This window comes from Copadichromis virginalis, linkage group LG1 (genome assembly GCF_057382275.1).
Source record: "Copadichromis virginalis isolate Kocher_CV1m ecotype Utaka linkage group LG1, C_Virginalis_male_GT1.1, whole genome shotgun sequence".
In the NCBI taxonomy this organism is placed as follows: Eukaryota; Metazoa; Chordata; class Actinopteri; order Cichliformes; family Cichlidae; genus Copadichromis; species Copadichromis virginalis.
The window spans coordinates 8162918-8451275 of NC_140618.1; the positions used below are offsets into that span (position 1 = coordinate 8162918).

The 288358-nt window shown below is 39.5% G+C and overlaps 10 protein-coding genes, 1 long non-coding RNA gene and 1 pseudogene across 13 annotated transcripts; 9 read left to right on the forward strand and 3 right to left on the reverse strand.

Annotated features, from left to right (window-relative positions):
- Positions 1-1781: 1781 nt before the first annotated feature.
- lrrc28 (leucine rich repeat containing 28) lies at positions 1782-7354 on the forward strand. Of its 2 annotated transcripts, none has more exons than XM_085442719.1 (10): positions 1782-1996; positions 2287-2527; positions 2624-2664; positions 2893-2930; positions 3013-3150; positions 4728-4934; positions 5027-5129; positions 5525-5709; positions 5812-5971; positions 6057-7354. In XM_085442719.1, exons 2-10 carry the CDS (start codon positions 2360-2362, stop codon positions 6124-6126), a joined length of 1110 nt encoding a protein of 369 aa, XP_085298845.1. In that variant the 5' UTR covers positions 1782-1996; positions 2287-2359; the 3' UTR covers positions 6127-7354. The 2 variants fall into 2 exon arrangements, with proteins under 2 accessions (XP_085298845.1, XP_085298923.1); XM_085442797.1 differs by having other exon boundaries at positions 1787-1863.
- A 6184-nt stretch (positions 7355-13538) lies between these two features.
- LOC146718271 (synaptosomal-associated protein 25-A-like) lies at positions 13539-53783 on the forward strand. Its single transcript, XM_085442922.1, has 8 exons — positions 13539-13652; positions 31028-31134; positions 33180-33221; positions 41263-41311; positions 47340-47457; positions 50390-50509; positions 51656-51800; positions 52381-53783. The coding sequence occupies exons 2-8, from the start codon at positions 31063-31065 to the stop codon at positions 52447-52449; spliced, it is 615 nt and encodes a 204-aa protein (XP_085299048.1). The 5' UTR covers positions 13539-13652; positions 31028-31062; the 3' UTR covers positions 52450-53783.
- Positions 53784-55632: 1849 nt separating this feature from the next.
- cox5ab (cytochrome c oxidase subunit 5Ab) lies at positions 55633-58283 on the forward strand. Its single transcript, XM_085443032.1, has 5 exons — positions 55633-55784; positions 57328-57444; positions 57555-57676; positions 57821-57943; positions 58154-58283. The coding sequence occupies exons 1-4, from the start codon at positions 55712-55714 to the stop codon at positions 57932-57934; spliced, it is 426 nt and encodes a 141-aa protein (XP_085299158.1). The 5' UTR covers positions 55633-55711; the 3' UTR covers positions 57935-57943; positions 58154-58283.
- A 1456-nt stretch (positions 58284-59739) lies between these two features.
- fam219b (family with sequence similarity 219 member B) lies at positions 59740-67825 on the forward strand. Its single transcript, XM_085443155.1, has 7 exons — positions 59740-59974; positions 61854-61962; positions 62691-62784; positions 62913-62990; positions 63971-64022; positions 65352-65502; positions 65593-67825. Exons 1-6 carry the CDS (start codon positions 59900-59902, stop codon positions 65499-65501), a joined length of 558 nt encoding a protein of 185 aa, XP_085299281.1. The 5' UTR covers positions 59740-59899; the 3' UTR covers position 65502; positions 65593-67825.
- Positions 67826-70768: 2943 nt separating this feature from the next.
- LOC146718274 (AT-rich interactive domain-containing protein 3B) lies at positions 70769-128280 on the forward strand. The gene is made up of 9 exons (XM_085443280.1): positions 70769-71374; positions 72355-72987; positions 100159-100233; positions 100901-100973; positions 118390-118573; positions 120565-120824; positions 123163-123435; positions 124201-124293; positions 125479-128280. The coding sequence occupies exons 1-9, from the start codon at positions 71339-71341 to the stop codon at positions 125679-125681; spliced, it is 1830 nt and encodes a 609-aa protein (XP_085299406.1). The 5' UTR covers positions 70769-71338; the 3' UTR covers positions 125682-128280.
- A 4005-nt stretch (positions 128281-132285) lies between these two features.
- LOC146718275 (semaphorin-7A-like) lies at positions 132286-148123 on the reverse strand. Its single transcript, XM_085443467.1, has 14 exons — positions 147745-148123; positions 145453-145580; positions 145300-145338; positions 145101-145199; positions 144724-144811; positions 144352-144459; positions 144111-144253; positions 143830-144008; positions 143201-143306; positions 142575-142770; positions 141275-141390; positions 140903-141048; positions 137359-137414; positions 132286-135129 (listed from the first exon to the last, which is right to left on the reverse strand). The coding sequence occupies exons 1-14, from the start codon at positions 147839-147841 to the stop codon at positions 134759-134761; spliced, it is 1872 nt and encodes a 623-aa protein (XP_085299593.1). The 5' UTR covers positions 147842-148123; the 3' UTR covers positions 132286-134758.
- A 3167-nt stretch (positions 148124-151290) lies between these two features.
- On the reverse strand, positions 151291-164276 carry LOC146718276 (semaphorin-7A-like). Of its 2 annotated transcripts, XM_085443589.1 has the most exons (14): positions 164028-164276; positions 162017-162147; positions 161857-161907; positions 161670-161768; positions 159984-160092; positions 159653-159760; positions 159411-159553; positions 159130-159308; positions 158719-158824; positions 158179-158374; positions 156355-156467; positions 156019-156164; positions 155225-155286; positions 151291-152263 (listed from the first exon to the last, which is right to left on the reverse strand). In XM_085443589.1, exons 1-14 carry the CDS (start codon positions 164125-164127, stop codon positions 151941-151943), a joined length of 1866 nt encoding a protein of 621 aa, XP_085299715.1. In that variant the 5' UTR covers positions 164128-164276; the 3' UTR covers positions 151291-151940. The 2 variants fall into 2 exon arrangements, with proteins under 2 accessions (XP_085299715.1, XP_085299799.1); XM_085443673.1 differs by lacking the exon at positions 162017-162147 and having other exon boundaries at positions 164028-164059.
- A 3284-nt stretch (positions 164277-167560) lies between these two features.
- On the forward strand, positions 167561-169113 carry LOC146718277 (uncharacterized). Its single transcript, XR_014917107.1, has 3 exons — positions 167561-168400; positions 168486-168597; positions 168678-169113. It is a non-coding gene; the product is annotated as an uncharacterized LOC146718277 (long non-coding RNA).
- A 3559-nt stretch (positions 169114-172672) lies between these two features.
- On the reverse strand, positions 172673-180246 carry LOC146718278 (semaphorin-7A-like). Its single transcript, XM_085443789.1, has 14 exons — positions 179853-180246; positions 178332-178462; positions 178179-178217; positions 177974-178072; positions 177649-177742; positions 177277-177384; positions 177036-177178; positions 176691-176869; positions 176387-176492; positions 175827-176022; positions 175514-175626; positions 175115-175260; positions 174052-174113; positions 172673-173560 (listed from the first exon to the last, which is right to left on the reverse strand). Exons 1-14 carry the CDS (start codon positions 179944-179946, stop codon positions 173208-173210), a joined length of 1863 nt encoding a protein of 620 aa, XP_085299915.1. The 5' UTR covers positions 179947-180246; the 3' UTR covers positions 172673-173207.
- Positions 180247-181442: 1196 nt separating this feature from the next.
- On the forward strand, positions 181443-182995 carry LOC146718279 (uncharacterized; annotated as a pseudogene).
- Positions 182996-190555: 7560 nt separating this feature from the next.
- On the forward strand, positions 190556-202329 carry LOC146718280 (synaptotagmin-5). Its single transcript, XM_085467678.1, has 5 exons — positions 190556-190657; positions 192223-193223; positions 198559-198730; positions 201211-201377; positions 201463-202329. The coding sequence occupies exons 1-5, from the start codon at positions 190636-190638 to the stop codon at positions 201610-201612; spliced, it is 1512 nt and encodes a 503-aa protein (XP_085323804.1). The 5' UTR covers positions 190556-190635; the 3' UTR covers positions 201613-202329.
- Positions 202330-240394: 38065 nt separating this feature from the next.
- Positions 240395-278060, forward strand: LOC146718281 (collagen and calcium-binding EGF domain-containing protein 1-like). The gene is made up of 11 exons (XM_085443895.1): positions 240395-240759; positions 242528-242608; positions 270910-270962; positions 272546-272680; positions 273122-273259; positions 274109-274242; positions 274493-274607; positions 274843-274982; positions 275486-275521; positions 275871-275906; positions 276570-278060. Exons 1-11 carry the CDS (start codon positions 240647-240649, stop codon positions 276756-276758), a joined length of 1170 nt encoding a protein of 389 aa, XP_085300021.1. The 5' UTR covers positions 240395-240646; the 3' UTR covers positions 276759-278060.
- Positions 278061-288358: the final 10298 nt, after the last annotated feature.

Consider the following 288358-nt stretch of genomic DNA (forward strand, 5'->3'; position numbering starts at 1 on the left):
ATTTATCAGTCCCATTTATTAGTATTAATTCAGATATGTCCCTCTGAGGAACAGCTGGACTGGATGGTGAATTTTTGTTTTTATGGGCCAATGTTTGTTTGTTTGTTTGTTTTTGTAACGGTATAAACAATGAAAGGTGGGGGATTGGCCAATTGGTAACAGTTGACTCTGGGCTGGACCAATTACAGCCAAGGAGGTTGGATGCATCCTCCTCCTTGCTTGAGTAACGGCTCTCAAAGCAGTCTTATCAAAGGCAAACAGAAGAAAATGGTATTGAGGTATCCGTATTGAGGTTAAAAGGGACGCGATTTGATCTGTACTTCAGCTAGAATGAAAAAAAGACACAAAGCTGGAGTTATTCTGTGTCTTTGCTGCACAACTGCCTCTTCTTCTCTCATTCTCCCCCCCTCCCTCTCCTGTTGCTACTTCAATCATGGAACTGATCAATGATCAGCTGATTGGCTTTTCTGAAGCAAGTCTCATCTCTCTTGTTTGTTTATCACCCACTTTGCGCCAGAAAGAGGAAACCAGCAGATGTCGCGCTAAACAACAGCAGCACGTTTAAGCTTGATCAGCTGATGTTAGAATTTATTTAATATTACTTTCTAGTTTCAGCGGATGTTTGCTGGAGCCACAGCTGTAAAAGCTGCTGGTCATGATATCTGTTTGGATATGTGGTGAGAGGGAAACATGAAGATGAAACCAGGAGATGTCCTTAGTGAATCATCAGAGCTGAACAGGTGATGGAGAAACAGGTTTACCTTTTAGGTGACATGAAGGAGTTGAAGGAAAGTTATGAACTGTTTCTGAGAGACAAATAACAAAATAAATCATTTTCTATGTAGCTGACAGCTGGTAACTGTGCAGGGGCGGGTCTAGCAAGGTTTTGCCAGGGTACCCGGTAGGGGACAAGGAAAGGGGGGCACAAAGAAATACTTTTCTTTCTTATTCTCATTTAAAATGTCTAGCTTTTGATAAATAATTATCTGAATCTTACAACCAAAGTTTTTATCTGGTGTAAAATGTATAGAATTCATACATACATACCAACAAGACAGTGTACATTACTGTCACAACAGCGTTTCTTTTCATTCAAAGGCTTTATGGCTTTTCCTATAATACCTCGTGGGGCGGTCTCTAGTCAAAATGCCTCTGCCGATTTTTTGTCCCAGTCCAGCCCTGATAAAAAATCACCCCTGATATTCCTCTCCATCCACTCTGCCCTACCTGCACTCTCCTTTACCTTTCTTGTGCACAGACCATTGCTTTGGACGGTTTACCCCAAGTATTTAAAGTCATCAGCTTTCACTTTCTCTGCTCCTTGCAGTTTCACCATTACGGCTGTGTCCCTCTCATTCACACCTATACCTCATAGCTGTCTTCCTGTCCTCATTTATGTACTGCAACCCTCTCACATACTTCTCTGCCACTCCTGATAACCTCGTGTAGTACCACTGTTTCTGTCTTAGCACCCTATCATATGCTTTCTCTCGATCCACAAAGACGCAGTGCAACCTTCTCTATACTTTTCCACCAACAGTCTCAAAAGTCTTTTTCTCCTTCTTTAGTGTTCAGCCTCATATACAAGTCGGTATAAGCTACAATTCATATATATTATATCTATTATATCTTCAATGTACTAATAACTTGAGAACAAAAATGTTTATCCTGAAATATTTACATGTTTGGACTACAGTTCCATAGAGCCCATTCTTTTTGTGTCATCTCGCGAGAAAACGGAAATAGAAATACACGAATGACCTGAAGAGGGCAGTAACGCCCCTTCGCTCCGTCTAGTCCGCCGAAAACTTCCCCACAGGAAGAAGACGACGAAGAAGGCGTTAGCCTTGACGTCTGGCCGTGGTTGGTTGTTGTTGTTTAGCAACCATTTGCTAGTTAACGGGTAGTTTACCTTTGACATCGTATATGGCGCATTAAGCTGGTTATGAGTATATGTGAGGTTTAAAGGGGATTAAAATGGCCCTGCAAAGCTGAGGTAAACTACAGTTTTCATGTTATTGGACAGTAGCAGCCTGTTAGCTGTCATGCTAATAGTTTAAAACAACAGATATTACTACTTATTATGTTTTCTTGTGTGTCATTTGGCGTCTAATTTTGTCTAATATTAAATGAACTAACAGGTTCCTACTTTATGCAACCGTGAGCCATTAACTGTAGTTGCACATCACACGAAAACCCCCTGTTAATGTGGTCTGGGTCCACCTCATGTCGCCATTGCAGCTTGGAATATCTGTCAGGACGTCTGCTCATGTGTTTGTCTGTCAGGATCCAGTGATGCCATAGAGGTAGGAGGCACTGCCAGGGCTCCTCCACCGGAGGACGAGAGGTCTCCTTAGCAATGGCAACCGAACTTCATGAGACCATATTCATGGCCAAGCAGGAGCGCCACAAAAACCTGTTTCTTAACTACAAAAACCTGAACATTTTCCCCGTGGAGCTGCTGAAAGATGAAGGCCTGCAGTTTCTGGAGAGACTTTACATGAAGAGAAACTCACTCACTACACTGGTATCCACACAGTGCATTTTCATTTTACCATATGAGACACTTATGAAACCCAAAGAAAATTTCTAACTACTTCTGCTTTTGCTCTGTCTTTATCAGCCTGACAATCTTGCTCAAAAGCTCCCAAATCTCATTGAACTGTAAGTATTTTGCTAAACTAAGTTTTGTTTTATAAATGATGACAACAGAGAGTTGACACATGCTGTCGGAGATTGATGGTGTGTTTTGTGTTTATCAAGAGGTTTCTAGTGAAGTTAACCACCAGATGTTGCATCACTAAATGAGATTAACTGTCTCTCACATTTAGGTGTTTTCAGCAGCAAACACCAGAGCTGTAATTGTCTTACTTGTCTGCTTGTACATTTCAGGTATTTGCACTCAAACAATTTGGTCATTATTCCCGAGGGTAAGCACATTGTCCAGTACAATAATATTAATAACAGTGTTTAATTCACTTGTTTGAATATTAAGATTGGTTTCATTCCCAGCTATTGGAAACTTGGCCAGACTGCAGTCGTTAGACCTGAGCAATAATGCCCTGCAGGTTCTCTGTCCAGAGATCGGCAGATTGAGGTCTTTGCGGCACCTGAGACTGTCCAATAACCAGCTCAAATGCCTTCCTCCAGGTAAGACACAACAGTTGTCTGTCTTGTTTTTAGATTTCCTTTTAGAGGCTTAAATTATTTTACATTATCTTATATTAGCCTGAGTCCTTTATTCAGGGGCATCGGTTTAAGTACAGCTACCTAGACCAGTGGTTTGTCTTGGAGCAAGTCCAGATGTTCCTTCTGATTTTGTGCCAACCATACACTGCAGCAGCACAAACTGAATGCTTAATGTTTGCGAAATCTGATACAAACCAGAATTTAACCCCTGCCCCTCCCCCACAACAAACGTTATACTTACACTATGCATTGGCAACATTTTTATATCATTAGGACCTAATTAAATGAGATCATTGAACAAAATGTGCTTATTCACATTATAGAAAAACAAAGAAAAGCTTAAAAAAAACTGTGCTTAGCTGTGTCTTTATGAGCACAGAGAAGGAGGATGTCCGCTGGAAACTGTCATAAAATTCTACTCTGTACTCGTGTCAGTGCAACAACACGATTGGCTAATGTATTCATGTTTGAACTCTTGATTGTCACTTGTCTTACATAAAAGCTTCAAAACAAAACACTAGTGGAATAAAATCGTTTACTTTGAAATATTACAAAAAAAGAGCAAAACATGTACAACATACGTGTATTGGTAATGCTTTTACCTGCTTCAGCAATTTCTCTGTAAGAGTAAGACTTATATTTCATGTTTGGCATAAAATCACTTTGAACTGTTGCTTTTTTTCCCAGCGTGTTTGGTTTTCCCGACTTGTAAATATTTTAATTGCCAGCAGAGAGCAGCAGAGCTCTACCTGAGAGAAAAGTTGTTTTAATTTTTTTTTAAACACAGATTATCGAGGCGCATGTAAGTAGTGTAGCTGAAGCTGAAGGGAGGTTGTGCAATTTCATATACTTTAAAATAAATAAAAATAGTTACCTTCCGTGGATTTTGTCAATAACTTGAAACCATTAGATTATTATTTGTTGTGCCCATAGTCAAATTCTCAGTAACGCCTGTTTTCTTTTTGCCATGGTTCTTGATTTACCAGGAATGTTTCCTGAACTTAGTGACAACACCAACAATTTCTTTTTCGAGTCTCACAATTTCTGTTGACTGAATTTCATCCTAACTATGAGACAGTGTGTGCAAAATAAAAATAGTAGTGATGAGAAACAGTGCTTCCAGCCCTATATCAAAGTATACTTAACCAAAACCAGAGAGTATATTCAGTTACAGCTGTGGTTCGAAAATAATATAATCATTTGACTGTGCTGCTGTTCTTTTTGCAGCGATGCTCTCGTTTTGCTTTAGAAATTCCACAGGCTCCTGCCTCCTTCTAAGAGGAGGGTATAATGGGCTTACATCAGCTTTAGCCAAGATGATGAAAAAAAGACCTGTCAACAAAGATGTTATGTCTAGTTGAGATGTTTGGAAACCCTTTGGTTTTAAGGCATCCAGCGAGGAACAACAAATACAAATCAAATTTCTGATAAAAGTTTGACAAAACTGGGATTTTCTTTTTTCTTTTTTTCATTCAAATAATAAAGTTTTGCAGCTTTATCTGAGATTTACGTCTCTCACATATTTGTGACACCTGCAGAGATTGGTGATCTGCAGGACTTGGAGACGCTTGACGTGTCGATGAATCAGCTGATGTCTCTACCGGACCGACTGCATCGCTGTCTCTCACTACAGAATCTGACAGCGGACCACAACCTGCTGAGCCACGTTCCCCGGCAGCTCTGCTGGCTCCACCGCCTTAACCAGCTCTCTATGGCAGCTAACCGGCTGACTTTCCTACCACTGGGTCGGTGAATCCTCTTCTCTGTCCCTCCGTTATTTGCTCTAGTGGTGACAATAAAATGAGCGAGGTGGTGTTGAAATCTTTGTGTGTTTCAGATCTGGGCAGATCACGGGAGATGCAGTTTGTGTTTGTTGACAACAACGTGGACCTGAAAGGACTCCCGTCCTACTTGTACAACAAAGTTATCGGCTGCAGCGGGTAATACACCATCCCAACAGCTCAACAGATACAGTTTAAGACAACTGATAAAGGTCATTGCTGATAAGCAGAGTGAAAAAGAAATGCAATTCCATGATGTTGGATATAAGTTAGCCAGAAAATTAACTGGTATTTAGCCCACAGACTGTTGGAAAAGTGTAAATACTAAATGTATATAGAATGTGGCTGGTTGGGACAAGAGCGAGGTGGTAAGTATTATCCTCTGCATAGTGGTGAAACTGTCTTAACATATCATCTTAAGATCTGCACATGTGAGGGGAGGATACTGATATACGTCTTGTATAAAATAAAGGTGGTTTGTAGCATCTTTACTAAATACAACTGCAGACTTAATGGGCTGCATACTTGTGTTTGTGTGTGTTGTTGTCCTGCAGATGTGGCTTATCTGCTCAAGCGCTGGAGGGTGGACTTGGTGAAATGCTGGGTGAGGAATTAAGTGAAGCCTTGGTTGGCCTGCCAGCTGAAGTGAAGGTGGTGGGCTCAGAGACAGAACATGTTGTTCCCCTGGAGGAGCTGGCTATGAGGACGCTGCACCGCATCTACCACCGCCGCCCAACAGGTGAGCAGACACTGTTCACTCTTAAGTTAGAAAACACCTGCTGGTTATAATTTAATAACTTCAAACTTTAACGGCACCTTTTTTGTTTACTGCTGTTTTTAGAGCTCAGCTTGCTGCCTCCCATCACCCTCCCAAAGAGCCTGCGGGATCTGTTGCAGTTCCCCCTCGGTCACTGTCACCGATGCAGCCAAGCCATGTTCACGATCATCTACCCCAAACTCTTCCCCCTCCGTGACACCGCCCTGGCAGGAGTGCACCGCAGGTCAGGCAAACACACCGTCTTTTTTAGTTTCCCCCTGAAGAAGGATTTAACATGCATACTTACGTCCTTCTCCTCTCCTGTTCAGGACCACTGTGAGTTTTGTAGCCTACTGCTGCTCCAGTCACTGCCTCCGAACCTTTGACCTCCAGGGGTGATCTCATTTCCTTCTCTCTCCCCTCCCCCACTCACACACTGACATATAACATCAGCTGTGGATCTTGAATGTCTGTGGCTCGCTACTTGATAAAGAACCTGACAGAAGCAGCGTATGCAGATGTTTGGTAGGTCAGATGATGAACACAAAGCTCAACATTTCAGAGCTTTGCATTCCTGTTTGTGTGGGGGGGAGGTCAGCAGCAGTGCACAGTAGTGCTCATTAAATGGTAACTACCCACTCATAACTGGGCACTTTTAAGAACAAACACTTTCATCTTTGTGGAATAAGATGTTTTTTTCCACTGAAGCTTTTTGCAGCAGACTCATTGATTGCAGAGTGATCTTTGAGGTGTTAACATTTGTAGCATGCTTTTGTTTTTATGATAACCGAAGAATATTTGAAGGTTTGTGAGTTCAAAGAATGTTTATCAGTTTGATGTGTGTTAATTTCAGAAGAAATTAAAGTGAATGTATAAAATAGAAAATCTACATTTGAGACAACATACTGCATGAAGTCATGTTCTTAGTCACAGTTTTTGTGAACTCTAAGACCTACTAAAGACAATGAGCCAAGGATTCATGTTAGGGCTGTCACGATATCAGACTTAAACTTCATCATTATAATATTGTAATATGAGTGGTTGAAAAAGAAACTTCTGTACTTATGCTTTCAGTCAGATTCATTAACTTTGTTTATTGGCCAGTTAATTAAACTCAAAATTCGTAGACATGGCGAGAGATGCTATGATGCTTAACCCTACAAAAGCATACAAAACAAAGTTTTTTCATATTGTGCATTGACACAATATTTACATTTCATTTTTAAATATCAGGATTTTCAATACATGTAATCGTGACACCTCTAACTCGCATTTATTTGACAGGTTATGAGAAAGTTTGTTATATTCTATATCAGCTTTTAAGATTGACCGTTTTATATGTTAACAGCAATGTCTTTTTGTCATAACAAGAATTATAATAACACACTCTGTGTTTAAAAAAAAAAATACACAAACCAAAAAGTCAGATTTTCACACTTTTTAGGGTTTAAAGGACACAGACTGTCTGCCTGAAGAAAAAGAGAGATTTAAACACAAGCAGCGCTGTGTGTTTCTCTTGTTGAACTGATATGTGTGTGTGTGTGTAATGTTTATTACCATATTGTACAGTTCTAATTTATCATTTGTTTTGTTTGGCAGTAAATATTGACTGATGTTTGACTTTGAATTTGTGTTTTTCTTACAAAAAAGAGTTCATCATAACAGTTGTCCATAAAGAAAACTGCAGAGAGGACAGAAGCATCTATTATCAGATCCATTACATAAAGTTCTGAAATGTCTGAGAAAACACAGCTTTTAATGTGACTCAGGTCTGAAGCTTGTGAGAATCATGTCAGTCTTACAATATGTTGTTAAAGCCACAACAGAAAACATGCCGTAGTCGCCTTTTGACTGTACCCATGTAAGCACCAACCTCTGCACCACCATGCCGTTCTCCTTTACAACAATAACTCAAAGGTCTGGAGATCTGGGAAAAAGAAATAGAAAGAAGTAGCCTTGGGTCAGCCACACAATCGCCAGAACCCAGAACCTCCCTCCCTAAACTAATTACGTAATTTGAACTAAGCTAACAAGTAAAAGTGAAAAACAGACACTAGGAGAAGATACGAGAATGAGAATTGTTATTTGTAATAAAGCACTTCACTTAGTTTGTTTCTTAGTTTCGTTTGTAGTGGAAGACTTCAGTCTATAAAACGACACAGGTTTCGATTTTATTTATTTTTTGTTCTCTTTCATGTGACTGATGCCTTACAGATGATTGAAATTGCTGCCCAGATCACCCAAAACACTTTCCACTTGAAAGTTTTCAAACATGAACACGTTCAAATCTTCTGTTTTCCTTCTCTTTGCATTTCACAACTAAGAGTGCATGTTTTTTTCTTTTTTTGTTAGAGTTAAAGTTCAGCTGCTTGGCTATAACAGTTGTTTGTGTCAGTAGGTCAGGAGAGTCGAGCTCTTTGGCTCCCCATTATGTGGGATATAAAAAACATCCGGCCAACAGGAAGGTCTTGTGCCAGTTAGCCTCGAGCCAAGCATGCCAGGGGAGCTTTGCTTAACTCCTGAGTCAGACTTTTATTTTCCTTATTTATTCCTCTGATATACCAGCTATCCCCCGCTGAACATGCTAGCAGCATACCCCGCCTTTCATTTCTTATTTTCTTTATCGTTTGCATTTTTTGCAATGAGTCCATCTGTAGCTGCTGCATAATAACAGAGGGTTGTTGAGAGGAAAGCGGAGCAGCTCCATTACCTGGATCGATGACATGTTCAGACAGATGTGATACCATGATCCTCTCTGACTGGTGCTTCAGCTTTCTGCCCTCCCTCTGGGACTATTCCATCTCAGCTGCCTGCACATAGGAAATATCACTCGTCCATACTTTATGCTCACATAAAGACACAGGCAAAGCAAAGCCTCATGAATTTGTACATAAACACAGCACTGCAGGAACACATGACGAGAAAGTCATCAGTGCAAATTGAACATGTGAGCTCAGATGAATCTGAAGGAAACCTACATTTAAAAGGAGGATTAACCCCCCCAAAAAAGATTGCGAATCCTTGTGCAGATGGACTGGTGTTGTGAGAAGTCAAGATTTCTCAGATGGTGTTTTCAGAGCCTGATGTGGTATGTTCACATGAAGTAAGAAAAAACCTACTATCTACTTTCTTAACCCACATTACAGTGGGGCAAAAAAGTATTTAGTCAGCCACCGATTGTGCAAGTTCCCCCACCTAAAATGATGACAGAGGTCAGTAATTTGCACCAGAGGTACACTTCAACTGTGAGAGACAGAATGTGAAAGAAAAATCCATGAATCCACATGGTAGGATTTGTAAAGAATTTATTCGTAAATCAGGGTGGAAAATAAGTATTTGGTCAATAACAAAAATACAACTCAATACTTTGTAACATAACCTTTGTTGGCAATAACAGAGGTCAAACGTTTACTATAGGTCTTTACCAGGTTTGCACACACAGTAGCTGGTATTTTGGCCCATTCCTCCATGCAGATCTTCTCGAGAGCAGTGATGTTTTGGGGCTGTCGCCGAGCAACACGGACTTTCAACTCCCGCCACAGATTTTCTATGGGGTTGAGGTCTGGAGACTGGCTAGGCCACTCCAGGACTTTCAAATGCTTCTTACGGAGCCACTCCTTTGTTGCCCGGGCGGTGTGTTTTGGATCATTGTCATGTTGGAAGACCCGGCCTCGTTTCATCTTCAAAGTTCTCACTGATGGAAGGAGGTTTTGGCTCAAAATCTCACGATACATGGCCCCATTCATTCTGTCCTTAACACGGATCAGTCGTCCTGTCCCCTTGGCAGAAAAACAGCCCCATAGCATGATGTTTCCACCCCCATGCTTCACAGTAGGTATGGTGTTCTTGGGATGCAACTCAGTATTCTTCTTCCTCCAAACACGACGAGTTGAGTTTATACCAAAAAGTTCTACTTTGGTTTCATCTGACCACATGACATTCTCCCAATCCTCTGCTGTATCATCCATGTGCTCTCTGGCAAACTTCAGACGGGCCTGGACATGCACTGGCTTCAGCAGCGGAACACGTCTGGCACTGCGGGATTTGATTCCCTGCCGTTGTAGTGTGTTACTGATGGTGACCTTTGTTACTTTGGTCCCAGCTCTCTGCAGGTCTTTCACCAGGTCCCCCCGTGTGGTTCTGGGATCTTTGCTCACCGTTCTCATGATCATTTTGACCCCACGGGATGAGATCTTGCGTGGAGCCCCAGATCGAGGGAGATTATCAGTGGTCTTGTATGTCTTCCATTTTCTGATGATTGCTCCCACAGTTGATTTTTTCACACCAAGCTGCTTGCCTATTGTAGATTCACTCTTCCCAGTCTGGTGCAGGTCTACAATACTTTTCCTGGTGTCCTTCGAAAGCTCTTTGGTCTTGGCCATGGCGGAGTTTGGAGTCTGACTGTTTGAGGCTGTGGACAGGTGTCTTTCATACAGATGATGAGTTCAAACAGGTGCCATTCATACAGGTAACGAGTGGGGGACAGAAAAGCTTCTTACAGAAGACGTTACAGGTCTGTGAGAGCCAGAGATTTTCCTTGTTTGAGGTGACCAAATACTTATTTTCCACCCTAATTTATGAATAAATTCTTTACAAATCCTACCATGTGAATTCATGGATTTTTTTTCCACATTCTGTCTCTCACAGTTGAAGTGTACCTCTGGTGCAAATTACTGACCTCTGTCATCATTTTAAGTGGGGGAACTTGTACAATCGGTGGCTGACTAAATACTTTTTTGCCCCACTGTATATTATATACTGGCATTTTTAATGTATCTGGTTGTCATACTTGTACAATTTCCTTCATCAATGACAGATACTGAGGATTTCAATCATTTATGTCCAAGGTGGTGGTTGGTGGGGTGTTAGGGTTAGCCTCAGTAGACTACCTGCTCTACCTCCTGAACTACAGTTGTTCCCAACTTCCATTTGAAGCTGATTTAGGTGAAATAAAAACTGCTCTTTCCTCCCAAAGATAACATCTGTTCTTCTGCACAGAGATCAGTACCAGGACTGTAGTATTTGATAAGCCAGCGACAAACATTGTCCAAATATCACTGATAGCAGAATGTTTGTCCACAGCCGGCTTGTTTGCTGTGGTTGCTCAGCTGTCAAACAGCATGTGCCTGAGGATAACTTGGAATCTTGTTCTAGGTCTATTAGGCATAATTCATGGTTCACTGTTGCAACACAGTATAGTATGTTTGTAATTCAAAGCGAAAAGGTAGAAAAGACAACAAAAAACCCCCATAACAATAGCACATAAACAAAGGGATTCAGACCTGATCCAAAAGTTAATGACCTGTCCCTTTGCCTCTCCTCCACCTCTGAGTTTCATTAAATTCAGCCGGTCAGTTTCAGGTACACGTGTAGATTACTATACACCCTGAAAATGAGTTGATATCTTTGTAGCTGCATGGGTTTTATGATTAACAATAGTGCAGTGCAGTATTCAAATGTCCCAATACCACACGTGTAGTACTTAACACATTATGCAGCAGGAATCCTGTCACTGTTTTGTAAATGATAGCTAAATACTTATCAGATTATATGCATTCAATTGACACAGCCAGTTGCCAGTTCCCAACTGTCACACATCAGAGTAATCACTTGGAAATGTCTCTTTGCTGGATGTTCTGTGCTATGCATAAATTTGCACTCTGAGCCATTTTCAAACACTCGAGGAGGACTGCTTCAATCAGTGGCAACACGGTGTCACAGTGTTATTGGGTTCTTGACTTTATTGCTATTGGATCATCAACTGGGAGGGAGGAAAGCCAATCCATCACCTGCATAGATCCATTCTGCTGCTAATCAGCTGCTTTCAGGCCTCGAGGGTCAACTGGATTTCTGGAGAATGTTTTAGTGTTTTAATAGTAAATAATGAGGAAGAAGACAGTAGAGCGATAAGGACATTAATCCATTAAACTAGGAGAGAAGACAAGGACTAGTGTAGGATCACCACATGCTGCTGATGGAGCACAGTAAGGACTTACTTGACAAAACAACAAATTTAAAGAAAAAGAACCTAAGGGCTGATTGGCTCAAAGGACACTTGGAAAAGCGTAGTGACATAATTTTTTTTAATGCGTTTTTTTTTGACAGTGTGGGAATTGACAAGGAGAAAGATGATATGATCTGATCACTGCTAAGCCTTTACCTTACACTCCTTTCCCCAGCTCATTAGGACCTCTCCTGTGTTATCTCTCCACAGTCACAGAAATAATCAAGGCACCATGGCTCTCATCTTTTACCTGCTTAATGTTTGTCTTGCATGTATGCTGTTTGCGTCTGCAGATGTGAGTCATCTAAGGCCACGTATCCGTTAAAGTACAATAAATAAAAGCTGTCAAAAAGAGAGTGCACACAAGCAAATTTTCATCTTAAAAAAGGAACAACAAGCTTCTAATTTCTGCAATTTCTCCAGCTAAAAAGACCTTTTTAGTAAAGAAGACGTGTTGCCCCTGCACCATGTCTTTTCAAGCATTTTAGCATTTTGTGTGATTATGTAAAGTCAAGGACTCCAGGGGCAAACAGCTGAGCACACAGAGGACAATCTCAAGAGGCTTTTTGGGCTCTGTGTGCATATAAACACACATGGATAGATATGCTTGTGACAGGAAGTATGGTCAGTGGAGATGGGAAATGTATTGGATGTAAGGGGATGTAAGGTTATTAAAAAAATATTTAGGGAAGGAAAGAAAATCATCATACTTGTAACTATGAAAATCTTTCTGTATACCAATTAAAAAAAAGAATAGAAAAAAACTTGAACTACACGCTTTTGGATTTATGTCAGAAATATTCTATAAATAAATAACATTTTCTTTGAATGCTCTCTTTTCTATCCCTCAAATCGCATTAATCACCTGCACTGAAAAAAGTCAGATTTGTCAGATTTTTCTTTCTCACATTTATTATTGTTTTCATTTGAGTTCCTTCAGTAAAAAGTTTTCTTTGTCAGTTACTCTGCTTTCTAAGTAGTAAACAGTCGGACTAAAGCACCGTGAATTTAGATCACAGACAATAATCTGCAGTTTGCGCAGATCAGCCTGCAGCTCTGCCTGATATCAATGCAGGAAGACAGCAGCTTGCAGCCAACATGGCTTTGGGCAGCGCGCAGCTGACCTACCTTTTTATCCGTTACCGCTGACGTCAGAGGGCGCGGCCATTTTGTGAGAGGCGTCAATGAGACAGGAAATCAGGTGGCATGACTGTCAAATTAAAACCAAACCTAGTATTATTATTATTGTTGTCAGAAGTAGCTGTGTTGCTATATATCTTATATTTTATCTAATAGGAGAGCAGGTAGCACTGCCTGGTTGGCCTGTGCCTAATGCCTTACGTCCTTCTTAATGCAACTCTCAAGGAATTTGTGTCTTCCCATGTAATCAAACCGGGGATCTTTCACAAATGTTAGGGAAATGTGTATTATTCACTTATATTTCCTTCCAATAACAGGAGTAAAGCATTTCGTGGATTTACCCTGTGCTATAATCTATGTATGACATGTATATTTCAACATTTCCGACTTGTAGTGTTGTTGCTTTGCCACCTTTAAAAATAGTCCTGGATTTCTTGGGATGTCGGAAGTTTTTTTCAGCACCACTTCCTGTGTATGCACCTCCTAATGACCAAACACCAGTCACGTTATACACAGTTTTCACTTAAAGTAACTACACAGTTCCTTCACAGGTTTTATTTTGTGAGTCATTAACAGGAAGTGTTTGATGAGTAGACCTGCGGAGATTAACGCTTGCTGTGGCAGTTAAGGGGGAGGGCGGTGCTGATCCAGCGGAGGGCGTGGGGGTTGGGGGGCGGGGACAGTCCCGTTGAACGGAGCGGCTGGACGGACAGACATCTTCACCCTGTACAAACATACAGCAAAAGAAAAAGAAGAGAAAGAGCCGAAGAAACTTAACCAGGTCGGTTTAATTCGATTTTTTAATCCTCTCATTTTGACCCACAGAATAATCAAAAGAAGAGCGATAATTAAAGTTTGAATGATTCTCCAGATTTCAGGTTTTAGCAGTTTATACGTCCCAGGACGTGACAGAGTTCTCAGCTGTAAGAACGCGTCATATTTGCTAGGTTATTTTTTGTTTGTGAGGTGATGATATCAGAGGGGAAACGAGGACCATGTTGCTGAGGTGTTTCTGTTGTGTTTGTAGCGACTCTGTGCTGAATTGTTTGAACTTTTGGCTGTTTCCTGTTTTCTGTCACAGGGGAAGAGTGGTTGTTTTATGTAAGGATTAAACAACAGGATAACACAGACTGTGTAATCTTGTTTTTCATGTTTCTGAAAGCTTGTAGGTGTAGCTGGCCATTGAACAGAAAAGCCGTGTGCAGGTTCAGGACCTTGGACAGCTCCCGAGTCTGAAACACGCTGAAAAACACTTTACGCACAAAGCGAAACGTTTGTTCTCAAAGTGCCCCCCCAAAAATGAAAATCTGAAGTTAATCTATTCGTGAAACGAGGCAAACTGAAGCAGTAAGTCGTGAAAAATACCTGAATCTAGTTTCTGCGCTCTGGAAACAAGTGAGACAGCATTCGTTACCACACTTATTGTTTTTATAAAATGGCCAGGCTGTTTGTGGTTCAGATCTGTTTTAATCCAGAGGTCTGACTTTTCACCTTTCCTTCACTTCCTTTTTCCAGAGGACCGTACAGACACAGTGAACAGGGAGCCGTTAATGGTAACAGATCATTTTCATGAGGGAAAGATGGATGTTCGGTTAGGAGCGTCAGGTGCAAGAAAAACAGAAGCAGAAAAAAAAGATCAGAGGTCAGCATATAAGCATTTGAAATAATTATTTTAAGATGCTAGTTTTTAAGGCCCTGTCTGAGAAAACGTGTACAATAGTCACTCCTATGACTGAAGCTGCGCAGTTGCGACATTAAGGTTGAATTTTGTTATGAATTTAACTCAAGTTAAAGTAGAAACTGCTCCAGTCTTTCTCCCCTTCCTGCATGTGCACCTGTGTTAATGTCAGAGAGGACAAAGAGCTCAGGCCGACTCTTAAGCAGATCAACACGTGTGTGTGTGTGTGTGTGTGTGTGTGTGTGTGTGTGTGTGTGTGTGTGTGTGTGTGTTGTCTTTTTTTGGCAGCCTGGTGTTGTTTGTAACTCGATGTAAACAGGTGGATATTTCAATTAGGGCAGGAAATGACTGCAGCACACCCAACATGGACTAATTGAAACATATCCAACTTCCAGTCAATTCTATGTCCTATGTTGTATTTTGGTTTTGCTGCTGCTTTAAATTATGGAGTGCAAATGCATCCAGCATGTAAAAAAAATATCAATCTCAGCTGCAACAGGTGAACTTTACTTCTAACAATTTGTTAAATTTAATTAATAATGTTTTCCTAGGACTTCCTGTGTTTTCTTGTCTATTTTTTCCTCCCTTACTTCCTGTTTTACTTTGATAATATGTTTTCTTGTGTCTCTGGTTGCTTTGCTTCACTTGCTTCACTTTCTCTCTTTATGGTCTGCTCCTGTAGGATTCCTGGTTTATTTTCTGGAGTTATTCCACTGAGTTTTGGTTTTTCCATGTACTGGATTATTGTTGGACATATTCTGCTCTTCTTCAGTTTATTAAACTTACTTTTGTTTTGTTTTTTTCACCTTAAGAAATCTTAAATGTGTCCTACAGTTGTGTCCTGATTTTGCTGAAAGCTGGTGTACAGTGAACCAAGTGTAACTGGTTTGGTTGATGAAATGTTAATTGCAGCTGTTTGCTTTTCCTGGAGCCGAAATGTTATGATTAACATGAACCCAGGGTGCTCAAATAATTAGCTTCCTGGTGAGAAAGTGCTTCCTGCTTTCATTAGCACATACCTGCCCCCCACCATGATCAATCCCCCATCCTCCCCCACAGCACCTATCACTCACCACTCTGTCACCCTGCCCACAAAGAGGTGAGAAATTACCACCAGTCTCCCGCTACATCTGTCAAACACGCACACATGCCACAAACAGCGTAGCAAACTTTTCCTCTCCTTCCTCTTCATTCGATACTTAAATGTACTCCCCTTGCTATTTATTCATTTTGCTCTTTACGCCTTCCTGTTAAATTTCAGTGCAATCGTCTGTGAAATTGCCACATGATAGACAAACCCGAGTGATTATGCGCCCAGATCACAATCTCACTTATTAACTTTGAGCAATAAAATGAGTGCGGGGATCTTCTTCTGGCAATGACTTCCCTTTTTTATTTTACCCTGTGAGGTTTTTATAAACACATGCACTCTTTAAACTAGTTTGGGCAGCACATCATTTATCAATCTAGGGCTGAGAGGGGCAGATGTTTTAAGAAGCCCTCCAGTATATTTTGATTGCACCCGCAGGGTTAATTTTTAAAGCTGAGTCAGTCAGAATGAGTGCTGCTTACAGAGTTTAGCTTTAACAGGGTGAGTTTTTATCAGTTTAAGTTCTTTTCACCATACAAAACAATTTACAGATGAAATAGACTGATATACACTCACCAGTTTGTTGGGGACACCTGTTCAACTGCCCTCATCAAATCAGATAATCACACTTTACTGGGTGAAAATCCCAGTGCTCAAAGGAGAATAGGAAGATGATTTTGAGATGACAGGAAGACAACCGTAACTCAAATATCCACTCATTATAACTAAGGTAGGCGCATCTACGGACACAAAATAACAACAAACACAAAGCAAACAAGCAAAAAATTGGTCTTGGCAAATGTAAATGCAGAATTTCAAAATCTGTGCACTTCTAATTTTAAAGAATCCAGCAGCAGTAGCACCAACAAAGAGCAATTACTGGTTTAGAACTTGAAATGCTAAATGCGGAACACGAGATTTCATATCTAAAGATTATTGCACATTTCTTTAACACTTTGTTTCATGTCTGGCCAACTTAATGTAACTTAAAGGCACCTTTGTCTTTTACCTCCAATCACAGTATGTTCGATGAAATGGGTGGATCTGTTTCAGTAAAAAAACACGTCTTTTCACAAGTAAATATGGATGTAAAAATGTTAAAATACATATTAAAACTCTTACATTTTTGCAAATATCTAAATAAGAGATGCAGTTTATGCATGTGTTAGACATCAAGGATAGACAAAGAAATACTTAATGTTGTTTGTTCTGTATTTTGATCCTGGTGCTTCATCAAATTATCATTTATAAAACATTCAAAATGGTGATATGATCCTTCTTATTGATCACAATGGCGTTATCGACTTGCAGTAACTCGATTCCTTTGATGGCTTCAGTTTTACCCTTACAGCAAGGTTAAAGTCGGTGCAACACCAAAAGTACAAATCCTTTTGCAAAGAAGCCGCGATTATCTTTTAAGGACGTTTATGTTTTTGTTGTTAGCACAAGCATGTGATAACTCTAATCCTGTTGTCCACGCAGGAGGAGAACCATGCTGTTTTTACATCCTTTTCCCCCATTTGTCACACGTACAAACAGAAGAGTGTGTTTTTACCTAATATATACAGCTCTATATGTGCCTGTCAACAATCTGCATGTCTAAATGAGTGCGCACAGAGACGTATACTGACAGGTGTCCATTTGAATGTATACATGTAGAGAAGAAATGGAGGAGAGGAGATTGTGTGCGCATGTGTGTGTGTGTGTGCTCTAGGTTTTGTGTGTGTTTGTGAGAGCAGAAGTGAGAGAGAGGCTGTGAATGTCAAAGTGAAAGAAAAGCATGCAAAAGAGAGGAAGAGTGGTCTGTGTGTTATGTAAGTGTGTGTGTGTGTTCTGTAGGCCTGCAGATTAATCCAGTGGGTTTTATCCTCAGTGAATGGGACAGTGGGGCTTTGCAGTGATTATCCCTGGAGGCCACAGATGATTGCTTTGAATTTCTTGCATGTCCGACACTGCCACGTTTGCCTGCCTGCGCATTGTTCTGTCTGCCGACTTTATTGGCAATACTGTGACGCTCCGTAAAAGTTAAAAGGCCATAAAATTGGAGAGCGTGGTAGATGCTTTATATATTATTCTTAATATGTGGAAGGTTTTACTGGAATAATGTGTCTTTAATTGTGCAAAGTAGTTTAACCGGCTGTGTTAATGTAAAGTTTAATGTGTACTTTCTTTCTGACCAGCTACTCCGCCTCCTCATGTCTGTCTTTCCATAAGTCTGCTTCTCTGTTAATCTGAACCGCAGCTTTCTGCCTGTCTGTCTCTACTTTGGATTATATAACGAGGAAATATCAGAATTGCAATCTGCTCCATCATCCCTGCTCAGCTGAGACAAAAATGGCTGAATGCTGGGAACCTGCCCCCTCCATATGTTTTGGCTTTCCTAAAGGTGTCAAAATCAGAGCCTGGCATCTTAAAAGGTGCATTTTTGTATGCTTGTTGCCAGGTGGTCGACCATTTGCCTCTTATGTCATTGATGTTTGGCTGGGAAGTCATCACGTTACAGTACAGTTTATCTAGAAATATATAAATCCCTTTGATTTTGAAGCATAAATGGAAAATATAAGAAATGAAGCCATTTTGGTGGCTTTTTAAAAAAATAACAAGTCTTAATATTTTCCTATGCTTTTCCTCAATGATTTTCCACGGCAGATTTCTCTCTGTGTGTCTATCCTGCCTCTCCACAGGGAATGTGTTAATTCTTTATAGCCATATTGTCACTGCGGGCGTTGCTTTGGGCAGGACACCAGCTTGTTCCATTCACACTCCACCACTATGGTCAACCTGGATGGTTGTCAGGAGGCTTGATTATAAAGCTGTTCTCTCAGTAACTGACATTCATCCTGCTTTTTTGAGTCCTTTTAATTTAAAAGTCATAATTTCTTTAATTTTTAGAAGCCTTGCTTTGGGCCACCTTGACATTACATCTACAGGAGCTTTTGTAAGCCCCGATCTTAAATTCACATTTCTTGGAGGACTTTCCAGTGAATTTTCCAGTGTCTCCTAACTTTTCCCACAAAGTTAGAAGCACAGAACTGTTCAAAATATCTTGTTAAGCTGAAACATTAAGATTTCTATTCACTGGAACTAAGGAGCCAAGGCGAGCCCCCCAAATGCAACCCCAAACCATTATCCCTCCTCCACCAAACGTCACAGCTGGGACAGTGAAGTCATGAAGGTAATGTTTCTAGCTTTTGTCAAACCCAGACTCATCCATCAAACTGCCACGTAGAGGGGTGTTATTTATCAGTATGCAGAATGTGTTTCCACTACTCCAGAGTGGGTGTGCTTTACACCACTATGAATTCAATAATTCTGCAGATATCTGGCCAGCAGACCATTGGACTGGTGCTTATAAGTAAGTAAGTAAGTAAGTAAAGTTTATTTATTAAGCGCTTTTCATAGACAGGTAGTCACAAAGCGCTGTGTCTTTCTACTCAATTTGAGCACTAAAGCGCTTTCTACTATAAGTAGTACTACAGCGCTTTTGTTTATGCCTAAGGACTTTGACTAATATCTACATCTACACTCACACTCGAATAGTCAAGGCACTTGTATAAAAATTCACCCCTGTGCAGAAATTAGCTATAGAGACCCAAACTCTTTTTGTAGCAGGTTGTAAACATGCTTATTTCTGCAGTAAGGTTGCATATTTTACCAAAGGAGTCTATGGTTTTACTCACATTTGGAGACAGCCTCGAGCAACCAGCAGAGGAACTCTTTTGGCTTTGTTTTTCAGCCCCAGAGGTTGCTGCTGCCGCTGCTGCTCGGTCTGTGCATTTGTGCATGTTTTGATGTTGGCCCATGTATGCAGCAGCAGCAGTCAGGCGTAAACGGGTGGGTGAACTGTCTGAATGGTTTAGCCCTCAGGCTCTCATCATGCTCTCTGTCCAGGTCACATCTTGGCACGTGTATTTATTGTTTATAGGTCAACATGGTGGTACAGTGTTTATGCAGGAGTGGTTTTTATGACTGGAATTCTGCAATTTTTTTTGTTGTTGTCTGTACCGATATAACAGACACATTGTTTCTGCATAAGCTTCAAATTATCCAACAGATCAGTTTGGGTCAGGTGATACTGTAAAAATCCTGATCCTTCACTATCGTGTGGATTTATCTGATGTAATACAAAGGTTGTCTGAGAATGGATAATGTAATAAATCAAGTGTCAGTGGTCACTTTAGCTCCTGAGTCACTACAGTTACTTTTAGCTTTGCCCAGCCAAGAGAAAATCAACTTGAAAAGCCATTAGTACATACGGGGGATGGATGCAAGTGTATCTGAGCATGAGTGTGTTTGTGAGTGTGTGTGTGTGAAATGGAAAGGTATCAGCCTTTTCATCTTAACAGCAGTCTGTCTGACGCAAGATGGAAAAGTATCCTTGCAGGGTTACGCAGCTTTCCGTGCGTAGGATGGATGTTGATCTTGATAGACATTGAGATTTTATATTTAGTGATTAATTTATTGATTTCTCTTTCCAATTTCCTAAATTTTTTTTAAAAACAAATAGGCCTGCACAGGATTTAGAACCCCTACAGTTTTATTATTCTTGAGTCCGAACACTGAAACCCACAAAACAGGAAACATGCCGTGTTTCTCAAACTGTGAACCCCACTAGTACTGCGCTGAGCAACAGCAGACGAGATGTAAAACTAGATCTTTGTTAAAAATGTATTTTTTTTTTAAATGAGACAAGCTTTTTGGGATTCTTATATTGGGCATGTGAGAAAAAAACCTTTAAAAACCACTGATTTATTGAACTACAGAGGAAGCGGAGCAAGTAGTTTGCCTCTGGGATCTATAACAGACACGGAAGGTGCAGGTGGAAAATCTGGAGAAGAGAGTTGAGGGCATCAGAGGTCACAACAAGAACTGCAAGCCTAGAGAGGAACTTATTCCCTAAACACTGTCCAGGGTTGAAGAGCTGGGGTTCATATACTGCCCGTTGGTGATCAGTTGATGCATGTCAGGTATGTGAACAAAGGAACTGGCAGGAACTGGAGAGAAGTCACATCTCAGGAATTCACACAAAATAAGTCAGCTATATGAAGAGGGAGAGAAACCTCCACTGCATGGATTCTGATGTCACGGCTTTGCAATGCACAACAATAAAAACGTTATTAACTAATATTTTATTGACTAAAAAATAGCTCACCTGCATATGTAAACAGTATTTATTTACTTTACCTCCAGGATCTTTCAGGTCAAGGATGACTTGGCATAATGTAGTCAAAGAATTTCACACATTATAAAAACTAAATGATATAACACATTAACTGCCAATGCCTATCATTAAAGCATATACATTATAATGTTGTTTGCTGCAAAGACATACCTGCATTTGAGTTTCAGCAGGTAAGAGGTGTAAACCTGCAAAGTGGCAATCAGGAGATGAACTTTTCAGTCCCTCCTTCGTTAGGTTTGTTTGGCTTAAAATCAAAAGTAGTATTTACATGAGTGTTTCTGCATCTTATCTTTCTTATCCAGATGTTCACATGTTGCACATATGATGTGTCAGCAGGTTAGGATTGGAAAAGAGTGCAAAAGCACCTGTAAACACACAGTATATGTGTGTAGCACACTGCTGTTGCATTATTGACCTGGCTCCATCCAATAAATAATGAAACATAGTTATGCTTTGAAGTGGTGGATGTTGCTTCGTCCCACCCTTAACACACAAACGCAGCAGTATCTGCTCCACTGCTGCTCGCCTTCTTGTCCTTGGTCCTGTTCATCACATGTGGGGTTTTTTTTTTCAGTTTCTTGGGTTCTCGGTCTAGAGAAGTGTTAACCTTCTCCCACACATTTTCTTTTGTGTGATGTGTTTCTGCAAATTATTATTAGGACAGAAAATGACAAGGAAAAACTGGTCGCATGCCTGTTTTATAAAAACTGACTTTTGTCAGTGTTATGAAGCTTTTTGTTGCAGTCTCATTTATCTACTGCTGTGCAGAAGCTCCAGAGGCACTGAAGTGAAACAATACAAAAAGTCAGGTTTGGTTCAAATAGAGGAGGGAGTGAGTGAACAGGAGGGTGTTAAATGTCATCCCAATAGAGATTTGTTTTCTGCCTTTATTCATAATTACTAATGTCACCTCTGGTACCCTCAGCGCTTCTGGTGCACTACCAGAGATTTCTGCAGTAATGAGAACAAAAGGTGTGAGAAATCTTTTCTTGCTGGGCGGAACTGCAACCTTTCCACAAACCCAGTGACTCCACAGTCTTCATTTCAGTGCCATTAAGTACTGCACATCCAGATTTCATTGCAATTATGCAAAGAAAGGAAGATTATAGGAACAGAAGTGCTCATTTTCACTAGCAACCCAAGTAACCTGAAAAATCCCCCATATGAAAGAGAAGGAAAAGTGCAGCAGCTATCCTAAAAATACAATAAATAAACATATAAATCTCAGGTTTAGGTTAGTGCTTCTATAAGCCTGTGAGAAACATACAGCCAACAAACTGATGGACTGACCTCGTTTCTCTTGACTCTCAGATTCAGTGCTGCCACGGTGTCCTGATGTCCTATTTTCTTCACAAACATTGTTTATCTCCAATGAACACGGCACTTGATTGATGGCGGTGTACTCGGTCTAACGGAGGCCGTTTGTCACAACAGACTGACAGTCTGCTGGATGCTAAACATGAGCCTCTTCACTTTTTAAATCCTGATTCTGTCCTGTGTTAATGTTGCAATGTGCACTTATGGTTGTATCTAAATTTATTTTGTTCCTTTACTGCAGACTAGTGCTAACATCTTCTAAAAAAATTTCTTTGCGGTTATATGTTGGTGTTTGTTAGATGTGACTCAGTTATTGTTTGTTTGGAAGCCTTTGATGTGAAGCTACGATATGATATGAAACAAGCCAGCACATGATGATTTTTGTTGCTGTGTGATGAGCATGGTGAGTGACGAATCAGTGTTAAGCTGACCTCAGCATTTTTCATTTCCTCCAGTGACATGTTGACATGATCCCCCGACTCACATGCCAGTGGATCATGTCAGCAAACTTGGGTGCAACTAGGGGGATGCTAACCGTGCTTGATCACTGTGTGAGGTTTTTTTTTTTGTAGCAACAATTTTAGTTCAGCTTTGGTAATATATATTAAATCTGACCATTTAGATACGTTAGCTATCAGGGTTGGTTGAGTTCATTATTTTTATTTTATTTATGTTACTCATGTGTGATTGGGGAACTGCTGTCGCCCATATATCATCCCCAGAGAGTATAAAACATGGACGTAGCTTCTGAGTCTGAAAAATGAAGCCAAATGAGAACTTTCCTTCTCTCTGATGTTCAAAAAGACTTCTCGTTCTATAGAAGTTTAGGTGGAATGGGCCTCAGCTTTAACCTCTGAAAACATTTTCTCATGAGTTTCTGGACTCAGTTGCTTATTTCAAATGATACAAAGAAGTATAAAGTCAATTTTGTCAATTTTGGTCATTCTAAGAGTCAGAAAGGAGGATTATCCTCCTTTAAGCCTGTGGCTTTAAAGTTAGACCACACCTCATTTGTCACAAAGAAGGAATTTCAAAACACAACATTGGTGAAAATGAAAATACTAATTTAGGCTTTATAACGGTGTCAAAGCAACGGTTGATGTGACGCTGCCTACATCCTACATTTATACTGTCTATAGTTTGAAGACAACAAATGCTCAAGCACACTAGCATCAGTGAAAGGAAACACAAAACTTTCCTGCACCTCTGTGCACGCCAGTGTGTTCTGTATATCAGGCATATTGTACAGCAACTGAGAGAACAGCCTTAAATCTGAGTGTTACAGCTCATGAACGAAGGCTTATTTGCTTTGCCTCACCTGCGCACACCTCAGCAAATATATAAATAATCACTGGTGTGTGTCTTAAGTGCCTGTTGTAATTTGCTCCAGCAACATTTTGTGTTTTAATATCAGCAAGATATGAAAATGTGCTCCACTTTACTCCAGAGGAGATGATTTGAAGATGATTCACGCACACCGTGTGAGAAACACATTATATTAAAACAATAACTCACTGAAAACATATGATTCATCATGTGAATGGACTTCAGTTTGCTAGTCATATCTCTCTGAGTTTTTATTAGATGAAAATGTTTATTTTTCCAAAGTAAATACATTTTATTTTTCATAGAGGTAGATGCTTTTAAAGCGGGGTTTTCAAAGTGGGATTTGTGTTTGTGTCCTTTAACTGTTTTTCTTTGTTTTTGACTAAAATAATTTGTCGCTAGATTCTTCCACGACTGGAGCTCCACAGTGGCGTGTTAATCGTGACAGTCCTAATCCATTCTCCTTCTGGAGCTTCGTTGCTGCTCTTTTCTTTGGACCATCTGCATATTTATAATGAAAAATGTGAAATGTCTGATTCTGAAACACAACATCAACACTCTCTCTCATCGAGGTCATGTCCTTGTTATTTTCAAACCTTCTCTCATCCTGTTTCCACATCTACCTTCAACAGCTTTCAGGATTAATGCTATTAATATTATCAATCAATTATTCATCAGTGACCTTTCAGTGTCTTCAGTGAACTTTATGTTCACCCATTACATTTAGTTTTGATGCTCATTCTGCTAAAGATCCCGTCCATTTTCCTGTGTAGTAAATTATACCAAATGTTCAGGTATTACATCATTCAGCTACAGATAAGACGGTAAATACTATAAAGTTTTTATAAAATATGCTTCCTCTTTCCTGGACAAACACTGTAAACATCCAGAGGGCGTTGAAAGAAGAGGAAGCAAAACAAAGAAAGCTACCGGCAAACTGAGAGGCGAGTGTGTGTGTGTATGAGAGAGAGAGAGCAGAGAAAACAGTGGAGACTAAATCCTCTTTTCCCCCTGACTGTAATCTCTCCATGGGCTGAGCCTGGCAGTTCAGGCCTTACAGCAGCTGTCAGTCAAGACGAGTGACAGGCAGCAAGGCCGTAGGTTGGGAGGGGGGATGGGAATGACCGGAACGTGTGTTATGACAACTGTAGGTGTGTGTGTGTGTCTTTGAAATACAGTAGGCGTGTTAAAGAGCAAGCGACTGTCATAGAGGGAGGGTCATTTTTCATGCTACAATTAAAAAATTCTTTCTAAATGTGGGTTACTGTCAAATAAACAAAACATTTAGCTGAGTTTGCCAAGCTAGCACTGCTTACTGTATATGTCCGATTAGTTTTTGCTCCTTGACACTGGATTTCGTTTCTGGTTGAAGAATCATGCCTACTCCGTGAAGGCTGGTTTATTCTCCTATCCATGCTATGTACTTGCATTAGTCCTGTTCAAAATAAAAACCACCTGGCTAATTCTGGTCCCCCTTGTCCCAGTAAAACTGGTCAGAAATACTGGACCTTTGTCTCAATGTATCTGCCACCACAGGCTTATATACTTTAAGTCATACTTGTTATGGAATTGGGCGTTTATCCTGTCATCTGGCATGGTAATAGACGCTTAAAAAGTTTTAATGCAAATTCTTTTAGTGTTCTGGCAAAAAAAAGAAGAGAAATAAAGCTGCTATCGTTTAATCTTAGCATATTCCCAAGCACATAATTACTATTTCATGCTTTCCAAACATGTTCTTGAAGCTGTTTCACCAACATCCATTATTGATTTTTCTTTTTTTTTTTTACAGTTGAGTGCTGCTCCTTACTTTCTTGTAATGATTATGAAACCGTATTTATCAACAGCACGAACAGCTCAAGCAGTGAATTCAAAACAATCTCAGTTCCACATTTTTAAAAATTCCAAAATGAAAACAAAAGGACCTAAAGAATTTTGCATAATTTTTGCACGCTGCCGATGATCTCTGACTTGTCGCAGCAGATGGCTGGATGCTTGCTCGTGGTTGGTCGTTTGATTGTTGATCTGGTTTTACCACATATTGTTGACACGGCCCCATCTGACAACAGAGGCTCTCTGCAGGTTTATGGGTAGCCCGTTGCTGCCCACGAATGTCAATGTTCTGCCACCGCTAAACAACAATTTCCCCTTTTAGTCTAAACACTGACTGTGTCCCTATTCTGTAGCCACAGCACTGTGCAATGTACACATAAGTGCTGAGCGTCTGTTACTCTTTGGAGTCGGTGTGTACATCTCTGTTGACTGGGTGAATGTTTTCACACTATTGATGCTGAAGTGACTGGCTGCAAGTCTCAATAGATGCTGGTGATGTGATTCTACAAATTCATATCTCACGCTAGTCTGTGAATGGCGACTTGTTTTTGTATTGAGCACATACACAGGGGTGATAATGATGATGTTTAAGAAACTTCAAAAGTAGCTGGCTAGGTTTGCCATTTTTAAAAACGTCGCTATTGTGTGAACTAGAATGAACTAAACAATTGAGTGTTGCTGTCCTTTTGAGTCAGCAGCAAAAATACAAGTTGGTTTATTATTTTTATAAAATGAGTAATAACTCACAATAAGATTTTATGGGAGCAGGTCATCTTCACCCATCGTGGGAAGTAGAAAAAAGCAAGGTTGAAAAAAAAGGAAAAAAAAAGTCCAGCTCACCAGCGGCCTTTTGATTTAGAAAATGAATGGTTGTATGCTGGACATGCAATACACTGTTTATACTGTTTATTCACTTCAGTATCAAAAATACGATATGATTGAACTGTATTTAAATGAAAATGTACTTTAACATTAAAAATTAATGAACAAGATGTTTTTAAATTTATAAAGTTTCGATGGCTTGAGAAGGAGGGTGAGAAAGGCCTCAGTCAGTATAGGAAAGAAGTAGAAGAGGCTGTGCAATGTGTGAGTAAACAGGAAGCTCTGCCACTGCAAAGAGATAAGCAATCAACGGCTGATCAATAACACAGTGGACATTACACTGGGGTAGATGTGTTGAAGTGTAGTAGGAACAGAAAACATAGAGCATGTTTGAGAGTACATGTGAGAGTACAGGCCTGACACGACTTATAATACTGTTTAATTCAGGTACTGCTGCTGGTCAAAGGGTTTGTAAACACACTCAGACATGTTTCACTTCAGAGTATGACGATTAATGGTGTTGTATTTGATAATGGGAAGGGCCAAAACAACAGTTTTCTACAGTCATTGGTAGTGACAGTGGCAGCCAGGAATATAACGTTTTGAAAGAAGTGGCAGCCCCTGTATTTTAACTAATATCATTGTATTTGGCATGAATGTCAAGAGAACTTATTCCCCCACCACTCCAAATCCAAATCAGTAGGCTACATGTGAGCACAGAGTGATGAAAAATGTCTTGTGGGATATGAAATAAAACTGGGAAATTTGTGTCGAGGAACATTAAAAAAACAAACACACACATTGGGATGCACAGCAAGACCTAATTTTAGTCAGATAATCAATTAAAAAAGACACCGATAGTACACAAACAGCAAAGAAGCCCAGTTTATTGGCTCAGTGTAATGGTTGACACCCAGCAGATACTGACTGGGACAGCTGCCACCCCACTCACAGCTGTTATGAAGGGGAAATTAACAATACGGGGTAAACTATTTGTTTGTCACCAGCCTGTTAATATGATTTTTAATGCAATAAAGTTTGTCTCAGACTTGGCCTCAAATGACACCTAGAAGAACTGCAGGCTTTCTCATTTCTGTTAGAAAAGTTTGAAAAAATACACATAAAAGGTGACTTCAACAAGGTTTTTTCATAATCTGAAAGATAACCCGTAATGCTGTTGATCTGTAAACTAACTCATTCTGCTGTTGCACTCAGTGTAAGCAGCTCTCCATTATAGCATTAGTCACATGGCTAAAATGTAAAATGTCAACATAAATATTTTAAAGCAAAATTACATACAAGGCTGAGCAGACACAACACACACATGTGCGCGCGCACAGAGCACGAACGAGGAAAAGGACTGATTTTTCTCTTTCCGTTCCATCTTTTTTTCCCGGCACATGTTCAATTATTAACGGCTGTGACGACTCCATTGGGATCGAGGCAGAGGCGGACAGACAGAAGGAGGGGCAAAAATAGGCAATATTTTATCAAACATCCAGCTGTGGCACTAACTGACCATGCTTGATTGATGGCAGAAAACCTCATTTGAATGTCTCAAAAACTGGTCGTTTGTGTAATTTATGAGAAATTCAGAGTTTTACATTGTCATAAAACATGAAAATGATGGTGACTTACAATCAATGTAGAAAAATAACTTCCACTTTTAATCATGAGCATACATGCTATTTTGCAGTGGTAATCTAATAAAAATCCTCCACCACAAAGCTTTATAGAGTGCAGAAACCAACGGTCTGTTGGTCCCTTTGCTATACTTTACGCTGCAGTAGATTAGCTTACATAAAGCTTTAATGATCCTGAATTGAAAGCTGCTGGGTGGTTAAATATATATCAGCAACAAGCCTCATCACAGCAAAATCTCTTCAATGTGATTTGTGCAGTAGAAACAAAAATTCATTACACTTATAAATGAGATCTGCTCAGACCTGATTCTTTGCCTCATTGCAGGCATAATTGAGTGAAGGAAACAAAAGCATCTGAGCTGGTTTCTTTTGTCTCCTCAGCCTCTCATCAGTGCCGTCCCAACCAGCAGCAGACTTACTCTGTCAGACTGCGGAGTAACAGCCACATATATTTTTCATGAACCATACCTCCGGCTCTACTGTGTGTGGCTGTATGAAAAACTGCCTGGCAGTGCATCAGAGCAAAAAAAATAGACCCCTGTCTCCTGTCCTGACTCTTTCTTCTAACTAGAATCATCATGGCACTCCTCCCTCGTTCATCTTAAATGATCACTGGTTCCAGAGGAAGAAGATCAGGGTTAGCAGGGTAGTGGCTTGAACTCACGGCATCCGTCACAGCAGTGTTTCCATGATACTTTTCTGGTTATAGCAGTTCACATATGTTGTTTTCTGCCCCTAAAATTGGATTATAGTGCAGGTGGTAAATGTTAATTTTGCCAAGCTTTAACTTCAGAATTCTGAAAGTCAGTAAAAAGCACCTGTATCAGAGAGAGACCGAGGTTCCGTTCTCTCATGATTCCTATGTGGACACTGAAATATAATCCTTGGACCTCTGGAATTAAAAAGTTTCCACTCATCTTGATTGTGCACATAGTTTGATCGGATCTAGGTACATCCGAGGACAAGGGAAGCAGTGCTGCTGGCTGTATTCTTTTTTTCAATGCAGAGATTAAAGATTACTGCTAACACCTGTGCCTTTGTCTGGCTTACTTTAGTTTGGAGACAGTAGCAGAATTAGGTGACCTTTCAGCTTGTGAGACACTTTTTTTTTTTTACAAAGCGTGGTCAGTCTGTGTGTGTGTGACTGAGATTCACACTCAGTTCTAACATGTACACCTCCACGTGCGTCATCTCGGTATATTTAAATCGTGAATTCAGCTGTTTTCTCAGTGCAGATGGGTTGTGTGTTTATAGGTTGCATGGTAACACTAAATGTAAATGGGATATCTTGCTTTAATTTGAATTGGATCAAATGAATTTAAGTCTGTGCTTCCCTGCCTTTGCACTGCCAGGATGGTTCTCCAGAACTGCTTTTTGGATAGAGAGCTAAGTGCTAAGTAATTTTTATTGTGTTTGATTGGCAGTAAGAATTGTATTCAGCAGGTTGAAGGTAGTTGTGGTAAATGTCTTGTAACATGTTGCTGGATTTTAGTTTGCAGTCATACTTTTACTCAAACGTTAAATCCTATGTTACAGTGGGGAAAAAAAGTATTTAGTCAGCCACCGATTGTGCAAGTTCCCCCACTTAAAATGATGACAGAGGTCAGTAATTTGCACCAGAGGTACACTTCAACTGTGAGAGACAGAATGTGAAAAAAAAATCCATGAATTCACATGGTAGGATTTGTAAAGAATTTATTCGTAAATTAGGGTGGAAAATAAGTATTCGGTCACCTCAAACAAGGAAAATCTCTGGCTCTCACAGACCTGTAACGTCTTCTGTAAGAAGCTTTTCTGTCCCCCACTCGTTACCTGTATGAATGGCACCTGTTTGAACTCATCATCTGTATAAAAGACACCTGTCCACAGCCTCAAACAGTCAGACTCCAAACTCCGCCATGGCCAAGACCAAAGAGCTTTCGAAGGACACCAGGAAAAGTATTGTAGACCTGCACCAGACTGGGAAGAGTGAATCTACAATAGGCAAGCAGCTTGGTGTGAAAAAATCAACTGTGGGAGCAATCATCAGAAAATGGAAGACATACAAGACCACTGATAATCTCCCTCGATCTGGGGCTCCACGCAAGATCTCATCCCGTGGGGTCAAAATGATCATGAGAACGGTGAGCAAAGATCCCAGAACCACACGGGGGGACCTGGTGAATGACCTGCAGAGAGCTGGGACCAAAGTAACAAAGGTCACCATCAGTAACACACTGTCATGTGGTCAGATGAAACCAAAGTAGAACTTTTTGGTATGAACTCAACTCGTCGTGTTTGGAGGAAGAAGAATACTGAGTTGCATCCCAAGAACACCATACCTACTGTGAAGCATGGGGGTGGAAACATCATGCTATGGGGCTGTTTTTCTGCCAAGGGGACAGGACGACTGATCCGTGTTAAGGACAGAATGAATGGGGCCATGTATCGTGAGATTTTGAGCCAAAACCTCCTTCCATCAGTGAGAACTTTGAAGATGAAACGAGGCTGGGTCTTCCAACATGACAATGATCCAAAACACACCAAAACACGCAACAAAGGAGTGGCTCCGTAAGAAGCATTTGAAAGTCCTGGAGTGGCCTAGCCAGTCTCCAGACCTCAACCCCATAGAAAATCTGTGGCGGGAGTTGAAAGTCCGTGTTGCTCGGCGACAGCCCCAAAACATCACTGCTCTCGAGAAGATCTGCATGGAGGAATGGGCCAAAATACCAGCTACTGTGTGTGCAAACCTGGTAAAGACCTATAGTAAACGTTTGACCTCTGTTATTGCCAACAAAGGTTATGTTACAAAGTACTGAGTTGTATTTTTGTTATTGACCAAATACTTATTTTCCACCCTGATTTACGAATAAATTCTTTACAAATCCTACCATGTGGATTCATGGATTTTTTTTCCACATTCTGTCTCTCACAGTTGAAGTGTACCTCTGGTGCAAATTACTGACCTCTGTCATCATTTTAGGTGGGGGAACTTGCACAATCGGTGGCTGACTAAATACTTTTTTGCCCCACTGTAGATAATCCTTCCAACTCAGAGGTCACTCAAACTTGGGCTGAGTCCTGAAGCAAAAACACTCCCACTAATGACAGCATCATGTGTCTCTTTGTTTTGTTTTGCTTTTTAATTTGAACAACAACTTACTTTCAGAAATCAGATTCTTCCCTGTGATTTGTCTGCTGTTCAAAGCATCTTTTGTGCAATAGATTTTGTTGTGTTGTTGGTGCACTAACCCTGCTTCTCCCCTTCTTCTTCTCTCTATTTTTCTAGTTTTTCTTCTTTGACGTCAAAGTACAACAGTCGTCATGGCAGACGAATCGGACATGCGCAATGAGCTGGCCGATCTGCAGACACGTGCAGACCAGATAGCTGATGAGGTACAGTAAGAGAAACATGTTTTTTAGAGGTTTTTGTTGTTGTTGTTAAAGTGTTTTTCATTTCTGTTCTACACATTGTTGTTTCTTAAGACTCCTCTAAAAGCTCATGATCAGACAGTTTTTTTCATATTTGTGGCTCTGTATCATGCCAGTGAAAAATGATATCCTAAATATGTATATACTAGGTGTTCTCCTCTCCTCTGGATGCATAAGCCCCACCCACCTGCTGTTTAAACCATTTATAAACACAGGATAGCCAATCAGAAGAAAGCTGGAGCCTGGCTTTGAAGAGACTGGAGCTAAAACTGAGGATTAGATGCAACTGAGAATCAAATCCAAAGCTACTCTAAAAGAATAAAACTATATAAGTGAAAATGAGCAGAATAAATCCACTTTAAAGAGATGGGATTTACAGAAAAAATATTTCCTATAAGGCTGAAAATATATAGTAGTAGTATAATAGAGTATATTTTTTATCTTTAATTTACAATATGTGACAGTTACACTGTAATATTTCTCATAGATATAAATTGCTGCTTTCCTGCAATATTGACAGCTGCCTGAATATTTATTACAATCTATTCTCTATTTTTCTGTCAGTGTGAAATGAAGATCCATTCAATTTAGCCCATTATTGGCTGACGCTGTTCCTTTCTATCTATTGTTTCTCTGTGGTCCAGATAGATTGAACTGTTAGCTGTCAGACTCCAACTCCACCATCCAGACAACAACTGGCAACAGTAGCACTGCCTCTTTTATGCAGTTAGGTCCATAATTTGTAGAACAAAGACACAGTTGGATTTTAAATCAAACAGTGCAGACTGAAAGACGTCGTTCTTTTTCTTTTTGTTGTGCAGACTCAAAGACTGCACTTAAATCACACCATGGTTATTTGATTTAAACTCACCTGTGGTGGTTTTCAGGAAAAACCATAAAACCTGCGTCTTTGTCCGATAAATTATGAACCTAATGTATTTCATGTGCTGCTACGTTGAAGCTAATCGAGGCTGCAGAGCAGAATAAGGACTACTGTTGCCAACTGTATCTAAGATGGTGGATCTGTAGTCCATTCACAGGATGATGAATATTATTTACAATAACTGTAAATTTTATCGTGAATAATTTATTTACGAGAACAAGCCTGTGCCCTCTGCATCTTTAAATACAAAGTAAAAACAATCCAGCTCTGTGTGAAACACTGCGATTCCAAATCATTCTGCTATTTATGAGCTATTGTTTAAAAATTTACTTTGTAATTAATCACTTACATCAGCTACAAACATGCAGAGAACTCCTTCAGGCAACAGCGCCAAGTTTTAACTAATGATAATGTAGCTCACTGGCAAAGTTACCACATAAACAGGGAACAAGCATAAAAACTGAAATCTCCAGTAAAAACTGATTTTTCTGTGACATTCCAATTATAATTTGACATTTGAAAATGGACCGTTCTCATAAGGACACAAATGTATCTCCAAAGCCTGCAAGCTGACAGATACAGCTGCTAAAGTGACCTCAGCTTGTTTCAGCATTTGGAGCTCTAAGAATCTTTCATCAAGAAAGTGCTTTTTTTGGATAAGGAAGAACTCTGCCCTTTTTTAATGAGATGAGAGGAGCTCAGGAAGAGCAGATAATTCCATGCTGCAGAATAATGGATCAGCTCAAATGGCATTATTAAACATTCATGAGGAGATAATGTAGGGCCAGTGATGGGAATAGAGGAAAGGAAAAGAGGAGAAATGGGTGGAACGTTAGATTGATAGAGCAACAGGAGGCAAAGCAAATAACAGTAGGAATCATGGAATCAGACAAGAGGAGAGGAACATCTAGGTGTAACTATATTACTGAGTGACACTCATTCGTCTTACCATATTAGTGGTCCTCCGTTCTCCCTTTCCACCTTATGTTTTTAATACATTTTCTACGTTAACACACTGAGATGTTGTTGAGAAATTTGTTACAGGTGCCACACCGTGTGTCTGTGTTTGCTCTCCTTTGGACTCTAAGTTAATCCTTTGCTAATCTTTCTCTTACTCTCCCTGCAGTCTCTGGAGAGTACTCGGCGCATGCTGGCTCTTGTGGAGGAGGTGAGTCCAGTGATTCAATGACACACATCACATTAACAGATACAAAAGACATGAGAGAGAGAGAGAGAAGCTGATTTACCAGAACTGTGAGATCTTCTTGTTCTTGTACATGCCCCTCGCCTGTGCTTCTGCTTAATGTCTAAGGTTGAGTTTTCACATGGATTTACTTGGTTAGTCAGTCCCAAAAGATCTACACTTGGCCTACTAAACTTTCTATAACTTCCACAAAGTAGTATTCTTTGACCCTGTACTTAAATACCTGATGGACCTCCTCTTCTTCTTTTGAGGACTTGCACTTGTGCATGTCCAGTGCATGGTAGAGCTCCTCCACTGTGTCACAATAGCAATCCTTAAACAATTCTGAGCAAAGGACAAAAGATTTGCTTGAGTAGGACAGTGATGAACACTAGGTGTGCTAGTGTGGCCAGAAAATGTTGTCAACATGCTGTGTGATAGCTATGGCACACCTCACAGTTAAAATGGCTTGCAATAAATGTCGTCCATCAGGCTTGTAAGCCTGGAAGAACGATAACTGTGCTCCTGTTTGCACTACTGACCTGATTCTGAGGCTTTGAACCCATTGATTGTTTCAATGACGACTGCTGTTTAGCCTGTGGATCAACATTTATCATAACAGATGATCCTCAACAAACAAGTTAGATGAGTTTGATGGATTAAGTTTCACAAATGCACAAGTGGTCAGAACAAGACTCTCAACAGAGGGATCTAAAAATAGCAGGATGCCAAGCGCTGAACACTTGCTGAAGTACACTAACTTAATCAGGAGGTCAATATTTGGAGAACTCTGCAGTATATATATATATATATATATATATATATATATATATATATATATATATATATATATATATATATATATATATATATATATATATATATATATATATATATATATATATATATATATAGTTCCAAATCTATACTTATTTAGATTTCTCTCTTATGGTACAGTATCATTTGAATTACCTACGATGCCTAAATTACTTGTCATTCCATTGAGCCAGGAAAAAAAACAAGATATTGTTGTTTTTACTTTTAGCTTACATGTCAGCAGGATATTCTAGCTTTAAGTGCTACCAAGATGAAAGCAATAAACAGCTGTTCATATGTCCTTTAGTTATCGGTGTATTCACACTGGCTGCAGAAATGGAGACATGGCTTCACACTAACCCCTGGACAAATGACCATGTCTAATGAGAGAAAGCCATGAGTGACAAATGGAAGTCCTTTGGGAGACCTACTCTACATACCAAGCTTTTCATTCACATCGAAAGAAATTAAATATGTGTCCCTGAAGGGTTAGCATGCTGATACTGTATTAATTTGGTTCTACAGTGTGTGCTTCTTCTGTAAAGATTAAGTGTTATTTGTAGGGTAGCTATGATTTGAAAAATGATGCGTTTTGAAGGATAATCCCACTTATTGAAGTAATCCTACTTATTAAAATAATTATTTTCTTTATTATTAAAACAATAGAAACTGACAGATTAAAAAACAACCTTGTATAATAAGTCTGAACATTCACTTTTTTCTGGCACCATCCTACAGATTAGTCACAGTCACTGACGTATGTGTAGTTTTAGCTCAGATAATTTATTTCTATCTTCAGTATGAGCCACATGTGTATTGAAAGTCATGACATATTCAAACCAAAGACCAAAAACAGGATAGATGAGTAAATCAGGCGAGTGTCTGTTGAGGGAGCGGAGAAGATATAAAATGACAGAAGCTAATAGTCAGGAAAGTATATAATTAAAATAAACTTGCATCCATCTTCAAGATCCCAGAATAAAATCTTAGGCTGCTTTTCTGACTAAGTTCCCCTTTTATGCTCAGATGTTTAATTTCCAGTTGTAAAAATTTCCAGTCAATTCATCATTATTATTCCTGAGCCATTAATTTTCTGCCACTTACAGTCGGTGATGTAATATGTCGTTGTCTCGTGCAAATTGGACAGGAGCAATGAGCGACATGAGCGCTGTTTTGTTTTAATGACTGATAAATGAGCGAGACAGACACAATAAAATGACTGTTTGTACAAAGAGAGTCAGCCAGTAGATCAGGTGAAGAAGACATAGACAGGGTGAAAACAGACGAGCAAAGGTATAAAAGCAGAAGACAAACCTCTGCACAGCTGTTATATAATTATGTGGCTTTTCAGCATCTACTCTGAATTCAGGTGTTAACATGATTTTCAAAATGATCCTGCGTCATTATTTTTCGTCTTCCTTTTTCTTTAATATTGGCATTTAGAAACACAAAAACAAAACTCCACTTTTAGATGAAGGCTATTTTTTATCGCTGAGACAGTAAATAACCAAACTGAATTAATACTTGTAAGTGCACAGTTTCCTCCATATCAGATGTAAAAGTGTGGTTAGTAAACCTGCATTAGTGCAGACTTGGAGGGTTTTTAAGGCACTTCAATTAAGTCTAGTTGGTTGGAAAGAGCTCTTAATGTGGCTGGCCCTCCATGCGAACCCACAAACTGAGTGAAAGTGTGTAAGGAGAGCTTGGCTCAGAAGGGCCAGCCAGGCAGACTGAAGTGCGGTTTGTAGCTTAAATAGGCCACTGCTAATGTGAAGGACAGAAATAAACCCAGACCTGTACCATTATCTTGGTGCAAACACATCACATTACACAATGTCATAGCAGAGTGTAGTAAGAAACCTCTAATGTGTATTGAACAACTCATGTCGGACATTGTAGAAGATTTCACTGTGCCTGGTAGTCACTGGCAGGAAAACATTACGTCATGTAGTGTGATATAACATGACGCTGGTAGGTGATGTGGAAATCATCTGCAAATGCTCTTTAAATAACTGAAAACTATTAGACTTTGTGGTTTAAAAAAAGCTGAACAGGCTGTTTGTTTTCTGCAAAACTCTTAAGGTTTTACTTTTCTTTGATTTTGAAATTCACTGATTAACAGCGAAGTGGTAAATGTATCATCTAAATAACAATAATAACAATCCTGTAGCAGCAGCGGAGCGATGTAGAGAGAAGAATAAACTCATGCAGCAACTTGAAAAGGTTTCATAAACGAGGACCCGCAGATTATTAAAGTCTTTATGAAAGATGTTATCGTCATGTCAGGCCTGTAGGAAGAGAAATGAAAAACTGCTCCTTGGTTTGTGATACGTGAACAAAGCAGATGAGAGCGGTGGAAATGAAGTAAAAGAATGAAAGACGGAGATGAACACGAGTAGATCAGACGAGGGGAAATGTGAACGATAAACAGATGGATATAAAGAAATCTGTGAAGGACATAAAATTGGATTTCAGTGTCTCTGTGAAGCAGATAATAACACAAGAGATCCGCTGGACAGACCTGGTGCACCTAAACGCGTAGTGAGGGTGTGCTGGGAACGTCTAGCAGAGGCCCCAGTCTGCGAGATCTTCAACGCACACCTCCGGCAGAGCTTCAACAGCATTCCGAGGGAGACTGGGGACATTGAGTCCGAATGGACCATGTTCAGCGTCTCCATTGCCGAAGCTGCTGCATTGAGCTGCGGCCGCAAGGTGGTTGGTGCCTGCCGTGGTGGTAATCCCCGAACCAAATGGTGGACACCAGAGGTGAAGGGAGCCACCAGGCTGAAGAAGGAGAACTATCGGGCTTGGTTAGCCTGTGGGACTCCGGAGGCAGCCGACAGGTATCGACAGGCCAAGCGGAATGCGGCTCGGGCAGTGGCTGAAGCAAAAACTCGGGTGTGGGAGGAGTTCGGAGAGGCCATGGAAAAAGACTTTCAGACTGCCTCGAAGAGATTCTGGCAAACCGTCAGACGTCTCAGGAGGGGAAAGCGGTGCTCTACCTGCACTGTGAATAGTGCTGGCGGAGCGCTGCTGACGTCGACTGAGAAAATTGTCAGGCGGTGGAAGGAATACTTCGAGGACCTCCTTAATCCCACTGACACGTCTTCCGAGGAGGAAGCAGAGTCTGGGGATGAGGGGAATGACCCGCCAATTTCCGGGGGCGAGGTCACTGAGCCAGTTAAACAACTCCTTTGGTGGCAGAGCCCCTGGTGTTGATGAGGTCCGCCCCGAGTTCCTGAAGGCTCTGGACGTTGTAGGGCTGTCCTGGTTGACACGCCTCTGCAATGTTGCGTGGAGATCAGGGGCAGTACCTGTGGACTGGCAGACCGGGGTGGTGGTCCCCATCTTTAAGAAAGGGGACCGGAGGGTGTGTTCCAACTACAGGGGGATCACACTCCTCAGCCTCCCTGGGAAAGTCTATGCCAGGGTGCTGGAAAGGAGAGTTCGTCCGTTAGTCGAACCTCGGATACAGGAGGAACAATGCGGTTTTCGTCCTGGTCGCGGAACACTGGACCAGCTCTTTATCCTCTCCAGGATACTTGAGGGTGCATGGGAGTTTGCCCAACCAGTCTACATGTGTTTTGTGGACTTGGAGAAGGCATTCGACCGTGTCCCTCGGGGTGTCCTGTGGGAGGTGTTGCGGGAATATGGGGTGTCTGGCCCATTGCTACGGGCTATTCGATCCCTATACAACCGTTGCAAGAGCTTGGTTCGCATTGCCGGCAATAAGTCGGACTCATTCCTGGTGGGTGATGGGCTTCGCCAGGGCTGCCCTTTGTCTCCGGTTCTGTTCATAATTTTTATGGACAGGATTTCTAGGCGCAGCCAAGTGGCGGAGGGCTTTCGCTTTGGTGGCCTCAGAATCTCATCTCTGATTTTTGCAGATGATGTGGTTCTGTTGGCTTCATCGGGTGAAGGCCTCCAGCTCGCACTGGAACGGTTCGCAGCCGAGTGTGAAGCAGCGGGAATGAGGATCAGCACCTCCAAATCTGAGGCCATGGTTCTCAGCCGGAAAAGGGTGGAGTGCCCACTCTGGGTCGGGGATGAGTTCCTGCCCCAAGTGGAGGAGTTCAAGTATATCGGGGTCTTGTTCGCGAGTGATGGGAGAAGGGAGCCGGAGATCGACAGACGGATTGGGGCTGCAGCTGCAGTAATGCGGACGCTGCACCGGTCCGTCGTGGTGAAGAGGGAGCTGAGTGTAAAAGCGAAGCTCTCAATTTACCGGTCGATCTACGTCCCTACCCTCACCTATAGCCACGAGCTGTGGGTAGTGACCGAAAGAACGAGATCGCGGATACAAGCGGCAGAAATGAGCTTCCTCCGAAGGGTGGCTGGCCTCTCCCTTAGAGATAGGGTGAGAAGTTCGGCCATCCGGGAGGGGCTCAGAGTAGAGCCGCTGCTGCTCCACATCGAAAGGAGCCAGCTGAGGTGGTTCGGGCATCTGACAAGGATGCCCCCTGGGCGCCTCCTGGGTGAGGTGTTCCAGGCATGTCCCACCGGGAGGAGGCCCCGGGGCAGACCCAGGACACGCTGGAGATATTATATCTCTCGGCTGGCCTGGGAACGCCTTGGTATTCCCCCGGATAAGCTGGAGGAGGTGGCTGGGGAGAGGGAGGTCTGGGCCTCTTTGCTTAGGCTGCTGCCCCCGCGACCCGGCCCCGGACAAAGCGGATGAAGATGGATGGATGGATGGATGGATGGATGGATGGAGATCCGATTTGATGAGCGGTGTCAGGCCTTAAGTCGGAGAGTAAACTACACAAGATGAACATGCTATTTTGTATTCATACAAGCTGTTTTTATTAGTGAAGTGATATGAATTGTAAATTATAATCTAAGCCTAAATAGACGTATAACTAATAGTTTTACCAATGAGGTACACTCACTTCAACCCACAAACTAACAACCCATGTTTTCAGCCGTTATTGTGGTATCGTTATTGAATCACAAGGTAAATACGTGAAATGCATCAGCGGTATTGTGAGGGGCAGAAAGCAATCCCATAGCTAGTTTGATGAAGCTTTTTAATTATGACCTTTATTATTTAGGCTAGATTAGACCAGACTAGTATCGAGGTACCTTTATGTGCCATGTGAGCTGGAAGTAAAGTGTGGTTATGCAAATCATGTTTTTTTCTCAACTCTAGCCAAGTAGTTTTAGCGCCTAATGTAACCAAATTAATTTAGAAAAAAATGCCATGCAGGTTGCTGTGTGTTTCCCGTGTGTTTGTACCCCAGCCCATCTCTGAACATGGCCTTTTAAATAGTTTCAAAATATGCATATTTTTTATTATTTCAAAGTACTGTTACAGATTAAACTAATGAGAGGGTGTTAAATACAGTTGTGCAACAAGTACGCACAAAGTGTCCTTTGGCACCTGTAGCAATAGTATGCTGGATCTGTCCTTACAATTAATCTTGTGTGGATTCCAACATAAGGACCCTTTAGCATCACATTTAAACACACCGGTAAGCCAGACAGCAAAGTGCAAATGTGAATGAAAGATCAATACCAGCTGTGTTTATCTGAAGGACTGTAACTGATACAAATGCAGCACTGAGCCTCTAAGAAGCTTAAAATAAGTTCACCTTTAAGATATCACATTATTTTTATTCTTCCTACTTCACGAGTTGACTTTATATGCTTAGAAATATATCAAAAGAGGTCTGCTTCACATATTTACAAATGGTTAACATCAAAACAAAGTGCAAAGAAAGAAAGCGCCTTATCTGTTCATTGGGTAGAAATTTTTTGGGTGGGTGGGGGGACAGTATCCTGTGACTTTATGACTCACAGTGAAGTGTGAAAAAGTCCTGATACTCTGTGAGCATGTGTCCTTAACTAGCCATGCAGAAAGAAGTGATGTCACCGCGTGAGACTCTGCCAATTGGCGAGGTCAGATATCCTGTCCTGTAGTTCTGAGGCCATGGCTGCCCTCGCATGATTTCCCATGAGCCCTCTTGGGGAAACAAGCCGCCCTCCCATAGGGTTTATGCAAGTGTATCTGCAAACTTTGGCACAGCTGAATGCGATGCTAAGAATTATCAATTTCTTTCATCAAAACTCATGTTTTTTGTCTTTTAATGTTATTTATACTGAGAAAAATTTCCTCATCCAGTTTAACTTTACTCATACAGACCCATGCAGACCCAGTCTTTTTCAGCATTGATATAGATGTGGATCAATTTCAGTGATACGACTGATTTGTGACTGATTTATTCTAAATGTGTAAACTTTTTAACATATGTAACTAAATACACAAAAGATGGATACTTTGTACAGACATATCAGCACAGCAAACAGCCAAAAAATTGTAATGGGTTTTGTTTTGCTTCCTGGCCTGTTCACACATTGTTGTGGGACCTCTGGGGGCGTCCTGTGGTGCCTGACAGTAGGATGTTTGTAGCAGTCTTTGGTTCCTTCATGATTCCTGCTTTTTACACAACGTTAGACACAATTAGTTTTGTATTTTGGACATTTGGAAGTCCGATCAGTTCCTTTACCATATTTCTCGAGCTACAACTAAAAAAAAGCACAAAACATTTTAATGTATACTTTATTAATCCCCTGTAGGGAAATTACTCTCTGCATTTAACCCATTCACTCATTGAAGCAGTGTACAGCCACCAATCCAGCGCCTGGGGAGCAGTGTGTAGGGACCTGCTCAGGGGTACCTCAGGGTAGCCGTTCAGTGGATTCAAACCCTTGACCTTCCAATCACGGGGCGACCACTTTACCTACTGAGCTATCCCTGCCCTATTTTGTGCAGTTCAGTGGGGTGCACTACTCCTTTGGGGGAGACAGCTGTACCCCGAACCCATCTGAAAGTTGCTTAAATATCTTTTATCCCATTTTAAAAGATAAAAATATCAGGTTTTCTTTCAGAGGTGCGTTTTTGTCACCTTTGGACGGAGCAGACTAGCCGATCATCTGCTTTAATCTTTATATTTAGCACACAGACATAGGAGCAGTTTTGTAAAGCAAGAAGCTGTCAAAATGTCCCTGCTGTTTTCTGCTGTGCCTCTCAGGATCAGTTTCAAAAATGTGATTTCAGATTGCAATTTGACCCACTTTTGCTGCTGCTTTGATAGCTTTGCTCTGTTCTGCTCTGCTGACCTTCACTCATCTGTCAACTTTATTTCTCTTCTTCCTTTCACTTCTCTTCTCTGCTGTCGTCTTCTTACCTCTCCTTCTGTCTGTCTGTTAGAGTAAAGATGCTGGCATCAGGACTCTCGTCATGTTGGATGAGCAGGGAGGTAAGTTGACAGGGAGAGATCACTTTTATCTGCTCTGCTCCTGATTCTCTCTTGCTGCAGTTTCACGGTGTACAATCGGAGAGTCGTCATCAGTACATCCAGTATAACACTCTAGATTCTCAGACCAAGTTTAAGGAAAAATAATGACATTTATGGTCTTACAGCAGACCTGCACAGGGAAAAGTGAAATGAAGGGGTTCCCACAGGTTCGGAGACCCTTTGCAACTTTTACTTCTTCTAGATCAACCTTGGCTTCTTCTTCTTGGCTTTCTCTTTCCATAATTTCAGGCTGAACTAAACATTGATTAAGTTTGGCTTTTAGGGATGCGACTTTTTAAAAATACAAACCAAAACAACAGAATCACTGTAAAACTGACTGCAGCACAACACTTTTTTTTATCAGTGGCGGAAGCCACAATTGTAAGAAAAAGTTACATTTGATTAACGGAGTATACTGGAATGTGCTGCTGAGCTTGCCTTCTGCTTTGCCTCCCTGTATTACACTTTCATGCCCTTTTCTCAGTCACATGTTTATGTTTATGCACCAATTCATCAGCTGAGCTTTGATGCAGGCTGATATTCCCCTCGTTGTTCACCATCCACTTCAGATATCATGAGATTTGTCAAAGGCAGTGGTTGATAACAACATAAACAGGCATCAGCTGTTAGTCAGTTTAACACTACACATTGATGTTAGCCCACATTTCACAATCATTGCAGCCCTACACCTTATGAATTAAAACTTGGATTCTTTCTTAGCTGTATGTTAAGTACATGTTTTACTTTGCTCTGTTAAACCAAGCTAACATGTTTGCGGTTCACCTGATTGTCAGGTCTAAATGTTCAGAGGTCAGTCAGTGACAGATAATGTGTCTTACCAAAGTCATTTTTGGGAGATTTACTCTATGACTCAAGAAGAGCCTTTTCCGGCCTGTTTTTGTCTACGTAACTTGGGAGCAAGTCAAACAAATAATGATTTTCTGTGGAGATTCTTCATTTTAAGATTTTCAGTGAGCAAAACAGCTGAACGCACTTCACAACAAAGTCAAATTTAGAGGGAAAAAAGTAGTATAGTATAGTATTTTTATTTCTTAATACTTGGTACATAACTCTGGGTGGATTACCATTACTTTTGAAAGCCACTTAGATTAATGGAAATCATGGATGTTTACCCTCAAAGTAGGGATTATAAATCCCTTCACTGTTTGTCCGCAAACTACACACATGTACATCACTCTGAAGTATTAATTAACACATGCGGACTGTCAGAGCGTAGTAACTCCAGCTGTTTTCAAACTCAAACATAACCTAGTTATAAGTGTAACTGGAGATTTTATGCATGATGTAATACATGTTGTTGTGCCAGTTGTGCAGACACCCAGTAACCATCATGTGTGGCTCAACTAGCTAGCTTAACTGGAAGCTCTAAGCACTAGCTTTGCAAAACCTGTTTAGAATGAAGAATACAGTGAATGAAACAGTCCATGTGACAATTTATTAAGATTCACTTAAAAAAAAGTGTAAACTGAGTAGAGCTGAAATTAAAGAGCTAAACATTACAACAGCAAAACATTGTGTGTGTGGCTTTAGTTTTAAATGGACACAGTTAGCATGTTAGCTTGACTGCATGAATGAAACACTTTGCTTATAGATAGAAATAAGACCTCTTACTGTTTAACACCAATGATTATGTTAGTTCTGAGTTTTTTCCACAATTTTTTAAAGTGTATGAACACTATCGTCTCTGAAAAAGTCTCCATGTTTGCAGCGAGTCCTCACTATTTTTAAAAAGTGTGCTAGAACTATGGAAAGGTTTTTTGCACAAACTCTGTGAAACATGCATTAGAGTGTGTGAAGAAAATGAAGTTCAGTGAAGGCTACTACCAGTCAGAGGTCAGTGGTTTGAGTCCCACAGAAGTTAAAATTAATAACATACTGAAACTGACTGAATTTGTATGTTTTTCCAACCTTCATAATAATATTTGAAGACTACTTTTCTGCCTTTAATAACCACAAAATCTGCTGGTTCGTGGATGCATGTAGAGACACAAGGCTCATGGATTATGCGTAAAAGAGTTTTAAGTAAAAATACAGGCAGCCAGAAATGCTATAATAACAAACAAAGGAGGAAGAAAGAAATTCTCAGTAAATATGTACAGTTAATATCCAGTAAATATATCTAAACATTTAGTCATTTGCTGAAAAAGTGTGAAAAAGTGCTTGCCCCTGTCCTGATTTCGTATTTTTTGTATGTGTCACACTTAAATGTTTCAGGTCAAATATTATAAATAAATATTACTTTTATTTTTGCTAATGTATTTATTTAGCTTTATATTAATCCTTCTGTGCTTTAATTTCGCTCCCATTTTAATTTATCTCCCTTTATATTTATGAATTATGAATTTATTTGTGAATATTATTTTTTAATGGTTTTACATTTACCATATTTATCTCATTAAAGACAAACATCAGATAAACATTTACAAAGCAAACTATAAAATACCATGTTCTGTCACATCTTACTATGTTATTCGTGGCACATTCAATTTTATTTATAGTGAAATCACATTTTGTTATTTAATTCTGGTCCTCCATATAGGAAATATGTCTGTATCTTAAGCAGGCAGTTCTATGCATGAGAGAGCAGCCTACAGTAATGGGCCTGTCAAAAGAACAGATAGCCTATTTTCCTCTTCTCTCTTTCCTCACATCTACTTTCCCCCTGAGTAACTCTTGCCACAGCACACAGCTCACTGCTGTAATAACAGGACAACAATCAATGCAGAGATTTAAATTACCTCTGCCTCTAAACGAATGTCCTCTGTACCTGACCCTACATCTCTCTTGCTTGCACTGCCTTTCTCTTCTCTCTTTTCTCTCTTTTTTTCCATCTATCCTTCTCTCTTGGTTACTGATGGTAATTTATTTGTGTCTCCTTCACATATAGATATAAGAATTACCTCCTATATTTCTGTTAAAGAAAATCACTGGGCTGGTCATGCCTGTAGTAATTAGTACACTCTTGTTGAGGTGTAAACTGGGCTGTGACTAATCCCTCTTTGCACTTTACACTAAACGACATGCACGCACACTCATGCACAGGTCACACCGGAGGAGATTTGTCATTTCTTGCAGAGATGTCTCACCTGTGATGGAGGTCTTACTGCAGCTAATGAGCCCCTCCCTACTTGGCTGTTACATGCTGTGTGACCTAAATTCAACCAGACTCAAGGCTGATGGATTATACACAACTGTGCTTGGATGAGTTTTTAACAATTGTGACATTTTTGCAAACAGCACTAAACTTTGTCGATCACGTTTTCCATCTGGGGTTGCCATTTAAAACAAAATGCATTTGTGTTTATCCATGAACTTAATTTTAAGATCACAAAAATAATTTAGTTATTTTTAATTCATTAAAGAAGCTAAGTGTTCAAAAAATCAAGACTAAACCTTTTGTGAAGACAGACGATGGCCACTAATAGAGAAGATAAAGTCTACTAAACATTGAGTTAACAAACAAAGCTAAACATGTAACTTGGGAGTGTGTCACTGCTGCGTTCAGCAAGCAGCCTTTTCACAGGCTTGGATATGTGTCGGAAATTGCAATACATAAGCAAGAAAATCACTTACATAAGTCTAGACTTTGCAAAAGGTTTTATATATAAATAATGAAGGATTTTTCTATTTAAATCAAGGTCAGTCCGTTTTATAAATGCGGCCCCTGCAGGCTGAACATGCATAACGATTTTGTCATGATTTATGTTGTTACGTCCCCCCCGAAGGAGTCTAGGCATACGAGTAAGGGGACCAGTAACAAATGAGTCCAGAACAGAATGAAAGGAGAACAGACAGGTGTTCTTAGTAAATAAAAGTCTTTATTATAGATAATCTTAACATAAAGAGCCGGCAACGCCGTTTTACCGATAACACTTGGAAAAAGGAAAAAGGTTGCAACAACACAGGACACAACAACCAAACAAAAACTCCACACCACGAGGAGGCACTTCCAGGGGCCCACAAGCTCACCCTGTCACTAGCAGCAGCTAGCTTTACTGCTGCCGAGGCCCACAAGCCCACACTACTCACGTGAAGCAGTTACACTGCACACTGCTTCCACACTATAGGATCTCTCCCGACAACTGCGACACCCAATGTGGGAACACCAGAGAAAAACCCCCTGCTCACAGCTCATCCCCAGCTTAGATAGCTTCAGAGGTGATTGCTGACTGGATTCAGGTGGCAAACCAGGCTAACCAAGAGCAGCTGTCTCCTGGGGAGAGAGGAGAGTGAGAGAAACAGAGGGGGTAGGAGTGGCAAGAGAGGAGGAGGCGGAGAAAAACACCACGCCCACACAAGGGCAGTTTCAGGAGGCACAGCTAGGGCCGTAACATATGTTCATAATAACTAGTTTATTAATAAAGAGTTGAAGTTTATCCTTTCCATTTTCTTAACTAATATTGGTTTCTGCTTAGCGATATGTCTGAGCCTCTCTGTCTGTCATTTTATTAGCAGGATTATTTAAAAGGTTATGAATTCATTTGCAAGGAAATTTTTATAGAGGTGGAACTTGGGCTAACTTTGACGTGATTAACTCTTGAAATTGATCTGGATCTGAGGATACTTTGAAGAATTCTTTTTAAGTAGACATTTTGCAGTTTTACAAAAATAGTATCACACTGACGTAAGAAAACTCGGGAGAGATTTTCTTGGTGTTCTCAATTAAATATCATAAGACTAATCTGGAACCAGATATTCCTCCTTATCCAGGGATTCAGTTTATAAATGGGGTAGGGTGAATTCAGTGTCAGACAGCTTTCATTTCTATCTACATCACGCAGTTACAGCCAGGCTTGAGACTGAAAAATCGATACATTGTTTCCTTTTGTCTTAATAATACACTGGTGGATTTTATTAAAATGTGCAGGCGCCATGACTGGATTATTCAATCAGTTTGAATGACCAGAGTAACTACTATGGTGGCACCTATAGATGGCATTACCTTCTTTTTCTGTGGCATTAATACTGAAGCCTGTTTAATGCTTTGCATGCGGCATTGTGTTGTTAAACCCTCCGATATGCCTTTACACAGGCACAGTAATAGTTTTTTTCAACAATAGTCCGTCCAAATTTGTACTTAACCTATCATATTTTGAGACCTTTTAAATAATCTTTGGCCCTTTCTGCCTCTTCTGATCCTTTTTTCTTCTTTTCGTTCCTTTTGGATCTCAGGCTTCTCAGCCACCTAAGCCATGAATTTCTGTCTTTCACTCTCTTTGTCATCTATTTCTATTCTCACTGACATGCAGTAATATTTAAGCAGTTAAGGTGGCAGAATAAATGTCCTTGTGTACACTTGCAGAATTGGATGAAGCATACTGCTACTGATTCTCAGCACCACTCACATCAAATACTTACTGAGAAAAGATGATCCCATGGAGGTAGGGAAAAAAAGGCTATCACGAGAAATGCATGCAATTAAAAGTCACATGGAAAGCTCCAGATGAAGAAAAATTAAAGTTCATTTGATACTTTTAATGCTTTTTGCCCGCTTTGCCTTCTGCATCTAGCAAAACACAGTCTGCCTCTTGCAATCTAGCGTAGAGCGCCAGCCCTCGATACAAACCAGTCAACTTTATTTCAACACTCTCATGCCTTTGTCCTCACCAGAACAACTTGATCGTGTGGAAGAGGGCATGAACAAGGTGAACGCAGACCTGAAGGAGGCCGAGAAAGATTTAAAAGATATAGGACAATGCTGTGGTCTGATATGCCCATGTATTAAAAAGTAGGTACCGGCCAGGAGTCGTGCGCTCTTGCCTGTCCAGTGCTGGTGATGGTGGTGGTGGTGGTGATGGTGATGTCTGATGTCTCTCTTGTCACAGTCAATGTCTTTTTTTGTCTTCTCTCCTTTGTCCCCCTTCTCTACTCCCATCCCCTTCCTTCCACCCTGCAATTTCTTCCTCTCTTCTCTTCTCATGTGCTTACGTTCTTTTGCTGGGATAAATGACAATGTGTTGGTAATCAGAACAACTGGAACGCATCGAGGAGGGGATGGACCAAATCAATAAGGACATGAAGGATGCAGAAAAGAATTTGAACAATCTAGGACAGTTCTGTGGTCTATGTTCATGTCCCTGTAACAAGTAGGTGTTGCCTATGTCGCCTGACTGCATGTGTTTCAGTGCCTGCCTACCTGCCTCTTTATCTATCTGCCTGCTTCTGGTGTGTAGAGCATGGTGAACTGTGGTGTGAGCAGTCAGGCCTACAGCCACAACAGCACGCTCTCTGAACAGGCACCAGCATTGCATGCACGAGTGTGAGACAGATTATTTAAATTAAGACTCTGCAGGGAGAGAATGTGAGCATGCATGAACAACATACGGATGCCACTGTATTTTCTGTCCAGCCTCAGCAGCTGTCAAAAGCCCTTCATTCCACATTGGATGAGAGATTCTCTTCCAGCAGGGAGCAGCATCTGCAAGGATCTCGGCCACAGAAACACTCCAAACCCTACCCAAACTCCCACCCTAACGTCCTGCAGCATGATGCATCACGTTGTGTAAAAGTCCAACCAAGAAACAAATCAGTTAGTCGCCTCCTTACATAAAGATATATAATTGGTTATGCCTCAGTGCATTCAAATGAATCCAAGCTTTTTTCTATTTTTTCTTTTTTATAACAATAGGACTCTTTGAAGAAAAAGGGTAACTTTGTTTTACTGGCTGTTATTGTTATCAAGTAAAAAAAAGCTTATCCTGGGTTACACAGTTACTTGATAGTCACAGCCAGTCAGTCTGACGGGTCCTCCAGTTCAGAGACATACGTTAAAGTTTTATATTTCACATTTAGCCTTTTGGAAATGTGTTTATTTGCCTTTTTGCAGACATTGTGGTGAAAATCTGCATTTTTAAATACTCTATCCATGTCAGTTCAAGACCCTACAATATTAGAGAGCAACCCCCAGTGATCCAGGAATTTGTTTGGAGGAAATTATGAATTTGGTGACAGTAGGAAGGACTCTATGCTTCTGTAGAGTGTAACTAAAGGTGTTATTGTATCACTTATAAACACATATATATATTTAAGGAAGTGAAAGCTGGGAAAATTTACAACCTTACCTCTGATTATAGATTGAATCCTACCTCTCTTCCCTCAACATTGCCCTGCACATTACAGTCTCATGCATGAGTTAGGCAAACTTGTTCTCTTTTTTCTGACCACTGTTTCAGTATTAAAGTTCTTAAATCTGTATATTTACTTTTTAAAGTTAAGTTGGATTGCTAATGTCAGTTTTGCCAAACTCCTGTGTGATCTGTTCTCTACCCTTTTAGCAGCCAAACTATGGCTGCTGAGTCATGTCTGAGCATACTACACGCTGGAACAAATACATTTGCTGGATATGGTTATACTATTTTAGAGCTATAGAAAATACAAGTGGCTTACAAACCAAAAGTATATATAAGAAAATTATATTTTTTATTTTCATTTGGTTTACACCCAAAGTGTTTCTCAGATATTTGCCTGGGAGTGAATAAAGTGAAGTCTTAATGATTAACAATATGCACATTGTATGTACAAAGGTACAAGCCATGAATATGGGGAGTTGGGTAAAACTTGCTCTTTTGTTTTTGAGGAAAGGATTACACAGAACCAAACAAATGATTTTTGTGTTATATCTGATTTTATTCCTGTATTACTTAACTGGTATTTTTTTTAGTATTTTTGTTTGCCTTTAGTGTGTAAAGCAACAATTTTTAGATCTAATCTGGAAATGACATTACATTTGAACAACAGATAATTATTGTCCAACACAGTGACATTGACATTAGCACTATCCTTTTCGCTTTACTTCAACACATCAGTCATTATGTATGAGTAAAGTCTCTTTTTCCCATTTGGAGAATATTTAATATTTGGGTGTATTTAAAATCCGTCTTTATTCTGCTTCCAGAAGATTTGGTTTTTGGGTTCAGAGCTTGTCTATTCTATGGCTCTTTGGTCCTCCCTTTTGTAAACCAGTAGTTATGTAATCCTGTGGTTACGTCATATGTTTCATTTGATTGAGACTGTTTGTATGGCAACCCTGGGTCAAATAGCATGAGAAAAAGAATTCTAGCATGTCTAGAATACCTGGTGGGTGAATTTGTGTTGCCTCAAATGGGCTGTAATTGGCTGAAAACCAAACTAAATTTACCTAAGTGGAAATCTTCACCTACCAGATATTCCAAGCATTGTAAAACAAATGTTAAGAATTACATTTGCTTATTTGACTGTATGCAGTGAATCCTCCTACTGATCTATCCATCCAGATGAAATGAAGGGCTGGTTTTAGCAAGTCTTCCATGCAAAATGATCACATTGTATGTTTAGGGATTTTTTTTTTTTTTAATTAATATGCTTTTTTTTTTTTTTTTAAATCACATTGGATCTAACGGCTTTCTTTTAATAGATAGAGCATGTATCGGAACCTTTGCCTTTTTTACATTTTTCCTTTTTCATATCAAATATCATGTTTCTGCCTTGCATGTCTCCTCACTGCATGTTTACATCTCTGTGTTTGTGTGTCTTCTGTCTGGAGACTGCTTGTTGTGTTCAGTGTTTGTGCTTTTCTGTATGTGCTTGTGGGAGAAGTTTTGTTTTTAAACTTTTAATTCCTTTCTTGCATAAGCCACATTGAAGCTTACTGTGTTGGATTCAATTGATCTGCATGTTAGATCAATTATTTGCTAACAGACTGCAAATGCATGTATGTAACCTTATCATACGTGGCTGGCATGTTGCTTTTAGGTGGCTAATTGGCTTAAAACCATCTGCAGTGTCTTCTAAACATATATTCATATATATATGTTTTGATTGTAAATAGCAAGAAATAAATCCACATGGATAAAGCTGCTTACTCACATTCACACTCACTGGCTGCCTTACATGTTTACTCAGATACACAAACCAGCCCACAAATACACACATACACAACCATTCAGTCATTAACAAACATGCATATACATGCACACACATAAACATACACACACAGAATAAAAAGCTACACTGACTCTGACTGAACTGTATGTGTGGTAGGATTAAGGGCGGGGGCCAGGCCTGGGGAGGGAACCAGGATGGAGTGGTGAACAGCCAGCCGGGGGCACGAGTGGTGGACGAACGCGAACAGATGGCCATCAGTGGGGGCTTCATCCGCAGGTAACCATTCATGTGTGTAGGTGTTGGTTTGTGTACGCCCCAAGCTTGCTTGTTTGTGTCTGACTCTGTGCATAAATGCTCAGGTTTGGTTGTTGTGCAAAATGAGATATGTGGTAGTGTTTATGTATGTAATTATGTAATGACTGGAGGCATATCCTGGAGCCGACTGTTCATGTGACTCTTTAAGTAACTGTTTTCCTTCCTTATGCACAATGTGACTGTAATCTCTCAACTGAGTTTCGCCTCAGGAACAGATCAAATTGTATATCAGTTTAATGTTTAAAGATGTAAATACTGACGAACTGTGGAGACATTTCAGTCTGCAGCAATATCTCTTTAATTATGCATTAATTCGATATTTATATCAACACAATAATAGTTCCCACGACAACATTTTGAACCTATATCAGCGTTTAACCATTTAAAGCAAAAACTTATTTTTATTTAGGTTTCAGGTAATTAAGCTGCGATACATATCTTTGGCTTACCAGAGGGATCTCAGCCCTCATGTTGAAAGTCATTCAGTAATACCTAGTTATGTAATTTGCTGTCTGAAAGGTGAACATTTGTACTTTTAAACGTGATGTTTCTAACCCTTCGTTCTCACTAGAGACAAAAACACTGTAGTAGTTAGTGTTTCCTTCTTAAAGCAGATGTGTTATGTGTTAACCTATTTTCTGTTGTGCACGTACTTCACAGTAGAAAATGGTCACCAATAATGCTAATATTTTAAGTTAGAGCATGTACAGGTATTTCCTTTGTGCCAGTAGGGCAGGCTTTTCTACTTTTCTGTCTATATGATTTCAGTGAGAGCAGAAATTCCTCACAGGTAGAAACCCGACCGCCTTCTATTTAAACCTTTGGTTTGCAAGAGGCAGTCAAACAGAACACACCAGACTTAAAGAAACCCTCCTGTAGAGGCAAATGAGTTACAATGACTCACAGACAATGGATAAACTGAGGGGCTGCATGAATAAGACCTTTTAGTAAGGAATAAGGATTGGATAAGGGCTTTTTAAAATTAATATTACATGTTTTTAGGAAGCAATTTAACTCCATTAAAATGCTCTCCAGCACAATCCAACAACAGCTCCCATTGACCTTAAGCCAATAAGCAGTCTCACTTCAACCTTGTGAATTTTTCAGGGTAACAGATGATGCTCGGGAGAATGAGATGGATGAGAACCTGGAGCAGGTGGGCGGCATCATTGGCAACCTGCGTCACATGGCCCTGGACATGGGTCAGGAGATTGACACGCAGAACCGCCAGATTGACAGGATCATGGACAAGGTAGTGTACAGTCAGAGCTTTTTATGCCACTACCATGAACAGTATTCAGTTTATTTGATATGGGATGGTGTTTTATATCTGTATAATAAATATATATGATGTTTGATGGAAACAAGTCAGCTTCAAAAATGACGCTTTGAAATATATCTAGACTGACTCATTAGGTTATAATTTCTCAAAACATTAAAAAAAAAAGAAGAAGAAAAAGACAGAAATCGAAAAAAGGAATTAAAATCAGAACGTGTAGTTGGACCGTTCCATTGCTGGAATTTTATGTAATGCAAATAAAACACAAAAATACGTGCAAAATATAACTGTATAGAAAAAACAGAAGTTGGCTAATGGATTACAGGCTTGGCATCAGGGTATATAACAGCAGATATAAACCAGTTGTGCTGACTTTGATCAGATTTAGCCCCGATTTCACACACTAATGGGGAATTCCTGATTCACGTGCCATTGCATACTTTATCCATCCATTCAGTATCTTCATTTAATTTGCCCCTCTCCAATCTTTAGCACTGGTTTGACCACATTTTCCTACCTGAGCTCTATAACAGTTGGTGCTTCTTTCTTTCAGGCTGATTCCAACAAGACCAGGATTGATGAGGCCAACCAGCGTGCCACAAAGATGTTGGGCAGTGGCTAAACTACAGCGAAAAGTGCTTTCACCCTATTTAATCCATGTCACCCTAACCCCCACCCCCCCCCAAAAAAACAAACAAAAACAAACAAAAAAAGAAACCCTCAACCAAACCTATCCCTGCCCTTAACATCGACACCTGGCGCCCTCTTCCTTTGCTTAGTAGCAGGCACTGCAAAATTATGCTTTTATTGTGATACTGATAGAGTTTTGCACACATGCACATATCACACGTTGCTCTGCTCGCCCATCCAACTCCTGCATCACTTCCAGTCCTTGTTGTCAGTGTTGTTCTGTGATGTTGCTCATCTAATTTTGTTTTAAAAAAAATAGTTACACAACCACCAGTCAAACTCTTTCCATGCTGTACATAGTGTTTCTTTAATGGTTTCAGTGATTTAGATCACGTGTCCTGTTTTCTTCATCATTCTTTCTTTTTTTTAAAAAAAAAGTATATGTGTAAGATAAGTTGTATGTACCCCCCGTTTCAAAATGTCCTTCACTCATATCAGTATTCTGGTGTTGTCACACAGTGTATTCAACAGTTAAGATGTTGTGATGCTACAGTACCAATAAGGCCACACTGATTTGAAGTTACCAAATGAACATGCAGCCTTTACTGTTTATTACCAAGGCTACTGTTTAAATACATTTAATGGCCATAGTTGACCAAGTGTCTGGGCCATTTGGATGAAGATGTGGCTTTCTGGTCAAGACTATACACTGGTATTTTATCAACTCAATTAACAGAGCAGTCTTAAAAGAATATAATGCCATTTAAACTGTATAGAACAAGTATTTTTCCTCAGGGAGCGAAATCTGACCATTTAAAAACAAAAGCAAAATGTTTGTTTAATACATTGAAATCTATAAAAGCCACCGCTTATAAGGCTTGGTGTGTAGGTGAACAACTGCAGTTTCTTATGGTCTGAATAGCATCATTGATAATCAGACAAATATTAGCATTAATCACAGTGAATGTACAAGGATGTGAGGCTTTGATGGAGGTCAGAGGTCAAGCAATCAATCCAACAACTTATTCACGTACCATGCTACAATTTATTCATGATCCAACCCTAGCAATATAAAGTAGTGCATTAAACGTATTATGCATGTCCATCTGCTGCTAGAAAACACAAATTAATTCAGTTAAACAAGCAAATATACCCCAACATGGAAACCGCATGCTACTATGTAGGCCACACAGAGGAGGGACCCGTATTTATCTGCAATGGTGCCACTCTTTGTTTCATGTCTCTTTACCTTTCCAAACTGTGACCATCACTGTAAAATAAAACCTTGGAAAATGCCAATAAAACTATCATAACTGTAGAATCATACTGAGTTTTCTTCCTTTTTTTGGAACAGAGTGGAGGTGGTGAGAAAACAGTTTGAGTAATGGCGTTAAATGTCTGCAGTGTTACACTACACACAAGTTAACACCTAATCTGAGTGTGTGAGTTGGTTAACAATTGTAGTAGCATTTTCAGATTCTGTATTTTTTATCTTTCTTCAGAATAAAGTACAATAATTGTTATGCAAGGAATCAGAGCCACAGTGTAATTGACATGTATGGATTTTATCTGGAATAGTTGAACAGTGTACTCCACCCCTTGCCCTATGAGCTGGGGTAGGCTCAAGAGATAGGCTTAAGAGAATAAATGAACTCAGAAGTTTTGGCTTCTTGGAAACATTTTGAGGTTTCATGATATCTGTATCATCTCATTTTTCACTTTATGGTGAATTTTTGAATTTCTATTCTTATTCCAGATGACTTTACATAAGATCATTTCAAACTCATATGGGAACATGAATGTTCTGTGTAAATCCAATTTAAGAAAATGTTTTTTTTTCTGCTGCTGTTCCATGGTGAGGTCAGAGGTCAGGGAGCTTATAATTACATGTTTAAAGGAATTCTGAAATTGAGGCTAAATGCCTAAACATACAACGTCAACATGGATATTTACAGAGAAAAGAAGAAAATAAAAGCCTGACTCGGATAGAGAAAGATAGAAAGAGACAGGCAGAGACAGAGAAGGAAAGATGTGCAGCAACACATTACACTAATGGACATCTACTGTGGTGCTCTGGGCTTAGGGGGGATTACAGTTCACCGCGTCACTAAGAACACACACACACACACACACACACACACACACACACACACACACACACACACACACACACACACACACACACACACTTGAATCAACACATGACAGAGTGATCCACTGTACCTTAGTTACATCCACAGCAAAGGCCTGTCATGTGACTACAGACAACCCCCACATAAATCAGTATTTGAAAACTCTAAAGTATTTGATCATTTGTGTTTTGCATTGACATCTTCCACTTCTTTGACTTGGGCTGCACCTGCAGCCATACTAGAAAATTACTCGTGCTGTTACAACCAGAGGGCTAAAGACTATATTTTAAAACCAACAGCTCCCTCTGCTGGTGTTATAGGCCATTACCAGTGGTGTTACACTGTACCAACTTGAAATATGAATTTTAGTTTAGTAATTTACTAGTCTACTCCACTATTAAATTAGTTTACTAGTCTAATATATAAAACTATTAAACTAGTTTAGCTTATGAAGCCAAACTAGTTTGCTAGCCAAACCTCTGCTTAACTGATGTAATTATGGGACGGACAAATGATTTCGAAGATGGAACTGCCATACAGGTGGAAAGGAGGATGACCACGGAGAAGATTCGTGTATTTAGTGAAGGAGTACATGCAGAGGATTGGGCTGACAGAGGATGATCGGGATATTGTGAGCATCGATACTCAGCTATGGCGACCCCTAAAGGAAGCAGCCAAAAGAAGATAAGTGAAAGCAAAAATTCAACGCAAAATTCGAAAATATAAAACTGTAATAACTTTTATTTCTGCATATATGACTATATTGGGCATAATACTAATTTTCCATAATTGGAAAACGAAACTAAAAATAAAATGGAAACTAAAATGAAAAAAATATAAATGAGCAAGAAGAAAAAAATTCTTTTTAGAAATTTTATTGTTAAATCAATATATTTATATATTACTTTATAGTAGCAAAAAAACCCAAACAAAAAAACAACAACAACAACAACAAAAACCAAAAAAACAACAAAAAACAAATCGCTCACGTCAACGGCCTGGAGGAGGCATTCGGCTGGCTTCGTTCAGTCACGTGACCATGGCGCCCTCGTCGTGTCCTTCCGTAGGTCCAGAGTACCCCTTTCTAGCACGTACAGGACGGTTAGTATCCAGTGCGGTAACATGTTCCGTGCCGTTTTCCGACTGTCAGCTTCAGGAGCGCGGAGTCTGACTCGGTCACGACCCTGCTACTCAGGTAGGACCGTCTGCTTTGCACCTTACTTGAAATTAAACAAACTGTGTGATAAATTAAGTAAAATGGGCTCGTATAGCTACCCAGCTAGCTTAGCTAACCCTGTGTGCTTGTATGTAGCTAGAAGCTAACATGGGGTGACATTGAATTAAAGTTGTGACCTGCTGTGTTTAAGGGTCTGAAATTAAAATAGTCTGGTGTTTTCACCTTTCGTTGTGTGATTTAAATATTGAGGCGCGAAGTGAATTAAAGCGTAAAAGTCACGACCTTGCGATGACCCTCCTCGGTTTGTTTGAGAGAGTCAGCGACCGCAGTTTGCACGCAGCTCATATCAACACGTTGAACTATGGTCAAAATTGAATGCAAATCACAATGCTACAGAGTTTGATCTAAGATTTACACCATGAGTATGTATTTTTGGCCTTTTTAATGCTGCTGTTCTCCTGAAATAACCGACCCGAGCTCACCTGTGCAGGTCATCTAATGTTAGTTGACGGTATATGGCAGACGGGTTTAGAACATTAATGAGTGCTATGTAAAAAGTTAATCATTATTCAGGATTGTTGGACTAAATAAATGGAGGCATTACAGTATTTGGTAGAAGTGGTTTTCACTATCTGTCCTTCAGTTAGTTTAAGAAGGTGCTCTGCTGCCTGTCCAGTAAGCGGTGCAGAGGGTCATCTGGATTATCCATAATGCATAACAGTTTGTTCAGTGACCTCCTCTCTACGACAAATTCTTAGTTTGCTGGCTTCCTACACTGGAAATAAAGAAACTGAAACCAAACTCGTTTACGTCTTCAAATGTACACGCAAACACCAGCTACTGTGATCAAGGCGATGTAGCAATAAATTGCATGACCCTATTTCACTTTACTCCCTCAAAATGTGTAACGACTACTGTTGTGCGTGTTTTCACTCTTTCTGTAATGCCGCTGGAATTTATAACTTTGGTACAGTACTTTGAGTTCTGTTTCTGTGTATAAAATGCAATTTCATACCAGAGTAGAAATGAAAAGGAATTAGAAGGTTTTTGACAATGTACCCTTGTTCAAAAGCCTCTGAGGTTGCATTCAGCCAGAGTGAAAAGTGATAAGAAGCAGCACTGTTAATGATAAGGCCATGCGAAGAGCAGTGGGGCTTTGAGTACTGTGGAAAAAAAATCAGTTTAACAGCAAAATGAACATATTGTTTTAAAATATATTGTTTGTTAAAAATGCTTTTGATATCTATTTAAAAAGGTAAATGTTTATTACTATGGTTCAGCACCAAGATGCACTTCCTGTTCATTTGTAGATGCAGGTAATTTTACAGTGTGTTCCAAAAGTTTAAAATGTCACTGTGTGTATGTTTGATTAAGGACCTGGAATGTTTTATTTACTTTAAGTACAATACAGTGTTTTAGAACTTTCTTTGTCTCGGGTAACAAAAAAAATAAATGTATGTTTTTTTAAGTCCAAATTAGTTCAGTTTTAAACTGTATTATTTATGTATGTATGTAATACAAGTATGTCCTTGAAACTTATTTATTGAATCCTTTTTTCAAGCTCCCTTGGCCTCCAGGTGCTACTCCCATGGAAAGGTGGAGACAGATGAGGAGTTTGATTCCCGTTGGGTCACTTACTTCAGCAAGCCTGACTTAGATGCTTGGGAACTCAGGAAAGGTGACTTTGAGTGGATTATTTTTGTATTGTTATAGTTCAAATGAGGGTTACTCTAAAAATCATAACTTTAAAATGACGTTGCTACTTCTGTAAACTAAACACACACACAGGAATGAACACCCTAATTGGATATGATTTGGTACCTGAACCCAAGATCTTGGATTCGGCATTAAGAGCTTGTCGGAGGCTGAACGACCTGGCCAGTGCCATCCGCATCCTTGAAGCTGTCAAGGTGTGTAAGACTCATTTCAATAAAATATGCCATTAGAGGAAATGAAGTCACATAAATCGTAGTCTTTGAGATTACAATTGGATGTACACCTTGTTAGGATTTTTTTGTGCCTTACAGCTGATCACATTTTTATCTTTATCTTAGGACAAAGCAGGCCCCCATAAAGACATCTATCCCTACCTGATCCAAGAGCTAAAGCCCACCCTCACAGAACTCGGCATTTCAACACCAGAAGAGCTGGGAATTGACAAGTTGTAGATTATCAAGGTGAGACTGCACCATACTGCAGCATGCTACCTGGATGGGCAGTGTGGATTTTAAAAAGAATTGCTTCAGGCATTAGTAACTGATGCTGCCCAGTGCTACCTCGAACTGTGCATTTGCATGCTGTTCTACTTTATTGCACAATATTATTGCAGATTATGTGGCCCGTTACGTACTTTCAATTGCAAACTTGTTTTGTTTCTCTTTCCTCAGGTTATTAGATGTATAAAGAGATGAGCTTTCCCGATTCTCTCCATGCTGAATTGTCAATATTGTTTAAATCCTAGCTGTCCTGTGGTGTACAAAATAATGGACCTTATAAATAAACCAGAAATTGATGATGTGTGCTTGTTCTTTGTCTATGACTAATACATCCTTTGATGTACTTAATTACACCTTCATAAATATCTGATGTGAAGAATAGATAATAACCAGCTGAACTCTATTTAAAAGGATAGGAACTGTAGCATTTTTTTTTTTTAAACGGATGGTCATGATGAATTCGATGAACCAGTGTTTTAGATTTTAGTCAGTCCTTACAGTACCCATGTTTATTGCCTATAAATTAAAAAAAACAAACAACAAAAAAAAAACCCCACTCCAAAACCTCCAGGGTCGCAAGCAAACAGGAGGCTGAAGACGATCAAAGGAGCAAAAGAAGTGTGTGAGCAAAATCCATTTTAGTGAATCAGAAGACTCCCTGATGGCTGCAGATCCTGACTGTAGACTATGCAGAGCTGGGCTAGTAATTACATATCAAAGAGAGCAATTAATTTGTATTTTGAACTGTTTCTCATTCTCATATTTTTATATATTATATACACAGATGAAACCCTAATGAAAATGTAATTTTTAAAGTAATTCCCAAGTTAAAGAATTTTAAGTGTTTCCTTTTGCTCCTCTTGCTTTCTAAAGAAACCTAGTTTAGATATGCTATGTTAAAACTCGCAGCACGGTGGCACGGTGGTTAGCACTGTTGCCGCACAGCAAGAAGGTCCTGAGTTCAATTCCACCATCAGGCCGGGGTCTTTCTGTGTGGAGTTTGCATGTTCTCCCCGTGTTTGCGTGGGTTCCCTCCGGGTACTCCGGCTTCCTCCCACCGTCCAAAGACATGCAGCTTGTGGGGATAGGTTAATCGGATAATCCAAATTGCCACTAGGTGTGAATGTGCGAGTGCGAATGGTTGTCTGTCCCTGCGACAGACTGGCGACCTGTCCAGGGTGTACCCTGCCTCTCGCCCTATGACAGCTGGGATAGGCTCCAGCGCCCCCCGCGACCCTGAAAAGGGGAAGCGGATGGATGGATGGATGTTAAAACTCCAAAGTTATTTTTAATAATAAAATATTTATATGTATATGTAATACAAATGTAGACTTTTTATTTTTCACTTGGTCACAACCGTTTTAGACCTCTCTCTGGGCTCTTATTTTTGCCCATCAGGTGGCGATGAGAGGCTAGAAATCATCCTGGTTGTAACTATATATTTGCGTAAATAATATATTTAAATTGATACGTGTATCTTATTCATTTTTGCTTAATGTATTTATTGTATTACTGTAACTTGAAACCAAGTCATTGCTTGAAACTGCTTGAAAAAACTTTCGTTTAGTTTCACGTGAACCGTGAACATTAATTGGCAAATATGACAGTCTAGTATTATGACAGTTTAGTGACACATTTAAGGCCCCTTTAATATTTATCCGCAATTTTCTTAATAAGCTGGGCCGGGCTGCTTTGTCGTACTTCATGATTTTATAAACCATTTAAGGAAACATTCTCGAGTCGAGCAGGGTTTTATTTTGAAGTTTCTGATTCCCGGAAGTAGTATGAAACCTGTCCCGCGAGAGCACAGCTAGCTAACAGAAGTTCCTGTTTGCTTATGGACTAAAAGTCCCTTCCCAATGGGGCAGCTGTCAACATGGGTGTGTTGCGGCGTAAACTGTGACAACTAAAGCCAAGATGATGAACGACATTTTGGAGGAGCCGGAGAAGGACTCCCTGCTGGAGGCACAGCAGGATTCGCAGGGTTTGTCGGTAATGTCAGCTAAACCTAGCTAACGGGGGAGGATAGCTAACTAGCTTAGCTTTTGATTTTTGACATTTCGCTAATTGGGAAATCATTTCAAAATCATTATAAGGATGAACAAGACTTCGTTGATAGACCTTAATAAGTGTGGGAGAAATTAATGGAGAGTGAGTGAAATGAAAAATTATCAGAAGTATAGCTGTTTTTGCAAATCGAAAGGACTAAAACTATAGTTTTTAATTTCTCTTATATTCTTTGGCTGCTGCAATGTAATAGACAGCCCTGGGGAGGAGCTGGAGCTAAATCAAAAATTAATCCAAACGAGATTCGTTGCAATATTAAACATATTAACTAATTAATTCAGTTTCTATTTCTGTTTTGTAAATAATAGCACTAGGATATTTTTCTAAAAAGATGATTAATTACAATAATATTTGACTGATGTACAGTACTGTGCAATTGTCTTGGGTAGCTTCTCATTTCTGTATATTGTTCTGCAAAAATGGGAAATAGTTGCAGTGATTTTTTTTTTAAACTTGTGCAAGTGTGCATGAAAATAAGGCTGTTTCTTGGTCTGAAATACACTGGGAAGCCATGTTGGGAGAAAATCCTCCTGAGTTTCTGTGACAAACCTGCTACATAAAATACAGCAGTGCTGTTACAGTTTTGATTCTTTCTTCCTGGTTGGTGACTGGCATTCATTCATATGCATCTTTGCTGATTTGACAAAAGTCCAACTGGGATAACCGCATGTTTTAAGAGCTTTCTTTACACACCTATATTACTTTTCTTTCTGTCGGTGCTATAGAGTGTTGGCTATCCCAAGTTTGTGTTCCAGTGGCTGGTGGAAAGTGTGTGTTTCCAGTAAACTTAAAGGTTTAGGCTTCTATCCTCCTCAATGATCACAGCACAGACCAGGGACAATAACCTATTATGCTTCGTATCCTCCCTGGTGAACCTTGTTTTTATCCACTGTTGATTTGTTTGGTATAGGCTTCTACTTGTTTTTTGACCCAGTTGTCATCCATGTATCAGTACCAGTGGCTAGGTGTTATCCCTTTGAAGGAGCCCAAAGCTTTAATTTCCACTTCCTCTGTGTAAAGGTTATGTACAATGGGTTATAGGGGGAGCCCATGGTACATCCGTGCTTATGTCTGTAGCAATTCTAATTGTTTTTGATACATGTGGTGGTAAGGCAAAAGTGTACTGCAGTGCAAATCTGATTGTAAAGCCTGTTCTGTTGTGTAAGGAACTTTCTTTACTCTTACTATACTCATTTAATGACTGTCTCCAATGCCTCGGTTGTAGGTAGGTATACAAACGAAAAGGTAGACAACATCAAAGGACCCTATGGTTTAATCTGGAATGAGTGCAAGTTTGCGGACCTTGTTGGTGAAGTCAGTGGAGTTTTTGAACAAATGTGTTTTTTGTAACAGGCTACTGATAAGAAATTGGTTTTTCTTATGGTTTCTCTTATGTGTAGATGCAACACTATTTTATACCTTAAGTTAAGTGTTTTTCATGGTTGAATGTTTCATAAGTCTGTGTGAAGTGGTTTTGAAAAACTTTGAAAGACCTTCAAAAGCTGAGAGAACTGTTGCTCAAGACATGTGAAAAGATTGGAAGACAGCTTCTTGGAATCAAAATACTTTAAAAAAATGAGTGGTGTTTCAAGACTTTACACGGTGCTGTATATCTTGTTCTGTCCTTTTGTTCCACCCTGTTATTGTAACATGTAAACCATTTTATCTTTTCAGTGATTTTCACCATATAAAGGACAGTCACTTCATTTCATTGTACAGTACATTGTATTTTGACAGTGAAGCTGATGATTGAGTAATTTATTAAGTAAGATACTGATTGTGCTTTCAATTTTTGAAACTTGAGGGGCCAAGTAGTGGCACAAGACCTAAGAGCATAGATGGCGGCATCAGGCCTGTGGAAAAAAGAGGACCTTACATCATGTCCAGAGCGCCAGCCATCCATCTCAAACTACGTAAGTATTTCCTCACCTCAAACAGTTGGTGGCATAAACACGTCAATTTTATCTCTGTCTGTAGGTCACCAGTCCTGTGATTGTTGTTTTTATGAGGTGATTTATGCTGATGTGCATGAATTGTGTTGAATGTGCACCTAGCAGGAAAACAAATCCTGAGTCATATGACACTGTTGGGCACTCTCAGCTTAACTTAGCCACAAAATATCTTCCTCTTCTTTTTTTTTTTTTTGTTGTTGTTGTTTGTTTGTTTTAATGCAGTCCTGCCTAGGGGCCTGAAGATCTTAGCCTAGTCTTTTTTTGGGGCCCTGTCCCTTGCACAGAGTTTCTTTTGGATTTTCTAAATCTTGTAATGATACCCCGTACAATGTACAATAAGACTCTCATCTTATGTTTTTCGCAGAGTGGTAAACCACTGCCAGTCTGCCTCTCCCTGGGATGTTCTTTATATCCAAAGTCATGTTACTTATTAACTAAATAGATGTTAGACATTTCATTGGATACAAAACTTTTCTAGTCAATGGTTCATACATCTCAATTTATTTTTAAAAGTGCATAGGAGTGTTTTTAGTCTGACTCACTATGAAATTCGTAGGTGTTATGAAAATGGGTTATAGGTTATATAGGTTAAATTTTTCTGCCTGTGTAAACTGTCAGTGTTTACTTTCATTCTCCACTCCCTCTATGGTCAGTTCTGCCCTAACAAAAATGTCTTTTGTTATCTCAAGAGAAACACAGGGAGATGGCGAGGAAAGCGCTGAAGAAGAAAGCTCTCTCACCGGGGCCTCCAGTGACGCACCAGCCCAGACAGGGAGCCAAGAGGTCAGAAGAAAAGAATATCAGAGGAAGCAGCTTTTTGTGATGTCAGCATAATGAAGATGAACTGTGATTTATTATTCTAATTTTGTTTCTGGTTGTCTTTTGGGTTTGTTTGTTTGTTTGTTTTTTAGGATGGTGAAATATAACAAGGGCTATGCTGCTTTGAGTCAGCACGCTGAGGATACTTTGGTTGCAATTGACTCAGACAGGTATGGTCAAACCTGGTATTCATGTTATTAGGTTAAAACAGTAGTACACTAAGGACTAACGGTCTGGTGTTATCATTCAAATCCTTACCTACTTAACTCTGTCCAAAGAATGTAAGATGAATCAAGATGTTAAACTCATTTAGACGTTAAATAACCACATGATGTCTAACCCACCATATGTCATATCTTACCAATTCAGGTTAGTGTCTGTAAACCTATACTCTACAATCTACAATCTAAAATGTAAACCTGTTAAAAAAAGTCAAAAGGCTTTTAGTAGACAGTTGAATTTTACACATCAAAATGACTGAATTTATTTATGTATGTGTAAATTTACGTTTATATGAAATCATAAGGCAATGTCTTTTTCAAATCGTCAAAGAGAAAGCACACCATTTCAAATATTAAACAAACCAGAACACTTCATAAATTACAGTTGCACTGTTAGGTTTGATATTTATTTATAGGAGTTTTGAACTCTTCCAGCAAGCTCAAAACATTAACATATAGTGCATTATGATTGGTGTTTGGGTCCTTAAAAGTGGAGGAATCTAGAAGAGGTAAAATCACAGCAGCTGTTTGTAAAAGACAAGCGATTACATAGAATAAGATGTGGGTATTTGTCCAGTATAGTTTTGTAAATAGAAAGTATACCAGTGCTTCTGGGCTAATGAAGGCCAAGAAGCCAGATTATAAAGTACACTCATGATGTGCGATCGATAATGAATTTGATATAAACTGTAACACAGAATATACGAATGTAGTCCAAAGGCAACAGCATGTATGCATATAAGTAAAGTTACTATAATGAATAGCGTTTAATAACTTGGTCTGTACAAGTATTTTCCTAACTGTTAAATTAAAACAGGCCCATTTTCTGTAATTCAGTCTAACCTTAATTTTCTTCACTGGGTTCTCAATTTGCTTTCTAAAATTGTGCCTCCTAAGTTATGAAGAATCTGTCCTTCATGTCTTAACAGTGATGAGGAGATTGATTTTGAGCAGTATTCCTCTGGATACTCTTCAGCTGAGGTGAGTTATTTCCACAGGACATTTTTTAGATTCTCTTCGAATCTGTTAGCATTGTGTCAAACTGGTTGGGTGACTTTTAGCCACAGCATGCTGAACTATAGTTTATGTTCTTATCAAATCTGGCTTTTTGATTTTTGTTTTAATTTTAGCTCCCTGCCTTGGTGCTTTGGTGCTTTTTTCACAAACACATTGGATTGACTTGTCAGCACACACCACTGAAACGAGACCACTGAACACACTACCCTTTGCACCACCAAATTACATGCAACCTTGGGATTTTTTTTTCTTCATTAGCATTCAAATCTCTCAATGAATACAGAAGAGAGACTTACCACAAAGCAAGAAAGCACGAGATAAGGCTAATCAAAAAGGTATTGGCTGAAGCACATGATTATTATGCCAACAAAGGTCATTCAGCAAGCAGCTCATTTACAGCTGCACCAGAAATGCATCAGACATTCACAACTGGTAGCAAATTGTTTTTTGTTTGAATTTGTACGCATGCTAGAAACGACATGTACTGAGTACATTTGTGAATAAATGTGAGAATAAAGGATAAGTTTTACTTCTGTTATTTGTCTTTCCCAGGCACTGAGTCTCGTGATTTAAGATTATTATCTTGGTTTGTACCTTGTGGCAAACTGTCTTGTTCTATTCTAACAAGACATACAGAGACTGAGTCATAAAATCTGGAAATAACTTGGCATGTTTCACTTCCAGTTCCTTCCTCTTGAGGTTGGTGGGTTTTTTGAAGGTTTTCTGGTGACAAAAGCTTTAGACACTTTCAAGTTTACTGTCCAGCATGCAGGATGCAAGTAGATACCCCCATCATGAATTTGGACCCTTTTACATGTCCCAGAAGTGTTTGCTAAAGAAGACTTCAGAGGTTGTCAGCTATAATGGATACATTACAGCTGAATGACTTCCACATTGTCACCACAATGTTTCTGACATTAGTGTTTTAAGTTTGATCAAGGCTGCATTGATTTTTAAAGATTTACATTCCAAAACGAATATAATAAAGTAACATAACAAAATAACATAACAACACTTCCAAGCTGGCTTACAAAACTATGTGCTAAATGGACTGGTACTCATCAAGAGCCAGGGAATCAAATCATATGCCTTCTGTTTAATAAATGAACTGTTCTACTTCATGAGCACAGCCTCTCACAGAGTGCAGCAGCCCTTGATAGACTTGCCTTTAAATATGTAATTTTGAGGGGGGCAGACTTTCCATGTAAAAATTCATTAAGTAACATTATTTTTAAGTGGTTACACTATTCTGGTTGCATCACATCTCACTTATATTCTGTCTTTGCTCTCCAGATCCATCCTGATTTGAGCAAGCAGCTGCTTCAGGATGGCTATCGCCTGGATGAGATCCCTGACGATGAGGACCTGGACCTGATTCCACCCAAAGCCATGGGCTCCTCTGTGTGCTGCTGCTCTGAGGGCCCGTCCTGCCCCATACAGTGATGTCAGTGCAGTGACTCAAATCTAACAAAGTCTTGGCTCCTGCTTCAGCTTACTTTAATGACTGGTGCCTGACGCCTTCTTTGTCACGCAGCTCCACTGCTGCACTGCTAGAGGACTTCCAGCTCTAAAGCCAAACACCTCTTCATGCAGGACTGCGTGCACTGAGATTGCTCAACCCCCTTTGAAAATGCAGGTGGACGTGAGAACAAGCCTTATCCACTGTGACCCCAAAGCTTGACCTATTTTTTTTTATTTATTCTTTTTTTCTTTTGTTTCTTAAAAAAAATAGGACTGTGTGAAATGCTAACTACACTACTGCTCCTAACAGATTAATTCAACATTTAGGATGATGCCCTTGTTAACCCAAGGGTGAACTGGTTACTGTCTTTTGTAATCAGGCAGTTACTTGTGCAACCCTCTAAGCATGACATGCATACAGATATGCTATACAGTCTTACTGTTTCAGCTCTTTGGTGAATCTGCATTACCCAGTTATCAACCAACAGCTACATGAAGTAATTGTACCTTGTTTTATCAATGACATTCCCAGATCACTGAAGTATTAACTATTTTTTTTTCTTTAAAATTACATTTGAGTTTTATTCCTAAATGAAATGGCCACCACATAAATAGTCATGTCTCAACAAAAATAACTACTTACAATCTGAAAGATATAGTTTTTGAGTGGACTCATTAATAACACAAATAATCACTATAAAAGGTCACTACGTTTTACAAGTTGTAATTGAGAAAACTGCGACAAACCGAGGAGGACTAAGCCATCATCTCCTTAAAAAAAACAAAACAAAAAAAAGGTCATTGGACAGGACTGGATAAGGAGAAAGTGAAGCATACTAGTATTCTAGTTGGCAAATGCCACACTGCTGTTTAAGGCACAGCTGTGAGCAGATGGAATAAAGTGCTTTGATACATTTAACTACATTTGGACTTCATAGAAGTCATTATGTGACATTTGCATTTCAGTTTTTTTTTATTCGATATGCATTAAGTAACATGGTGTGGTTGAGAAAAATTCAAATATGGATTTATGTTAAAAACTTTTGTGTTCAAAGATGGATATGTAGCATTTTGATTTAGAGCCTCATTCAGGGTATGATTCAACTAAGAGTTACTTTATTTTATTTATATATATATATATATTTGTCATTATTTGTTGAAGACACTAACTATTGTGACACGATAACATGACAGCAGATCACCATTAGAATCAAACTTTTAGTCCAGCCTTATGTTATTTTATTAAGCTTATACTATATGTTGGCCTCATTTTCTGTGTTATGTGTTGCTGATGCCTACATAATGGACGCACTTATGTACTGAAAAAAATTAAACTGGAAGACAATTTTTCTTTTTCCACTTTTAAAAATGTATGTGTTCACTGACATGCTACAGCCTGGGTGATATTTTACTGTTAACTGTTTGAAACCGTAGTAAAAGGAAAAGATGTTAAATGTCAGAGTAAGTGGTAGTGATCACTTCTCAGGAGATTTATTTGTGTGTATGTGTGTGCATGCGTGAGTGATGGATGGATGGGTGGGTGTATGATCATAAATAGAAATGATTTGGTTTTCCACTTACATTTACGAAATAGAAATTAGGAAACTGCACAACGAGTCAAGTGCAGGGAGGACATGTGGCTGCTATTTTTACTGAGATACTGGCCACTCTGTTACTTCCTTTGCTGTGATGTTAACTCTCAGTGGTGTGAATAAATGATATAGCATACCACTTGATCAACATAACAAATTGAGGACTGGAAAAGTGACATTTTGTGCAATGACAAAGTAGGAACCTTGGTTTGTACTTTACAAAGTTGGAATCAGTTCCTTTTTTCCCCTTACACCTTTGCACTGTAAGGTGTTAGAAAATCTTACCTTACTAGTATTTGTCACGCACACCATCTCCTCCCAGCACTACTTGGTTGTAATGTGGTTGTTTAAGGAATAAAAGCTGATTCTACTATAACACTTAAGTGTGAGTTACTCGATACAGGTGTGAACTAAATGCTTTATAATGGACCAGCTGAATTTATAGTGTATTGACGCCGGCCCTGGCTCTGCACGTTCTTATGTACATACAATTTTGCACTTAACACCAGTGGTCAGTAGCAAGTACACTTGACTCACCTGTACTATGCAACTATTGGGACAATCTGTATGGTGTACATCCCTGTGATGAGATAGTGTTGTTGCGTGCAAAATGCAATAACAGGTTGTTTTTTTTATGATGGTAAATGCTAATCTTTTTATTTGAATTGTATTGTTATTTGGTTTACATTAAAAAATAAAAATCAGTTGATTATGCTTATGTGTCTTATTTTTGATTAGCTATTATTAGTTGTTCTTTGGTAAATGGGTAGTAACCACTTGCCTGCTACTATGTGGATTTTCAAGATATTAAAACTCATGAACTCTTTAAAACTTCTCAAGGTTTCCTGTAATATCAGGCACGTAGACATTTGCAGCTTTAAATCCTGGATTTTTTTGAGTCCTGGACCTTTATGGATTGGACATCCCACAGACTCTCAGTCAAAATAAGATTTGGGGAATTTGTAGAACAACCTTTTGTCATGTCCCTCAAAGATTTTATGCTACTGAACCATTGTTGCTCTATCAGAATACATTTTGCTCTTTCTTTTAGTGTTTAGTTACATTTACATTTACATGAATGTTACGTTTCATAGCAGAACATTCACCAGAATAGCACATAGTTCTTCTGTGTTTTGCTGCCATTTCTTTTAGGTAAAAAAACTGCAAACACACCTGAAACTGTCAGTGACACCTGGAACATCTCAGAGGACGCGCACATTTTGATCACATTTTTCATCAATCAGTAATAAAAAAAAAAATAAAAAAAAAATCCACCTTAGATGTTACTTTAATAATAATCAGCACAACAGCATCAATAGCCTAATTTGTTTTTTCCCCCCCTAACAGCCCTCCCCATCCTTATTTATATTAGTTTCACTTCATATTTTTCTCCAACTTGTCTGTGCCCCACCAGTGGGGACCCACCCAACCCCTCACAGTTTCAGAACCACTGCTGTCAGGAGATATTCAGTATTACAGACTGCACCTATCTGTGTCTTCACTGACACGGCTGACTACTGCAGTTGTTGTAGTTTTCACTCGTTTTTACTTTCATTCAGCACTTTTGTTTTCATTACTTTCCAGGCTGCATTTTCTCACTTCAATTTGATTTTTGTTGGCAAGTTTTATGGAAACACATTATAATAATCACACACTATTAAGCCTTTGCAAGATGTTAGTTAATATGTATTTCATCATCAAAGTATTACTTCTTCTTAGTATGTCGTTTATAAACACTGATATAAATGCTTTACTGTTCCTTAACAAGCTCACCTATAACGTGTTCAACGACAGCATTTTTATATTTTATAAATGACGGATTAACAATTTCTAAATACAGTTACATCAATTACATCAAGCACAAACAAATGTTTTATAAATACTTGTACTACATTGTAATTCATGAATAATTAAAACAGCTACTAGTCGTTAGTAAAGCATTTTGTGTGAATCTAAAGTGAAGACAATCTATGTCTGACAAAGCTTTACAAATGAAACTGAACGGTCAGCAGGACCTCAAGACTCAAACAGGCCTCAGCTATCTTCACAAGAGACAAAGGAAAGACACAAAGCACAAGGGGATCCAGCACATACAAATTTCTACTGCATGATGCAAACATAATTCACTGTTTTCAGAATAATGAAATGTATGTTGGGCCAGAGACACAGCGTTTAGCACTCTTTAATATGGTTATCAGCCCACCCTGTGCAGCTATAACAGCTTCAACTCTTCTAGAAAGCTTTCCACAAGTTTTAGGAGAGTGTTTATGGGAATTTTTGTCCATTCTTCCAGAACCGCATTTGTAAGATCAGACACTGATGTTGGGCAAGAACGCCCGGCTCGTAGTCTTCAATCCGATTCATCCCAGAGGTGTTCTATCGGCACTTCTATCAGCACTCTGTGTCGGCCAGTTAAGTTCTTCCACACCAAACTCGCTCATCCATGTCTTTATGGACCTTGCTTTGTGCACTGGTGTGTAGTCATGTTGGAACAGGAAGGAAATTGTCCAAAATGCCTTGGAATGCTATAGTATCAACAGTTCATTTCACTGGAACTAAGGGGGTGAGCCAAACTCTTTCAAATCAACACCATACAATAATCCCCACTCCACCAAACTTTACATTTTGCACAGTGAAGTCACACAAGTACCGTTCTCCTGCCAACCACCAAACCCAGAGTCATTCTTTGGATTTCCAGATGATTTTCTGTCTAGAGAACAGGTTTCGACTGCTCTAGAGTCCGGTGGTGGCGTGCTTTACATAACTGCACCTGATTTTTTGGTGGTGTGAGGTTTAAACGCAGTTGTTCAGCTACAAAAACCTATTTCATTAAGCTCTCTACACACTGTTCTTGAGCTAATCTGAAGGGCACATGAAGTTTAGAGGTCTGTAGCAAAAGTCCGCTGACCCTGCTACTGTAGTAGTATGGTAAATATTTAGTAGTGAGAAAATTTCACAACTGGACTTGCTGCACAAGTGGCATCCTGTCACAGTACCACACTGAAATTCACTGAACTTCTGTGTGGGTTCTCAATCACCTAGGTCATTTTCGTCTAAGGGACTACCATGGAAAGAAAGTTTTTTGAAAGTTAAAGAAGTGGGTATTCGTCAGGGTTCAGAGGAATTAATGTACAACACAAACACCGAACCAACAGCCATCTACATATCTCAGTTTCAAAACACATAAGCACCAAAGCCTTGTGACCAAAATGATAAAGAATAAAAGTAATATTGTTTATATATAGTTTTTGGTTACTTTATATAAAGTCTATTTTTTTTAAATTTCAGTTTACTATAAAATTTTCCCCAACACGTTTTAGTTCTTAGTTTAGTTTTAGTTAACTGTAATGGCCTCGGATCAGTTTACGAGCTAAGCAGCATGAACCATACACTGTCTGTGGTTTCCTCAAGGGGGTAGCAGGGAGCCACACTGCAATTTAATGATTATGCTGCGCTTCAACCTCAGCACAGCCCTGTCCCATTAACTTTTTGTAGAATTATTTTAAACCTTGCTTAATAATGGTTCATGTTTCATTTTAAAAATTAATAGAACAGGTTGTTTTCTTTAAACTTACTAACCGTCTACCTATTGAGAGACCAATATCCATGTGCAGAAAGATCAATTTCAAGCTTTAAAACTATCCATTTGTAACTTGTGCTTACATTTTCATATATTGTGCCTGCATTTGGCACTTTAAAATCAGTTCAATACCTTCTGAAAATATACCAATTTGGTTCGAGTTTTTAGTTGATCTTATGCGAAGAATCGGAATTAACACATTACAGGTAAAAGAGCTTAATAAAAGTGGTGAACTGAAAAGGGCTGATACTTGTTGCTGTCGCTGGGCGGGCCTAACGCTGTAGTGCGCCATGCTGGGGGTGTCAATTGAAGGCGAGGAAAAAAACCGACTGGGAGTTACCTCAGCGCTTTCCGAGATATGAGATCTGGCCGTTTTCCAGTCGGTGCACTTTTTTATTAAAGAAGAAAACCCCGAAAATCACGGGGCAAAAAAAAAGAAAGAAAGAGACGCACACGCATTTGAAGAGGTCACCCAGAAAAACAGCGTTCAGCGGCTTTCTGCCGGCGGATCAGTCGGAATCTGCGGTGTACGCTCGGAGTCTCTCTCCCCCAACCCCCCCGTGCGCGCGCGCGCGTGTGTGCGTGTGTTTACAAGTGTTTGAACGACTGCCAAAAGAAGAAGGGAGGAAAACGCCAAGGAAGGAGGGATGGTGGACAATTCAAGCAGTAGTAAGGCACAAATGGTGAGTCGGGGTTCTGCTTCTCGCCCTTTTGCACTTTCCTAAACGGCAGCGAGCTGAAAACGCTCCGATTGTTTTTTTAATTTTACGCCATTGGCTCGTTCAACGTTGTAAAATTCAAAGAAAAAAACTTTTTAGGGGTAATCTGACTTTTGGTAGGTTACTTTTATTTATTCATTTGATAGTTTTTCGACAACACTGTAATGACTTTATTCATTTTTCCCTAAAGCGTTGTTGCATATTTTGCATTTGTTGGGAGTATCCTGAAATCGTATCCAGGTTTGAGGTTGTGGCACCTCACTATATAAACGCGGAAAATGTGTTTTGCCAGTTTTTTTTCTTCTCTTTTTTTCACTTTGATGGTTGTTTATCTAGTTTAGTTAAACTAGTAGTTAATCTAGTTTATCGGGATAACTACTTTTATGATTGTAGATACATGAATATCCGTTTAACTTTCTTACTAATACACACCTCTTACTGCGTTGTCGTTTTGACAAATTATTGCAATACTTCCTTAAGAGCTTAGCAAAACTCAGGGTGGGTTACTGCATTTGAATTATTTCCTCTAATCTTAACAGAGATTTTTCTGTGGCTGGTTACTGTAATGTTAACTTTCCAAACTCTTTATGTAGATTAGTCCTTTGTGTAAAAGTTTGATTTGGCTACTTTCTAGTCTAGTATTTTTTTCTGCTTTTATTCATGCTCAGGTTTTAAGAGCTCCAGTTACCAGCGAGATTTTTGTAATTTTTTTTCAATTTCTTTATTTAGCTTAAAATAATTTAAATTTGTTGTTGGGATATTGTAGGTTTAAAAGTACACAAGCGTTTTACTTCTTTAATCTGAGGAAAATCATGTGGGTGAATTATCCAAATTTGTTTGAGTTAATGTTTAAATCGGGCTTCGTTGGCTCCACTGTAGCTTTCAGGAGTAATTAGGTTTCAGTATACAGTAAGTCATCCATGACTCCTCTCTTCCTCTCACAGCCCGGAATGTCTCAGGAGCCTGGTGTGGCCTTTCCTCCAAGCACCTCCGCAGGAGGAATGAAACTCGAAGCAGTGATGGAGCAGCTCCAGCGCCAGCAGCAGGCACGATTAGAAATGGAGCGCAAGGAGAGAAAGATACGAGAAGCCCACATCATGTACGCTCAGCAGGTTGCTGCCCAACAGGCCATCTTAGCAGCTGCCCGGGCTTCTGGAGCCAGCTTCATGGGGAAAGGCCTGCCTGGAGGCATCGCTGGTGGTGGATTGCCTCCCCGGGTGTCCAATCAGAGCAGTGTAGACTCAGACAGAGAGGACGACGAGGACAGAGGTCGGGATTCTGGAGATGAGGACGATGACAATGAGATGATGGAAGGGGATGAGGGCAGCGATGATGATGAGGGAAGCGCCAGTGGTCTGGAGTTCCTCCGCAAGCAAACCCTTGCTTTACAGCAGAATGCCTCGCGAATCCCAGCCCGTCCATTTGGCAGTTACTCTGCATCGGCTCCCCAGAGGGCTGCTTCCCCACCTGTTAGAGTGAAGCAGGAACCTGACGAGGGCCTGTCTCCTGCAGGGGCACACTCTGCTACTTCTCCTAATGGACAAGCTGACTGGGGCTTTGATGACCACTTTAGACAGGTTAGTATCTTGCCAGTTGTTGCCCTTCTTTCCACAGGATTTCCTTTGTAATCCATCTGATCCTATTATGTCCTTTCACAGTTATCTCATTCAAATATGAGTATAAAACTTCAGAATTTAAAATTGTCCATCTTTCCTTAAATATTGCAAATCAAGGCAGAATTTTTTTTTGTTTTGTTTTTTTTATAATTTAAATTGTCACTATAGTTTACTGAGATCCCAATGAGTATGTCCCTATACTGCTTGTCAGTTTTCCATTTAGGGTCTTGTTTGTATTCTAAGTCCAGCCCCCTGCCGTGAGAGACAACTTAATCTTAACTGTGGCTTGAACCGCTCCAGGAGTATCTTTGTGAGTCCCTTCAAATCTCTGCGGAGGTTTGACCGCCGATTGGCTTTTGTGGCAAAAAAAAAAAAAAAACTACTAAGTGACTGCTGGCAGAGGGCCAGGCCAAGGCGCAATGTTTTCACGCTCACTAGTTCTCTCCCCACGCGCTCTCATTTTGTATGCCTCTCTCACTCTGTGTCCCTCTTGGCGCTTTGCTTGGGCTCTGGTTTGGCTCTGATCCAGGTAGTGGAGTCAGGCGAGACATAGCTGCTGTAAGGCTGTGGGTGGTTTGCTGGGTCAGTTGGAGGATTTCGGGTGGGTGGAAAGGTTGGATGTAGTACACAGCAGAAGCAGTCTGTCACACCCCACTCTCGCCTCCCCAAGAGTCAGGGCTCTGTGCCAAGTGTAGGCTACTTTCACTTGAAAGTAAATATTGCCTCAGCACAGTCTTACTGAACTCTGGAATGCCAACTGGGAACCAAGCCGAGCTGCATGTTTTAGCATCATGGCAGGTTAAAGAGAGCGCAGCAGGCTGCGGGTGATATAAAAAGCCTTAGCTGTGCAGTAGTTGGCAGTGTCGCAAATATATATGTGCTCTATCAGTGGGCTGAGGGTGCTGGACTATCATGTGTCGGGATTTTATTACTGTCTATTTAAAGGTAAATGTCTTTGCATGGTGCTTCTCTAGTTCACATTTCCAAATTTAGCTTTAGAGCGTGTACATTTGGTAGTGACACGTAGAAGTGCCACAGCGTGAGATGGTGAGAGAAGCCAGTATATACATGTTGTGGAAGGAGGCACAACGTTCTTTATATTGTTCATTTGCTAAAGTCACCGGCTTCACATGAATCTTCACACTTTATCAAAGGGATGCTGCTGGGACTGTTTAAATGGAGAATAAATGAAACTGTCTTTCTTATGTTCTTCAATATTTATTATTTTAAGTGCTGCTGAAATGTGCAAAACTTGGCAGTAGATGTCATTGGCAGTGTCAACACCAGCAGCCTTATTTTCTTTCGGGTTAATTTCCATGTCATGCCAGCATGAGACACCATTGACTGTCATCAGATGAAGGTAGCCTGTGGGTTTAATGGCCATTGTTCTGGTATCTGGGCTAAGGGGTACATTTCCAAGAAGCTAATAGCTGATTGTTTTCAGATTGGACAATGTCTTCCTCTCTTGCTCTTCCCATGGACCGCTTGTGTGCATCGAGCCATATGCTCGCTCAAATGTGATTGGTCAGTGATACTTTCATTATGAAAGAAAACCAGAAAGCCTGTTTTTTTTCTTATGCCCATTGCCTATAGATTCTGCATAGTCATATACAGAATCTGTACATAGAAACACACTCCTGTTCCTGTTCTTATCAGGATAATTTTACCCTTACAGACACTCTCATTGATTCTACTCTGAATGAAACCAGGTATGTGTGCAATTAGTCAACTAGATCAATTTTTTAAAAAGTTGGTAAAAACTGTTTTTACTTCATTAATATACAAAGGCAGTTAACTGTTGGGTCTGAGATTTCATCCCCTGGAGGTGACAATGGAAATTTGTAAGCAAGCAAAGTTAAAATAACACAGTTGAACGGCCCCGCAAACAGTTGCACTTCTCGTGCAGTTATTTTAGAAAACTAATCGTTATATGTAGACTTTGTCAACATCAACTCTGGACAAGCATGTGAAGTTTTTTTATTTTTATTTTTATTTTTTTTAAAAGCTACTGGTATAGCAAAACTAGCATTAGCCACTCTCGGCAAACTACGCTGTTACACATGGGGCTAAGTCAGCAGCATTTAAAATGTTTTAGCAGCTTCAAAAGTCTTTTAAATACTAGAGTATTTCTACGAAAGACCTTTAACGTCTATTCTTAAAAATTGTGTTTTTTCCAATTTTCAAAGGTTTTCTTAGTGTTTTTGATTTTAGACTTGCCAATTTGTAAAACTTTCTACTCGCATTTCATTAACAAATTAGTCACTAGGAGAATCTTTGCTTAATTTGCAAGCTAATCTGCTAAGATAAGCAGGTATGAGCTTGTTTCAGAATATGCCTCTGGCATCAAGTGCTGCATTAATCTGAACAGTTAGAAGTGTTCATTAGATTCTATATTTTATTAAATTAAATTAAACGACTATTTCTGGACGTGACTAACAGGCATATCAAAGTTTGATTGTCATGTGACAAATCAAACATGTGACAAATGATGACTATATAGTTTCTGTTTCTGAATATATGTATAAAATTGGGCTTTCCTGCATTGTGTGGGATGTGTTTTAGTTCCAGATGTCAAGGTGTCAGAATGAGTGGATGAGTATTATTTGCAGGGATGAGCAGGCTTTGTCTCGGCGTTGTTAGAGCTGAAGATCATAGCAGCAAAGTTGTTGCTGACCAGTGTCCTATCTGTGGCCTGGTGTCTTTTATTATAGAGTGAAGGCTGAGCCAGGGGGTTGGGGGAGGCATTATGGGACGAGAATTGGTCTGGCCTTTTTTTTTTTTTTTTTTTTTTGTTTCCTCCCTTTTATCTTTCCTGTCATTATGTCAGCTCTGCAGTATTTAATGACGGCTCATCTCTTCAGGCAGTTTCAGGTTGCACCGCTGTAGGGGGAGGGGGGGCAGTAGAGGCAGAACAGTTTTTTTTCTTTCCTTTTTCTTTCTTTCTTTTTTTTTTTTTTGATGTCATTGTCTTCTAGAGGCCAGAGACAAGCCTGGCGGATGCCGCAAATACCAACCCGCTATAATAATGGGGGGAGCACATTTATTATGTTCTAAAAGCAGTGACAGAGGAAAGATGAGACGACAGCTAAAGAGCCAGTTGGATGGAAGACCATTTACATTAACATTTAAATTTCATGTAAACGGTCAGATTGGACCAAGGCTTTTATCCAAAGAACTCTTTGTATGATATCTGCCATGCTTCTTGAATCATAGCAAACCACATTCAGAGAGAGACTCTGGATTTCATTCAGCACATGACATATTAATGACATATGAATAAAATAATAATACTCATGTGCTAGTTCACCAACAGTTTACTGAAATAAAAGTGTTGATTGTAATGATCTCTAAACAATAGGTAGAGTGTGTCAGATATGATGATGAACAATCAGTGTATATATGTAACATATAGATATGAAGGGTTATTTGTTTTAGTTTTTTTTGACCGCACACAAATGTTGATGGACTATACAGGTCAGACTGAGTGGACAGACATGGTAGCCAGTGTTTTCTTGTCAGTGATGTATGTATGGTGACCTCAGCCCCATCCTAAACAGCAGAGTAAATAATTGTCAAACAAGGAGATGGACAAAGGCGTCGCGTGGTGAGAGAGCTGGACCGGATAACCGACCGGCCCCAGCGCTCTGGCCTTTGGACAGAGGCTACATGACCTCTGTAATCCAGCCCCCACCCGCCCCACCTCTCCTGTCACAAACACACACATATCCAATGTCCTCCTCTTCTTGCCATAATCAGTCTGTGACTAATTGTTTTAATTGTGCCTGCAGATTGTGTACTATGTCCAACTCTATTGGCAGCGATATTGCTTTGGTTGGATTAGCTGGATGTTTAACATGTTGGGTGTTGTGTCTGTAGAAGCAGTAGCCTTGTTTTAGGTTTAAGAGTTTACCAGTTTACGTCCAGATTTTATTTGAGGTTTTGAGTTTTATGTATGTGACCTATGTCGTTGTAGACTATTGAGAGCAAAACGGTTTGGTTCAATCTTCCTTGTGTCACATAAACTAATGGCGATGAATATTAGCACAGGACATTTAGATTATAGTTTTGCATGGTAATACATTTGCATGCAGTTGATTTACATGGTACCTGAGTAATTACCCTTTGCAGCCTGATTAGATTTGTAATTTTATTTGCTTAGACTGGATGACCTTTTGTTATGGAGATGCTGAAAACCTACTTGCCTTAGCATTTCAGGCTTAAGTAAGTCAGTGCAACAAATGAGGCCCAGTCAGAACAGAAAAAAGGCAGAATAGGTGTTCGAGTTGGATGAAGGATGCGTAACACAGGGAAGTGGTAGAGATGCACTGATTGATTACCTGATGACTGGAGTTGGGTGTTTTATTTAAGTTGATCTGCCATGGCTGGCTTGTCAGCCATAATTGAACAATCATTTTATCTGACGTTCTCATAATGATAACAGTGTAGCCAGTAATGTCACTGCTGCCTTTATGGACGTCTATTCAGAAGATCACTGGTTCAGTTCTAGTCGGAGACAAAAATCCTATTTGGGTTTGTGTCAGAAAGGGAATCTGGCATGAAGGTAGAGGTAGAGCAGATTATCAACCAATTACAAGGTTGGTGGTTTAATCCTTGGCTGCTTCAGTCTGCATGCCAAAGTATCCCTGGGGAAGATACTGAACCCCACGTTGCTCTCCCATGCATTCATTGGCGTGTGGCATAGAAAAATGTGTATGAATGGGTGAATTAAGCATTTGCGATAGAGCACTACACCACAGAGTGCTACAGTAGAGTAGAAACACACTATATAAGAACAAGTCCACTTACCAAATCTTCTGTCCTTTATATATTGCAGCAATTTCAGTAAAAGTGATGATCATGCCACAGATGGATTTAATGACCAACTCAGTTATGCCAAGATTGTTTACATAAGGTATGCAGTTGTGGAGAAGACGTAAAACTACACCTAGAAGGGATTAAAGAAAATATGCAGCCAACCGGACCAACTTGAATCTGATGTCTGGCCAATGGTTATGAATAAGCCCTGGCATCGCTATCACTCTTAAGCCCTCTTTTTGCTATTTACTACTTCTGTTGAGGCAGCGCTGTTGCATAATTTAGCTGTCGCCCCAGCAACATCAGCCAGGAAGTGGGGAGCTACACAGCTGCAGCAAGGAGATCAATAAGGATTGTGAATGAGCTTTAAGAGGTTTGAGTGTTTGCCTGAATTTTCCCCTCATTTATGATAGATGAGCAGGACATTGTATTTAGCAAACTGACTTTTAGTTAGAATTTTGACAGGTTTGCGGAGACTTTACCAGCAGGTTGCTGTTTTTGTTGGGCGCATACAGCTGTTTCTCCGTGTCTTATGTTGAAGTGGGAGAAAGGAGGCCTCACTGCCATATATGCCAGTCTGACCTTGTTTGTGCTTTCTCAGTGTTATGTTGTTTTCCCATATGCCATAACTGTCAGTGGGTTTTAAAAGTACTGTGTATTATTTTGTTTACTGGAATTCCTGTTATGTTGATTTTATGAGGCTGGAATTGCTGTCTGACCTCTGCTTCCACAAACTGCCTGCAAATGGAGGTCATTCAGATGAGACATAATGAGGAAGGCTGAGTTCCTTTAAAACATGCTGCAGTGCTTGTTCAGAAGAAGAAGCTGCACGGTAATGCGTGAGAACTGCATCATTTCTGCCATGCTGTTGAGCCACACAAGGAATTGAAAGCCTCAACCCTGACCGTTCACTTATTGGTGTAAGTCCTAACAACTGCTTGCATTTTCAATTAATTAATAATTGAAAAACGCTGAAAAAATCCTCTTTGACAGCCCAATAGGCATTTCTAAATTTCGTACTTGTCATTTAGCACAGTGTAGGTGGGATATGTTCGTTTGGTTCTTTTTTTAATCTTGCATATGTGTAGCACTTTTGCAAGTAAAAATTCTATCTACTTCTTTTTGTTTGTGGCAAAGTAAATTCCACAGTTTCTTTGTTACACGCTTTACTGATTTGCACTCGAATCAAAGTCCTTCTAGATGCCACTCAGCATCTTTAGTTCCTTTTGGGCAGTCATTTTGGGATTACAGTCAGTTGCGGATTATCTCAACTGGCTGTAATTTCAGTTTCACACTGACAACCAAACTGCATGTATATGCAGTTTATCTGCCAGATTTGATAACATGCTTAAAAGGTTTGGTGCCTAAAACCTAAAATAAGGTTTGAAAAGCATTTCTTTTTCCCCACTGGAGCTTATGCTTTTATTATGATCTATACTTCTGTGGAGTCCTACAGATTTCAGTTTAGATTTTGTGTGTCTGTGTGTTTCTCTAATATCGATGGTCAAGTATATTTCTTGTTCAGTCTTTCTTCTGAGCACAATTCTTTTTAAAAACCTTTTCAGCTTTTTTGTCATGTAGATAATGACTGCTTTGGACATTAAAACGATTTTACCTAATTTCTAAATCTGCCACATTGATTTCAGATTAGACTGGCTAAAAAGGTCATATTTCAGCTGTGTTTTTAGCGCATTAGTGTGAGTCCCTTTCTTTCTATATGTCTTCATGTCATACATAAAATCAGCCACAGCAGCATAATAATGAATGTGAATCTTAAACTGTTTACTGTTTAAGTTCCCATAAACATGTTCGGGTTTGTTCCTCAAGCACTTAACTCTTAAAACTCATTTCCCACACTTTGTTTGGGGATCTTTAAACAGATCTTTTATAACACAGTGAGGTTGTCTTATATCCGTGGTTCAGTGCTGAGTGAACTTTGGTTTACCTCATTAAGGCCAGATGTAAGCTGGCTGGATTGGATGGAGATGTCTGGGCTTTTAGCCTTGTGTTTCCATCTTTAATGTCTGATTGATGCTGCTCTTAATGTAGCTTAATGTTGGTCACTGGCTATGGCTCCACTCGAATTTGTGTCAGGATGGAAACAAATAAAGGTGACGCATAATTGTGTTTTGCACCCCCATTTGCTAGTCGAAATATTGTAGAAGTAACATCAGAACATCTAACTTCATTTCATCTGCCCGTTGTCTTAAATTGATACATGAGGAAATCAAAAGAATAAAAAGCACATTATCTAAAAATTATTAGAATTAATTCACTTAATAATCTCAGTGCTGTAGTGCAACTGTTTGCTCAAACTTTAAGCAATAAAATACATTATTCTCTTTTTTTCTGATAAAAGCAGCCAGCTTATCAAACATCTAGTTGAGAATGTTTTCTCATTCGAATCTCTGAATCAGTGTGTAAAGTGTAATTGCCCTGGTTATAAAACAAGCCTCATTTTGTGCAGAGCTCCTCTTAACAGTTAAGTGCAAAAGACCCCCCCCCCCATCTGAAATAGAGGTATTGAATTTAGTAGGGAGATGAAGGGGGAGGGAAAGGGGGAGGAGATGCTATGGAACTAGAAGAGGGTTTAGTGGTCTGGCTCAGCACACTAAACTGCCCCACCCAGAGGAAACATTCCAGACAGAATTAAAGAGTTAACTCTTCAAACAGTGAACATTCCCACTGGGGGCTCCCATTGAGGGGGTTTGATGGGGGTGGGTGCATGCCCATGTTGTAATCGTGCCTCTGATTGGTGATCTTTCTATTCATTTTGCTCAGTGTCACAGGGGCTGTAAAAGAAAGAAAGCCAAAGGCCCTGAATGGGAGGAGCTGGATGGGAGGACACAGTAGTCCAGGCAGAGACAGTTTTTTATTTGTCTGAGTCCCAAAGGGCACATCTGCTGCTGACAGGCAGGAGGAAGCTTCTCATAGTGAAACCAGTCACCTCTGTCACAGTGTGGCTTGGTTAAACGCAGCACTAACTACCAGTCTTGAGTCTGCCATCCACGCTCAAAACTATAACACTTATAGTTAATCTTATAGTAGTGTTTCACATGCTGGGCACAGCAGGCATTTGCCTGTAAAAAGTTACATTTTAAAAAATGTCTTTGCACATTCAGAAGATAAAAATGTTATCATTTATCTTTTGAGGGGATACTCCCACTGGGTTTAAATCTGGGACTCTCCACCATTTGACCCTTAGAACTGAAGAAGCTTCTCGGATGAGAGGTGAAACATCTTCAAGCAACTTAAAGAAGTCCAGACGCTTTTCTTTCCAAGCTCCTTAGACTACGGTGACCTGGATGACTGAGAACCTTCACAGACATGTTGTCATTTATTATCATTTTTGAAGTTTAAATAATAGTTTGAGTTATTACAGATACGAGCCATGGTATCAGTGGCAACAGCTGTAATAGGTGGTTGTGTGTAAGAGTGCTTTACATCCATTTATGGACTATTGAAGCTTGTATATGTTTTCCTGTTTTCACTGTGATTTAGATCAAACTACACCGGCTTACACATAAGTCAGATATTAATCTAATACTTTATTTGAGCCTAGCAGATAAGAAGGGATGGAAAAAAAGATTATTGTATAGTAATGGTCGTGTATACAGTATACCTGTTTACCGGACATGATGTCTTGTTACATCAATTTCAAACAGGGAGACATCTGTAGTGATGTGCAGCACATAAATACATTCAGATAGAGGAGACAATACTGCCATTCTTAGACTGTAAAGTGCCATAAATAGTGTCTAATGAAGAAAAAAAACAAAGCTTGAAAGAGAGCTACAATGTCTGCCTTCTTTCTCACCTCTAATCAGCTGGCCCCTCGTGGCCTGAATGTCAGTTTGTCAGGGTTGGAAAGTTACAGATAATAGGCGACACAGTCAGTGAAGTTGACTTTGGAAAAGTGTGGGCGTGAAGAGATTTCCAGTGCCACCTGACAGGCACTCAGACAGTTTGATGGATTGCTTCTGCAACATCATGCAAATGACATTTAAAAAGACCCATCTTGTCTGGCAGTGATGGCCACAGTTTTCCTTTCTGTTTAATTGAATTGAATAACAAAAATTGTCTCATTTAAATGCAGATTGCGCATATCCGTTGGGGTTATTACACTCTTAAATTGACCCTGGAGGATTGACTTTCTTGCTTCTAATGGAACTGGAGTTACTGATGTATGCTGTAATTTGATCGGTTTGTAGTAAAACCACAAGCCCCCACCCTTCGCACACCATCTCTGGTTCTTTTTGTTTTTTACAAGCACTTCTACTGAACATATCTCAACACCTGCTCTTTAATGACGGCAAACATAGAAAGAGGAATAGCCAATAGAGCAGGGCGATATGGCCAAAAATATTTATCACGATATATATTTGAAAATTTGCGATAACGATATAACCGACGATATAATTGATGCGAGACAAAATACAACTCCACAACATTACTAGCGCAAAAAGACAACCTTCCATTTATTTTCACTTAAACAAGAAGCTGGTTTTTATGTACATTAAAGCTTTATAAAAATATAACAGTGCAAATGCAAATTCCTTGCTGAAAGTTTAACCAAAAGGCATTTCCAGTAGAAATGGGCTGACATATCCTGAGCATAACCATGTATAATATCCACTGAAGTTAAAAAGAGGTGCTTTGCAACATTAAACTGCAGTGTGCAGTATGCATTTTTCGGACCATAAGGTGCACGGGATTATAAGGCACATTAAGCGAAACAAAGCAGTCAGATAAATCAAACTTTATTAAACTCATTCTTCTTGCTTCCTCCACTTCTGTACCATTGATTCATTAATGTTGAATTCTCTGGCAGCTGCTCTATTCCCATGTTGCTGCAGTATATTAATGACTAACCTCGTATTGTGGATGGATTATCTCAGTTGTTCTCCTGACTGAAGTTTGGTCCGTTTACAGCATCCTGCCATGCGATTGCATTTGTCTCTAACCATGAAGAACCTTCACGTTAACTTTTATAAGTGGAAAAGTGTTAGTGTTCGTCCTCCAGCTTCACTGTTTATGTTATGCTAACATAGCTGTGTCGCTAGCGATCACGTAGCACATCATTATATACCAGCTAGCCCAACTTCAGTAACCCTACAAACGTCACTGCTGTTTAGTTTCCCGTCTTCATTTATGTTGGAAGTGATAGCAGAGCTGTACGTTTGATTTTTTTCAGAAATCTCTCAGTCAGAACATGCAATATCATGCTTAGGTAACTAGCGAAACTAGCGAGCTAACTTCCGCTAGCTTCCTGCTAACTTCTAACTCCGTTAAATGTAATAACTTTTGTTTTCATGGATGCCTGGAAGTTAAACTTCATAGTTACACCTGGTAAAGCAGCAATGCTGATCGTTTTATTAAAGATGAAAGAATTTAGACAGTTCTTAACTCTAAGTGATGCTGCAGTGTTGTTTGACCTGAAGCATACGGAGTTTAGGACCCAGATTACTCCCAGATTTAAGAGCATCTTAGTCCGACAAATATGACAATAACAACGGCCGCTTGCATGTTCTGCAAAAAAATGTGCTTTGTTGTCTATCTGATGGACAAACACCAAACCAGTTCCACATCACGGAAGTTGCACCATTTTTACAAACCAATTCTGGTTCATCTGTTTCACTCAACAATCGGCCATGTGCGTATGAAAACAAAGGCACTGCGCACGCGCGTTTTACTCCCATTCTATCGCGATATTTCATTTTCCTATCGTTGCCTAACATTATACCGGTATTACCGTGAACGGTATAATATGGCCCAGCCCTAATAGCCAAATTAAAACGGAGAGACACCCGGCCTCAACTTTGGCAGCTGGGGGGAAACAGAGGCAAGGTCATATGACACCTTGGAGAGAAGTCTCCTTAAGTTTTATATAGGTTGGCACCATATAACAGTATGTACAGTGCACGTGTGAATCTGTTACTGTTAACACTCGTGCAGTGACTCTTGGCACACTATGTGAGGTCATGTTGTCCCCGTGATGTGTATGCTCTTATTTGTCTATCTTGATTTCATAAAATTAATTACATTTTAATGAATGATGTGCTTTATGTGACATGTAAAAACAAAACAATGTTATAGCTGCTTTTTTGCTAGCACAAAGTCTGTAAAGCAACTCACATCTAACCAGTGTTAGTTTAGTAGCTCTCACATTAGCTTTCCCCCACTGTCCGCCATTTTCCTAAGGTGGTTTCTCCGTCACTGGCAGCTAATTACCATTGGTTCTTAATAATTAAGGGAGCTATACCACAAGGAGTCATTAAGCAGTGACTCTGGTAAGTCAAACTGGTGGGTGGAATTTGTTGGAGCACCAGCATGTTCGAATAAAAGAGAACGTGAAGTGATATTTTTGTCGTATAGATATTTTGTCCCATCCTTTTTACATATCTTTGAATCTTGATGTGAATACTTTGCATTGAGACGTATAAACAAATGTTAGTCTTTTTGCAAGAGATGCAAAAAGAATAAAATAAGCATGTAATGAAAACATTGTCTGCCTCGATTGTGTCCTCGCTCAGGGTGAACCTTTTTCAAGGGTGCTGTCAGGGAGTTCTATGAGGAGCTCTATTCTCAAATGAGCTCAGTCAGACAAATTGAAATAGTGTTTGTGAGAAAATTACTTGGAATTATTTGAATTGGAAATTGGCTTTAGTCGTTTTTCATTGTCTAGTGGCTCTTTTTTTTTTACATCATTCTTTGAATAAGGAAGCTAAATGGCAGATTTTTTTTTTCTTCTGTGTGTTCGCAATAGCGGATGGAAATGCACAGAAATGCTTAAATGATTTTCACATCCATACACTTTCTTAACTAACTTCGTTGAAGGTTTTAGTGTTGTAGTCCAGATTGGATTATGGGATTATTATCTTGATACTGATAACCTAAAAATATCCCAGCCCTGCCAAAATCACCAACAGCAGGTGTTTCAGAAACATAATGCAATTAAGGTATAGACCTTGTCATGGGAGGAACATAAAGCAGCGTGACATTTATGAGGCTGTCTGTGTTGTAGCCACAACATCCTCCAAATGGTAAATTGCAGATGGAGTCAAAAGATATGGTCTCTTTTTTGCACCTTGTAGAAAGGCAGAGGCTGTGATGAGGTGAAGGGTGAGAGTTGTCTATTGTTTTTGGCTTTCTTGGCTGTCTCGTGCTACTGGTTTGGCTCAGCTCCAGGCTAGAGTCAGGGGGCTAAAAGTGCTAACTGGACCACTGTGTCAAGGCACTTGGGTAAACATTGCAGCTGACTGGGACCTGGCACAAAGCCACGCAGAGTAGAACAAGTTGAAAGAGGTGCAAAAGGGTTTCCTTTCACTGTTGCCTCTCTGCTTTTCAGTCTCCATTCCACTGGCTGCCAAAATCCCATGTAGTTTATAATAGCTTGTGGCCAGATTGTTTTTCAGCCAAGTCTTCAAACACAAGCTTAGTATAATCATGTACTTGTGAGAGGGAGAAAGGAGCAAAAAAAAAAAAAAAAAACCAGACTCCCATACGCTCAGAAAATGCAATGTGTTCAGACTCCGCCATCCAACATTTACATTCTATGTTCAGGGATTTACATGCCCCAAGTTTCACAGTTCCTGAATCACAATCACCACAAGAAGTGAGCTTTAAGTGGAGTGTCTGTAAAAAAGCCACAGGCTAACCACTGGGTAAATCCTAAATGTTGTAAAGGTTTATGGAAAGTTTCATATTAAAGAAAAAAGAAGCTTGTTTTTTATTATTTACATGAGTTTTGGATATATTATTTGATAGTATCTTGTAGGGCTGTGCGATAGGACCAAAATCTCATATCCCGATATAAGAATTCTATCGTCCCGATAACGATATAAATCACAAAAATGTGACATTTTCTGTAAATTCTGTGAATCTCGGGCAGCTCGTCTTGCGGGAAGTGTTTCCAGCTGCGCGTCATGTACCCTGAGTCGAGTGTTTTAACCGATGCATGAAACGATACATTTTTAGACATAAGTTGTAACGGCCGCCGTTTTCTTTGTGAGTATTTATTACACGGCGTGCTGCGGGGAAAAGCCTGTTCTAACGTTTGAGTCTAAGGTTTATTTTTTAGCACCTGGCGGCTCTTTTTAAATTCTCATCCGTAAATAATCTGCTCTTTCACGTGATTCAGTTTATTTTGAAAAGTCTCAACAGGATCTTGAGCTTTATTGTGAAAGGTTAATGTGGAACATAAGCAAGCGGACACGCGATGCTGTTACCGTCGTTGTTGCTAACGACAACGCATAAAAACATGCGCTTGTCCATCTGTAGTGTGGTTATATTAAATATAAGAGAAAGAGAGAACTTTAAGAAATGAATATAGCCACTACAGTGACCATCAAAACGATGAAAAAATATTGCCGTAAAGAGTTTATTTTGTAAACATGTAACAAACGATAGTGGAAAATGAAACGATAGACGTTTTTATATCGTCATCCGATATATATCGTTATATCGAACAGCCCTAGTATCTTGTACAAAACTAAATAATCAAAAAAGAAACTGATAGTATATTTTAAGAAGCGTAATGAAACTTCAAGCTTTCATTATTGTAGAGATTGTAGATTAATGTCAGCAGCATATATATTGTTAGATTCACCAATGAATTGCTTATACTGAATTATATCAGTTGCCAAAAAACCCACCAGGCTCTGACCTGCAGTCGATCTGGTTAATAGACAATCGCTCTGTGAATGGAACTATGGACCACATCAACTTAAGTCGATAATTTCAAAAGCCACGGTAGTAAATGATTAAAGAGTAGCACAGAAAATTAGAATTAGTAACAGCAGGGGCTTCACTGCACCCACATTATTATAAGAAATACGTGTAGTGGCTTTAAGAAACACAAGAAAACTACACCTCCATTGTTCAGTTTCTTCTCAGCCTGTAATGTATGGAGATTTTCTGTTGAGTTCAATTATTAGTCAAAATATAATGTATACTGCTGTCAGTGCCCAGGCATTGATCTTTTCCGAAGAAGCTCTTTTTCTAAAAAAGACAAGCATAAACATGGGACTTTTTTCAATAATGTTTGTCACAGATTTGGGAGTCCCCCCCCAACCCCCAGTGGAGCCAGCCTAATTAGCCAGCCATCTGGTCAAACAAAGACAACTCAGTTTTTTCCTGCCCTAAATAAATGTGATTAGAAAACCTAAAGAGGCCCTGTGCTTTCAGTAAAATAAGGATGTGTGGAGGCAGACGTTCATAAATTCCAAAAGGATTAAAATATGAAGTGAAATGTAATATTTGCAGACAGTAATTTAAGTTTCTCATTTAGAATTTGGAAATAAGCTGTTGTGAATGCATACTTTAAGTGGGTGCGCATAGATAGAAAATGAAAGTGCAACAATGATGTTTGTGAAAGTTTAGCATGCTTTTCTTTTTCATATATTTGAGGCACTGGCAAAATGTTAATTGATTTCAATATAAAAACTGCACTGTTTTTTTTTTTTTTGGTTTTTTTTAAATTTATGTATTTATTTATCATGTCTTTCAAGCTGTATTTAATCTGCAGTTATGTATACTTTAAGCTGAACACCACTGTAGTAAGTGACCAAATATTTTCCAAAGTGTCTCGAGCTTTTGGTGTTGAGGTTGAAGCTGCGAGGAGGTGGGGGTTTTCTGTTTTTAAATCGGTCAATATTAGTCATCTTTAGGTATAAATATAAATATAATAATTAATATTTAAATACTTATATATTATTTAAGTTCAATTCAGTTTTGTTTGTATCATGCCAGATCACAAGAACAGTTGCCTCAAGGCGATTATCATTACTCCCCATCCATTTGAGAGATGAAGCTACTGCTGTCTAAATGTAGAGCAAGGTTTCAGTTCTTCATCTATAGATTGCCTACCTTGGTGTGGGCAGGTGGTCCTGCAGAAGGCAGTGGGAGGGGAAACGCATAGTTTACAAAACACACAGTTTTTAAGCCGTGTAAACTCTCTATTTGCACATGTTTGCCTAAATACATTTACATCTATTTTTAGTATAAAAAGCAAATAAAAAATTTGGCTCAGATTTAAATATTTAGATAGACTAAGCACAATACTTGCATGCCAAATTTCCCTTTATACCAGCCTGTGCAGAAAAAAAAATGAACTTGCACAGGACCTTTTATAAACTCAGTTTTGTAAGATATGTACAGTGCTGTGAAAAAGTATTTGCCCCTTTCCTTATTTCTTAGTCTTTAGCATATTTGTCGAATTGAAATTTTCAGATCATAAAAAAATTGTAATATTAGACAGAGATGATACACATTATGTAGTAGGACAGCGATCTGAAACACACTAGCAAGCGCACCCCTGAATGGCTAAAATTAAGCTTTTCGAGTGACCTATGTCCAGGCTCACATCAGATTAAGATGCTTTGTCCCGATCTCAAATAGGTTGTTCATGCTCGAAAATCTTCTAATATGGATTAATTAAAACAATTCTGCAAACAAGAATTGGCTAAAACTCCTCCACAGTGATGTGAAAAACACACTGCAAATTATTGCAGTTGCTTGATTGCGATGTTGGCTGTCATGGACGGCACAACCAATTACTGTGTTAGGGAAGTTTAGTTCTAGGTGTATTTTTTCACACATGGCCTTAATAAATGAAATTCTCAAATAAAACAGCTTTTTTCAGGTTATCTGTATCTAGTATTAAAAATGTGTTTAATGATTAGAAACATGCAAGTGTAACAAATGTGCAAAAAACTAAAAGAAAATAAATCAGGAAGGTAGCAAATACTTTTTCATTGCTCTATATATTCTGGTACAACTAAAAACAAACCAACAACAACAACAACAAAATTATGTAGGTCCCCTGATGCTGCCCAAACTGCTCTGACCTGTGAAGGTACAGACTCTGTCTAGAGGTGTCCTTTGGTATCAGACATGATGACAGTCAGAGATCCTTTTAGCCCTAAATTGGGAATTGGAGCCTCCATGGATTGAACTTGTTTTTTCAAGAGATCAAGACACCAAGTCAACACCTCTTTGTGATATTCCTTAGTCCATTCCTGAACACAAATGTGAATGGGTGCATTATCCTGCTCAAAGTAGCCAGTGCGGTTAGAGAATAACATGTTCATGTTCAAGCGGTGTATGTCTACCATTACTCCATTATCCTGTTCTAATGCCAACATGTCTATTGCGGGTACTTTTAAGTGGTGGACAGGAGATTGCGATGCAAGCTTTTTTACAGTGTTTTGAAGCTCTTCGCTAGTATTAAGGTTTTCATCCATGTGATCTTCTGTGGGAGTGGGCCACAAAGACCACCCATTTCACTCCATGTTTTAAGAGGCCTAGTGTGCTGATGATGGAATCAGTTGTTGTCATTCATTTACTTGCCACTTTTGGTAGCTGCTAATTATTGCAGACAGGTAACAACATCTGTCTTTTTGGAGATGCTCTAACTGGTTGTCAGTCCATTGCCACCCTGAGATCCATGCACTTATTCATTTCCCTGCTGCCAAACCATCAACTTCAAGAACTGATTATTAACTTGACATTGACAGTTGTCTTAATGTTATGGCTCATCAATGCATATGCTAAATGTATGTGGAAGCAGGTGTGGCTAAATGCAAGTTAAGCTGTTTGATCCCGATGGCCTGCCAATGACTTACATAGATGCTCGTCTGCTTTGGGTGTGTCTTCGTGTGATTTGTTGAATAAGAAATAGTTTCAAGTGCTTTGTAGAACCATTATGGTTATAAGTTCAAGCCATTTCCACTATATCTTAATGTATAAATGGTGACTGAGTAATGACAAGTAAGAATCTGGTTGATCAAGAAGTGTGAACAACATTATTCTATAGGTATTTGCAGTATTCTGCAAAGCACAATTGATCCCAATGAACAACCACGATATGGCATTTCTGGAAGAGTATGTTTTGTTACAAAGATAGCTTTCTCATTATTAAACTGTCAACAGACACTTTGATTTTTTTTTAGTTTTGATTTGGTAGTTTCCACAGTTACTGTGAGTTTTAGTGTTTGTTCGTTTCAAGGTTTTGGTCGTTTCAGCTATTCTCTGCACCCAGTAAAGATGTAGCATATTGACGGGCTGTGGAGATGAGCTCCAGATGCGTGACGATTGCAACATCTCGGCCCCGATCCCCAGGGGGTGCTGGCCTGTCAGCGGTGGAATGCCCCTGCACACTTAACGCTAGCTGAGAGGAAACAGATCCCTTTGGTTCGGAAGAGAGCGATCACATCCTATCGATTAGACTCTACATAAAGCTGTGAATTGGGCTTATGGTTTTAACATTTGATAGTGCAAATTCAGAGAGGCAGTCATAACATTAGCGTCTCAGATAGCGCGCCTACCCCCAGCCCGTATCTGCCCCACTGTTATAAGCCTGACAAAGAAGTAATTTACCCATCTGACTGCAGGCATTGCGACCTTTGTCATTTCACATGTAATTAAATGTGACGTGAAGGTTTTTTACTTGATTGTGAATATATCAAGTTCCTGCCACTGTCAGTATAATGAAAATGTCTATAAAGGCCTATCAGGTGTGTGTGATGTCTCCAGCTGCCATTAACGTGGGGGTGAAGTGGATGCTTGCTCTTTGAAAGATGTGAGATATGCAAGGTATTTTTAACCAAAGCTTTTAACCTAGAAGTAGTAGCTAATAGCTCCTTTAGCCTCAATGCAGTGCTATGGCTTCTCGCTTAAAGAGTCGCCAGTGACACGTGGAGTCAAAATATACATTTATTATCCAGCCATTAGCTTTCAAGCTCTTCGAGAATCTTCATACTCTTGTGTCATTGTCATATAATCTAATATCTATCAAGTATGATAGAGGAAGCAAAGGGGATAGGCACCAAGGGGCCAATGTTTTACCTTAAAGTTAAGTTTTAATTATAAACACTATGGTAAGGAGTTAAAGTATGAAGTACTGTATGTGATTGACTAAAATGTTTGCCTGTGAAAGGGTCTTTGAACCAATGAGTGTGAACTTCTGGCCACACCACCCTACAAACGTTGCATTTGTGTGAGGCAGCGAGAGGGGCCAGCTATGTGATGGGGGATGGGGCCTCTGCCTGTGGAATGTGGTGTCTTGGTGAAAGGGCTGGAGCTGAACAAATGCAGTTTATTTGGCAAACCAGACCTGCTGGTCACCAACAGACATGTTTACCCAAGGACTAAATAGGGAGATTCACCTCTCTCCTCATGTCTATCTTTTTTGGTTCGAGTGCAGCCACTTTCTCACACTCTCTGGCTTTAAAATTGTACAAATGCATCGATCCATCTGGACGTTTGTTTTTCCCATCTGTGTGCCTGACTACCTGTCTATCTTTGTCTTTCTATCCATTACCTTTCACCCCCCACACCTTTCTTTTTCTCTGTTTCTCTTTTTCAGCTTTGTAATTGGAGTGATTAATGGAGGGAGGGGTGGTCTTGCCTGAAGGCCTGTTTTTCAGTGGCTTATTCAAAGGTGCAGCACCGCTGAGGCCAGGGCAGGTAGCAACACGTTCTGCCCCTGGACGTTTAGCCCCTTGTCCCCGCCACTTTGTCTGTTCCCTTAAAAGCCAGAAATCTCTCAAACATGACTGGACACTCAGAGGCAGGCACGCCCCTGGGTCCTGTTCTCTGCTGCCGGTCTGCTCTCATGTGATTTGTGACCTTTTTTATGCTCCATAATAATTCTTAATGAGAGCACAGAGTAAGGAGTGGATCTGGCCGTAAGCAAGAATTTTACCATATGTTCCCGAGTGGCAGTGAGATTTACTTACATCTTGTCGCACATGGGATCACGATTAGCCCTTTGTTGGCGGTGGTGTATGACCAGCTCACCATGAGATTATTTTCAGTAATTAGGAGATAAAGGACGCCATCCACTCAGCTCAACTTCCCATGCACCCACCACTCGCCCTCCACCCCCTCCTGATAGACAGTGCCCCAATAAATGATTCCTGGAGTCCTACAGAGGGATCAAGACCCCAATTATTTGATTAGGATTAGAGATGTCTGCCCCCGACATTGTTCGTTATTACTGCCATGCTGAGAGGAAGCACATTCACTTTCTTTGAGATCGTGAAGGCAAATTGGCAGATGGGCTAATTGATGGCTAGGCTTTTATTCTCTAGTAAATGTAGAAAACTAGGGATGCACCAGTTATCAACATACTTTTTTTTTTTTAGTTTGTTTGCCTTTTTGACACCGATAGAATAAATAAATAAATCTTTCAAAAATAAATTTAAAGCTCTTTGTGACTATTTTTGTTTTGGGACACTGTGCAAAACAAAACTGTTGTGATACTACAAATAGACATCAGCAATTGTCATCTTATTTGGGAGAAAATAAACAACTGTAAATGTAATCTTCTTTAATCTCATGTCCAGTTTATTACAGAAATATAAACACGTGCTTGTATTTACTTATTTCAGATCTGCACGTTGCATTGTTACCAGCTTTTTAATAGCAGACAATGAATAATATTACTGGCCATTTCAGTCAACTATCCAAAAAATCAGGTTTAACAACAAAGCAGGCCTGTAGCCTCTTTCGTGGGTACTTCCCATTTATCACTATTGTTGGCTGCAATCCAGATATGTGCTGGAGGCCTTGATTGTGATTAAATTACTGCTGCCGTGTCTGTTTAAAAGATTTTCTTTGCTGAACTGTTTTGACAGGCAGCAATTTGGCTAAAAAAGATTAGTCCGGGAATGAGATGTTAAGAGTACCTGTGGGATGAGAGGGGCTCTCCTGTTATTGTGAGATCCTGTTTCTGGTGTACAGGAATGTTGGTGAATTTAAAGCCAACCTCCCTCCTATCTGTTCTGGCAGAGCTCGCACTGAACTTTCTGTTGCCCTTCATTTAGTGCCTGCGGTTGCTATAGGGATTTTGCTTGTATGAGCATGTATTTTGTTTTCATTGAGGTTAGGTGTGGCTGCCTTACATTGTTTATTTTAGTAAAACAGCAATTTGATGAGGGTCCTCTTTGAAAACCTGTGCCGTGTTACTTAAAGTAAGGTTGTGTTGATGAAGGTGCAGAGGAAGGTTAACTCTGGGAGCAGTGATCTTGCCCTCGTCTCAGTCTCTCTGGCTTGGCGGTAGATGACTGAGGATGATGAGTATTGACTTATGCTGTGAGATTGCGTCCGGAGGGGGCTGGGGACTTCCCTGTGTTTGCACATCCAGGGCTATTGATTTGGACTGCCTGTTCAATGGCTGCGGCCCAGGGGACTTGGTTTGCAATGTTCAGCTGTGTAGGGTGCGACACAGGGCTGTAACGGTGCGTGAATAAGGAAGACGGGGGTTATGGGTATGTCTCAGGGCTAACAGGGTTCTAATATGGCACAGACATGCGCCTCTTGTCATTAGCCTTTGTTTAGTCTACAGGGTCACTCTTGCAGTCTGCAGAACAACAACTATTTTGTACTCCATGCTTTAGATGAGCTTGCTTTTACTCCCATCCCAACAGTCATCAACCTGTTATCTATAGTATGAAAACGACCTACTTCCCTCAGGTGCAGTACTGCTTACAGGCTATTCAAATGGATGCTAATCTGTTTTAAAAAAACAAATGTGGAAGTTTTCTTAGTCTATTTTTCCTCCCAGCTGCTTTTAATATCTTAAAACAATTCCCAACTAGTTGAAAAGTGATTATTTTCTAAGCTGAGTGGTTGGTATTTGAGTCTCCTCCATCTGCCTTCATCAGGAGTGAAGGCAAATCACATGATGCTTTTATTAAGAGCAAGCCTCTTCATCTAATAACAGCACCGCTATCAAATTGGAGAAGTGCTGTCAACATCCTGAGCAATCAATGCCATCCATCCCCCTCTCCCCAAGCAGCAGCCATTAACCCTTCTTGTTCCGGCATGCCTGGCCTCACTAAAATGGTGGCTCTTCCTCAGACATCTTTCTATAATGGCTGAGTAGAATTACCTCCAAGCTATTCACCAACATTCAAGTATGAGTGCGTGCTGTGTTGTTTGTCCAGTGCAGGGTGATTCAAAGAATGTCGGCTTGTTAAAGGTTGTGCACTGAAATGTGTGGCAGTAATGTTGCACAAATGCACACTGCATTTGTCTGCATTTTTATTTTATTTTTTGCCAAAATTGCATGTTTTAATCAAGGACCAGCAGATTAACGCTATCTCTGTCAGTGCCTACCTTTTTCTTTCTTTCTTTTTACTGAGATGATTTAACAAAAACTGCATAATTAAATATTAGCTTTAGCTTTATAGTGGAGCCTGGTTTTTATTCACCTGTGTGCTACAAAGTCTTTAAAGTCAATCTATGAAAATGTTCATCATCTCTGGGAAGCTTTGGCCCCCATTTAGAAACGATTTCTATGGGGAGAACTTATCCAGGCACAGAGGTGTGATCTGTATGTCAACGTGTGCACAGATTTTCCTTCATCCCCCTGTGGGATGACAAACTCCTGCACACTAATGGTCATCTACCTTATTCTTATCCCTGATTTGGCGCTGTGCCAGTCAGTCACGTATGGCCGTAATGTGATTAGGCCACCCACAGCCTGTCCAGTAAACCTGCTAAGAGCATGTGAGAAACGGCGAGAGAACACAGGCTGTTTAAACATATGAAGGCTTCTGTTTATCTTCCACCCAACACACACACACACACACACGTATAGACATCCGCATGTGTAACTAGTACAAATGCATAGACACACACACATACACGTGCCATACCTGGAAAAGATATATAATATCATTTGACCCTAATTGAAATATTAGCTCACATAAATATACTCTGGCCATAAGTTCAAAATGTAAAAACTGTCTAGAATCTATACTGCACTAAAAAAGTTACTTGAAGTATAGGTGCTAATGTAAAGACACATGTTTCCAGCAGTTCATTGAAGCAATTACAAATTATATCAGACAAGCCAGGCCTTGTATATGACTGCCATAAATATAAGCAGGGTGTGGGAATCGCTTTCTTCAAGAACTGCTTTCTGGGTTGAGCACTGAAAGTGATGTAGGGTATGAATCGACTTATCGTAAGGAGTGTTTCCAACATTTCACTATCCACTCTAGCATTTAAAACAACAACAACATAGTGTTAACATTCCTCAGCTGACCAAGGTCTCAATTCAAGAGCCAACATGTCTATTCAGGGTTAATCGCTTCCATCTTACTGTGCTTTTTTTGACCCAACTGAAGAAGCAGAGGGTCTTCTATAGAGCCATCTGAACGTATTCACATTCTTACAAGTGGCAGCTGAATTTACACTCTAAGACTTAATTATAGGGAATCTGTCATAGTAGAGCCTGAGCTCGGCACTCATTTTTAGGGAGTAAAATATCCAGCTATTGATTTTTTTTTTTTTTACCATATACAAAAAGATAGTGTGACACTATTTTCCATTTTTTGTTATGTCACATTTTAATACATTTTCCAATAGTGTTTAAATAATTAGGAACCTAACATGAAAACAGGGGAGTGTCACTATGTACGTTTGTGTGCTGCAGGCATCACTGAGGGTTAGAATATTTCCAATGACTAATTTAATAGTGTTAATCATTTCAATCATTTCAAACCATTAATCACATTCTTCAAGAAGTAGCTTTCTTTTCCTTACTATTTTCTTTTTCTTTTTCTTGCTTGTATGCTTGCTGATTCTGACGCTGGGTACAACTGTTCATTTTCAAAGTGCTGATGAGCTATGCTGTTTCTATGGCTGTGAACTGTCTTACTTTCCGCCTTGCTTGTTTACAGCTTCCTGGCTCAGATAGAAAGAAGAAATTTTCTGTTGAAAACTAGTGAGGGAAGCAACATTTAGGCTTCTGTTCAGCATGCCACATTCATCCCTAGTTAAGAGTAGTTTCCTTCATTCAGTTTTCACTTCATTCATCACTGTAGATTAGAGTCAAAGCTACTCTGATGGATACATTATGTGAGAAGACAGTTTATAATATCATCAGTGCATATCTTCTGTAATATAATCTGGTGACAAAATGGAAAAAATATTAATATGCAGACATATTGGACAATATATGTGGAAATGGTTATCCGTCAGCCAAAAACTGATATCTTATTTCGCCTCTACTTTGAAGTTGTTGGTTTAAAGACCAAAAAAGTATTGTAAAAACATCAACATTGATCCAGCAAAGTGGTGCAGACATTTCATTTTAGCAGGAAGGCAGTTAGTTGTTGTGGCTTTGGTTAAGATGTCTAGTTGAAGTAACTGATAATACCTTTTAAAGTCGTTGTCTGTTTCATCACATGTTAGTTTGCAGTTAACTGTTTTTATCTTGGCCACCATCTGCTCTTTATCACATCAGCCACTCTACTTTTCCTTTATTGCAGCTGAAGAGGAAAAACTGAAGGTCGTGGTTTAGAGCAGGAAAGCACTCCACAGTTGCAGTAGTCTAATGTGTGTGTTTGTGTCGGTTTTAAATGTGTGCTTGTATTGTGTGTTTTTAAATTAAAAACAAAAAACAACAACATATAAACTTTAAAGTAGTCACATTATTACATTTCTCCTCATCTTTCACCTTTGTTTACAACAGTGAAACTGTAATTACCCTTTATGCTCGTTGTTCTCAGCCTCATAAACAACACCACAAAAAGTTAAATTTACATCAACTGGCATAAGCTGCACTTTGGTGTGTTTTTGGCCGCTCGTACGCATCTCAGTTTTTGAAACCTTGCTTAAACAGTGACTAGTTTTGCTGCCATTTTAAGGATATTTCAGTACAGAAGCTCAGAGATTCAGATGTACAGCGGTTTTCATTTTGACAGCAAATTTTGTTTTAGTTTCAGTCATAGTCTTTTGACTAAAATGCCATTTAGTTTTAGTCATAATTTAGACATTTATTCTGATATTTAGTCAGAAATAAGCCTAATTATCATAAGATTATCACAGACTAAATCCAAAGTTGATTCAGCTCACTAAAGTCTCAAGTGTAAAAGTTTGCCATGTTTTTTCCAGGGAGAGTTGTTCCACGCGTTTTACAAAGCGTCTTATTTTCCTTGACATCAAATGTTGAACGTGTCCATGTGTCTACTCTTCTCTTCCTCCCAAATCTTGACATTCTTGAAATTTTGTCACGTTTTCATGAGAAACTGAGAGCATGCGAGCTCCCCCCTCACTACCTGTCTTTGCGGCAGCAGCTCAAATGTGCGCATCTAACCTTACTGCACAAGGAGATTACTTCTGATTGGATCACCTCAAAACTCCTCCTGCCTTTTTACACAACTTAATTAGTTCTGATTTGATCATTGAATCGCATTTTCATCTTGTTTTTATTTGCTGATGAAAATGCCAGTACATTTCATCGTATTTATCATCCTCTTGCATTAGTTTTTATTTAGTTATTTTCTCGCTTTCGTCAGGAAAAAAGGTATTAGATGAAAATATGCAGAAAATTATTGATCCATGAAATTAATACTGTTGTACAGAGAGATGAGACTTTCTGGAAATAATTTCTGTTTCGTTGTTTCTGGTTTTGACGTCTTCTCTTCCTGTACCTCTTGTTGTGGAGGTTTTGATGTGGAGTTTTTGTTTTTGCTGACAATGGTTATTCAGGAGAACACTGCAGAGAGTACTGACACCCTCAGCGCTGGTATAAATGGTACAAAGCGACACTGTTGTCGCTGTTTGCACGCAACATGAACAATGCGGTGAGAATAATAGGCCTAAGGCATAGAGAAGGTATATGTGTGGGCAACTAGGTGGGAATGAAATGTTAATAACCACTGGTCTGCAAATACATCTTTAGTAAATTCTTAGATATTAGATGTTACTCCTTTCACTGAACGAGGAATAGATAATTAGACAAAGTAATAGAAGATCTGGTGCCTCTTGTTGTATTGTCTGAAAGATTAGAAAAAGTATGTCAACTGTGGAAAGCATTTTCTTTAATATTATTATATTCGTCTTTTAGATATGGGACTAGATGTACTCACAAGTGAGGATATAGCAGTAAGCCTTTCATTGACTGGACACTGGTGTTCTGTCACTTTAGACCTTTGTTCCAGGCTAACATCAGGAACACCTTGACCCCTGCACTCCCATGACACAAGTGTCACTCAGGGAAGTGTGATGTTTGTATGCGTGCCTGCAACCCATACGCTACAGTCTGCTTCTTTTGTTTTAACATCTAACACTGATGAACTGGGAGCTAATTGTAATGTTGCAAGTCCCAAAATAATTTACTTTGAATAAGAGCACCTGTTAAATAGTAAGAATTTTTGGACTATGAATCAATAAACAAACACTTTGTGTCCTCTCAGTGCAGAAACGTAACCATCTTGATCTTGAAATATTGAACTCGGGGGAATGGGGAACATCCTGTTTGTATAAAAGGTGCTGCCAGCAGTTTTTTCCTAACCATGTAGAACTACATATGGCTGCAATGTGAATTATCTTCCCTTATAATCATTTATAATGGTTAAAGTTTAACAGACGTGGTCAATTGTGAGCAAAGGTCTATAGGCCCTTCAGATGTACCATAACTTATGTTTACTTTTACATGATATGTTAATCTGGATCACATATAAGAGATTGTATAATATAGGAAGCTGTTTTTGATGATGAAAAAGGTTTTGTTGTGCACACATTTTCAATACAACACTTCACAGTCTGTGAAGTCCAGTAGGATAACGTAGTGTTGATTTTTTTTTTTTTTTTTTTTTTTTAAGTTTTGAACATTGAACTTTAGAACTATACGTTTTTTACACAGGGGAAGCATTTTCGAACAAACCCTTTTATGGTTGCTCAAGGAAAAGAAAACATTTTATCACATGTCGTCATTGCCCCTGTTAACAGCATTGCAGCATTGGATAGTTTGTGCTTGTGGTGTGGTGCAGACCATGTTTGCCCTTCTAAATAGCAGATGTCTCATTTTGTCTTCATGCTTTTGCCTTGAAACCCACCATTTGCAGTAGGTTTTCAACTTGATGGCTGATGGTATTTGTATAGGGAGCAATTGTTGACAACCGTTACACATACTGAGAGTGAGAGGGTGAAAATGACTTGCTCTCAGGGGCCTTGACAACCTTTGCCCCCCTGGCTCTTGTTTCAGGCCCTGTAATTGCCACTGACCAATGGGCTCCTGGTTGAAACTAGACTCCAGGCTGCAGCTATTAACGTCCCCCTCCAAACGGATCTTGTTTTGATTCCTGATGCTTTTATAGGTTTTGTCTTTAGGAGACATTCCTGGTCGGCACATACCGTGCACCCCTTTCTGCCCTTATTTTCCTTCCTTCCCGTCTTGTGGGGCCATTGGCCCCCCCTTCCTGCACTCACAAACATACACATAGCCTTGATCAGCTTTTGCGTTTGTGTGTATGTGTGTGTGAGTGTACGTGTGTGTGTGTGTGTGTGTGTGTATGTGTGGGCGCCAAGGCTGCTGACCAGCCCACCCTTCTCTGGCCCCTCCTGACTGCCATCTACACTCCATGAACTTGGCCACCCGTCACAGCTGCGTTAAGATTGAAGGATGGGGGGCCCTTGTATCCAGCTGGGTCGGAAGACATTGTTGGGGGCAGGGCAGGCCCAGATGCAGATGGTTTAGGTCAAATGGAGATGTTTGAGGATGAAGGGGGAGGGGGGATTTAGGAGCTCAGAGGTACCATAACTCCAGAGGTTACTACTTCAACCCCTGGACTATGCACCCTTAGTCTTTGAGTATATATTTGTTTTGATAAGTGTGTATTGCAGATTGTACTTTGTCCTATCTAGCTTAGCGAATGCGCCACTTTTAAAGCTTGTTGCAAACTATTTGAAGGGAATTCAGGCTTAACTTAATAAATGTTTGGTGTAACAACAGATCAGTTTTCTAAAAATAATAAATTTGTATATACATTAGTGTTGCAGTATATGTTTTTGCTTGATTAAACAAATGTTAAACTGGAAGAATGTGGGTTCAATGGGAAGCATTCACTTTTACGGCAAAGTTCTTTATGTTATGGACTCCTTGGCAAGGGTTTGAGTCCAACACAGAGAGGGTCGTCTCCTCAGCCAATTCAGCACCCACAGACTGGAGCCTTAACATTTTGTCGAAATTTCCCAGTGGAGATGCAGTTAACAATGTGCCTATTTGGGATTGTCAAATCACACATTACCTACTTCTGCCCACCTGAAATTAGTGCAGCTAATTTCTAAGTTTGCTCTACGCAGCCAACTTCCCAACTCACCCAAATGGAGCATTTTCAGTAGTATTTTCAGTAATTTGTATATTTCAGTAGTTAGAATGCATCTGAAGCAGACTGTCTCCTGTTTTGTGTCAAAACTTGAATTACCTAAAGTTATCCAGAGCTGATGTGTGAAAACCTGCTTATTTGTTTGTTTCGTTTTTTTACTGACCTCATCTGTATTTACTCTCATTTGTTGCAGAATGGCAGTGCAGGATGGGCAGATGAGGCTGACAGCAGCAGAGGAAGAGGAGAGGCCTCCAGAGACTTTGCTAAGGTGAAAAACAAAATCAAGGAAAAAAACAAATAAAATCCCAAAAGTTTTGTTACAAAAGTAGCAAAAGGAGCCCTTTATGACAGTTATGTGATAACATACATTCTCATTTCAGTAGCACATGTGGGACATGTATATAGGTCAACCTTTTGAAGTATTATACAATTGCAGAACTATAAAAATGCAGGATCTATGTGTTCCTGAAACTCTAAGCCAGCTTCAAAGAACTAAAAGTGTCGAAGCGTGAAAGATTCATCTGTGCACACCTCAAAGATAACAGTTAGCTGCTGACATGTATGTTTTGTGGTTAAGTGAGATGAAAGCATGTGTTCTAAAAAGAACATTTCAGGGAGAAAAAAGAACAAATGTCTTCCAGACAAACATTATGTATAGAGTATATGAGTCATAACAATGGTGCAATTACAACGTTTTGCAATGCTATTATGAACTATCATCATACAGTCTAACATTAAAAAGAGCAGTAGAGAAAATACAGACATTCAGGATTAAGCACTGGACAATAAACTGTATACTTAAGCACTTTGAGGCGACTGTTGTTGTGATTTGGTGCTATATATAAAATTGAATTGAGTAGACACTGTGGCTGAGCAGCCACACAGCTCTACTTTTAGCAAACAGTACCCTAATAACGTTCTATTTTTCTTTACAGCTGTATGAGCTTGATAATGACCCAAAAAGAAAAGAGTTTTTGGATGATCTCTTTGCCTTCATGCAAAAAAGAGGTAAGCATACAAAAATATTATTTTACTAATATCAGATCCTGTGGCTTGGCATGTACTGGATGGAGCATTGAATTGGAGGTTTATTCGGGACCTAGATAACTTTTAGACTTTAAGGAAGACTACAAGTTATCATCATTATACTTCAAAGTTATAATATTTTCTGAGATGGAAATTATTATATTGTTGCATTCCTACTCTCAAAACATGTAGGGTGCTTTAAACTTTAACTTTCAGTGTGACTCTATGGGAATTGCCACAGATGTGTTACTAAAGTTAATTTCTTTTTTTAGAGAGCACCAGGAATTTCAGTGTTGATTGAGCAATGTCACACCTGCAGCACAAATAGATTACTTCTTCATACAATTGCTAGAAGCCATACAAAATCAACGAGGATGAAAGTACATACAGAATGTAACTCCTTGTCTGATGCCAGTGAAACATGTTTTGCCACTAAACAACTCACACACTGGCTGAGAAATACTTCATTAATTCCCCTCTCAAGCATAAAGGCCATAAGGTATCAGCAGGTAAGATCTGCCTCAGCTGATCCTGTGTTTCTGTAGCATCAGAGTCAAGTGGATCTGGCAGTGGCCTAGCTTAGTTGGCCAGCAGGCTTCATGGATCAGCTGACTTTGTGCTGCTTTGACACTGCTTACGAGACCTGTCTGACCAGGGCTGCTAATGCACTTAGGCTTTTATCAGACAAACCCATTGCAAAGCAAATTACACTGCTTGAGCAATACCTCCCAAGGTGAATCACAATGTTATTACAGTGGTGCATACTTCACATTATGTTTTGGCAGGCTGTGATAGGTGATGATAATCTGTGAGTGTGTGTGTGTGTGTGTGTGTTTGTGTGTGTGTGTGTGTGTGTGTGTGTGTGTGGTTCACTTCAATATGTTTTGCTACAGGCTTCAGTGGTCGGTACCGTACATGAGTGAAACTTTATTTGATGCATAGTTTGTTTTGTCGGACTGACAGATGATCACTTTGTGCAATTATTATTTTTTTGGGTAAATGGGCCCGTGTGCATCGACACCTATGTGTATGTACTTGCATATGTGTGTTTACCCACTAAGGTGCACGAGAGCAGCAGCTTCTGAGAGACTGGTTAGGTCTTACCACCCAGAGGTCTTGTTTGGTGGGTGATGAATTAAGCCGAGTAGGAGAGGGAGGGACGGGATCTGTCAAGGCCCTGTTAGCATCTCTGTCCAGTGGCAGACGCTGGGAGTGGCTGCCTGACCCTTTACTCACGCTGGTCAGATGGAGAAATCCATCAAGCTGACTAAATCGCCACCTGACAGCAGATAACTAGCTGATTACAGTGTCACATTATTTTTCATGCAGTTTGAAACGAGTCAGCACAAACATTGAGTGAATAATAACACTGATTTAAAACAAACAAATTAACATGTAACTTGTAAATTATATTGCCATAAAGTAAATTAGGACAAAGCACAGTCCTGGTAACTCTTTGGTGTTTAACTTGTTTAACTGAATTACATTTCCAAAGAGAATTATCGTGAGTGTAACTGGAATCGGCTTACGCGTTTCAGGTTCCCATGTCAACATTAATACAGGTGATCAATATTGAGTCCAAGAGTCAGTGCTAGTTGTTGCAGTTATCACTAAATTTCCAGAGTGCTCATCTACAAGAGAAAGATACTGAAAAGACAAAGGAAAGATATTGTGAGATTAAAAAGTATTATTTATTTGAATAGTTTTATTTTACAGTTACAAGTGCAAAGTTGAAATCTAAATATCCATGGCTGCACAGTGCTTTAAATATAGATGCAGGATATGACATTAGAGACTTGATGAAACCATTGTACAAGAGAGGGTATAATTTCAGCTAGACTAGAGTGCCGTCTTCACCCCTCCCTTAAGTCAGGAGCCACTTGGCTGACCTATGCTGTCCCTCAAGCCGGAGTCTTAATCATAGGGCATTGCTTGGCTGGATTTCTTTTACACTCAGTGCCAAGAGTAAATGAGATGAAGAGCAAGCCTCTCTAAGCTCACGCTACCCTCTAATTTCTGTGCATTGGCTCCTCCCTCCATTTCATTTCATAGATATGTTGTCAAGATTATTGCAGTCCATTTTTTGTAATTAAAGAGCACTTAGGAAGCCTGTTTTGTTTTTTTTCTTTAAATGCAATGTCATTATTTGAGACTTTCTAAGAAGGGCGTAGCAAAGGGAAAATACCTCTTAAATTGAATGAGATTACAAGTGGACTCTGAAAAATGAGGCAGAGTGTGAGGTTAAGTTAAATCCAGTGGAAACTCTGGCGAGAGTGAGACAAATGGTGAAGTGCTTTTCCCACCTTGGCGTGGGGCCTCTGAGCCCTGAGAGGGAAGCAAACGGCGGAAGGAAAACTTACGAGGGATTCGCATTTCCTGCCTCTGCTGCTTAAAAACAGGCACATGTGTTTGTGTGTGTGCGTGTCTGTGCGTTAATGCTTGAGGAATTTTACCAGCTGTCCTAAATAGAGTCTGAGTGTAAAGGGAACCCATTGATGGGCTTTGAATCACAGACATGACAGAAGACACACATACAACCCCCCGCCTCTTTTTGTCACAGATGACCACTGTAGGGTCAGAGGAATATTTGTTACATCCATTACTGAACCCAGCCAGCTTTCACCACTGACCTCTGTGCTATTTGTTGCTTGTAAGGAGCTCAGCCTCATTCAGCTGGAGACCCTCATGTATATATTAGTCATTTGCTCCAGGTAGAAACATTAGCTAATGGCCTGACATGTACATGTAAATGCACTAGGGCTGCTCACATAGAAAGAGCGCGGGTGGAGGATATTAGCCAAGATGAGTTACGGTGACATCACTGTTCATTACATCCATTACAGGTTTTCCTGTCTCACCCCCAATTGCTGCAAAGAAAGCTTGGCGGTGGCTTGATGCTTTTAACCACCTCAAAGGTTTCGATTAAGCATATGGGTGATTGTTTGTTTTGGTTTGACACTCGACCGCTTTGTCATTGGGGATGGGGGTTTGGACCAGGAGGTGGGCTTTTGAGAAGGTGGGGGAGCAGGCAGTAAATGAGGCAACAGTTGCTCGATGAAGAAAAAAAAAAAAGGGAAGAAACTCAGAGAGTGATGCAGCCAACTGCCTGTCAGTGCTGTCCACTTGAGATGATTAATGGCCACGAGCTGTGATGGACAGAGCCAGAGAGGGAGAGAGAGAGAGGCTCCTGTTCAGTGAAGTCACCAGTCGAGAACCCCTGCCCCGCCCCACGAAGTGTTTTACTCGTTCTCCTCTCACCAGAAAACCACACACATCGTGGTCAGAGATCAAGATCCATCTCAGTGTGACACTCTTAATTGGAAGTGTAGCTTCAGCTTAAGAGGGACCACATGCTGTGCTATCACAGCTTTAGAGTTATTTTAGAGGAAAATCCCAGATTTAGCTCTGTTAATAGTAATAAAGTGGTAAGCAGGACTTGTCTGTGTGATTAAATTATAGTCCTGATGTTGTGGCTAGGGGAAGATTTATAGAATGAAATGAAGGGTTCTTATTTAGCTGTAGCTCCACAGTGAATTGCACGAGGAGAGCAGTGTTTGTTCCTTTGAAGCTCCCAGAATTTGCTGCAGGAGACAGAAAAATGGCACTAAAGGGATTTTGATCAAAACAGAGCAAGTCAGCAATTTAGTGACGTAGCATTATTTGCATATTCCTTTACACTCAATTTCTTTTTGACTAAAAAACAAATGTTAAACATGCCTTTGTATTACCTTTTACAAAGCACAGCATTTTTCGCTCCAAGGTTTAGATGGATTTTATTTGAAGTATTTGTGGTGTGGGAACAGTGGCCTCCCAGCAGGACATTAGAGGAAGTTCCCCAACTGTAACCCAGAGACCGAGTGCTCTGTCCGCACCAATTACAGCATGAATGGGCTCTGGGGGATCCACGTATGCATTATATTACTCCCCTGGTCAGCCTCACACTGGCCCTCGTAACAGGCAGCCCCTCTGTACAAACACCACACCACAATAGGAACATTCTCTGGCTCTGTGATATGGACTCGTTTTCCTTTAGTTAACACCCCACAACTTCTGGAAAGTGGCAGCACCTGGTTGGTTTAACAACAAAGTCCAAGGTTTTGTGAGCATATTTGTCCATTTCCGATGAAGTGTTGGGTTATAGTTAAAAGGATTTTTTTTTTTCAGGTGGTGGTGGCGGTGGTGAGGTGTAGGGGCAGAACTAGAATCCTGCTAATTGATTTGGCAGGTAAAAGGCTGTAGATGTAAAAGTTTTCATTCATAATTTTGTGATAACCTTGTTTTCCTATTACAGTTATAATCTGAATCATGACAGATCTTCTCCTTAAAGCCTGTGAAGCATGTTTTACACAGAATCCACCAATAAAATAGAAAGAAGAAATGACATTATGTCCTCTCTTTTCATTCCCGTCCTCTTCCTTTGCACCCACTGAATTCTCCTCCCCTCTCTGTTTATTGTGCTACAGTTACAACCGCTGAAACTTGATAACACCATGGGGGATAGGGTTGGAGGGCCGCACTGTGGCCTGCTTGCTTGGTGAGACCGAGGGAAGGAAGGACTGGCTGGATTAAGGGGCCTCCTGTCCTACGCACAATGATTAATGATCTCTAAATAAGTGGAGGCAAGTCTTTTAGATATGGTAACCCTGATAGACATCAGACATGTGACTGTCACATGTCTGATGTCTGTGAAAAAGACAAAAGAAAGGATGAGGGATGAATGTGGCCAACATGGAAGTAAGAGCCGAGTGCAGACGGGGTGCCAGGGTTACTGAGGAGAGGTTAAAGGAGACATCAGGCAGCTTGTATGGGAGAACGCAGTGTTCTTTGATTTCCCTTTCAAAGCACTTTGCCAGTGGTCTGAAACTGACTGAGGTTACCAATCAGACTGAAAGATAATGAGGGAACTGTACAAGAAGATTAGAACTGGTAGTAAAGGGGCCCTTCTCTCAGCATAGGGTGGAAACCCAAATGATACATAGATTCCAACCACCGCTTTCTAATCATTTTCCAAAAGAAGAGATGAAACTCTGCCTTTTGGACACATCCTCCCATGCATTTTTCATCAAAGATTTGGTGGTAACTGCCCTGATACATTTGAGGGTTGAGATTGTCTTTGGTTTGGGCAAACCCCACCCATCCCCTGCCAAATTACAGCCCAGCCTTAAGGGCACAAGCATCTAGAGTGGTTATCCATTTCCTTCAAAACAACAAGGAAATAGTAGTTTTCCTGATGTTTTGCGTGTGGGATGGTTTATTGTGGGAAGCTTAGATTAAAATCTTGTGACTTTTTAATTTTTTTTGTTTTTGCTTCTTTCTTTCCAACTAAGGCTACTCTTTGTGTCCTTTCCTCTCTGTGTTTCTTCATCCCAGCCCCCAATTACTTCCACCCCCTGTTATTTCCTCTGTTCTGTGGCCAGACTATTCCACAGCCCTAGATTGCCACTGTGCTGTCCATCTTTAATTACAACCGTACTGTACTGGGATTTGAGACCCTAAATCGCCATGGTCATATGACCAGGCAAGAGGACAAGTGCAGGCCCTCAAACAGATTCATGCTTCCCAGTGAGGTCATCGGTCAGGGTAAAAATAATACTGGCTGGCTGCTCTGTCCATTCACCCATCTTGTTTTGCACTCACTGAAAAATACTTACAAGTGAATGCTCTTATGGGAAATGGGAAAGTAATAGGGTAGAGGATGTTATTGAATGGAAAAAATAACACGACTTGTGATACAAGTTGAATAAAATAGTAACGGTTTGAAGAAAGAAATTCAGAAAACTGTGGCTGAAAGTGAAACAGCAAGAAATCTGTTCCTCAAACAATGTATGCAATACAGGAACTTAAAATGTAGTATGTATATTCCTGCTTAAAGGAAGTAGGCCGCAGTGTATATTGTAAATTAAGTTAAAGAAACGCAAAGTTAAAAGTAAGAGATTTCAATAATTACAAATGATTTGTGTAAGTTGATTCATAAGCACATTAATAATATTGTGCCAAATCAAGCTTTTCTGTAAATATATGTATGCTTTTAATTTTGTATTTGTGTTCATTGGAAACTTGTTTACTTCATTGTGCTGTTTCATATAAAATATATTTAATCTTTAGGCAATCAAAATGGGGTTTGTGGTTCCATCGTAAAGCTTTCTGCGCACAGAATTCTCCTGTGATCGGCAAATTCCCTAAGCCTCTGCTATCTGTATATCTGCATGTCTTGCTTCTCCATCTGTGTCCTGTGTGTGCTCTTAAAGCAATGTTTCCTGGCCTCCACACCCTTGTGATGGATGGTATGAAATGCATTACAGCCCCCAGAGGAGCCCTACACCCGTACAATAGCCCTGAGCTCACTTCCACTGCAGCTTTGCAGCCTTGCTCCATAAGCCACACAGCAGCAGAGGTCTGAGTGCCTAATGGAAAACAAGACGTTTGATTTGAGGGAAGAAATGGACATGAAACACACAAGTGCTGTTGTCTCTTTGCCAGTGGCGCTTTAGTTGATGTGGTTTATTGTTTGGGGTACATGATTACATAAAGCCAGTGGTTACTTAACAAGTGGTGATATATGAGTGTGAGATGAGTTATCATCATTTGCAGTTAGGCTTAAAATAAAATTTTCAGTGTTGCAGTATACAGTGTGTCATCATCAGTTTTCTAGTGGTTTACTTTCTTTTGTATCGTTGACTCCAAAAGAAAAAATAAATTGTAGAGTTTTAAGCCCTAAATTAACAAATAACCTTTATCGAGAATTCACTAAAAGGGTTTTATTGCACTTGTATGTTACTTACAAATGAAAGCTTTTTTCTGATGTTGATTTCATTTTCAGTCACTCTGCATTAGCATCAGCTAAGACCCTGAAAGGTAAACATATGACCCACTCTCATGGATCTTAGAAGTCAAAAGTAATTAGCATTGACAAGAGGTAAAATTTGCAAGATGAGTGCACAACCCCCAACAACCCCCTTATGTGCGTGAACAGATTCCCCTTTCTCCCAGGCTTATAGCATTTGATGTCTCCGGTATTGATCAGCGGTGCTCGGCCTCAAATGGTGCTCATCAGCTGATGGCTTTATCCGTCAATCCGGGTGGTCATTGATTGAAGCAGTTAGCTGTGTTATAAAGCTTGCTTTATGGGACAGAGGGCCCCCTCAGTGCATCAGTAAAGTCATCACTGCCTCATGTGTACTCCTTAATCCAGCAAAAACTAGTTTGACTAGTGACTTGTCACCAGTGTTGGCCAGGCGTATTTTGGTCTCAGGATATCCTGCAGAACCCAGGTGTCCATAGCCAAAAGTTTTATTTATGTCCACTGTGGAATAGTCAGACCCAGGCATCTGTAGCCAACAGAGTTACAACATGTGAAATGCTGTTTTAATTCAAAAGATGGCCTTTCTTAAACCTGAAGTACTTTTGTTACTACAACTAAAGATAACTAAAGGAGGAAAAAATGTTTTGTGTGTAGTCCTGTCCTGTTTGTCCTGTTTGTCTACCTCACCACTTCTTTTCTCCCCTTGTGTATTTTTTAACCTCCTAGGACCTGGCGTCCACATATGTGAACATCACATTTTGGATTATTTAGACCAAAATATTCCATTTTGCGCTACAAGGGCCTGATATCCACTTACGAGGACATTATACTGACACTGTTCTGTCGAAATTTTATACGAATATCCTTATATGTGGCTCTCATTTTTCTTAGAAGCACAAATCAGGTTAAAAAAAATCTGGTAATTCTTTGTTTTTACATTCATCGGGTCCCAATATTCCCAAATATCAAAGAGAAATTAAAAATGTATGCCGTGGAAGAGTTCGAGTATTAGGAGGTTAAAGCAGAAAGACCCGAAACCCAAGTTTTCTCTATCACACTGCCTTCAGTTCTTAGAACTTATAGCCCTCAACTGAAGCCATAAAGTAACGTGCAAAAATGCATGTAAAACAGTCCTTTTATGAAGCCTGGGGGGGCTATTGTACTTACTAAATAGCTGTTGTGTGTCTGTTTGCACCATGGCATTTTCCCCTCTTTCTATTTGTCTCCAGGCCTCCTTCCTCTAGTTGTTGTTTTTAAGCTTTATCTGTGTTCTTTTTATTTGGTCTAAATAGTACTCCTTCCCCTCACTGTCGTACTCTTCCTGGCTTCAGTTGAATTTGAAGGGTGGAAAATTTTAAGCCTCACCTCAGCAGCTTAATCAGTGAAACACCTCCACCCCCTTCTCCCCCCTTTCATGCGTAGAACAAGCTGTATTCTCGTAGCTGTCACATATACATTCTTTACACTTTTTACTGGACGATCAGAGATGTTTGTTTTCAGCCAGTCTGCTCGGTTACTGTAGTCTCACTTGATTTTCAAGTTAGGCAGAGATTTAGAGCAGAAGTTATCCTTGATATATGGCCTAGTTTTAAAGTTTGACATTAGGATATAAAAAGGCAACATGGCATTTTATATTCTCTTGTTGAATACGAGTTCCAGCAGTTTTGGCAAACATGTAAATAGCAATCATGCATACTAATTTTTAACCTATAATAAATTGCTTTTGAGGACTAAAAATATGTGTACAAAACAGCTTTCACTGATCTTTTTTCCAAGTGAGAGTAACTCATAGGACAGGCCTGTATCATTAGTTTTACTACATGTGTTAACAAACATTTTCCCTCCCAACACTCACACACTGCAACACTCTTGCTGTTTTCTGCTGTTAGCCCCTGTATCTGTACCATGCTCATAGATTTTTTTCTAATCCAGTCATAGCTATAAGTCACAGAAAAGGAAACACCATCACACAATTTTAATAACGTCAAGCTTTAACAGAACAAATTGTAAATACATTTCATGCACGAGTTGCACAACAGGTTTCAGTAGTTCCTGCAGCTTGGCTGGAAATATACAGCCTGTAATGATAAATGTTGTTAGAGAACATTCAAGCACTTCAACAAGGTAAAGAATTGTTAAAAGAACTTCCTGACAATCTCTCTGACCACAGATGTTTTCAAACGCATTCCTGTGACAATGTTTGCTTAGTTTCAATTAAAAGCTGTTGGGTGGAGTAACTTAACCAGATCTGTGATAAGTAAAAACACCCTGAAGGACTTGTAGGTGGATCCATAAACATCTGTTGACCATTGGTCAGTCAATAATCTTACTTTTTGTCAAACACTAAGCAGAGCAGAATTTAATGCATTTAATACAATTTATAGGAGACGGACAGAAAGCATCTGTCAGGATGTCCCGATCAATCAGTGACTTTAAATATATACCTAACCTTTGTCTAAATTTAATATAGCCTAATCTTATTATTTTAAACCTTGAAGGAGTTTTTCCTTTACTGCTTTGGGCTTACTTTGAAGGAAGCAGAAATACTACACATGGTCCTACAACGTTTCCCATTTTATATAAATAGGTTTTCCCTTGATATACTTATCAACAAGCAAAATATTCTCTCTCTGGACTGGGATAAATGTGCTGAATGTATGTTTCCCTTCTCTCTTTCTGATGTACAAGACATTTTAAAAATACCAGTGACTTTGAATAACCCTGCAGCATAAGACACCCCAACCACCACTTTTATCCATCCATCCACCCGTCCACTCATCCATCTCTCTGATGGCTCCGGTGTTGATTGGGGTCTGGTCAGTTGATCTGCCTGGTCTCTGGGAATCGAGGGGACTTGAGTTACAAATGGAGAGGCCGTCTCACTTTTCGCGCCATCCAACCTTTTCAATCCCCTTCCCCCTCTATTTCAACAGGTGACCCATCTTCATGACCCACAGAGAAGGAGTCATGTTTCTTTTCTTTTTGTCTTTCTTTATGTACATCTATCCATCTCACCTCTGAGATACTTTACTGACAGAGCTGTCATAAGATTAAGGAGGTCAATCCACCAATACTTAAAACACCATATAAAATCTTGTCCACTTTATCGTTGCAGAGATTTCTTGACAAATTGCACTTGAAAAATTGTCAAATTCAGTTTCTAATAGTGTCATTGTGTGTATTCTTGACAGACTTCCCAGTGTGTGAACAGCAGCCTTTGAGATTTACAGCTTCAGACTTTTGTCTGGAGACTTGCCAGCTTTGCGATGTTCTACACGATCCCAGAGCAGTTGACAGTGCACAGAAGACAGCTCCTTTAATATACTGGCTGCCTGCTCACTGTAATAATTCTTACTAAGAAGCTCCTCTCCCTGTTTTCTAAGCAAATATAGCTTCAAGTGAATTATCCATCACTGAGTGTTTGCCTTTTTCCCCTTAAGTATTGTTCTTTTTATTGAGGTAAAAGGAAAACCTGGATGAAGGAAGAGAGAGGATCTGCTGGCTTTTGAATAAAAAAAAAAAGGAATTTATTAACCTTTTATTTAATTTTTCATCAACAAAGGGACATGTTAAATTCATCATATGAGAAAATGTTATTATTTGTGTAAGTCTGTAAGCTGATAATGGTGCCTTATGTAGTCCTTACATTGGTTAATCTCTTTACTGTGCTGTTGTTGGTATAGTGACATCATGCAGTGGCCGGGCTTGATAATGTTGTCACACATTATCTCTGTAGATGGATGAATGTGGCTTAACTTGTTCCAGTGTAATTCATTCTACGTGGCGTCCTTTATTTTGACTTCAACCTCACAGAGCAATAGAAAGTCTTTGTTTTTCTTGGTTTTTGTGTTCCTTATCACAGCAGCGGTCAAATACAGTTGACAGAAGATAAGTCATTTCTTGGCTTTTCCTGTCTTTTCTTTTTTTCCTTTGTCTGCCTGTCACCTCACATTAATTGCATTTTATTGACATGAAAGTAATGAAACCTCTGCAGCCAGAGATACAGGAGTATATTGACTGACTTATATTATATAGACTTTATTAGATGACTCTCTCTCTCTTTATGTGACTCTGCCAGCTGCAGCTTTAGCTTCATGCTTAGAATAGCAATGCATCTATAGTGTAATGTTACATTTAACTTCCCTTAGGTGGAGGGCACTACATATCTTAACACTTGATATGAATTGGTCCGTCGTGTGAGGCTTGGCTCTGTCTGGACTAAAGATAGCAAATTCCATGCACTCAAGGCTTTTTTACCTTTTATGTCCCTGGCCGTGCATTAAAAATAAAACAAACATGCCCCAGTGAACACCAGGGTCCTGACAATATTCTAGCCTGAAGTATGAACATAAACTAAACAGCCAGGGGCTGCCTACATAAAGTAAACTCCCAGCATGTGGAGCCCAGACACTTATCTCCCTTGTCAGTGTCTCCCTGCCCCAGGTTAATGAAGGGTTTGGGCTGGTCTGTGTTGGTATTCTCTAAAAATGAAAACATATTTTTCTGTATTTAGATGCAATGTCATCAGACAAAATTCCTTCAAGATGGATGGGAACAAGGATTTCTTTCTATTGAGAGTAGTATCTAATATACATGCACAGAAAACATCAGAAGCAGCATATTAGGGATTCATAAAAACTTCATCTCAGCACTTCAGAGTATAAAATATCATCAGTAAGATCGGAGCAGTCTCAAGGAAGTAAATATTCTGGTATTATTGTTTAACTAACAGTGAATGTACTTAAATTGAGATGAGGAAACATAAGTTAAAAGAAACAAGAGATAACTTTGGTTTAGTCTGATCTGCTGTGTAGACGTGGTGTTTGAGGTAGCGAGGAGGAAGAGGAGAAAGGTCTCGGTCAGCGGCACTCTAAAAGGGTTCAGACACTGCTACAAGGCCAGGGGCTGTTTGTGCTGGCTGACACCTTTCTTACTGCAGTAAGAATCCAGTAATCCAGTCTTTCTCCAGCTGGCTAGCTACCACACCTCCCCCTTCCTTTTCTCCTTCCTTACACCCTTCCTTTCTTCCCTCCAAAGGGGAATTTCAAGATATTAAAGTCATATTAAAAATAAAAAAATCTAATCATCCCTGCGAGGAATTTCTAAATTGATCGGAAGAGGTAAAGAAACCAAAAACGATGAGGTGATGTGGTGTTTAATCCTCTCCCTCCTCTTTTCCCTGTCTTTCTTCACTGTAGATGACAGTGAAACCTCACACCAGTCAATGTTCATTTAGTAAAAAATTCATTTCCTGTGTGTTGTCCGCTGTAAGGCTGTCAGGCTGTCACTTAATTATTTAAAGAAATGCCCATCAAGTGAAGTCAGCAATATTTAATTTACCACTACTGGCGTCAGGGGCACACAACTGATTTATTATACAGACCCTGTAATGTGAACAGCTGTTTCCTGCTAAAAATAGGTCAGAGGTCAGATAAAATGAACTTGTTCCTTTTTTTTGGTCATTTAGATACAAAGTCATGCATTTTATTCTCTCTCTAAGCAATAATTATAATACATCAAAAGGGCAAAATGGGTTCTTTTTTCTTTATCTGGTTTATTTCTGCCATATTTCCTTATGAAGTGATCACAAGCCTCTGAAATGATTTTTAGATACTGTTTTATTTATTTCATATGATACTGTGTTATTGTGAGTTTTTTAGATGAGGAGTTTATATTTCATAGTTGAACGCACTTGAATCATTACGGGAAAGCATCTTAATTATAAAATATAAGAATAATGATTTGTTTTTACTCCTCAAAATATTGTTCCACGAATACATTCCTCTTGCATTTTTGTCCTTATAATCTGCATCCGTTATCGTCTGAAGTAGAGTTGTTTGAAGGCTAGCCCTGTGGCTCTTGTGTTCTTGGTGGAAGTTGGAGGAAAGAGTTGGGTAGTGGTTCGGGGGCCCTCAGCCACGGCACTTCCCACCAGAGCGACCTCTGACCTCTGGTGCCATTAATCACTAGGCTTCTGATGGCCGTGTCCCTGGGGAAAAATCAGTCCGGGGCAAAGGATGATGGGAGGTGAGGCCTGCAGCCAATTACAGATAGACTCAGAGCAGACCAATGGACAAATCAGGTCTTTACAGAGAGATGAAACGCCCAATAGCTGTCTGCTTGAGGAAGAGATGGTCTTGTGTTGGTTGTGTTGGTAATCATAAAGTCTCTAGTCTTCTCTAGTGGAAATTAAGCATTGAGGTTGAAGTGGGAACAGGTATTCCACCAGAGCAGAGTGCATGCGAGGCAGAGTGCCACTGTGATCAAAAGAGATGTTTGGGCCTGGTCTAATTAAGCCTGTTAGAGCTAAATGTCTCCAGGGTTGGAAAGGGAGCAGATGTTGAACACCAAAGGCTGGTGACATGCTGGTTTTCGCAAATGAGGGACCTGTCTCTGGCTAACTGCCCAAGCCTTGCTAATGTGATTTTTGCTCAATTACAGTATTATTAAAGGTGTTTTCCCACTGCTTTCACACGTGGCTGAGCAATGTTGAAATGTGAAACGTGACTGATGTCACACATGGAATAATTAATCCTTTTTTTTTTGTTTTTTAAAACCACATCTGGTCCACTGAAGATGTATAAATGGATATTTGTGTTTGTTTTCTTCTGTCTGAAATTGTTAACTTTTTGGCTTTATGGGTTATGTTCTAAAATTGTATGTAATTAATAAAGTCTTGTTTTGACTTTATTGTACAGCAAATGATGACAGAGGTGTTGGCGTGAATAAAAATCCTAACCAGCTGCTGGCCTGTCACTATGGGGCCAGCGTTGTTGTCTCATTTGTTGTGCTGTCATTGTTCACAGCCTGGCCTGTATGAAAACATGGCTTCCTGCTGACCTGCAGTTTAATTCACACATCAATAACCCCTGGCTGATCTCTGACCCCCTTAGTTGTATTAATTGTTTAATGTAGGATTGATGTCCAGCACTGCACCAAAGAATGATGGTCGCAGCGTAGCGCTGCTGGTCCTTTTGATGCATTGCTTGTTAGTAGAAAATTTAGTAGAAGCTCTCCATTCTTCACCTGCTACATTTGAACATGTCAATTGGCCAATGGCAGCTGTTTTGCTGGTTTTTGCTTTGTGTTGATGTTGTGTTTTTTAATATATATATATATATATATATACAATTTCACTATCAGTCAAGCTTTGAAGTCAAACTTTGATGGAAGCTGGCACCTTCACCCAGATATTAGCGCCAAAGAAAAAGCTGCATGCCAAAATGAAAACAAAACTGAGCGGTTTAAATCATTCTAGAAAATTTTATTCATTCATTTATTGGGGTGAATGAGCAATTTATCCAAATCTGTTTAAAAAAACAACATTGCAACAATATAAATTTAAATTTGGTGTTGCTCTTTCCACCTTACTCCCTCTAATACACAGCAACTAATCCACACTATTATTACTCCAATTCTTTCCTTCCTTATTGCACATATTTCATCATTTTAGCAGGTTTTATTTACTTATTTTGATAATCAAATGATCAGAGATAGTGGCGCAACAACTGTGTAACCAAAATAAAAATGTCCCAATTCTAATTCACTAATTCGTCCTTCGATACTCTGGTAAAACTTTTAGTGCCCAGCTAGTCTGGTGCAAACAAATGGGCTGTAAATATGACACATTAATAGTTTAAGTTTTGTTATTCATGATCTTATAATGATTAAGTGGTTAAAAGTACTTCCCTCTAAATATATCCCTCAAAAGAAAAAGTGAGGTAGGACTTTTGTTCATTAGGATTATGGTTAATTTAATGTTTTGCTAAATCCAGTGGAAATGCACACCTAGTCTTAAACAGAAACCTTAAACAAATTCTTGTTCCTTTCTACGACTCATCTTCTCTCTCTTACCACAGGACTCAAACTCAAATAATCTATAAAAGAAACTAGCATCTTGACAAGCTCACTCTTGATTTTCCATTAATTGGCTGTGAAGATAGGATCCCCTTTTCCCACAACAATTTTGTGCAGCTTTAACAAACTAAAAAAAAATCCATCAGCTATAAATACTACATTAGATGTCACCATCGACTGTGTTATTTATTTATATGAATAAAGGTGAACTTTTTTAATTTACTTCATTTTACAGATACGGTGGTCTGTTGTGTGTGTGTGTGTGTGTGTGTGTGTGTGTGTGTGTGTGTGTGTGTGTGTGTGTGTGTGTGTGTGTGTGTGTGTGTGTGTGTGTGTGTGTGTGTGTGTGTGTGTGTGTGTGTGTGTGTGTGTGTGTGTGTGTGTGGTATTCTTTTAGGTGTTTTCTGCTTTTTATGTGTTATCGTACCTACCAGCTTTCTGGACTGTCCTTAAATGCTTAACCCTTAGCAGCAGGATCCAAAAGCCTTCAGGCTTGATTAGTGCACAGAATAATGAAAAAGTAGCACCAAAGTTAGCCTGTACTTCCAAAGCCCGTTTAGAGAAAGACTTGTTAATAGTGACTTTTGTGTAACAGGTTAGAGACGATTGATTTTCAGTGGATACAGTAGTAGTAAAAGATTTCCTTGACCACTAACATTAAGACACCTAAAAGGTCATAGTGCTTTGCTAGTGCCATCATGGTGTCTTGATCTCCCCACTCCAAAGGTCCATGTGTTCACCTAGGACCTTTGCACATGGCTTAAAGACATGTTGCTAACTTAGGAAAATGAATCGGGGCTAATCTTCATGGCCTGATCACACTGCTATTTCACAGAGTCATTAATGAGTCCAATTCCAGGTTAAGAGCAGCCTGTGGAGGGGCTGGCGGATTGACTGGCATTAACTGTGAAGACAAATCTGTACGATTCCCCTGTGCTGGGCCTGGCAGCAGTAACGCAGAGGGGTGTGGATTTACTCCGTGCAATCCTCTAAATAAGCTTCATTATACCAGCCTATCCATGAGCCCCCCACACACCCTACCCACCGCTGCCTGTGGATTAGCAGGTTGTCACGATCCTTCAGTCCCCTCCTCCTGCCTCATGCTTACACGGTTGCACATTGCACTTTTTGATTCTGTTTCGTACAAGAACCGCCCACTACCCCTCCCTCTTCATCCACCCACCGTATCCTCCCCTCAAGCTCCCAGCAAGCTTCGCTGCAGATAAGCTGTTGACAAGATTAATGCATCTGTATCAAAAGTCTAGAGCAGCTTTGCTTTGTGTTGTTTGTGAATCCCCTTTTCCAGGTCAAGCTAAATTGCTTAACTGGGCTAATGTGTTTTCAAGGCAAATTTCACAGGAAGTAGCCCTTGCCACCCATGTCTAACCAGTATCCTAACAACCCTTAACAATATGTAGAGGTCACAAAAGTATATTGGGCGCTTCACCATTGACTGATATTTTGAAGCAGAATCCAATTTTCACTGAAAAAACTTCAAATCAAAGTCATTCTTGCCTCTAGGCCGATTTGTGTTGGCAAGACAAAGTGCCTGTTTTAATTAATTAATTAAGAGTCATAACTTTTACTTCAAATGTCACTCAGAAACTGTATGTGTATGTAAGGCTGATAAAAATGCTTAAAGTTTAGTGTTGTTGGCCCACAATGAGCTTAAGCATGTTTTCGCACAGGTTATATTTATAGTACACATGCTCAGTGTTTCATCACAATACAGCTTTTTATTTCTGGCTCAATCCAGACTGCTGGCCTAATCAGCCTCACTCAACCTACCAGAGCTCTGAACAAACGCTCACATGTTTATTTGCGATCTGATTACCAGAAAGAAAAACGGTGAGGACACTTTAAAACTTTACCACAATAAAAAGTAGATATGCCTGCCAACACACATTTCTATCTGTCATGGAACTCAACTGTGTAATTGCATCAATGTAGCAACATGATTGACTCATATGATTCCCCTATCTCACATTTGCTTGACTCTTTGTGTGACTCTTTGCTATTAAGATATTCCTTCAGGACTTTCTCCTCTAGTGTCTCTACAAGTCAAGATATTTCAGCAGAAATTCGAGTGTTAAACACAGGTCCTTTTCCATTGTATTAACATTTACACCTTTTTGCATGTTCCAACCACAGACCACTCTAAGGGTTGTGCTCGTGGGAGTTCACGAGTACTTCTGAGTGGCCCTGGAAAAAGAAAAACTGCTGGCTGGGCTCACTGTGACTAATTAAACTGGAAACAACTGCCATTTTTTTTTAACATAGCAGAGGAAAGGTTTATGGTCATTAACTTTAGCCGTGCACTGTGCTTAAATAGCAACACAGCCAGTATGTTGATTCTCTCTGCTGCTTCTGTTATTGTTGCTGCTCTGCCTTGCTTTGAATTGACGTGGCAGTCAAAGTGGTTGTTCAGTGCATTAAAAACAAAAAACTTGAAACGGCTGATTAGGATTGTTCCACCTTGCTCCCGCCTTATTTTTTTATTAGATTTTTTTTCCAAAGTAAAGATGACTATTGGTAAAAGTATTTCATTTTAGAGGGAACTCCATTGTGTGTCAGTATTTGGTCAGAAAGAGCCCATTCTCAGCGTTAAGGTTCAATGTCTGAGTATTAAAAACTTTATCCATGTGAGACATAAATGCACTTTGAACCAAAGACATCCTTTGTAAGACATTGTTTATAATTAACTGAGCCATATTTGTTTTCTTTTCCTGTCTTCCGTAGGAACCCCAGTCAATCGTATTCCAATCATGGCCAAGCAGGTCCTAGATCTGTACATGCTGTACAAGCTGGTGACAGAAAAGGGAGGCCTCGTCGAGGTTATCAATAAGAAGATCTGGAGAGAAATCACAAAGGGACTCAACCTGCCTACCTCCATCACCAGTGCTGCTTTTACTCTGCGGACACAGTAGGTCTTTGCATTTGTGACACAAAGCTAACTAATTAAAGGTGCTGGAACCGATTAAAGAATTTCAGCAGCTTTCCTCACCGTGTGGAAGCCAAAAGCTTCTTCAGGCACTAAATATGTTCATTTCGGGAGCATTTCAGCCATCATTTCCAGTTGTCCTTCTCACTATGTCTTTTATTTTAATAATTCCAGCTGTCTAGAGAATTGTTGCGACAGCTAGTTTTACTTCCTAGTATACATACGGAAACACGCCTCCTGCACGCACATGCAAGGATCCGCTCTGGCTGCAGCTTCTAAGTAGACATGTTGTTAGGAGTGTTTGGATTTGTGTGTTGGAATGAGTATGAATGTCATTCATTAGAACCCATACCTGTGTATTTATACACACACACAAGTTTTCTCCACTGGCCAAACTTTTCTCTTTACCCCGAACCCCTCAGTGCATTACATCACACATGATTGATTTCCATCGATTTAATGATGTGAATTTGGTCAGAGTTCACAGTGACTAAGGTGGGGTTTGATTGACAGCTTATAATGTCGAACCCTGACTAAAACTATATCGCTCTCTGGATGGGAACCCTTTAGCAGAGGTAACACCTCTATCTTGTCCAGCAGTACATATCCCTAATGAGCCTTGATGTATTTTTAATGTTGCTGGACTGTTGTGTAGCATTGGTCGGCTAGCTCTGTCTAATGGATGCTGCTGCTCGTGCTTCTTATTGATCCTTGGTACTTCTATCCCACCATTATGCAGTAAGCACGCATAATGTGTATAGTGTGCTCATTTATGGCATGGAAAACATTGCAGAGCTGTGACTCTGCATACTTGCAGTGCTGCTGTGATGTCATGCAAAGTGCAGCAAACATGTTTTGAGCAAAGCTTTAAAGCAGTAAATTCTATATAAATTCATACATTTAAGAAAGGAGGTTACTTTCAGTTTACTGAAGTGGCTTGATTTATAAATATGCAACCTAATGTCTGTTGTAAGGATCAAATATTAGAGAAATAAAGTTGCAAATGGTTTTTAATGTGTGAACGTGCACAAAGGATTTGACAGAATCATTGTGACAGCACTGCTGGAGATAAAAGGTTAGGTCTTTATTCAAAGCAGTCTGTTTTTTGTTCTAAACTAAAGTACAGACAAAAAAACAAAGTCGCAGTGAAATAAAACAGAATTATCTCTACTATCTGAACAAATACACTGAGCTATATACACATTCGGATAAACAGTGCATCTCTCGGTGCACATGTATTGCTTGAAGCAGAATCCAATCTATGTACTGCAGTTTTAAATGTCCCCATGTGTGCTTTTTTTATGTTCTGTCACATTAATAGAGTGCTGGATGCTCATCTTAAAAAAAATGGTCAGAGTGTGTTAGCATATGTGCAAGTAATCTTTGTAATAATTTTTTTTGCCTAGTCTTAACTCTCTGTGTGAGAAAATTGTTAATAGGTTCATCTCAGGTGTTCATCTCTAACTGTGGTCTGAGAAGCCCCGCCCATTTGCTGTGCAAATATTTGTTTGCAGCCAGTCAGAGGAAAAAAAAGTCGTCTTGAAGTTAAGGGAAATGGAACTAACACAACTTGCTTTGGAAAATAAGGACTATTTTAAACTGTAAATGGTGGGAGCCTACTGTAGAAGAGCCCAACAGTAGCTAGGAGTAAATTACCAGAATAGGTTCACCTTAAGTCAAATAGCACTGGACAGTTTTTGAAGAACCAAAATGTTAGACTATTGACAGGCTATTAATGAGACATATTCAGTTTCATATTGGAAGAAGGAGAAAAATGTTTTCTTTTCTTACATATTCATAAAAAAGGGTGCTGATGCCACTGCTGTACATGCTAACAGATTCTCTCATTTAATATTATGTTTCAGCTGTAATGTTTTGATGTAGTCAAATATTACAATATTATTTCTGATATTTTCTGTGCAAATCTTTCTGTCGTGATCTCACGTGTTACTGTGCTTTGCGTTTTCCTTAAGGTACATGAAATACCTGTACCCGTATGAGTGTGAGAGGAAAGGCCTCAGCTCCCCAGGCGAGCTTCAGGCTGCCATCGATAGTAACCGACGTGAGGGTCGCCGTCCGTCCTACAGCAGCAGCCTCTTCCGCTTTTCTCCCTCTCCCAGCACTGCTCCCCACATCCTCTCACCCCCAAAGATGCACCTTTCCAGTCTGGGAGCGGGGGCCTCAGTAGCTATCAATGGCCTTCAGGCCTCACCGGGACCCTCTTTGAAGAAAGGTACGTGTTTGAAAGCTTGAGGTTAAAGAAAACACCAGAATCTGATCTATGCCCTTTGGTTAATAAATAGAAGTGGGGTTTACTTTCTGTTGCCTATCTGGCAGCTCTCAGATGTATATACTGTGTGTTAGTCTAAAGGTCCTTTGGATCAATTAAGGCCACAATGAACTAAGTAAATGTTCATATCAGAAACTTCATACTGGTTACTATAGCTGGGTGCTGCTTGTTAAGAACTTGAAAGAGATTGTAGAGAAATGCTGCCCTCTGTTGCAGTTTTGAAAAACTACACCTGTGAAAACAATTGATAAACCATAAAATAAAACATTAGCTACAGGAACGGCTCCGGTTTTAGTAATTTGATGAGGACTTTTCCCTACATATGGTGCCTGACACTTCGTAGCATTGTGGTCTGTTTTTGTCAAATATCCATGTGAATGTGAGTGTCTGCTTCCGTGTGTGTCCCTGTGTGTTTGTGCATTTTTAGTGTTCATGTCTTTGTATATGTATGGAGTTATCTGGGTGGAACCAATTCTGCCTCAGGCTATCGAGGCCCTCACCTTTATTACGGCTTAATAACATAGTTGGGGACACTTTGTGAACTTTGCCTTTAGTCCACATAGTTGGGATCTGGTTGATAACTGTCATTACACTGCTATCTTTTCTGAAGTTACTTTAACTTTGTTGGTGTGCGACTCAGTTGTGAACCCCAGCAGAATCTGTGCTTTAATTTAAAAAAAAAAGGATTTTGACTCATATATTGGATGTAGCTACAAACCAGTTCTACTTTGTTATAAATCAGTGCGTTAAAAAATATTTATAACAACAGAAATTAAATCAGATGGCTAAAGATCAGTTTAATCAAAACGTTTTAGAGACATGTAGAAGGCTTGCAGTTTCTTCTTTGTTTCTCTTTTTGTGTACTTATACTGCTTTCATTACAATCTGAACCAAAACACAGCCAAATGCATTTGTTAAAAAATGTAAAGGAGTCCAGCATAAAGTTTCAGACACAAATTTTGCTTGTCTTCTGCAAAAATCTGACATTCAGTCTGTTTTTTCTGCTGTTCAGCTAAACATTTCTCACACAAAATGCAACTTTTTTGGAGATAGATATACATACTAGTAAAATATAACCGTAACCTATACTGAGTTTTCCATGGTTTTTTAGAGGTTGTGTTTCTGGGAAGTGGTGGTGTTATTTTAAGGTTGTTTCCCTGTGATTATTTTATTTTATTTTATTTTATTTTATTTTATTTTATAGAGAATAACCCTTGTAGTACCCCTGTACTTATAGTCCAAAGTCTTTAATCTTCACAAAATAACATGTTTTAGAAATAATGCAAACTTATGTGGATAACTTTAACTTGCACACATAAAAAGAATAAACATGATTTATCAACACAACTCCATTTGTGGAGTAAGCGTAGTCAGGGCCTACAAGTTTCTGGCTGTTGTATATATTTGTTTTTGCTGGTGAAACACCAAGTTACCGGAGTATTTGTGTTGTGTTACCAGCGCCTCTCTTTAGAAAAGTTCAGTCCTGGGTAACCTGTATATGTTGTAGTTCAAGTGTCCCATTGTGTGAAGTAATGCTGCCTGCTTGTAGCCACTGTGAAACGCATGCCGATAGGGGTGATTGGGTTACTATAATTCGGCTGTGAATAGGAGACATTTCAGTATAACAGTTACTCAGATGTTGCGTACTATCTTCACTGCCCCAGAAAAGGAAATGATACATGTAACCTAAAACCAGATGTCTCCCTACTTCACTTAGAAATTGTGGATCTTCTTGACAGATACATTTGGGGCTTGTCTAAACTCTGGTGTCTTGCAGAATTTGAGGCTCTTTCACACAGCACTCACATAAGCCTTTCTTGAAACATAATAATCATTTGTGATCATTTCATTAAAATTTGTAGTTCCAGTTGCCAGCTTACCTTTTGTCTGAGAGCAAGAAACCATATACATATTTTTGTTTTGTTTTGTTTTGCCAACACACAGACCTCACACTTTTGTTTTTCCATCCATTCTGATGTATGTTGCCTAAATACAAAATTGGAATCATTTGGCTGAGCAAAAACATTGAGGTCCTTCATATCAGCTTTTCTATAGTAGAAAAAAAACCCTTAAGTACTGGGTTTAGTATAGTACTATGGATAGTACATATACCCACTTGTCCAATCAAGGTGTGGGCTTTACTATTATAGCTCCCATTAGGTAGGACTGATAACCTTTCACATTCACCTCGATAGATTCATGCATTTCAGTTTTCAAGTTACACAGAATCACGAATCACTCCTTTTGACTTATTCAGACTAAACTTCCATTTTTCCTCCAGATGATCTGACCCCACCGATTATGGCTGCAAGACCTTCCATGGCGCTGGCTCTGGGTCAGCAGCAGGTTGCTGGCTTGGCCAGGGCTGCCACACTGGAGCAGCTTAGAGAAAAGCTGGAGACTGGTGGTGGAGAGGGGCCAGAGAGGAAGATGGCCCGCCTGGCAGAAGAGCAGCAGCGCCTGATGCAGCAGGCTTTCCAACATAATCTACTGGCCATGGCTTCCCAAATGCCTATGAACCTGCGTCTGGGAGCCCCTGCTATGCCTACCAGAGGTCAGTGTTGAGAAGTTTGTTGAGATTATGTCTAAAAAAAACCTGGAAATGAAATACAGTGTTTGTTTTTCTATTGAAGTTAGAGGTATCATATCATGGAATCACAGTTTTAGTGTGTTTTGAGACATCTGTAAACTTTGGTGAATGTTTGTGGTGAATATCCACCAATATTCTCCAAAGTCTGGATATCTCTAAAGAGCATGCTGCTATCATGGACCCAAACCTATTGCTGTACATGGGATTGGTAGCAAAGCATGCATTAGCCAACAGAAAAAAATCTTTAAGTGTAAGATATTGTTAACATATTTTCACTGCTTAAATTTTTTCTTTCTGTGGGGAAACCTGAGCTCGTTTCTTGTTCTCATCAAACCTACCAGGCTAACTCTTCTGCCAAAAACAAATGTGTTTTCCGTTGCAGAGCATGTAGCTGCAACCGATTTACCAAAGCCCATCAGTTAATATGTTTTAAGCTGCAGCAAGAGTTTGCAGAAATCTGCATACATTCTATTCTGTAATTATTTGAATAATTTCATGTATTTCAGGAATAGCTGACAGTGCTCTTCCCTTGGTTAGATGTTGTTAAATTGTTTTTCTTGACCATGGAAATAATTCTGTCATCATGCACATTAGTTGTGTAGTTTAGCATAAACTGTCATGGGTCAAGGGTCAAGAAACTGACTAAATACATATTATGTATTAATGGTGAAATTATCAAGAAAGAAAATACACAAAAATAATCTCTCCACTCTTATTTATGTTTTTCAGAAGAGAAGCAGCAAGACATGTCTCTGAGTATCTCAACCAATGGAAATTCCAGCATTACTGTCTCAGTAGAGGTCAATGGCACAATCTACTCAGGTGTGTATAATAATAATAATAATAATAATAATAATAATAATAATAATAATAATAATAATAATAATACATTTTATTTATAGGCGCCTTTCAGACCCTCAAGGTCACCTTACAGTAACACATAAACAATATGACAGATCAGGTGCAATTCTAAACAGATGGGTTTTGAGTAGTGATTTAAAAGTGGTGAGACAGTGTGTGGTCCGTAGAGCAAGTGGAAGTGCATCCAAAGTCTCGGGGCAGAACAACTAAAGGCTCTGAGTCCCATGGTAGTCAGGCGAGCAGGTGGAACTGACAGAAGGGAAGCTGAAGAAGAGCGGAGTGTACGAAGGGGTGAGTATGTATGGAGAAGATCGGATAGATATGGGGGAGTAAGGTTATGAAGCGCTTTGAAAGTGAGGAACAGGATCTTGAAATTGACACGGAGGTGAATTGGGAGCCAATGGAGCTGTTTAAGAACAGGTGTTATATGTTCAGTGGATCTAGTTCTGGAAATAATACGAGCAGCTGTATTTTGAACCAACTGCAGTTTATGGAGGGATTTATGAGGTAAACCATAGAGAAGAGAATTACAGACGAGATGTGACAAGAGCATTGACAAGTATGGCGGTACTGTGTGGTGTGAGTGAGGAACGAAGACGGTTAATATTACGGAGATGAAAGTAGGAAGACCGAGTGATATTATTTATATGTGCTGTGAAGGACAGAGTGCTATCGAGGATGACACAAAGACTCTTAACCTGAGGGGAGGGTGTGACAACAGAGTTATCAATGGATAACGAAAGACTGGTTGGAACTGTAGTCAGTTTTGATCTGGTGCCTGTTAAAATGAATTCTGTTTTATTGCCATTAAGTTTAAGAAAGTTGTGAGTAAACCAGACCTTGATTTCACTTAAACAGTCAGAAATGGATGTGGGTGGGAGAGTAGCTGTGGGTTTGGAGGATAGGTAGAGCTGGGTGTCATCTGCGTAGCAGTGAAACTGGATGTTATGCTTCCTAAAAATATTACCTAGGGGTAGGAGATAGATGATAAAAAGTAAAGGACCCAGGACAGAGCCTTGGGGTACACCGAAATTAACTGGAGTAGATACGAGGGTGGGATTAGGTAAATTTATTTTGCTTAACCTCTGGAAGGATTCAAGCATCAATGTTCATTTTTAACTAATGACATTTCTCCTTTTTCTTTAGGAACCCTGTTCGCCCAGAAGTCTGGTGGGGCCCCGGGGCCATCTGTGTCTGCTGCTACTGCTACTGCTGTTTCAGCCTCCCCTGCTGGAACCAGCGCAAGCTTTGGTTTTTCCGCACCTCAGGCCCAGAGCCTCAGCCCCGCATCCTCCTCCTCCTCCAAGGGTCCCGGCTCGGCTGAGCCGACCCCCACCGGGTCACCCTAACTCAGGCTGCCCTTTGTACCTTCTCCCCAGGCCTCTGCTCCTGCAGGAGGCCCAGCATGAATATACAGTACAATAAGAAACCGAAAAGAAACTGTTGCACAACAAATACCTCATCAACCTGTCTTGGCTGTCCAATCATGAACACAGAGCCTGAAAATTTAATGATATATCCAAAATAAATTGCTATGCATTTTATTTTGATCTAACACACACACACACACACACACACACACACACACACACACACACATGCACGCACATACACATAGGAACACAACACTACAACCACATCATGCACAGACACACATCACATATATATACTTGTTAATCCTAATCGACATGCTAAACACAATCAGCTCAGCCAAAACCCACTGACAGGTGTAGTCACAACCGAACTTGAAAAGTTTTATCTTAGAACATTTTGTTTGTTTGTTGCCATTTTGTTGTCTTTTTTGATTTTGTGTTTTAGAATGATTTTTTTTTAGTTTTTTTTTTTTTTTTTTTTTTTAGTTTTTCTCCTTTTACATACCTCAAATCAAATAACCTGCAGTGGTGTCTTTACCTCAGGAGCTGTAGTATATTTAACCTGAATCAACTTTATTTTTATATTCTTTTTGACCTAGTTGCAATCAGGGGAAGTTGGGTAACTGTCACCAGTGGAAACCTGTGTACAGAGCACCCCCCCTCACAGTGATGGGCCTCCAACTGGGGCTGCTCAGGTGTCTTCAACGTGCTGTGGCGTCAAACTGGTGATGATCTGATACTGTAGATCAGCAGATTAAATACCTCATTTCATCCTTTCAGCTGCCCTCAGTTGAGCTCTTGAGAAGTCCATTAGAAAGGTTGCAAAGCTAAAGTTTAAGTAGTTTCAGCTCCACGTGCGCGCACAAAGTTGGGTTAACAGTAACAGGCCCGTTAGAGCTTGCGATTTGTGTTTCACCCATAGCGGTACAGAGAGGTAATACTGAGGCATTCCTAGCTCCTGCAGACCAGATTTGAGTTTGTTGTTCCCCTATTTTTATTTTTTTGTGTGCATCCTTCCTCCAGCTGAATGTCGAGTTGGGTGGCATCGTCATCTCTGACCACACATTGGCCTCTCTGCTTTGGGGAGGGGGGGCAGCGTCTCTCTCAGGAAAAGCAATGTGACAACTGCAAGGAATCACTGTCAGTTTAAAAAGACACAAAAAAAGAGGATTAATACGTGAAGAATGCACAAGCCTATGTGACTGTTTCAAAAATACCTCATCAGACTCTCTGAAAAGGAGAGTAACACTACATACCTCAAAAGGCTGTGAAGCCATCGAGACTTGACGCCCCGAATCCTACGTGAACTGAAACTGTTATGGACGTGCTGTCACACTGCTGGTGGTTTTTGGGGACAAAGAAGTGGGATGGGCTTGATATATTTCTCCTGTATTTACTTGTAGAACGTGTTTCATGCTTGCTTCTTCTTTGTTTTTTGTTTTTTTCCCCCTTTTTTAGGTTCATCAGGTTGTCTGAGAAGAATGATATATCTGAGGTGCTTTTTCAGCAGAGAGGAACAGACAAGTTATTTTTTCATTGACATGTTAATTTTCTTTCTTAAAAAAACAAAACAAAAAAAAAAACCAATGGTGTTTCCATAGGGGTAAGAAAACAACCTTAAGTTTGACTGTGTATGTTGAAATTGCATCTTTTTTGTGACAATGGCAAAATCACGATATGCATTTGAACAATCATGTGACCAGTGTTTGTTTTTTTTTACACCTCCATCCTCTGGTTATTGCACAGCTACATACCAAAGACTAGCACAGTCAGTCCTTATGAACTCTTTGTACAATCCTGCTAACAGGATGCTGATGCACAGCAAGCAGGTCTGTGTTGGACTGCAAAAGGTGTCTCTTTCAGACTCTTTCAAACTGACTGTGAGGTTTTTTTTCACAATTAGTTAGTGGAAAGTGCATTTAAAACTGTAAAGACTGAAAACCCAATTACATGACTTGTACAGGTGGGCATATTCGACCCTTTTAACAGATTCCATTATTTAAAACTGAAGGCCGGATACAGTGGCCTCATTAACAGTTGCATTTGAATAGTTTGTTTAACCTGTTTGTGCAGTCCCTCACAGACAATGTGGACAGTAGCCCGCATTTTCTTTTATCAATTTACCCCAGGCACAGCTTGATTATGATGAACATGTTATTGTAGGATGCTTTTCTCCCTTTAAAGATTTTTTTAAAAGCATTGAAACCCCACAAAAGAACAACATTTTCTAGCTTTACTTGTGTTGAATGTAAGGCATTTTAACTGTTTAGACCTTTTTACGCCTAGTGTGGTCTGAGGTGGGCAGCTTTGTTGCTTTTCTTAGATTGTATTTTAGCAATTATGTGTCAGGTTTTGCAGTGCAGATCGCAGGTCAGGGTTTAAGAACCTTTGAGAACTGCGCTGTTAGTCTGTCAGTATAGCCTTCGCAACCTTGTATGACACATAACTGTATTTTATAAAAGGTGAGGAGTATAGATGCTGCCTTAAAATTAGTTGCTGGTGAGATGCAGTCCATGCAGGCTTCCCTATGAAAGTTTTTCTCTTCAGGCTTAATCGTTTTGCTGCCCCCCCCCCCCCCCCCTTTTTTTTTAAATTTTATTTTAAAAATCACACGTTAGACACAAGTTATCCCTCAGTTTCTTGTGTTATCAAGTGAGTTTTGATATTTATTTGTTTTTTCCCTTTTCCTGGTGGACCTTGCTTTTAGTAACAATCTGCATTATTTAGGCTGCCACTAAAATATTTTCTGTTTTCCAAGTCCATTCTTTCTGTTTCTTGTGCTCATTCTAAGCAATGACTGTTTGATGATGTAGCTTCACTGCCTTTGTACATTAGTGTGTTTGTGTGTGTGTGCAAGCAGGTGCAGTATATTGAGTAAGTAATAACATTAAAGGCACTGCAGGTGGCGCCACTGGTGAATTTTTTTTTTTTTTTAATGCTGAATGAGGAGGTGAAAAATGACTTTTAAGAAATATTTAAGTAGATAAGGTTTATCCACATTTTTCTGCTATATACTCGTACAGTTCCGGTTTGTTCCGAGGTTGAAGGGCATTTTTGGTGGTTCCTCATAGACTGAGTAAAGGGTCACTTTTCTTCCTCAGTGTTTGCTTCAACCCGGCAACCACTCTGGTCACTGTCTTTCAAGGCTCCTGTCACTTGCCACTTGTATGGATAGGTGCATTATGTATAATGTGTTGTGCCTGTATACCTGCATCCATGTGTGGAGTGTGAGTGAGTGTGTGTGCCCCCCCTCCACTTCTTCATACCACATTACCTCAGGGCAGGGAGCTGCATTCAGTGTTGCATACGATGTTGAAGCTGCATTGAGGGATAAATGCTGATAGAAGCTGCGGTCACTTCACAGAATGCTACTTTGGATTTGGTGTCTCTTTTCTTTTTCTTTTTGTCGTCAATAACTGCATTATGGCAAGGTCTCGTTACTCAGGAAGCTGTGAAGTTGGAAGTATGCGGAACCTTTTGATTTTGGAGTCAGTTCAATTTTAAATTGTTTAAAAACTAACCTGATCTGTGTACAAACAGGTGCATATGCAAGTGGTTATTGAATACCTCATTTATCAATTTTATGTTGTTTTTGGCTTGTACAATGCTCCGTATATTAATTCAACTGTGGGGTTTGTGCATATTTTTGTACTGTTATTATTATTATGGACATGATAATAATGATATTACTGATATTATAGTTTTCTCTTTGATTAAAGCAAACAAAAAATAGGACAAAACATGAATGCTTGTAAAAACTGGTTTGTGCTGATTGTATTTATGAGGAGCACTTTTCTAAAGTGGTTTTCACACATTCAGTTTTGTTCATATCAGTTAATATAAAGATATGGTTCTCAGGGCTTTTAACTTGTATGTCATGATAAAGTTTTACTTTATATCCTATGTCCCTGTGTGTTGGTTAGTTGCTTTCTTTCCCCCTTTTTCATCTGAGATCACCATATAGGAACACACTAACATGCAATCAACACTCTTGGGGGGGCTTATTGTACATTTTTGCCTTGAAGCTTAAATATTGAAAAGCATTTTTACAATCCTTCAAGTTAATTTCCAGTAAAGCTAACTTTCTCTTCGTAAACAGTCCTTATTAGGTTAAGTCATTTCAATACCAATACCAAGAAGTACAGTATTGTGCAAAAGTGTCGAGTCACCCTTTGTTTCTTTATACTTTGCTTCACTAAATGGCTAGGGTGTCTTCTTTGTTGTTCTTGTTTTCTTAGGTGATCTTCAAGATTTTGAAAGACAGCAGGTCATGTGGAATCAAGAATATGCAAATGTTAAATTTTTGATTTGAACTGTAAAACACATTGGAGGCCGTGTCATGGCTTGGGCCTGCATTTCAGCCAGTGGCAGTAGGGATGTAAAAGTAAAAGCAAGCTTTTGCCTCACTATTATTCAGGCACTGTGTGATCTTGACAGCAAATGGAATAAAAGTCAGCAGGCCTCCAAAGACTAGCGTTGAATGTCCTTCGAGAAGCCTGGAGAACATTTCTGAAGACAACTTAAACAAATTATACAAAGGCTTGCTTGAGAGAGTTCAGACTATTTGGAAGAATTAATGTATGTAGTAATATCAAATATAGAATTCTACACACTCTGTTTTATGTCTTATATATTGTATTTTCATATATGCTTACACATTTAAATAAATAGCTGCACCTATTGTATTTCCTCTTTTTACTAGCAAAATAGAAATAAATGCGAGGTGGCTCAAGGTTTTTGCACAGTACTATGTCTCAAGACTGAAATCTTTGGTTTAGCAGTGTGAGTTGTTATTGGTTTCTTAAGGGACTATGAAGACACAACACTTGCAAACCAGCAAGTTCCAGGAACATTGTGTTCAGGAAATAATGTAATACAAGCAGTAACAATTCTTATCTTTCCATCAGCCCAGTGTGTTTCATAGACTTAAAAAAAAAAACACAAAACAAGTTTATTGATCATTAACAAGCAAACATGAATTTGTATTTTGAGTTGATGAACGTGGAGCTGTGGGAACTGAGAAGGTGACGTTATGTAGGTGGAGCCGCAATGAAGGAGGACCTGGTTATATCAGAGCTCTCATGTTAATAACTGACAGATGCTCAGGCAGATCGTTCCTGTTGATGGCCCCTTAAAATCTCTATGGTGATGTACACAGCATGTTGGGGATGATGCTGCACCATCAGATCCACAGTTTGGGGGCAGTCTGCCCTCTCCAGTCTGCCCCCAAACTGTGTCTCCAGTCTTGAAGTTCTTAAACTCTTCCTGAGTCAATTTATTCAGCCCTTCAAAAGCAGCACTTTGATCTGTGCTCGACTTTTACACTTTATAGTATGTGTCATAGACTGATATAAATAGTCAATGGTGCATACATATGGAGATGTGAAAAGTGTTTGCCACTTTCATGGTTCCTTTTTTTTTTTTATTTGCATATTTGTCACATTTCAGATCCCCATGTCATTACTTGAAATGGCCTAGTCGAAGTCCTGACCTGAAGCCAATTGAGATGCTGTGGCATGACCTTAAATAGGCAGTTCACACTTTAAAACCCTCTATTGTGGCTGGATTATAACAATTCTGCAAAGATGAGTGGCCTAAAATTCTTCCACAGTGCTGTAAAAGACTCATTGCCAGTAATCACAAACACTTGATTGCAGCTGTTGCTGCTAAGGGTGGCCCAACCAGTTATTAGATTTAGGAAGCAACCACTTTTTCACACAGAGCCATGTAGCTTTGAAATTTCATGTCCTTCCCCTTAATAATAAACACTTTCATTTAGAAACTGCATTTCATGTTAACTTGTGTAAACTTTTGTATATTTGTGTGACAAACATACAAAAAAATCAGGAAGGGGGGAAACACTTTTTCACACCACTATACAGAAACATATGAACATATTTTTCAGGGCTGAAAAGCAGAAAAAAAACCTTAATTATTAGTAATGCCCAGAACAAAGGAGTGACTCCTATGGTTGCAAAAAAAAGTGGTTCTATAGTAATCTTAAACATGTCCACAGCTCTGTTGATTTTACGGATTACCGTCCTAATGACTTTGTCTCCATCTCTAGTTTTAAACCCTATTAAATATATCATGATGCTCACTGTTACAGCATGGTAGGGGAAAACAGAGCACAACACAAATGTGGCCCCCTGCACCTTTGCACCCACAGAAGGACCAGTGTGACCACAAAATTTGCTGTCTGGACAGCTGTTTTATTTGTCTTTTTCACACAGAACAATATTAGCGTGGGTGCAGCTAAAACAACAAGCAATATATATATATATATATATATATATATATATATATATATATATATATATATATATATATATATATATATATTAAAAAAACAACAGCAACAACAACAATGCAACACAAAAATGAATTAACCTAGCACGTGGCAAGGCTGTTGAAAGAAAAAGACTACACCTACCAGGACTGCTTGTAAAAAAAATACATATTTTGAATATGTACAAAATTGCTGCCACTTTGCAAGTCAGAAAACACACACACACACACCACTATAAACACATTCACACACTAGAAATCAGGAAGTAGAGGGAACTGGTCTTTTTTGGTCCTAATTTAAAATTAGCACTTCAGTCTCCAATCAATGTCCAGCTGCTAAATAGAGCTTGTGAAATCTAAAACATGGAACAGAATGAACAACACCACGTTGTACAAGGTAGAATAATATGGTATAATGATAATATTTTACAGTCACTTTGTTTATTATGATCGCCATTACTGCAACAGACTGACAACCTGTCCAGGGTGCACCCCGTCTCTCACTGTTTTACAGCTGGGATAGGTTCCAGCCTTCTGTGACCGGGACCCCCATTCAGTGTCTGCAGAACAGGCTTCACTACCCTATGATTGTATTCTCATTGGCTGGCATTTTTTCTAGAGTAACTTTTTCCCAGTCAGAATGTCACGTTAAGTTTCACAGTGTCATAATGATGACATTGAAAATACTCAGGCGGAACATTCAATAACTGGTGTGTAGCATTACAATATGTACATTCAACTTTCGTATGCAACTTCTGGTATAAAAGTTAATTACTTATAAACTGTGTGTGTGTGCTTTTTCAATACAGGTATGTTTTAAGGAAGGTAAATATCACAGTTCCTCTGAGACTGAAACATGGAAATGATTCATGGTGGCAGCTATTCTCTTTTTAAAGATTTAGTCAGGTTTTGACGAACTAAACTCGGTATAAAAAAAGGAAGGAAGCTGTGGCATAAAAAAGAATTATCCTTATATGGAAAAACTATGTACACTATATAAGATTTGCTTATGTATGTTTTTTTAAACGTACAGATCAGTTCAAAAGCTCAAAGTTCAAAAGTGAAATTCACTGATACTGAATAGATTATGAAAGATTTGCATGAAAACACACACACATATGCACAGACACAACCCTGTATTGCATTCACAACCTCCATCTACAAACAGCCCCACACATCCATCCACCCAGTGGTCAATTTCATTAAGGTTGGCATATTTAAAGGTAACAAGGCCGACCGAAGTGCAAGTTTAAAATAAGCAAAATAAAACCACTGATCAAAAAAAATAAATACAAAAAAGATAAAAGCAAACAAATGAAATATAATTAACTACAAATAATTTATGGCCTGCGATTACTAAATGTGGAAAAGCTTGCTGTGTTGGGCCAAATTAGAAATCAGAAAGTGAGTATTTTGGTAATTTTGCAGCACAGCATGAATTTAATAACACACTGTATTCTCTCCTGTATTTTGCTAGGCATCACAGAACAAAAGATCTAATAAAATTAATTTGGCATTTGTACTTTGTACTGTCAGCTCAAGTATTTGGCAGTGCAGCAACTTATTTGCAATTTGAAACCTGAGGGACAAAAAAATGTGTTGATGCAGAAACAGCCTTCAACAATAGCTGCTATTAACAAAAGATGTGTGAATGTTAAAACTGACACAGGGTCTCAGTCTTGTGAAATCTAACGCTTGAGGTAGCAGACATGACAGGATTTTTTAAAGTGCGAAACATACATTCAGATAAAATTTCACATTACAGGAAACCAATGTAACATTCAGTGCTGTGAAAAAGTATTCACTTCCACATTCGTCACACTTAAATGTTTCAGATCATCAAACAAACTTTAGACAAAGGTTCACTTAAATAGAGCCTGTCTGACAAAGAGAAGCAGCTAACAGATCTCAAAAAGCAACCCATCAGGCCACAATCTAAAGACACAGCTGAGAAACAACATAGTGGTGGGAAGTGTGATTGTCTGGGGACTAGCCATAACAGAACCATGAATTCTGATCTCTACCAGAGGATCCTGGAGGAGAATGTAAGGCCATAAATTAGTAACCGGAAGCTCAGGTGCACTTGGGTTATGCAGCAGGAGAATGATCAGAAACACACTAGCAAATTCCTCTGTGATTGGCTCAAGGCCACTCCACAAAATAATGTGTCTGATTTAAAACAATTATGCAAAAAAGAATGGTCAAAAATGTCTCTACAGTGATGTGATTGCCAATTATTGCAATTACTTGATTTCAGTTCTTGCTGCAAAGGTTGGCAGAACCAGTTACTTTTTCACAAAAAACTTAAAAAAATCAGAAAGGGGCCAAATATTTTTTCACAGCACGTCAATAACAGTAAAGATTAGAAATAGAAAGTTTCATAATGCAACACGTGCATGAATAAAAATGCTCTAAAACACTGGCAGTCTTTTCAAAACACATAAGGGCTTCTTAGCAATTTGTAAAGAAAGAGTTAAAAGAATGTTTACATTTTCATACAATTCATAAGGTCATTATTTGTTTAAAAAAAACGACATATATTGCAGAGAGTTGATATTGCACTGGAAAAACCAAACAAAATAACGCGAATGGCTTGCATTACCTGTCTGAGCCACAGCTGTTACAGATGTTTACACAGATGTTGGAAGTGCAGTTAATTAATGGAAGGAAAGAAACAATAAATGTCACTGAAAAAACAGTAATTGTAACAAATTTCGGATTTTAGACAATCACAGATTCAGCCTCTAACTTACATCACTGAGGAACTAAAAGGACAAACTCTTAATCAGAGCCATCATTACACAAACCCAGATCACTGGGCTTGTCTTTCGGCCCTCTGCCTTATTCGGCCACAGTTGTTGGTACTGTTGGGTCTTCGCGTCATTCTCCACCTGTAGTTCGTACTGTACCAGGACTTTACTGTAACCCATCTCCTGTGATATACATTTGTAAGTTCCCTTGCACTCACTGTCCATGTTGTCAATCAGATAAAGGCACTGCTCTTTCTCCGAGCTACAGGCTGTAGAGTTTTCATCGTGCTGCCAACTGTACTGAGCATGACGGGATGACACTGGGCATTGAAGGAAATACTTTGAGTAACGTGGGACTGGGACTGGGTCACCTGTATAATTTGATGCTGTGGAAACAACAGAAGAGGGACAACTTCAGTTCTGCTTTTCGTTTTGTCTGTTTATTTTTAAACCAGTCAGATTTCAAATGTAGTGTAGTTAACCTAAATCAAACTGGTTTCCTTCCCTCAGGTGAATGTTCATATAAGGACCAAGGGCAATGTAGCTTTAAAGCAAACAACAGAGAAAATGCGGTTGTATATTTTAACAATCATTGTTTACATAGTGTAAAGCTGACATTGTGTCTATTTATGCATTTGAGTTTTCCACTGCAGTCAGCTCAACAAATACCTAATGGTGTGTAAGTGTTTCAGTTGTTAATTATAGAATATAAAGCATAAGAGAACTTCTCCTTTTAAAGCCTTCAAGTTAAAAGAGGAAGTTGATCAGCTATAAGGGTTGGAAGTATTTATAAAGAATAACAGAATAAAATAGAAGAACTATATCATATGCAAATAAACATAAAAGGATTACTATGAGATATTATTAATGTAAATTATTTAAATTTTAAAGGGTAAATGTTTGTAATGATGAAAGCACAAGTTGTGGAATAAAAACTTTTTTTAGTAACTCAGATAAACATGATCTTAAGATGTTGATAAGATTAAAACTGAAGCACATTTGACCACAGATGGCACCAATGATGAGTATCATTGCAGAAGCGTGTGGCATACAGATGCACAGCTATAAGAAGAAACAAATCTAGTTTTTGTTCCCCTTAACGTGTGACCTATTTGGCGAGACAGGAAGCTAAACTATGATGAATAAAGGCTATGCTGTCTGCTGTGCGTTTGAATCCCCCTTGCATATGGAGGAATACAATGTGCACACTCTCACCTACCAAGCTATTCAAATGAGTCTTATTGGCTGGTGGTAACTGGTTTCTGGTTCTGTCTTGAATTTGCGGTTTGCATCAATTTGCTGGAAAATTTGTGTGTTACATTACTTGTGTAGGTTTTCTGAAATATGTCACTCAAAAATGTGCTGCGAGTGTATTAATTTATCCTTTTAACATACATTTTGCCGTATTTGAAATGTTTGATTAGTGTATAGACAGAGCTTGTGTTACTTGTGTTGCTGCTGTTGATTTTTTTTGTTTTTGCTTTGTATATGAGGAAACAGCGCCATGGGTTACTAACGGAAACCACAGAGGAAGCGAGAGCGGGGTCTTTATGCGCTTGCATATGCTCATACATCTACACAGTATATTTTGCAAAGACTTTTATAACTTTATAAGAGATCAGTTTCCTACCTATAATTGAATTATGTATAAGTGTATTGTGATATTTTTCCATTCACTTATTTTGCTCTTTACACAATTCACACCAATATAAGATAAAAAAAAATCCTTATTTTTCTTTCATGCTGTCCATTCTGCATTTAAACAATCCACATTTTAGCCATTTTTCCTCTAATGCCAGTCAACAGACTTTACTGCTCAACTGCATTGACTCAGCTCTTTGTGAGAGTTTGTCAAGTTAGTTAATAATTAACCACATTTAAAAATTTTTTTTACATGTACGTTTGATAATTACTGTTATGACACCAGGCATTTCTTTATCAGTCAGTTTTATAATAGAGGAAGAGAAACTGAACTGAAGGGCTTCTTCATGATCTGGTAAAAATTAAATAAAGATTATTTTGAATGGCAAACCATTCAAATCTATTCAAGTGAACCAAAGACTGAAAATAGTAGGAAATTACGATCATGCAGTCTCCTGGGCTACAGCTAAAATGGCCCTTTTACTCAATCTTAGCTTTTTAGACTACCTAATAAAAAATAATACATTTATATTATATGATAAAGCCAATAGTGTATTTCTTAAATATCAGATAAATATATAAACAGTTAAAGGACAGTTAATGATAACACTAACAGGCCTCACAAACTGTGTTTAGTTTTTGTATTAGGTTTCTGAACTAGCATCACAAAAGATAAGAAAGGGAGAGGATACATTTGGGTAATTTTCAGCTAAGAAAGTACCAACTACCAGTGTATACAGCACTGTATTGTTTTGTGGTGCATCTAATAGCTCTTGTGTTCGGAATACAGGAAAATAAAATTCAAATACCCCCAAAATATTTAAACAATTCCTTCTATGATTGTTCATAGACTATCGTTTGATCTTTGGGTTTTTCCTCTGCTATGCAGGGTCTTCACCTTAAAGTGTCCCAAGATTAGTTTTGTTGTGAATAGGCATTATGCAGTAAAGTAAAACTGAAATGAATTTAAATACCATTGTGCTCATTACAGACGGAAAGGTCCCCAGTGGCTGCATCATGCCAGCTCCCCCTGAAAAAGATAATGTATGAGTAAATTAGGCCGTATGGAATGATTATGCTTAACAATCGATTTAAAAAAATGTACATGTTACTGGAACCAGTGGAAAGTTTTGATCTGTGTATATTGTTTTCTAACTAAAACATCTTTGATTAGAAAATAATTTTTGGTATTGTGTAAGATAGTCAATACCAACTTCAGTATTTTTCATTCACACAACACTCTTTGACTGTACTGGGATTTTGAAGCAAAAGGAAATCTAAACAGATCAAAAGAAAAAAAGTGGAATGATTCAATAACTGTAACATTACAACATATAGTACTGTCCCCACTCATAAATGTGCTCCAAGAGAGCTTCCACATCTACATGGTTTGGAGTTTTTAGGAGTTTTACTATTACTAATATTCTGAAATTTGTTATCCCTCTTAACTGTCAAGAAAAAGGGATTTCTCCCCATCTGTGGGCAACTTAGCCTGATCTTTTCATAAGTGGAGGATTAATATGAAGTGAACCTTGACAACATTTTATCAGAGAAAAAGATCCTTAGCGGTTAGTAATCTCCCACATAAAACGAAAAAATCATCTGCATGTGTGGAGCTGCAAAAACCCAGCTGTACTTTTGCATGCAGTGTGGTTGTGTTTGTAAGTTTGTTGGTTGAGGTTTGAGTAGCACTAATTTTACCTCACTAGACCCTGTTCTCTTTTCACTATAATGTTGTGTAAATGTTCCCATTTACAGTTAAAGGTGCCTTCCCTTTTAAGAGGTAAATTTCATCTTCAAGTCAAATTTCTGTGGAACAAAACTAGAATCACAAAGTGAGAATGAAAATACCAGTGCATTGATATAGTTCAATATAGTTCCTATAAAGGTATTTACAGAAATTAACAAATTGCCATGTGAGAAGAAAAATGTTGGGAAAGTTTAAGTGAACACATCTCTTTAGAATGAAAAAAATTCTCGTGTCATTATCAGACTTATGTTGAAAAACGTAATTTCCTTGATAGTTTGCGTAGTATGCTTTTTTAAACCCGCATTTCCTGAAAGATAACAGCTGCTGAATGTGAAAAACAAAATCACACATTTTTTTACAGCAACGCATTTCTAAGTGTACAAACCTAGTGCCATTTCTGAATTGCTGTGCTTAATAATAAGATTAACAATAGCATTACTTTCATTGAGCCATGCAAATGATCAGGATTACGCTCATGGATGAGCAGGGCTGTGGACCACAGAGAAAAGGATTTGTTACCCTGATCAATGTGACAATGTTATTAGTTCATCTGTGGACTGATTTGCATGAAAAATGCATGACTAGAATGAGGCTTGGATCCAGGAATTTTTGGAAGGACTAACATTGCAAAACAGGGAAAAACATGACATTTTGCATCATATCTTCACAAATGCATCTTAATCAAGTTGGAGAAAAAAAAGGGGAAATTAGTGCACGCTATCTTGATGTTCAAGAAAATGTCACGAACTAATATAGATATCCATCTGAATCCAGGTATTCAGTCCTTGCAAGGTGTGCAGGGAAATATTCTTGTTTTTTTCAGTCTGAGTCTGCCAGTGTGTGCACAGACAAGTCTGGAAAGTCACAACAGACTGGAGGGCCTGCAGGCATCTGGAGGGAATCTTGCAATCACCCACCAATGAAATATGCGTTACTCATACTAAGGTAGACACATGCACACTGTAGACATGGAAACTGACATATTCTTAGAGCTCAGGTACTGTTTAGTTGCCAAAATTCTTATTGCATACATGTGACACAATATCCTGTACTCGACTAAAGCAAAATGTCTTGACACATGGCTGCATATAACTGATTTGTGGTTACTGGTCCAATTAAACTGCCTGGAGTTGGCAGTTATATTCTTTGTTGTTGTCTGTGAAGGTTCTCAGTCATCCAGGTCATTGTAGTCTAAAGAGCTTGGAAAGAAAAGCATCTGGACTTCTTTACGTTGCTTGAAGATGTTTCACCTCTCATCCGAGAAGCTTCTTCAGTTCTAGGGTCAAATGGTGGAGAGCCCCACATTTAAACCCTGTAGGAGTATCTCCCCAAGAGGGACAAAATAACCCCCTAATGATAAAAAAGAGGCCATTTATGTCCACTGTGAGTGACCATCTTTGAACAGAGGTGGTGGCTTACGACACCAACTCTCTGCCATCTATAATCCAGTTTTGAGATCCCTTCCCAGACGCCTTAACGCCCACTCACATCCTGGGCCATCTGACCTCAGGAAATCACAAGATAGGGTGGGGCTAGGTTTCACAATGAGCTCACCCGAAACCTTGGCTGATTGTGACCTACACCCGTTTTCGCACATTGGCTCATGTGATTAGGTAGAGGATCTATAGGGGGTCCTTTTGTCCCTCTTTGGGGGACACTCCCACAGGGCTTAAATCTGTGACTCTCCACCATTTGACCCTAGAACTGAAGAAGCTTCTCGGATGAGAGGTGAAACGTCTTCAAGAAATTCCAGACACTTTTCTTTCCAAGCTCCTTAGACATTCTTTGTTGTTCTTCTATGTTTCTCTATGCTATCTCTAACTCTAGTAGTGTCTAAGACCATACAATATAAAATGCATTGAGATCACTCTCTTTTGTGAACTGGCACTATGTAAATGAAATTTGCTCAATTTAATGCACATTATCTTGTTTTGGTATATGTGCTCTTTAATCTATGAGTAATATACAAAATATACTCGTGATTTTCTTGGTTATTTATGTTAATATTTTCTCAGTTGAACAAAAGTCACCTGTTGGCTGATACCTGATCGGTACACAGAACACTAGTCTTTCATAAAGCAGTAGAGCTACAGTAGGACAAATTCACAAACGGCTCCAAGTGTCAATATGTGCTGAAATATTGTGACAACATGATTTACGGGACATTGTAATTCCCGAGTGTTGCTGGATTAAGTTTGCAATGACTCATCTGTCGAGCTTTGTCAGGTGGCACAAGGCAAAAAGTACACTAATGATGTTGCATAATCATTTATACTCTTCGGGGCGTGCGAGCACGACTTTGTAGTATCTGAATCAAACCTGTGTATGATTCAAAAGGTACACTAATGAGTGTTTAAATACTACGGAGTAATGTTTGTATAAATATGACCATGTTTTTACATGGTCATATTTGGTATTAGTAATGTTGGTATTAATAAACAGTCCTGATTCTGCTTTTATTGCCTTTTGACTGTTGACCAGCAGCAGCAGTAGTAATGGGCAAAGAAACATACCAGCATAGGCAAAGAAAATTAATGTGACTAAACATGAATATAAAAAATGAACATATTTCATATTTCTGTTTAGGGAAGGAAAAGCATTCAACACAACTGTGAAGCTGACTTGTTGTTCGCTTGGATGACTTACCTCAAATTAGGATAAACACTTATTTTAATTTACTGTTGGAAATATTTAATGCAATTGTTGGCTGTGAAGAATTATTCTTCATATTTTATAGATACGAGTTCCATAAAGCTCTGAGGTCTTACTTTGTGTCACGTATGCACTGGGTGCCATCCCAGCCACAGTAAGGATCTCTGGATAACATACAGTCCTGGCAGGTATCTCCATACTGGGAACAGTCTGCTACATCAAGTTGGACCAGTTGTCTTCCATCATTCACATACAGCTTTTTCTGTAATGATGGACAGGTTTTCTTAATGTACTGGGCTTTTTCGTAAAATTCATTGGAAAAAAAGATTGAAATGATTTCAAAGTTATTGATTAGATGCTACAGTAGATTCTTTAGGAGATAAAATTGTTAATTTTTCCCCTTTCGTCCACAAAAACCATTTATTCCATATGAGTAATCTTTGTGGTTTGATTGGGACATTGGTTACACAGTGATCATTGTTACTCACAAAGGTAGACTGAAGGATGATGCTGAGAACGTGTGCTTTTTGTTTGAATGGTTGATACTCAGCAATTACAAAGGTGTGACTTTCATTCTGCAGCACCTTATGAATCCCTCCATTATCTGTGGAAAGACACAATGGGGGTGAGGGGTGAGGGAGGAAATGACTAACAGTGAAAAACTGTCTAACCACTCTAACCCACCTCTGCCATCCCACTCACTCTCTGGATCTGTTACCTTATATGATACTACATTTTGTCTTCAGAACCTGTATAAACTCATCAAATAAATTTGTTAACCAGTGACTAACTGTGATCTCAGCACCACACACATCACAAGGCGCAATCCACTCTGTATAGTAGCCTGTGGGGTAGTCATTCAACAGTCACATCTAACTCATCACATACTTTAATACTCTTCTGATCATATTTAGAAAAGGCTGACTTAGTAGTCACGGAGGTCAAAGTACAAACAGCGTGCGTTGACTCAACATGTTATTTTAAGGGGAACTGGAGTAAAAGGAAAACCAAAAAAGTGTCAGGGCCAGCGGGGGCAGACCGTGTGGAGAGTGTGTGTGGTGGAAGTGGAAGACACATGAGAACACAGCTGACTCAAATGAAACATAATGACAATACAGAGGAGAGTAATACTAACTACAATGAACAAAGAACACCAGACTCTTACAGAATAAAACAGGAAACACGGAGACATAGACATGGAGATTAAACATGACATGAACTTAACCGCATAGACATGAAACGTAGATGCAGGAACCAGGGAGACTGAGTACAGGCGGAGATGACAGAAATAACTAAGAAATAAGGTCTGAACAGCAACCTAGAATTTAACTAGATTGAAAATGAATACAAAAAATACATAAAACTCAAACACTGGGTCACACGACCCAGTACCGTGACAAAAAGCCTGTTATGTCAACATAAAAAAGGAAAAAGAGGAAGTTTATATCTGGGAGTTTTATGTTACATTCAGATTGTGCCACACCTGTTCTTCTACTTGTCACCTTTGTGTGAAGACCCCAGCAGGTGTGATCATACAGGAAACTTTCGGTTTCTGGTTTTGCAGGTTACACCACCCACCTACGTTTGCCCTTTAGTAAATAATTCCTCTTCATTACAACCCAGTCCCACTCAGTCTGTTCCGATGTGTGCCTTATTTTACTAGACATATACTAGTAATGACTACTTTAATATTATGTCCTGTTTCTACTCACCTTCCACTGTAGACAAACACACAGAACATTCTTCTTAACATTTAGTATTTTATCATTTAGATTTTTTTTTACTCACTTAAAGACAGGAAGATGACGTTCTGATTACTACTTCTGCTGTTTGGTTTACTGTCAACTTGGATGTGGGTATAGTTGTGATGATTAAAGAAAAGAAGGCCAGGGTTGCCGACAGGATGAACCAACTGCTCCATCTCTGAAGTCTTTTCAATCTTCTTCAGGGTGTCCACTGAAAGCTTGGAGCTATCAGGAGCGCACTGAAGAAGAAAAAAGTGCTCTATTTAATAGAGCTTCATACCACGTGTGGCCCCATTTACCCCTTGAAGATGTGAAGCCTTTTGTTTTCTCTTGCTGCATATGAAAACTTTACTCTGATAATGCTGTCGGAGTAACCATTTAAAATTCAAAAGCTGTTATAGGATCAGTGAATTAGGAGAAAATCATGTCTCTAATTTCCAAGTTACTTAGTTACTTGTTTCAAACAAGTTTAATACACTCGATTTATTTGGCAATTTAATGAGGCCTGTGTTTACCAAAAGATATAGCTAAAAAGATCAGGCCACTTTGTGCTTTTAAGTATAATTACGCAGTTGGTTTGAAAGATATCAGCCATAAAATACATGAATCTTTGTGTAGTGGCACTGTTTGTTACACTTTTCTCTTCAGACCAGTTTAAATGTCTCATACCGTCCTTGGTCTGTCCATTTGGTCTTTTTTGTAGCCATTGAAAGGAGAGTTTTCGAAGATTTTGTTGATGTCTTCAATCGTGTAGACACAGACAGCACTCATCCCCCTGCAGGGAGACTCATAGTCAGCAGGTTTGTCTGACACATTTAAAGCAAAATGGCTGGAAAAACAAAAACAGCTGACCATACAGACTGAAAAAAGGGGAAAAATAAACAGAACATGGCTTAAAACTACAGAGGACATAAAGTGTCACCTGACCAAATAAATCTAAGTTAAATCATAAAAGCACTATGAGGGTGGCATTTTTTTCTATTACAATTTTCCCAAGTTCCTGTGTTTTACTTCTGTGTAAAAATTCCAAATCAAGCAGCCAAATCATTCTGGTTTAAACCTTTGGTTACTGGTTTAACATCCATGTGATGTTAAACCAGTCATGATCATATTTTGAAAAATAAAACAGCACATGACTCAGTTACACAAACACTGAGTCATAAAAACAGACAATAACTGTATTATAACTATTATTTCATGTTAAATCAAATGTAGAAATGTGAATAATATTACCATAATAATGACATATATTAACTATGATAGAGTAGAAGCATCAAAATCAATGATAATAGTCCTACCATTCATTTCTAAAGAGTGCATAGATCTTTGTATCCTGCCATCGATCTGCATCCACAGTGGAAACATCCACCAGCTCAGAGAAATGCTGTTTTCTCTCCTGATCTCCACAGAAGAGCCTGGCATTCATCTGGGATGTCCAAGTAAACTGCAAGTTGTTCTTAGGACCACCAACATCTGTCTAGAAGCAATGGACAGTCAATCATTATGTATTTATGTTTATTTATTTATTTTTTATTGTTGGTGGCACTTAATACAAATTTTCAAACTATTTTGGTCTTACCATGCAAACCTGGGTCACAAAGGGGAGCCACATTTCACTGAACAGTCCAGTGTCTTCGGTTTTCTCCTTATAAAAGCCATAAACTCTGTTCTGGGAGGGCTCCTCTTCACGTTTGCTGAGCACCAATCCTACATAATGCTGCTCTAAACATTGAAAGAGAAATATTTATTTGTCTCCAAACATTCATAGTGATGTGATTTCACTAAATAAGGTCTCTGTGGCTCTAACTTTATGAAAATACCTTTATGGTGGTTCTTTGGCCCCACTTCTGCTTTACCAAATTTGTGAATGCCAACAGATTCATCAGATCCAGAGCGTGTTATGTAGAGATCTGTACTTTGTTCAGATTCTGGAACAAACAGTGGCAAATTGACGTTTTATAGGGATGTACAAACAGGGAGAAACTAGTTCAATATTATAGTAATAGGGAGAAGAAGCAACCTTTAAAAGGGACTGATTTAAATAAAAGATGTTAGTAGTTTTGACAAAAGTACAGACTTTCTGTAAACACACAAGAAGGATTAAAATTACAGACTCATAGAAAAAGGTGAATGAGGAAGGAGGGATTCATCAGCAGATTTATTCAAAAGCATCTTGTGTGTAAAAAACTCACCTGCAAGGGCCGACAGGTCACCCTCATTTATGTTAAATGAGCTTATATCTTTTATATCCTTGCATATCGGTGACTGCTCTGCCAAATTCTATTAAAAAGAAAGAGCAGTTTATCTTAATTTATCCCAACTAATGTACATCACAGATGATAAACATGTATAGCCAACACCCTGTATCTAACAGATAGTTCAAAAAATTATAAAGCAAAAACAAATATGGCTAAACAGGAAGTGCTGTGATGTATTTGCTTTGTTTGCAGAAGAGGGCTGTTTCAATTAAACCAGAAGTAGCTTCGCTTAGTATCAACCCTGAGCAGAAACAACACAACTACCAGTTCCCAGTATTATATCAGTTCTCTGTCACAGTACTCTGTCCTACCGAGTTACAGCAAACTGTTTCATCGTCAGTGGTTCCACACACAAACAACTGGTTAGCATCTTCCATAAGGTGGGCCAAAGTGATGTTATAGCTGCAATCCTAAATAACAAGATTGTTGTTAGATTTTTTGAGTGTTCAAACAATACAATTTAACAAACTACTTAATTTTGCTCTGTTTATCTGTTCACTGCTTACTTACATCACTGTTGCAATTCTCCAACCGCATACGTCTTTGATTCTGTGGAAATACATAATGCATGACTATTACTTTCCCATGATATTAATATGAAGATCCATTTATTTCAGAGCATTCAATACATTAATTTAGTGTGATTATACAGCTATGTTCTACCTTTTTCTGGTTTTTAATGTAGGTATTCAGGTATGTTTTTCCAACAGCTAAGACAGTGTCCGGTTGCTCTTTTAGAAAAATCCGCACCGGTGGATCATGAGGAAGATCTAACCTATTCATTGCAGCTTCTAGAATTAAGAATAAAAAACAAACAAACATATATTAAAGGATAAACACAGCCAATGATGTAAAATTGCCAAGCACAGCACAAGGACAAAATGTTACTGTACACATGTTTATACATGAATAACCTGTTCTCAGTCCGTCTGGTCCTGCCTGGAACATCTCCCAATATCTATAGCATGTACCACAATGAGGCTCAACAGTTAACCCATTTATGTAGTATAGTGCTGCCACTAAAGTCATATATTTTTTGTTTTTAATTATTTTTTTCCCGTCATCCTGAGAATGAATCCTAAACCCTTTGGGGATCCATTTTTGTTACTTTGTTACGCCCTCACCCACATTACAGAAATCAGAATGTGAGAGTTTTAGGTTTTTACTGTAATAAACTTGCTAATATAAGCTTTTAGTTATAAATATTACGTTTATTCTGTGTTTAAAGGTGAAGGTTTTCTTTTTGTTTCAAACTATTACTTTTGTAATCTGAGAAGAAAAGTACACATCAGCAGATGTTAGTGCTTACTGAAAGTACAGGGCGTTGACCTGATGTTAATCAACTGACTGAAGCAATTTTTTGGTTTGCACACTTTTACTGAGAAAGTCAGTGTGCTTTATAAGCTAAATTACTTCTTCTACCTGCAGCAATGACGGGGCTTTCTGAAAAATGTAATCAAAAGAGCAATGGTCTCATACGAAATAAAATGATATAAATGTTAATATTATATAATATATTAATTAGCTAAACCCAGTATGAACTCTATCAAACCCCTGAAACTGGAGAAGCTAAATGGAATTCAGTGTAAGTGTCAAAACGTGGTGAAAAAGTCAATAATTAAACTTCCACTAATTGAAACCCTAACGTCTTTATTCTTTTACATGCCTTCCTTTGTACATAGAACCTTTTAAACATTTCTTTAAATGGATGCAACTCTTTATTTCATGGGACACTTGACCAGCAAACAATGTTATGAAAATATAAATTAAAGCAACAACACATAAATATAGGAAATTAGAACAAACAAAGAACATTGTCAAAGTCCAGCTTAGTAACACAATTTGCACTCTGCAGCTACAGAATTCTTTATAAGTGCTTTGGGCTCAAACACACTTGTCCCATAAACAGGAAGCAAATAAGACTTTGATGTCCGACCAAGTTGTAGAATTTGGGCACCCAGCATAAGCAGCAAGTGATAGCAACTTACATAGATAAGAAGGAAATGTATCAACATGGCTTTGGCTTTACCACGATTGAGCAACTTCGTGGTATACAATGATGTCTGCAGCTGTTCAAAAACAGCCAGACGTTCCTCAAGTTTGACTCAGAAGAGCCTAAAACATCTGTGTAAAGATTCTCTTTACATGTTAACATAGCATTCCAGGTGTTATTTGCAAGTATAGAAGAAAAAACTAAAGAACAGGGGGCCTAAAACTGAACAGCGTAGGAGTCTTTCTGAAAAAACCAGGAAACTTAACGTCTGTCCATCCAAAGCCACGTGTAGACCCTTTTTTAGGGGTGCACAACCACCCCCTAAATTTCATCATATCGTCCCTAAAGATAACTTTAGCATAGGTAGTAATAATAATGCAGTTTTAGTATTATATTCTGACATTGTATTCTAATGTTATGTTAACAGTGTGCCTTATCATTATTAAATAAGACTTTTTTTGCAACAGCTGGAGAGACGAACATGAAGATATTTCATGACAAGTATCAGTGTTGGAGACTTAAAACACACTTTACCTGAAACATCCCAAAAGTGCAAACTATTCTCATAATACGGAGACATTGCTGGGGGCGCTGTCATCAAGTGATTGCTTATGTAGCCCCCCAATAATGTAAAAATATACATTTATGTGCATTTTTTTTCTATATAGCGTCAGAGATTATTAGGCAATGATGATCTTCTGAGCCATATGTATGGTGGACACACACTTTAACGGGATTGAATAATATCTACTGTACTTTTGAAAGGAATATGTCGTGTTTTTGTCCTGAATCACAATGATTCATATTGATTATAGTCATAGACTATAGACTTTAATAGACGTAAAGTATGCCAGGAAGTCACTTAACATGATTGAGAAGATTTTCCCGATTTTCGGCTTTATGACTCATGTTTACACTATGTTTTATCTTAGCTAAAAAGAGAAAAAAAAAACATTTCCTACCTTTCTCTGTGAATATCATCCTCGGAGAACGATCGTTTCCCACAGCCAGACAACAAATGTGTAAAAAAAATAGACATGCCACTAATGAGAACCTCATCTTCCAGATCTCCAGGCACGATATTATAAGATGGATCTAATAGTTAGTGATGTGACGTTCTGTATCGAGGCTTCGAAGCTCGTGTCGAGTAATGGAGGGGGCGTTTCCGGATGCGCGTATCGAGGCTTGCTTCATTTATGGGAGGAGCTGAAAATGATGACGTCCGAAGCCTCGCTGCCCGGCTGTACCACGTGACTGGTTCATGAAGTGGTTCGAACTTTGCCACGAGATATGACAGCGATATAGACCCCCCAGACTTCATTCAAAATGTGGGTGTTTGATGGAGAGTTGCGGTTAGTGAGAGTTTGGAGACAGTTTGGAGGTTTATGAGAGTGAGGAGAGAAAGTCAGGAGAGAATGGAGCCAGCTAAGAAGAGGAGGATGTCCTCCCCTGTGTGGGAACATTTTGATTTTATTCCTCCCAGCAAGGTATGTAACTTTCTACAGAAGATGTATTTTCATAATACTGATGGTGCAATACAATTTATGTTAAGCTGTCTTGACTTTTGTACAAGGTGAAGTGTTTGCTATGTGCCAGGGAGCTGGGATATAACAACAACACCTCATCCATGCTTAGGCACTACAGAGCTTTGCATGAGAATAAGGGGAACACCGATTGTGGAGCAAGACCAGGTGAGCCATCAAATGCCATGATAATATAGCATGCAGTAATGTTACTAAATGATATAACGATATTATACAACTGTAATAAGTTACGTGTGTGATATTTATATTTGTGCTTTGTCTTTATTGTCTTTCCTCAGGAGAACAATCTCCAATAGATGAAGACCTGGTTAGCATGGTGATTGAGGACTCCCAGCCATTTAGCATTGTGGAGGATGCACATGTGACGACTGATAAACGTTAAAGTGAAATCTTAACAAAAGGATGCATGAATGTGACAGGTGAGACCTGGGTCTGGGAACCGCCCCTGGTAGGCGGGGCTGGGTTTTTCCTTATATGAGCACAGGTACAGGTAGAAAACTTGTAGTGGACTCCGCCACCTCTTAGTGAAGGGGTAAATAAGTAGTGAAGTAAGGAATGCGTTACCATATTGGAAAGCCAGTCTGATTAGACTGAATGCAAAGTGGAAATGCCTTAAACAACTGTTTGTTTGCTTTTCGCATTGCTTGCTTATGGCCTCAGTTAGTCCAAAAAGACGATGACGCGGGGACCTTCTTGTGATGGTCAGGTCTCCTTGGTTTTTCAGTCTGATCTGTCCCTCTTTTGCAATGTTCTGCTTGAGAACAACAAGGTGATGGACTTCTTACAGACCTCAGTAACTGATGAGTGACTGATAGGAAAGGTTACCTATCAGTTTCCTATCGTGGTGGCTATGCTCAAATATTATATGTATAGCAAATCCACCTTCACTACATGAAACATATTTTTTCATTAACTAGTGTTAAAGTAATATTCTGTTATCAGAATCAGCATACTTTATTAATCCCTCGGGAAATTACGTGGGTTACAGTTGCTCCAATACAGTAACAGAAACAGACGAGACTATTTAACAATACAATATGTTACAGATTTACAAATGTAGGAAATTGCACAATATAGACAAATCACTCAATAATAAATATCAATGATTTACTGAGGTATTTATGAATTAATATCAAGAATATTCACAGCAACATTACTGAGTAGAAAAGAGTGTGTGCAAAAAGGGTGTAACTATTGCAGTGTTTACATTGTATTAGATAGAGGAGTTGTACAGGGAGATGGCCACGGGCAGGAATGGTTTCCTGTGTCGTTCAGTGGTGCTTTTTGATCATCTCAGTCTCTCGCTGAACGTGCATCCCCACAACATTACTGGCCTTGCGGATCAGTTTATTTAGTCTGTTGGCATCAGCAACCTTCAACCTGCTCCTCCAGCATGCAACAGCATAGAGGATAGCACTGGTCAAAGCAGACTCATAGAAAAATCTTTATCTTTCTTAATGTAACAGTGCCATCCACAGCCTGGTTTGTGAAAGGAAGTGTTAGTGTTCGCACACTTACTGCACAACCTCATTAATAGTTTAATGTTTCTATCTGTATATACTATGAGCACTATATGCAGTTTACTTAAGTGGGTTTCTGCTTTTGCTGACACTTTAAAAAACGAAATAAAAACATTGTAAACCTATAAGTGTTCTGATTTTTTTTTCCCCAAGTAGCTTCAGCTAAAACTTTCTTTTGGAAAGTTCTGCTGTAATCGAACTTCTTCTATTCAATTCAATTCAATTCAATTCATTAAAACTTTATTGATCCTGAAGGTTGACCCCGAAGGAAATTGGGTTAAGGCTGCCGACCTTTGCCAGCGCCATCTTACCCTTCTGACCATACATACATGATACAAACATCACATGGGGAAGACAGGTCAGAGGTATAACAATGGAAAATGCACAACATGAGGAAAGATAAGGAGAAAAAAATAACTCCCCCCAGACTGAGCTCCAACAGGGAGATCAGTTTGAGAACAGAAAAAAACACCTCTGTACATAGCACATGAAAAAAAAAAACCCTCTTAATACACCAAAGAAACACATGACAAGCAACAGGGGTGGGTAAAGGGTGAGACACAGCCAATGTACACAGTGCATCCGGGCCTGCAGCATAAGCGCTGGCCTCCTTGATCCACCGTCAGCATCGGAGGGGAATAAGCGTCGAAGGCGTTTGGAGGGGGAGGGGGGATGAGTGTACATCTGCATGTGTATATATGTCCAGAGTTCAGCTGAGACAGTGTCCTTCGCCCTGCCAGGCTAAGTAAACAGTCTTCCAGCTCCGTTTAGCTGTGTGCTCAGTGTGTCCTGTGCTTCTCCAATAAAGCCTAGTTAGTTCCTAGTTTCTCCTGAATGACTCCTAATCTGCCTGGCACATGTGCTCCATAACAACACCATGCTAAAGGTTTGTCTAAAATAGACCACTATATATATAAAAAAAAAAGGGTTTGCTATCATTGTGGATCAGCACTAGCATGAATGCAGATGAAAGATGTGAGGTGCCAAAATAACCCTTTTCTTTATGGATGTTAACCAGGAGGTTCACATGGTAATGGTCTGTGTTTATATTGTGAGAGGTGTTTATTCACTTTATGGAGAATGAGACCCAGCAGCGCGTTTTTTGTGGTAACATGTTTGGACTTGTTTATCATCAGACACTAACATGAGAGACTTTGAAAAAGACAGACGCATGTTGTAAACATTTGCAGTTTATTTCCTTTAGTTTATATGTTGAAAAGATGGTTGAGATGTTTAGATGTGGTATTTTTTTGGACTCGCGTAACTGCAAAAATGTGATAAATTAAATCTCTTTTTGTTTTGTTTGTAGCTTCATTTGTACTGCCAGGTTAAGGATTTGAAAAGCAGCAACTTGCTTGCTATCCTAAAGCACTGTGAGGTCAAAAGTCTTACCTTTCTACTTGGAATTTATGATCAGGTTTCACTCAAAAATAGGGGAAAAGTGTCTGAGTGTTTCTTCTCTTTATTAACCGAACTCTGAACAAACAGAAACTGGGTCAGTGTTTGGAAATCTACATGAGCTAAGACACATGGCCGGAAATTTATAACGTGCACTGTGTACATTCTGGCAGAATTTCAAATTACAGGAAACAGATGCAACAGTTACAGGAAAGAATAAAAAAAAGGAATCAATCAATATTGATTGACATGCGTGCATGTACTGCATGCAACACTGCAATTAATTTCTAAAAATTACCACAGACAGCATTTTATACCATTGAACTTCAGCTTTTAATACTGTCAACAAGCCTGAGTCCAACTGATATTCAATATATTTTTTCCATAAGAAGAAAAAAATGAATGAATTAGCCCCTCAAAAAAAGAAAAGCTTTGGAGCGTGGCTGTATAACTGCAGTTTGTTTTTTAATCTATCTCTCTTACACACGCTAATGAATGCATTGGTGGCAATTGATCTCATCCAAGGACATTTGCGAAACCAGATATCAAAACTCTACAATAATGGCTTGCTCTACATCCCGAGCTGCAGCTCAAAGTATTAGAAGTAATAGAGTTTTATTTTAGTTAAAAAAATAAAAATAAATTAAAGAATAATGAAATTTTTTTTTATAGTATCACAACTCTGAGGAACTAACATCACAACATCTGAATCAGAACCACCATGAGACAAACCCAGATCATTGGCTTTGACTGTAAACCAACCACCTTGTTCCCCAGCTGTAGTTGGTACTGTGCCAGGATTTTCCTGTAACCCATTTCCTCTGATACACAGGTATGAGTTCCTTCCTGCTCAGGTCCCATGCTGTTGATCAAATAAAGGCAATGATCTGGCTTCCCGATGCAAGATGAAGAGTTTTGAAGGTGGTGCCAACTGTACTGAGCATGACGGGAGGATACTGGGCATTGCAGAAAATGCTTTGCGTGAAATCTGACAACATCTTTTTCTGGATTTGGAAATTCTGCGGAAAAAAACACAAGAACGCCCATTTAGCTTAGCCATGTTTTTGTTTTACATCTTTTTTTTTTTTTAATTTCTGATTTCTTCTCACAAATCCAGTGCACTAAGCTCTTTGGGAAAATGGTTGAAACCTTTTTTTTAGGAAGCAATAGATAAGCCATCAGATTGAAAATGTATCAGTAAAAACCTTTCAAATGTCTCATTAAAAGTTTTGATAGTGTCAGAAATTTAATATAACCATGTGACTGCTGCTAAAACCCACATCTACATTCCAACCAATAGGAAAACAACATGAAAGAGAGCATATCGTGAAAAAAAGAAGACAAAAAAAAGAAGACAAACCAAGATTTCTTCCAGTTGCTGGAATGCATTCACAATAATAATAATAATGGATTGCATTTATATAGCGCTTTTTGAGACCCTCAAAGCGCTTTACAATACCACTATTCATTCACTCTCACATTCACACACTGGTGGAGGCAAGCTACAGTTGTAGCCAAGCTACAGTTGTAGCCACAGCTGCCCTGGAGCAGACTGACAGAAGCGAGGCTGCCACACATCACTTTCACTCAAGACCAGGTTCAGAGGCAAATGAGGAGGCAAGGTTGCTGGACCAGATGGACTGAGTCCCCGTGTCCTCAAGGCCTGTGCCCCCCAGCTTTGTGGAGTCTTTCATAAACTGTTCATGTTGAGTCTGAGTGTGCAGAGGGTCCCAGTGCTGACCCCCAGGATTACAGGCCTGTGGGCACTGACCTACCACATCAAGAAAATCCTGGGAAGACTCATCCTGGACCTACTCCGACCCATAGTCAGACCACATCAGAATCCCCTTCAATTTGCTTACCAGTCCTTACTCGGAAATGAGGACGCCATCATCTCTACCTGCTCAATCGTGTCTACACCCATTTGGACCAGCCAGCGAGTGCTGCATAGGTCATGTTTTTTGACTTTTCCAGTGCATTCAACACCATCAGGCCGACCTTCCTGGGTGATAAACTAACAGCAATGCAAGTGGATGCTTCTCTGGTGTCTTGGATTTTTGATTACCTGACAAGAAGACCACAATATGTGTGGTCTCATTGTGTCTGACAAGGTAATCAGCAACACAGGGGAAACAAAAGGGACTGTCCTCTCCCCCTTCCTCTTCACCCTCTACACCACAGACTTCAGCCACTGCACAGAGACCTGCTATCTCCAGAAGTTTTCTGATGACTCTGCAGTGGTTGGATGCATCAGCAGGGGTGATGAGTCAGAGTACTGCGCTGTGGTTGACTCCTTTGTCATGTGGTGTGAGCAGAAACATCTGCAGCTCAACATGGGAAAGACCAAGGAATTGACTGTTGATTTTAGGAAGACCAGAAAACCCTTGACCCCTGTTTCAATCCATGGGGTCAACGTGGACATATAAATACCTTGGAGTACACATAGACAATAAAGTGGACTGGGTTAAAAACACTACTGCACTTTATAGGAAGGGCGAGAGTCGTCTCTATTTTCTGAGGCGGCCGAGGTCCTTCAACATCTGTCGGACAATACTCAGGATTTTCTACAAGTCTGTTGTGGCCAGTGCTATCCTCTATGCTGTTGCATGCTGGGGGAGCAGGTTAAGGATTGCTGATGCCGACAGACTAAATAAAGTTATCTGCAGGGCCAGTAATGTGGATATGGAGCTGGACTCTCTTAAGGTGGTGTCAGAGGAGCGAAAGTTTTTCCAAGATAAAGACAATGTTGGATAATACCTCCCACCCACTCCATGACACGCTGGCTAGTCACAGGAGCACGTTCAGCGAGAGACTGAGATTACCAAAAAGCACCACTGAACGACACAGGAAATCATTCCTGCCTGTGGCCATCTCCCTGTACAACTCCTCTATCTAATACAATGTAAACACTGCAATAGTTACATCCTTTTTGCACACACTCTTTTCTACTCAATAATGTTGCTGTGAATATTCTTGATAGTTATTTATAATTGCATCTGTCAACCCTGGATATTTATTATTTGGTGATTTGTATATATTGTGCTATTCCTTGTATGTTAACATATTGTATTGTTAAATAGTTCAGTCTATTTTTGTTAATGTTACTGTGCTGGAGCAGCTGTAACCCACATAATTTCCCGAGGGATTAATAAAGTGGTTGCTGGAGTACTTTTCTATGCTGTGGTGTGCTGGGGGAGCAGCACAGCAAAGAAGGACTCATCCAGGCTGGAGAAACTGATCAGGAAGGCTAGCTCTGTGGTCGGCATGAAGCTGGACACTCTGGTAACAGTGGCAGAGAAAAGGACACTGAAAAAACTGCTGGACATTATGAACAATGCTGGGCATCCTCTGCACACGGCCATTAACAACCAGAAGAGTCTGTTCAGTGACAGGTTGCTTCTCCCCAAGACAAGAACTAACAGACTTAAAAACTTCTTTGTCCCACACGCCATCAGACTGTTTAACTCCTCTCTGGAGGGGAGAGGGAGGGGAAACAGGTGGACAAAGGAAGGGGGAACAACTAAGCTGTAGTGCCTCTTCACTTCACTGTGCAATACCTTTTGTGCAATACTTTTGTTAATAGTCAACGGTGCAATAGACTCCATACTTGAAATGTGCAATTCACTTGTATTTTCATTTTTATTCCTATTTATTCTATTTATCCCCTTCGTATATTTTATTTATATATGTATCTGTATTTATATATATGTGTGTGTGTGTGTGTGTGTGTGTGTGTGTGTGTGTGTGTGTGTGTGTGTGTGTGTGTGTGTGTGTAACTTCTGTCGGTGCTGTGCTTTTGGAAACCGAATTTCCCAGAGGAACCCACCCGAGGGATTAATAAAGTTTTATCTTATCTTATCTTATCTTATCTTATCTTATCTTATCTTATCTTATCTTATCTTAAAGTATGCTGATTCTGATATATCTATCAGATAGTTTGGGGCTCTGTCCAAATTTTACAGGTGCATGAATTTAAATACCTTTTTCAGCGTGTTCTTGACAGATGGCTAGGTTCCCAGTGGCTGCATCATGCCATATCCCACTGCAAAACATAGTGTATGTTTACATTAGACAGTATGTAACCAACATCCTGGCAGTTGATAGAAAACTAACATTTACAGGAACCCACAGGAACCTTACTCCTCCCAAGTATATCCCTTTAAATTAATTGAAATTATGCTGAAGTATCTTGACTTGCATCAGCTTTAGTTAGTTGAACAAAAAAGCCTAACACCCGTTGGGTGATAACTGGTTGTTACACAGTACACTAGCTTTTCATAAAGCAGTAGAGCTGTACTACAGTAGGACAAATTCATAAACAAAAGCTCCAATGAGTGTCAGTGAGTGTTGAAATATTGTGATAACATGATTTACGGGACATTGTATTTCCTAAGTGCTGCTTCATCCTTGATGAAGTGTGCAACACCACTGGCAAAAAGTAAGCTAATAATGTTGCATATTATGTACACATTTCAGGGCGTGCTAGTATGACGTTATAGGATGTGAATCACACCTGTGTATGAATCAAGAGGAGTGTTTGAATACTAAGGAACATTGTTTTTATAAATATGACCATCTTTTACAATGTACATGATCTTGCAACCTATGGTGGTAACATTGGTAGGTTCTTAATAATGTTTGTATTAGTAAACATTACATTTTTATTTCAGCTTGCTGTTAGAAAAATGTAAGGCTACTTCATGCAATCTTTGGTTGCGAAGAATTATTCTGCATATTCTCCAGATATGAGTTCCATAAAGCTCTGAGGTCTTACTTTGTGTCACGTATGCACTGGGTGCCATCCCAGCCACAGTAAGGATCTCTGGATAACATACAGTCCTGGCAGGTATCTCCATACTGGGAGCAGTCTGCTACATCAAGTTGGACCAGTTGACTTCCATTGTTCACATACAGCTTTTTCTGTAACGATGGACAAGTTTTCTTAATGTACTCGGCCATTTCTAAACAAAAACAAAAAACTCCACTGGAGTTAATTTACAGATCTAAGTTTGATGTTCCTTTTCAGGAGCATCTAAGTTGTTTTCCATACTCACACTCCTATATGGTTTAGTGGAGGATATATTGTTCTGTAGGGAACACTGGTACTCACAGAAGATGGGTGAAGGATGAAGCTGATCTGTTCTGTGTAGTTGAATGGTCGAAACTCAGCAATGAGAAAGGTATCATTTTTATTGTGCAATACTTTATGAATTCCTCCATTGTCTGCGGAAAACCACAAAAAGAAGCAGGGATGATACTAAATATTAAAACCCATCTAAATTAGAGATGGCACGATACCACTTTTTTATGTCCGATACCGATACCGATATCATAAATTTGGATATCTGCCGATACCGATATGAATCCGATATAGTGTTTTTTAATCAACAAAACTGTTTTTTAAATATCTTGCTGCATTTTGTATAAGTTCATACTCAAGTTTAAAACAACAAGTACACTAAAGCTATTCTGTTATACCTGTATGCAAAAAAATATATTTCATAGTTCAGCAATACTGATCAATCTAATAAACTTAAACCTACACCATCCTCCCTATTCTGGTATTTTAAAGAGTACTTAGCATAAATATTAAGCAACCTAACTAATAGGGTTCCAACTCCCAGCAACAACAAAAATAAATAAATAAAAAATAGGGAACCACCCCTCACGCTCCACCTCATGATGCTTAATCGACGTAATCAACCTTAATTTGATGCAGTGTGAAAAAAAATGCACAGAAATCAATTATTTTTCAAGAAATATTAAATAGATTCAACATCTTTCTTCAACAAAATTGCAGACTGCACAGATGGTACCTTCCCAAAGGAAAAACTACTATAGCTTACTAGGGTATATATATTAGACTTAATAGTTACTATATACAGTAATTGACTTCTATTCATTTTACATCAAATTAAAACTTTGGGTGTCAGATAATTATTTATTAAAAGCTAGACATTTTAAATGAGAATAAGAAAGAAAAGTATGTCTTTGTGCCCCCTTTTCCCTGTTAATGCCCTATCGGCCCCCCTGGCTAAACTTTGCTAGATCCGCCCCTGCACAGTTACCAGCGTCAGCTACGTAGAAAAAGATCCTCGAGTAGAAAGTAATATTAAATAAATTCTAACAACAGCTGATCAAGCTTAAACGTGCTGCTGTTGTTCAGCCGCTGGTTTCCTCTTTCTGGTGCAAAGTGGGCCAAAAGCAAACTAGAGACACGGACTCGCGACAGAAAAGCCGATCAGCTAATCGTTAAGCAGTTTCATGATTGAAGTAGCAGCAGGAGAGGCAGTCGCTTGTTAAGCTTAACGCAGGAATGCTTTACAAACATTCAGAGATGGACTTACACACTTGCTTTACTTCTCTCGGGGATAACTTTGTCGGAGATGAAATGCCAGGTTGCTAGCGAAGCTCCACATGCTATCCAGACCACTGACAGGTCCCGCATGCCACAGCCGCTCTATCAGGTGATGCATACTGCTCCGACGTGCTAACGTTCTGAGGTGAGTTACGGCGTGTTGCAAGTTTTGTGAGGTGCTTTCGTGATATTTAATGGATCGGATTACATTTTTTATTTTTCTCCGATATCCGATCCAGTAATTTAGGTCAGTATCGGACCGATACCGATACGTAATATCGGATCGGTCCATCTCTAATCTAAATGCACAAATGCACCTCAGCCACCCCACTCTCTCTCTCTGAGGTTCTGTTAATTTTTGGTCTTCAAACTCAGGTAAACCCGTTGAATAATATTATATTCTTTTAATACATTCATAATTACATGGCTGTGATCACAGCACCTCCCGCATCAATCAAGGAGATTTGGTTACTGCACTATTTTCGCCCTGAGGTATGATCTCAGATATACACAAACATACATTATAGCATATTCTTCTTAGCATTTTTACTACTTCAGATTATTGTTTTTACTCACTTAAAGATAAGAAGATAACAGTGTGGTGACTGGTTCTCCTGTTTGGTGAGCCATCAATTTGGATGTGAGTATAGCTCTGGTGATTGAAGAGAAGAAGGCCAGAGTTTCCCACAGGATGAACCAGCTGCTCCATCTCTGAAGTCTTTTCAATCTTCTTCAGGGTTTCCACTGGAAGCTTGGTGCTATCATCAACGCACTGAAGAAATAAGGTGCTTAACTTAGACTGGCTGAACACCAGATGACTGGTCAATAAGCCTGTAAACCTCTGGTTTACTTTTTCAGTTTCCAAATGACTGTTTTAAAAACAAATCTAAAACCTTTTAATTTAGTTTTTTTATTAATTTAATATCGTAAAGGTGAAAGAAAATATTTAAAAGCTATTTTTCACTCAGTGACTACACTTAACCATTGGTTTAAATTATAATAAAGGGCTATTCTATTCTTGTCTATATACTCCGCCCCCCCAAAAAGGCAGGGATCTTCTTGTGATGGTAGCCGTTATTAAATTTTTCACTTTAGACCAATTTGAATATTCCATACCATCCTTGGCCTGTCCATCTCAGCTTTTGTGTAGCCTTTGAATGGGGAGTTTGTGAAGATTTTGTCAATGTCTCCTATTGTGTAGATGCAGACAGCACCCATCCCCCTGCAGGGAGACACATTGTAGGTTTGTCTGAGACATTTGCAGCAAAATGAGTAGACTGGTCCAAGGTAAAAAAAAAAAAAAGAGAGAGAGTTGAAAAAGCAGCTGACCACACAGAATGAGAAAATAAGAAACTGGTAGGGAACGGCTTAAAAAGAACAAAGTGTCCTTTTATCATCATGAAAGGATATTGTTTGGAAGTTTGGAAGCAGATGATTCGATTACACAAATAGCTAGTCACAGAAACAGAGTAAATTATAACTATATCATTATTATTAGCATCAAAATAAATATCATCAGAGTCCTACCATTCATTTCTAAAGAGTGCATAAATCTTTGTATCCTGCCATCGATCTGCATCCACAGTGGAAACATCCACCAGTTCAGAGAAATGCTGTTTTCTGTTACGATCTCCACAGAAGAGCCTGGCATTCATTTGGGATGTCCAGGTAAACTGCAAATTGTTCTTGGGACCACCAACATCTGCCTAGAAGCAATGGACAGTCAATCAGTCATGATGTATTTATGTTTATTTAATTTTTAATGTTGGTGGCACTTAATATAAATTTTCAAACTATTTTGGTCTTACCATGCAAACCCGGGTCACAAAGGGGAGCCACATTTCACGGAACAGTCCATTGTCTTTGCTTTTCTCCCTATAGAAGCCATAAAGTCTGTTCTGGGAGGGATCCTCTTCACGTTTGCTGAGCACCAATCCTACATAATGCTGCTCTAAACATTGAAAGACAAAATATTTATTTGAATCCAAACATTTAGAGTGATGTGATTTCACTAAATAAGGTGTCTCTGGCTCTAACTTTATGAAAATACCTTTATCGTGGTTCTTTGGCCGCACTATTGCTTTACCAAATTTCTGAATACCAACAGATTCATCAGATCCAGAGTGTGTTATGTAGAGATCTGTACTTTGTTCAGAATCTGGAAAAAACAGTTGCAAATGAAGGTTTTATAGGGTTGAATATAATAGCAATAAGAAAAAGAAACAACCTTTAGAATGGATTGAGTTGATTAAAGGATGTTAGTAGTTTTGACAAGAGTACAGACTTTCTGCAAATTACACAATCATTGAAAACAAATGAATGAAATAGCAGGGATTCATCAGGAGATTTATTATAGAGCATCCTCATGTAGAAAAACTCACCTATAAAAACTGATGGTTCACCCTCCTTTATGTTAAATCTTTCTATACCTTCTATTAAGTTTGCGATATTTTCAGAGGAAAGGCACATGGGGGCCTCCACTGTTAAATCCTATAAAAGAAAGCACAGCACATCTTAATGTATGGTCCCCTCAAGATCGGTGGTGACCATGGTGGCCATTTAGAAGTCGGCCATCTTGGATACAACTTTTGTTTTTTCAATGGGAAGAGGGCCATGTGACACATCAAACTTATTGGTAATGTCTCAAGAAAAACAATGGTGTGCTTGGTTTCAACGTAACTTTATTCTTTCATGAGTTATTTACAAGTTTCTCTTTGTTCACAGCCATTGACATGTCAAAGAGGTTAACACGTGAGGAGCGCATCAAAATCATGTTGATATCTGGTGAACGCAGTAACCGGGCCATTGCAGCAGATTTCAATGCAAGACACCCTACGAGACCACCCATCTCCCATGCTACAGGCAGCAAACTGCTTGCTAAGTTTCGTGAAACTGGTTCAGAGTTGGATTTGCCAAAATGTGGACGCAAGAAAACTGTCACTAATGTCCTAGCTTCATTCAGCAAGAGCCCACAGCGTAGCACTCACTGCATGTCACTGGAGAGTGGCATTAGTCGAACATCCCTTTGGCGGATTAGCTACTCACAAATGGCACCCTTACAAACTCCAGCTACTGCAGCATCTCAACGAGGATGACCCAGATTGGCGCACAGAATTTGCAGAATGGGCAAAACAAAAATTGCAACAGGACCCTCAGTTCACACAGAAGATTTTGTTCAGTGATGAGGCAAACTTTTATGTGAATGGTGATGTTAACAAACAAAACCACCGCTATTGGTCTGACACTAACCCACATTGGATGGATCCTTCCAAGGCTGTTGGAACAACAAAAGAGATGGTTTGGTGTGGTATATGGGGACAACGATAGTGGGTCCATTCTTCATCAATGGAAACCTCAAGGCCACTGGATATTTGAAATTGCTACATGATGATGTGTTTCCCTCTTTATGCACTGAAGCTGGCACGTTCCCTGAGTTTTTCCAGCAAGATTGTGCACCACCACATTATGGGTGCCAGGTCCGAGCATTCCTAGATGAACAGTTTCCTGGAAAGTGGATTGGTCATCGTGGGCCAGTTGAAGGGTCATCTGAAGGCAATTGTCTATGGTGTGAAGATATGAGATGTGCAGCACCTGAAACTACAGATACTGGATGCCTGTGCTGGCATTTCTCCTGCGGTGTTACTATCAGTGTGTGAAGAGTGGGAGAAGAGGGTTGCATTGACAATCCAACACAATGAACACATTGAACACATTTTATAAGTGGTCAGAAACTTGTAAATAACTAATGAAAGAATAAAGTTACGTTGAAACCAAGCACACCATTGTTTTTCTTGTGACATTACCAATAAGTTTGATGTGTCACATGGCCCTCTTCCTATTGAAAAAAACAAAAGTTGTATCCGAGATGGCCGACTTCTAAATGGCCACCATGGTCACTCACCACCCATCTTGAGGAGTTTGCCCCCACACATATACTAATGTGCCACAAACAGGACTTTAATATCACCAACCATTCCCATGTCATTACGGTGTATCCATATAAATGGCCCACCCTGTATTTGTGGTGATGTTAACAGTTCTCAATGACAATGATGCCAGTGTCCTACCGTGTTACAGCAAACCCTTTCATTGCCATCTGTTCCACACACAAACAACTGGTTAGCATCTTTCTTCCGGTGGACCAAAGTGATGTTATAGCTGCAATCCTTAAAGACAAGACAAATATTGTTTGTTATATTTCTTCAGTGGTCAAACAATCAAATCTAACCAACTAAATTTGTTTGTTTTACTTACATGTTCACTGCTTATGCTGTTGCATTTCTCCCACTGCATAAACTTGTGGCTCTATGTAGATATATGATGCAGGACTATTACTTTCCCATGATATTATTATGAATATTATTTCAATGATCTCAGTATAATCATTTACTGTGGTTGTACAGATTTCTACTACCGTCTTATGGTTTTGAAAGTTGTAGGTATTCAGGTATGATTGTCCAGCAGCTAAAACAGTGTCTGATTGGTCTTCTAAAAGAATCTGTACAGGTGGGTCATGGGGAAGACTGAACCGTGTCATTGCTTTTTCTAAAAACAAACCCAGCAAAAACAAGAAAAGAAAGATAAAATGTATGAATGTATTATGAGATTCATCAGGTAAACCCATAATGTAGTATCATAAACAACAAGAATGATTTTTCGCCCCTGGAAGGCAAGGAGTATGTCATCAGTTCATTTTATTTATCTGTTTGTTAGTAGTGCAAGATCCACATACCCATAACAGTTTGAGCTGATTAAATTTTGTTGAAAACCAGGTCAAGATCACACCAAATGTGAAAATCTTTATATTACGCACAATTGTTTTTATGGATCCTCTCCAAACTTCACAACAATATACACAACAGTATAGAGGTTGAATAAGTGTTTAGCCTTGAACTTCATTGTTAGTACCCAGTATATACATATATTTGAAATGCTTGATGCATGTTAGTACAGGTCTCCTAAGAATGAAACTCAAACACTTTGGTGATCCTATTTCTGCCATCCCTCTTGCACTTTTTTGTAACTCCAAAAACCATTGGCCTTGTCTTACAGTGAGAATAATAATGATAATCTTATGGTTTTCTTGCATTTTTAAAGGCACATTCTTAACTCTTTCCCACATAAAGATGGCATTTGTAAGCAACAGGTGTCCAAAGATGTATTGTGTCTACTTAAAGTAGACAGTGGTAATCCAGTTTTATTAAGTAAGATGTAAAAAAGCTGAACAAAGTTTTTTCCCACACTACTGTCAATATGAAAGTGACACTGCTTTACATGTCCAGTTACTTCTTCAAAAAGAGGTTTATGGTAGCATTGTTGGTGCTGTTTTGAAAACTTAGCTGAAGGGAGAAAATGAAACCTACCCTCTGCAGTTGTCAGAAGAGTTTACCATTGCTTACATAAACAAAATAACAAGTGCAAAAAGTTTCAGTTAGATGAAGTCTGACACTCTACTAAAATATCACGTTGTTCTGTTAATGTTATACAGATAAACTTTTTTGAAATCTTTATTTAATCATTGAGTCCCTTAGCATTAAAATCGTGGGAGACCTGCCCAAGAAAGCACGTCATGAAAAGATTTCAGAAATATAATAAACGGCAAATAGACTAAAATAAAGTAGAACAAACAAAAACATTTTTTAGAAATAAAAATTGCACTCCACAGAATTCTTCAACTCTTTAACTTTTGAACTCTATCAGGGAGACAAAACCAGTGAGACTGCGTCTTGTAAATGTTACGACGTACGAAGGGCACCCACCATAAGCAGCTGTCTGTGCACGATAAGAAATTACATAGATAAGCAGTTTATCCACTTTGTAAATAACAATATGCTAATGCGTTTAGCTAAACGAAGTCAGTGACGTGCACTGGAGGGTGAAGTAGAGTTTTGTTAATATTGTCAAAACTTAAAGAACTATGATACAGGGACAATGTGTAGAACATAGTCTTCACAGCCATTTCTGTCCAGAAGAGGGTGTGTAAAAGCTCTCTTTGCCTTTATACGTATCATTCCTAATTTCTTTTGTAACTATAGAAAAAATAGAAAATAAAAAAACAACATCTAAATCTAAACCATCATCCTGCCAGTGAGTCCTAACCACTACTCATTGTTGAAAAAATTGTCCACAGACAAACAAAGAAACATTGTAAGGCACAAAGCTGCCTTCTGTCCAACACATCGCCTTGTGGTTAACATGGGCATGTTGTCCTCCTCTGACGATAATGGAACTGCATAATACGGACTGTACGTTTGAAAGAAAGACTTGATGTTTTTTTCCTGAATCACAATGACCAAGTCATTTAATACATATTCATTCACCTCACTGCATACTTTAAAGCGCTGATAAAAATCCCTTCGCAGTCCCTTTTAACTTTTTAGCATTTGATATCTCATAAATGAAGAAAAATCATTTCCTTTTTTTACCTTTTTCTGTGAAGATCATCCTCGGAGAAGGATCAACGTTCCCCATAGCCAAATTACAGAGATGTAAAAATAACAAATATGTCGCTAATGAGAGCGTCATCTTCGTCGTTACTGTCCAAAACAGTATTTCCGTCCCTAATTACTTGCCCTTCACCTCGATGGAACACATTCTCTGGAAAAAATGCACTCAGGACTTTGGAGAAGTGCATGACAGCTGGGGTGTAGTTTACAGTCAGAGTCTCTTCGCCCGCCCACGGGCACGAGGAAGAGAGGTGTAGACAAACCAACCCTCTGAGCAATCATTTTGTCAGTTGCATAATAAAGTTATCATAGTTGACACAGCTGCTTTATTAATCATTTAGCCTGCCCACAGCTGCATTTTATGATGTACAGTGTAACAGTGCTCATGATATTTAGGGTTAATTTTAATTATGAAGAGATTTCTTACCTTTTTTTCGAACACCTAAACAATGGAGGGCAAACAGTTTGATCATTTCAAATAACTAAAACAACATATGAGTACAGAGGAGTTATTTGAGGAGTTCTCCTTCCTTGTATGTTCCAGCTGTGTGCCACACTTTCTAGACTCTATAACACACACATCCTCTGATATGTCTCCGCTGTCCTCTTTACTCCAGAATAATTTCAGAAATTGAGAGACCCTTCAGATGACACTGATTTCTAGGTCAAATGGGGGACGGTGGAGGAGAAACGAGACAAAAAAAGACGCACAAATTGAAGAAGCGAGAAAGCACAGGTGTATCCACTATTACGTTTGATCCTATTTTCACTTTTTAATTACCTTTACCTGTATGATTGAAGTTAAGCTAAAGCTCACCCCCCCTCCTTTATTTATGCTGTAAAACAGCTTAAACAAGATTATAATACCAACATCATAGCGAAGGACAGATAAGTAAAAATGGTTAACATGAGCCATCTTCCAAAATTCTCCCGTGATCGCATGCTATAGCTCAGCTGCTCTCGACATGATACAATGCTTTCTTTTATCATATCCTGTTGTGCATCACAATTACTACTTAGCTGCCCCCCCCATTTTATTTTTAAATAACAGGTCGAGTTTTTAGAACAGATGCTCTCGCTTAATACTCATATGTGAATAATGCTACTGTGTGTTAAATTTAGTGGTACATTATCAGCATGGCTAATTAACAGTTTCTATCTTCAGCCTTTTTTTTGTAAATTTGCATATTTTGTGGGTTTAAAATGTTTTTTATTTTTTTTATTTTGTTTGTTTGCAGCCATAACTCATAATTCATTTTCAGAATCAACACCTGCAGTTGCTCTAACATGTATTGTGTTATTGTGTCAGAATACTTTGGATGTCAGACTTCAGTGACACATATCTTGTGGCAAAAGACATATTGATTGATTGATTGATTGGTAATTTATTTCAACATGTGAACAATATGACAGGATTACATGCACTGCTTACAAGTGCTGACCAAATAGAAACCTACAAAATCGCTTCCCCTTCATGAAACACACTCAGCTACCAGAAAATAAGCAGGTGGTTCTGTGTAGCTCAAGCAACTAAAAGGGAAACGAGAGGAAAATCTCAAATTCGAGAAGGACTATGTAAGGTTTTTGGAAAACGTCATCAAAGAACGATCGACTCAAAAGAATCAGAGAATCAGCTGATGCAGCACAGCGGTACTAGATCGATATTAATCAAACAACTCTAGAAGCCTCATTGTTACACAGCTGTTCTGTTCAAACTGGCTTTTGGGACCTGATTTTCAGCGGGACAAAGTGTTTGGGAGTCAAATAATCAAAGTCAACTCCAAAGCATCTAGTGGGCAATTCTGTGGTCAGAATAAGACAAGAACTACAAATAAAAGCAGTGAAAAGCCTTAAAGGATTCTTAAAATAGCATGCAGCAATAAAAGTAGATTCAACAACTCGCCAAAATAGCAAAATAACATGTCAAAGAGAGGAAAAACAGAAGTCGAATGCTTGTAAAATTGGCACAAAGGGCTAGCTTAAAAAGGAAGTAAAAACACTGAATCATGGCAAACTGTCAGGAAGCGAGATGTTGTTCTAGGGGTGAGAGGGCAGTTACTGAACGTTTTCTTATCTCTCAACTTGAAGCATCTAGTAATTCTACCAAAGTGTGGCAGTTACACGTTTGATTTTGTAACTGCCATGGAAAGACTCAACATTAAGGCAAAGGACAACCCATGAATCAAATGAGAGAAGAAAATTCATGGATAATATAAAAACACGATACAAAACCAGAAGGTGGAATCAATCATTTCTCTGTTCGGTTTCACTTGGTCTGTCAAGTTCCTACCAAGACCCATGGAAAAACCTACTGTCCATCCACGTTCCAGTAAATGAAGTTGATTAACACTGTGAGGAGAGTTACAGATGATTTGATGATGACTATGATGATGATGAAGGGCAAAGTTCCCTTAGAGGTGAGAAGATCCAGCAGGGGTCAACGTGAAGCATCAGTATCTGATAGACTTGTAGTCAAGACCGCCTAATCCGAGACCAAGACAAGACCAAGACCAGAGGGTATCGAGACAAAGACAAGACCAAGACCAAGTCGAGACAAGACCAAGACCAAGACAAAAAAGTCTTTAAACTGCAGCCAGATGCTGCTTCGTTTATGGGTGTCAGGCATATTTATGTGTTTTTGCTTTCGCACAGCCCTCCTCACCGCTGTCTACTGTCTCACTCACTTACTCAGAGGACAGATGCACACTCCACTTGACTGTCGCGTCTCTCACCCTCTCTGTTTTTCACATAATGATATTATCCTATATCCTCGCATGTAATTGGACACAATATGGAGGGATTGGAGCATAGCTGAGCCACTGTGTGAGAGCTGAGCAGCGAAAGGAGATTAAGTGAGGGTAGAAATGACTGAAAAATTAATAAGCTCTGTTTTGATTTTTGTTCAAAAAAGAATGACTTCATATAGGAAAAAATATATATATCACATATGCAGGACACCTTAAACTAGGTTTTTAATTAAGCAGCAAGGCAGAAGAACAAAGTCAGGGTTGTATCAAAACATGAGGACTAAACCCCAATTCAACCAGACCCAGAACTGATTCGGAATTAAAACAGGACTACAACAGTTCAAAATCAGGACTACTTAGAACTTAACCAAAGATCCAGAACCAGAATCAAAACTAGATCATAGTAGCACTAAAAATCATCATAGACCTGCACTACCCTTATTTTTTAATTCTACCAAAGTCCACTATTTAGATTCAGAAAAGTTTATATAATTATTTAGCCTTGTTGTGCAAACAAGCCTGCATAACTTAATAAATATAGAATTTGAAAAGTAACAAATGGAATCTAAAAAGAAACACTAGGTACGAGATACATGTTCTGATGAGTTTTGGCAAACAACCATTTGACTAACATGTGTGTCTCACCTGCTCTTGTTCCATCTCTGCTCCTCTCTCTCTCTCTTTGTTTCTCTCTCTCCCTCTTTGTGCTGACAATCAAGCCAAACACCAACATCATCAAATATACAGTTGAAACCAGGGCCCTGTTTCAGGAAGCCGGTTTAGTGGAAAAACTGAGTAAGTATACCCTGAGTTAACGAAAACTCTGGGTTTTCGGTTTCACAAAGCAAGTTCAGATGAAGCCTCAGTGAGTCACTATGACGACACACTCCGTGAAGCTAACCTGCCCCCTAGCAGGTTTACTACAACTAACCCTGACTGTCTCCGCCCCTTTGTCGGAAACCTGACAGTAGGAAGTGTCGGACATGGCGTGCCCCTTCCTTGAAGAGCCAGTAGATCGTGAAGCCCAAATTCTCCGCAGAGCTCTCCGCCGGGAGAGAGTGATCAGAGCGCGTTTGGACATTTTATCATTTCCTGATGATTTTCTGTGTGAACGTTACCGTTTCTCAGCACAATCTATAAGTTATTTGGATAACATCCTCAGGCCATATATTACGCATGTGACACATCGTGGACATGCTCTCAGTTCTGTACATATTATTTGTATTGCACTTCGGTTTTTTGCAAACGGGAGCTTTCTGTATAATATTGGTGACGCTGAGCACGTTTCCAAGGCTACCGTCTGTCGGGCAGTCAGGAATGTTACAGTTGCACTGAAACGTCTCCTGTACCCGTTTGTGGTGTTCCCCGGTCATAGACCCACAAGATTTATCAAAGAGGGATGCCACAAAATTGCAGGTATCAGGATGACCAAAACTTAATTTATGATGTGGTGATACTTGAACTACTACTTAAATTTTACATTTATTTTCACGGTTCCCAGGCGTGATTGGCTATACAGATGGCACTCACATTCCAATCATTGCTCCTTCAGTAAATGAAGGAGACTATGTGAACAGGAAGTCTTTCCACAGCATTAATGTGCAGGTACATAGTTCCCTGTAGCATTTCAAACTAACAAATTATTTCATTATAGTAATGGATGCTAATTTGTGTTCTCTTCACTGTGAAGATCATATGTGATGCTGCCAACATTATCACAAATGTGGAAGCCAAGTGGCCAGGCTCTGTCCATGACTCACAAATATTCCGTGAATGTACACTGAGCACAAAATTTGGACATGGTGAGTTGAGAATACTTTAAAATATATAAAGACCAATTGCTTCAGGGACATTTGAACTGAAGTGTATCCTTCTGTCTTAGGAGAGTTCACTGGCTACTTGCTTGGTGATAGGGGGTATCCATGTTTACCCTATTTGCTTACCCCTTACCCTGACCCTGAACCGGGCCCACAGCAGCGATATAATCTGGCTAATTGCAGGACAAGAGCCAGAATTGAAATGACTATCGGAATGCTTAAGGCCCGGTTCCAGTGCCTGCAAAGACTCAGGGTCACCCCAGAAAGGGCATGTGACATTATTGTGGCATGTGTGATTCTTCACAACATTGCCACAATTAGAGGAGAACACTGTCCTTCTGAACCAAACATCAGCAGTGATCCAAACCATGAACATCCTGACCCTCCCACGGACATACAAGATGGAAGAGCAGTCAGAGACACCATATGTCACAATCATTTCCTTTGACCCATCACCTCAACATGTTGAAAGAAGAATAAACAGATTTTTTGTTCAACTGGCTTTATTGGTCGCCTGTGTTTCCTGTACACAAAGTATTAAAAGATGTAAACCTCATAAAGTGTCTCTGTTGCTTCCTCCTCTGTAACAGCTGTCAATGTTTCTTCATTATTTTCCTGTAGTAAAGAAGTTAACAACATTGCTGTCACTTAGATAACTTAAAAATGTTATTGTTTGGCTTTTTTCAGTATTTTATTTGTTCCTGAGTAAATCGGCTGAGTTTATTAAACTCCACCGAAACAATCTGCACATTTCATTAAAATGTAATAAACTATCATCTTGTCTTTATTTTTAGTTAGCACAGACCTTAAACACTTAAAGCTGTAAGCTAATGATAGTTATATAAGAGCAGATGCTGCTGGTGCAATAAGCTGTACTTTTACGTTCAATGGATGATGATCTGATTAGTCGACTAATCGCAAAAATAATCGGTGACTAGTCGACTATCAAAATAATCGTTTGTGGCAGCCCTACTGTAAACTCATATAATCTGTGGAGTATTACTCACAACTGCATGTTGGTCTGGCTCAACAGGAGGCTGCACCAGATGCAGTACACCACCACCATCAACTGATAGAATATGAGGTTTATACAGGTCACTTATAACTTACAAGGGACCAAATGGCAATTAACAAACATACCAATCACCTTACACTTCATTGTCATTATGCTCTCAAAGACAACCAAGACTGAGGGAAGGCAAAATCAGTAGGAAAATAACTTCACTACAAAATAATCCATTATGGTAAAGAGTTTATCAAATGAATGAGTAGCACTGCAAAGGTGACTGTGAAGAAAGGATGTATGCACATCATGTATTATTTTGAATTTACCCCCTATGTAGGCACTTGTGTCTTGCGGGGTTATTGACTCAGAGGATGTCCCCGCAGAGATGCCTTCGGCCACAGGGCGCCCACTGTTTTGGCTGAGGGCCAACTGCTCAGCCTCTGTGAGTGGTGGAGGACCCCCACCTGTTTTTCGGGCCTCCGCTTTTTTTCTGTTGGCTATAACGGGGTCACATTTGAGCATATAGAGTAAGCAAATATGTACTTGTAATGTGCTCAGATAATTTCAATAATTTCAATAATTACAGAAAGAAAATTAATGTAGCCTCTAACTGCAATTGATTTACATCGGACAAACAGACCAAGCACTATGGCTCATAATACAATTACACCTTACCTGTTTGGACTATATTTTTATATTTCATTTTTACTTGCTGCCAGGAACGTTTGGGGCCTGTTGGGTTGCACCTGCGCTCACATCACGTCACAAAATAAAATGTATAAAATAACAAATAAAATAACATATGATAAAATAACATATGATAAAATAACATATGATAAAATAACGTGTTAAATGGGTGGAAATCCCTAGATCAATGTTTATATTAACACTCACGCATTGACTCTGTCGGCTATGTTTTGCCATGCATGCTCCCTTTGTTTTGCAGCTGAGGCTGTGTTACTTTTTTTCTGAGAAATTTGCATGTTATCGGCATATGCTGCCATCAGAATTTCGGCCTCAAGCGCTGTGAAATACATTGACCGCGCCTTCTTTCCCTCCGTCTCCATGGTGACTCGCTTAATCTGTGCTCCGCTTATCAGGGCTTTATGTATCCTCGTCCGCGCGCTTCACTTGGGGTTAAAGCAACTCCGCGTTGATTGAACTAATTGTTATCAGCCTTTCTGAAACCGAATATTCCGAGTTGGACAGTTCGGGGTTACTCAACCCTGCGTATCATTTTTAACTCTGAGTTTTCTAAACCGGCTTCCTGAAACAGGGCCCAGATATTTACAAACTCTTCAGATAAAAACAAAAACACTTTTTAATTGTAACATCAAATCAGACTAAATGTTTATTTTTTTAGATTGATAGATATAAAAAAACATATTTGTTAACTTTAAGAGTAAAGAGAGAATCTGTCTGTATTTCTTAATTGTAAATGGCACCAAATTGTATTCAAAATTGAGCCACACTTATGGAGGTCCACAATTCTTTTCCTGGTGTTTTGGTTGATATCTCTTGATTTTTTCCATGTCAAAGAAACAGGCTCTGTGTTTTGGGGGTGTCTTATGTGCGTCCACAGGTGTGCCACCAATTTACTCACATGGACTCTACTAACCTATCAGAAGCTTCTTAAGCTCGGAATGGAATCTTCTGAAGTTTTCTTATTAATTACCAATAAACTTAGTGTATATGTACTCCTAAATTTGATGAAAGTGATTCTGACATTTAACTAATTCAAAAGACATTTCAACATTTATTTATCTAAAACAAAACAAGTTTACTCTAAATTGATGTTTAACAGTAAAAAAAAAGAAAGTTTTTATGTTTTTTTCCCTAAAGTGTATGTAAATATCTGGTTTCAACTGTGAATATACTGCTGTGTATTGAAATTCCTCTTGTTTTGCATAGAAATATACTGAACAACATACAAAGCATAATATATAAAATAACATCTACCTGAGTTTTTTCTTTGAAAGAAGCTCCTTATGTCCATTGTTGTGTACATCAGTACATAACTGAAACCGATTTAGTTTGTTTAGCCGTGGAGAGTAACAACTGAAAATATGAAATAAACACACATGTAAGCTAAGACTTTTAAAAAAACAACAACATTGTTGTTCGGCTTTTCATTTCGCCATTTGTTGATTCACTCGAAGAGCAAGTAACGTTATATGGGTCAAGTGATCACTTTGATATCAATCATTTGTGATAGGCCTACACCGTCATATTTACATTATTTGTACAGTACGAATGATTTGCTTTGGTACCTGGTCAAACTTAAGCTCTCCTCTGTCTGCAGCAAACTCGCAGGCAGCAGCTTCTCTCCTTCGCTGCTGTGCTCAGTCGCCCAGTGCCTGAGCTCGGATCATACCAAAATTAGGGGGAATTTACGACGGTGCGCTATGTGTTTCGTGAGTTGTTTTTGTTTTATACAGTTGTCAGTCAGGCATCTAACTAACAAATTACACTCCAAAAGACCCCATGCTTCTGAAAAAATGACCGGGGCTTAAGCCCAGTAAGCCACCCCCCCTCCGCTGATGGTTGACTCCAAATCTCTCGAACACTACGTCGATTTGAGAACGCAAGACCGAGACAGCGAGACCAAGACCAAAGTCAGTCAAGACCAAGACCACGTAAAAGTGGTCTCGAGAGCGGTCTCGAGACATCCAACTCTAGTATCTGAATACATCCTCAACCACAAAATCAAACAAGCAAAAAAAACAAAAAAAAAAAAAACAACAACCAAAAACTGCAAAATATGTACAGAGAACATTTTTAGTCGTCCAGTTCAGTTAGTACTTTAACAATATAGCTGTTTAACAATGTCCTCATATTTGACATTTCATGCTTAAACTGCTAACCCTAAAAAGGTGCAAAAAGCATCACTTTCAAAACTGAATTAGCCTCATTCTGTACACAGCCCCTGTCCAAAAAAAAAACGGAAATTGGAACTCTGTGTAAAATGTAAAAAGAAGAGAAAAAAAAAAGCAATTAATTGGATATCTCATAATGCCCTAGTTTATTTACAATAAAACATATTTTTAAACTGAGACATTACACCATTTACTGAAAAATATTTTAATTTGATCATAGCAACAAAGTATAAAATTAGTTTTTCACACACACAAGAGCTGTGGCTAAAGTGTTAGCCACATCGGGATATCATGACATTTGCAGCAGGCATAGGAGGTCGTTTTTGTAAGATTGTTATTGTTTTATGTTAATGATTAGCCGTTAAGGAGGAAACTTGATTGACGTGTTTTGGGTGAGGTCTTTACATCTACATCTGTACATCTACAGTGGTTTGTATTTATCTCACACTTTCTGACGGATGACTGGTGGGAATTTGGGGAGCAGTGTCTTTCCCAAGGACACTGTGAACTGAAGAAACTGAACATCCAATCTCCACAGTGAATAGCCTTCTTTACCTTCTGAACCCCAGCTGCTGTAGATGCTTAAACATGTATCAGAAATGTAGAGATTTAATTTTTTTTAGTAAAAAGAGGAAACAATAGGGACTTATGGTCCTTCATTTGCAAATTTAAGATTTTATAATATATAACAATATAATACATCAACTCTGGCTTTAACATGAGAAACTCTGAATCAGAACCACACTTAGACAACACCAGATGATTGGGTTTAACTGTTGGCCCACTGCCTTGCTCTCCAGTTGTTCCTGGAGCCGTAGTTGGTACTGTGCCAAGACTTTCCTGTAACCCATTTCCTCTGATACACAGGTGTGGGTTCCTTCCTCCTCAGGTCCCATGCTGTTGATCAAATAAAGGCACTGATCTGCCTTCCAGATGCAAGATGAGGAGTTTTGAAGGTGCTGCCAACTGTACTGAGCATGACGAGATGACATTGAGCACTGCAGAAAATGCTTTGCATGAAGTCTGACTTCATTCTTTTCTGGATTTGGAATGGGACTTGTAAATTCTGTGGAAAGAACACAAGAATGTCCCTTTAGCTTGTTTTTCTCCTTATTTCTAGTCACAAGTGGAATGTAAGATCCTCAGAAAAATGACTGGACCTGCTTTTAGGAGGCAATGGGCACGCTATCAGATTTTGTAGACCTAAAAAAGAAATTGCTCAAATGTGTAATGAAAACATTTTGGTTTTCAGTTTGGAATAAAATGGGGGACTGCAGAACCAGAAATATTTTAGCATCTAAGTAAAATATGCCTTTTAGCTGTTGATAAAATATTAACATGAAAAGAAAAACATTTTACCAGAGAGTAGGCATGGCACTGATAAAACTGAGGTAGAGGTTTATGGCATACAGAGACAGATATTAAATAATTCTCAGAAGACTCAAATCTTGCTTTCAAGTAGATAGCTTGGGGTACTGTAGAGATTTTGCAGTTTTCATCAATTTGCTGGAGCTTTCAGGTGTTCGATTACTTGTGCATGCGCCTGAATTTAAATACCTTGTGTAGTGTCGTCTCCACAGATGCCAAGGTTCCCAGTTGCTGCATCGTGCCACCTCCCACTATAAAGGACGATGCATGTTTAAATAAGGCAATATGCAACCATGATCCTTAACATGGATTTAAGAAATAAACAAATTATTGAAACTCAAAAACTCTATCCCATTAATTTAAAAATTAAATGATCTTTATAAAGTATCTTGACAACACACCTTCAATGAAAAGCTATTGAACATGAAAATAAAAATAAAGAAATAAAACAAACTCGCACAGTACCAAACTTTTAGATACTGCAACCAATTTAGAATCACAAATTAACTTAACATGCACCTAACACTGTGAACTGCTGGGAAGAAGCTGGACTATGTAGAGAGAACCAATGCAGGCAGCGGGACAACATGCATTGGATTCAAACCCAGGACCATTATGCTGTAAGACAACAGTGCTAACCACTGCAACACTGTATCGTCAAAAAGATGATGGAAAAAAGGATGTGCATGGTAGCACTCTACTTTCTTCTTAATGTATAGTTTATTAGTTACATGTTATTATTAATACTAATTCAAATAGACATTTCTGCCAGTGATTTCAAGTTATTTTGGCTGTTAATCATCATCAGCAGTAAGCAGCAAAAAAACGTATCGAGAAAGAGAGAAAATATAGGTGATAACTAGTGAAATATGAATATAAATGTGAACAATAAGTAATGTAGTAGTTCATCAAACTAATCACTATCACAATTCACATGTTGGTCATTATGTTAAGTTAAATCTGACCAACGCTTCAGAGGCAGTAGTAAATCTTGTGAATTATAGCGTAAGCTCTTCAATATCAGTCCTTTGGCTGGAGGACCTAAGAAATTGGCAATTTAATATTTCAGTTGATGTATAAGGAATGAATAGCATTTAATACAACTGTTAGACCTTGAATGTGGTGAGGGACAATAACTATACATAGCTTGGGTTTGTTTACAATTAGATAAAACTTAAGGGTGTGTCGTTTAATTGTTGGGTCAACAGTTATTGTTCACAGGTCACAGGTCTGCAGGTACATAAAGTCTTACTTTGCATCAGGGGTGCAGTGGGTGCCATCCCAGCCACAGTAGGGATCTCTGGATAGCATACAGTCCTGGCAGGTGTCTCCATACTGGGAACAGTTTGCTACATCAAGTTGGACCAGTTCACTTGCAATATTCACATACAGCTTTTTCTGCAATGATTAAAAAATGTTTTCTTATTGTTAAAGGCCTACTAGTAAAAATGGAAAAAAAAAGAAAAAAAGAAAAGAAGCTAATATAAGCATGTAACTTACATATAAAGATGTAAGTAAAATGCTTGTCTTTATGATGTTCATAATTTTCCTTTAGTTGACTAAAACAATTATTTCCAATCAGTAAAGCATCAACAATTTCACCTTCATGGTTGGTGGGGACAAAAGTTTTGTAGGCATCATTGTTACTCACAGAAGATTGGTGAAGGATGAGGCGGAGGATGCGAGCGTGGCTGAACGGTCGATACTCAGCGATGACAAAGGTGCGACTTTCATTGTGCAGCACTTTATGAATCCCTCCATTGTCTATGGAAAACCACAAAAAAGAGGAGGAATGATACTAAATATGATGACTTTTCAAAAACACACTACCTGTTGTTTTTCTGGTCATATATTAGTACAGAGTACTTAAATACTACCTTCTGTTACAGAAACACATTAAAACATTAAAGTACATTCTTCGTAACATTTAGTGTGTCCTACTTCAAATTATTTTTTTTACTTACTTAAAGATAAGAAGATGACGTTCTGATTTCTACTTCTGCTGTTTGGTTTACTGTCAACATGGATGTGGGTATACTTGTGATGATTAAAGAGAAGAAGGCCAGAGGTACCCACAGGAAGAACCAACTGCTCCATCTCCGAAGTCTTGAAAATCTTCTTCAGGGTGTCCACTGGAAGCTTGGTGGTATCATCAACGCACTGAAGAAATGAAGTGCTTAACTTAGACTGGCTGAACACCAGATGACTGGTCAATAAGCCTGAAAACCTGTCTCTGGTTTACTTTTTAAGTTTCTAAGATGACTGTTTAAAAAAAACAAAAAAACATTTAAAACCTTCTAATTTAGTCTTTTAATGAGTCCAGTGTTTATCTTAAGCTGTCTTAAGCTGAAAGAAAATATTTAAAAGCCTGAGCAATTTTTTACTCTGACTACACTTAACCACTTGTTTTAAATTATAATAAAGGGCTATTCTATTCTTGTCTATATACTCCCTCCAAAAAAGGTTGGAATGTTTTTGTGATGGCACCAGTTATTACATTTTATCAATTATCAATATTCAATACCGTCCTTGATCTGTCCATTTGGTCTTTTGTGTAGCCTTTGAATGGGGAGTTTTTGAAGATGTTACTGATGTTTCCTATTGTGTAGATGCAGACAGCACTCATTCCCCTGCAGGGAGACAAATTTAGCCTGAGACATTTGCAGCAATATTGCTATTATTTGCAGTTAGTGGCAGCATTAAAAAAAATAAATAAATCAAAAAATACATAATATGAGTGAAAAAGAACAAATACACACACAAGATAAAGATAGTTGCACTCTGGTCTGAGGGATTTGGAGGCAGTACAAGTTATTTAAGAGTTATACCGTTTGTTTCTAAAAAGTCCGTAGATCTTAGTATCCTGCCACCGATCTGATTGCACAGTGGCCACATCTACCAGTTCAGAGAAACGCTGCTTTCTCTCAGGGTCTCCACAGAAGAGCCTGGCATTCATCTGGGATGTCCAGGTAAACTGCATGTTGTTCTTAGGACCACCAACATCTGTCTAGAAGAAACACAACTTATTAATAATTGGAAGAATATTTATGCAAATATAAATCTTGTTTTGTAAAGTGGTTATGTGGTTACTGATGCTGTTCATTTTTTTCTGTTTTGGAAAAATGTAGGCATTACCTATTTAATTCAAACTTCCCCATTCATTCTGCTCTTACCATGCAAACCTGGGTCACAAAAGGGAGCCACATTTCACTGAACAGTCCAGTGTCTTCACTTTTCTCCTTATAGAAGCCATAAAGTCTGTTCTGGGAGGGATCCTCTTCACGTTTGCTGAGCACCAATCCTACATAATGCTGCTCTAAACATTGAAAGAGAAATATTTATTTGAATCCAAACATTTATAGTGATGCGATTTCACTAAATAAGGTCTCTGTGGCTCTAACTTTATGAAAATACCTTTATCGTGGTTCTTTGGCCCCACTCTTGCTTTACCAAATTTGTGAATGCCAACAGATTCAACAGATCCAGAGCGTGTTATGTAGAGATCTGTACTTTGTTCAGATTCTGGAACAAACAGTGGCAAATTGACGTTTTATAGGGATGTACAAACAGGGAGAAACTAGTTCAATATTATAGTAATAGGGAGAAGAAGCAACCTTTAAAAGGGACTGATTTAAATAAAAGATGTTAGTAGTTTTGACAAAAGTACAGACTTTCTGTAAACACACAAGAAGGATTAAAATTACAGACTCATAGAAAAAGGTGAATGAGGAAGGAGGGATTCATCAGCAGATTTATTCAAAAGCATCTTGTGTGTAAAAAACTCACCTGCAAGGGCCGACAGGTCACCCTCCTTTATGTTAAATGAGCTTATATGTTTTATTAAACTCTCCTTGCATATCAGTGACTGCTCTGCCAAATTCTATTAAAGAAAGAACAGTTTATCTTAATGTTTCCCAACTAATGTACATCACAGATAGCACGCATATATATATACCCAACACCCTGTACCTGTGATGTATTTGCTTTCTTTTCAGAAGAAGGTTGTTTCAATTAAACCAAAGTAGAAGTAACTTATCAACCCTGAGCAGAAACACCACAACTACCATTTCCCAGTATTATATCAGTTCTCTGTCACAGTACTCTGTCCTACCGAGTTACAGCAAACTGTTTCATCGTCAGTGGTTCCACACACAAACAACTGGTTAGCATCTTCCATAAGGTGGGCCAAAGTGATGTTATAGCTGCAATCCTAAATGACAAGATGAAAATTGTTTGTTAGATTTCTTGAGTGGTCAAAAAATACAATTTGACAAACTACTTCTTTTTATTTTTTTGTTTATCTGTTCACTGCTTACCTCACTGTTGCAATTCTCCAACCGCATAAGTCTTTGATTCTGTGGAAATACATAATGCAGGACTATTACTTTTCCATGATATTAATATGAAGATACATTTATTTCAGAGCATTCAGTACAGTAATTTACTGTGATTATACAGCTATGTTCTACCTTGTTCTGGTTTTGAAAGTTGTAGGTATTCAGGTATGTTTTTCCAACAGCTAAGGCAGTGTCCGGCTGCTCTTCTAGAAGAATCTGTACTGGTGGATCTTGGGGAAGACTGAACCGTTTCATTGCAGTTTCTAAAACAAATTTTTATTTTTATTTATAATATGTGTGTGTGCGCAATATATATTGAAACTGGACAACGTGCTCAGATGCTCAGAGATTTCTGGAAACCAAAATAAATTTGGTTTTGGTTTAAGAACCAACTTTAAACCAGTTCATCATATGTGCAGTCAGGAAGTCCTAATGAGAAACATGCTCTTCAGACAAAGTCCTCCTGAGGTCATGTAGAGGGATATAAAATATCATTTTAACAGTGGTTTTTTCTTAGCAAATACTTTGGACAGATGAACAAATGAAGCAACATTGTGTAGCACAATATCTCATTTTAATTCATAACATTAACATTACCATTGTCACCACTTTCGATCACATTACTCACACTTAATGGATTAAATGATATCGACTCTATCTTCATGTGTTTGCATTTCATTTACACCTTTTTTCCTGCAGAGCTGTCTTTTAACTATTTAAAGAAACACAACATCACTGCCACCACAACAAACAAAAGTTGAAGCCAGTATGTTAAATCAACATCGCAGTCTAAATCTAGATTCATTAGCTTTCATTTAATCAATCTTGAAAATTAGTGGTCATTTTTTGACCACTTTTGAAAAACCACTTACATCACAACTAAAAATCAACGGTGCTCTAATAATATTTTAGCTTACACTAAACACAGCAACTTATTAACAACTAACATCGCTGAGTCGACCATTCAGCCACAAACTAACAACTTACATATCACTGTATTTCTTTATCTAAAGCAGTGGCGTTCCTTAGAAAATCAAAGTAAGTAGTTCTTGTAAAGTGAAATCTACACTTCAATTAAACTAAAGTCAAAGCGTGTCTCTCTGTACCTCAATAGGCATTCTGTCTAGTTGGCTGCTTGCACAATCCCTTCAGATACTGACATCTTGTGGCCACAGTTGGCGATTGTCTCTAGAAGAAGGCTTGACTTTTCATTTAAAATCCACAAATCTAGAGTTTTGAAATTATGCTACATAAATAGTTTTATTTAACATTAGGCACTGAAATAAATTAAAATGTTTTTTTTAATTTTTTAATTGAATTTAATTTCTGATGAATTCACTTATTGAACGATGTCCTACAGAAGAGGATTAGGGCCACTGGAAAAAAAAAAGTCGACATGTCTTTTTTTTTTCTTCTTTTCCAGAATTCTGACAAAAATGTCAGAATCCTGAGATCAAAGTCAGAATTTTGATTAAAAAAAAGTCAAAATTGTTTTATATTTTTATTTGTTCCCATGAACAAAAATTATAGTGCACACATTCTTTCTATACTTTAAAATTAAGATTTTCCCTTTCTTTTGTGTTTCTGGGTTTATAACTTTATCCTGACATTTAAAGTATTGATGTAGAACTGAAGAAAACAAATATTACCTACCTTTTTCTGTGAATATTATCCTTGGTGAAGACGCAAAGTTTGCCTCAATCCGACTACAGAGGAGTAAAAATAATAAATATGCCGCTAGGCTCATCTTTGGGACCGTCAAGCACGGTTGTCTAAAGATTTGAATACGATTTTGTGAAGAAAAACAACAACACACAAAAATACACGTTCGGATTGCCCAAAAAGTCCCATTTTTTTTTCTTCTTGTTAATAGCCAGGGGCCTACGCTGGGGCAAGAGGGGGGCAACGCCCCTTAAATCAAACTTTTAGAAGCTGAGAAAGAAAATAATAAATTACCCACAAACTGAATATGGACAAGATTTAGCAGATGAAAAATCCACTGGAAAAGGCACAGATGAGATGATAGCTTTCACCTCTTGTTCGTTCTTTCCACTCCGTGGTCTGTTTGTGCTCTGTTCTGCGTAGGCTTAAACAGCACTCGGCAGAGATCTCTCCCCCTGGGCAAACATCCAGTCACGTATGCAAATGGCCCAGTGTCAGGCAGGGCAGAGCAAAAGGAAATAGCAAGTCTCTGTCGTCAAAATAATAGCGACTCGTGAGATAATTAACAAGTAAAAAACAAACAAACAAAAAAAGGTCTATATTTCTACAATCAATGGGGTACTAGTCCATTGTTCTTCTCACACTTTCAGTCTGGCAGAGAAGTTTTTTCTTCTCGATCCAAAAAGCACCACTGTGAGCCTGTCTGCTGAGCCGACTCGACTGGAGGACGTGTTTGTCAGACCCCGACACAAAGCCCCGCTTCAGCTTTCAACTCTGAGCAAACTTTAAACACACTTAAAATTTCTTCTGAAATTTTTGCTTTCTAGTTTCATTATATACTTTAGCTCAGGAAGCAAAAAAACAAACAAAAACATTTATATGTATACATGTATTTAATTGATGTATCACAAATATATTACTTTTACCAGTCAATGGGAGGAAGGTAATTTAGAACCTGTGGAGCAGTGAGGAGGGAGAATAATGGAATAGAGTCATGGTTTTAAATGGTAAATATGAAATTATGTTTCCTGTCTGTTACACAAGCAAAGCTGTCAGCTGGCTTGCACACCAGGATAATGCAATGTAGTGATAATTGGAAACTCCTATTGCAGAAGCAAATGTTGGAGAAGACCTGCTCTCATCACTTTCACGAGATGACATCAAAGATCTGTTTCCTGGTCCTGAACATTTCCTCAGACGTCGGGCTCTATGGCTTGCAGTGCACAAATGTGAAGAAGTAAGTTATGTCCTATCGCTGTGTGACAAAACTGAGAACACACCAGTTTGTTTTATGCAGTTTCAAGTAATTCCACCAATGCTCACTTAACAGAAAGTAGAAGAGATGTTGATCATCTTCTTTAGTTTTGACTTAAATCAAGTGGCCTACATATTTAACACTTACTGATATTGTGTTGTATTTTCTTTCATGTGTAGAGACCTAAAGTTCTTGTGCAATTTTATGTGAAAATTAGCCCTGTGTACACTGTATTTTAGAACAAGACTGCTGCTGAAAAAACGCTAACAACCACTGGAGATGGTGACTTCTCCAGAGAAGAACCCAGCACTTCTAAGTTTGTAACTATGTCCAACCCAGAGTACATAGTCTTCACAGACAGTGAACTTGAGCAAGCTCGACGTTCCTACTTTGAACAGAAGCAGCTGGGGACAGAGTGTGCTGAACCTTTGTCAAAGGAACTCTTTTGTCGACTCGTAAGAAACACCATGACAAACATGATTTCGATAGCAAGAGCAGCTGAGGACTCCAGATATCCCAGCAAACATGAGGTTGATGCCTAACAAAGCAATTGATGGAGTACTACCCAATGCTTAAAGAAACGTGGGGTGACTGGGTAAGTAGCATTTTCTCACTATCACTCTGTGTTAATCATGGGTGATGTGTGTTATCATCTCTTAATTATTACTGTTTGTACCTGTTAGGAGCATGTTGCTAAAAAGCTAATGAAGAGACTCTCCAATGTTAAAAGTCCAAGGAAGGGCAAAAAACCTCCTTCGAAGAAGCCAAGAAAGGATGGGAATGAAAGCGTTGCAAGAAGTGACAGCAGTGAGGAATCCAGTGCATCAACTATTATTCTAGATAAATCACCAGTTAGATCGATGGGCATCCCAGTGCACCACCAGGATGGCATTGATGAAGAATATAAGTATGATTTAATGCACCCTCTTAATACACCTTGAGTGTATATGTGGTTTAAGGGATACTTTTTTTATTTTCTTAAAAATTCCGCTAACAATAGAACCCATCTACTTCACTGTTTATGTTGGAATCTTTGCGTTCCATTTAATAGTGACAACTTGACAGGATGAATGAACAATTTGAGGATAGGTGGTTAGTTAATTTGTTGATCTAATTTACAGATATATTTTTGGTGTTTTTGTTTTGTTTTGCACCAATAACAGATATATAAAGCCTTACTGTTGCAATAAATAATTTACACACCTCTGCTCTGTGTGTTTAGCTGGTTCAGCTGACTTCTTTGACAGCCAAAAAACTCAGGCAAGACACTACAAGACTCTCCAAGATATATAAAAGACCCAAAAACCAAACCAATGCTGTAAAGGAGCAGGACAGAGCAGTGAAGATACCAGAGGCATACCTTTGTTTCAGAGATCTGGATCATGTAAGCAGCACTTATTTCTTTTAGCCATCCTGTTATTCCTTTGGGGACATTTTGATTGTTATCAGTTATTGTCAAGACCACACACAGAGCTAGATAGATCTCTTAGTTGGGTTTCTGTTTGTATTTTTCAGGTCCTGGATGACCTACAGAGAATTATTCAACCATCCAACTCGAAATACATTTCTGAGATGAAGGATAGATGGGAAATCTTCTACTCGAAGGTGCAGTTCTATGGTGTCATGAAGAAAGTTATGAAGCTGCCAAAAACTTTGAATGGAGGTAATGCTACAGTATCTTGATTTGTCTATATTTATGCTTTGCAAATTACATTATTTGCAATGCTTAATGGTGTTGCCCTGTCTTATTTTTCTTTTTTTCAAACCAGTGGAACATGCAGCAGCTGTGTTCAGAGCCCTTCCAATGCTTTTCCCTTCCAGCACAGTACCACCTAAGAAGCTGGGCGTCTGTAGTGAGGCTTTTTTTTCCATGTCCTAAAGGCAAGGCTGCAATATTCTATATTTATATATTGTTGTATTTTGCAGTTACTCATGCTTTCCTTTTATATATTTTACTGTGGAGTCGGTCTAAATATTCTTAAAGTTCAGATCCCCATAACATGTTGATGTTAATGTTGTGTAATCTTTCAACTTGTTCTTCTAAAAACTTATGTAATATAGGATAAAAACTTATGTAATTCAAATGCAGATTGTTTTAAGCTGCAGCTAAATTTATTTTTGCTACCAGAGTATGTTATACTGATATTATTCCTGTTAAGAGTATCTGGAATATGCACTTTTTATATTGACGATGTTACACAGTACCCTGCTGAAATGTAGATAATGTTAGACATGATTCTCCTGGAACTGACCTCAGTACTATTAAAATTGAGTTACTGACCCATTGCTGTGTCAATAAAAGCGCAAAAACTAAGAGTGTGTCTGCTGTCTTAATTTAAGATGAAGTCCTTTATTTTTAGTAGCTTTTGAAGAGATGGTGTCTTATTCTCAGGAATTTTTGCTAATTATTGTTCTCAGAGGTGAAATATATTTCTAATAGTTAGTTCAATCAAGAAAGAAACAATTCAGTTTTAAGAAAATTTGTCCTATAGTAATTTTTTTTTTGTTATGTGGAAAATCTACATTAGGTGTAGAATCTTAAAGTAAGCAAATAATTCTTGAAAATAGCTTGTTCAAGAAAGCATAATACTCGATTTAGGTACAGATTTTCTAAATATCAAAGTGTCTTTCCTTATAATAAGTCACATTTTCTTCAATTAAGCATACATTTTAGACAGTTTTATCTAGTTAAAAGGCATACAGCAGTTAGCAGTTTGCTAGTTTTAAGAATTCTAGTCAAGCAACTTTTGCTTACCCCATTGGCAGATTTTTTTCCTCAAAACAAGAAAATTTTGTTAGATTTGAGAATATTTGGCTTGTATCAAGTATAACTGTTTTTGCAGTGTGATGAGAGAAGGATGAGAAGCTAGTAAGCATTGCTAAGGGAATCCCAAAAGATGCAAAATACACATCTAAGGATATCCAAAATGAAATTATCCCAACACTGGCTGAGCTGCACACATTTTATGTAACAGTACGGGTAATTGGTGTGTCTTCAGAATTGTGGGAGAGCAGTTCAGTTCCAAACAGAGTTCAGTTCCTTGTAAAACAAGCAAGCTTAAGATAAGAAAAAAGAAGAAAAAAGTTCAAGTGTTCTGTTCTAAATCTGTTGTGTTGTACAAATTAGTAGACATGGTGAATTGTTGTTGTTTTTAAAATTACTATGCCAACCCTTTTTTGTTTTGTAAATCTGGCTTTTATTCCTACTTTAATTTGCAAATTTATTTGAGAATTAGGCCATGCAATTAAGATAAATATTATTTTGTTGGTTGCAAAGATCTGGATGGATCATTTATTTTATTCTTTATTTTTTATTCTATTTTTCTGTTTTATTTTTCAAGACTTGGTAAATTTACCTTTTTTAAATAACTTGGCTCACCCTTTTTTAGTTTTGTTAATATTGGCAATAGTGAGAAGTGTTATTGTTGGGTTTGAGTATATTTGATATAGGTCATCCAGTTGAGGTAAATGTCATGTTTTTAGTTGTTATAATCTGATGAAGATTATTTTATTTTATTTTTAAGTTTTCCCCCTGAGGGTTTGCCACCTTAACGTGGTCATGGGGTTTGCTGTGTCAGTGACCCTAAGAGCTAGACCAGCAGAAGCATAGCCTTCAGGTGGGACACCCAAGTTGGACAGGTCTTAGGGTAGCGGCTTGACAAAGTGCAATCCAATTGCATGACAAAAACAGTTATCCAGTCTGCAAGAGTGGAAAAAAGGTCAGGAGGTTTTCAACAAACCCACTTCACTAACAGACTATAATACACATGTGGAAATGTCTTAAACATGCATTCCTTATAACTTGCAGAAGGTGACTCTTTGTCTTAAAAAGAACTCCAGTTGTTTAGAAGACTGCAACAAGTTGCTCAAGTACTCACTTGGTATATGATTGTTATGTGTTGCATCCTCCTCCCATATGCGCTTCTAGTATTGCTCCTTCTACAGCTTTGATGGGGATGTTCTCATATTGTTCCCACTGAGAGTACACCTTGGATGGTTCAGTGGAATTATCTGTTTTATTCTGGTTTCTCTCTCTCCTATCTCTCTTAAAGTGGCTAGCCAAGACTTTAAGTCTTCACTTCATAGCTTCCAAGGCCACAGATGTGGATAGCTTGCTGTACTTCTTACACATCCCTTTCTTCATCACACCTGATGTGTGTATTTTTTTTCCTTTATGACATTAAATATTTGAATATTTCAGACCTCTTCGTTTCTGAGACAGGTGTTATAGACAATATTGTATACCAATATGAATGTTACCATCTATCGTGTAGACAACTTAAATCTCCAGCAGATGGCAGTGAATGATCATATGATTCTTCATCTGCAATTCAAATTAAACACTTTCTAGACTTATGATAAAACAATAGCAGCACCAGTTAAGTTATTTTTATTCAGGTGAGTTGTAAGAGTTCTCATTATTATGTGGATGCCCATTAACTGTTACTTTAGCAACAGCGTTTCCTTTAAGGTCACACAAAAATATTTTCTCATGCAGAGGAATGTGAGCAAAACTGGCTGAAAGAGTTTAACTGTCATAGTGGTGGTAAAAATGTTATGACTGATCTTTATAATTGCGCTAAAAGTCTTAAATTAAGCAGGATTTATTGACTATACAGTAGTGTATGCATGTTTGCGTCTTCAACCAAGAACTAGACTACAGTTCATACTGGAAGGAGGCCAGTCCTAAGGTAAATGCAGCTGCAGCATGTGCAGAAGACTTTCTGCAGTTACTAATCAGAGCAGGCGGCTGAAATGAGTAAACCTGTGACGCTCAGGATGACACAATGTAAAGGAACAAAAGGAGCATTTTAAATGAGTGATGTAGGGATTTCATCATCCAGCTGACCAACACCCAGTGGAAGTTGACCGAGGACGAGTGAAAATGCTCGACACATGAACTGGCCATTTAATCAGCAAACATTTTCCTGTAAATGCACACCAGTAGATTGGCAGCTCTGAACAGGAGATAGAGCCTTTGTTTTATGTCCTGCGTGTGCATCACAACCAATTACTTAAAAATCCCCAGGCTGAGACTTGCTATGCTTTAGATTTTGAGAAGGAACTTGCATTTGTCAGTTAAAAATAAAGGCCTGCAGGAGAGTACGTGAGTTGAAACAGCCATTTCATCCAAAAAGAAAAAGCTCATTTACATTAGTTTTATTGTCTCAGTATGAAAACTTACCAACTTTCAACATAGCAGTGGATACAGTGAGTAAAAACACATTATAATAATGTCACCAATTTTCTAAATAAATATATTTCTAAGGGTGCTATTGACATGAAATTACCACCCATCTAACCCAAACATTCAAAGAAATCAAGTCATAGATGTTCATAAATTAAGTTAGTTGTGATAATAAGAAAAGACACAGGGAAGAAAGAGAGGGAGATCCAAAAAGGCATGGGAAATCATGACACCAGCGCAAATCTATCAGCAATTACGTCTTATGGTGGGTTGACAATGAGCTCTCGCAGGAACTTTGCAATCTTCTGTTGCAAAAAAGTGATGGAATTGGTTACAGAAGAATTTCTAAACTACTGAAGGTTCCAGTGAATTCTGTTGGGGCCATAATCCAGAATTGGAAAGAACATAATTTCACCAAACTGGCAATGACAGGGTGCTCCTGCAAGATTTCAGACAGAGGAGTGAAAAGAATTATCAGAAGAGTTGTTCAAGAGCCAAGGGCAACAGAAAGATGTGGAATCAGCAGGTACAGTTGTTTCACAGAAAGTAAGTAATTAATGCCCTCAAGCTTTAAATGCATGCACCACGGCCTGTTTGCACCCGCAACATGCAAGACTCCGTTGCTAAAGAAAAAGCATGTTTACGTGTGTTTAAAGTTTACTGAACAACATTTAGACAAGCTTGTGAAACACTGGGAGAATATAGTCTGGACAGATGAGACCAGAATTCAACTCTTTGGATGCCATAATGCACACCATGTTTGGAGGTCAAACATATTGGTATGGTATTTTGTGGGTGATGTGCACATGTGAGGATCTCAGTAAAGATATGCTACCACCTACCAGGATGATGAAGATGAAAATGAGGGTGGACATTTCAGCAAGACAATGATCCCAACGCACAACCAAGGAAACTCTCAACTGGTTTCAGAGAAATAAAATAAACCTGCTAGAATTGCCCAGCCTGAATCCAGCTGAAATGGACTGATAGAACAAAAAGAAGGGGCCCATGAAACCTTCAGGATTTGAAGACTGATTGATTTATTTGCATATCTCTTCTCTGGTGAGAATTTCATGTCAACAGCACCTTTGGAAATATTGACAAATTTACTTCAAATTTAAGTTGAAAATGTGTGATGTGTTCAGTAGTTATTTTACCTCCTGTATATGGTAACCAGTTATCCAGCCCTTATTTATTCCATACTTTACCCCAACACCTTTGCACTCTGCACCATTGCACATATAAATATAAATACAAAAATGCTATACATGTTGTTTTCTGCGTTGCCATCTTATGTGTTGTACGTTTGTGTATTCTGTTTAGTACAGCGAGAGCAAAGAGAGAACCAGAGCCCAGGTCCTTGTAAACATACACACTTGGCTAAGCATGTGAACATATACACATACTTGATTTGTATAGAAACACTGATTCTGATTGTGGTTGTGAAAAGAGAGCACAGTGAGCCAGACTAAGGAAAAGAGAAGACAACCTTTAATGTTGAAGTGGTATATAAACATGTGGGGAGTAAAAAGAGGTGAGTGGAGAAGAAATTTTCAGTGCATCACATGAAGTCTTGTTCCAGTTTGAGCCTAAAACTAAGGGATGGTTCAAGGTACAAGCTTTATTAAAAAAGTTTTAAGCCTGAACTTTAAATTCTAGATACATTGTAAATTGCCTGTTTTTTATTTAAAATATAGTGCTTTTCTAATGCACTTGGGAACTCAGTGTTTCATAGAAAGAATGGGTGTCTGTCTGTAATCTATGACAGACCATTCCTCAACAAGCTGAGGGGACAACCCCAACCATCCTAGGTAGCATCTTATTGTTTCTCTCTACCTCCTTATGGGAAGGATGATGTTTCATACAACTGTTTATGTGTAGTTTATGTGCAAGTGAAAAAAAGTTGTACTCCCAAGTGGAAACAGTGAGCCAAAATTAAAATTGTATTGTCCTCCATTCAGGTATTTCTCTGCAGGGAGAATGTGCTATGATTCTTTTTGATTTTACTACCTACTTAATGTTTGTAGGTAAGTCAACTAAAGCCATGGCAAATGAGGATTTTATTGTGTTAGACCCATGCTCACTTTACCAATGGCTAAAGGGGCGATCGTGGCTCAAGAGTTGGGAGTTCATCTTGTAGTTTGAAGGTTGCCGGTTCGAGCCCCGGCTTGGACAGTCTCGGTCGTTGTGTCCTTGGGCGAGACACTTCACCTGTTGCCTACTGGTAGTGGTCAGTGGCGCCAGTGTCCCGTAGCCTCGCCTCTGTCAGTGCGCCCCAGGGTGGCTGTGGCTACAATGTAGCTTGCCATCACCGGTGGATGACTGGATGTGTAAAGCACTTTGGGGTCCTTAGGGACTAGTAAAGCGCTATACAAATACAGGCCATTGAATCACATCAGTTTATATTTCAGAACCATAATATGCTAATCATAAATAAATGCACATAAGATTCCTGTGTTTTTTCTCCCGTATGATAGTCAGTTGTGATAATCACAGAATGTGCTTTTGCTCTAATGCAGTTACCTCTCAGCACATCCAAATGGCCAATCTGAGCTCAATTTTGAGGTCAGGTATGAAATATTGCCAAAGTTCCAGATGGATCAAAATCTTATGATCTTTTTCTAAGCACATCCACATTCCCAGTTAGACTATGAATGCACACACAGATTTTCATTTCTATTGCAAATGTGTTTCAAATATCAGTCTCTTTCATAACCGATAATTTCAGAATGACCATACTCAGTTGCCCTAAAATGTTCACGTACAAAAATATTATCTTATTAATTTGCAGTCATATTATAGTTGATTCATCCTTACAAAAGCTCAGAAAAAGGGACCCTCCAGGATATGTAATATTTTAATCTGGAAGAGCATAAAACTTCCGTCAAGGCCCATTTTCGCCTTAAGATAAATGTATTTATAGCACAACAATACCCATAGTTCATGGCTGGACATTGTTGCTTTCAGGCATATAATTTCTCTCTAAGACTGAGGATTTTGAGGACAGACTGTTTTTTCTCTCTTGAAGATTAAAAGGGTGTGACATGGTGTGGAGATAGGTGAAAAGGAAAAGTCTAAGTCTTATTTATAGTTCAATTTGAATTTGTATTTATTTTTTTAATGTAGTAATGGTGGTGATAATTATGGGGTGTGTAGCTCGAAATGAGGCATCTGTCTCCTTCTAAGTGCCTGCAAGTTCTACACAGTGCGTTATATACTCGATTTGTCACCAAAAGCAGCTTCTTAGTAAATGTAAAGTAACTTGTAGCATTGCGTAGCATTGTTGCAGGGCACCTTAAAGATGTGGCTTGGAGGCAGGTTTGATTAATATTCAATGTGGTTTAATAGGGTGTTTATATACAAATAAATCTGGATTGGTGCAGCTATTTCTACTGTTTTTCACAGCTGACTTGCAAAAAATCTGATGGCCCAACCGATGGCAATAATTAGCCACAATATTAAAACCCACTTACCTAATATTGTGTCCAGATAATGTACTGATTTATTGGGCATGGACCCGTGATCCTCTGGGTGTGTCCTGTGATGTTTGGTACTAGGATCTTTGCAGCAGAATCTCTGGTATTATGTGGGATGCTCTTGTGTATCCCTATGACACTTGATAAGAAATTTGTAGCAGCCATTATCTTAGGTGTTTTGTTCTTGAACAGTTTTGTGTGTGTGTGTGTGTGTGTGCGCGCGCGCGTGTGTGTTCTGCAGGTGGAGAGAGCTCCAATCAGAGTGCAATGTCATTGGGGTGCTTGGTTTATAACATAAAAAATTGAAGCCGTTAAGATTTAGCCGTTTAAGCTTTTTAAGGCTTGCAAAAAAGCATATGGTCAAATACCTGATTTCAGTAAATCACATTCACATTCACTAGTTTAGCACATTCTCTTTTTCTTCGACTTCAGCTTACAGTAATTTTCAAACAGTCCCTTACTATTGTCACGGAAGATCATTACTTGGAGATTGATGTAATCAATAGCACGCCGTATCTGACTTATTGATAGGCATGCATGAATTTTAATATGATATTCTGCCTGAGCATTTGTTTTACTTTTAATTTGGTTACAGTTGCAGGACATCTAGCATAAACCTAGCTGCTGTGCCTCATAAATTTGTAAAGTGAACAGTAACGTCGGTTGGCTGAACTGTAGTAAGGAGGCAGCACCTTTTTATGCCTTCAATGCACGGTCAGTGCAACTGAAATAAAAGCCCAGTTAGCCGATGAATCTATTGGCTGGAAGGCTTCAGGTTCCTGCGCACTGGTGATGAACCACTCTCATAAACGGTGCTCACAGTGACTCCACACACAAACCAAACGGCGTGGGAACATGTCGCAGTACATGCTGGCAGGTAGGAAATGTTCGGTGTCTTTTTTAGATTTTACTAATTTTGTCAATGAACAGTCTGTGTTTGCTTTAATTTGTACCTTAGTCCCGATGGTCTATTCTTCAGACAGGGAAACATATCAGAGCATAACATCGTTTTTTTTTTATTTGATTGCTTGTTTGTTTGTTTTTTCCACTTATGGCTGTTAAAAAGATTTCAAACACGAAAAATAACCGAGAGGAAAATAGAAACAGCTTTAAAAATCAGTTTGTTTTTGCACTGATACATGAACTGCAAAAACAGAGTGGGAACGTATCCTGGTTACAGTTGTTTTAGATAATTTGGTATGAAGAAGATAAAACAAATGGATAAATAAATAAATAACAATAAAAAAACAACCTAGGGAGTACAGTGATCTTAATTCAGTTATTTGCATGCCATTTAAAAATGTTTAGTGTAGGATTAGCTATGATGCATACCATGTCAAAATGCACACACGTCCTTCAGGATTAAAAACAAGAAAAAAAGAAATCTGCATTAAATGCTGATTTATCTCTACTCAGGTTTCACCATCACATCAATTGATTGGCAATAATGTCCACTGGCTGGTCAGGCTGACTCATATCTTAGAGCAATCCCATCAGCCTTTAATTTTCAACATCACTGCTGCATCCACCCACTCTGTACTGTCATGACTGAGGCAGAGTGAGGAGCTCCCTGCTCCTGGACTTTGACAGGGCTGAAATTGATCTGCTTTGATTGTGATCCCATCTTAATGTAATAAGTGAATAATTGTGGTAAGTAATAATTGTGGCGTTAAAGGGTGCAGAGTGCGTTGACTCTCTAAGTCTCCTGTGATAAGCAATTTTATAGATGTGAGGGAGACACTCCTTTTGGGGGTAAGACCATATACCTCTTCATAGCAAAACTGTGGTGGACCTACTCTTAATACTTTCAAAAACACAAGTAATGGTTTACTGTTGGCATTGTTGGTTGTTTACCTCACAATAATCATGCTTACTGCGCTGTCCACGAGTGTGTTTGATGCATGAGTCATCTCAATACATTATCCCATTATCTGACATTAAATCAGCATCAGGGCTCTGTTTTAACAGCTTCAGTCTGTGGTTGTTTTGATATTCTTTCATGTTTTAAAGGTGTTTAAAACACCAAAGTGGACTTTTAGCTCATCATAATAACTTGATGCAAACGAAAGGTGATGTTACAGTATGCAATAACCTGTTTTATTTTTTAAACATGGATGCTTCTAAGATAAATAAAAACAGAAATAATTGATCTTACAGCAGTGCAGTGCTCCCTTGGATCAAAAATGCAACTACAACAATATAAATTATACCGTTATCATGATGACAATTCCTCCAGAATGCAGCCACAACAAGATGTTTTGCAGTAACTTTGTTTGTAATGAATATGCCTTCAATTTTCTGAGCCTTCAGTCAAACAAAATCATTTGCTTCACATTTCAAATACCTGTATCTATACCTGTGTGCTTTGATTTCCTGTTCCTTTCTAGTTTTTGCATTTTTACGACATAATATTAATGTTTTATATTTATACCTTTTTTCTAGTTCACTTGCAGATCCTGCTGGCTGTGGGTCTAGCTGTATTCTGCTATTGTCTAGTTCTTGGCTGCATCCTTTGCTATCGCAAAAGGAAGAAAGCCTCATTGGAGGACAAAGAAGCAGTTTTTTTGTCTCCTCATCCTGCAGAGTGTGTGACTGTGACACTGACTCCTTCTCCCTGTACGCAAATTGTGAAACAGCAATATGAAGAATTGGATGGGGATGTGTTTGAATTTTCTTTCTCTAAGAGCAGCTCTTCTCCCTCTGAAGATGACCTCACTGCTCTGCCCTTTGACTCCAGCCCTACCAGGTCAGCTGACCTGGTAAAATCTCCTAGATCTTCTTTTCCACTGCGGCGCCTCAGCACTCCTGCAGTTCCCTGTTCACCTAATAAACCTCCAAGACATGGCCGAGCCTCTTTGCCTTCTCTCACCAGGTTGAGTTTTGTGCCTAAATCCCGTCGAGCAATCGGCCGGCGCTGCACTGTGACTGGTGAAAATTTTATTTACAGTGAGAGCAGTTGTCTGACGGCAAGCGCCGTCAGACCTCCTGTGGAGGAGGGAGAGCCTTGTCCATCACAGTATGGCTCTAACTCTCTCTCCCCTCCCAAACCAGCTCGACTCCTTCACTTCTCCGTGGTCTTCTCTTCTGCTTGTGGCACCCTGGTGGTCAACATCCTAGGTCTCTTGGGGGTCAGTCGAAGGCGCAGTGGGGTGTTTGTTAGGGCAAGCCTTCCTCCACTTTGCCCTTCCCCACAGCAGATATCCTCACGACGGCGCAGCCTCAGCCCAGAGCTCCACAACCAGAGCTTTGCACTGCAGGTGAGCTCTGTGGAAGAGCTGCGGACCTGTACCTTGAAACTGGCTGTCTACAGTAGGGACTTCTCTGGTCTAAGAGAGGCTGCACTGGGGATAGTGGAGTTGCCTTGTGAGAAGTTGGACTGGGAGCCTGACATTGCCACCACCTACACCAGGCAGCTCTGCCCAACTAAGAGCAAGCTGAAAAAGGTATATGGTGAGATGATTTGATCATGAAATTTATTTGGCATAGGTATTACAATTAAAAAAGGGGCAATGCAAGTTCCAAAACACAACAGATTGTCCATAAAAGCTTCTCTGACCCTTATGCTTGTAGAAAGTGACTTTAAACACTTGAACTTGAGATTAAAAGAGACCTAAAATAAATGCACAGTACCAGGGAGCATAGTGAAATACCATAGAGAGTATGTGGTAATGCTTTATCTGGTAACAATACCAAACAAATGAAAATTATTATTTTTTAAATATCTCCTAACAGCATTCAGGACTTTTTTCCTTCAGTGGGCTGGTTTCAGTCATTATGCAAATGTACTGTTTATAAGATTGGGGAAACCTGCAGTCAGCTGAGACTGAAGAAGTCACTTGTATGAGTGACGAAATGTTTCTCCCACTAAAAAACGCTACGGCCAGATGAACAGAATCAACTTTTGGAGACATGCAGGACTTTAGAACGTCAATAGAAATAAAGAGCACAAAGTAAAGAGTTACATCTGAAACTGTCTCTTCGCCACCTGTGTTTGCTTAGAAAGTATGAAGCTACAGCCACCAGATCGTTAGTTTAACAGAAATCAAAGGGAAAACAGACAAAATGACTGGACTGCTCACTCAAACTAAGATGCAACAATTTTCTAATGAGTATATGGGTTCTATTGCTCTCCAGTCATATTAAATGCAATTTAATGTAGATTTTGCAAATTATAATCAAGCAGGAAATGGACAGTGCTGCCTGCTAAAGGTGGACATCTGGGTGGGGAGTCCTTGAGTACTTACCCAGATTGGCATTTTGGTAACCACCAAAATCTAGGGCAGTTAACAAACCAATGCCAACTGTTTAGATACATGACTACAACTGTACACATGATCAGTGATGGTATTTTAGAGGGGGTAGTTATAAAATCTCTCTTATTGCTTCCTGCAAGTGATTCTATTTTAGATTTCCTCGGTTCATTTAGTTGCCGTTTTTACCGTTCAAGTGTAAATGCATTTTTAGTGATTAATTTTCTGTAAATCTTGTGAAAATGCTATTATTACAATATATATGTGTGATGAAAGTCAGATATTGTAGCAGCCCTGGGTGAACGTTTGTTTTCAGTGAAAAAAAGCAGCATTATACATGATATGACACATCAAAGTCTGCAGAACAGTTGGTTCCTCACATATGCTGCTTGTGTAGCTAAATTAAAAGTACCGTGTCTGCCCTAACTCAGTCAAAATTTCAATCAAATAAATTTACTTTTGTTCTCCTGGTTTCATTGACTTGATAGTATAATTTCAGTCTCCATTTTCATTTGATTTAATAGAAAGGGAAAACTACACTTCAGTCATAAATAACACGTATCATGGTTTTCCCATGAAGGAATGTAGCATCTAATCAGCTCTCCCATTAGCCTGTTTTTCCACTGTTGTTAGTCATGGTGACGCTGTTGTTCGCCACTGCAGAGCAAACAAGTAGAGTGCAGCAAATGGGCAGTGTGCCCACGCTGTGGCCTCTGCGGCTCTGCTGATACTCTGCCAGGAGACATTAATAACAAGCTTTTGAAGGGAGGTGAGCCTAGTGTTTCAGGTCACACTGAGACGTGCTGGATTCTCTTGGGGTGTGCCAACTTGCTTTTTACAGTAAAGTGACAATCAGCTGGGTATACCCACCTCAGTCTCTCACCTTTATACCTGATTCAAACTCTCCACATAAACACACCTTTACCTTCCTCTTTCTTAGTAACAGCAGCTGCCTGGCACAAAGGTGTGTGCATACAAAGCGGGAGTTTACTTAGAAAAAACACAGCTGCTCAGCAATCTGAATAGTTCTTGTGTATTCTTGTTCATGTATATATCAACTGTGCATTGGAAGCTGTAGAAATCTTCTGCATAGATAGTAAAGGGCCAGTTTTCTTTATCAGTGTAATGGGATCAGCTGAAATATTGCTAATCATTCATCTGCATTGCCTTAGTTATTTTGACATTTTATGGGAATGAGGGGCTGATATGTTCAAGCAAAAGTGGAGTGATCAGGATGATCTGCAAACTTTGATTTGTTTCATGTAAATGCACTCTTTGTTTTCACTTTAAATCACAGTCCTGTAGCGTTCCTGGCAAATTTCCACTTTCTCCAGTATAGGAGAGTATAGGAAGGGAAAAATAAATAACATTAGGGAAGCCTTTCTGAAAAACAAACAAAAAACAAATAAACAAACCAGAGAACCGTTTTGCTTGCTTAGCTGGCATTAGTAGCAGAAAGCTGCAGAGTTGGAGTTTCACATAATATTTCCCACCAGGATGCAGAAAGTCTACAAAAATAATCTAAGTATCGTATTATATTGTATCACTGCATCAGTCAGCTGTTACAATTAACTTATTACTTTTCCTTTAATGTAATGCAACTTCTTGTTACATAGCAAATAACCTTTCAGCTACTGGGGGGCAAAAAGCATTCATGTTACAGAAAGAAGGTTAAAAGTACAAACTCTCACAAATTTAAAGTGACCTTTTTACTTTATAGGTTTAAGGTTAATAGTGTTGAACTGGTGTAAAACATCGATTTTTTTTCCTTTCTTATAAGCACTACCTGATGTTCCCAAGTGTGTCACTAAGCTTGGAGGGCCGGTCGAGTGAGCGAGCACTACACCTGTGGGTGAAAGAACACTTTACCTTACTGTATAAAGTGCCTTGAGGCAACTTTTGTGTGATGTCCCGCTCTATGGTATAAATAAACCTGAATTTATCTGATGTAATGGGAAGCTAATATAAGTTGTTGCTTACAGAGTATCAATGTGCAGTCAATTGTTCCTACTTATACACAGAAATTAGGTTGGAGGAAAATATTTCAGAGTCTCTTTAGGCATCTGTTTTTTGGAAATTATTGGATGATTCATAGAATCTGTTTGTTATATAACTCGAGATGATTTACAATTAAGAAGAGACTTTCATAGTCTGTTTGCAAAAATAACAGCCAGAAAATTACATAACGCGATGTTTTCATGTAAAATATAATCTGTGGGTGGAAAAGAATTTGCTTTGGGATTTTTTTTAATTACAGAGAAAATTAAATATTTTTATACAATGATATAGTTGCAAAACTTGATTATGGAACTGACTCCCAAACAATCTCATATTTGCATTAACAATGTAAATCACATATTGTAATCCTGAGTTGTGAGACCTCTGTTCTATTTTACACTTCAAGGATTTTCTTTCTCCAAAAAGTCTGATAAAAATGTTTGTGTAGGCTTCCTGAAGGGACGGCCTACACAAGCCCAATGGCTTCAAACTAATGATGAACATTTGTTGAACATTTAGTAAGCTGTCTTTAAACAGAGTATAAAATGACCAATGCTTTTTGAAAAGACCAATTGTGTCATGAAACTGTGTTATGATCTTCTGCAGTTTTTTTTTTTTTTCAATTTTTGGACTCTGCTATAGTAGCTTTGCATAATTCACAGTTCAAAATAATCCTTCTCTATCTCCGACTGGGACTGATTCCTATAAGGTGACCCTCTTCTTAAAAGCCAACAGCAGTTGGGTGGGACTACTACGTTTACAGCCAGAGCTGTAATGACCATATTAATTATATTCTATTCTAAAGATATCACATAGCGCAAGAGTAGAACTGATCTAAAACATTTAGAACAGGATGAAGCTTTCACTAGGAACTGGGAATTCATTTTTAATTTCAAAGTCTATAAGTGAAATCAATTGAGAGAGCTGCAAGTACTTCTGCAATGTATCCAATGATGACGAGGCAGAAAAGGAGAAAGTGTTCTTTCCAAGTTCTGCACAAACTGATGGAACACTGAATGTAATGAATTCTTGAGACTGTAGACTATGACTAAAATGTTTATGTAACATGTAATCTGATAAATAAGAGGCGAGTATGCAAATAGATTTATAGATAAAATTAAACCAATGAACCTTCCTGCAAATGGGGAATGAGGACCAGTCAACAGTCCAAAAGTCTAAAAGATGGAGAGAATGAGCAGAGGCATTCATATAAATTATATAACCATAATCCAGGAGGGGTTAAAAGGTGGTAGCATCAAGCCTTTTTCCTTGTAGTGAAAGAGAAATAAGATGCATTTCAGGAAAAGAACCCCAACTTCAAAGTCAACTAAATTTTAGTTGACTTTTGTGGTCTTTCATGCCCTTTGGTGTTGCTCAGATGACCGGTGCATTCCTTATTTTTAAAAAATCCACCAGGTTGTTTATTTGATGGCCCTCACTTGCACTTATATTTCTTTGAAACCTTATATTCAAATAACAGCTGCTACTGTAAATGCACTAGAAGCTTAGAATCAACCCCAGATCTTTTTTCGGCTTATTTTGCCAATAATGTGGGGACATGCCTCACTGCACCCTGAAACTGCTTTTCAGTCAATTGTTCAATTTTTTTATGCTCTGAAAACGGGTTACTATGTGTAAAAATGTTTGTAATTCCTAAACAGAAAAAAATAATTGTTAGATTCATTGAGAGGCAAAACTGTGTCATCGTCCAAAAATTTATGGATCTAACTGCAGTACATGTTTGACAGAAAATCAGAAAAAGAAGGATAAACCTACCCACAAGGCAGTGCTACTGAGTGACAGTGTTAGTGACAGTCAGAGGCAGTGAACCAAAACTCACTTGTTGAATGAAATTGACTTCACACTCTGCTACCCAGCATCAGCAAGTCGCTGACGGGCTAACACAGCAGCTTGACAGCAGAATGTGACTCACCAACCAATGAAAGCTAATGAAAGCTGACATGAAGTCAGATTAAAATTTGTATCAGATTTAAAGATGAGCTATTGCTTCTATTCACAGTGCATGGATGTCTTTATTGTTTAAGGATGACTGGTCAAATGGAATCCTCAAGCATGACAGCTGCACACAAAAGACAACCTCTAATATCGATGATTTGATTTAAGTGACTGAAAAAGTGGCGTAGATTTAGCCCTGCTGAGTTCCTCTGGCAGGTGAACCCAAGATGTCGTATGATGTTTTGCAGAAACTTATTCAGATTTAAATTTCTGACCTGTTCCTTTATATTAACAGGCAATGATTCACAGCAAACCCCATTGATTGAGAACTAAAACATTGATTTTCACAGATCTGAGCCTTACTGCTTTGATCGACTCACTCAGTGATAGCACTATAGAAGCATATTCATGAGTACTTCTGGTTTTACTGCTTGAATCACCTCTTTCCCTTGGTTTTTATCCACAGTTCCCCAAACAGATGAAGCAAACATCTGCTGAGTGAAAGACAACTTTTCCCCTTCTTCCTAAGCCTCACATTTCTATCTCTTCGTCTTTCCGTCCTTTCTACCCTTAGAGTGTGAGTTCTCAGGAAACGCTGGGCCGCAGGAAGAGCTCTGTGTGTGTGCCACGGGCTTTGGGGCAACTGTTCATCCTGCTGCAGTACCAGACACTAGCCCAGCGCATCAAGGTGATGGTTCGAAAGGCTGAGAATCTGGCCAAGCTCACAAGGATCCCAGGAGCTCCAGGTGAAGACTACACTCATACCTTTACCCATTCATCCATTCTGCTGGCTAAAGCCTATCCCAGCTACCATAGAGCGAGGGGCAGGATATACCCAAGACAGTTTGCCCGAATGTCGCAGGACTAACACAGAGAGACAGTAAAAACCATTCACTCTGACACTCACACCTATGGGCAATTTAGAATGTCCATTTAAAACTAACACCACTAATTACATGTCTTTGGGCTGTGGGAGGAAGCATCATACCTAAATTACAAAATAGACTATTTTTGCCATTGCCTTCCTTAAAGCCCGATTTTAATCAAAACCATAATTAAAAGACACAGACACTGACTATTGGTGGGAAACTCGTGATAACTCAGCTCACAGTTAATTGATGTCATTGTCAGGTGCCATCAAATAACAGTGGCACTTTATTTGATAAGTTAATGGATTATTATCTCTGGATGTGAAGTACTGGTTTTCTGCCAGATACCTGTGTCATCTTTAATTTCACACTAAAGTGTCCCAAACTGACTAACTAACCCAACTACATTTTGACTTTGATTTTTTACTTTATCAAAGCCTCTGACTTTGTGCATTTTATGTTTTTTACTCTGTAGGCATTTGGTATTACCTTTGAGAAATTCCTCCCAAAACGCTGAACCCAAATTAAATCTGTTTAATCCTAAAGATTACCAAAAGCAACAAACGTTTTGTCCTGCTCGTCCTGCTCTGCTTGTTTTTTGTTTTTAAAAAATCAGTGGTTCGATGTGAATATCACAATACTGAAGGCTTCTGTAATATTTAGATAGTGTAATATTAATGTTGTTTTAGTAATAAGGTGGCAGAGTGGTGCACTGGAATGCACTGCAATGTTTCTTCGTTCCTGACTGGGTTTTCTGCCACAGTCCAGGGATATGCTTGTTAGGTTAATTGGTCACTGCTCAAGATTATAATTATAATGACATTACTGCTCATAAATTTGCCTAAGGTGTGGATGTGAGAGTGTGTGGTTGTCTGTTTCTTGTGTTATGTCTGTGATGGACTGATAACCTGTCTAGAGCGTACCCTGCCTTTTGATCTGTGTCAGCTGGTAGAGGAAAGAAGGAAAAAAGACAACTCTACCCACCCTCAACAAAGCTAGCTCACAAGTGTGTTATGAACATTTTCTTATATGTTAAGTGTGGATTATTAACCCTTTCATACATTTTGCATTTAAAAAAATTGCATATAGTTTTCTCTGCACTGAGCAGTAAAAAGTAAATGTTAGTATTTTTTAATATACAAGTCACACACACTCTACTGCCTGGCTGGTTATGATCTGATTAGTCTTCCGTCCCTATGCCCAGATCAAAGCCCCTTGAGGCAACTGTTGTTGTGATTTGGCATTATATAAATAAAATTGAATCGAATTTAATACATCAGAGGACCAATTTGGACCCAAGGACCACAACCAGTTTCCTCTGGCTTCACTCTTGCCCAGTGGTGTTGGTGAGACAAGCTGGTGAAGCACTTTGAGCATGGGGACCAGGGATCCCACTTCACTTTCACTGTGCCTTGGGATTTCGATGGACTCTTTGATTCACATGTACTGTAAACTTTTGAAGCCTTAGTCTATGTTTTTACTGCCCACCTCATTTTCAAAATGATATAACCCAGGACAATCCAAATTTACAAACCAAAAAGATAGTGAACCCTTATAATAATCATAACATTTTTTTAAACATGTTTTAATAGTCCAGAAAAAATACTAATAAAATGTAATGCCTGGTTGCTCTGTGGTGTATTGAAGTAAACCATGATCTCCTCCAAGTAAAGGAGAAGGGTTAAATTTCCCATTAGCACATTGTAAGTATACAGATCTATTGTTCTGTCTCCTGTTTGCCCATCTATGGTCAGACAGACCAGATCTCTGATTGGTTTGTTATATAATCAGATTAGGAACAAATCGCCCTGGTGTCATTTCCCCCCGTCTGTGCCATCCGATTTAAAGCCTCGCTGAAGAGCAGAGGAGGAAGTAGGAAATTGTGTCAAAGTAAAAACAACAACCTAAACTGACACTTTGAAGCATAAAGTCAGTTATGTGTTTCTCGTGAGCTTTAACATCAAATTACCCGTGTCAAATATATGAATAATGGGCTTTGCAGATGCACGATTGCACATTGCTTTTAGTTTTAGTAAATCGAATTAGTATGCTTGACTGGATTATTGAGATTATGTATTTATAAGTGATCATGCAGATATGCAACAGTTAGAGAAGAGAGGAGAGCAGAGGGAATTTTAAGGATATAAATAAACTGTTGCAAATCATTTTATGTGAATCTAGCAACACAGCCCTGCAGAGAGGTTGCTTTGGTTTGTTAGCACCAACTGAAAATGTTCCTGTAACTGATGTTTGCTGCTCCTTTTTATTTGTTGACATTTCTAGAAAGGAAATGTAATTTAATAAACTGATTCAATCTGATTATAATCATAACTAAGGATGTAATTTTATTCCAACAGACCACTATGTTGTCATTAACTTGCGTCAGGATGGGAAGGTAATTGGTACTAAGGAGACTAAAGGGGCCAGTGGTCCAAACCCCATCTGGAACGCACCATTCCTGTTTGACCTGCCTCCCGGTGACATAAATCAGCTACCACTGGTGCTTGAATTCATCGTCATGCAGGTAGGAAGTTCTACAAAAGTCACCAACCAGTATCGTATTATTCTGAGATCTCTGTCGCATCTTCATTTTCTTGATTTATCTACAGGGGCGCCTCTACACTAAGAGCAGCATTCTGGGTCGGGTGCTGATTGGCACTGATGCTTCAGAGGAGGGACAGAAACACTGGAGGGAAATTTGCAGTCGGGGGCAAATAGAAACTACTCGCTGGCATACCATCCAGTCAGATGCGCTGTAAGAGTGAGAGTGTGAATGACTGACACAGCGTGGGACGCCCTTTGCTGACTAGTGAGGATGATTTCAATAGCTATGATCACAATTTCTGCCAATTATCAAAAAACAATTATTAAATAATAACTCTTCATGATTTTCTATGTACATTGACAGACTTATACAAGTAAAAAAAAAAAAAGAACACCTCATCTGCATCCAAATCATTACATATATTTTAAGCACAGCTGTGAAGCTGTTTTCTCTGTATCAATAATATTTTTAAACCATGCATTTATTGTGATTCTTTCCATTGTGACTTCTTAACCTTTATTCCGTTTTTTGTTTTGAGTAAAAAAAAAAGGGGAAACATATTTAGTTTTCTTTATAGCCACTAGAATTACAAATGAGGGGACATTTTGATTTTAATTCAGCTATACATTGTATTTTCATATTATGTATTATGTATATGCATATTTAACATTAATGAAGAGCAAATTATTATAAAACCTGCACATTTTTCAGACCCCTGTTTTCCATTCTGTCTTACTGTAGCAGCATGACTTACTGTTATTGTGCAGCATCCGTCCATAGCAGCTGTTTTGATGTTTTTGTTACTAACCATTATCTAAAATACACAAGATTACCTACAGTACTTATGATTAGATAAGTAAAAAATTAGGGAGCAAATAACAAAACTAAGGAAACCACTTCTGTTTTTGATAAGAATTTCATATTGAAGATACTAGAATATATATATATATATATATATATATATATATATATATATATATAAAAAAACACCCAGCACGCCCCTGCGGGCGGTTTATCCTTCAAGCTCGGGTCCTCTACCAGAGGCCTGGGAGCTTGAGGGTCCTGCGCAGTATCTTAGCTGTTCCCAGGACTGCGCTCTTCTGGACAGAGATCTCCGATGTTATTCCCGGGATCTGCTGGAGCCACTCGCCTAGCTTGGGAGTCACCGCACCTAGTGCTCCGATTACCACGGGGACCACCGTTACCTTCACCCTCCACATCCTCTCGAGCTCTTCTCTGAGCCCTTGGTATTTCTCCAGCTTCTCGTGTTCCTTCTTCCTGATATTGCTGTCATTCGGAACCGCTACATCGATCACTACGGCCGTCTTCTTCTGTTTGTCTACCACCACTATGTCCGGTTGGTTAGCCACCACCATTTTGTCCGTCTGTATCTGGAAGTCCCACAGGATCTTAGCTCGGTCATTCTCCACCACCCTTGGGGGCATCTCCCATTTTGACCTCGGGACTTCTAGGTTATACTCGGCACAGATGTTCCTGTACACTATGCCGGCCACTTGGTTATGGCGTTCCATGTATGCCTTGCCTGCTAGCATCTTGCACCCTGCTGTTATGTGCTGGATTGTCTCTGGGGCATCTTTACACAGCCTGCACCTGGGGTCTTGCCTGGTGTGATAGACCCCAGCCTCTATGGATCTTGTACTCAGAGCTTGTTCTTGTGCTGCCATGATTAGTGCCTCTGTGCTGTCTTTCAGTCCAGCTTTGTCCAGCCACTGGTAGGATTTCTGGATATCAGCCACCTCCTCTATCTGCCGGTGGTACATACCGTGCAGGGGCCTGTCCTTCCATGATGGTTCCTCGTCTCCCTCCTCTTTCTTGGGTTTCTGCTGCCTGAGGTATTCACTGAGCACTCGGTCAGTTGGGGCCATCTTCCCAATGTATTCTTGGATGTTCCTTGTCTCATCCTGGACTGTGGTGCTGACACTCACCAGTCCCCGGCCCCCTTCCTTCCGCTTAGCGTACAGCCTCAGGGTGCTGGACTTGGGGTGAAACCCTCCATGCATGGTAAGGAGCTTTCTTGTCTTTATGTCAGTGGCTTCTATCTCCTCCTTTGGCCAGCCTATTACCCCAGCAGGGTACCTGATCACGGGCAGGGCGTACGTGTTGATGGCCCGGATCTTGTTCTTACCATTCAGCTGACTCCTCAGGACTTGCCTGACCCTCTGCAGGTACTTGGTGGTTGCAGCCTTTCTAGCGGCCTCTTCATGGTTCCCATTTGCCTGCGGGATCCCCAGGTACTTGTAACTGTCCTCTATGTCTGCAATGTTGCCTTCTGGTAGTTCAATCCCCTCAGTTCTGACTACCTTCCCTCTCTTTGTTACCATCCGACTACACTTCTCCAGTCCGAACGACATTCCAATGTCATTGCTGTATAGCCTGGTAGTGTGGATCAGTGAATCGATGTCTCGTTCACTCTTGGCATACAGCTTGATGTCATCCATGTACAGGAGGTGGCTGACAACTGCTCCGTTCCGTAGTCGGTATCCGTATGGGCTTGGAGTTGGCCTCTAGTGTTGTACGCCACATCCCCATTGAGTTCCTGATGAAGGCTCTTAGGGTCCCATTGATCTTGTACAATTCTAGGCATTCCAGTATCCAGCTGTGGGGCATTGAGTCATAGGCCTTCTTGTAATCAATCCAGGCAGTGCACAGGTTGGTCAGTCTGGTCTTGCATATATATATATATATATATATATATATATATATATATATATATATATATATATATATATATATATATATATATATATATATACATACATACAAAGATGTATAGTTATTAACATCATTTGGGAGCATTCTCATATATAAAAATGATTCTTTAATTATAAAATTTTATTTAGGAATTGTGTGTTTGTATGTGTAGTATACTATCCATGGGAATGCCTACGGTGACTTGTCTTATGTCTGAGCTGTGTACTGTATGTTTTCAGAGGATTAAAAAAAACAAAAATCAATAAAGGATTTTTTTCCAAAGTATAATAAATTCTTATTGATCAATAAAACTGTTTCTTGATGGTATGATCATACAGAAACATATTACAAACGCACTGGTCTAAATAATAAAATTAACAGTGACTAACTTTCATTCAGCTATGACAATGTCAGGTGTTTCGTTGTGCATGCTAGCTCATTACCAATGTCCGTGAGGATTTTGCTACTGTCACAGTACAAGGCTTGTTGTTTCATGTTGGCTTTGAGTTGTAATGTTTACGTTTTAGTGAAGATGCTTTTACTGTTGGAATGTAAATGCTTACAATGCCACGCAACAATTCTTCTACCTGATTTTTATTAATGGCCACCAGGGGGTGACTGTTGTAGCTGAAAAAGTTTTTCTGCTGGCCCTCGGTGTCTGCCCTTTTTGATCTCAGCATACACTTTCCTCATGATTTTAGTTTTTCAGTCACTATTTCCAGTCAGGAGACGTGTGTGACTGAGGGCGTGTCTGTAAAACTATGATGTTGCAAGGAGTAGAAGTAGTGAAGGTGGCTGCATTTAAATACCTGGGGTCAACCAGCCAAAGCAATGGACAGTGCACAAGAGAGGTGAATAAGAAAGAGCAGGATGGAGAGGATGGAGTGTCAGGGGTGGTTTGTGACAGAAGGATGGCATGTGCAGAAGATGAATTGTGAATATATTACATTCAGGCAGGAGGATAAGATTAAGACCACAGAGATGATTCATGAATGGAGTAACAGAGGACATGGTGTGACAGAGAAGGATGAGATGGAGGCAGATGATCAGCTCTGGAGACCCCTAAAGGGAGCAGCCAAAAGAAGAAAATTTAAAACATGAAGTTATTTTGTATTTTGTATTTAGCTTGATCGATCCATTAGTTCTGTCCATGAAGTGGAGCTGACGTTTTCTATTTCTTTTTGAACAACTAGTCATCTGATCCACTTCAAACTTGCTAGTCTGCTTGCTGGGGATCGGGATAGGTGCACTGTTGAGTTTGAGGTCAGTTAGAGCTGTTGCTAGGCAATTAACGGACAAAGCCTGTTGCTGTTATTGCTAGGTGTCATCAACAAAGGCAAATGCATGACCTGAAGAGATGATAACACAGTTCAGATAGTATTGTAGATACTATTGTAGATTCTCTGGCTAATTTGTTTCTTCACAGATGATGTCACATGTCTTTGTGGCTGTGTGTTGATGCTAGTCCAGATACTGTAGCTTAATTAAGCTACAGTATCTCGTTCGTGTTTCTCAGGTAATTACCTGAGAAACACGAATGCTTGCTCAACATTTCACGATAATCCATTCAGTAGCTGCTGAGAGATGTCGCTTAAAGAGGTCTTTTGAAACTGGTAATTGCATTAATCACATTGAAATGTACAATTTACAGCCTCACAGCCCTGAATTAAATAAGTGGAAGAAAATAGGTTGATACATTTACTGTGACGCTGAACAGCTGTATGACATCCCTGAAATAAATACTGGAGCAGCTCCAGTGAAAAATGGTGAATAACTGACTAATGCCCTCAGCCATTATTATGACTTTATGGGAAAATGGAAACGTTTCTTTTTCACTTCACAGCTCAAGGTTCTGTGCTCAATAAGAGAAATGTAAAATAATAATAATAATAATAATAATAATAATAATAATAATAATAATAATAATAATAATAATTGTGTGTCATTTTCCCAACTAAAACTCCATAGAGACAGTCACTAAATGGTAGTTAGTAGATTGAAACCTGCCCCCTGGACTAAACCTGGTTGCATTCAAATTATGTGGTGTTGACAGAAATGTGGTAAATGTAAACTTCATGACAAAATCTTCCAGTCACTGTTTCTTGTTGCCAGCATTGTGACGTCCACCCAACGAGTTATAAATATCCATAGGATGTGCAATCTAATGGTGATGCAATCTAGCTCCTGGGGTGATCTTATGTCATATCAGATCACCAACTGAATGTGACTGCTATCACACACCAGCACACAGAGTTATGTCTCAAGTGTTTGTGACTTGCAATATCATGACATCGGAAACTTTAAGGCCAGTTGGCTGGAAAACACATTCTTGCACCCAGTTATACTTATCATATCAGGTCAGGCTTTGTATTCTGCACCTGATCCATGAAGTGGGGCATGAAAATGCTGTAGATATGTTTGAAACCTCAGATTATATTACATATACGTGGTCCCATGTAAAACCTTAATTTGCTTGATTTATTCAGTATATTTATTTTCAGGTAAGCATGGTTTTAGAGCCTTTTTTTTAGCTTTTGATATAACTTAATATATGCATACTAAATGTAACTGGTAAATAATTTAAATCTACTAGTGGATTATTAGTATCCTCTGTATTCCAACATATGTTAACTTTACTTGACTTTGGATGTTTTTCCCCCCCGAAGTGTTTCTGTGGTGCTGTAATGGGAATAAATCATTTGAACATGAAAGCACATAAACCTTTTTAGTGAAAAGGACACAAATGAAACCTGCTGGTGTGGGGCTGTAAAGCATTTGATACAGACATGCTTCTCTTTCTCCATTCCTCTGATCTGCCCACTCTCCTGAGGGAGACTAAATAAATGAGATTTTGCTGATCTGTTCGCAGTTCTCTCTGTGTGGGCCTGCAGCAACTCTGCCACTCAGGTTCCCTGAATCTGTTGCTGAGAGACAGAACATTTATTACTTTGAAACCATTAAGATGTGTAAGTGAAAGAGATAAGTCCAAATAATAATCGTAAAATGTATTATCTTCCTGTTTTCAACGCAAACCTGATTACATTATTCTGATATGATCAGACACTCATTTCTAAGCAAATAGAAACATTTATATCTATTAATCGTTGTAACAACCTGGCTACCTATGACTTAACAGATGAGCTGAAGTTAGAAAGAGGTCTCATCTTTTTGTGACACATCAGTTTTATATTAGTAATAATAAATCAAATTATTTACTATTAGGTAGACAGATGGGAAGCAATGCAAATAAAGGGCAGGCAAAATCGCAGTACAAAAAAGTAAAAACCAAAAATACACTAAAACAAAATGTACTAATAACCAGATGAAAGTTAAAGAAAATGATCACAGAAAACACAATAAATGGTAAATGACAAAGAGTTAAAAAGAAATTTAATGGATAAAGGAAGCAGGGAGTGTATTTACAGAAAACCTTGATTGAATAATTTGTGACAGGTGGTGCAAAAACTAATTTGGCAAAGAGTTTATTGGGACCAGCATTAGGTATACACTGTCTTGATTTATCATTAATTGATTCAGCTAGTTTTTCATATCTTGGTACAACAGAATTGACCCTTAATAAAGTATCGTATTGTAACAGTAAACAACTAATAACCAATGAAGAGTTTCTTATGTGAAAGTGGTTCTAAATTTCTCTTGCCTTACATTGTGTGTGTGTGTGTGTGTGTGTGTGTGTGTGCGCGTGCGTGCGTGCGATTTTGCTACACAGTGAACCACAAAGGCAAATGTTGTACCTTCTCTACTGTAAGAAATTAGTGGTCTAAAATAAGCTACCTGTACTGTTACTGACCTGGACTCTGTGTTCTCACACCAGCGCAGAGAGCAGTGAGCTGCTGTCCCTCACTCATAGTCCCTAAACAACCCTCCATTAATATGCTGTATTGATCCACAGTGTGTACCTTTCTGTTCAACACTCTGAATGACCTCTGAGTAGATATTATTAATAATTCCTCTCTGAAACAGAACATAGTGCAAAGTTTTATTAATTTGTGTGCAGGTAAAAGCATCATTGATGTTTTGTGTGGGTTTACTTAGACACAATATACCCTTCAGCAAGTTAGACAGTAATGATCTCTAGCCTCACAGAGTTTGAACATCACAGCACAACAGGATGCATCCATGACTCACTGCTTCGCTTGGCTGCCTTTACTAGACCCACGTTCTGACATTTACTGCCTGTCACTGAGCACCTGCCTTCACCTGAAGAGACAGCAGGGCCTTTTAGAACCGGGGTGGAGATGACGTGTCCACCTTCTCTGTTTTATTAGACTAAATTGAACATTGAGGCGTGCCGCCTACGTTCTCAAACCAACTGTTTTGCTGCCCCTCCATGACAAACAAGATTAAAAAGTTTCTGTCTTCTTCAGGAGTACTGAAAAAGTCCACCGGGAGTGAACAAACAAAACAACTTTCCATTCACATCTACTCACTGTTCAGTTTCTTTGGTCACTGAACTCTAATGATAAAATTCTGACCAAACTTTTTTAATGATGCATGCAGAGGGCAGTTCCAAGAAAGCAAATATCTTTCAGAAATATATCAGATTTGATCTGACCACAGTCTCGAACAAAATCCCAGAATGAAGTTACACTTCCAACTTTATACTTTCCCTCAGCTTTCTACCCCTTCCTGGGCAGAGACAAAGCAAGACACAGCAGGTAACCTGTTTTCTGTCAGAGAGCCTTGGCCTTCTCATAACAGGCCCTATGTGTTTAATAATATTAAAACATCAATCAATAAAGCTAAAACAGCAAATTCCCAAGAGGAATATCTACATTTTGCTTTTTTTTCCTGACTCTGAAGTATAGAAGTACTATAGATGTGTTTTCCACAAACAAAAGATTATTCTATATAAAATTATGAAAACAAAATGACAGAACAGCCCTGGTAATGGAGTGACCTAAAGACACATAGGGGGTAATGCAATTCATTCTATATTTGCATGTATTACTTCAGTGTCAATAGGTGTTTTCTTATTGTACGCTGTACATCAGTGAAATGTAAAAACCAAAATCTCACACTTCTTGGGAACTTCAGTTTTCTTTATAGATAGAAAGCAGTGAGTAGCACCTGAGGCTGAAACATGGGAGGCAAATAATAACAGTGGCTCAGTTCCATTAATTGTTCCATTAAGCCATGATATTAAACATGAATACACAGAAGAGGGATCTCCCTAAGCAAAACTCAACCTTCATACCATTACACCTGTGCTTTCCCTTCTGTGACAAGTCAAGATGTCTGCTATGAAGCAGAGCAGCTGCTGAGCCTCCAGCTGCGACTCGGTCCTGTGCGCACCAACTGGATCAAATAAAAAAACGCACATTTTCTAATATTATGAGTAAACATGTGCTTTTAATACCGGCTTAATTGTACTGACGGTTACTAATGAACCATAGTTGCAACAACAATTTCAGTTTTTCATAAATTATGTTTTTACAACACAAATGAAGCCGTTTGTTTATTAAGATAAGATAAGATAACTCCTTATTATTGATAAGCACACGAGCATTATTACTAGTTAGATAATTGAGAATCACAGCAAAGATTTGAGCTTTCATCAGGCAATTTTTTTTCAAACCATGAACAAACCATGAGTATTAAATACATCTGTGTGAACATTGCCATCTAGAGGCTGTCTGAGACAAAACATCTGCAGGCTGAAAACTGTAACTGAAAACTTGTGAAACCTGGCGTTTGTCAGTGAGGTCACATCTACATGACTCAAACTTACCTGAAGAGTTTGGGCATGTGTCCTTGTATTCACGTAATGAACAGCGCACTGACAGAAGAAACAGCTGCTGCTCTTGTTGACTTCACAAGATGGTTGTGAAGTTCACAGCAGCTGCGTTTTCCAGGTGAGAACTTCTCCATCCATATTGATAACACAAGAAAGCCACATTTGACCTACATTGTTTCAAAGCAAACACATGCCTCATTGCACATCATGTTATGCACAAGGCATTTTGCGTGCTTGGAGATGGGTGTGTGAGTGACTTCACAGTCCACCCTCACATCTGGAGCCCACTGCAACCTGGTACAGGATCAGAGAACTACAGCTAGAATCAGATCCGCCTCCTTTTCTTTATTAGAAGTCTCTGTGACCATGATTAATGAACAGTGTGTCACGATTAGACCAAGTTTCACGCCCCTTTGTGCCAGCTCAGAACTTTAACCCCTCTGGCTCAGGTTGCTCTGTGCCTTAAAATCGCAGCACGGTCAGAGGTCTCAAGTCCAACTGCACTGGATCAAATGCTTGGCGGATTGGAGTAGACATGAAAACCGTTCATGTTTCTCAGAGATTGGCAGAAAAAGGGTGTAAACATGTTGACATGCTTACTGAGTTCTTGACTAACCATTTGAAGACTATAGGAAAGGTCCAAAAACTGGGTGGGGGCTCAAACTAACTCTAATCACTGCCAAGACCATTGCAAACTCTTACTCATTTGGCTCAGAGTGTTTAAACACTTACAAAGGACAACTGGAATGTATTTACGATGCACTGATGAGGCTCACAATAATTAAACCAAAAAACAATGCTCCTGTTTTTACAGCACGGATGTACGTTCAAGGTTTAGGTAAGAGTGATCATGCTCTTGCAGGGGCAGCTGCAAAGGTCTTAAACAGCAGTCCTCTCACAATCCCAAAGTAGGCATGTATGACTCTTACGAAGTGCAATACATACATGTTTTATCAGTTGTTGCATGAGTTTTCTTTACATTTCATCATAACTTGCTTTAATATCAACCCAGTCATTTATTGCTGTTAGGTATTATTATTTATATTTCAGTCTACATTTTGAAATAAAGTAAAAATATGCTTATTTTATTTGCATAATAAAAAGTTTCATGTTTTTCTTAAGTTTACATTTTGCTATTTATTCTGTTATCTATCCCATAGCTGTTGTGTAAAAAAAAAAAAGAATCTTCTCAACCAAGTTCATAATATTCTTGCAGTCTTTTAATGAGTTTTCTGTCACGGTCCGGGTGAGCACGGGGTTTTTCCACTCCGCTGGGTTCTACCTTCAGGCAGAGACTCCAATCAGCTTCCACACCTGGTTCCAATCAAGTCACCTGCATATAAGACCAGCATTCACAACAGACCTCTGCCAGATCTTCTGCTAACCCATGTCAGTGCTAGGCTGCGAACCCCTTGTGAGAACCCTCAACTACTGCTTTTCCCTCACCGTGTTTTTCTTTGTCATAGGACCCACCTGGCAGTCACGTTTCCCGAACTACTCTCATCTCCGCCTGGACGCTGGTTCTGTCATCTGGTTTCTTCCTCTCCACCATCGGACTACACCTGCCTGCCTCCCTGCCAAGTCCCTCACTCCACGCATATTCTGGATCCTCTCTGGACACTCCTCACCCGGAACCCCCTGGACACCCCTTCCTCGCATGACACTTTAAACCTGCAACGCGTAAGCCCTAACCTCCATAGCCTAATCCTGCAGCTGTGATTCACTGGACTGCCACTGACTACTTGTCTCTTCTCATTATAGTGACTGCGTACCTCCATCCAAGCCGCTGCCCCTTTTTTTCCATCCGTGAAGTCCAGCACCTAGCCATAGCACTCAGTTTCATGTTCACAGTTTGGCCTCACAGTTCACAGTTCATAGCATTTCATAATTCATAGCATTCATAGTCTCCTGTTGTGTAATTTCACTAGACACTTGTAAATAAAGCACTGTGTTCACGCCCGTTTGCCTCCCTCTGTGTCTGCATTTGAGTCCACACCCACAGCCGGGCCCTCTCGGCCGTAACATTTTCTTCTCTTTGAAACAATGCATCCTCACAAATTGTATCATTTTAATTCAGTTTTTTCTTTAACTAATGACTGACAAATGATACAATTCATTTGCCACTACTTTCATAGACTCTTACACTTGGGCTGAAGGTGATAATAGCTAATGAAAGATATCAAATTGTCAGTGTCTGAAAAGGCATAGCATGTTAGCACAGATCTACACTACCCTAAAGAAGGTTTGGTGTGCATTCAGGGGAACAGCATGGTGCATGACTACAGCTGCAGAGAGGGCTGGTGAGCACTACAATGAAGATGTGTTGAAGACAGTGAAACTCAAATATTCCAGAGCAGCTGGACTCAGTGTGCCTCTCTCTGCTCTGTGTAAACAATGGGCCAGTTTAAGCAAAAACAGATGAGATTCATTTCTACTTAGACTATCTTTATTGTTGTGTTTGCTGACAGGCCTATCTGCACGAAAAGACATTCTTTAAAACTCCACAAAATTTTAAAGCAGTTGAAGAATGGAAAGGATGACATTTGTGTTTTTAACTCTAAAGAATGTCAAACCAGTTAAATATCTCAGGAGACTTATTTTCTAAATACTTTACTGTAGGAGAAATACAACTGAAAACAATGGAATTGACCACATCCAAAACAGATTAATGTCAAAATTCAATGATTTTCCTTGGGTAATACAAGGATTATTCACTTTGTCATTTGATATATTAGGAGACATCCACAATGTTGGTCCATTTTCTGGCGAGACAATAAAGGATTTCTATGCCAATTAAATGATAATATAAAAAAGGTTCTTCAGTTATATAACATTATAAGAAATAAGAACCACATCCCTATAAAGGGACATCATTTCTCATTCTCACATCCATAGTTATCAGGTGTCAAGAATGGTACAAGAATAAAACATGTATAAAGAGACATGAATAAAAAACCTACAAAGAATGATGGCACTGATGTGTACTGTATGCATTCTTAATTCAGTCATTATGAGTCTTGTTTTAATTTCTGAGCTGCTGACCGAAGGCTCCATATACACCACTCCCAGCCAGCAGACTGTGTCGACTCTACGTCACCTCTGCTCTGTTCGTCTGCCAGGGAAAATAAATAAATAAGAGTAAACCAATAATGGGAGTCAGATGATTATGTGACAATGATGTTACGGGAAATGTTTCGGGCTCAACATGTGATATGCAGAAGGTCAACTGAGTGTTTTACATTGGCTAGAAAAAAGAGAAGGAAAACCCACAATTACTTTTTACTGTATTTTACTATGCAGTTACAGTACACATGTTGTAAGTGCTTTCTTTTATATTTTATTACCTTCACTGCATATTATTTTGAATTAAAATCATATCTCATGATGTTTCAGTCAGTCAAATCAAAGAGAATGAGACAAATGTTCCTGTGTTTGGCACTAATGTAAATCACAGAGAGACTAATAAGGAAAGCTTAAAAAGTAAAACAAAATCAAACAGGAGCTTAGTCTGACCATCTTTGTATCTGTGGTCATGACTATGACTAGACTAATTGTTGTTCCCTATTAACATTTTATCTGCCTTTACTCTGCAATGTGTTGTAAGGTGAACATCTGATGACCATGCAGATTCAGTCACAGTCTTGTAAAACACATAAACACAGTCAAAAAAGTTGCACGCACATACGAGCGCCTGTATTTCACAAAAGGTGCTAAACTCTCAGAAACAAACCTCTCTCTGATGTTTATCTAATTAACTTGACAGAACAGCAATCTACACATGAGAACAATATCTTAGTTTAACAGAGCTGGAAAATTACCACTGTTTCTTTTTTTTTTTCTGCCTCTGCTGTCTGACACAAAGAGCCTTCTTGTTTAGATGCACGCTGCAAGCAAAACGAGAGCCTGATGATTAGAGAGGAAGCTATGCACAGTGCCTGGTTCCCAGGCCAAAAAGCTAATTTCAGAAGAATTAAATTAACTTTATAGGCTATTTTGTCGTGTCTTAATTAAAAAAAAAAAAGGTCTCACTGAACATTCTCTTCTCCTGGTTTTTGTACCACATAATGTATATGAAAATATGCTCACAAGCAGACAAAAACACCACAGTCAGGATCATTAGAATATAAATTATTTGTTATTGTAATCTGCAGTAAACCTTTCACATCAAAGCTGTCAAGTCAGAGAAAGAAAAAAAAGGAAAAAAAGAGGAGCTACAGTGGAAGTGTTTTGCAAAGCAACTTGCAAATGCGCAGCAGCTGTACACAGGGTAAAGCAACAAATAGGATTCAAATAGATTTGCCCCTTGGAGGCGTAGATGGATAATAGCCTTGGCATCCGGTGATGTGCATTGGCACTGTGATCACCTTATCTGCTTGGCTTGCCTGCTTGAGTTTATGCCCTCTCTCATCTAATACCATGCTAAACATATAGAATACATAGAAAATCATTCTATGCATCATCTTGCATTATATTTTTTTCCTTCAGCTGTTACGTTTACGGGTTGCCAAAGCAGATCATCTGCTTCCATCTCACTGTATCCATTGTGTCCTCCAACCCTTCTACATGTCCTTCTTCACTACATTCATGAATCTTCTCTGTCATCTTCCTCCTTTGTTCCTGCCTGGCAGTTCTTCAGTGTCCTTTGGCCAATGTGTCTGCTATCTCTCACCAAATATAAGTCACTGCATATTAATCATTCAAGCAAATAAGCAAAGTATATTTTTTAATTTGTATAGCACCTTTCAAGCTAAACATCATAAAGTGCACTACAACAAAATGTTAGAACATGAAAACAAAGTTAACCAAAAATAAGTTTAAAAAGATGATGTAACCTTCATGTGGTGTACTCTGCACTAATTAACTGATGAGTAATGAGTCCTGTGAGTTCAACGGCCATAATCAGAAATACAGCTGCAAGGATGTTTTCCTTCTTAGCTTTGTTCAATAGAAAAGCTTCACAGACATGTGAAAAAGGTTTGTCCATCTGTTCTCAGCATTGTGGGCTGTTGTTCTGTGCAAAATAAAAGACACGTGGGCACAGTAAAAGTACAAACAAAATCAGTTAGGGAATTTATGAACTATAAGCTGACGATGTGAAAGCTTTCAGGGGAATGTTTGTGTTTTCTTTTCATTCTTTTCATCCAGAGTTAGACTTTAGAGTTAGAAAGACAGTTGCACTTAGGTACAGATGTTTGCTGTCGATGTTTCGCAACTGATCTCTTCAGCGCACTTTTTCTACAGAAGACCAACTCTTGTTCATTATTGTATTGTTAACAAAACAAAATGGCTTTAATTAATCTGCAAATCATCAGTTTTTAACGACAATGTCCTTGTTTCTGCATTTTATCCTGATGACGATGTTCACAAAATCCAAATTTTACAGGGAACAGTAAAGACAGCCAAATAATAAAACCAAACATTTGGATGGAGCAATTTGAGGGCCGCACCACAAAAGACTTGCCTGCTGTCCCCATCTGCTCCTGCTTACTGGTACCTTTAAAGTTTTAACATCACCAACTCAGACCCGTTTCCAAACTGCCTGCTTTGTAGAATAATGCCTGGCTTGTTAAAAAAAAAGAGGAGTCCAGTTTGTTCGTTATTTATTTACATTGCATCTCATATATCTGTATTGGGTCTACAAGGTTTGACCTGTAAGTCTGCAGGGATGTGTGCATATTCATCCTCATAAATGGAATAATGGGAGGGGGGCTTTTATGTGGGTCAGTGACCACAGGAACACTGCATCTCTCTCTCCCCCTCTTTTCTTCATGCAATGCGAGCAAAAGGAAACTGTAAAACAACAGGTAGCTTTAACCAACCAATCTGATTGGTCAAAAACATGTTCCATTCATAACATGAATGCCTCATAAACAAAGCTAATATTGCAATATAAACTAGAAAGTGCCTATAATGTCAAGTATTCTACTAATTTGGAAGCTTAAACTGGTTTTAATGTGGACTCTTGATACTTAGTTGGATTCATCACCCTGCTGTAATTAGAGAGGTGACCGGTGCATTGATGTATAAAAACAATAACAATAGTAAACGAAAACTCTTTATTTGCCCTTTAAACATTTTTTGCCATTTCATGAGTTTTCATGACCAACATCATTCTTTCTCAGAAGCAAACACTGTAACCGTGTGGGCTTGTTATGTTGTTATAATGCTCTAAATTCTTGCAGAAAGTGAGGCACACGACAGTGTTTATCGATCGCAAATGGAACAATTGCTTCAAATAGTTGTTTCGAAACACTTCTGGTAATGTAAATCTGAAAATTAAACAACTGCTTCAAGAAAAATCAAAAAGAAGAAAAAAACAGATCCAGAAACCAGGAAAGGCTGAAAAGTACAGAATGAGATCAGGCAGCAAGACAGAGCAACAAGCACAGTGATTAAAACACGATAAATAATAGATGATATAACAATACGTCTGAGGCCAGTTATATGTAATAAGAGACTAATTATGGAAGATTAAAAGTGTGCTGTAAGATGCCTGATTACTGACCACTGCTAAACAATAAAATGATGGCTGATGTAGCTGCTTCTCTTTCAGGTGCCTGCACATGACAGCTAATGGCGTCACTGTTGAGGCTTACTAAACAGCTTTAGTGTCTGCTGTAAAAACAACTGGAGTGTTTCCAACTGGTTTTGGTGGTTTGGTTGTTAATCCCAATTGATGTGTGTTTTATTTCAAAGTAAAAGTAAAATATTCAAACACACGAGCCAAACTCAGAATCTAACATTTTGTTATTATTAACAAATGTTTTTAGCAAACTAGTCTTTTACCAAATTGGATCTCATTTATTTTAATAAATGTATATAATGTCGAGGAGCGTGTCAGGATACATTTCAGTGCGTGTTGTACTTGTATAATGTGACAAATAAAGAATCTTGAATCTTGAATCAGGGTTCATGCTGCAAGATCCAGGAGATGGTCAGTTTGGAACTAAGTATTCTAGAGGATTATGAGGGGTGTCAAATTATGAGGGTCCCCAACTAAACACTACTTTGAAAGTGTTTGAAAATGATTGAATTCGTGTATAAAGTTCATGAAACTTCATTATAATTATAATATTTTTAAATGACTCTCTTTGAAATATGGCCGTGTAATATGGTATAAATAGTATATTGTTTTGTTTGTTTTGTTTTTTAAGTACAAATACAACGAAAACTAAAATTAAAGATGAATTTCCAAAGAACCAAAAAAGGTTAAGATGGAACGGACAGAAACAAAGACACAAGAAGATCAACATTAGATGTGGTTTAGTGGTTTTAAACTAATGGAATCTCTTTATTAGTTCAGAGTGGAGGCTTGTTTCTATTAGTGTCTCTGTATTTGTCGAGTTAAAATGGTGGATTATTTTGTACACAAATTGTTAAGAACCAAATGTCTGTTGAGCCCCGAGACTGCTCAGACTGTTACATCATGTTTGTGGTTGTTGTGTGAAGAGTGCAACCCTGTGTGATCACATTACTGATCACTTTCAGGTTGATGGTGACAGCTAATGACTGTAGCAGGCTGGGTATGAGCTATTGTGGCCTAGGGTAAACTGACTTGGAGTTTTCTATATTGTGACAACTGAAAATAAAGCATTTAATGTGGTTAATTAAAGTGCTAACAGTGCAGTCATTACAGGGCATGAAAATCAGCTGCTGCACGTCTTTGAACTGTGAGACTGCTTATTAAACCGTAATGTTCTGCTTTCTCTTTTTACACGTTTAGTAACAATACGATCAAATACGATGGTTTGAATAATATAATATATTTATTTTGCTGACCATTAAATAATGAATTGTTGTATGTTTTCCCAGTGATTAATGTGTAATGAGTAATTGATTACTGCTTGGCACTGATCACTTCCAACCATCTGTAGAGCTAACGTTTAGTTTTTACTGCTTTTTTCATTTGAACTGATTCAAATTATCAAGCTAAAGTAGACAGACGTCTACTTTAGCTTCGGTCTGTTGTCACATTTGAATTAAATATATGAAGCTGATCCAAATGCAGACAAGATAACGAGAAAGACTGGCATGGATTCAATTGAAAATGCACAGAGAATAAAATACATAAACAGAAAAAATGTGTTTGAATTATGCATTCATTCACTTTATAACACACCACATTGAGGGTATGTTGTTTCCCTTATCCTGTAACACTGTAGGTGTTACAAAAGCATCACCTAACAAAATCAAAAATTATTGTACAGAACTATAAAACGGTCCGCGTTCTCCTGTGCCTGAGCAGAATGATTTACAAGGTAAAACACCTAACACACATTAGTTGTTACTCTAAATAACAAATAAGTAATATGTTGTTAAATAGCTCTCTTGTGGAATATTTTCAGAGCCAAAGCAACTGTGGGGATGCTGTTGTTTACTTCAGACTTCAGCTCAGCATTCAATCATATCATCCCGGAGATCCTGGTCCAGAAACTGTCTCACCTGGGACTCTCCACCCCCATCTGCCTCTGGATCAAGGACTTCCTGACAAATAGACCACAGTCTGTCAGACTCGGCCCCCACCGGTCCAGCACCATCACACTCAGCACCGGGTCTCCACAAGGATGTGTTTTGAGTCCCCTCCTGTTTACGCTCTACACATCCGACTGCTCCCCTACCCATCTCTCAAACACCATCATAAAGTTCGCGGATGACACCACAGTGGTTGGACTCATCTCAAGGGGGGATGAGTCGGACTACAGAGATGAGGTCAACAGACTGACTGAGTGGTGTTCAGTTAACAACCTCCAACTGAACACCACGAAAACTAAAGAACTTATCTTGGACTTCAGGAAGGGCAGAGCAGACCCGGCCCCACTTTACATTCACGGGAGGGTACACTCCATGAGGTTTCTGGGCGTGCAGATATCTGATGACCTCTCCTGGACTGCAAATACTACAGCGGTGGTTAAAAAGGCCCAGCAGCGTCTCCACTTTCTGAGAGTGCTCAGGAGGAACAACCTGGAGGAGAGGCTGCTGGTGACATTTTACAGAGCCACCATAGAGAGCATCCTTTTTTTTTTTTTTTTTTTTTTTTCTTAAATGACATCAGAAACAGCAGTATGCGACATTACGTGATGGCAGAGCTTCAGTTCATCCTTTGTCTTTTTTTTTTTTTTTTAATAAATAGGACAGGGGGAATGAATGAGAGAAAGAGGGGGAGAGAAAGAAAGAAAACCAAAGGGGAGAAGAGATTGTGAGAAGGGGGGGGAAGAGAGAGAGAGAAAAAAAAAAAAAAGAACTCCTGGGTCACCTGTATGGAGAAAAAAACAAAAAAAAAAAAACAAAAAAAACAAACAAACAGAGGAGACAGCAAACAACAAAGAGCAACATAATAATAGAGAAAACAAAGCACCATCACAATAAACTAGCTAGTCATAGATATCAATATTTACTAAATAATAAACGATATTGTGCAGCACGCAAGATAGACAGCGCACAGTGTGCTTTGAGGCAGCAGCCAAGAAAGCTTTAGTCCGCGTCTGTGAATACCCATGTGTGCATACCTGTGTGGATCAGCATGCTTGCATTCCAAAGGTTTCTCCATGTAATGATCTGCTAGGGAGTGTGGGGGGGCCACAGCCCCGTCCTCCAGGGTGTGAAGCGGGTATGGAGGAGATCAAAACTCCAGACATCCAGAGGCCCCCAGAACACAAGAGACCATGGAAGACCAACAGAGGGGCAGCCGCGCCACTGTTCCAGTAAGAGCTGAGGAGAGTCCCAGATGAGGGCTCGCCCAGCAGCCGCGGAGCAGAAGTCAGGGGGAGTTGCAGTGACGCGCCCGTGAGCTCCGCCGGCCCCCAGCTGCGCCTGAGTGACCGAGCCCCAGGCCGAGAGGCCGGGGGCACCCCACCTCCAAAGGGGCCCGAGCGAGCCCCAGGCCCCAGGCCCCGACAAGCGGCCGCCAAGGAGTGAGCCGGTGTGTACCCGGACGCCCACCCCCAGACACAAAGAACCACCAACACACCGACACCTGAGGGAGTCCGCCACCGGCAGGGGAAGTGGTGGTGGGTGGAGATAGGCCTCCAAACCTTGGAGGGCCTGAGATGTCCCCAGAGAGGTGGCGTCTGATACCCAACCTGACATATAGACACAGACATACAGGCACACACAGACACAAACATCCATTCCCACCCTCATGCTCTCATATGCACTTACTCCACACTGAACCAACGTGGAGACAGACATAAAGAGACGCTGTACACACAATCACACTCCCCAAGCGTACTCTACAAACCGGGTCTAGGTACCCTTGCCCCTGGAGGGGGGAATTGCACCCAGACCCAGGTGGTGTTACCCTTTTCCCTGCGGTGGGGAGAGGCAGACCACCCCGACTCCGCAGCAGCAGGGAGGCCCCACACCCCAGACCGCAGTCGGACGGCCAACTCCTCCTACTAGCCCTCCCGCTCCAGCAGGCCGCAGAGAATGGGGGTGGGAGAAGACTCCAAACCTCCCTCCACCCGCTCATTGTAGTGTTGATGCATATGTGTTCTAAGGTGCAATTAAAACCCAGGAGGGCATAGAGCTACCTGCCAAGGAGCGGCAGGTAAGCGCATAGTCCCTCCTGCTAGCCCTCAATGACTAAGTGTATTTAAAATTGAGAGGTGGGCAACGACGTCAGGGGTGAGGTATACACCCTGATGGTGATTTGGACTCCGTGATTGTGCCCACCCCCAAGATCCTATATGTATGTGTAATGAGAGTGTGAATAATGTGAATGTCTAAGTTGTGGGATAAAATTGAGGCAGAGGCAGCCAGAAGGGGACAGGGGGGGGGGGGGGGGGGGGGGCCTCCTCTGCACCCTGGTGCATAGAGAGCATCCTAACGTACGGCATAACAACATGGTATGCAGGGTGCTCAGCTGCAGACAGGAAAGTACTGCAGAGGGTCATCAACACAGCCCAGAAGATCACTGGCTGCTCTCTGCCCAGCCTGGAGGTCACTGCAAACTCTCGGTACCTCAGCAGAGCTGGCAATATCATCAAGGACCACTCTCACCCCAGCAACCAACTGTTTGAACTATTACCGTCAGGCCGACGGTACAGGTCACATAAAACCAGGACAAACAGATTCAGGGATAGCTTCTTTCCCAGAGCTATCACCGTAGTAAATAAGCACAAAAACAATTGAACCTATTCCATACCGTCACTGTCATTATATTATGCTGCTATTCATACTGTCATTATATTAATGCTGCTATCCTGTATATATTGTACATACTATTGTTTGAGTACTTACGATTGTTTTTTTTGTACTTTTTATATTTTACATTTATATTTATTATTGAAACTTGCACCAAGGGAGTGGCACTCCAATTTCGTTGTACTCTGTACAATGACAATAAAGGCTATTCTAAAAAACAAAATGTAGTTTTAATTTATCTGACGTAATTCCACAGATGCAGCTTCATCATGCTCTGGTAGGTGGATACGCTTCATGTATGTTGTAATCAAATCAAATCAAATCACTTTTATTGTCACATCACATGTGCAGGTACATTGGTACAGCACATGTGAGTGAAATTCTTGTGTGCGAGCTTCACAAGCAACAGAGTTGTGCAAATACAATAATGTAAACAAGCAAAATACAAGAATGGCTACATCTGAAACTAATAAATATATGTACAATATATAATAGTATATGCATTTCTGGATGTGTATACTAAATATTTTTCTACGTGTGTGTGTGTGTGTGTATGTGTGTGTGTGTGTGTGTGTGTGTGTGTGTGTGTGTGTGTGTACATATATTTTACAAATTAAATAGAGTAAACAATAAATAAAATATATAAAATAAATATACAGAGTGAGACATGTGCAAAACAGTGGCATTACTGTACAGTATGGAGTGCATAATGTTGAAGTTCCAGTAGTGAAGCTGAGGTGTCTATGACGTGTTCAGCAGTCTGATGGCCTGGTGGAAGAAGCTGTCTCTCAGTCTGCTGGTACGGGACCGGATGCTGCAGAACCTCCTTCCTGATGGAAGTAGTCTGAACAGTTTATGGCTGGGGTGACTGGAGTCCTTGATGATCCTCCCCGCTTTCCTCAGGCACCGCTTCCTGTAGATGTCTTGGAGGGAGGGAAGCTCACCTCCAATTATCCGTTCCGAGCACCGCACTACTCGCTGGAGAGCTTTGCAGTTGTAGGCGGTGCTGTTGCCATACCAGGTGGTGATGCATCCAGTGAGGATGCTCTCAATGGCACAGTGATAGAAGGTCCTGAGGATGCGGGGGCTCATGCCGAATCTTTTCAGTCTCCTGAGAAAGAAGAGGCGCTGCTGCGCCTTCTTCACTGTTTTGTTTGTGTGTACTGACCACGTAAGATCCTCAGCCAGATGTACTCCAAGGAACCGGAAGCTGCTCACTCTCTCCACAGCAGCGCCGTTGATGGTGATGGGGGTGTGTACTTCTCTGCACCTCCGGAAGTCCACTATCAACTCCTTTGTCTTTGCGACGTTGAGGGTGAGATGGTTGTCTTGACACCAGTGGGTCAGGGCGCTGACCTCCTCCCTGTAAGCCGTCTCATCACCGTTGGTGATAAGACCCACCACTGTAGTGTCGTCCGCAAACTTCACAATGATGTTGGAGTTGTTAGTGGCTGTGCAGTCGTAGGTGTAGAGTGAGTACAGGAGAGGGCTCAGTACACACCCCTGTGGAGCACCAGTGTTCAGTGTGATGGGGGATGAGGTGATGCTGCCCAGTCTGACCACCTGGCGTCTGTCAGACAGGAAGCTAAGGATCCAGCTGCAGAGGGAGCTGCTCAGTCCTAGATCCTGCAGTTTCCTGTCCAGCTTCGAGGGAACGATGGTATTGAATGCTGAGCTGTAATCTACAAACAGCATTCTCACATACGTGTCTCTCTTCTCCAGGTGTGACAGGGCAGTGTGTAGTGTCAGGGCTATGGCATCATCAGTGGACCTGTTGTGGCGGTATGCGAACTGTAGAGGGTCCAGTGAGTCGGGTAGTGCAGAGCAGATGAAGTCCCTGACCAGCTTCTCGAAGCATTTGCTTACGATGGGGGTCAGGGCTACAGGTCGCCAGTCGTTCAGTGAGGAGATGGTGGAGGATTTGGGTACAGGGACGATGGTGGCCATTTTGAAGCAGGCTGGGACTACAGACAGAGAGAGGGAAAGGTTGAAGATGTGCGTGAACACTCCAGCCAGCTGAGCTGCACATGACTTGAGGACGCGGCCGGGAATCCCGTCCGGACCAGTAGCTTTGCGTGCGTTCACCTTCCTGAAGCACTTCCGCACATCCTCCTCAGACACAGTGTGCGCACTGACGTCATCCGCGGTGCGCACACTGTCCGGTCTCATGGTGTTCGCTGTGTCGAATCTAGCGTAGAATACGTTTAGATCCTCACACAGAGAGGCCGTGGTCTGCGGTGTGCTGGTTTTCCCTCTAAAGTCTGTGATCGTGTTTAGTCCCTGCCACATACTCCGAGGGTTGTCAAACTGTTGCTCCACCCTGTCCCTGTACTCACGTTTGGCTGCTTTGATCGTCTTCCGGAGTTGGTAATGTGCGTGTTTGTAGTCCGATGTGTTCGCGGAGGCAAAGGCGGTGCTCAGTGCCGCGCGAACATCTCCGTTAATCCAGGGTTTTTGATTTGGGAAGGATTTAACTGTTCTGGATGGGACGACATCTTCCACGCATTTCCTGATAAATCCGCAGACTGAGTCTGTGTATTCATCAATGTCCCTAGCAGCCACGTGAAACATTTCCCAGTCCGCGTGATCAAAACAGTCCCGCAGCGCAGACTCCGATTGGTCCGTCCAACAGTGCACCGCCCTCCGGGTTGGAGCTTCCTGTTTCAGCTTCTGCCTGTAGGCGGGCAGGAGCAGGATGGAGCGGTGATCTGATTGGCCGGAAAAGACTGGAAAGAGGTGTAGCAGTGGTCGAGTAGCCGATCTCCACAAGTGTTAAAATGGATGTGTTGGTGGAGTTTGGGTGAGACTTTCTTCAGGTTTCCCTTATTAAAGTCTCCGGCTGTGATAAACGCTGCCTCTGGGTGTACGGTTTCCTCGCTGCTGATCGCGCTGTACAGTTCCCTGAGTGCTCGGTCAGTGTCGGCTTGTGGGGGAATGTAAACAGCCGTAATAATCACTGCTGTAAATTCCCTCGGTAGCCAGAATGGCCGGCACTTAATCATCAGGTACTCCATACACCTTGTAAATAAGGTTAGGTGTTCACAGATGTGTGGCATGCATCTTTAATTAAATGTTGTGCAGAGATTTGTCAGTTACAATATGTATTTAAAAAATGGTAGGCCTCAAATGTGTTGCAGATGTTCTGCCCTTGTTTAAGCATCAAAGATAATTATGAATATCGGGATCATGATTATGTAAGAGTGGCACACCCATGTAATGTATCAACAGCTGTCTACAATTGTTTGCTAGTTAGTCTACCATGGAGAAATCACTATATAATAGAGGGAGTGAGTGAAAGATTGGACAATGCAAACACAGCTAAAGGCTGAGGAGGAATATACTATATATGAAGGAGAGGCATAATAAGGAACAGGTGAACTTAATCATGACAACGAAGGCAGAACAAGGGGCAAACAAAGGAAGAAAAAACACAGAAGGACATGAATAATATAAAAAAACAATCCCCAAACCCATGAAAGTCTATGAGTAGAAAAAAAAAAGTTTGGGAAATGCTGCATAGAAAAAAAGCTCTTCATATATTTTTTGGTTTTGAAACAGCTGTTGGATTTCTAAATGCAGCTGTAATGAAACTGATGATAAATAAGCTGTTAGGACGCCACATTGTGTTTTATCCCTCACACATCCTCCTCTTTTCTTGCAAAGAGGAAACCGCTCTGTAAAAAACACAAAATAATATTACTGTATTTTTTCTTTCAATGTGTAACACAACCCTAGCCAAACAAGGAAATGCTCATTTATAACAGCAGTGGGGGAGAAATTGTACAAGTCCACTCAAATGTTGCCCTAACCTTTACGCAATCATCTCGTCTTTCAAAAATAAATAGCCGTCATCAAAAGCTGCGGTCCGGCTAAAACAATTATTCACAGTTGTGAATTCATTTACTACCATTTTGCCTCTTTGAGTTCTGCCATGATGTATAGTTTGTAGAAAGCTTTGAAATGGGGAGATTATTTTGCTCTCACAGGTGCACCCAGCAGTCAGCAGCTGAAAACACACGCTCTCACAAGCAAAATGTGGCTTTGACACAACTCAGACCACAACACGTCACCCCGTCCAGCACAGCGGCTGTGTACTCACACTGTGCCAACTGTGACGGATATGACTTGGCTTGCCAGATGATGGTATGATGAAGCAATCTACAGAACAACAAAAAAGGGATAAATAGCGATGCTTTATTAGATGTAATGAAATACACTAAACCGGTTCACTTAAAGTAAAATATATGAACGTGCCACCATCTGCTTTTTGGGTTCTGAAATAAGCTTGTCCAACTGCATATAGCCAGCAGGTGTAAAAGCAGATTGCAATAAATAAAATTTATTCCATTATTATAATTTTATTACTATTATTGACGAATGGAGGCTTATTAAAAGTTAGGTAATGGTTTCTATTGAAAGACAAACAACTATCTTCTTCTGTGTCTAATAAAAATATTATTAAAAGAAGTTGCAGGTGACCAAGACTGTGTCTAGACCACAATTCAGCCAGTTTTGGGACAAATCAAACAGATACTTGCATACTTTGCAAACATATGAGAGTGGTGTTGTCCAACTCCTGACAGCAAGATAAAAATTTGAATTACTGCAGTGAACCACATGAAGTAATCGCTCAAATACTCCCTAATGATAACATTGTTATTAGTTCTTATTGTGAAATTGGAACAGAATGCACCCTCTGGTTTCTTAAAAAAAAAAGAAGTTCTGCCCCATGTGTGACCTCCATCAATCATGCCACTGGTACTCAGATTGTTAAGTGGCTTAAAAAAAAAGCTGTGTAAACTGATGTAGGGGGTTAACCCTACATTAAATCCCGATCAGGCAGGCAGGGGGGGAGTCCCGCTATAGTAGCACCCTTGCTCGGCCATGCAGACAAAGCTAACACTTTGCGTGTGTTCACTGATTGGTTTAATGGGCTAGAAAGAGCAGCTACGTCTGGAATGCCTCCCAACATGGCCATGACCTCCTTGGATGAGAGGGGTTACAAGTTGTGGGAGAGGACGGACCTTTCTTCACACACTGAGCAGAGCAACAACACAGCAGGGTCAGAGCCTGGAAAAGCGGGCCTTTTAGATTCTGCCCTCAACAATTTTCTGAACATGGAGACTCACAAGGTTTATGATGCTTACAAAGACCCCTGACTGAACTGCAATGCAAATATTGAGGGGGACTGATGGGGGACACCAGCATTTAGTTCTCTGTATCAGAATCCTTATAAAATGATAGAATTTCCAAAAGTCTTTGAGCTACTGTAACATGCCTGTTGAATTTCAAGTATGCATTACCACAGCAAGAATCTGTACCTGGCAGGGATCTATCCCTTTAGATAAACTAGACTACATGGAGACAGACACAAGATACATAACAGTGAAATAGTGTGCGTAGTTGGAACTCTAGTCTTCCGACTGACTTTTAATTTATATGCTGCCAGCATGAAGCGGGGTGCAGAATGAGAAAAATGTGTAATTCTGCGTTGTTAAACTGCAAATTAAACACCTCTGGAAAGATAATGCGAAACTCTTGTCGTGAATCAGACGGCACCATACCAGGTGCAGCTGTGTGGCCCTGAGACAAATTCCTGCATGCAGTAAGTCACACAGAGAGATGGTGGTAGAACACACACAATGTAAAAGACATTATTCATCCTTCCATTCACACTCATGGGGAACATTTTATTTCTTAATTAACTGTGATGGTGATGTTGTGACCAAAGTAAGTGTCGCGCTGACCTAGTAGGTGTGGCTGTTATTCCTCTTTTCCTCCTCCTGCCCTCTACCTGTTCGGTGCTGCTGCTTACCCATGGCCGCTGATTAGACCTTGGGTGCAATCAACAACTAAGCACGGCCTGGTGTGCGCCGCCCTGCCAGGTGAGCCACATTAGAGCAATCAAGGGTGGGCGTGCCGAGTAAACCTTTAAATGCATGCAGCAGTCATTTGACCCGGGTGCAACATACTGAGAGGACGGCAAACAAAGCACTTTTCCACTGTGAGGAAGACTTTGAACAAGACGGGCTATCGGTTTTTTACCTGCTGCTACTTACCTATCTACCTGGTCAAAATAAAGTTGAGTGAAATTCAAAGTCGGGTCTTTTTCAAGTGTGGGCACCTCACAGTCAGAGAACACTTGACAGTAAAAAACCGGCCTGGCCAGTAGAGAAACCGGCCTTGACCAGTGAAGACTCCACAAAAGCTCACCACAAAGACGGAGAAGACTCCACCTGGGGGCCTGGAGGAAATCGCACACCGTTTGCCTGTCCAATCAACAACCGAGAAAACAGAATGGCTGAGTCCAAGTCACTTCAAGAGCTGAAAATAGAGCGAACCACTGCAAAGAGACTGTTTTCCAGACTCACCAACCATATAATAAGGACCCACATGGATATGTCTGTAGAGGAGCTGCAGGATTCCTTCAAGAGACTCACAGTAGAGGGCTCCAAAGTGATTGACGCGAACGAGGAGCTTGAGGCCGCCTACATCACGCAGTGTGAAGCAGAGGGCACACCGGAGCTGATGGGCCAACAGAGAGCAGACGTCGAAAAAACGGAGAAAGAATGTGAGCAGAAGTTGAAGGAGGTGAAGCACCTGATCAGAGAGACACTGTGGACATCATATGGTGAAAAAGAACTGACCCTTGCTCTGAAATCAGCAGAAATGGCGTGTGAGAACGTCACATCCACTCAGCCTGATACACCGCTGGAGGCATATGATTTTATGCTCCACCATCTAGAAGAACTGGTGAAGAAAGCTAAGCAGGCACACCAGACATGGAACCGCTGGGCTCCACCTGCTGAGAGGCGAGATTGTGATCGTCGACTGATGGAGCTCCAAACCTGCCTTCCAAAGCTGGTGTCAGGGAAGGCAGTCCTGATCAAAGCAGAGAGGATTAAAAGAGATGCCGACCAAGCAGTTGTCACAGTCCGCAACGCAGCCTCGGTCGCAGCCATAAAACTGAAAGCCACAGCTTTACCAAAGTTCACCGGCAGCCAGCGTGAGTTCTACAGATGGCGGAAGGAATGGGAGGCTCTGCAAAAGCAAGGTGAACCAACCGGGTCCGTGGAAGTAAAGAAATTCCAACTTCTCGATAGCCTCGATGATAAAGTGGCCAAAGATCTGCGCCTGTCCACATACACCTCAGCCGATGAGATCTTCAGAGTCCTCGAGAACCGCTATGGAAATCAAGCCACCATCGCCATTGAAATCATTGAGGAGCTTCAAGCTATCCCTCCTGTCCGTAGCAACCAGCCTAGAAGAATTATAGAGCTTATCCACGCAGTTGAAAAGGCCCTCTATGATTTGAGTGAGCTGGATGAAGCAAATGCCATAAAGAACCTCTTGGTAATAAAGTCTATCGAAAGCAAGCTGCCTGAGTCCCTAAAGAAAGACTGGCTTACCCACGCTGCTGATCCAAAGAATGCTGTGACTCATCAGAACCGGTTTGATAAGCTGCTCGCATACCTCCAATCTCAAGAGTCCATCTACGAGCAGTTAGACCAGCTGAGAGACATCGACCCTGCCAAGGAGAGAATAAAGTTCCCAGTAAAGTACGCCCGTACCAAGTCAGTTAAATCCAGTACTGATCCAGCAGGCTGCATCATCTGTGGGGACCCAAAGCACAAGAGAAAGCTCTACATCTGCAGACGGTTTCGAACCAACACAAAGTTACAGGAGAAAGAGGATGCAGTGCAGCAACTTGGAGCCTGCAAGAGATGCCTCGAGATCCACGATGAACCCTGCAGAAAGACTACTTACCTGTGTGGAAAACCAGAGTGCAAAGACCAGCATCATTACCTTCTTTGTCCCTTGCCACGACCCTTATCACAAAGGCCCAAGTCTGGTCCGGCGAGAGCTGAGGGGAGGAGGTATACAGAGGTTCAAGAAGAGTTCATCTCTAAACTATCGCCAGAGCTAGCGCAGGAGTGTCGGAAAGCTTTCTGCAACGTCTCATCACGAGCCTTCAACTCCATGGCAGCAGAGAGAGGTCTACTGGAGGAGACTGGTCTAAAAGAGTACCCTGTGATCCTGATGCTCCTTGACGTCATCGCCAATGATGGGCAGAGAATTGGGACACTAATTGATCTAGCATCTGACACAAACTACATAACCCATAAAGCCGCAAGTAAGCTCAACCTTCGCAGTGAAGACGTCATGCTTGTCATCCAGGGTATCGGAGGTATGAAGGTGTCTGTGGCAACCAAGCGCTACCTTCTCAAGATCCGTGTCAACACCTCAAGAGGAACTTTAAAGCCTCACCAGTTAGTTTGCTATGGTCTTGACAAGATTGCTGAAGTGACAAGACATGTTCCACCTCAAAAGCTACAGAAGATCTTCCCTGACATCCCTCCCCAAGACCTCATCAGACCCAGAGAGATCCAGCTTCTAATCAGCCATAAAGAAGGCCAGCTGGTGCCCCAAAAGATCCGTTCCATCGGTGACCTGGTTCTCTGGGACGGTCCACTTGGCAAAACAATCGGGGGCACGCATCCAGACCTCTTTGAGGAAGTCACTTTGATGGCCCACACCTCCAAAACTCACTTCGCAAGATCAATGAGAGCTGCTGCACTCAAGTACCAAGAGTTCACTAAAGACCTAGCTTCCTGTCAGCACCCTGATCACCCTGAGACTCTATCCACCACAGCTACCAGCAGCAGAGACTTTCTGAAGTGGTGGAGGTGGGAAAGCATCGGAGCCGCTTGCCAGCCGAGATGTGGAGGGTGTCGTTGTGGGAGCTGCCAGCCAGGGGGTAAAGAAATGACGCTTGCAGAAGAGAGGGAGATGGAGATCGTGAGGAATGGCCTGACTTACTCAACTGGAGATGCCCACAACAGTGAACCGCATTGGCATGCTAAATACCCATGGGTAGAAGATCCAGCAACCTTGCCAAATAACAGGAAAGCAGTAGAAGCAACATTCATCAGAACCGAGATGAAGCTATCTAAAGAACCTGAATGGAAGAAGGCCTATGCTGCACAAGTTCATGAGATGGTAAACCGCAGAGCTGCAGTGAAGCTGTCCAAAGAAGTCCTGCAGAGTTGGACTGGGCCAGTATGGTATATAAGCCACCTCATCGCGCCAAATCCACACTCTGTCTCTACCCCAGTGAGGTTGGTGTGGAACAGCAGCCAGAAGTACAGAGGCCTCAGCCTGAATGACATCCTCATCAAAGGTCCTGATGTCCTGAACCCGATAAGAGCTGTCCTGCTGAGGTTTCGAGCTGGTGTCTACGCCGCCCTTGGTGACATCCGCAAGATGTACAACTCCGTCTGGCTGGAAGATCGAGAAGTCCACTTGCACAGATTCTTGTGGCGTGACACAGCAGATGCAGACATAGAAGACTATGCCATAACAAGAGTCAGCATTGGAGACAAACCTGCTGGTTGCATAGCCCAAGTCGCCATGAGAGAAACTGCAAACCTACCTTCATTCAGTCACTTCACAGAGGAGAAACGTGTGCTGGAAGAAGATGCTTATGTCGATGACATCCTGACATCACACAATGACCTCGACCATTTGAGACGCCTAACAGCCAACATCGAGCACATCCTGAGAGCTGGAGGATTCTACATGAAGCCTTGGGTCTACTCCAGTCAAAGTGGGAGGGAGGAGTCAAAGACAGAGTTGCCTCGATCAGAGCCAAAGACTATGATCCTGCCAAACCAGCTGACGGAAGATGACAACAAAGCCCTTGGCCTTGGCTACACCATCAATGATGACAAGCTTCATGTCATGGTCGCAGTGAACTTCTCAAAGAAAAGGAGGAAAATGCGCCTTGGTCAAGACCTGCTCAGAGAAGAAGTCAGAGAGCAAACACCTGATCCACTCACCAGGCGAGAACTGCTAAGCCAAGTCTCCGGCCTATACGACCCACTCGGTCTAGTGACTCCCGTCAAACAAAAGGGTGCCATCCTGGTAAGGAGAGCTTTCCAAGAAGCAAAAGTAAAGCACTGCCTCGAAGACACATGGGACGCAGCCTTGTCTGAAGGTCTCCGAGAAGACGCTATAAAGCTTCTGGAAGAGTATGCTGACCTGAAGAAACTGCATTTCACTAGAGCCCTGACTCCACCAGATCCTTGTGCAGAGCCCAGTGCCATCACGTTCTCTGATGGCAGTGAACATGCATATGGTGCAGTGATGTACCTTCGCTGGAGCTGCAGCCATAGTGTCATTGTGAGACTAGAGTCCAAAGCCAAACTGACGCCTCTCAATCACAAAGGCGATCCTGTTAAAGCAGAGATGTGTGGCGCAGTCTTTGCTGCCCGTCTGAAGACCTACTTCCAGAGACACTGCAGAATCCAGGTCAAAAAATGGTACCACCTCGTTGACAGCCAGACCGTCTTGGGTGCAATCCAGCGTGAGAGCTACGGTTTCCAGACCTTCTTCGCAAACCGCGTTGGTGAAATCCAGAGTAGCACTGATGCCCAGGATTGGTGGTGGATTCCTGGGTCAGCAAACATTGCAGACATCCTCACCAGAGGGGCCAGTCCGAATGCCCTAACCGAGGACTCCGAGTGGCAGTCGGGTCCAAAGTTTCTCCAACTTCCTGAAGATGAGTGGCTGAAGAAATCCGCCGGAGAAGTCGCTGCCCAAGCTCGAGAAACGGTCACAAAGCTACAGAAAAAGACTTTTGTTGCGGTCCTTACCAGAATGCACATCAAGGCGGCTCAGGACTCAGTACACGTAGAGTCGAGAAGACCACGAGGAGTAGCAACCCAACAGCTAATCGACGAAAGGCGATTCAGCAACCTGAGAAGGCTGATTGGGACCGTGGCGTGGGTCTGGAGGGTTGCCAAAAAGTTCATGAGATCAAAGACCAGAGACCAAGAAAAGTGGGAGGTAGTACCATCTTCGGGTGTCCTCACAGTCAGCGAAAGACGAGATGCTTTTCGAGACCTTTGCCTAGCAGCACAAGAGGGTGTCACCTTCCCAAGCACCACAACAGACAGACTAGTCGTTTACAAAGACCAAACAAGTGGACTTCTAGTTTGTGGGGGCAGAATCCAAACCTTCAAAAAGGACCGCAGAGCCGTTCCCCTTCTACCATTCCAAGCCTGGCTATCCACCCTCCTTGCCAGAGAAGCACACAGCGAGGGACATGGCGGAGTGGCAGAAACCTTACTGCGGATGAGAATGAAGGCTTGGGTTGTCAGAGGAAGAATTATTGCCCAAAAGGTCGTTGACCAGTGCATCATCTGCAAGAAGGCAAAGGCAAAAACCTGTAAGCAAGTAATGGGAGACTTACCTGAAGAGAGGTCAAATCCTGCTGCACCATTCGAATTCACATCTGTCGACCTGTTTGGACCCTATCATGTGAGGGATGATGTCAAGAGAAGAGTGACCATGAAAGTTTGGGGAGTTGTGTTTTGCTGTATGGCAAGCCGAGCCATTCATGTCGAACTAGCGAGCACACTATCAACAGAGAGCTTCCTGCTTGCCTACCAGAGGTTCACTTCTGTCCGAGGCCATCCCCGAAAAATCTGGTCAGATCCTGGCACAAACTTTGTCGGCGCCAAACCTGTCTTGGAAGAAATGTATGCTTACCTGAGACAACAAAACAAGGAGTCGCTTGAAGAATACTCTGCCAAAAATGAGACCACCTGGGCATGGAAGATTCTTCCCGCTGACTCACCTCACCGAAATGGGGCCGCCGAAGCTGCTGTCAGAGTTACCAAGAGAGCCCTCCATACTCTCGGCAATACAGAGGCTCTTACCTTTAGTGAGTTTCTGACAGCACTCCAGCTAGCCGCTAACCTTGCAAATGAGAGACCCATTGATGCCAGAATTCAGAGCCGAGAAGATCGCATTGACTACATCACGCCGAATAATCTGTTGCTTGGTCGAGCCACACAAAGTGGGGACTTCAAAACTGTTGACTTCACAAATTATCCTTTCAAAAGGCTGAAGGAAATACAAACCATAGTCAACAACTTCTGGAGGTCCTGGAGCCAACTCGCTGGACCAAACCTGTTCATCCGCAGTAAATGGCGTACTTCGGAGAGAAACATTGCTGTTGGAGACATAGTTTGGCTCTGCGACCAAAATGCCCTTAGAGGGCAGTTCAGACTCGCAAAAGTCATTAGCGTGAATCCTGATTCCAAAGGGATCGTTCGAGATGTGCATGTGAGGGTCTCTCCAAGTTCCAGCATTGCGATCAAGAGCCCAAAGTCTGCTACCATAAGTCCTGAGCTGGGCACCATCTTACATCGGGACATCCGGCGTCTTGTGGTCCTTTTACCGGTGGAAGATCAAGCAAGGGACCAGCCCACCTGAGTGCGATCTTTCCAGACAGTGCTGAGCAAAGATCGAGTGGGAGGTGTCGCGCTGACCTAGTAGGTGTGGCTGTTATTCCTCTTTTCCTCCTCCTGCCCTCTACCTGTTCGGTGCTGCTGCTTACCCATGGCCGCTGATTAGACCTTGGGTGCAATCAACAACTAAGCACGGCCTGGTGTGCGCCGCCCTGCCAGGTGAGCCACATTAGAGCAATCAAGGGTGGGCGTGCCGAGTAAACCTTTAAATGCATGCAGCAGTCATTTGACCCGGGTGCAACATACTGAGAGGACGGCAAACAAAGCACTTTTCCACTGTGAGGAAGACTTTGAACAAGACGGGCTATCGGTTTTTTACCTGCTGCTACTTACCTATCTACCTGGTCAAAATAAAGTTGAGTGAAATTCAAAGTCGGGTCTTTTTCAAGTGTGGGCACCTCACAGTCAGAGAACACTTGACAGTAAGACAGGGCGACAGGGGAGTCAGCGTCCGTATTTAGGTTTCAGTTTCAGTGTACTAACACACTGGATCAAAACTGAGGTCTGCTCACTGTCCACTCAGCAGCAGACCACTTCAGTTAATTGCTATACTTCAATTAAAATGCTCCCCAGAAACATAGAGCTAATCAGATCAGAGAGTAACAATGACAGGCGATTAGAGGTGCGCACTAAATCTTAGCTGCATGTGAGGTCTTGCTGCAGCACAACGCTAGCATGTGGTCTCTATGTGTGGGGTGAAATACTGCAAGGATTTTAAAATCCCAGACAATGTGTGAATTGACCCTCATGGTATTGTTTATAGGCAGCTGCACAATTTATGTACTGTATCACAGTCACAAAAAAGTTGTCTTGAGTATTAGGTCTATTAAAAACACATTTGCAGCAAAAGAGGCACGCTTTTGATATACTTTTGTAAAGTGTACAGTGAACGATGTGTGAAAAACAGGGACTACAGGAACACAGATGAGACAAAGTCCTTCTAGAAGCAAGTCATACAGTACCACTTGGCAGCAATTTTGACTTGCCTCTGGGCAGTATTTGGACATTTAAAAAAAAAAAAGGCTCCCACCAAAATTAATCAGGACAGAGTCTAAACAGTAATTTTAATGGTGACTGTGATATAAATACTGCTGTACAGAACTACCAGTAAAAACCGGTTGGTGTTTAATTTTACCTTGGCTTTGAGCAGTGTCAGGACACTCACCAGCAAAACACTTATATAAATTTCTATTCAGGATTTTTTTGCGTGCAGTGTCTTTCTTGTTTAACATCTCTAGATGAAACACAAGAAGAAAGCTGATGTTATCCAGAAAGAGTGATTTTATATCAACTCTGTCTGAGCAGCAGCCAGACACAACAAAAGGAGAAGAATCAAGGACGTCAAAGAGCGTGGTTCTGCTCAGCAGTGGTGGAAAATAAGAAAGTACTTAAGTAGTTTTTCTTATACAAGGGTCATGTAGACAAAAGGCCTGGGGAACAGGATTTGATAATTCGTTGTGCTTGATAAACTGCAGGCAAATGGAAACCGAGACACTAGAGTAGTTTAACTGTTGTGGCAAATTTGCCTAAATGATTCATACATGTAGCTCCATTTTATTCAATACAGCAAACCTGCAGCAAAATATCATATTTTCCAAAGGGGGCCTGGATCTCAAGTTGAAAATCAGATGTTGAACAGCAATTGGAAGGTGGCAGGATAAAACCTTATAAAATAAACTAGAAAAATAATTTTCCACTGGCTGCATTACATCTCTGGAGCTTTTAATAGGGGCTGCTTTTTCCAGTTTGAATTTCATGAAACAATAAGAAGCAATGCTGCTGTGTTTATATAAGTCCCTACCTTGTCCCAGCACTCAGAGGTTCCCAGGTCCATGTTAGTGAGAGACGACTGAATTAAGGCAGGTACTGCAAGACACTGACCTCAACACTTGACAAAATGTAAAAACGAGATGCAATAAAAAGACCGGAGCTGCTGGGAAAAGGTTTCTGCAAAGCCTGCTGCTGTCTGCTGCAATAAAAACAACAAATTGTCAGAAATAATAAAAAAAAGGAGCAAAAAGCTTGCTAAGGCATTTGTAGAAAGTTCAGTCAAGTGTCAGTGTATTAAATTTTAGCACTGCTAAATCCAGCAACAAAACATTTGAATTGTGCAACATCAGTCAGATTACAAAATAACTTTTTCCACATTGTCCTTCCTGGTACTAATGGATTACTTCTGTGTTGTTTGGCTTGGAGATTCAGGTGTTTACCAGTGATAAGAAGGGCGTGCAATGTGCATATTTTGTAAACTCCCTCACTTTCTAAACACAATACAATAGAAACAGAATTGCATAAGAGTCCCAACCAGAAACATGATTCACGACTCTTCTTGTCAGTATTTTATGACAACCTATGTTTTAACTGGAAGAGTGCAATTATTACTAAATCAGTTTCACAGAGTTCTGTGTGCTAAAAACAGAGAAGCTTTACAATGATTTGTCTTTGGAACACACTCATAAAAATAAGTTATGTCTGTGCAGCTCTGTGGTATGAGCTCATCACTTTTCTGCTGTGTTTACCTGGCAATGGAGACGTTTTTTGAAAATATTACTTGTTCAGTATAAAGAAGTTTGAGTGCCTGCAAAAATAAATAAGCAACTAAATACTATAATGAAGTACAATTAGTCAAAGTAATTTTTAACCGTTCTAACACATTATGCCTCTGATAATTACTTCATTTAAGATCTAATTGACCAAAATAAAAAAAGTATTCCTGTGTACTTACCTCGTGAAACACAATATAAGTATGTATATATATCTGACAATGAAAAATCCAACTAGTTAAAAAAGTAAAACAGTAAGGTTGTTGTCTACATTTTCAAAGAAATAATGAAAACAGAAAGTCATCATACTTTAATAATAAATACCTATATGTTTATAAAGAATGACTGAATATGATTGAATCCTATTTTTCATTTGTTTGAGTTTAAAGCTCGAATTGGTTAGCACTAGTAGCAGGAAAAGGTTTAGGTTTGTACCTGCTGTTTTTCTGTGTTAGCGCTGACAACATGTCCTGGATGTACTCCACCTTTGCCAACATCAACCGAGACATTTTAAACCCAGATACAAATAATAAATGATTACAGCCACAAAATAGGTCTCTCTTTTTAAATCATGCACAGTGTAACAACAGCCACACAATTGAAATAAATCAGTCAGACATACAGGTTTAAGGATTCACAGTATACTGCACCATTACCACATTAGAGTTCTTTCCTGTTGCAGTCACATATTATTAGACAAATTGTTTTCAAATTAGCTTATTTTTTCTTTTATAACCCTTTCACGCATAGTGGTCACTACAGTGGATAGCTATTCAAAGGTTGTGTTCTTGTATTTGTGTCAGTGATGATGGTATACTGGCACATAAACCTTTTACACAGTGTATATTATTTATTCATTTGTCAAATTCATAAGTCAAAACGTATGTTGTCCACCTAAGTGGGCATGTAACAAACTCTATGAAAAAAATATTTTTTATGCCTAAAGATGAAAAGAAAATCCTGATTGAGGTTGTCATAATTCATGCATGAAAGGTTTAAGTATTTTGGGGTTAGGTAAAACCCACTTTTTGAACAGTGCACCTGCGCCTATGAATCCTTTGACTGTTTGCTCCCTGACATGTTCTAATGGCTCATTCTCGTGTTTCTGTGTTCAGATGTTTAGCCTCAACTTGCATGGATTTGTCTGAAAGACAAGACAAGGCTTTAAGAGAGATTAATGTCCTCTATGTATCCAACACAGATAATATCATTCAGGGATGTACTCCTGGAGCTCCTTATGTCTCATTGTGGACATGCTCAACATTCTTAGACATGTCACAAAAGAACAACATTAGTGGGTAACGATCAGCTGTTTCAGATGCTTTGCTGGTATCAGCCAAAACCAATGAAAAACATCTTTGAAGTGACTTTAGTGCATTTGGCTCATGCAGGACTTGGTAAAAACAAAGAGATGTTTAACAGCAAAAACTGTTAACTTAAACAAAAGTCTTTGATATATGAGCACCACATTTTTAGCATTAAATCATTTGAGGTCAGTCTTAAATCCTACTGAGAGTTAGCACTGCCTGTTCACCTATATTATAGATAAGTGCTTCAGTATAGCTAAAGAGCTGCTTTAACCGATTAGAAGCAATTATTCATTGACAACATTCAAGTAATGCTCAGGTGATAAAAGTAAGCACTAACTTCTCAGGTGCAATTTAAAATGAGCAACACAGCAGAATAGCCGACTGTTTTTTTACTAAGAGCCTTAAATTCCCTCTGAATGTGTCTTTCATTTCATGTGTTTCACAACTGGCTGGTCTTATCCATGAGTGACAAGAAGTTGGTAACGAAGCAGAATGCAGCCTCAGACCTCGATGAAAAACACATTTGTTCCTGCCTGCTTATGTGCATATACAAAAACACTAAATAAAAACCACAACCAAAGAAAATGGAGAAAGGAGACTCTCCTTCATGGGAAAAGAGGAACCGTGGCCTGTGTGGTCGTAATAATGAAGCAGAGGCCGTAGTTTCAACAGCTGCCTTTTTGCTGTGGTTCTTTAATAATGTTACTTTATGTATTTTATGAATTTATTTGATTCTAGAGGGAATGGAGCCAAAGGAGATTGTGCAGTTTAATTTGATGTGAGAGACCATGTTACTATGTGTATACATGTATACAGTGCTAGTAAGTGAGTGCATGTGTATTTCTAGTGTGATTCATTTGCGGTGAATAAAACCAGCTGTTTCTATTGAATGGTGGCCAGGAATCCCGCGTACCCAGGGGAGTGACGGTGTAACAGACCACTGAGTACAGACTTAGCTAACATCGCCTGACCATCCTCTGGCCAGTGTGTTGTGCTTCCCTCTAAGGTGACTGTTGGGCAGATCGTCGCTCACAACTATGAATAACACTATTTCTTCCAGTGAATCATCAAAAGCTGCCCACAGAAACACAGGCATGCAGTTGGTAACTAAGCAGCTCTCCCTAAAATATTTGTATCCCATTCACGGGCAGCAAAATCCCCTAAAGTGTTCTTAATCTTTAGTGTAGGAGCTTATGTTGGGTAAGTGAAATTAAGATGAACTACCCTCCTATATGTCATTATTAGTACACTGATGTATGTATGTGTAATATGCTGCAAAAGTGTATCACAGGATTGGTAATAGTTTCCCCCCACGTTAGATTCATGTTGTAAGAACAAGATTTTGATCTACACTCCACAATCTGGCTCTGATTTCATTCAATTACTCTTTCAGGTTGAGTTCTAATTAGTATTAATGTTGTTTTGTATTAGCCATATATCAAGCAGACAAATAAAGGTACGGAATCTTCTCATCTTGAATTAAATACTGATATAAAAGACCTGCAAAGGAAAGGAGGAATATTTTTTCATTCCTAATAAAAAGAAATTAAATGTACAGTTAACAAGACTTCCTTTAATGTCATGATGCATAGTGAAATTTATCATAATGTAAAAAATAACAAACATTTTGCTGGATAGTATGGTGACTTAATCAGATAGTGACACACAATCCACTGCTAAAAGCCCATGGCAAATGTTACGTTGGGCAATCAGGCTGTGATTGCAAGTATGATTAAAAATAATGGGTGGATAATTAGTATGCATAGAAACTGACCTCTGCACAGGGGCTATTTACAAAAAAAAAGAGAAAAAAAATCATATAGGGTGCATTATAAATTGTACCCACTCCACCTTCAGGATATTTTCCAAGCCAAGCAAATGGACAAATGTGCTTTAATTGCACTGACCATGTTCAGTTCTAGAATTGTCCACAGTGACAGATTGTCAGCAGTCAACAGTAACTTCAGTTTGATGCTCTATACAATTTGCAAGAAATTGAATGCCTATTTACAGCATATAAAATGTTTTCAGTGTTCTGCATTAGCTCACAGGACAACAACAGAAGAGATAATTTGTCTTTGACTGGCTGTAAGTTGGAAACCATGCATTGAGCATCTCATGAAATTAGCAAGTTTTAGATCTGGATCGATCTTGGAGATTGTGGTTTCATTTCTGGGACCTAAACCAAGTCCAGCCTCTGCTGACACCAGGAATTTGTTTGTTTGTTTCTTTTTTATTAGAAATCACTCCACCCTTTGCTAGATATTGCAAACATCAAAGAAATAAATACTTCCCTGGCTCTGAGACTTCACAAACTCACTCAACAAACTTCCTGGTCTAGTATGCAGATGACATTCAAACGTTTGCATACTATGAAAGAAGAGTGTCTGATCAATTACACTCAACCCGTTACTGGGTCTTATAGAATGGCAGCAAGACAATAAAATAGACTGAAGTAAAGTCAAGTCAAGTCATTTTGGTGCCAAAGAGGTTAGAAGGTTAGAGCTCATGAGCTCTATGAATTAAGTATTCAAATCTAAATTTAAATAATGTTTACCAAATATAAATTCAGGCCACTGACCAGAGCAAATACATGCTTTATTTATAAAACTATTATTACTATTAATGCATGTTTCATGGATCTCTCCAAAAAATCTATCAGGGGGCTGCCGCTTCTAGGAAACAACATTCTACTCCACCAGTCAAAGTGCATTTCTGATTTTCTGAGTAAGGCAGGACAGACTCAGTAAAGCTGTTTCCAAAATGAAATCCAAACATGATGAAACTGTTTGGAGATAAACTCACAACATCCACATTTCAAATGTCTAACTGGAAGCTTTGCTTTATTGCGAACATATTTTTGCATTTTCTTGATATTTTTGTATGCTCTGAGCAGTTCATCAGGCCAGCCTAGTAGTTTTTTTTCCTACACCAGTTATAGTTTCAATCTTATTAAAGCATTTTTAAAAAGTCTTTACAACGCCACGGGTGCTTGACTTTCTTCCAAGGAATGTATTTATCAAATACAGCGGTAAAGCCTGGGGGTCATTTAGGTTCATGTATGCTGTTTAGCCAATTTATTGTTTTATCATTATTATGTTTAACGTCATCACCACCAATGGGGAGTAAGGTTGTATACTTAGTTGCGTTAAGTCGCTTCTTTGGAGGCTGGAATGTAAATCCAGGGGGGATTAGTGAGAGCACAGTGAGCTGTAAACCCTTCAGTAGCTCTCCAAGAGGTCTTTGCCTTAGTGCGTAAAGTTGGGAAGGGGGCTTCGGACGCACTGCGCAGCACTTATTATCCTACAGGCTCCATGTGCGTCTCCTCTGCGGGATACTTGACAGGGATTTGTGATATTTTGATGGCACTACCCGCGCGGGTCACTGACAGATGAAAACAGTGGCGTTTGGCGGATGTTAAGGCGTTTTCACTCGAGAAGATCATTTGTCCCGGAGCGCAAAAAGGGACATGGGTCAGCTTTATGGTGCGACTCTTTTACCATTTTGCGTTTTCTGTGTCGTTTTCCTCTGGGAATCTGGTGCCAGCTCCATCAGGACGACGCTTGCAATGGACACCTCAGGGTAAGTCTCAGAGATATTAGTTGTGGGTCACATATAAGCAATATTGTTTATTGTTAATGAACGGCAGTGTGATGATGAAACTATGTCTGCTGCGCTCATAATTACGAGAAGTTGTATTATGTGCGTTTCTATCTTGAAGTATAAAAAGTTTCAAAAGTAGCACAAATTTCTGCACGAAAATGTTTGACTTATCGTTTATTTATGCTTTACGGTGGTTTTATGAATTAATGTGAGATTGAAGCTCTGCAAGTTTCTTGGCAGCTACCACTCCACTCATTACATTTGTTTGGCATTCAATTAAACCTCAAAACAGTTATTTCATTGTCAGATTAGCATACGGTGCCAGAAATCATAACAGAGTTTAGTCTACGTTTTATGGGTTTCTGCTCTTTGCGACATGCTCTGTGAGCAGCCTGTCACGGAGACCCCTGGATGAACCGCTGCAGCGCGTCTAATCTAATGTGATGCTCAAGGAAATGCAAAAAGCAAAGGGAAAGTCCAAATGGTTGAAATCGGTTGCGGTGAGGAGAGCCAAATGTTGCTTGTGCTCAGACATAATATGACAGATGCTGTTAAGATGCCCGGAGAGAGTAGGTCAGGAGGTGAGGAGTCAATGGGAATGGAGCACATGCTCCTAATATTCTGTAGAAGACAAGAGGAAACCACTAAACCGCAAAGCAACAGGTTAAACACGGGGTAATTAACCAGAGTTTCGTTTGTCCAAGCGCATGAAAACATGGGCATTGCATCTTCAGATTTATGTTTCCAGGGTATGTGTGTTCATCGGATTCTATTACGGAGAAATGAAAATTACCGCTGTGATTGATGCCCTTCTTGCTCGAGCACATTACTACCTCTGGTAGTGTTAGTAGTGGCTGTGCACACAGGAAATATGACTGTATTGATATATTAGTCTGTTTCTTTGGCTGTTAAGTTTTTATGAAAATGTCAGAGTAGTTATTTGGGATTATGTTTCTAAATTAACAATATTCTCTGGGATTCTTCTGTTATGTCTTATGATATTGAAAACTGACAGAAAAATGTTACCAGACAGTCAAAGTGTTGTAAGCAATATCACAAATATCAAATAAATAGTTGCCTGTAATAGTCTAGCAATATCCAAACTGTATGATTTATCCATTGTAAATCTGGCCACTCTAAACCTTTCTTGGTCAACACCAAGTTCACCAAAACCTTTTCAGTAAAATTTGTATTCATTTAGTTTAGAGTTTACGTTAACAATATAATTGTATTATCAAGTAAGTGCAAGTCAAGAGACATTAAGTATCTTGTTTATTTGATTAAAACACTGCAAAATTTATACTTTAATTTACAAAAATATAAAACAAATAAAAGCATAAACTTATCCAGGTGGAGAAACTGCAACTGTAAAGAACAGAAGATTTTTCATATATACTTTTAAAAGTGAATCAGGGTAAACCCTCAAATATCAATTCAAAAACTGAAATCTAAATTTTTAAAAATCAGTTGGGCTCCAATAATGCCATGCATTTGCATACATGCAGACTAGATTCACACCGGTCTTTTATGTAACTGTACTTTCAAATAATAGCTTGGATTCCCTGTGGTATCAAACTTTGAATATGGGGGAATTCCATGCTAAACTGTAACATCCCCCTTTTCAAATCCAACCTTGGATCTCTTTTTGCTTGTACTTCCCCACACCATGTTTTATTACTATGTAGCTTAACACTGCTGGAAAACAGGTGCCAATCAATCATATTTCCTTTTTCCTTTTTTTGCTTAGAATGGAGTGTCCTGATAATAAAATCTTGACGGTGGAATATCCCTGCATTAGGGCCGATGGGAAGAATGGCACTTGCTTCAGGTAAGCTGTGCAGCTGTCACTCAGATCATACATATGGATTTTCCTTGGACCCCCGAGGGCCTAAAATCTTGGCCACTAAGTGTGACAACAGTCAGTTACTCTATATCATACATTTATATCTATTGTTTTCCCTAGAAGAGTGACAGGAAATGATGAGTGCCTGTTAATCCTTGTAGGGCGAATTGAACATGAATTATTCTGAGGTTATGGAACAGTTTCTGCAACCACTAAACCACTCTGCTGTGTCATTTCCACAAATCCACATAGTTTATCCCCTTTTGGAAACTCTACATATCCACTTGGGAGTGAAAAATAAAAAAATTCCCAAGGGTCATTACATAGAGATTAAATGACGATCCTCGGTGAAGATAAACGTGTCAGATAACCTTTCAGAGCATTCTTTTTTTTTTTTTTAACTTGTGTTGTTGATTCTCTTTGATAACTACTAGAGAATGTATAATTTCAGTGTTTAGCAACACTAACGTTGTTTTCCCTGAAGTTTCCATCAGCACGGAGATGATTTCCACTCTCCTGGCCCTGTGACAATAAAACAGAACTTGAGTTTGGGTCCAAAGCTAAAACATTTCGGGAAAGAATCCCCCTTCCCCTGGGAGTAAGGCCTGTATTTTAACCTAAAAAGTAGAAGCAGTCTGTGAAGTGATTAGCTATTTTTATTATACTATACATAGAGAAGGACAAAAACCTCTTTAATTAACAACACCAAATTTGGTTGAGCTATTGAATCAGCATTTAATAAAGGCAGTTTTTATGTAATATGTACAAAGTCAAGTAAAGTTGAACAAAGATTAGAGGGATATAGTGTGGAGCAATCCTCTAAAGTTATGAAATATTACCTGAAGTAACTGGCCCCTCTCTCGTGCTTTTTCTTTATTACTCATAATCTCCAGAAAATGTTTGACATTGTATTCTGTGTGTTTTGAAACAAAGGTTATGCAGACATTATGGTACTTTATAAGACTTTCACCTCCTGATACATCACACACAACATGAAAAAGTTAACATGGATCACTAATGCTGACACCGAGATAAGTTTTGTCTGAAGCCAAACTTTGGCTGAGGTTTGCTTGTTGGTGTAAGAATATCTTTTAATAAATGAGGCACCAGGTCTGGTGTGAGGCCAGACCATGTGATCTGTTTGCTTTCAAGGTTAGACTGTAACAGGCTCTGTGTCTTGTTTAATTTCTGGCTCTATGAGAGATCTGTGGTGCTGGAGGAGGTGGATTAGATGAGGTTGTATTTTCCTTGCCATGCTTTTCTTTGTTCTCTGTTCAGCACAGACCTGGATCAAAAAGATTTCACAGATGACTTCAGGGGGAAACTAGATTGGTTCATTGCGTATATAATATATGACGTTCAATTCTGTTTTAGCGTAGGCTGTATGTTGTCCAGACATAACTGATGAGTGCCACACCACGTATTCATCTGTATTAAAAGAGGTACTTCATGAGACTCGCATATTTGGTTTTCATCGTCCGTCATAGATTTATCAATCTTCTGGATTTTATCCAGCACATTTCTCTAGACAATTACTGTTAGTTACTGCTGCTCTGTGTGTCAGACTTATCCATGGGCAACATCAATTTTAGTGCAACTGGCTTTTACTCTCTCTTATTTTTTGTCACCATCTACTGGACTTGACCAGTCAAGCTTGCAGTGGCTAGTATTGTGATGAATGAACATGTTCTAAAAGGCTTAAGGTCAAAGAACTGCAGTGTATCCCTCTTGTATTGATAACATGCATTAGAGCCAGATTTATTCCCTAAAAGGGATAAATGGAGCAGATAAAGTGGCAACTTCCATTGTGTGAGGTCTTGTTTGGCTCAGTCACTCATGAATCCTGTTGTTTTATTGCTTTTTATATTATTTTACACATGTGAGCAACATCAGGAGGAACCTGCATTGAATTAGCATGTGCTATAGCCAAAGTGGTATATCTGGGCAGATAATACAGAACATGCACTTTTTTATATATCTGAGTTAGCAAATGTGCAATTGTTACAAGATAAGAATAAATCATTTGATCAACTAAAATATTTCAGCATGCTGATGAAGAGCTACACACATGACATCTTAATTGGCCATCACTATAATAAGGAAGACAATTACAAATAATTTGGAGCATTTAAACCTAACTGTCTAAATTATCCTGGGTATTTTTAGTTATGGGCATGCTCAATGACAATGCAGTTTGGGAAGTCACAGTGTTATTTCGTTGTTGCTTTATTTTACAGCTTTATGGTATTGCAGTAGTTAGTACTACCTCCTCGCAGCATTAAGGTCCTGGGTTTGAATCTGCTGGATGACTGGGGCCCTTCTGTGTGGAGTTTAAAGGTCTCTGTTATATTAACTGGTGATTTAAAATTGGTCCTATGTGTGCATATATTTTAATTTATCTCTCTCTGTTTACTCAGCCATAGACTGGCAACCTATTAATTGGGATAGAGATAAGCTTTTGGAAAATTGGCCTTTTGATGATGGGGCATAAACTCTATATGCAGGGTGGATACAGCCACTCTTTAATTATATTCTTCAATGGTCAGCAAGGGGCAGCCCCTCTGGTTGCAAAAATGCTTGGTCGTATAGAATCCTAGGAAAATCATTCTATTGTATCTATCTGCTCTTCCATTAATCCATCCATCCATCTTGTTAATTCAATTAGGGTTGTTTAGAAACTGGAGTCTTGTTCAGCAGTCACAAGCCAAAAGGCAGGACACACCCCTGTAATCCACAAAAGTTGATTCTGTTCATGTGGACGTAATGTTTTCAGTGGGAGAAACATTTTGTCAATCAAGTGACTTCTTCAGTCTCAGCTGACTGCAGGTTTCCCCAACTTATAAACAGTGTATTTGCACAATAACGGAAAAAGGCACCACTGGCAAACAATGGGTTGTGAGGTCAGTTTCATAACCATTAATATGCAAATTATTAAGACCATTGATCAACAACCACTGACAAAGACCATTGATCAATGTCAACTGATCAATGGTCAATTGTCATTGATCAATGGTCACCTGGAGCTTTCTTTAGGTGCCTTCCCAGCTTTGACAAATGTCCAGCTGGGATAACCGCAACAAGAGTCAAAACTTGAATACTGATGTGTATGCGCAGGTTTACGGTACACATTTTACAACTTTTAAACGTCCCCAATTACTCATGGAAATCTCTCAGTCTAAGAAGGCTACTCTGCCACTTACCATCTCCTGCTTGGTGAACTTGATGTGTTGTCCACCGAGTTAATGTGATCAGTGAGTTGTGTTACGTCCTCACATTTGATTTTCACCCAGGTGTCATCGACATTCCTGAACCACTGACTTGGTGGTGTTCCAGGGTAGGATAACAGAGTCCTGTTTTCCACTTCTTGCATGTACACGTTGGCCACAACGGGTGAAACTGGGGAACCCATGGCAGACCCATCGGCCTGTATTACTGACCATTGTATGTGAAATATGTAGAATGAAGACACAGTTCCAAAAGCAAACACACTTGGTCAATGCTGAGAGTGGTCCTGTTGCTGAGATTAGAGTTATCTTGTAATCTCTTACGAATTACCACCACTGCTTCAGTGACTGGAACACAAGTGAAGAGAGATGTAACATCCTCCATAATAACATCTCTTACCTTCTCAACAAAACCAGGGTGTTCTTGATGTGGTGTTTATAGCTACCTACCAACGGGTTGAGGATCAAAGCCAAAAACTTTGAGATGCTATAGGTGATTGAATTGATCATACAGACAATTGGTCTTAAAGGTACACCCTGTTTATGTATCTTTGGTAAACTATACAGACTTGGCGTAGCTTTCCCTGGGTTAATAGCATTTTCTTGTTCTGACTACTTCAGACAATATATCACCCTCTTCCGGTAACCACTACCTGGGTCTCATTTCACAGGGTCATGAGTATTTTTGTCACTGAGCAGTGACAAAATTGTTTCATGATAGTCTTTCTGGTTAAGCAAAACCATGCATCTGCCCTAGTCTTCCAGAAGGATGATACATGTTGGAATGTTGGGCGATGTCAAATCACTGATTAATCTAATATGTGAGACAAAACGTAGGTTCCATCCACAATCTTACAGCATTTTGTCATAGCCTTGAGTGAGAAAGCCTACACTATTCTGAGGCGACAATGCTGACTCCCTCTCTTTACAAAGACCTCCGTAGAATACCAAATGCAATTCTGCTGAAAATAGTTTGTATTATAACCTCACATGACCTCTGTACATGTAAAGAAACCCACAGATTGACAGGCCTGCCATGCTGAGTTGTCGTGGCTAAGCCATAAGTGGACAATTGAAGTCTTTCAATTGTATGTGACCCACACCGGGTCAGTTTGACAGTCTAATCTCAACCCGCAGCATTGCAGTGTCCAGACAGGCTGTACATTTTCCAGGAATTTCTGGTTCTCAGGGATTGTATTTCTTTACCTGGCACTGGTCTCTCATATTCAAATAATCTGGGAATATGTGCTATTTCTATAGCTTTTATTGAAGAAGACATGTTAGGCATTTGGAAAAATTCACACCTTCCAAAGAAAATGAGCTTAGTTGCTGTGAAAACAGCAAAGGAAATTATGGAACTTAAATCATGGTTGCTCTTACCACGAGCTGTTTCACTTTTATGAAAAGGATCTTTTAATGTTTGACAGTCATATTTCACAAATATTGGACATTCGCTTATGAATCTGGTATTGCATTCTTTAAATAAATACAAATTAGTCCAAACTGTTGTCAGCACAATGAAGCTCTGACTCACCATGTATTGCAAGTGGTTGCTGTCAATGTTTATTTCGCTGATTATCTCAGCTTTGGTGTTGCCTTCCTCTGCTGTATTCCATCTGCCTTAATGTTAGTTGAATGCCTGAAATGTAAATGACATGTCTCGGTCTCAGGGGGGATTCCTGGTGTTGTGCAGAACTAAACTCACCATCTAAACAAAGACCGCATGTCCCCTCGCCACTGTGGCTTTCACAGCAATGAAGATGAATCAGCTCAATTTCTGCATTTCTATTGTTCTACCCACTTTGTGTTCTTATTCTGTCTTCACTGGTGGTCAAATTTCAGCCTGGCCAAGCCAAATGTACATGATTTGTACCCTGTTTCTGAGTGAGTGTGAGTGCCAGTTTGCATGTTTATACATGAGAATGTATGAATTGTCTCTGTATTGTCTGTGTTGGCAGTTACTGCAGGTTTATGATGATGGGAGTTAATTTTCTGCCCTCGTGCTTTAAGCGCTCTCAGCTGTGGAGTCAGATGGAAGACTGATGTGCTCCACTAAACTATAAACAAATTTTTTCACATGATTGACATTTTCTAGTTTAAATACCCTGCAGGGCTCATTACTGCAGTAGATAACACCCATAACATCATGCTACAGTATGCAAGTAGGGGATGGTGATAAATGTTAGGGAGACATGGTTGATCCTAATTGTTTCCATACTTTATGCTACTTTTGTTGTTACAATGATCCATCCCTCCCAACGGGATCATTATAGTTTTTTATTCCATCATATCCGAGAAGTTCTTAAGCGGTATTCATCTTTGGGATTAATTTACAGACTGTAGGATAACATAATGTTTTTTTCAAGTATAGAGAGGATGTGGACATTTCCTTTGCAATTGGTGGCTGTGGCTAGGTAGAGTGAGTTCTCCTTCATTTGGAGGGTCATTGGTTCAGTCTCCAGCTGCGCCAGTCTGCATGTCAAAGTTTTGGGTAAGAACCACAAATTTTATCTAAAACATCCACTGATGTCTGTGAGAATAGAATAAAAGCAGTGTGTGAAAGTGCTCAGTAAGACATAAAATAGCATGATAAACGTAGTACTTTTACCAGATTTCTGTGTTCTATGAGGCTTAAAAGTTCAACCCATAACAAACTTTTTGTCTATTTCATTTGTTGTAGTGTGAGTTCAGGAAATCAGGAAATCAGGTGCAGAGAAGTTTGCCTTCAGTTAAATACACTGGAACAAGATGACTTAGCATTGCTAATAATTAGAACTATTATTATTACTATCCACTGAAGCAAAGTGTACAGCTAGCTAAGACAACAGCTCAGCCAAAAGCGTCACATCGTCATAAGCATGAAACTCTCTTCACAACTCTATGCACATTTCTTGTAGAAAGAATATTTGATTCTGGGTTTTACTATTGCACTGAAAACAGCATGTTCTGTCACCATCAGTAAAATTACTACTATATTTAGAGAGAATTACTGAATTCAGTGGCTATTGAAGAAAGAACTGCAGCTTTACATATTATTTTATTTGACAACATTAGAAAGTTGTAGCCATATGTGGGAGGAATTTCTAAAGTCAGTAAATGCTGTGCAGTTGACTGCATTTGCAATCATTCCCTGACTTTGGTTCCAGGAATATCTCAGGTCTGAGTCACAAAGTCCTTGGTCATGTTGGCTGAATTTTTCCCTCTAAAGCTTCTTTGCGGGGGTCTCTGATATCACTACGATCTTGAGCCTTTCCACACATTTTTTCCTTCACCTTCACTATTCGTCTTTTCTATTTGTCTGAAAATCGTCCATAGAGGAAATTCTTCACTCGCGGTCCTCACTTCAAGTCAGCATGGAGGATCTAAAAGCAGGCCAGAATATTACTGGCAAATGTATGTTCTAACGTTAACCCCTGTATAAATGACCTGTTAACTGTATTTAATATGATGTTTGCCTATGATTAGGCTAGAAGTGAAGGAACACACATGCTGAAGCGCTCCACTGGTCAAAGGTATAATACAAGCTTTAACATTATGAGGTTTAGTTTAATTCATCCTTAAATTTCTACCCACAACTGCTTCCTTCAATAATCCTGCTGTTTCGCCTCTGTGATTGCATGCCAACTGCAGTACCTGGCATTCAAATGCATTTCATATCAGATGAAAGCTGTATGCAGTTTCCAAAAAGCAGTTTTGGCCAGAGTTTCTCTTTTGATTTTAAACAATACATTTCTGTGCAGAAAATCCATTTTATTAAGGAAAGAATGATCCGTCCCAGTTTGGTTTTAACTACACAGTGATGTGGCTCTAAAGTCAATTTGATAGCAGGTTATTTCAGTTCGTTGGTTCAGACTAAAATATCCCCGTAACTGTTGATTTGATTACCATGAAACTGAGCACTGCTTGGGTAACACCCTTTGCCATGTACCTGACTGTTCATCTTGTGCCACCAGCCAGTCAACGTTTTCAGCCATGTAGAGGAATATTTAAACATCTCCTAGAAAGATTGGTGCACATGCCATTTATGTTTCCCAGATGATTCCCGTTCTTGTAATCATATTCTGTAGCAGACATGTAGTCCTGTCACGAAATACTTGAAGAGTGGATAGCAGTGGTTTTAAAGGTCATGCCACAGTGTATGTATATTTATAGCACAATTAGAACATCCTGCTAAACAAAAGTTCAGCATGTTTCTTTTACTTTCTATATCTTTTGGTCAGAACAGATGAGGTGAAAATATTTACATGTATGGAAACTTTCAAAGTGCTCAGTAAGAGGCATAGATTCCTTCCCAAGCACCAAGTCCAAACACAACCCCCTCCACCCACAGCCGCCCTATGTGTCACCCAGAAACATTTAAAGTGTTCATTTCTGGGACCCGACGGAGTCTGACTCACCTCCATGCCTGGACTCCATCTCCATCTCCACTCTCCAGCTTCCCTCTTTCTAGTTGAGCTCTGCTTTGCTCTGGGGAGACACAAGCCAGGCCTCTGTCTAGTAGCCTCAGTATTAATGCTGGGGTAGAGGTCAGGTCAAATGTAATAAACAACAAGTTTTTTACATGTTAGATGCTGGTTTGAAGAGAAGGTGATTACACAGCTTTGACAGTTTTTGTGCTAACCAGATATGTTAGTGTTGTGTTAGTGTTGAGAAATTGGTCCTGTCTTTGTCCTTGTCAAAAATGATAACGGCTGATCTCTTTAGGGAAAAAGAACTAAGTGTGACAGGAAACACTTTAGTCGCTCTTGATTTGACCCAGCAGCCTTTGCTTGTGTCCTGATAATTTCACCTCTTAGGACCTTTGTGTCCTGGGAAAGGGTAAGATGAGGCCACAAGGGAACGTCTCTGGTGTCACGGTCCCGCTGAGTGAGGAGTGCGTGTAAAGTTTCAGCAGTAAAAACTGAACTAACACTTATTTCCGGGTGAATGACTCCCTAACTTCAAAGTTCATATAGACCAAATCATTCAATGTCTAACTGACTGACCAATTTGTTGACTGACTGATTGACATGCTGAGGTGATTGATTAACTCATTGAGAGGCTGATAGATTGTGATGATGGTTATCCTTGTGTGTCTCTGTGTGTGAGCTTTGCTCTGTGACACCTTGTGTTATGTCAGGGTCTTAAACTCTCTCTCTTCTCCTTTGGATTTATTGCATTAGATTTGGCTTTTGCCTCAGCTCTGAATCCTAAAGGGACTCTTCACATTCTTAGATACTTAGTGATATTAAATGGGGTAGCTTGAAGGCTTAGTTGGAATAAAATGTATATTTAAAAAGTACTGAAATCACTAGTTGTTAAAAAAAAAAATCAACAGCAAAACACAAACAACGGAAATGAGTCATCAAGCAAATTTTGAAATGGCACTCACGACATGAGAACTAATATAATTTGGCATGCTACTACTGGCATTCACCCAACATGCATTCATCAATTTAAATAACTTAGATAAGTTATATAACAGCCTCTGCGTGCATGTTTCTTTGATAGCAAGTTGACATTTTGCACAAAGAAAACTCCAGAAACTTGGGAAAGAGCAGTAAAAAGAACAAGAAGAGACTCATGATCCCTCCAAACTGTTTTTCCTGCCCAGTTTTGGCTTGATGCTATGCCAAGTGTTCAAGAAACCATCGATTCAAGAAACGTCCATTATGTAGTTTTCACTTTTTTTCAGCCTTGGAATTTAGAAAGAGATTTCTTTGTTTATGTAAGGAAGGCTAATGCAGTGATATGCAATATTTTACCCAGATTTTGCCCATATTTAACAAATTAATTTTGACATAAATTGTAGCTTATGTAATTATGATAAAATCTGGAGAAAAACACAATTTTGCAGTAGTCGTTATAAAACAACCATTTGCATTTCGTGCTGGTCCATAAGCAACCAGTATATCCCTTATTAATGCAAATGTATAACTAAAAAGAAACAAAAACATGCACAGCAGGGAGAGCTAAAGAAAGGTGCCAAGATGACAAAAAAAGAAAGAAAAGTAAAGGAGGTGTTGTGTGACTTTGGAAAGAGAGGCATCTTTTTGATCCATATGGAAGAAAGCTGCGCACTGGCAGTTGGAGCGTTCGCCTCAGTGGGGGATTCGCCTGTAAAGGTCTATAAAAAGATCAGAAAGTGGAAATCAGAGCATGCAGGCAGGTTGTGCTGTGTGTTTTTCCTTTCTCTCCTGTAGCTGGCTTCCCACCTAGATGACTACATGTGGTGGAGTGCTGAGTGAGGCTCTGCTGACGGGTCGCTCTGGGTGAATGAGATGTTCCCTTAGGAGGACATCACCTCTGCTCCGCTCACATCCACATGACATTCACTCTCATTTCAAACTCTTTTCTTTCATTCATCACACTCTGAATCCATTACTGTCACTTGAACTTTTTCTATTTTTTATCTACTCCTCATGTTATCCCTTGACACATCCATCCATTCTGGCCCGTCATGCTTTGTTTTTTTCTTTCAACCTTCCTGTGTCCTTCCTCCCTAACATTTTATCATACTGTCTCCTGTTTCCTTTTATCACATTTATCACATATTTTCTCAGTTTCTACTTCCTCTCTAAGGGTCCTTACCCCTTCTATCTATCCACTATCCCTCCATTCCCAACTTTTCAGTTTCCCTTATTGGATCAGAAGCATCAGAAACGTTAGAGATTTCAGATACCACAAAGGTTTTTGTAGTCTTGCAAATCTGGGGGCATTATGTAAATATGTGGGGGAGAGAGATAACAAATTGGGACCCCTGTTAACACTAAGCAGTATACATGTCATATATGTTCTGACTTGTCACTATTTTTTAATAACATCAGTCATCCAGGTTGTGGTGATGAAGCATACTCATGGAGAGCACGCAAGCTGATTTGTGTTGAATGTAGAGGGAACTTAACAAGATGTCAGACTGAGGAAAACAGGGACACCGACATGTTAAAACAGAAATGAGACAGAGGGAAGTCTAGATGAAGGAACTGGGGGATGCGAAGAAAAGAAATCAAGACATAAACCAAAACACAAGATTGCATAATGAAAGTCATCACCAGAATACCTATAAAGTAAGAACAGGAATCAAAGACTCACTGAAATCATGATGAAGTTTTCTAGAATTATTTACTAGAATAAAGAAACCAAAAGCAAATATGTAATCCAGCAAACATAAAAATCAAATTGAACTTTAGATTTTCAATAAAGCATAAACCAGCATTAAAATATATTAACTTAGAATGTGAAGCTCAAATAGACAGAAAACTCTTAGGACATGATAGTGAGACCGCATGTGTTTTTCCATGCATTTATTTTTGGACACATTTTTAATTTACGCATTTTCAAAAACCTGAGTAACAGTTCATTCATCATTAAAGGCAAAGAAAGGTGGAAAAAGTCATGGAATATGGCAACAAACAGCATAACCTGAGTAGCATGTAAACTTATACATGAAACAGATGTGACGTTTGTAATCAGTATAAGTTGCACAGCTGTTTTATTTAATTATATAGTTGTTCTTATTCGACTCCTTTAAAATGATTCAATAGCACTTGACAATAGAACGGGCACAACTAACTCTTTATCTTGATGGAGCTAATTCTTGATATTTTATTCATGTATAACTGAATAAAAAGAACATTGAATTGGCATTTTCACATTTGTGTTTAATTTAGTGTATTTCTGTTCAGTTACGCCAGAGTCCACTTTGTACCTAAGGCCTGAAACGCATCTAAATACAATTTAGCCATAAATGTGCTTTATGTTTACTTGGACAGGGTATTGTTTTTTGCATTTGTTTTACTTCCTCTAGACATATAAATCAGACATATACATTTGGCAAGCCTTCAGCTATTGTCTGTGGACAGCACCTCTCAGGTCTTCCAGTGAAACCGGTACATTTCCAGGTGCAAGATAATAAAAACCTAAAACATCTTCAGAGATTGAGATTGCATTTTGGCAATGCAGTGTTTGTCATGCTCCAGCCTTCTCAGACATGATTGGTTAGTAGAATTAAAACTGGTGTATGAAAATAGAAACCGGAAAACTCATCCACACAGAAGAAACATCTATATTGTGTGTGATGATAAAATAATAATCCCATGTCACAAGAAGAGCTAAAACTCACATTCTTGCCTAAAGTGCTGTGAATATTGATAGAAAGAAATCAAATACAAACTGCTCCTAACAGTAATCCAGGCAAAGAAGAACTAAAAGACATGTTTAAAAGTTTTAACCTTTCTTTTCTATAATTTCCTGCAGTGGCGACGATAGCACGTGTAAAACAAATGTGGCGATGAAGAAAAAAACAGGCAAGACGCATCAGCTGTGCATGGTTGTAAAGAAAGCTGCTCTCTGTAGCAGGTGATGAGAAGCAGGAGTGTTCACATGTGTGGGCATACCCATATGTTTTCTCTCTTCTGAGTGCTACATTATGATGTGTGTGGCTTGTATCTAAAGACCTACAAGGAACTGCATGCAGTGGTTCCCTCTGCTTACAAGCCATAAAACAAGCTATAAAAACACCAATGTTGCTAAAAAAAAAAAAAAAAAGAAAGAAAGAAAAAAAGAAAAAGAAAAGAAACTCAGTGTTTCTCAGTTGAGTTGAAATGTGCCATTTTTGAGGCAACTAAGGGAGTTTCATCCTTTCTCCAAAGGATTCCCTAAAGACCTTATTGAAACTGATTGCTATATTTATTTTCTGTTTTCATGATGAATGTGCTGTTTGTACATGCTTTAATCATCAATCACAGAATAACTTATATTTCACCAGCAGGCCCGGTAGGCTTGTCTTTTAGTGACAGAATTAATACAAAAATTGGAAAAACAGTAAACAGTGAAATTAGGTGCTAAAATCCGTCATGTCAAACAGCAGGAAACCCCCTGACTGAAGAATGGAAGGAGGTGATTTAATTTCACTCTAAAACAGGTACAGTAATAAGGAACATATGCATCCCTCTGTGTGTGCGTGTCGTGTGTTTGAACAAACTGTAGCAGTATGTGCACGTGTGCTTCGTAGATCTCTGGATTGAATATCACTACATTTGATACTTTTATGTGAGTAGCTGCCTTTGAATGATTGTGTGTACAGGTGCCCATAAATGAGATCATCCTTTATGCTGGTGAGTGTGTGTCCATAAGGGTAAATGTTGTCTTAGTTTGTACATAGATGTATAGTTTCAATGAGTGGGACAAAATGAGCTAAACCGTAAACATATGTGTGCACATATTTGATACCTACAGAGTATATGTGTGATTTCTGGGGATTTTTATACTGAAAGAAAGGTACTGACAGCTCAGCGCAGTCCACATCACACATTAGATAAGGTCAAATTTACCCTCAAGCTCTTAATATCTCAGAGAAACTCTCATCAAGTGGAAAAAAATAGTGGACTGAATTCGATCCTCTTAGAGGTTGTTTGCATTGCATCCAGGAGTCCGCAGAGGCAACCTATTCAAACTCTCACTCACTTTTCTCCCTTTGGCATTTTCTGTCTGTGTACTTTGGATTACGATCAACAAACCCCAAGCTGAGGGAACATTAACCTGTTCATTTTTCTCACACTTGGAGTCGGCAAATAATTTTTTTCTATGAAGCTGTATACCTATACCTATGTTTCATTACAATGAGAAACACCTTTTGTCAGAAAAAAAACCTTTTATGATTCTTCAAAGTTATGCTTCCTGTGTTTAATGGAGGCATACTTGTCTTTGGAAGGCTTTAGACCAGAGTTGGACCTCCCCAAAAACTCCACTAATCATATTCCATCTTTTTCTGATTAGCGCACACCTGAACGGCCCTCTGGACAAGCACAATGGCTGTTTTTTGGCAAACAATCTGCTCTAGATTAGCTCTGTTCTGCCCTTTTATGGTCACCCTGTCACTATTAATACCTCAACAAAACAAATCACCAGCCAATTGATAACAGACCGGAACGACATTGTTGTTGTGGTATTGTCTGAATTCGACAAGCCCAGCTGTGTGCATGTGCCTGTGTGCATGAAACGTGTATTGTGTAGCAAAAAATTAATATAGGGAATGTTGGGGGTGTGGAATTCAACAACTGGGGAGCTGCAGATAAAAACAGTGATAAATCTTGCAATGCTTTCAAAGTTTTCCAAGATCAACGAAGTCGTGAGGCCATTTAGAAGATCTGGAAGAACTATTTGGTTTTATCAGTTCATTACTTTTCTCTTGTGAGATTTTTAGTAAAAGGTCCTCCTTAAGAAGCAGCTTTTTCCTGTCTGGCATGTAAACTCAACCAGACACATCATTATGAGGGGTTTGTCGTTAGGTTGACCTCAATGTTTAGCTGCTCCCTCACCCTTATCTCGCACTTAGCCATTCCTCTTTGGTCCCTGGTTGCCCTTCTCTCAGAATGCCCACCACTCTTTCTTACACTTATTTTCATCTCAGTGGTTTCCTTCCATAAATATGTTAAAATAAATAGTATCCATACAAAAAAAAACAAGTGTTACTTTTGATAGCGTCTCTCTCTTTGTCACACATAAAGCACTAGTCTGAGTTTGCCAGTCCACTGCTGGATTTTCATTCACCTAAATTTCTGCCAGTATGCTAAGCCAAAATATGATACAGTGAGTAATGTGATGGAAACACATCGGTTTGGTAAATGACAATATTTCTTGTGGTCTCCCAAGATGCCTTCGTGATGTGGGAAAGAGGCACTAACATCTGGTATCAGTGGGCCAGTGAGTAAATCAAAGACTTTTTGAGGTCTGAAACATTACAGCTGCTACAAACACTGAAACTCCAACTGTAAAATTGTTGCCAATTAGAGGGATAGACGTGTTTAGCTGTTATAGAATATCAATGGTGATCAATCATTTACTATTTAAGGTGTATGTGCTTTCCTGTCTGGCTCTGCTTACGAGTCAGAAACCTCTTGATTCAAATTTAACCAAGAAGCAAAAAAACCCCAAGATTTTTTTATATTTACATTTTGCTTTTGGCAGCATTTTAAACATTTACTCTGAAATGCCTCCATAGAAATATAGCTATAAACATGCATAAACATGTAATTTGTCAAGTCCTCTTCATCTCCTTCCCCATGTGTTCTCCATTCAAGCTCTTTTTTCATGTCAGGTAAAATGCCAAATACTTTCATGTCCCTGTAGACTTGGACAAAGCAGATCATACATGTGTCTGTCACAGAAAAGCAGCTCAGAGGGTCAGAGATGCCACATTCCTGCAGAGACACTGAGCCACGACAGGGTCACAAAGGCCAGAGACCACAGGCAGAGCTCTGAGACACTCTCATCAAGTGATGAGGCTTTCTCAGTCTCAGCCCTTAGTCAGGTACAGTGCTGTTCTGATTCAAACTCCAACAAGCAGAGTCCAAATGACTGGAAATTGCTTTGCTCTGTTCATTTTGTTTTAAGATAATTTAAGAGTTAACAGCTGATGTTTTAAGAATGGTGATTATGGCTGCCAACATTGTAAAAGAGTTATGCATAAAACTGATGCAGAGATCATTTGAACTGCAACAAGGTGGGTTACTATTTTTTGCATTTTTCATCTTTTGGTGCTTATGGAGGTAAAACTTTCCCAGAGCCTGGAAAAGTCATTTATTGAGATTTTAAGCCAAGCTGAAAGTTGTTTTTCAACTGCTGTCACATCACTTTATTAAATTTTGCTTTTTTTCCCCCTTCAGACATTTACATAGATTTCAAATATGTGGTGATTTTATCTTGTGTTTTTGGCAAAAATGACTTGCTGTTCAGTGTCTGTCATCATTTCCAGATGAAAAAGAAGGTAATTTTTTTCTGGCCCTGAAGTCTGATGCATTTAATGTTTAACATTTATTGCTTTTTTGCTGGGAAAGGAGGCAAAAATATTTGTAGATATATACTATTTGTTGCTGCCAGTTTGTTTGAACAAGTGCCGTGTTTGCTGAATGTGGAGCTCAGATATATACACATATCACCACATTTGAGAAAAAGTGTCATGTGTTAGTCACATGATTGTTATTTCCATCTGAATGAATTTACATTTGGAAGTTTGGCCCCACTCTTGGATACCCGTCATTGTGCACACATGGAAATCAGGCTGTAGTGAGAGCAAACCCCAAGCACAGAACAGAGTAGGTATCCGTGACAACAAGTATGATACTTAATAAATGTGTCACAATATGAAAAGAGTTGTGGTGGGCCACAAAGCAGCATGTAGGTACACAGCAGCTGTGGACAGGGCAGCTCAGCTTATTTCATAACTAACTGTTATAGATATAAAATTTAATTATTTTGGATGAACATAATTATAAAATGATATGCTAGATAGAAAGGCATCAGCTGATGAAGGCTACCACTGATACCACTGATATCAGCTGACCTGCTAAGATTATGGCTTAGCTTGACTTTGGGATTTGAACAGAGGAAAAGTGATTATCAGTACTTTGCTTTGTTTTTATTATATTTTACAGGTTGGGTAAGAGTACTTTTTGTATTCTAGGGTCTTCATTACAATTTCTCATGGCTCTGACAATAGGCTGATGGGTGGTGCGGTGGTGGTGGAATAATTAGCAGCGTTGTCTCACAGCATGACCTTTCTGTAGGTAAATTTCAGTTTTAAGTTCTGCTACAATAAAAGGCTGGAAGACAAAGCAAATGAGTTCAGGCACAAGTGGCTGCTCTGAAATGACATGAGAATAAGAGGTAGGGAAATCTGAATGACTGAAGCAAACTTTTTTACATGAAATTTTTCCCCCAGCAAAATGAAGCGAAAATCCCATGTTGCCTCATAAGTGTCCCAGTCCTTTAACAAATGGGCACTTACTAACCAATTTTGTTTTGAATTAAAACCACAGTCCTTAGTTTAACAATCTGCCATAAAATTTGAAAATGAATCATGAAATTCAGGCAAGCAGTTTTCCAGGAAATCATGCATGACAAAACACCATTTACAAAATATCACAATGACATTGTCAGGTTAAGCTGACCAACTCGTCTGTGGTCTGAGGTTTTCTGTATGATGGCACAAAGTGCAAACAAGACGTAAGGGGTCTGGTTTAGGAATTGTTTCACAAATTCCAGCAAGGATGTTTTCCTTTGCATAGAATTAAGAGTTTGCTGCTGTTACTCTGTTGTTAAGACACGCAAAATTGTATAGTGAAAAATTAAGGGAAGAGTTTAAGAGGTTTTTTTTTTTTAAAGTGAGTCAGGGCAGGAGGAAGGCAGGAGAAATCGTGGCAAATGGGGAGAGGTGAGGCATAACACAGGGGAGGAGAAGTGCAGGTCAGACTGCACTCTGGTGGAAGTGGCTCAGGCCTCCTGGGCTCCCAGTCAAAGCGTCCTCTGTTAGACCAGAGATCTGATGGGTCCCCTGAGGCCTGGGTCCTGGAAGTGGGCTGGCAGAGCAAATAAACAGAGAGGATGTGCTCGTGCTGAACACCTTCACATATGTATACTTACACGAGTTGAAAAGAACACACACATACAATTATACACTAAGAGATGCACTTGTGATGTGGACAACACCATCACACCTTTAGGGGGAAGCTGACGTAAGGACGGGTTTTGTTTAATTTGTGGAGACAGAGATCCTGGGAATATTTCTGAAGGACAAGTAGTTGGAATTGTCTTGATGTCTCAGTTGTGATGTGGAACAATGGGTAGAAAAGTATGAACTTGTGTACTATGAATGTGCTTTCAGTGCAGATTTAAAAACCCACACAAAGGGCTTATGGAAAGAACACCTTATAAAATTTTCTTCAGAGTTAAACCACAAGAAGGCTAGCAGCACATTGAAAAGAAAATTACAAATCTCAACAGAGAAAATGGACAATAGTGACTCTCAGAAGAACATATATATACAAAGACTTAAAGATAAATGTGGCTTCCTTCCAAAACTGTGCTCTGTTGTTCAGTCTCACTGTGCTAATGTGCTTCAGTGTAATTCATCATCACATCGTTGTACCCACCACAGCCGGCCAAGTTACTGAACTGCCTGCGACTGTGAGACTTGTTGAGCAAATAAATCACTTACATCACAGCTGATGCACATGTTGTAACACAGTTGTGACACATATATGCCACATCAGTAAGCAGCATCCATCAAAATGACAAGATGTACACACGTATATTCACACATTAACAGTCTCTTGTCCTAGTATGTCAAGGGGCTGTTGACCTTCACTGAGCTCCACTTCCTGTGTTCCTCCAACAAGAGTCCCAAGAGGGAGAACTCTAAACCAACAAAAACCTTCGTCCCTGTCTTTAAACCTCTTATCAATGTCCACCTCCTTTATTTTTATTTCTTGATATTTCCTGCCACATCTTAGCATCTGCCTCAGTTCATCACATATCTTGGCACCTTGAGGCAAGATATGGGAAATAAAATGAGACTCATTTCCAAAGACAATGCTAAGACCTATTACCCATTCTTCCCTGTATAAACTCTGCAAAACAATAGCACTCAGTTAAATGAAAGGCAGTTGTAATGCACAGTGACTGGAGCAATATTCATGGTAAGTGTCATACACGCACTGACCTACTGTCGGGACCACTGTTCTCTCTATGTGCTACAAGTAATATCCTCTGCAGAACTTTCCCACCTGTAAATGCAAAAATAAATCAAGGTACTGTCGGATTTAAAAACATAACAATGAACATTCCCCTCTTGGAAGGAGACCCCTTGCTAAAGTACATAATCTTCAGTGTAAAATGATCTACCCCAAGGCCTGCCTCTGGAAACTGTCCTCGAGTTTCTTCCAGTGCCGCCATGCTGGTTTTGGCAACAGCTCCCACAGCAGGCTGGGATCCTACATGGCCCTGCCTGTACCCCATGCTGGGCAGGAAGCTGACGGGTCAGCCACCCGCAGCAAAATTGACTGTTTGGAGAAGATGGACAGAACCAAAGTTTGTATGCTATAATATGGAGAAGTTATGACCTCCTGGAGGTTGCATTTAAACATTTAAACAAAGCTAAACTATCAACAGACACCGTTGAGTCATTTTTTTTTTAATAGATTTTGCATTGCTCTCTTTCAACCTCCCAAAATTAACAAGAATTTGGGGAATCTTGTCTGCAGGATGTGTGAGTATCAATCACAGATCATTAATCAAGGTCTTTTATTGGATAAGCACAAACCATGTAGTGCCCAATCGAATTCCAATGATTTGTGTATGGTAATTAATTGTCCTCTAGATACACAAGCTGTCAAAAACAGCAGCCAGCTGTCACAGTTAATTACATCCGCACTGACAGTATATCAACAAAAGCCAAAAGAGGTTGCCCAAATCCTGTCCAGACCTCTCTATCACCCATGTATTTTCTTAATACTACTAATTACAAGATAAAGTATTTATATTTTATTGTAGACTTGGAGAGCCAGAAATGTCAGTAGCGTAGGCCAGCTAACACGAAGCAGTACATGTAGGCCTGTTAGTGAGTTGTGGGTGAACCGGGGTCGTAACAAGGCCATGGGTTCCTGTAAGCTAACTTCATAGGGCAGAACAGATAATGAAAACATAAACATCCAAATCATGCTGCACCTTTAATATAAACTTTTCTATCCAACACAATAACAGTGGAAAACTGATCAGTTTATTCCTAGCTTTCATTAAAAATCTTTTCAACACTGCAGTGTTGTGGCTGCTGTTACGGCCTCCGGCCTCAGGTGGCCCCACCTTCCTCTAGGTAAATCAATGTGTTCCAGGACTCGTGTGTGTGATTGGTTACTGGGAGACCCATGCCAACCCTCTCTTATGCAGAATGAAGTGTGCCAGACCACACGGACGATTGGCTGCCCCGGGATCCCGTGATGCTCCAAGAGGCAATCAGTGGCTGATCGTACCCACCTGTGGCTACAAAAGGCTGGAGGTCCTTCACTCAGTGGCTGCTGCTTAGGACTGAATATGCAGTTTGCCCTTCGTGCCTCCCTCGTCGATCTTTGTTGAACTTATTCATATTGCTGAACTTTGTCGAACCTTGGTGCATGCTTTAAACTTAGCCTGATTAGAGTTTTGAGCTGCTAGCTGGCTGTGAGTAGGATTTTGTGAAGCTGGCTTGCCTTAGTTAAAACCCTAGCTTTTATTTTGTGTGCGGCCAGCCTGCCTTAGTTACCCTTTAACTTTTACTCGTGACTGTTCTTTCTTTATGTAATAATTGTCTGCCCAGTGGTCTGTTGCACAGCCCTGTCGGTTTTCTGTTTAAAGTTTGTAATTAAAACCTTTTGCTTTACTCAGTTTTGTGTTGGGGGGCTCGTGTATGTTACTCCCTCCCTGACGCCTAGCAGAGGGGGTCGTAACAGCTGCTTATTTGTTTTAGTAGATTCATTGTTTATGACTGTTAAGAAAACACTTGAAGAAAAGCTATTTGCTATTTCTTAAGAAAATTATGAAACTGTACTTTCATTTGTATTTGTGTGCTTTATGGGATACAAGTAATAATACTTATTGGCAATTACCAGTACTGTAGGTCCATATTTTGATCTACTAAGGTTACAAAGCAAACAAAACACAAATGGGGAAAAAAACAACAGATTTTCAAAAGCACAAGGGAAGTGTTTCTGGGGAGATAACCCGACGGACCAGTTGCAGGAACTAAAATATGCTAAGAATTGTGCTGGAAGACACTTAAAAGAAGAGGAGGATCTATTGGTTTTGTGAGGAAAGAAAAGATGAGAGGTAAGTGTGTTAGATAAGATAAGATAAGATAGAACTTTATTAATCCCTCTGGTGGGCTCCTCTGGGAAATTCGGTTTCCAAAAACACAGCACCGACAGAAGTTACAGTTACAGAATGATATATATATATATATATATATATATATACATACATACATACATACATACACACACACACACACACACACACACACACACACACACACACACACACACACACATATATAAATACAGAGACAAATATAAATAAAATATACGAAGGGGGATAAATAGAATAAATAGGAATAAAAATAAAAATACAAGTGAATTGCACATTTCAAGTATTGTGGTCTATTTGCACCATTGACTATTTACAAAAGTATTGCACAAAGGTATTGCACAGTGAGGTGAAGAGGCACTACAGCTTAGTTAGCCTAACTATTAGCCTAGAAATACGTCATCAGTATTATATGAATCATGATAAAACACTACCATGTTTTGGGTTCCTGCAACTGGTCCGTCAGGTTATTGTCTCCCCAGAAACACTTCCCTTGTGTTTTTTCCTATTTCCGTTGTCGTTTTTCCCATTTCCATTGTGCTTTGTGTGCTTTTGCAGCATTTTTCTTATTGCTGGTGTTTTCTTAAGTTGCAGTCCGTTTGGACTCTCAGGGCCACCGTAGTACGATGTTCTTATAATGCTGCTGTCTTTTTCAAAGTGTTATAAAATTCTGGAAGCTGAAAGGGGCCAAAACTGAACTCTTGTGTGCTGCAGGCAAGTGGCTCTAACTGGCACAGCTCCTATCACAGTAAAGAGATAAACTATCACATATAAACAGTACTCTGCAAATATAGATCCACAATATTTCCACACTTTAGCAATGCCTGTAACAATGCCCACATGAACATGTTTGGCAGTTTTATTTTTTACCATCTTATTTTAGCACACAAGCATGCTGTTGGTGATCAGGTAGTAGGAAGCCCAGGAGTTTTCAGGTATCATTTTTCTAGCACTGTCACCTCACAGCAAGAGGTTTCTGGCTTCTAACCTACTGGTCAGCTGGAGCTTTTCCATGTTTTCTCCCACTGTCCAAAGAGATATTTGTTAGTTTAATTTTTGATTCTAAATTGGCTGCATGTGAAAATATGTCTCTATTTGTTGGTCAGCTTCACGTGGCCATAACTTTGATTAATGTTTGAGAAAGTTGTTGGATGATCATGACGGTTAATGTGCTGTTGATGTCTTAGTTGTTTACAAGTCATGTGACCTCTGTCATTGCATTTAGCTGCTTTTTGTAGGGCTAAAGGAACATTGAGAATATTACTAAAGTTGACAGGATTCATTTTTTGAGGTCCAAATAGTCCATACATGTGGACACTGTTGCTTCCTACTCTGGACAAAAGGATTTGTTAAAATGGGACACTTTGTGTTAAGTTACATTCTTTGGGAAGTTGTTGTGTCCCCTTAATGGTTTCTTCATAGTATCTGTGGGGGAAAAGAAGCATCATTTGAAGTTCAGCAAACAGCTGGTCCTTATTGACACCGCAGTTTAAAGGTTGTTGTAAAAGGTTGTGACCATTCCTGGCCTCAGCAAGTCTTATGGAGGATGGAACAATATTCATCTGCATGAAATGAAGATGGAAAAGGTAGACACCTCATCAGGTTTCTTGGCTGGAGAGCAACAGGAGGCCAGCATCATGTCAGTCTGAGCAGATGAGAGAGCGAGACAGATTATGTCAACAAGTAGTAATGCTGATAGGACGGGCTGAATATAAATTGACGTGTTTCAAATCACGGATTGAATATAAGGAGAGTGAAGCAAAGTGCACTGAGAGGACATGGAAAAAAAGCGGAGAGGGTGCTTGCTAACATCATCGTTTGGTTCGCTTATAAATCCTGACTGACATTAAAAGGCTGCAAGATTACTGGATGGCATCCAAGCCCTCACACAGACTCTCCTGCACATAAGACCATATATACACATGTATTCTATATTCTCACAGACATGAGCATGCATGCTTAACAATGTCTGACTTTTGGCAGGCAGATCCCGACATTTTTTCTTTTAATTAAATGACACTAATTGCTAATATTTGGTGCCAATATAAAACATTTCTTGCCAACAAAATTACACTACAACTTCTAAAACTATTATATATAATGAAGAGAATGAGAAACACACTCAGATTCCCAGCGCACAAACCTTTAAAACCTTTACATTCACACACACAAAGCTCAGACTGATTCCAGTTTAATGGGGTGTGTTTTAGAGGCTGTGTCATGCTGACCGACATACTTTCACATTCCAAAACAAAAACACACGGGTCACTTCTTCCTCCACCCTCAACTTCTTGTCCAGACGCCTCAGCCTCCACTGTCCCACCCACCAGAGACACCCAAGGGAGAGCTGCTCAGACTGACATGCTGCTTATGTATGTACAGTTTACAGATGTGCAGTGAGTTCAGTTAGTATTCACTATTGCTGACCAGATTCTGTTACCATTCAGATTTGTTTTTTCTCTACACATTTGTATCATAACTCCTCAAATACAACACACACATCAAAGGTGATGGATATGCTTCGGTGAAGACTGACAAACAAGGGCTTGGTAGAGAAGTTCAAACACTGTTTACCTCCACAGGAGATAGAGGGTTTATGAACATCTTAGGCCATTCAACAAGTACTTGTGAAGTGTTCTGCCAACATTTTAAAAGCTCAACTGTACTTTACATATTATCAGCACTATTATCATGAAAATATGTTTTGTTCTGGAATTAAATTAGCATAGTCAAATATACTTACAAGCAGGTAAACAATGTGCAAAAAATGAAATTTAAAGACATACCATTAGATAAAATATAAAGGACACAGTACTTGAGCTACCCCTAGTTTTTTTTTATTCTTTTACAGAGAAATATTCAATTCAATTTTATTTTATTTAACAGAACCAAGTCACAACAACATTTGCCTCAAGGTGCTTTATATTGTAAGGTAGACCCTATATACAGAGAAAAACCTAACAATCATATAACCCCCAATGAGCAAGCACTTTGGCGACAGCGGGAAGAAAAAACTCCCTTTTAACAGGAAGAAACCTGCGGCAGAACCAGCCTCAGGGAGAAGGAAGACAGGACAAAAGACATGCTGTGGAAGAGAGCCAGAGATTAATAACAAGCACGATTCAATGCAGAGAGGTCTATTAACACATTGTGAGTGAGAAAGGTGAGTGAAGAAGAAATACTCAATGCATTATAGGAATCCCCCAGCAACATACACCTTTTGCAGCATAACTAAGGGAGGATTCAGGGTCACCTGATCCAGCCCTAACTATATGCTTTAGCAAGGAAAGTTTTAAGCCTGATCTTAAAAGTAGAGATCTGTCTTCAAACTGGAAGCTGGTTCCACAGAAGCGGGGCCTGAAAACTGAAGGCTCTCCCTCCCATTCTACATTTAAATACTGTAGGAACAACAAGTAAGCCTGCAGTGCAAGACTGAAGCGTTCTAATGGGGTGATATGGTACTATCTTATCATTAAGATAAGATGGGGCCTGATTATTTAAGACATTGTATGTGAGGAGCGGGGTTTTGAATTAAATCTGGATTTAATAGCCAAAGAAGGGAAGCCAGTATAGGAGAAATATGCTCTCTCTTTCTAGTCCCTGTCAGTACTCTTGCTGCAGCATATGTGCAATCATACATGGAGACAGAGTATATAAGTCACCAACAGAGTTTTTACAATTCTAACAACCCTGAAAGTCAATATGGCCACCTTTATTCTTCAACAGCGTGAATTCTTTTGAGCAAGCTTTATTGTAATTTTTTAAGTGGTCTTCAGGAATGGTTCTCCAAGCTTCTTGAAGGACATTTCAAAGCTCTTCTTTGGATGTTGGCTGACTTTTGTTCTGTTCTTTGTCAAGATGATCCCACACTGCTTCAATAATGTTGAGGTCCAGGCTCCAAGCAGCCCAGTCGATGACTGGTAGTATTCCACTGTGTGTTTTTCTATCCAGCTAAGCTTTTACTGGATTGGCAGTGTGTTTAGGATCATTGCCGTGCTGAAAAATGAACCTGTTGCCTATCAGATGCTTTCCAGATGGTATTGCATGGCGAATGAAAATCTGATGATACTTTTCTGCATTTCTAATTCCAAACATATTGACAATGCAGCTCCAAACCAGGGGAGAGCCGCCACCATGTTTTACAGATGGCTGTAGACAATTACTGTTGTACTTCTCTATCAACCTCTTCTGCACATTTTGACAAGGATTTGACCCCAAAATGTCACATTTGGCTTCATCGGTCCATAAGACAAGTTGCTACTCATTTTACCTCCAGTTATTCTATATTTTTTGAATACCCCTGCCTTCCCCTCGGTCGTTGTGTCCTTGGGCAAGACACTTCACCCGTTGCCTACTGGTGGTGGTCAGAGGGCCCGGTGGCGCCAGTGTCCGGCAGCCTCGCCTCTGTCAGTGCGCCCCAGGGTGGCTGTGGCTACAATGTAGCTTGCCATCACCAGTGTGTGAATGTGTGTGTGAATGGGTGGATGACTGGATATGTAAAGCGCTTTGGGGTCCTTAGGGACTAGTAAAGCGCTATATAAATACAGGCCATTTACCATTTTACCATTCCCCTGGTCTGCACCCTTCCAGTGAGACCGTTTCTGATGAGGTTTTGTTGGGCAATAGAAGGATCAGCTGAAAGGCCAGATGCAGCTCTCAGGTCTTGTCTCAGGTCTTATCTGGATTTCCTTTTCCTATTTCTTAAGGTTAGGACTTTCAGGTACTGTTCATCTTCTTTAGTTGGTTCTTTTATAGGCTTGCCACTTCTCCTTTTGTCCTCCATTTGCACCGTTTTCTCTTTTTTTTAAGGACCCACTGAACACCATGCAGAAACAAGCCAGCGTGTTTGGCTTGTAGCATTTTAGGTATCATCTTATTGGTGAAACTATTTTATTTTATTCCTTCCAAACTTGCTTCTAGTATCAAAGTGTCTCTATATCAATTATGGAATTAATTCTTTGCTAAGTTGCGTCTTATGTGTCCAGACCTTTGCATGCCACTGTGTTTATAGCTAATTTTATGAACACTTTCTTATATTTATGACACCTTTTTTTCCCTGTTATATTAAGATGACTCATGACACAGCACACATTTGTCAGTTGTTTTGGTTTGTTGTTGAAATGAGCAGACACTGGAATTACACTTCTACAGCCTTATGCATATTTGTGTATACACATCTGCACAGAGAAAGGTGTTATGGGTGACTTATGTTAAAAGAGTTGCACACACAACTCAAAATTTCACCAGCAAAAATTGTCAAGCAATTATTATTGCCTAATTAGCTCTAAAAGCAGTAAGCAGTCGACGCTTATGGGAATGCAATTAGTTTGTCAGGTAGGAAGTGTTCCAGGATTTTACCCTGTGGGGAATATGAACAGCTTGGCTAAAATTCAAGGGAAAAACATTTGTAAACAGGGTGAAAGTGCCCATTGTGTCAAAGCCATACATGTAAAGTTCAGAGTGGCTGTTACGGTCCCTAAATTACTGGCTCAGAGGAACCCATAAACTATGAGAAGCCACAAGCTGTTGGGAGTTCAAAGCAAATTTAATGATGCAAAAACCGAACACAAATAAGGGAGATGGAAGCCCTGGCCAAAACAAACAAATGAGAGAGAAGGTCTTGAACCAGCCAAGTACTGCTTCTTTGGATTCTGCCTTCTGTCCTAAAATAAAAAATACTCAACAGTCAATGATTAACACCACAACCAAAAACATGTCTGCTGGTAACTCAGCTAATAGCTAACAAAACAAACCTGCAAAAACAGCTCAGGATTAAAGCTGACTCTGCGGTGGTGGTGAACCAGACACTCTACACCTCTGGCTTTCAATATGTGATCGTCAACATGCACAACCAATGAGAGAGAAGGAGCGCACGTGAATGAAAAATGATCAAGACAAGAAGGAAGAACGTAGCAGAGGAGAGAAAAACAGTGGCTTACATAACACGTTGCTTCATACTGTAGCAGTTCAAGAATTATTAAATTGTTTCAACAAGAGAAAGTGAAGGAGTCATAAGATTTCAGATAAGTTTTCAGGGTGAGAAAGAAAAAAGAGCATAGAGGGATGTGTGTAGTTTTATGCATGCACTGGGCCATTTCTTTTCTTTGGTTATGCACCATGTTTTCCTCTACTTTTACAAACCGATGGGTTGCTGAAACAAATAAATAGGGTCGTTAAGCCATATGTGTAGTCCTAAATTACAGCTGTTCTAAAGTTGATCAGAACCAGATCTACTTTAATCTTCAAGCTAAATAATCTTTTTAGCTGCTGTCATGCCAACGATATAAATCCAAGAAACCCTCCTGCTCAGACGTACATCTGCATCACATTAGCCCAACTTAGATCACTGACTGAGTGATTGATTGATGGATTGACTGACTGATGCAATGAGTGACAATCTTCATCTCAGTATTCACTTTCCTTTCTCCACCTCAGCTCAGAGCCTGGCTTTATACATCCCTCTCAACACTCCACGCTACAGGCTGCAGATTAAAGCCACTCTCATCTGGATCTCATCAGTTTAGGCTGGCCTCGCTATTTTATAGGTTATTTTTCATTCAAGAGAGGGAGGGGGATCTCATAGTGATTTAAGGTTACACTGCATGGAGGCTGGAGGAAAATAAAAGCAACTTATTGTCTTGAGGGGACCTTGACTGAAGCAGCATGCTAAATCCCCTCCGGTAACAGCTTGCAGTTTTTGGGATAGGAGTTGGGAATTCATCTGTGTTTTTTCAAGCATGCATGTGTGATATTTGTTGCATGCTGTGCTGCTAGAAATTCTGAGCCATTTCCTCTGTTTTTTTCCAGCTGTGCTGCTTGTAACATGTGGTGGATTGTTGTGGGATTGCTGAACGACTGTCATTTCCAAACACCCTAAATCAAGTGTGAGAAAATTCCTTGCCCAATAATTTTTGTGCAATGCTGACTTAGGGAAAAATGCATCTACAAGACTTTAGGAGTTTACATCACAAAAGTAGACTGTAAACAAGTTTTGTTTTTTGTTTTTTTGTTTTTTTTTTAAATGAATTCATAGTTTAAGTACTGTGACTAAAATTCAGAATAAGAAGTAACTGCAGCTTGTTTTTACCTACTTTTTTAAAACTGTAGTGAAACTGAGAAACAGACCAGTAGCCCTCAGGCAGCTTTGATGACCTGCTGACAAATGAGCATTGTCAGCAGATTGCCAAAATGAACTTGAGTTCTTGGGTTTATTTATTATTGCAATAGTTAGTTAGTTGACTCTAAGTCTACTATTATTTGTAAAGGATGGCCTCTCTCATTTCCAATACTGTTTTGATGCAGGTTAATAATGCATATAAAATAAGCTGCTCTTTACTTTTTAGTGTTTTGGTGCTGCTAGTGCCGAATACCTTCCTCTAAATCAGCGGTCCCCAACCCCCGGGCCTCAGACCGGTACCGGTCCGTGAGTCGTTTGGTACCGGGCCGCGAGAGTTGAGGCTCAGGTGTGAAATGTATAGTTTTCAGGGTTTTTATCGGTTTTCAGCGTTATTTTGTTATCATTTTTATCGTTTACTCGGTTTTCCTGGGTCTTTTCACGTGTGTTATGAATAAATCTTCTTTTTTTCGGTACCGGTACTAGTTTTATTTTGTTGTATTTATCCGCAACACCTTAAAGGCCGGTCCATGAAAATATTGTCGGGCATAAACCGGTCCGTGGCGCAAAAAAGGTTGGAGACCGCTGTTCTAAATGATGATGTGTTAGTTGTCAGTGAGGGTGGCAGGATGTCATTGTTGTCCTCACGTTTATCTTCAGCTGCACTTATACACTTATACACTGTTTAAATACTACAACAGTTGGCTCGCGGTGTACACTTTCCAAATATTTTTTATTTTACAAAGTTCACGTGAACAGCAACAAACTTATAAAACTGCAGTGCTGAAATTATTCAATTTAATTACTGCTCTCTGAAGCAAAGATTTTTTGACTCTACTAAGCAGATTTTGCTTCTTGGCTCTTTACTAATTAAAACAGCCATTTCTACTTGATGGGCAACAAATCACATTTATATAGAAAAGTGCATCATGCAGGCCTGTTTTTCATCAGTGCAATGCGCTACACAGTTAAAATGCAGATTCATCACAGCAGTTATCCTGTTTTTGCTGTTTCATTTACCACTCTGTAATTGTCTGATTACGTGATCCAATATGTAACAAAGTCAACGTCAACTGAAACATTTGGTTTGACTGTAGAAGTGCTGGTTTGCAGACTTTTTATTACATATGGAGGTTTTCTGTTTCTCTCTGAGCAAATCAACATCTGGGTACGGCTTTTTATTTATCAAACATATAACGGCGGTATCACTCTTCTCATGTATAAAAAAATAAAATAAAATGGCTTTCCCAGCTGATCTGAAATTGGCATTGAATATTCTCCTTTTCTTCTTTCAGGAGGAAGTGCTGTAAAGGATTCAGATTTGTGATGGGCCAGTGCATACCTGAAAGTAGGTAAACCATTTGCTCCATCGCATAAGTTTTGCTCATAAACTCTCACATCTGGATCCACATGTTTCAAATCTGATGCAATTTTGTTTTCCTCGAAGGCAGTTTATAAACACAACAAACTGTACAAAACATAATGTGGAACACCTTTGTCAGTTTAGCAGTCCTTTCATATAGCTTGTACACTTCAGTCACCTGAAACAAACGGCACATAAAAAATAATATGTCTTGGCAAAGACAACTGACAACTGTGATTTTCCATAACAAACATCTGATTCTTGTGAAAGTTGTCAGCTTTCATGGCCATGTTCTCACGGGCTGGTGAAAAGCATTGCTAAACAATTTCGTTTCTTTCTAAAACTGTAATCCTGTGCTTCCAGATGGTAACAGTAATTAGCATCAGACACTAGACGGTGCTGTTCTTCCATGACCCCACGAAGAACGAATGCTTCCCTTAATTATTTGTGAATAGCTGATATATAAGGAGAGACTGAAGATAGACAATAGATATGATCATATCTGTAGTATGTTTCTTACAGCAGGTTAAAATTTGAACTTGAGTCAACTTGAGCAACAATAAAATTATAATAAAGTATATAAACAAAATAAATCAGTGCTTAACTTTGCTTGACATGCCATTAAAATCTTTAAATGCTGTGGTGCTTACAGCCCCAGCCAGAGGCTATAAGTGAGGCACAGAAACCCAGAGAAGAGATCAAATAACTGCATTTTAATGTTTCAGTTTAATGGTTCCTTTGGCCTAATAGCACACAAGTTTAATGCAGGCTGCTGTAGGATTTCAGTTATATTCTATACTAACTACGACATGAACTACTCTGTTGAAAATCTGACAATACACTTATTAGATGAAATCCTAGACTTAGTGTGACTAGTCGCAGGCTTAAAGATTGGGTTAAAGGCTCAGTCATTCAGGAGGAGCTCAGAGGAGAGCTGCTACTCTATCACATTATATGGAGCCAGTTGAGGTGGTTCCTGGGTGCCTCTTAGATGAAGTGTTTTGGATATGTTCTACCAGGAGGAGACCCTGGAGCATACCCAGGACATACTGGAGACATTACGTCTCGTGCCTGGTTTCCTTGTTTCACCCTTAGAAGAGCTGAAGGAGGTGTTTGGGGAGAGGGAGGTCTGGGTGTCTCTGCTTTGACAGCCCCTCCCACGATGGGGAAATACATATAAACAGCAGAATAACAAGCAAGCAACTCTAGGTTGCAGTGGCGTATATAAACTCCAACATTCATTGTGATTAGATACTGTAAAACATGAACTTAATGAAATTGAATAAAGCCATGCAGAGTCTGCACTGATGTAAGGTTATGAAAAAAAAATCTCTTGTCCACAAATTGTTTGTGTTGAATATGGAGGAAACTTCAGATAGTTACAGATATGAGTTACATGATAATATTTCAGACTGTGCCAGTAAATGTTTTGCTTGTGTTACACCCATCCTACTGTGATATGTATAAACCCTTTTTGAGATGTTTCTTTACTTGTTCTGAAACTCTATGAATGAAACAAAGCAGTAATGAAGCTGTATAAAATGCTCACACCACACTCCTCTTCATAGGTGTGGATGTGTGTGCTGCGTCACCTTGCGAGCAGCAGTGCACTGATAACTTTGGACGAGTTGTCTGCACATGCTATCCTGGATATCGTTTTGACCGAGAAAGACACCGCAACCACAAATCTCCATACTGCCTGGGTCAGTTTTCATTATCTCTGGGAAAAAACAATTAACTATGCTTTTGCATAGGCTATTTGTCATTCACTGCACCACACGTCTTTATTCTTGAAAGTGATCTAAGTAACAAGTGTGGTTTGGAACTAAACAGGTGAAATAGCTCCCTCTTGTGGTTTTGTGCAGCAAAACATTTTCTCTCTATTACCATCAGCTTTCTGGGCTTAGACCAGGACCTGGAAAAGTAATTCTAAAAAGCTCTTAATTGCATTTAACACCTTAAAGTGACTTTCATCTTTCAAATTCTACAATAAAAGATTAACCTGAAAACACACAAATGGACAGAAATTACTATGTGTAAGTGTAGGAATTAAACATTCAAATTTTACTTGAGATTTACTGTAAACTAACTTTATCTTTACTACTTTCTTCCCCTTTCTGTCTCTATCACACAAAAATATGCAGACATTGATGAGTGTGAGGCCCCAAGCAGCAGTCTGTGTGACCAGGAGTGTGTGAACACAGTGGGCAGCTTTGAGTGTCGCTGTCGCAGTGGTTACATACTTGCATCGGATCAACGCTCTTGCATTGCCATACACAACTGTAAGTTTCTGTGCCACTCATCATTGCATCATTTTGAGCTTTATGTTTTTTGTCTTCTATTTTTCCTGCTCTGTTTCGTTCATTTTAGTTGTAGAGCGCTTTGGTCAACCTTTGTTGTTTTCAGATGTGCTTATAAATAAATTGATCGCTGTAAACAGAACTTGTAGCAGATTCTTTTAGGCCTTTGGCTGTTTTAAATAAGATATCGCTTCCAGCTGGTGGTAGGGCAGATTATGTTATAACAAAGATAGATGTGAGATTTTATGTGAGGTTGAACAGAAGAAGGTTGTTTGAATAACTGCAACTGTGAGTAGATGCATGACAAACTTAGGATGCAAAGCCAGGAAAGTAAATGACAAGAACCCGTTTTATTAGGTGATGCAAAAAAACATCAAAAACTTTTTTTTAAAAAGAAAGAAACACAAGGTTAAAGAATGAAAATAAAACCAAACCAAAAACAGGAGCATGAGTTACAACAGGAAAAACAAACACAGAGCAAACATACTGGCAACTGATAGAGGGAAGACAGGAAGATATAAACCCAGGGTTGAAAAGATGGAGATCAGACACAGGTGAAGGCAAAATACAGAAGGAAATAACCATGAAAAATGTGGACAGTGGAAAAATGGAAGTTAAGAGACAGACATAAAAGAGAGACAAAGAAAAAAAGTAAGAACACGAAAACAAAAATCAATTACAGTAATTACAATTACAATTACAGTACTGCTTGTGGTGGTATTTAAACTCACATGAATTCAAAAAAATTGACTGAACTTCTTTCTTCTGTTATTTAACTTAACAGCATGCAGTACAGTTTGAGAATTTTATTTCCTTGTTTTTTTCTTGCAGTGAGCTCATCAGGGAAGTCAGATACCTTGATGAGTTCTGGTACCTGCTCATTCACCTGTCAAGATTTTATGAACATGAAAAATAGTTTACTGCAGCTGAAACTCAAGCTGGGAAATACACACTCACCCAACCAGGTAACATCTTTATGTAATAGCAGTTAAACCAAATGACTGAATCAAGCATTCAAGCATGAACTCTTTCAGTCAGTCAATCAGACCATTTATTGTAAATGATGATGGCTAAAAAGTGAGCAAGACTTAATAGTTGCATAAAAAACTGAGGATGTTAAAGAAATTATTCAATTATTCAAAGTCAAACTGTGTTGGACCACACATCTGACCTTTAAATTCATTTTAGTTTAAACTTTCTTCTATTCTTTTGAAGGTACCTGGCTTGGCCAACAGCAGTAATAAACCAAGTCTGGGACGAGCAGGAAAAAAACCTGATGGCCCATGCCTTTCTGGTCTTCCTGGCCCTCCAGGAGCTCCTGGCGTCCCAGGTAATATGAAACTGATGGAAATCCTAGAGACAGATCCACCTCTAGTTACAGACACTGTATTACAGTGGCAAATATTTTGGCTATTTACCTAATAGATTTACTGGAAAATAATCAAATGAAATGTTCTGAACAGATGATGTTCGCTCATAATAACAGACCTTAAAAGTATTCTCAGCCCATGCTGTTGGGATGCCAGACTCCACTGAGGTTAATATTTTTCTTCTGTCTCTACCAGGACACCCAGGGCAACCTGGAATGAGAGGTGACCTTGGGGAGAGGGGCCCTCCTGGACCTCCTGGCCCTCGGGGAGACATGGGACCTATGGGTCCAGAGCCTGACCTAAAGCACATAAAGAGAGGCCGCAGGGGGCCAGTGGTAAGGAAAGAAACTGGCACCATAATTTAGGTGTTCTTACAGGCTTTACCTCCCACTTCAATCAGCTCATAAAGCTAATAACCCTTTTCCACTGGCGCAGCGACATGACTGGTGCTGGGACGCATCCAGTTCTGTCTTGATGTTTGTAGAGACGTATTATTAATCCATTTTCAGCGGATTAGCAACCAAATCCTACAAGTAATGTTGGCAGCATAAGTTGCTATTCACTATGAATCTGAAGACTGTACCTGCAATTTATGAGTCTTTTTTTGCAGCAGAGCCTCCAATAGTCACTGATATCAGTAGTCACTACTTGGAACTAGCAAACTTGCTATGTCTTGAAAAAAATCTGTTCTGTGTCAGACACCAGTACTGCATCACTGGAAAGAGGTAGCTCAAAGATGAATAGATGAACTGTATGATAATAGTTTAAGCAGGTAACTGTTGCTGTGATTAAAAGAAAACCTGCTGTTCTTAAACCCATCTCTCAATCGTTTATACAGGGACCACCCGGGGCGCCAGGAAGAGATGGATTAAAGGTTGTTATAGCAACTTTATTTTGCTTATGTGTCTTTGTATGCTTTTGTGTCACCATCGCCAGTCGCCATCTTGTGCCTGTCTGTGTCTGGCTCACACATTTCAAATGCACTCTTAATAGACCCTGCTCTGAAAAGCAAACTTAACAACATTTATTACGTTTTTTTGTTTTTTAACTGTTTCTTATACCTCGTCTCACCATTCTGACATTTAAACTGACCACTGATGCTCTTCCCATGCATGAAGCTACAGTACACCCTGTTATGAGTCTTATTGTCCATGGAAGCAAGCAAGCTGAATACAGTTTAAAAGGTTAAAACTCAATCAATGTGTGCTGTTTCTCATCTACAGGGTGACAGAGGAGCTCCAGGTCCCAGAGGCCCACCTGTAAGTTATTATAGATGTATGGATTATAACACACTATATCAATGATAGACATAGCCACTGTGAAATCACCTACTTGTTTACGAAGCCCTGGTGTAAAGCTTTAGTCTAAGCGTTTTAGGTGCTAGAAGTGATCATATTTGGATAAGAGGGTTAAAAAAAACAAAGTCTGGCAAGGTTGGTTAACAAGCTGCATCCATACACCTTAAGTGTGCATCAGTCAGACACTCAGTACCTGCTAATAAGTGCAATGTAGCATAAAAATAACATGCTAAAAATTAACCATGAAAACTGGAACACAGACCTTTTGGTCTGTTGTAATATTAGTCCACATTATTCATCAGATAATTTCACTGAACATGTTTTAAAAGGAACAAATGCCACAAACATGGGCAAAAGGTGGTACATACTAGCAGACAGCTACTTGCTAAATCCCTTTGTGGCTGCAACCCCATATATTTAAGTCTAGAATAAATTTAAAAGAGTGAGCTTACAGCTGTGATGTAAAGGGTAAACTAGTTATGGGGGCTAACTGACATTTGGAGTAATGATTTAGTGACCATTCAAGGAGCTGCACTGTTTCGGGGGCTTTCAGCTTTTCCTTTATTTTCAGGCTGCATGTGCACAATTAATTAACTAACCAATCAATTTCTCGCCTGTCTCTAGGGTCCACCTGGCTCCTTCGACTTTCTTTTGCTAATGATGGCTGACATCCGAAATGACATAATCGAACTGCAAGAGAAGGTGTTTGGGGAGCAGCGGGGAATCTCTCTGGACAGTCCTCCTCATAACAGCGGGGAAGCAGATTTTGTAGAGTGGGGCTCTGGAAAAGGAGATCACATGCTTAATACCTGACCTCTAACGTCCACCTCAAAGTAACAATTACTTGATCCCAGCAAACAACATATCAATCCTGACTCTTTGCTTAGAGGATAACGGATGCTGGCGGTCAAAATGTTAGCGTGTACATAATTCCTAAACTTATGGCTGGGATGAGCCTTGCTTGAACTTCAACAATGGTACAGACAGTAAAAGAGAGCAACCTAAATTTTGAAATCTGATGCTTTGACCACTGCAAGCGCTGTTTTGCTGCCTTTCAAGTGGATGTGAGAGTGAAGGGTGTGCGTGCAGGACATGGAGTGAGAAAGATGCCGCGTGAGCCTTTATGTCTGAGTCTCTGAGCTGTGCCTCTGAGCAGAACCACTTCAAACGACCGACTTTATCGTCTACATCTCTTCCTGTTTCTGAGTCTGTTCATGAAAGCTCTGCTGTGCCACTCACAGTTTGCCTCCAGGGCACTGGTATGAGGACCCAGGCCCTGCGCTGTTACCCTCCTCAGCACCTGCCTGTGGCATCCAGCCATGAACACTGACTGTGCAGCTAACCTCTGAGGGGGTCTTCAGAAAATAAAGATATATGAGTATGGTATTGTTAAAATTAAAATTAAAGAAGATCAATTTTAATAGAAAAAACATTTAACACATAGAAATCACCTGATATGTACCACTTAGCAATAATATGAAGTGATGTAAATGATTTTAAAAAGTAAAAAATGGACACATAATAATCTTTAAACTCACTTGTTTAATGGGTTCATTATGAACATGTTCAAGAAGAATGTTGAACATCTTTTAAAATTGGAGGATGAGCCAGCAAGACAGACAAGAAGACGGCTGGTCATTTATTTTATTTTATTTTATTTTATTTCATTTTATTCTATTTTATTTTATTTTTTTAAGTAAATTATGAAAAGGGTAAACTGAGTGCTTGTCAAGGTTTGTCTTAATGTAGTTATTTTGTAGTTTTCCATTTGAATTTGTTGTCCATCAGTTTCAAAAGATGTAATAATTAGTTGGTTTTCAACAAAGCATGTAGCAAAAGTTACAGAGGAGAATGAGAGCCATGTTAAAAAACATATATATTACTGATTATTTTGAGAGTAAAGTCGAAATGTCGAGATTACAGCTGTTGTTATAAGACAAACTGCCACAGCTGCTATACTCTCTAAAATGCCTTGGTAGATGAGTTAGTGAAAAGAAACTTATCTTATCTTATCTTATCTTATCGTGTCTTGTGACACAACATTCATGCTGTTTATTGTAACCATTGATACCCTTACATCTGTCCACCGCCAGCCATTTCATTTTGCCAAATCCACTCTTCTGTGTTTGTGTGTTTTTTTTCCATCTGACCAGAAGCAGCTTTCTTCACCTTATACTGATCACTATACTGTGTTTATGTGCTAAAGGATTGATAATTTCCTAGACAATTTCCTAGACATCAGGAAGAAGGAGCACAACAAAATAAAGCAGATGTGGAAATTAAAGCCCAAGAGGTCCCAAAAGAGTAGAGCCAGGAGCTCTAACTCTAGATACAGCACACTATGCAGAATTCTCAAATTACACAGAGCAATAATATATACACAAATATAAAACAGCTAATAATCGCCCTAAATGGTCTATTTTACTTCAGTTCAGCATAATAAAATTTTTATATGAAAAATGTTTTAACAAGGTTGCTAGGAGCAACCAGAAGCATCGCTATCAGGATTTATCCTCCCCATATGAAAATATGAACACAGTTTAAAATGTGTCCACTATAAGTACATTACAATGGAAAACTCAATAAACTAATTTGAGACTCTAGTATTTTCATCTGGATGATTTTGGTGATGAATAAATGTGTATTATAATAATAATAATAATAACATAATAATCACCAATTCAGTTTGATAAGACAACCTGGGGGTTTTTGTGCCATAAATGGATTAATAGCAATTGCCAAATTTATAGCCCACTCATACTCATACTCTTTCAATTTATGTCCCAAGGGGGTTGGAGCCTGTCCCAGATGACACTGGGTAAAAAACAGACTACACTCATACCAATTCCAACTCTAACATGCACTGTTGCTGCACTGAAAAAGCAAGGTTGAGTAATTGTGAAAAACAGACACAGGCACAACTCACAAAGAAAGACCCAGCCAACAGTAGTTTGAAATCCAGAAACCTTCTGAGACATAGTGCACTAACTACTCACCACTAAAAAGAGTATAGCCAGACTCAAATTCCCTGCTTGTGTGCACAAACTTGGCCAAATAAAGATGATTCTGACTTTCAAACCAAGTGTGGATTTATTCAGTGCCACCAGCAGAGGGTGCTAATTCTCAGATGGTGCTTTCTCAAAGCAAAGCGTTGCGTTCTTTAATTTGCTTTGTGAATCCCACCCAGGTTTTTACTTACCTGATCAAAGGGCCCTGCCACCAAACCATCACATACTTAGAAGGTGTTTATATTTCTCCATGTTTTTGAGCATACATGAATTATCCTAGCATTCATGTACAGGCTGGTGCTCATCATTATGTTCAGCGCTGACTGTTGAACCATCACGTGGCTGCATGTTATTATGAAAGGTGTAACAATTAGAGGTCAGAGGTGAAATGTCTTGGGGTACAGAGCTGTAGGGATAATTATAGAGTGCAGGCTGACAGCGAGGGCCTGTTTGAGCTTGTGGGGTGCACAACTTAAGAGATTGTGAAATATGTTTGATTTGTGCCGTGATCTGGTTCACCACACATATTATTTATATATATATATATATATATATATATATATATATATATATATATATATATATATATATATATATATATATAAAAAACTTTTTTTTAAATATATATGCATTTACACACACACACACACGCACACACACATATATCAGTGTCTGTTACGTGTGTGTGTGTGTTTCACTTCGTGACAGACTTCTCACTTAACAGCTCCACCCCCTGCCGTGCAAACGGGATCAGGAAAAACAACATGAAACAATTTAAGAACCATGTCAGTAAGAGAAAGGCAGGAGACTGAAAGAGATTATCTCATTTCCTTCACCGCTTGTCATGCAATTGGAAGCCTCTTTCTCAGCCTGTAGAGGACAGTAGAGGCAAGGTCACCAGAGTACATCTTGATGCATGAAGTTCACATACCATCACTCACAATAGATTTGTCTCCTCCATCACAGAAGATCAACAAAACGGGCTCTTCCTTATTTTACATTTTAATATTTTACATTGACTTGCGTTCTAATTCACGTGAGCTTTTATTTCCTTACTCTGGCAAGCATGCAAGATAAAATCTAAGTGGGTTTCATATGAATGTATACCTGAGATCTCCTTTAAGACTGCTCTTATACTTATATCTCTACCAACCCATGTTATAATAACAGACCTTAAAAGTATTCTCAGTCCATGCTGTTGGGATGCCAGAGTCCACTGATGTTCTACAGTTAGTAGAATTGTGTAACTATTTGCTGGCATCTTCAGATGAGACTAAAGATACAAGAGATAAAATTTGGCCAGATGTTTCCTAGAATGAGAGGAATTTCCGTGCTGGCACACTATGGGCTATCCATAAATACACCTCATGCACGACAGGGCTGTCACTTTAAACAGTTGAGTGAGAGAAGCGTGTGTAAACTTCGGCTGATTCTGGAGATGCAAATGGATGTGTGTTTCAGTATGCAACCTGGAAAGTTAATAGAGTTAATATGATCCCTTTTTGTGAAATACCATGTTTTAATATCATTTGTTTGATATACGTATTAAGGGCCAAAGATGGTCTCCCAGTAACCTAGTAAATCAAAAGACCAGAAAAGCATTTTAGAGAATCAACTCAGGTATTCCCCAAACTGTAAGATGATTTTCTACATGTAGTAACTCCCGTTACACAGTCCAGAATAACACCAAGATGCAAAAACTATTTTGCAAAAGAAAAAAAAGGGAAAAAAGAAATAAATGTTAAGGTTTTCATATATAATCCACCATAGAAGGAAATATACATGTGCATCAATATAAACATTAAAATGTGGGGCAGCCTGGTGACCTGACAATGAACCACAACATCCCCGGTTTGCGTCCAGTGCCAGATCCTTTGTTTCATGTCCTCATTTCTCTCTTTTCCCATTTTTTTCTGACACCACACACTCCCTCGTGACATAAAATCAAAAATGCTTCTAAGCTAGGTATATTGAGACAGTTCTTAAAATTGATGTTGTTTGTGACATTTTGATGGAAATGGGTTATGTGCTGTATGCTAAAATGACTCAAACATTTTCTGTTGTCAGAAAAAGGAGGATTGGGGAGGACTGGGGAGTCACATCCTCTGGATAGTCATCCAGAGGATGTGACTCCCCAGTGGAAAGCAAAGTTCAAGGGGCAAACAGCCATCACCATACGTGTGATTTGCACATTTCAAAAAATTATTTGTCAGTCCATATTTTGGACTTAGAATTTCATTCTAATTTAAGTGTTGTATGTAGACTTGCTGGTCTATACTTCTTTTTTCTTTGTTCATGTTCTAATATGGTACACGCATTTATTCTATTACCAGGTACCTGAGATTTAGTTTAATGCTGTAAATGTAAAAACCAAAAAACCCAAAAACAACAACAGCAAAAAAAAAAAAAAAAAAAAAAAAAAAGCAGAGTAGGATAAGTAAACTCCTTTTCACAAAAGGTATAAAAATAGCTTCAGAATTGTGCAGGGTTCAGCAGAAAGTCAGCATAGCTCCACATTTATCATTCATCTCTTCTTTGTTACCCATGAAACAACCACGTAGCGAAAGAGTCAGATACCAGCCTTAGATAAAAGTGTCATGATCCTGGGTCTTATGACTAGGGTTGCCAACTCCCTGAAAAATAAATAAGGGACACCTCGTGGCCAGGGCCGGGCGACCCAGTTGTCTTCACCCTTCCCAGTGTGGTGAATTTTCTAGCTCTTTTTTTGTGTGTGAAATTATTTTTTTAACCATTTGACTTGAATTTGATTTAAGTAGATGTGTATTCTTTGTGATATGAACACATGTGAAACAAATGATCATTTAGCCATTTATTTTTAGCTCAAAATGACAACATTAACACAATAAAACAGGTCTCCTTCTTAAACAGAAGCCTGTCATGCTTAACTTTTGAGAATATAAGTAAATCTTTCTTTAAAAGAACTCTGTCCTGCTTAACTTAAAATAATAGAAAACAATAGAAAGAAAAACATTCTTGTAACAGTGCACATTTAGTGCATTTAGTACAATTGGCTTAATGCTAATCAGCTGCTCCTGTTTGTAAACCCGCTTGTTCCCATGATTACAACTCATCATCATTATTCATCTATGTATTACTTTTATGTATTAGTCATCTATTTGTTGTAATCATCTATCCTTACAGTTGTTTATTACACAAAATAAATTATATTATCACACTTCTGGCCACATAGCACTGATATTCACTGCACATGCCCATATTAACTTTTTCCAGCCAGGTGTTTTCCTTTTCCCATTCTTCCCTTTCTCTGAACAAACATTGCTGCTCTAATGCTGGGCTCACACTGTGCGGTTTTAGGCCCATTTTGAGCCGATTTTTGAGTGATCGGACCGATTTTGGCCTTCATCGTGCCTCGTGTAGTATACGTGGGGTAACGAGAAGTGATTAACACCTCACGACCAACTCCCGATCATCAATCGCTCGTGAGGGTCTCACCACAGCCGCTCACACTGCTCGCGCGCAAACACGTAAACGTTGGTGTAAAAGATGGAGCAGCACGGCTGTGCAGCGTGTGATCTGGACACAAGCGATGGAGGCACACAACCGTGAAAATAGTTGGATTTACATTGCTGCTCAGTCACAGCTGCCCGATCAATGTTTTTCATTAGCAATTTAGCAAAGTTGATGGTGGTGGTGTGTGTGTCTGTGTGAGTGTAATGCTGGGCTTACACTGTGCGATTTTTGGCCCATTTTGAGCCGATTTTTGAGTCGTGCGACCGTTTTGGCGATCGGCCCGATTTTGGCCTTCATCGTGCGTCGTGTATCGTGTAGTATACGTGGGGTAACGAGACGCGATTAACACCTCACGACCAGCTCCCGATCATCAATCGCTTGGTCGGGAGGGTGTCATCGCAGTTTGTCACACTGCTCACGCGCAAACACAAATGTCGGCGAAAAAGACGCCGCAACACGGCAGTGCAGCGTGTGATCTGGACACAAGCGATGGAGGTACAACTTGTAGAACTTTGGAAAGCTCATCCGAGCCTTTTCGATGTGGCCTCAGAAATTATCACGACACAACAACCGTGAAAATAGTTGGATCTACACTGCTGCTCAATCACAGCTGCCCGATCAATGTTTTTCATTAGCAATTTAGCAAAGTTGATGGTGGTGGTGTGCGTGTCTGTGTGAGTGAAAGACGGAGAGAGAGAGCGCGACAGATTTTCTGTTATAACCTTCATTTTATGGAGGCACAGTGTGAGCACTCAGGTCGCATCAGAGCATCGGGCGGTATAGTGTGAGACCCTGCATCGTGACCTACCAACTTCTAACCCCTGCGAGTCAATCGTGCAGTTTGAGCAGGAGCTGAATAACGTGACTGAAAAAATCGCACAGTGTCTGCCCAGCTTTAGGTGTACTGTCGTCCGAGACTTGCACCGCAGTGTCGGCGTTTGTTTCCCTGTTGGCCATGCTTCTTGTTGTGGTCATCTGTTGTCTTCCGGTATTTTCTCCGTAAGCGACCTTTCCTTGACCAATGAGATGAGCGGTAATCTGAATTGTCATACTCGTAAGTGTGCTGTCAGCTCATTGGTCACAAAGCAGGAGAGGGGCTGGGAATTATGTTTTCAAACAAAGCGTTAATTCCATTAAAAGTTATAGACTACTTTTGATTCTCACTGTATTACGGGACAAAGTGCGTCCCTTATTAGCTCAATACGGGACGTGTACTTTTGTTTCTAAATACGGGACGATTCCGTATTTTAAGGGACGGTTGGCAACCCTACTTATGACCCAGTGTTTTGAGTTTTAGTTTATTTTGATGTTTATAGTATATGATTAAGCTCATTAGCTTTTCTAGTTCATTTGTGTCTTCCAACCCCTGTTAAGTCTCCCTTGCCCTTCATGTGTTTCATGTCTGTGTCTTACATTGTCAAGTTCAGGTTGTCATGTCTGCGTTTCCTGTTTTATTCTGAAGGGGTCCTGTGTTCCTATGTTCAATGTTTTTAGTTTACTCTCCCCTTGTGACGTTGTTATGTTCATGTGTGTCAGCTGTTTCCCCATGTGTTTCCATTTCCCTCATTATCCTGTGTGTATTTAGTTCGTGTGTCTTCAGTCATTCCTTGTCAGGTTGTCTACTCATCCACGTCACAACTTCAGGTATCCATGTCAGTTCACCATGTTTAGTTTTAGTTCACCCAGTTTAGGTTATTGTTTAGTTTCACCCATGCCCTTTGCTTGTACCTTGTTTCCTAGCCTCAATAAACGACTTGTTTTTTGTTAAATCCACGTCACGTTCAGTTTTTGGTCTGCGTTTAAGTCATCTCTTGCAAACACATACAGTCTGCCTCAGCCAGACTGTGACAAAAAGTAAACTATGCAGATCTTTTCAGGAAATATGCTTAGGACTATAAATTGTGGGACACTGGCACAGTCATCCTACCCATGGTCAAAAACCACAGCTACAGTTATATGATGCATATGGGCTTCGGTTCAAGGGGAGGAACATAAATATTGCATTAACCCCTGAGTAATGATAGCCACAAGGACCCATATGTGATAAGACAGTTCATTCAGAATAATTTCATTATATAGAATCCTTATCCTAATCCTTCTCTAAAAACAAACAACAACAAAAAAAGTCTACTGGAGGCATGGAAAGAAAATTGGGATTAGTTAAATAAAAAACTGCCAAAAGTCCATAGAAGACAACAGTGGTGAGTGATCATGGCTTCATTTCTGTGATTAAAAAAAACTGTCTCGACATCCAGGTACTGTAAGTGAAGAACACTCTCCAGGATTTAAGCATATTATTATCTACATTTCAATCCGATCGTTCAGTCTGACGTCACTAGCTGTGTCTGGGCCTAAACTCTGCTGCAGGTCCATATATCAAATGATCACTGTGGCATTACTGAGAGTTAAAACCAGAGGAGGAGCCAGACATTTGAAACACCCGGGGCTTAGCCCTAAAGGGTAGTATGCATGTGGGATTTTTTTTTTTTTTTGAGGGGGGGGGGACTTAACCAAGACATAACCACAATCAGAACTAGATGATAGTAGCACTAAAAATCATCATAGACCTGCACTACACTTATTTATTTAATTCTACCAAAGTACAATATTTAGATTGAGAAAAGTTTATATAATTATTTAGCCTTGTTGTGCAAACAAGCCTGCATAACTTAATAAATATAGAATTTGAAAAATAGCAAACCTAAAAAGAAACACTAGGTACGAGATACATGAGTACCTATGATACAGTGATACTTTTAGTAAGCAACCATTTGACTAACATGTGTGTCTCACCTGCTCTTGTTCATCTCTGTTCTGTCCTCATTCTCCATCTCAATCTCTGCTCCTCTCTCTCTCTCTTTGTGCTGACAATCATCAAATATACAGTTGAAACCAGATATTTACAAACTCTTCAGATCAAAACACAAACACTTTTTTAATTGTAACATCAAATCAGACTAAATGTTTATTTTTTTAGATTGATAAATATAAAAACATATTTGTTAACTTTAAGAGTAAAGAGAGAAACTGTCTGTGTTTTTTAATTGCAAATGGCACCAAATTGTATTCAAACTGAGCCACACTTATGGAGCTCCACAGTTCTTTTCCTGGTGTTTTGGTTGACATCTCTTGATTTTCCCATGTCACAGAAACAGGCTCTGTGTTTTGCCTTATATGCATCCACAGCTGTGCCACCAATTTACTCACATGGACTCTACTAACCTATCAGAAGCTTCTTCAGCTCAGAATGGAATCCTCTGGGGTTTTCTTATTAATTAACAATAAACTTAGTGTATATGTACTCCTAAATTTAATGAAAGTGATAAAAAATAGATCTCTCTCTCTCTTTATTCTGACATTTAACTAATTCAAAATATATTTCAATATTTATCTAAAACAAAAGTTTACTCTAAATTGATGTTGTACAGTAAAAATGTTTTATGTTTTCTCCCTAAAGTGTATGTAAATATCTGGTTACAAATGTGAATATCCTGCTGTGTACTGAAATCCCTCTTGTTTTGCATAGAAATATACTGAACAACATACAAAGCACAATATATAAAATAACATTTACCTGAGTTTTTTCTTTGAAAGAACCCTCTAATGTCCATTCTTATATTTCAGTACATAACTGAAACCGAATTAGTCGGGGAGGGTAAGAACTGAAAATATGAAATAAACACACGTAAGCTAAGACTCTCTAAAAAATAGCATTTGTTCGGCTTTTCATTTCGCCATTTGTTGATTCACTTGAAGAGCGAGTAACGTAATATTGGTCAAGTGATCAGTTTCATATCAATCTTTCGTGATGCACCGTCATATTTACATTATTTGTACGGTACGAATGATTTGCTTTGGTACCTGGTCAAACTTAAGCTCTCCTTAGTATGGCTGGCTCCGTCTCTCCAACAGCGCACTCACGGGCAGCAGCTCCCCCCGCCCCCTCGCTCAGTCTCTTAGTGCCTGAGCTTGGATCATACCAATATCAGGGGGGGATTCACGCACAGTCGTAAATTCCCACAGTGTGCACTACGTGCTTCGAATATTGTGTGTACTTTTTGTTTTATACAGTTGTCAGCCAGGCATCTAACTATGAAAAAATTACACTCCAAAATACCCCGGGCTTCTGACAAAACAACCCGGGCTTAAGCCCCGTAAGCCACCCCCACGCTCCGCCCCTGGTTAAAACACTGTCTTAAGTCTTTCATCTTCAATAAAATGATCAGCGTTCTGCTCTACCAGGTGTAACAATTGAGTTTAACATCCAGGCATCCATGAAAACGGAATTTATGACATTTAACGGCATTAGAAGTTAGCAGGAAGTTAGCTCGCTAGCTTCCACCTAAATACAATATAGCATGTCCTGACTGCGGGGTTTTGGAAACAAATTAAAACGTACAGCTTTCTTATCACTTCCAACATAAATGAAGACAGAAAACTAAACAGCAGTGACGTTTGTAGGGTTACTGAAGTTTGGCTAGCTGGTATATAATGATGTGCTACGTGACCGCTAGCGACACAGCTATGTTAGCCTAATATAAACAAGCTAACTTTTTTCCACTCGATAAAAGTTAACGTGAGTGTTCTCGGTGGTCAGGAACAAATGTAATCGCATGGCAGGATGCTGTAAAAGGACCAAACTTCAGCCAGGAGAACAACTGAGATAATCCATCCACAATACGAGGTTAGTCATTCATATACTGCTGCATGGGCTGTGCTGTAGTTACATTGTAAGGTTTTAAAAACTGAGCTTAAATAAATGATTAGCGGTAATAAAAGCCGAGGGAGGTCAACAGTGATCACTGACTTTTTTTAGGAGCTTTTTGAGATTAAATAGAAGAAAATACAAAGCATTAAATATGTTAACAACACAAAAGCCATAATAAATGCAGACTACTTTAGGCCCGGAAGTAGGATTCGTCACGTCATCACTTAATAATCGGATTCTGGAAAAAAAAACAACATTATTTCATTGTACATGTGCAGTCACAGTAAAGAGCTATTCTATTCAAGTCTGTCATGCAGAGAAGTTTATTGAGAAAAAGTGTTCACAACAAGGTACAAATGAGCCTCAAGCAAAGATGTTGCCAAAAATCATCAAAAAAAAAAGTGGTCCACTTCTGATGCATCATTCTATGGAGAGATCAGCCTGTACCAAAATGATGGCAAATAAAGAGCGAGGAGAAAACACGACATCTTTCTACAGCACTTGTAAAACACAGTGGAGCAATTGTCCTGTGAGACCTCGGTGCAGCATTCGATAGCTTTGACCACAATATTTCACTTCAAAGACTATAACTCTGGCATTAAAGGAGCTGCACTGTAGTGGTTTGAATCATATCTGACAGAATCCAGTTTGTGCATGTAAATGGGGAGCATTTCTTTTCCACTCACCTCTTCTCAGTCTCTGTGTTTAATCATTCATTCATTGGTTTTTTCTCCCATAGTATCCAAGAATATGCATGCATGTATGTAGACCATCCAGGTCACAGGTGATTAGAGATCTGAAACACATACAATCACATCTATAGAAAATCCATTCTACTAGACAAACTAGACTGTAATTCTGCTAAGTGAACCCTGTGTGAGAAAGATGAGCCCAGAGGACCTGCAAAAGAAGCTGCGGAGAAGTTGGGTCAAACCCAGAATCTTGTTGTTTGCGATTATGTTTTTCACTTGCTGCATGGCCACTAGGTAACACAAACACAAATATTTCTCTCATATAAATATATAATGTATATATACATTTAACGTGTTTAATTCATGTTGTTTGTCCAAATGATAATCAGCCAATGGCTATTTGGAGTGGAGGCTAATTTCAATCAGTAGCTGGGCAAAACACACAAAAACATTAAAAATGAATTACAAAAATCAGCCCTTCTACTCCCATTGTTATAAGAACGCAAACTTAAA

Coding starts and splice junctions, on each gene's coding strand:
- lrrc28 (XM_085442719.1), top strand. CDS start 2,360: ATGGCAACCGAACTTCATGAGACCATATTCATGGCCAAGCAGGAGCGC. Junction 5,130..5,524: donor AAAGTTATCGGCTGCAGCGG/GTAATACACCAT, acceptor GTTGTCCTGCAG/ATGTGGCTTATCTGCTCAAG. Junction 5,710..5,811: donor CTACCACCGCCGCCCAACAG/GTGAGCAGACAC, acceptor TGCTGTTTTTAG/AGCTCAGCTTGCTGCCTCCC.
- LOC146718271 (XM_085442922.1), top strand. CDS start 31,063: ATGGCAGACGAATCGGACATGCGCAATGAGCTGGCCGATCTGCAGACA. Junction 31,135..33,179: donor CAGACCAGATAGCTGATGAG/GTACAGTAAGAG, acceptor CTCTCCCTGCAG/TCTCTGGAGAGTACTCGGCG. Junction 50,510..51,655: donor AGTGGGGGCTTCATCCGCAG/GTAACCATTCAT, acceptor TGAATTTTTCAG/GGTAACAGATGATGCTCGGG.
- cox5ab (XM_085443032.1), top strand. CDS start 55,712: ATGTTCCGTGCCGTTTTCCGACTGTCAGCTTCAGGAGCGCGGAGTCTG. Junction 57,445..57,554: donor TGCTTGGGAACTCAGGAAAG/GTGACTTTGAGT, acceptor ACACACACACAG/GAATGAACACCCTAATTGGA. Junction 57,677..57,820: donor GCATCCTTGAAGCTGTCAAG/GTGTGTAAGACT, acceptor TCTTTATCTTAG/GACAAAGCAGGCCCCCATAA.
- fam219b (XM_085443155.1), top strand. CDS start 59,900: ATGATGAACGACATTTTGGAGGAGCCGGAGAAGGACTCCCTGCTGGAG. Junction 61,963..62,690: donor AGCCATCCATCTCAAACTAC/GTAAGTATTTCC, acceptor TGTTATCTCAAG/AGAAACACAGGGAGATGGCG. Junction 62,991..63,970: donor GTTGCAATTGACTCAGACAG/GTATGGTCAAAC, acceptor ATGTCTTAACAG/TGATGAGGAGATTGATTTTG.
- LOC146718274 (XM_085443280.1), top strand. CDS start 71,339: ATGGTGGACAATTCAAGCAGTAGTAAGGCACAAATG. Junction 71,375..72,354: donor GCAGTAGTAAGGCACAAATG/GTGAGTCGGGGT, acceptor TTCCTCTCACAG/CCCGGAATGTCTCAGGAGCC. Junction 124,294..125,478: donor CAATGGCACAATCTACTCAG/GTGTGTATAATA, acceptor CTTTTTCTTTAG/GAACCCTGTTCGCCCAGAAG.
- LOC146718275 (XM_085443467.1), bottom strand. CDS start 147,841: ATGAGGTTCTCATTAGTGGCATGTCTATTTTTTTTACACATTTGTTGT. Junction 145,200..145,299: donor TGGAGAATTGCAACAGTGAT/GTAAGTAAGCAG, acceptor CTTGTTATTTAG/GATTGCAGCTATAACATCAC. Junction 144,009..144,110: donor TTGTGACCCAGGTTTGCATG/GTAAGACCAAAA, acceptor CATTGCTTCTAG/ACAGATGTTGGTGGTCCTAA.
- LOC146718276 (XM_085443589.1), bottom strand. CDS start 164,127: ATGACGCTCTCATTAGCGACATATTTGTTATTTTTACATCTCTGTAAT. Junction 161,769..161,856: donor ACAGCATAAGCAGTGAACAT/GTAAGTAAAACA, acceptor CTTGTCTTTAAG/GATTGCAGCTATAACATCAC. Junction 155,287..156,018: donor CAGTGCATACGTGACACAAA/GTAAGACCTCAG, acceptor TATGTTTTGCAG/TGGGATATGGCATGATGCAG.
- LOC146718278 (XM_085443789.1), bottom strand. CDS start 179,946: ATGAGCCTAGCGGCATATTTATTATTTTTACTCCTCTGTAGTCGGATT. Junction 178,463..179,852: donor GATAATATTCACAGAAAAAG/GTAGGTAATATT, acceptor AATTTGTTTTAG/AAACTGCAATGAAACGGTTC. Junction 178,073..178,178: donor TGGAGAATTGCAACAGTGAG/GTAAGCAGTGAA, acceptor CTTGTCATTTAG/GATTGCAGCTATAACATCAC.
- LOC146718280 (XM_085467678.1), top strand. CDS start 190,636: ATGTCGCAGTACATGCTGGCAG. Junction 193,224..198,558: donor CTAAGAGCAAGCTGAAAAAG/GTATATGGTGAG, acceptor TTCTACCCTTAG/AGTGTGAGTTCTCAGGAAAC. Junction 198,731..201,210: donor AAGGATCCCAGGAGCTCCAG/GTGAAGACTACA, acceptor TTATTCCAACAG/ACCACTATGTTGTCATTAAC.
- LOC146718281 (XM_085443895.1), top strand. CDS start 240,647: ATGGGTCAGCTTTATGGTGCGACTCTTTTACCATTTTGCGTTTTCTGT. Junction 242,609..270,909: donor AAGAATGGCACTTGCTTCAG/GTAAGCTGTGCA, acceptor TTCTTCTTTCAG/GAGGAAGTGCTGTAAAGGAT. Junction 275,907..276,569: donor CAGGTCCCAGAGGCCCACCT/GTAAGTTATTAT, acceptor GCCTGTCTCTAG/GGTCCACCTGGCTCCTTCGA.